Here is a 288358-nt window from a genome sequence, read left to right as displayed (position 1 = left end):
TGAATGTCTCCCAAGACGGCGAGATTCTCTGGGCCTCTCTTTTCTCTTTGGGTCCCCATCCCACTGGACATGTCATCACATTAAACATGTATTGTTTAAGCTGACTCCGGGGAGAAGCCATGACTGTGTCATGTACTAATGGCCATATTTTTAGGATTACTTACCAGGATTGTACCTTGGCCACAGGCATATTGCTGGAGAGTGTAACGATAGTGAGCAGACTTGCACCTGTCTCTGTAAAATTTTGTTATTAATTTGCTATTTTTTTTTTTACTCTTGATGTGCCTCTGCCCTTCCCTGTTTTATTGTGGGATACTCTAAGGCTTCTTTGATTTCAACTAGTATATATGGAGAGAGAAATAACATTTGCTTACCCCAGATAGGTGTCAAGACCCATAACTCTAGTGAGATGTGGATGCCTCTGAACAGTGCAGACATAATGAAACAATAAAAAATGCCAATAATTAGAGAAACACTGGTGCTGATGCTTAGCATTTCATTATATTAGTTAAACATAAATTTATTTAGACATTGAAGTCAATGGACAACTAAAGTTCTCATCACATTGGTGTAAAGAGACCATTTACTTACATGCCTCACCAGAGATAAAGACTTTAGAGTCTATGTTTCAAAATGCTGGCCTTGGCCACGAGCCAAATTGTGTTATACCTACTTTTTTTCAGCACAGGGAGATTCTGTTGTTAGCTCTGGCTGCAATTATCTACGACTGTTGCTCTGCAACTTGGTGTCCCTACCAAAAAATAGTTTTACAGGAGAGTTGAAGAAATCAGCTATTTTTACTTGGCAAAACAATGGCTGAGAGGGGATGTGACTGCTGAGTGCAAATACATCAAGGAGCAGTAAACCTGAGGGAGGTGAAAAAAACTGTTTAAGCTAAAAAGTAACTTGGCACATGAACAAACAAATGCTAAGTGGCCATGAATAAAATTAGCAAAAGTAGAAGCAGGTTGCCAATGATCCAAACAATGAGGAATGATCTTTCCAAAAGGAGAAACCCAAGCACAATAGTGAAGTATTTTTAGGAAGCAGTTTAACTAGTTCCTGAAAGGGAATAAGGAGATTCAGCTCGATGCTGTGGCTAAAACAGAAGGGTCTGGCATCACTTCCGTGTCAGGTTGATATCTGGGTGAATAATCTCTTTCTCCTGTCTCCTTGCAGTCTATTTTAGATCAACAAAGACTGCAAGTTCAGCAGTAGAAAGCAAATCAAAGAGGTGGCATGGCATGGCTCAGTCAGGTCGCTTTCCTGGAAATACAGGAAGCTGAGAACTTGGTCAATGATGCAGAATGAAACCCTCATTCAGGTCCCTCTTGAGATGCTGGAGGATTGGAGTAATGTCCAAGAGTCACATCAGAAGGCAGCAATTTGTTTTTACCAGTTAATACTTTCCTATTTTCTATATTTAGAAGATATTTAAAGAAAAATACCCCACTTTTCATATATGAAAAAAGGGTGAGATCTCCCAAGCTATCCTCACAAAGCCAGACATTCACTCTGGGAAAGAGATGATCATTCTAACACCTAAATAACTAATCTTTAGTTAAACTAGTGTTGATTATTAAACTGAACAACTGTCTGCAAGCCTTACAAGTGTCTGTAGAACCACTGATCCTTTGACTAGCATGCTGACTTAACTTTCCATCTTTGAAGAGTACTTCCCTTTAACAGATTCCATAATATTGCTGAACTGTTTGTTCTGTTTCCTGAGTTGACTTTTACTTTTTCACTGTCATGGACCTTTAATCACCATATGCTCTTTTGTTACATGCAAAGAAGACATCAACTTCTGTTGTGTCAAAGGAAAAAGAAAAATCAAACACCTTCTAAGTTGAGTTTGACTATTGGTATTTAATGTGACACATCCCTTATTCAGCTGCAGGCAATGGTCCTCCATTCTTTCCAAAATGATGGACCCACCTGCTTGTACTGGTAAAATGATTAGATCTAAAAAGTGAAGGTCAAACTAAAAATAAAAATATATTTTCTAGCTTTTTTCAAAACTGCTAGACAGACTACTAAGTCTCAAATGTCTCATACACTACCATTTACTTTACCATCAATCTTCCAGCTGGACAGTTTATTAATTTTCTCACCAAGAGGTCCCACAAATCATGTTGCCCTTCACTTGAAGATTACACCATGAAAATGCTCTCTGCAACTTGTATATGATGTTGTCACTTTACCTTTTCTTCTGTCCCTTGGCTGAGTGACAGCCCAGTTTTGTATGGACTGATACAAAGTCCAAGTATTCATTCCTTGGAGAAACAAATCTCAATTTCAGATGAAATCTTGTGGAGACAGTCACCCAAGATATTGCTCAGTATTGCCCAGCCACTTTTCTCAGGAAACAAGCAGCAAAGATCCTGGTCTCACCATCATCTTGAGGAAGATCTTTTAATTGTCCTTGTGAGCAGGTGTTGATTAACCTCATTTCCTGGGTGCGGAGTGTGCAGACAGCCTTTGTGTCTTGGGAAGTGATCCATGCACAATTGCCTCACTTCTCAGAACCATTGTCATCAACTATTCCTCTTTGCTGATCCTTTGGAAAGGGGATAATTTTTCCCAGGCTGTTCATTACTGTGAACAAGGGAAGGAGGGGCAGGAGCAACAGCCACAGTTTGACAAATGACCCTTAGTAACAGATTAAACAAATGGTAAAAATTAGCTATGCTACAAACTCCCTTAACTCCCTCTACCTTCACTTCTGCACAAGCGCCTTCCTTCCCACCTGCACTCATATAATGGGGTCAAAGAGATCTTCTCAGGGTCCTTAATTATCAGGAACACATTAATGGAGAGGATGGATGACCAAAGCACACACAGTTAGTCACTGAATATCATTGTAAACCAGGATGGATTCAATGACTAATTGATTCTCCAGCATTGCCCAGGCACCAAAAATGCCCAGAATGGGTAACTCCTTTCACACCAAAAACTGTGCCATGATGATTTTCATCAACAACAAAAACCGGTGTGTGCAGCAGCCAATTGTTAACGTGCCCCACTCAATGGACTCTCACAAACAAAAAGGTGCAGAGTTTATAGAGACCTTTTAGCTCACATCTGGAGTTGAGGAGGCAGTGAGGGTGAGAGCACAATCTGTCATTTTAGGACCACAGGACTGGCCAAAATTGAACTAACACAGCAGCTTCCTTCAAACTCTTCTGGTATCTCCTTGATGAAAACGTTTTAAAACAAGATACCAGAAGAAAAGCATGGTTAAAGATTACGCGGTTTGCAGAGTTTTGTCTACCCCTGAAAAACAAGAAACTCCAAGTAAATATTTACAGTCTGCTCACTAGAAGTTTAGACACAAACCTACTAGAGCTATTTACTGTTTGCTAGTTAGGAGTTTAGACGCACACTAATATCAGCACTCGAGAATTAGTCATTCTTCCTATTCCCATTATGCAATGAATTCAAGGGAAGAGTTTTCTTCTCTGATGTTTGCTGTGGGGAAGGTGTGTTTAACCATGGGGCAGCTTGCCCAGAGACGCAGAGTTCCCACTGAGGAGGTGCCACCTCACCAGCATCCAAAGCAGTGTTGTGTGAACAACCTGGATCTTTCCAAGTGTCTGGCTGTGGCAGAATATCCACATACCCTAGTACATGTCCTTGGTCCCCTTTTTATGGGATTACTTCTCAAAGGTGGCTAAACTGAGAGTGGTTTGACAGCAAGAAACCAGTCAGAAGCCTTCTACATGGGCACCTGCTTTGTTCAAGGCTCTGTTTTCCGTGTCATCTGTGTGTGCACCAAATGCTGTCAGCTGCCTGCTCTCCAGGCTGCTCAGTATCTTCAGAGAAACCAAACCGGAGGCCACAGGTAGGCTCTGTCTGCTTCTGCCCAGAAAGAAGTACCAGCTTGTACTTCACTCCTGCATGTTCACTCACTGCTTCAAATTAACCACTGCCCATTCTGCATGTGTTCACCAGGCACTTATTGGGAAAAAGCCTCTGGGAAACAAAGCTTTATACCATTGAAAAGAGTCTGAAATACAGCTATGAAAACAGTTATCTTTTTTATTTTCCTTGCAACATCATTTATATTTATTTTTAACATGGCAAAAAGCTTCTACAGGAGTCACTCTGTTACAGGGAAAGGAGAAAGAGGAGTGAGATTGAAATGCAACCCAAGCAGGTGAATGTTGCCCTCCCAAATGCTGCTTCCCTTCTTTCCCATTCTCTTCTCCTTTAACATAGCTGGAAAGTTGTTTTCTTAGCACAGCTGGAAAGTGAGTCGATTGTGGTCTCAAGCAGCACACTTTTGGGCAGCCATGAGTTAAGAATTAGTTAATATTAGTTAAAGTAAACAGCACTATTAGTTTTACCTTTCCAAAATGTGATAATAAAACAATAATGTAAGTCACCAATTCCTGGCATTTCTCCAGTATTCTGAAGTTTTGTTATGATTTACTGGATACAACAATGCCAGGCAAATCTATTATCTTTCAGATGGCTGTTTATCTCAAGCCTGGTCTCCAGACCTGGCTTTTTTTTCAAGGCATGCAGCTTTATCTTGAATTCACAGAGATTGACCTGTCTGACTCCTGCTAGAATATGCTATGGTTACTTTCCAAACTATACACAAATATATACATGAAAAAGTAAAAAAGAAGCATATGGTGATGCCAGAATTTTAGTTACATTTTGTGTTGGGGAAAGTTTAAGTTTATTTTACTTTTAATCTCTGTGATGAAATGAAACTAGTGGTATACAATAGCATTAAAACATTGGCAGATATATTGTGTGATAACATTTTGGTCTCTAATTCAACTGACATGAACTCCAGAGTGGATCTCCTTCTCCTCTTGATACCCTTTACAAGTTGTACTTTTACTTTTTGTTTTGTTGGCTTGTTTTTTTGGTTTTGTTTTGCTTTGTTTTAATCTGTAATTTGAACCATTGCATGCAATGAAATGACACATCAGTAAGATTAGCTTCAGGCCCCAGTATATTAAAGGCGGGGTAATTGCAGTGGGCAATTACTTTATATAAGGTGGGGAATTGCAATGTGTGGATCCAGCCCTCATTTAGATCGGTGTTCAGATGTCTAACTGGAAAGGACTCATTGCTAGGTCTCAAAATGTTTATTGGTGACTATTTGTCTTTCAGTCTTTCCATCAGGTCTGCCTACTCAGCTGTTGCGCCCAATAAACCCTGTATGTCCATCACACATTGTGCTTTCATCAAGCACTTTAACACCAGGTTTGCTCTTCAGTTAAAAACATCACCCCAGAATCTACAGCATGGGAGCGCACTGTTTTGGAAGAATATTGCATAGAAAAAGTGAGGTTTTTTGCATTCTATGGTATAATTGCTCTAGATATAAGCATTTCCATAGTTCAATAAAAAAGCTGGTATTAAGTAGGAGAGCTCTTTAAAGACTGAGTTCATTCTATTGTCAGCATATAGCAGTGATGTTTTGTTACTTGTTAAGTATTGATTTACAGAAGATGCACAGAGGAACCTTTGCTGCTTTCAGAACCAAAACAAGACCATGAGAGGACAATAATCCACCTGCTTCTTTGTAATACCTCAGCAAACCTCTTCTCAGAGCAAACCAGCTCTGCCTTTTCATCTCCTTTGATGCACCCAGTGGCACACATAGAGAAAAACCTGTAAAATACAGTAAAACTGCAATTACATTTTTATTTCATGACAACACACTGGTAACTGATGGCATGTCTGGACATGACCACCTCATTGTCTTGCTGTTCACAGTGTAAATGTGGAGCAGGATGCTGGAAGGACATCTACTTTGGGTTTATATTTACAGTGCTAAATTGTCCCAGAGAAGATTCTGTGCTGTCTCCATGTCACACTAACACACAGAAGAACCCTGCTGAGTGTGAATCCAGAATGTGGTTGACAATTTGTTCTTTTTAAGTTCACAGCTGATTTCTTGTCAAGCAGCAAAAGTAAACCCAATGTTGATGAGGTTATAACTTGCTTCTCTCAGGGAGATGTGAAACCATTCTCAGTAGTTTTTAGAAAACAGAGGATCACCCTAGGAATTTGTGGATGACCCATCCCTGAAAGTGTTGTAGGCCAGACTGGGTGGGGCTCTGAGCAACCTGGTCCAGTGAAAGTGTCCCTGTCCACTTAGTGGACTTAGAACCAGATGATCTTTGAGATCCCTCCTAAACAAAATCATTCTGTGATTCTGATTCTGTGATTCATAGCAGTGAGAGGTATAGATAGCACAGAAGCTGACCACAGGTATATCTGCTGCAGATGTTTCTTTTTCCCAGGTCATTCAATGGATCTTCCCTTGAGATCTGACCTGGCCAGAGAAAGAAAGAAATGGTCCACCTACAAGGCACATTACCCAGTCATTTGTTCCACCACTTGTATTTAGGCAGAAATGTAATGGAAAATGTCAATGCCATTGCCTGCTTTGCTCAGCAGGCTCCTCTGGCATGGAAGATACAAGCCATTAGACATCCCAGACCGAGGCTGAAGGCAGTTTCAGCCAGGTCAGGAGCCCTAGAGGCACTTCATCAAGTGTGCTGTCAGGCACAGCAGCTGGCTGGGGCTGAAGACCAACCATTTGCCCTGTGCAGAGAATCACAGAGTTATATACTGGCTTGGGTTGGAAAGGACCTCTAAGATCATCTCATTCTAAATCCCCTGCCGTGGGCAGGGACAGCTTTCCCTAAGCCTGAATATATTCCACTAAAACCAGCAGCAGATTGAAGGCAAAGTATTATAATGGTTGTGGGAAGAAATCATAAAGAGACTGTGTTGACTTTTCCTCTGATGCAGCCTTCCCTCCGCTCCAGAGTCCTAGTGCTAGGACTAGTGTCACAGGCGTGTGGTTTCTGGAGAGCAACAGGACAACATCAATTATCTCCTCTAGAAACAGAAAGGAGCCATAAATGGTGTCTTGACAGAGCTTGCTCTAAGGCTCTGCTAGCGGACTCTAAATCTGCAGGAAAATGCAAATACTTACCAGGCAATTAGGTTGGAGTTAAAAGTTTCCCTCTGTTGTCTTTGCAAAGATAATTTTCTCTAGTTTTCAATGAAGCTTCTGTTAGCAACCTAGCAGCTTCCTGGCTTGCCTGTTAGATGCAAATATCTGCCCCTGAGCTCCTGTCTGATGCCCAGTTTGAGGATCATGCTGCTATGTGCCTTTGCAAGACATCTGACCCAGATTTGCAGTCTTGTCTAGCTGTGAATGCTCATACCTAGTCACAAGGTTTGGGGGGCATTCCTGCTTTTTTTCCTTGAGGGTCATTGAAATCTGACCTGTTTGCCCACAAAAGATACCCCTCGCTGAGCTGAATTGGTTGTGTCCTGGTCTATTTTAAAAAATTTTAAATAGTGAATCTCCAAGCCAGTCAACATCATCTGGGAACGGCTGTAAACACCAACATTTTTTAATTATATGCACACATAGTAGTGAACAAAGATTTGTCAGTGATCCTCCCGTTGGCACATCTCTGCTCAAAAGAAACGTCTGTCTTTTAACCATACCCCTCTAAGCCTTTCTTTTATGAGGCATCCTGTTATGCAAGACCTTGGCTGCGATCCAAACCATATTGGGCCCCTTTTAAGCATCCCTTTTACAACCTATCCTTTACAGTAACACACCAGTCCCTTGTTTCCCAACAACAACTTTCTGTACAGAAAGCTTTCAGCCCCAAAGAAGCCTTTAGACCCAGCAGTTGTGTGATTTTCACCATAAATAACAGCTCTTATTAAACAGCAGCATTAATCTATAAAGGCATTATTCCAAAAACTAGCAGCTTTTCAGAATTTGCTGAGAATGTCACAAGAACAGTAACACATAGAAAATCCCTTGCATTTAATTAGTGTTGCATTTCTTTGGGGTTGTAATGCTCAGTGCTGTTAAGGAACTGTCTCTCAGTCGTCACTTTGATTGACCAAGAGCACACGGTGTATATACGGTGGATCTCCTGCTCCTCAGAGAAATTCTCCTGAACTAATCACTGAGCCTGTTATGGGCTTATCTCACAATGACTTAAGAACTGAGAATGAGGAGATCTCGATATCCTGTTACACACCCTCCTTGCGTTACCATCTGGTTAACAAGACCCTGCCAGGGAAATAATTCATCTATCTGTAGGTCTCGATGAAGAAGGCAAAGAGAATGAATTTCTGAATGAAATTCAAAAGCAGGTTGTTACCTAGGATATGGAAGAAATAATGAAAAAAAAGAAGGCACCATGAAGCCTCAAATCTCTTGCTGTAGATTGCCATGTAAAATTTAGCACCTTAGTTAAGATAATTTTCTGTCCTGTAAACAGACCTGTTAATTACAGAGCTGTCCATCTCTAAATAGTGTGAATGTGTTTTAAACTCGTAATATTTTGGTCTCAATTTTTTCATGCAGTAATAGGTACATATAGATGCTTTCCAATGGAAATTACAGCTGCTGTCTTGTAAAATTATGACTCAGGCTTGGAGGAAAGGTATTTTGACAGGAGTGTAAAATACCACTGGATTTTTTTATTATGATTAAATATAAAGCTCAGAAAAGCATATTTTATGTCTGGATTGGCAAATTTTCAGGTCGATTTGAAAGCTGAATTACAACACCTAATTGAGAAATTGCTTATTGAACCATACTAGCCACAGTCCCTAGTGAAAATTTGAAGGTGTCTGTGTTTAGAGACTGGGAAGTAAACCACAATGGCTTACTAATAGCAAATATGTTACAGCAACAAGCACAATTGTAATCTGCTACCATGTCTTCAATCCTGTCACGCAAAAAAATAAAATCGTTTGCTCTGACTTTTTTGAATTATTATTATTATTGCTGCTGTAATTAAGAGATGACAGGTTTTATGGGAAAGAAGAATCAAAATTAAACCTGACCTTCCTGCTGCATACATGGACACCTACAGAAGTAGGCTATGAATTACATTGATGCATATATGCCTTTCACAGAATCACAGAATGGGTCAGGCTGGCAGGGACCACAGGGGCTCATCTGGTTGAAGCTCCCTGCTCAAGCAGGGTCATCCCAGAGCAGCTGGCACAGGATTGTGTCCAGATGGTTCTGGAGTATCTCCAGTGAGGGAGACTCCACAGCTCTCAGGACAACCTGCTCCAGTGCTCGGTCACCCGCACAGTGAAGTTCTTCCTCATATCCAGGTGGAACTTCCTGCGCATCAGTATCTGCCTCTTGCCCTATTGCTTGGCACCACCGAGAAGATTCCGGCTGAATGCTCTTCACACCCACCCTTTAGCTGTTAGTACACATTGATGAGGTCCCTCTCAGTCATCTCTTCTTGAGGCTGAACCGGCCAAATCTCTCAGTTTTTCCTCTGCAGAAGCCCAGAAAATAATGTGCATTTATGTGTATGTATCAAACACTGATGGTCAGATTGCTGTGGAGCCAACCAAGGACTGCTGGTACTAACAACCAAGAGTTGTTGGTAATAGGCAAGGACAGTTGGTATTAACAGGCTGAGAAAGAGCATTTCTACCAACCCTGACCACCTTTCTCTATTCATTCCAAGTGGTCTGACTCTGCTTCCTCTCCTGTGTATTTCCTACTTATGCCTAAGTAATGACTTTGTTGTGCCTTCAGTATCCTCCAGAGCAGAATATCTCTTAGTTTTGCTTTTCCCCACTGAACTTAAAGCCTGGTCTCGCCACACACTGGGCCAAGTGCAGCTAGTGAAGAAGAACCTCCACTGTTTTTTAAAATGCATACCTTGCTGGTAAATCCAGCTGGGATCACTAATCCGCTTTTGGGATAACCTCAGAAAAGTGAGACCCACAGATCTCGGTAATGAGAAAAACTAGGCACTGCTTCTAATGCATTGCAGAACTTCCGTGGCAGTCCTTTCCAGACTTAACAACAATGTGAAGTTTCATTCATTTGTGAGGCTAGCCCGGTCAGGCTAATGCATTTGGAGAGAATTTAAGTTATATTATTAAATATATTTTTGGAAGAGAGTGGGAATAGGAACAAGGGAAGGGCATTTTCCCCATTAGTTCTTCACCTGAAGCTATCATTGTGCAAACATGATTGGAAACAAAACAAGAATAAATGAGTACATGACTTCAGCAGGGCCTTAATTCATTTGCTGTCAGGTATTAATTTAAACCGCAACTAAAACAATGGGCTGTTGGGCGCCATTGGTGCAGCTGAAAGCCTGGTGCACATGACTTTTCCACTGGAATGCTTTCAAGGTCTTTTTCCTCTTCCTATCCTAGCTGTGAAACCTTTATGCAAACGGTCTTAGTCACAATTAGATTACATCAAAGAATGTTTGTCTTGGTTTCAAGCCTGCTTGGGCTAAAACCAAGATAAATTGCAAATTGGCTAAAACCACCAACAAACACCCACTTTCTCTGGTCATTACAGATGAGGAATGTACAGTGCCTTTAGGTCTTATATTTCCACCGCCCTATCCTGTCCTTAGTCAGCAATTTGTTAGGTAATTGGAAAACAAAGTTCAATAGACTGTCTCAGAGTGGGTGGGGATTTTTTCTTTCCCCTTTTGGCTTTTGTGCGTCACAGAGTACAGTAATTTCACGAATACAAGCCGCACCAATTTGACTAAGATTTTGCTCCTAAACCGGAAATGCGGCTAATAATCAGGAGCGGCTAATACAACCTCAGAAGTGCCTGCCAGAGTGCTGAGCCGAGCAGCTGCAAAGTCGGCATTTTGCGATTGTTACAAATCGCTACTTTGTTGCACCGCGGGTGGAGCCTGGCTCCGTGTAGGCAGAACGGGGGGCGGGGAGAGAGGCGGGAGAGCTCTCTTTCCTCCTCTGCCACAGCCCAGGGGAGAGACGGGGGGGGGGGCCCGGCGCCGCCATTGCTGCAGCTCGGGGAGGAGAGGGGGGACCCGGGCCGGCCCTACCGCGGCCGGGGGAGGGGGGGGGGGGACCCGGGCCGCCCCTACCGCGGCCCGGGGAGGAGAGGGGGGACCCGGGCCGCCCCTACCGCGGCCCGGGGAGGAGAGGGGGGACCCGGGCCGCCCCTACCGCGGCCCGGGGAGGAGGGGGAAGCCGGCGCCGCCATTGCTGCGGTCCGGGGAGGGGGGGGGGAAGCCGGCGCCGCCATTGCTGCGGCCCAGGGAGGGGGGGGGAAGCGCGCGCCGCCATTGCTGTGGCCCGGGGAGGGGGGGGGAAGCCGGCGCCGCCATTGCTGCGGCCCGGGGAGCCGACGGGAGCCCCGCGCAGCCATTGCCGCGGCTCGGGGAGCCAACGGGAGCCCCGCGCAGCCATTGCCGCGGCTCGGGGAGCCGACGGGGTGCTTTGTCCCCGCCCGCCGCCGCCGCGGCAGGAGCGGGGAAACTCCGTCCCTGCCCGCCGCCGGCGCCACGGGCGCGGGAAAGCTCCGTCCCCGCCCGCCGCCGCTGCCGTAGGAGCAGGGGAAGCTCCGTCCCTGCCTGCCACCGCGGGGCAGCGCCGACCCGGGGTGACCGAGCCCAGGGGCAGCGGCGGCCGGCCCCGAGCTGCAGCACCGTGCTGGACCACCTGGCCCCGTCAGCGGCCCCTAGCGGGCCGAGCCTGCACAGCCTTAGCTCAGCCAGTAAACCCCGCCCTCCCGCCGTTCTGTTAATAATTGCACGCGGGTCCTCGCTGCGAACGACAGAGCGGCTTATATTCGTGTGCGGCTTATCTATGGACAAAAACCAAAATATTTGCCAACACCCAGAGATGCGGCTTATAGTCAGTGCGGCTTGTATTCGTGAATTTACTGTACTTACAAAAGAATGAACTCACAACCTGACCTGTGTAAAAGCAGGCACACGTGAACACAAAGAGAGGAGGCAACCCTCAGTTCATAATCCTCAGAGACAAGTAAAACTTAACATGACAAATGGCAAGGCAAGGCAACATTTTTCTGTCTTGTCCTCTCCCTCCACAGTGACAACTGAGGAAAATAAAGAGATCAAGCCAATCAAGCTTGTCTTCCTCTATCGTTAATGTAAATCTGCTGTCCTCAAAATTGTCTGTAAAACTTGTAGCCGGGGGTCATTTTGGGAGCCACTTAAACAGAGGTGCCTCTGGATGAACACTCCAGGACATGGCACAGCAAAGCAGTGGGAGCAGAGTTAAACACCCTGCAAACAGCCAAGGAGGGATTTGAAGAACTGCTTTACATAACTCAAGTGTTTTCCTCGGGTCTTGCCCTGAGATAGGTAGTGAAAGTGGGAGCCATGTGAGTCTGACCTCCATAGACATGGGAGGCATGGAAATGCCTTGTTTACACCAAGACTGACTTTTCATTTCATGGAAATGAAAAGTCACTGCTGGTGTGAATAAAGGTTTTGTCTCTGGTAGCTCAGGGGGCTGTGAGATCTCATCACCTCAGGGCTGTGATGCTCAGTACCATGCCATTTTTGTTACTTAGGTTTTAAATCAGTGTATCTCAGTAGACACCTATGGATTTATTCTGGACTTATACCATCATCTTTTAATAGAGGTGGACAGAAAAAAAAAAGAAAAAGAAAAACAGTTAAAGTACAAAAATACTCCTGTCTCAATATTCACCATGAGAAATATTTACTCCTTGACATTTGCATTGGCCAGCCAGTCCAAAATATATTTTCTCAGAAAACAATTCCATGAAGGTAGTACATTTTCAGGGACATTTTTTTCAGATTCTTTCCCTTAAGTATTCCTGCCAAGGCTGAAGGTGGCTGTTAATGCCATGCTGAAATCTCTGTTATTTAATCACAGGATGGCATATAGGTTATGGAGAAAATTTGAACAGCTGAAAGTTCAGGATGTCAGCAGTTTCAGCTATGTGCTGCCACATGCAGATGATTAATGTACTCTTCTGGGATGCAGAATAACTGCAGTCATCTCTTAGTCCAAACTGCATGAAAAAAATGTGGTTGGTGGTCAGCTTCCCAGGTACCTGCAATTGTCTGCTTCCTCACCTTCCCTTTCCAAGCATTCTTCACCTCAGCTCCATGTCCTTCACTGCAGAAATTCCTCTGGGCTTTGATTTTTCACACACTACCATTCTTTAAATAGCAACAAGATTATTTTAAAAACAACCAAATCCTGTACAGTCAGAGCAGAGATATGAAGAATGGTGCCTAAGATAGGATGGAAACTACAGTTGTAAACATGAAATAAAGAGACACAGCTTTTAGTAAATAAATGTGCTACTACACTTTATTGTGCATGAAAAGTAACTCATACTCTAAATATCATGTTGGACATTTCATGGTTAATTTTTACTAAGAAGTTTTGGTTTACAAGGTGAAGTGATGCTGAGTCCAGAGATACAGAATGTGGCGCACCCTGCTCCCAGAATTACTTTGCTGATATTGGCATATAGCATGATCTGGTCTGGAACAGTGACAAGAACTTCAAGTTTTCATTTTCATAGCCACTGAAGCTGTCATCAGAGACCAATCAAAAATCCAGTATGTCAAAAAAATTCCCCAAACCACTTCATGAGCAAGCCCATGAAATATAAAGTCATCAGATTGACTAGACATATGAGTAATTTACAATGAACTAATCTATATTGTCCCATTCAGAACTACTGCTCAATATGCAGCACAAAATGTCCTGGTGTCCTGGCCATCTCCAGCTGTATAAGGGACACAGTAGCAAAAAAAAGTAGTAGTGCCCAAATCTCAACTAGGAAAGAGTCATTGGGTGGGATTGGTGCTGCACTGGGGCTGGGAGAATGTCCCCCAGGTATGAGAACACAGACGTGGTCTGCAATATAATTAATACACTACTTGATAGTGATATGGAAGTGTAAGCTGATAGACAACCAATCCCACTGCACTATTTTTTGACAGAAGAAAATATTTTAAAGTTAATTCAATGACTTCCACAGATTTTTAATGCCCTCATGATTTACTAGCCATGCAGGCATTTTCTCCAAAGCTTTGAAGTATTAAAAAAATGAAAGTATCACTCTAAAAAATACAATTAACCTATAAGAATGACACTTTTGGTATTATGAAATGTTCTGTTTCTGGGGAGGTTGGCAAACGCTCCTTTGATGCTTTGATAATGAAGTAGAAATTTATATTTTCAAAAAGTATGGGTGGTTTGGGGTGAATTGTGTCTGTGTGTTAAATTAGTGTCTGATTTCAGGCCTGATTTACAGAAATGCTGAGAAATGCATCTTTGGAAAACAAGCCATCTAACACTGCTGAAAATCTCAGTGAGAGTTCAGATCCAGACACAGTTACAAATTTCAGGAGTGATTAAGTCACTGGTGGTCTGGTTTTCATCCCTTACAATTATTGTGATGACTTATGAGGTTGGGATCTGTTTTCAGATTTCCCGAAAGCATGTGACAGTTCTGATCTGGCATATTCTAGGGTCAAGTGCCCATTTAAATTACTGACTTGACTGAAAAGCATGGATTAAAATAACATACTACTTTTGCAGAAAAAGGCATTGGCAAGCTACTGCAACCTACATACATGAGCAATTGCCAACCAGCAAATGTTTTCAAACTCACTGACAAGGCAGTCTGAAGGATTGCTTATGACCATTTAGTAAGAAACTTTAGAGAGCTCTCCAGGGTGAAAAGTTTTCACATTATTGCATTGGACATGCAGCTCCTGTTGTACATGTGTTTCCTGATGCCAGTGTGCCATTAAGTGATTTTATGGCCATAACAAGGGCCTGGTGGACAAAGGTTTTATGGTTCTCTGCTTTGCACTGCCCTCACTAACCTTCCACATGCCAATAGCAGGGTCTGCCTTCCCATCCCATGTCTGCAGCACACAGCAGTCCTCTTCTGTGATCATACAGTTATTCAGGGGGCAAGACAAACAAATGCAGGTCTGGTATGAACTAATGTTATCAAATGCTGATAAATGGATCTCATCTGACAGAGCAGCTTGGCTCAGGTGACTTACAGCATTCCCCATTCTGGAGCTGTTCAGCCAGCCTGGTTTAGGCTGGTTGGTCAGAGGCAGGTGGTGGTGGTTCGGTATCAGCTGGTTAAGGGGTTTCTGGATGTTGCTCTTGCCTGGAAATGCCTTGATGGGCTTATCTCCTTGTCCTCTCTTGAGGCAGTAGTCCAAAGCTCACTCACTTCTGAGGTTGACATCAAGGTGTTACGTTACATACATAAACCTGAGTTCTTTGGAGTATTTTTGTGTTAAGATTCCTAACTCTAGGATGTCCCTGACTGCAGAAACAGAACCAATTTCAGTAAGAGATGGATATACTCAGTGAAACAAAGGAAACAAAACATATCTAGTGAATAGAGAACACATCATATCAAAGGCATAAGCCAGGAAAAGAATTCTGTTCAAACAGTTGAACCAGAAAATTTCTGAAACGTTGTACCTTTAGTGTACCTGATTTCTCGGTCCTCATGACAGAGACCCAGAAACCAACTAGATCTTCCAAGGAAGAAATGTTGTCATGGATTAAGTTTTGAGGGAAGAATTTTTAGTAGACTTGAAAATGAAGTTCAGAGTACCAAAATGCATCCAAATTTAAGTATGGGACAGAGTCAGTGAGCTACAGAGAGCTCCTGAGAAATGAGCAGTGATTTGGTGCTTGATTTGAGGGCATTGTGGAAGAACTTGGCATTATTTACTTTTGTAAAGAAACATTAATCTTTTTTACATCAAGCCAACAGCATTTGTTGTCAGAGGTAGAACAAACTATACCTGGGAGCATTTGCAGGGCTCCCAGATCTTTTATACCCTGAATGTGTGACCTGCATGCTGTTGCATGTTGCAGCCCAGGAAAGATAAGAGAATGATCAAACCACTTTCCCTCCCACCCTGTGTTACATCCAGCCTCCAGAGATGTAACAGCAGCAAAAGAGGCACCTGCTGTTAATAAACCAAGTGGTCTGATCAGAAAGGGAGAGGTGATGGAAAATGCTGGTCAATGCTGACTGTAAGAAGGCATCCAAGACTGAATTCCTGACAGACTTGGGGTATTTTTATAATTGACTTGCAGGTTGCCAGGGTTTTAAAATTTTTTAAATTGTAATTCACATTCCTCAGAGTGATTTTTTTCATTCCTCTTCCTCACTTCTCTGCACAATCATGCATCACTGCACAATTTTTCTGCCTTTCTTGGTGGTGTAGTGGGGAGGGAATATATGGGCAGCAGAGAAGTTGCCGCCTGTGACCCGACAGTGTGACAGCCATTGTGGCTGGCGGGGAGCAGAGGGAAGGTTCTCAACAGAGCCATTGCCTCAAGTTGGTTTTAATCAATTTAATTGTTAACGTTCTGGGGAGAGAGGGAGGAAGCGGACCACAGACTAACACAGTGGGGTTAATGGAAAGAGAAGTGATAAAATATAACCTTACAGCCTGCTGTGCAGCAAGTCTCTGAGAGATTAGAAAGTTATCAAGCGAGAGAACAATTAAACTGATTTGTAATTAACTCTGCAGAGAGTAAAACCAGCAGAGTTAATGGAAGGCAAAATACCGCTTGCTGGGTTTGTCCCTAAAAAGTGTTCCAGTCCCTAACTCTTTTTCTCTGTTCCCCTCAGCAATGTCAAAGAGCTGGAAAGGAGGCTTGGAGCGACCTTGCCCTGGGTGGGTGTGTGTTGGTGCTGTTGGGTTTGCTGCAAGCCCATGGCACTGTTCCCCAGCACTACAGCTAATCCGTGGAGAGAGGGAGGCAATTATCCCTGATGCTTTAGGCAGCTGCACAAATGCCCACCACAGGCATGGCAGGTGCCAGGCATGGCTGCAGGCAAGGGCAGCAAGCTCCATCCCCACACTGGTGTGCGTGAGCAGAGCTGGACAGGCTCCCCCTGTGAGCAGCCACTGCACAGAGCTGGGCTGACAAACAGCAGTGTCCTGCTGATGACCTGCAGGGACTGTGGGGACACAGGCAGGGTAAGGCAGACGGATGGCCAGCAGCTGCTGAGGATGGCTGCCTTAGCTCCAGCCCTGGAAATGGTTCTTGCTGCTCCCTTGTTTTCACAGTCATGTTCCCCAGGCCTTACACTCATGGCTGAGTTTGTTGGAGCAGCAATGTCCTGATTGCTTGTGAAAACATTTGTTTTTGTGGCTTATTGGGCATTTGAAAATAATCTTTCTCAGAGAAAAATGCATCTTCTTGGCAATCCATATTTCAGGATGAACCTTGGCATACTTTAACCCAGCTCCCATCCATGCCCAAAATCCCCTAACTCAAGTCTACCAGTGCATTTAACTAGGGCAGTCATCCTGGTTATAGACTAAAACATCACTCACAGCCTGTTTACTTTGCAGTGTGGCTATAACCTAAACCCCTAAATGCTGCCAGCATGTTCCTGCCTTGCCATAATTAGCAGGGTGAAGTCACTGCAACCACACGGCGGTTCTGTGGCGTGACTCTGCTCCCCAGGGCACCACATGTGTGGTGCTAACCACGGCTGTCTGCAGGGAAGATGTGCCAATCATTCTGGTCTCCCTCTTATCTCTGTGCCCATGGCTCACATGGCTTCTTGGGCCACAGAGGTGCAGGAAAGTACCCAGGTGGGATAGAAAGAGTCACCTCCAGTGATTCAGATGGATGGGAGACAATCCCACATAACTGAGATCTTTGCTCAGCAGTCCTCTGTTTCTACAGGGTCCATGCCTGTGCTTTGCTGTGTTTTGGGGCATGGTGTGTTTTTTAGTTGCAGTTTATTGCTTTAAAGCTGCAAGTAGCCTAAGAAAGTACAGGGTGAAGCTTCTTTTACTTTCTGCAATAATAATGTAGTGTGGAAGGAAGCAAGGGAAGAAACACAGGAGAAGAGACGAAGCATGGAGACAGTTAAAATAAATAGAGAGGGGAAGGGAGAAGTTAATGAACTTACTCCATCTAATAAACAGTTTCCTTCTCTCTCCCCATGAATGCTTTTGTTTCACCAGTCTGTGCCAGTTTCCCCGTGCTCCCTGCCCCCACCACCAGAGACTGAGTCCATCCACCACGCAGCCCTTGAGCTTTCTCCCTGCCTCAGCAGTGCCACAGGCAGAGTAGCTACCTTGAAGGAGGGAGATGGGAAACTGATCTTCATGGCCCAGACAAACCCCAATTTCTTTTCTCAGTGTGCCAACAGGGATGGCAATTAATGCCGGGGGGGTGGTGGCTTTAATGATGCGGACACCTGTTCCCTGAGAAATGGCCTCAGCTCTCTTTGGCACGAGTCACTGCTGAGGCTCCTCAGCCACAAATTGCTTTTCCATAAAGGCAAAGCAGCTTTGTTTATAAACTGCTGTAGATAGGCTGGAGTTTTCATGATGAGAGCACAGAAGCAACAGTCATTACAGCCGTATAAATGAGTTTATTTATTCAGCAAGAGCACATCTGCCAGGCTGTCGTGAGGTAATCTGCTGCCGCTACAGCCCACAATTAATGGCTGCTGGGGACAAATGAGATGGGAGAGCAACTTGTGTGCGGGGAAGGGAGAGCTCCACCACCACCACCTTCCCAGGGGACCCTGTGCTGCCTGTCTCAGCACCTCATGGGGGTGACGGTCTTCCAGGGAGCAGCCGAGGAGCCGGGGTGGTAGACCTGGCCCCGACCTTGATTCAGGTGTGCCCAGCAAGAGCGTGCTCGAAAGAGGAAGGTGCTGGGAGTGCAGCCTAGCAGCTCCATCCCAAAATGAGCAGTCCAGAGGGTAGGGCTGTCCTCACTTATTCCTCTGGATGCTAAAACAAGAACTAAGAATAAATCTGAGCTGGAAACAGAGGGTGGATTCAAGACTAAGATTTCAGATACAGACTGTAAAAATTATATCTTTCAGGGGCTGTTAGAATTCAGAGCTTTGACTTGATTCACCAAAACCTTTGGAGCAGTTTCTTGACTCTATATCACTTTCTTGGCTCTGGTTTTGGGGTGGGGGTGAGTGCAAAAGAGGTGTTAATCCAAGGTTTGGTTTGGCCTCTTGCTCAGCTGGAAATGAATACACTGCCTGTGGCACAGCTCCTGCGGGCAAGTTGCAGGAGATTAGTCGGCTGTCATCTGTTTGACCCAATGAGGCCTGAAAAATTTGCTAGCAATGCCACTAAATTGGTCAAATGCTGAAACATGAAGGACAGATGGAAATAACTGTAAAATGCTGTAACCTGGCATGTCACCAACACTTCACAGCTTTCATACCGACTGCCAGCAGTGGCAGAAAAAGACATTAACGGGAAGAGTGAAAACCTAGAAGACCTCTGTTACAGTAGGCAATGCTGAGAGAGGTTGTGAGCTTTTCTGCACAGCCGGGCCTGTAATCTTCTGAATAGCTGAAGAAGCGTGGCAAAATAGGAGGGTGTCACTCGCAAAGAGCAGACAGAATTTCCCCATCCTTTGCCTTCCACCTCCAGGGAAGGTAGAAGTGACTGGCAGTCCCAGCTGACACTGCTGCTGCTTGTCTGGTCCCATCCAATGGTCCTGACAGATGTTTTAATCTACTGTTTGAAGAATTACTTCTGCACAGCTCTGCTGTTCAAACATCTGTTTCTGTTTAGATAGACAGAGGCATTTCAAACTGCACTGGCCATGCCACACACTGGGAATTGTTTAAAAGGCAACCCAAGTTGCTTACATTACTCAGTTACAGCATGAGGAGGATTTACTGCAGCAAACCTTGACATATTTTTAAGCCCTGTAAAATAGATCATTCACAAAAGCGAACCATTTTGCTTCCTAAATACATCCTTTATAAAAGGGGGTATTTACAGCTATAAATCCATAAAGGCATTGCTGAAAGGCCAGGGCTTTTCTACTTGCATCCTTGTTCCCATGTCAGGGGGAGAAATGCTTGTTTAATCATGATTTCACTGTCCCTGGTTTTCCCAGCTTTTGTAGTTGAGAGTGTGTGTGTTTTTGCTGTACCACTTCTTGCCCTACTGCTGTCAACACCCGCTGATTACTCCTGCTCCAAACAGCTCATGACGCATTGCATGTCAGAAGATTTCTATGCTGAGCTTCCCAGTTTCTCAGTGGAAAGAAACAAGAAGCAGCTACATTTCGGACAATGGTGAGAGCTCAGTATCACTAAACCAGTTATATTCAAATTACTTTTTTGCATTCTTAGGTTCTGTGTACCTATCATCTTCTTTAATTACCCTTGAAATTAAAGATGTTATCATCTGTCTTCTTTTCCTCTGACTTGCTTAGTTGGTCAAGCCCTGAAATACAAAGCAGATGGCAAGATTTTCAGCTGGTCAAAAATCACGGTATATCACATGTAAGGAATATCCTCATTGCTGACCATCAAGTGAGAGCTGCCATCATCCAGTGCTTTGCTTGCATTCTTGTAACAGGTGGAGCACTTTGTTAATGCATTTGGCTGATTTTCAATGGTGAAATATTCCCCCAGGGTTCTGGTTTTAAAAATAGCAGAAATCGGAGCTCTGCCTACAAAGGGATAGAAGGAGCACACTGTGAGATCTTGCCGCTTTTGTCCTACTGGGAATTGCTGGGCTAAAACCATACACTGAAGGATCATGCTGCTTGTTTTCTTTAGCATCCTTCTCCCTTGTCTGACTTTTCAGATTTGTGAGCCAAGGAGATGAGGAAGAAGTCTCCCTGGTTGGCTTTTCTTTTCCAGTTACAGGCTCCACTGACAAGCACCTCTCAAAATCAAACATACAACAATACTTTTGTCCTAATACACTGTTTCTATTCTCTATGAACAAAAGAATAGGCTAAAAGGAAGCCCTTACATAAACATGAACACACTGGGTTGTGGCTGGTTGTGTTTCTGTGCACCAATGGTACTTCTGTGCTATGCAATAAGGGATTTATTTTTCTTTAGAGGTTTGGTTATAAGACACAGCTTATCAAAGTCCTTAACTTGTGCAACTCTAAGCCTGTAAATAATACCAAGCTGGATGAGCAGCTCACCTTCTTTAAATTAGTTTTGTTCAAATATGTTCTTCATTTGGGTCCTGCAGTAATTAGCCTGAAAACAGCTAACAGCCAGTTGCATTGAGCTGAACTTTTCTTTCAAAGAAGTGCCAAAAACAATTGAAAGAGATTAATGATATTTCCTGAGATCCACCTGTTGCTCAGTTTCCCTTCAATTAAGCAACAAAGGGGAGGTGCGGGAACCACTTCTTGTTATAAACACAAATTAGTATTCGGACAAATGAAGCTGGGAGGAGAAAGGCGAAGACAAGGAGAAACAATGAAAGAAAAGCAGCCTGGGCTTTATCACGGGCTGGCCATGCGCAGGGGCGCTCAGGAAGAGGCACATTCCGATGCGACGCAAAGGCTGGAAGAACAATGCACTCCTTCCTCAATAAGGCGTTTGAACATGCTAAATTATCCCTCTGGACATTATATGGAAGTGAAATACATCAAAATAAGAAAGGAGGAAGAAACACATTTTTGCCTTGATGAGGCACAGCCCACGATTTGCTGAGACATGACAATGGACTTCTAGTAAAAACACCAAACAGCAGATGAAGGTTTTTTGGGGGGAGTGTAATTGCCTGGTTGCTCTGACACTATATGAATGTGCCTTGGGGGCTCCAAGCTTTTGGACAGCTGTCTCTGCTCCTGCTGCACTCCTGATTGCCTCCACATCCCTGTCCTCTATCATGCAGTTCCTTGACAGTGCTCTCCTCTCTGTTCTACCACCTTCATTGGCACCTATGATCACAACACAGCTTTAAGGAGCTACAACCCCACTGCAGCACAATCTCTTTAATGCCTGTAGGCACAAAGCAGAACAGATGACTCATTCATTAGTCTTTGGGAACTACCCAGCACCTGAGAGCACCTGCACAGTGTCTTGGCCTCCTTCTATGAAGTTACTGCTCCATTAAGCAGTGGCTGTGCCTCTTCTCCCCATACAGTATCTGAGGAACCAGATATTTACTGACAGCTGCCAGTGGGGGTCAAATGCCCTGTTCCAGCAATAACTTTCCACATGGTTGCCCTACCACCTCCCACTGTCCTGTCTGTGATCAAGGATAATGGTTATGGGGATGATCTCTGGCCAGGATGACTTTCCTCTGTTTCAGTGGCCCATGCTTTGCTGTGGGTAAGGTGTCCAATTCTGATCTTAGATGCTGTAGAGAAAAGCACCCCTTGTTGGCTTCCCTGTTGCCATATGGGATATTCCAAGGCTCCTCCAAGAAAAGTCAGGAGTCAGAAGGGATTTTTCAGGTATCCAGGACATGGGGAAAGAAAAAAAAATCCTAAACAAGCTATCTTGTTGCTCCTCCATTGCTGAACAGCAGCTGGGCTTTGCAGAAGGCTTGGCACTGTAGTTTTGACACAATGCTGTTTTCCTTAAGCTCCCCAGTAACACTTTGACATTGCTGCCAGAAGCCTCACTGAGGAGCTTTGTGAATGTGTCCTGAACAGCAGACAGCCATGTCTGCAGAGTGTTGCTCTACAGTCCCCCCCAGGGTGCCACATGCAGTGTTCTCTCATCCCTAACCCTGCATGTCCATATCTACTCTGGAAGGAAGCCTAGGTCTATGCTCTCCCCTGCCTGACATCTGAGGGACCCTCCTGTGCCATGCTCTGAAAAACCCATTAGTCCCACCCTGTCAGCACAGCCTGGAAAAGCCACTCCAACACTTCTCCAAAGTTGGTACCTCAGACATATTTCATACCTCACAGCCAGACATCTTCCAGACCCAGGGGACATACAGACACTGTTATGGGAACTCACCAGAGACTGGTGGAAAGACCACTTATGCCCTTTGTCTGGGAACCTTGGCAGTGCTTGTAAGTGCTCTCCTCAAGAAGCTCACTCATTCCTGAGTGGTTGGTAAATTCAGATAACCCATGTACTGCCCAAAATATCCCTTCCTTCACTCCAGAAATCTCCAGAGGTCCCAACACTGAGAGACACCACAGCCAGGTACTTTCCCAACAGATCAGGTAAGAGCAAGTAATTGACTCTTCAGGAGGAGGCTATTCTGCTTTCAATTAAGATAATTTGTGATGAGATTACACTGGCGCCTCTGCTTGTGAAGCATTCAGTCTTATTCAGCCGATGCCATCCGTGGTGATGTCCATTTTGGCAACTGTATCCTTGCTTTGACATGAAAATAGTTGATGTCTAGGTGAACGTTCACTGAGAAGGGAAGTGAAAAACCCAACCCTGTCTCATAAAGAACTAAAGATCATGCAGGGCAGTCTAATTTGGGTGTATTAATATGAGGTATGTGAGTTGGGTATGGAGGTGACAAGGATCTGGTGATGAGCTCTCACTGTCGTGACTGTGAGTTGGGATAAAGTCACAGGGAGCAACATCTGCTAATGACCCCATCGCATTGCCCAAGGAGAAAGTTTTCCATATGTGTAATGTTTGTGTGTTTACATCCATTTGCATCTTCAAACTGCACAACCACTGTTCATACTGCTCTCAGAGCCTGCTGGCATCGTGTTCTCACAAGTCTGCAAAGTACGGGCCAACTCCCACTCTGACCTCCCAGCAATTTGTGAAGTTCTTTCTTCAGAAGCAAAGCTTCACTTAAAACTGTGGTTTCTTGATTAAATGCTCTTTGGGGCAATTCCCTGTTTTATATGAAGGTGGAAGAACACAGAAATATTGCTACAGAAAAAAGATAAAGTTACAGACTGCATCACATTCATGAGCATACGGGGAAATGCTTCCATTAAGGAGAATGTAAATGCTCTTGAGAAGTGGCCATCTCTCTATCTCTTACATTTGGGTTTTTTCTTGTGTACGAATAGCATTTTGCTCAGGAAGAAAAAGCACTTGCAATAGACAGTTCACTCAGCCAATTATTCCATCAATGGTTTATATCATATTAGCATAGGATTAGGATTATCATGTGATTAGGAACTGTCAATAAAGTTAGAGTGTATCACCTTCACTTTTTTTTTTTAAATGTTGTATTGAGCATTGCAGTGAATGCTAAGTACAGGGTTGGGTTTGTCTGAGCATCAGGTACCTGTTGCCCAGTATAAAAATCTTTGTGTAAAATGTAATCTGTGTTTTCAGATAGATACCTTGCTGACCTTTGCTTGGGAAGCAATGCACATCTTTTGGCTAGATACATACATATACGTTTATTCAATGGTGTTATGGAAGACAAGTATTCCTTGAGATTGACAGAGACCAAGGAGAGGAGCTATCTGCTATGTGAGACCTCAAGAGGTCTGTGAGAGGCACAGTCCTTTGTGGGGCCGCAGCAGGAAGTTCTTCGCTGTGCCTCACACAGTCTCAAAGCCCATTTGTACTTGCAAAAACTAAAAAGGTATGTATGTCTGGGACTGGGGAAATGGGAACCTTCCAACCTTCCCATCTTACCTTGGCTCAGCTTGACATTATTTCTACCCAAGTAAAAGCAACAGCTGATTATATATAATAAAGATAAATGCTACATTACAGTACTGTGTTTATTAAATCACTGCATTTGTAGGGGAGTTCCTTGGCATTGTTTGTCTGTGATATAAATATTTTAAGTCTCTGTTGGTAAGTGAGGCTGGTGTGTGTATATTACATAGTGTACTCTCTTATCCGGTTAAAAAAAGCAACAGATGCAAATTGTCCAAACAAACATTTTGTTTCTCCCCACAGCTGGCCTGATTGTCATCATTCCTTCCAGCCTCAGGCTCCTTCTCTGCTCTTGGTCAAACATGTTACATTTACAGGTGTGGACTACACTGGTGAGGGATAACCCAAACCATGGATTTTCCCCTTTCCCCACTGCTCAGACAGTCTCCCACAAATTCAGCCCAATGCTCCACCAGAAAGTCAAATTTATATCCACCTACAGTTGTCCACTAGAGCCCCTTTTTCTTTTCTAGTCCACAGTCGAGAGAAGAGTTTATTTCCTCCCTCTTTGCAGCAACCACTTACATAACTGCATTTATGTTATTGCATCTCCTCCTAGTCCTCTTAGTCTAAACAACCTCAGTTCTTTCAGCCTTCTTTCATAGGTTATGTTTTTAAGCTCTCTCATCGCTGTTCCTGGATTGATTCCAGTTGGTCTACATCCCTCTTGAAGTGTGGTGCCCCAGCCTGGATACAGCACTCCTGCTGAGACCTTCAGCACAGAGGATTTACTTTTCTTGCCTTATTATGATCAGCGCTCCCATCATACTTTGCATTTCACTTTGCAAAAACAGAGCAAAGTTATCCTCTACCGAGGGGAAAGCAGGCTTTCTCTGAGTCAGAAATGACCATTTCCTCATAGAAAGCCAAAAGAAGATCACACCAGTTGCATCTGAACTAAATAGTAGGGCTCTGCTATGGCTTACTTCATGGTTCTGAGCACTTCAAACTCTTAGCAAGACACTTTCTGATGAAACTGGGATTTGAGTTTAGCAGTTGGGTCTACCCTGCTCCACAGTTACCAGGTATTTATGAATTTCCCCCCTCAGTTTATGTAGGGGCACCTAAACAGAGCTAGGATGTAAAATCAAGGCTACCAAGATGACTGGCAAGTTCAGCAGAGAGGAAAGAAGTGGCTGTGGGCAGTGAACAGTGGGGTCACAGAAGCCACCAGCAAAGGACACCCAATTTCTGAAATGGACCCAAAAGAAGTGGACTTGAGGAAAGGTAAATTTCACTTGGCATCAAAACAAATGCCTAAGGAAGGGTTATTTCTGGTCTTGCTGACCTTGCATTGCACAGATAACATCACAAAAAATAAATATGGCATAATTACAGAAACACCCCATCAGAACCTGACATGGACCGCACCAGCACTGATGGATCCTTATGCTCCCATACTAAAATTGTGTTGAATTCCACAGAATAAATTCCAGGTTAACAAAAGAATTAAAAATTCATGAAATGCGTATAGGTAGTCAAAGAAAGTGGGATTAATCCACATTTTTAATGGATCAGAAAAGGTGAATGAGACCTGATGATTGCCATTTGACAGTGAAAAAACACACTTGAAAGGCAAGGCTGACAAGGGGGCTGTAAGACCAGGAGTGTCCCTCGTGAGTAGCACAGGGGGGCTCAGGGTGTAGATACACACAAGTGGGTCAACTCGTCATCTCAGCATCAGCTCCCACAGCATCCCCTTCACCTCTCCACATACAGCACGTATGGTGTGGCTTCATTTGAAAAGTGCTGTGTGTTGTACAAATGAAAAGGCACCAGAAACAATTTGGTGCAAAGATGAGGAAGGGAATATTATTTAAAATTAGAAAGGTAGTCTCTTCTCGAGCTGCTGGAAAAGTATTTTCTCCTTCACAATCCAATTGAGAAGGTCCCTTGTAAACACTTAGAACCTTCACTAAAATATTTTTCATCTCTTGTATCGATGAAAAGTGAATTACTTTGGCAAAAAGTCAGATGATATATGAATTTCAAAATGAGAACTGTTTTCTGTTTCAAGGGTGATTATGAAAGCTATTCAGCAATAGATACTACAATAAGAAGCCCAGATAGATTCAAGGGTTGTCAAAGGAGTGACCCAAGATCTCTTCATTCACTATGATTTTTATAAAATAATCTTGATGCACAGGTGATGCTCTGATGAATTGGGAAAGAATTTTATGTTTTCTATATTAAAAATCTAAATTGGATAACCTGGTGCTGGATAATGGAGTGGTTCATATAAGATGCAAACAAGAGTTGAAATTTCATTACTGTCATTGACACAATCAACATGGACTTATAGGAGACAGGGTTTACCTAGCTGATCAACTTTTAGACATCCAAGTTTAGGTAGGCAACTTTTGAAGCGCCACCCAGATTTAACAACAAAGGCTAAAAGTGTTGATGAAATTTGTAATTAATTTCCTTATTTTACAGTGTCATTTTGACTGGAAAAATCACCATAGAACAGGCCGAAGGGTGTAAATCTGTTCCCATTTTCATGCTACCAACTCATCTTATTTGACAACCAGCAGGAGGCCATGCTTTATTTCTTTGGCTGAGTTATAGGCTGGAAAATCCAGCTAGGGTATAGGTGCTCATGAGGACATTATAGCGCTATTTGGAATGCACCTTTAAGGTTTTCTGAGTAAAAGCTTCCAAAGTACGTACACACACCACTGGCATCTCCAACCAGCCCTGACTCCTTGAGGATAGCAATGTGGAAGGATGGTTACACCTACCCTGTGCATGCAACAGTGCCTGCTAGATTCCTGGGATCAGTATCCTAGAAACAAAGAATTAAAAATACCAAAACAAACCATAAAATTTTAGAAAAACCAGGATGCTAAACTAGTCACCCATTTTCAAAGTATTTTCCAGCAGAAGCATTGCCCAGGAGACTAAAGAAAGCAAGGCTGAAAATCAACTGGAAAATAAGTATTTTCTTGGAAGGGGTAAAAAGCCAATCGATCACCTTACACTCCCTTTGAAAGGGACAAAACCACCAGTGATTAATAACTGAACACAAGTTCACATGACAGCATCTCTTACAGTACCACTTACCATATGTATAATAACATGTAGTCATTTGTCAGCCCCTGAGATAACCTGAAGGCTCCACTTTTGTTTAGTAAATAATTTTTCTTAGGAAAGTCAGTTTAGGCTTAGGATGACTGAGTTCTCTGGTGGTTTTCCTCAGTCCCACTGATATTGCTGGTAAAACTATTCTTTATTTAATAGAAAATACAATATTTAACAAACACTCTCCATTTTGTAGATTTACTACTATTCTTTGACTGATTTTTTTCCCAAACCTATGTCAAGCTAAAAGGCCGACCTGACTTTATGTTCACAAGTGATATTTGAAAGTCCAGCATGAATTCCCTGTGCTGATTTGCCAGAAGGCTGGAGGAAGGGTACTCCATGTGCAGCTTGGCAGGGAAGTGAGGGCAGTCCCTTGTGGCTCCCAGCCCTCCAAGGTTTCCCTTAAGCTCTTTAGGGCAGGGATGGTGCTGGGCAGGAAGGCTCCACTCTTGAACAAGACCTCTAGCACACAATACAATTAATCTGTTTTTGATTTACATTTCCTATGTATTTTGCATGCATAACGGTATTTCCTAGAACTGCCTTAAATATGTGCAAATGCTGCTTGTGGAATATTTACATAGTTTTAAACTCTTTTAGTCAGCCACAGTTCCTGAACCCATTCAAACAGCTCCTGTACTTGTTTCATTCTGTGGAGTTTGCAGGCTTTTTGCTGAAATAGAAAGACAGACCAAAGGTAGAATATAATCAGGTTTTTGCACAAAGCTGCAACAGTGGGAAATGTAAATAATCTGCTTCTAGTCTTCTCCTCTGAGCAGAGTTGGGTGTTACTCAAGCAGGTTGTGTATGCTGGAGATGTCTTAAAGATAGTTGTATTCCAATTTGTGTTTTACCGAGCTGCCTGCCTGGAGGACACTAAATACCATGCAGAATTTTACATTTTCCCCAATGGAAAGTGAGTGCAGTGTGCAACCACTGCTTTTTTTGTTCCCAAGAAATGTTAGCATTAGAAGTATCCAGTGTAGCAATCAATGCACATCTTAGTGGGAGTTTTCCAGGGATGGATTTTGTTCTCAGAGGATGGCTTATTAACAAGCAGAAAGCAGCCCAACAAATTTTGCATTCACATAAATAGACATAGGATTGCAACAGATGGGGTCTGTTTAGGTTTGGCTTTTTTCAACAGCACGAGGAAGGGTCCTCAACTAAACTGCATTAGATGATCCATCAGCAAGAGGGTTCAGTCGAAAGGACTGAAAGGGAAAAAAAAAAGTCTCATTCATTTACAGCTACAGCCATCCAAGTTAAAGCCTCTCTCGCCTGACAGCAGCAAGTGGCAAACTTAGGGAAGCAATGGGTCATGGGAAAGGTCCCATTAGATCAGTGGGAGCACACACTAAACAAATACAGTCACATGGATGCACACATTTAAATACTGCCCAAGGGAATATGTGGACATATGTTCAGTGTGGCAGCCTCTAGGCCTCAAGAAAGCTATGTTAAAAAAAAAAAAAAGAATTCCATCAATCAGTCCCTAGGCCCTGTGAAGTATGAAGATGAAAACTGCAAAGGAAACGTGCTCAGCTCTCTCCACCAGCTGTCCCATTAAGCAGCACCGCTCTGCAATACTGCCCTGGAGACCCTGCAACTTCAATTCCAGTCTCCCTTTAAGCCCAGATGAGAGAGAGAGAGAGAGAGAGAGGGAGGGAGAAAAAAAAGAAAGAATTATAAAGATGGACTAGCATCATTTAGCTTTTTCTGTGACCCATCCTTTTTGCTGGTGATAATGAAATTTAGCTTTCATGTTGGTCCTCCAGCTCCTGAAGGAGCTGACTGATGCCTATACAGTACTAGAAATGCTATTAGCACTGCAAAGCAGGGAAAAAGTAAAAGACAGACACAAACTCGAGCATGATAATCTGACTGTGCCAACTTGGTGCCAGCCGGGGCTTTGTGATGCCATCTGCAGCGATACTGTCACTGGGGCATTTCCCTGCCTAGGAAAATGAGATCAAATCAAAGTAAAAGAAATGGGTCTTCATCCCATAGCACTGTACCACTTGCAGATCATTATTTAACACTCAGATGTGCTCCCTTGCTTCTCAGGGTCCAGGCACACTGCCACAGTTTGTGCACAAAGCCTCCTCCAGGATCTGCGCAGAGGCAGGCAGGTCAGGGTGCCCATGTTCTGGGCTGTGCCCAGGGGGCAGGCAGAGCAGGGTGGCTGTGCCCAGCAGTGGCAGGACAGACTGGCACCATCTACAGAACTGGCCTTGCTTTGGGGTGCAGATCTTTGTCATTCCAGTGATGAGGTGTCAGAGTTGCTTGGTTTGGAATAGCGCTGCACAGCTGGACCATCCAGTTCTGTATCCTCCCTGGTGCCTCTGGAAAAGCCCTAGAAAGGACTTGGGATATATCAGCATCAGCTGTTAGCAGCAGTTTCAAGAGACCTTGCTCTTACCTAGCCTTGCTACCCAAACTGGACACAGGATTTGGTTTCTTATCTTGTACCAGGCAGTAACACCACCACTGCAGCAGCATTTGCAGGATGTCACCTGAGAATGCACTTCAGCCACCAGCTGCCCCAGAGAGCAAAGGGACACTTTGAAGGCTGTCCCCTTGCTTAAGGAATTGCCCACTCCCATGTGTCTGAGGATATTTTTCCTAGGGAAAGGAAAACTCTGCCCTCTGTTTCCAGATCAGCCCTTTGGTGGCCTTGGAGTATTTCTTTCAAGTGTTACTCTCCTCATCAGAATGGGGATTGGATAGAAGCAAAGCTGGCTTTTGGGACACTGCAGTGTTTGAAGCGGCAATGTAACCATGGATCTGCTGCCCCATTTGTACCTAACAGAGTCTGCTAGGGTATTGGAGAAAAAACAGGATACTGCCAGGGCAGGACTGCAGGGAATTCTCCTTTTTATGGCATGTTGGAGGAGAAAACCCTAACCTTATGTAGATATCCTGCAACCCTTCAGCCCCCTTAGAAAGCTCTGAGGAGTTATGTTGTAGGATGTTTGCAACTGGCTCAGTCCAAAGCATGCAATGCTGCCATGTGCCCTGATGAAACTGCACTTGGCCCCCACGGGACCTTTTATTGCTGACAGAATTTGCTATGTACTTTGGGACCATTGGGTACAAGGGCCGATCCCTAGCTTTGCTGGGTAGGAGCTTGTAAGGGTTATGGGAAGTGAGAAGACATTTTGAATGACAGAAGAAAAGTCATACTACAGTGACTGATGCAGGTTTTCCACCTTGATGTGCTCAGTGCTCCCTGCCAAAGCCTCTTTCTGGGATCACAACTGGGAGCTGGCTAGAGGGTGGGGAAGAGAGGTGTGTGGAAAGCAAGGTTTGGGTTGGTTAACCTTTGTCCTTTGGCTTCATACCGATGTCCCAAAATATTTTATCCCCTCCATCCCTCAGATCAGCCCCATTAATCAGTGATGGGGAACCTCCAGAAGTGCAGACACTCCAGGGCCCTTATGCTGTCTGGATGCAGGGAGAGACAGCCCCAGCCCCTGCTACAGCACTGGGTATCCATCTGCTCACTTTGGGACAGCCTAAAATATTACAGGACAGCCTAATATTACCAACTGCTTGACATTTTCCTTCTGAAAGACGAGACCTTACATTTTGAGAAGAAATACACAGGCTTCCATTAGACTGTAAGCTGAAATATGCAGCTCACCTCCATTACAGACTTGCTAAAAAATTAAAAGATACTAACAATTTTAAATATCTATCTATCTATCTATCTATCTATCTATCTATCTATCTATCTATCTATCTATCTATCTATCTATCTATCTATCTATCTATCCAACCATCCATCCATCCATCTCAATATATACTTGGAAAACTGCTCACAGATAATTGTCACTCCCTGTACAGATATAAGGGTGCTCCCCCCTCCTTCTCTCCCCATGCACAGAGCCCTTCACACACAACAAAGAGGGAGGCAGAAGCCTGCATTTTATGTCCCTTTTGACCTACAACATGGATCTGTTCCAATCTAGCAGGTAATTAAGTGATGAGGCATCCTTTTAATCCACATTTTATGTTCACAATCAGGTCTTTGGGGTATTGATATAATTAAATCATGTGATCCCCTATAATGAAATCCTTAATTAGGGAAAATATAATTAAACTGGGTTTCTTAAAAACTGAATGTCACAGTGCCTAAGTGTGTTTTTCCTTTAAACATGCAGAGCATTTTCTTTTAAACATCAGACTAAATCTCCCACTGTTTTTCTTAATTTTCTTTTAAAAACACCACTATCCATTTTTAATAAGTTTAAATAGTACAAAAGGATTTGAAACAAATTTTCAGGTATATTTTTCAAATTAGCTTAATGCAAGATTACTATATTCCAGACGTTTTACGTTTTATGGCAGAAAAAAAATCTACTCAAGCTGACACCTCTGTTTGGCATAATGTTCATAATGTTTTAGATTTTAATCATGAAATACTGAAAACGAGACATATTTTTGGCTTTGTTTGCTTTTTAACATTAAAACATTTCGTTATAAAAATTGCCATGCAGAGAGGTGCTGAAGACCCTGAGGAGCTATTCTTTCCCTGGTCCCTAACCTCTCACTGGAACATTATTCAGCAAGTTTTTGGTGGGGGCAGAGGAGGGATATACAGAGTGGAGGACATAGCCTGCTTCTGGCCTCTCTGTGTTTGTCCCTTAGTGTTGCTCCCTGTTGGAGTTTTAGTCTTCTGGGGGCAGAGATGGCCTTTTTTGTCCTCTGTTGGTCCAGCCCACGGCACAGTGCCACCCTGCTTTGTTCTTAAACTTTGTGGTTTCTCAGATGGTGGAACTAGTGACATTCAGCAGTCCCCACAACAGCAGATGGGGATTTTTGTGGGGTGCACACCTGATACTCAGCAGATGTGTATTTAACAGGTGGGTGCTGGGGAAACATGAGGATGAGCTTCCCAGGATAATTTTATGAGTATAGAGACATCCCTTCATGCTACCTGGTACATTCATCTACTGTGCTTTCCTGAGAGAACAGCAGTAGCAGATCCCTTCTTTTGTCTTTCCCCATTTATGCTTATAGATGGCAAATGGGTTACGAAAAAGCTTTGAGTGTCAAAGACCCTAAGCTGACAAGCAGCAGCATCTCCTAGCTGCTCAGGGCTGCAGGCTTGGCTCAGGGTCACAGATGCCAGGGGACACCTCAGCAATGGGCAAACAAAAAGGCTGGCTTGGCTCTCTGCATCCTGCCAGTCCTGCTTGTGGGGGGTCTGGGCTAGTAGTGATGCTGTGGCTCCCTTTGAGTTGAGCAATATGTCTTGTGCTGGTGTAGGCAGGAATGAAAAGGGAATGGAGGGATGGAGAAGGCAGCATGTCTGATATTGGTGGAAAATAGTCTTTGAAATAAGAAATAATTTAATGTATGGTTGTTCCAACCCAAGCCAGCCTATAACTCCGTGCCCCTGTGTACAGGATAGAGGTTACTCCTCAGCAACAACCAGCTGTGTCTGATGGTGCATTTGATAAGGTGTCTGTGGGGTTCCTGACCAGCCTGAAACTGCAGCCAGAGCTTTCTCCCAGCCCTGAAACACTGAGCCATTGCTGCATCAGGACTGACTGGCTGGGACAGGGCTGGCTCTGAAACTTCTGCAGTTATGGCAGACATGGTACAAGGGTGTCCAGAACTGGGGAAGGAACCACACTAAAGGAATCTTGGCAATATGTTCCTAGAAAACTTGAGTGAGGAGGCTGGGGTGCAAGCCCAATATTGTGGCGTAATCTCCTGCCTGGCAATTGCTGTACTTGTAGCAAAACCACTGGCAGCTGCGGTTTAATCTCTGGACCACAGGAAAAAAATTTCTCTTGTGGTTATATCTGCCTTTTAACACATTGTGTTGTGTCTGTGGTGCCGAATGAGAGATAAATGTGGCTTCCCTGCACGCGTCAGTGCAGCTACTAGTGTGGAAACAGAGTAGTGATGTCCTTAGCAGTATGGGGCAAGCAGCACACAGCAACACAGCGAGGAGAAAGCCAAGCATTACAGGGCCAGTACAGCCGAGTACCCACTGCACACAGAGCACACAGAGCACACACAGCCTTTGGGCTCCTGAAAGATCTGAGGTCAGGGGGAAGCAGGGGGCCAACATCCTGCTCCAGCCCCACAGGGCACCTGAGGCTTTCTGCATCGTATTGCTCCTGCTGTCGTGAGCAGGAGCTGGAAACCACCACCACAGGCCAGGCAGCCCACACAGCCCTCCCCATGTGGCAGCCCTGATTTCCCAGTAACACCAGTGCTGCTGCACTGGGTCATTGCTACTGCTGTCATTGTAAACCAGGATGCAAAATGCAGAGATTAGGAGCTCGCTTTGGCTCATGTGAGCCACATGTCAGCTCCTCCCGTGATAGTCTTGTCATGTTGTCTGTTGGAAACAGGAAAGAAAATGATTCAAATGTGCAGACTGGGTAAGCAGTAGCATTGCTGAAAACACCTGGTAATCACAGCACACCTCAAACTGAGCAAGCAGCACCATGTCACCTCCATCAATTTTTTTCAAAAAGTGAAAAACCACAACCTTGACTGGATAACACTTTTGTCCTATAACAACCATTGAAAATATTTATTTCAAATGCTTCTGAGGTCTCAGCTGGGGCAGTGAGCCTGGGTTTGGGCTCTGATACTAGAAGGCAGGCCAAAATTACAAAGTTGAAGCACCACAGAAGGCTTCAAGGAGAGATTGACAGCAATAGGTTTGCCTTCCCAGGGAGGAGGGAGAGTAAAAAGTGCTACAAGGAGAACATCCCTGTATATAAAGGGATTGTTGTTTTAATGAGTAAGATCAGCCATTCCTCATCACCTCTGGCAGTGTGACAAGATTAACTGCATTATGAGGCAACAAAGGAGATAAAAGCAATGCAGAGAGAAAAACATAATAACTAAAAAGGTATAATAGACTTGTTTGGTACAGTCATTAGATACATCGTTGGAGCAGGGTGGTTTGTGAGACCAAAATCCCCCTCACTAATATTTAAGCAGAGGGTCAGGCAAACCCACAGCCTCAAGGGACCAGAAGTGGATCCCTGCCAGGGGTTCTGGAGGTCCTTCCAGCCAGCATTTCAACAGTGCTGATGAAAAATAGCATTGAACCACCAACATTTTCAGGTTTTTTGTTGTCATGGAAAATGGTGTTGAGACAGCCATCTTCAATAGATTGTGTATACTATCGTGTATTAAATTAAACTACTTTCACGCATACACTTTTATTTGTCTATTTTCCTGTAATTGTTTGTGTTTAGCAAGATGCAATTTGAAGGCTGTTTATCTTCAGCTCTGATTTGCAGCCTAAAAAGAAGCAAAAAGGAAGACTTCCCATGGCTATATATCAGTTTAGACAATTGAGTATAAAAAAATTGTAAATTAAGTAAATGATTCAGCATGTTTCTCTGCTCCATAAATAGCATTTTTAGCTGATATGACCAAAGAGAAATTGTTCCAGTGCTTCTCTTTTTGTCCTGCTGTCTCTGGAAAACAAGTTTGACCCAACATTAGGGACATGTATTCTCATACATCAACGTTGTTGACCATGGTTTTGGTAAGGTGCTCTACCCAAATATAGTGGCTGTTAGCTGCAGTTTGGTTTTGGGGGATTTTTTTGCAAATAATGTCTCTAAAGAATTTGTTTTTGTTGTTGACTGTTTTATGTTTTCTCACATTTTTGAGGAGGATTTTAAGCTTCTTTAATTTTCAGTTGTTTTATATGATTCTCTCAAAGCAAGAAAACCAGCGTTATTGTCCTCATTGTGTGTGCACATGCTGTGCTGATTTCAGGTTAATGAAACACGATGTCAGAACTAGGCTCAGACCACATAGGAGTTTCACAAGAGCATCCTCCTCTGTACAGAGATCTAAATGGAGCCTCTTGTCTGCACATTTGAAGATGGGATAGAAATTAGCAATCTAGTTTTTCCCCCCCAGTCTGCATTGTTTGCCTTTAGAACCATGAGATGAAAAGTGTGTGAAACACCCAACAAGCTTAAATGAACGTGACTCCTAACATTAGCTTTCATAATATTAAACTGCTGCTGATGTGCACGGCTTTCCCAGAGAGCATGTATCTCCCCAGATTTTAACAGCAGGCCCCAAACTGATGCTTCCACAGAATCAACACTTCAGGCATTTCAGTGGAGTATCTGCACTTACCAAATTTTGTGCAAAACATTAACTGCTAAAGTGCTCCCAATGCCAAGTGCCCTGCTCTACCCTCCAGCTTCTTCAGGAACCAGAGAATAATGGAAACTTTGCAAAGTGTCAACTATTTGTTTGATAACTGTCATATGCTTCAGGATGATGAATTGTCAATAGTTGTCATCTCAGGAGAAATGTTTAACAAGAAAGCGTGTTTGTTTAGCAAAGCTAACGAAGACTTGGAAATCGAGCCTTCTCATAACACACATCACACATGGAGTCCCACAGGACCTCACACACCGGATTTGTTTCACTCCACATACATCTCAAACTCAGTGCTCTCAAGTTTTATGAAGATTTTTCTCAGGGCTTAATTTGATGCAACTAGCTGCTATTTTTTTTTTTTAACTATCCAGAAATTGCTTGCTTTACAATTCGCTTCACTGCTACAATGTTTGTGGCTTGAAATCATAATACCCACACTGTTCCTTTTCTTCAAACATTTGCTTCCAGCTCTGCACTCTGTGTGATGCTCTTTAGTGGCTTCTTCACATGTTCCATTCTCACAAAACAACTTTGCATTTAATTAAATGTACATCTTTTTTGCATCTAAACATCAGGCTTTTATTGACAAGTTTGTGTTGGCAGAGAGGGAGCATGGTAGAGGAAAGCTAATTACAAATTGCTTCTTAAGCTAGGAAAAAAAGCCACCACAGCATACCAGTGAGACTTCTAGCAAGGAATAATGGATGGGAAAGGGATTGCTTCAATGGACAGGACAGAAAAGCTTTATACTGGGCAGTGTTTATATGGATTTCTCTCCTGAAGCACCCACAGAAATAAATTGCATTACAGCACACTCAACACGTTTTATCTTGCCAACAGCTCTCACCCCTAACCAGTGGGGAGACTCTAAGAACTAAAGAGCTAAACAGGCTCACCTTCACTGGCTATGGGGAAGGGAGAACACTTTATTTGAAAGTTTCAGGAAGTATATCCCTTTCTGTTCCCTCTTCTCCCATTTTCAAAGCACACACTCTTTTCCACTGTTTCTTTTATCTTACACACTTTTCCATTCCAGGGGAGAAACACCAGTTAATTTGGTGGGCTCAGAGCTATCCCTGTCAAGACAGTTCATGCTGCAAACCCCCAAAACATCTTCCAAAATCAAAACAAAATCTACTTTTAAGACTTTTTTTTTTTTTCCACAATCCCTGCAAATAATTTACTTCTATTCCTTGGCCGGCTTGCAAACTCTGGTCCTACAGCCTCTGCCCTCCCTAAATCTTCACTGTGCAGTATAGTCCTCAAGCACGCAGACTCCTTTCCTTATTACTGGAGCCAAGAACCTTGTTCTGCTGATTGCATGAAGATAATGTCACAGATAAAAGCAGGCACATCTTTCTTTCAGCTGCAGCACTGCCCTCCCCAGCACAGAACCCTTTTCACTCCCCAGGACAGGGGAGCCCTCTGTCCTCTATTTACCTCCACCTGTCTGATTCTGGCCTCACTGGGAAACACCTGCAGTGGCTTTACCCACCTCACTGTAACCAGTAACTCTCTGTGATGTGTTACAAGGACAGCACCATCTGCTTCAAAGCCACCGACCCTTGCTGGCTTTTTTTTAAAAAACAGCTGTTAATTGAGAATTAAATTAGCCTGACACTCACAGTGTAGCAAAATATATGGTAACTTGAATTCACACCTGAGCCAGAACAAAATTCATGCTTGGGTCCTTTTGGAACTGTGGGCTGTTTTGTGAACTTTGTGTCTAGAACACAACCCATTCCACTGCCATGCTGCTGGAAAAGAAAGAGTGATGCCATGTGGAGGACAAAGATACAGGTACATCTAGGTAGAGTAATGTGAAATTTCTTTTCCTTTGAAATATTTTCTAAGAGACAGCACTATTTTAAATTCACAGGCAATTGGAAAGGACAACAGTCCTGTATGATTAATCTCACAGGCAAAAGATAATTGAGATATTCTCTCTGTACTGCTAAGAACGTGTAAGTGGAGTTGTCTCTGATCTTCACTCTGTTTTATGTTTTGTTCTTTTTTTCTGGTACAGCCTCTAAGAGGCAACAGCCAAGGGAATTTATAGCAGTGAAACCTGTGCCAGATCACATCACAGCTGACATCGTACCTCCAGCAGCGGCCTCCCACTAGATGCTCCGGGCAAAGACAATAACAGAAAGTGCCAAACCAAACCTTGCTCCCCGTGGGCAGTCCCTCATCCTTTAGCTGCAAAAATACCAGGATCACAAAGAAATCAAGGGCACCACTATATAAAACTGTATGAGGACTCAGCTGATTGAAATTCTTAACAAAACTCTTGGTGTCTTTCAAAAAGCAGATTTAGGCTAAGCTCCCATTGAACTAAAGAGGGCTTCTCCTGCCTCTCAAGGAATTAATGGAGCCCACATCACTCTTCCTAAGATACCTATGGGAAAATTTCTTTTAAACCTTCTAGCAATTGATCTGTGCCCTAAGGCAAATTCAGCTTATTGTGCAGATGAACACAGGATCTTCTGCTCTTCTTTTATTAAGACCTATTCCCAAAAAGTTAACAGTCTGTATTCTTGTTTTGCCCACAATGTAGAGAGTTTTGCGGGTTGACCATCAGTGTATTCATGAGCCTCTTCTTATACTGGGCCTATTTTTATTCTTCATTTATTTAACATCATGTTATGATTGCCCAAGAAATACCTCTAAAATGAGTGAATTAGCCTTCCCTTCATATCTCTTAGGTATCCAATACTTATTTTATGATAAATCAAAATGAAATAAGCTCAAGATTTTTAGGAGTTTGTCTTCTCTTAAAATTGTTTTCTGATCAAACATATTCACAGATTATAAAAGCAATGCCACTGTGATCAGCCTGTCTGATCTTCCCTTAGCACAGTACCTAAAAGTCCTCTGAATCAAGTAAATTATCTTTTTTTTTTTTTTTCTTTTTGGGAGGTGGGCAAAGAGATGAGAAAAAATACGTGCTTTGAAAGTCTCGGGTAATAGAGAATCCTCAGTAAGTAATTTCAGTGGTTCATTGTCCTCTGTTGCAAATCTACCCTTTAGCTTGCATCTGCCTAATTTCAATTCCTTGCTTTAGGTTTTGTTGTCCTCTGGCAGACTGAGGCTGATGCATTGCCAGATTTCCTTTCCCAGGGAAGGTGCTTGGGCAGGGCAGGAGCCCTTGCTGCTGCACTGGAGATAGACATTTCCTTGTTTTCCACTCAAGACTGTGTCTCTGTCCAGCTCCCTGCCCTGAAGCCTGTCTCCGTTGCAAACTTTGCTCTCTAATAATCTTTGCATATCACACAACTTTCACTTTTCTTCCAGATCACTGATAAAAGTATTAATGAACTTGGTTCAAGAAGACAGATGACAGTCACTAGAAAGTTATTTTCTGCTTTCTGTTAACTTTGGAGATGTATCAGCTGGTTCCTGTGCAATCCATCTAGTGCATATCTTTCTAGCCTCTTCATTAACAAATCTTGCAAGAACAAAGCTTTCATACACAGTCTAAGAGTCTTAGTCACCCAAATATGTAAATTGACTTAAAAGAAGACAGAAATCACATTGCTTGGCTAAAATCTATTACCTTACTTCCTTATTTGCTGGCAGAAACCATACAACTGCCTTCTAATTTTCTAATTCCCCATTAGGTAGATCTCACATTAGCTATTGATTCAACATTATTTGTTTGTTGTCACAAGAAAGGAACTAAAAAAAAAAAAAAAAAAAAAGGTTGAATGTAGGTAGGAGGCTGTGTGGAATAACATCTGTTCTCACTAAAAGCATCAGTTTATTACATAGCATTAATTGCCAGTACCAGGAAGATACAGCAGTGCTTCAGAGTGAAACCACCCAAGGCTCCCACATTTTAACATCAGCATGGGCCTTCTAAACAGCTGCGAGCAAAATAAAAGTGCTTTTTGCCTGTGTGAATAACATTTCCCAGCAATGCACCTAATGTGGAAAGCAAGGGTGGCATCTCTAGGAAATCGAAGGAAAACTAGGGTTTGTCCAAAAAAACACCCATCACAACCTTTTTCTTTTTTTTTTTTCCAGTTTTCCTTTTTTTCCTTTGTTTTCTATTAGGGGGAGGGGAAGCTGAAAGAAGGCTCAGGCAGAGACAAAAGACGAGATTTGTCTTCAAATAGCAGCACTTAAATGCTAAGCCCCGGCCACGGCAGGTGTTTCTATCCCTGATGAGCAGGTGCAGCAAACTGGCTATTGGGTCTTGCAATGCCCTCCAGCCAGATTAGACCATTCATTCATGGAAAGAAAAGGAATGTGCAAAGCCACTGGGGATCTGGCCAAACGCTGGGTGACTCTCAAGACCGCCAAGCTCAGAAAGTGCCCAAGGCCAAAATAATTGGAGCCTCCACTCTTAGTGCCTGCCTTGCATCTGTTGCTCTGTCCCCTGGAGCGAGCCCGGCAGAGCTGCCACCACCCTGAGCCTGTGCCATGCCTGCTCTCATCCTGCACACCATCCTTTGCCAGCACTGCCTCTCCTCCTGTCCCGAGGAGGGAAATCTGGGCAGGAGGGCAATGAAGGAGGCACTGCTGGGATGGCCTCTTTCCTGCTTTGGGGGTGAAGGATGGAGCTGAGAGACCCAGCGGGTACCCACATCCCCTGCCCCACGGGTGGGAGTGTGGGCAGGAAGAGGAGCCACACTGCTGGCACAAGTGGCAAGGGTGGGTGCAGGGCTGCACACGCAGCACGGGCTCAGCCTCTGCAATCTGTGCATCTGGGGGCACCTGGAAGTCTAAAGGCCGAGAATTTCTCCTGATTTGCTTCAAGCCTACAGTGTGAGCTGGAAAAGCATCGCGTCAATCAGTGAGGCCCTCAAGGCAGCCCAAGCAGGGTGACATGGGGAGAGGGGCTCCTCAGCAGGCAGCTGGGTCCCACACCCCACGTAGTTGAGCCTGTGTGGGATGGGCCCACGGGGGAGACACGTGTTTCTCCTAAAACACTGCAAAATGGGAAACAGCTGAGTGCCACCTGTGTGGGGCGGCCATGCTGCCAGCAGCTGCCTGTACCCCACACAACTCCACGGCTGCCACGGAAGGGGCTGTGTGCCACAGGCATTCCTGGGGTCACAGTGTGCCTGCACAGGCTGGGGGACCTGCTGGGGGAGCATCACTCCTCTCACTCCCTTGGCCTCTCTATGGTCACACCTTTCACCTCTTTGCCTCATCCTCAGCCACACACAGCCTCCGGTTTCCCCACACCTGTTCCCTCACACCCTGCAAAAATGAGGCGACAGCAGGTGTGTTTGAGGCTGACCCCACAATCCTGCATCTGGCATTTCTGAATGGGATATATGGCAGCCCAAAAGCCACCAAAGAAATCATATGCATTGGCAAAGGGCAGGCTTCTTCCACCTCCGGCTTGTTAGCTCCACAAATACCATTAAAACAGACACCTCATTAATGGCTTGTAATGAGCACCAATAAAACATGTGCTGGTAAATAATAAATATATGTGGTTATTTGAGATGGCAATTACAAGTGTAGCTGATGTTGTTGGATGACTCAGTTCTGAAATATTATGGTTGGGCAGGATTGCACCAGCTAGTCACAGCTTGGTAACAAGGAGCTGGCAGATTCACCAGACATTCCTCCCCCTCGGAGGGTGCTGCCTGCTTTCCTTCCGTTCTCACAGGCAGCTCAGTGGGTGTGATAAGGAGCACATTCTCTGATGCATATTTGTGCAGAAAATATCCTACTACCTGTAACAGTGCCAACATACACCTGTAGAAATCATTTCTGCAAAGAGTCAAGCTATGTGGCCTGGATCTGGGAAAGCTCTTCGGAACATGATGAATTGTAAGCATCACTTGCTCCACTGGAATGGGTGTAGAAGTAGGTAGAGTGTAGGTGTTTGTAGAATAGTCTGAGAGTCCAGAAACAGTGTGCAAAGCACAAATTATGGTCCTGAACCCTTACAGGTATGTAAAAATGGTGCTAGCTATTCAGAGAAACAACCTAGCAAACTTGAGGAAGTGAGGATCTGAAAAACCAAAGAACATAATCACACGCATGGTACCTCAGCAGGGATGAGTATGGCAACTGGTGATAGGGAGGAGGCAGGCAGCAGGATGGCTACTTGCTGTGGTCAGGAGCCAGCCTGCTAATGTTGTATACTCCCTTGCCCTTCTGGTGTGGCTCCTGGAGGTTTTTTTAAAATTCAACCTTAACTCCCACAATGGAAAGTGCAAGGGGTTATCCTGACTGTGACTACATGGGAATTGAAACCCAAAAGATAAGTCTGTTATTCTGCTAAGGGCACTCTCATGAGCCCTTTGCAAAGCAGTCATCAGCTGGGTGTGCCCTGATGTCACAAGTTTTAGGACTCCTGGTTTCACTAAGGACCAGAGCATCCTTTCAAGCCTGCACATCTGGAGAGGTGCAGAGCTCACCCAGGGCAGGGTACGCTCAGAGGTGGCTTTTGGGTAGCAGTATGGGAAGACTACTACAAACCTCTGAAGCCATCAGGACAGACATCAGGACAGGCACCTCCATGAAGGACTATCTTTCTCAGACTCCACTGCCCCCAAGCCTCCATGTGCTGCAAAGGCTGCCCATGGATGATGGATGTAGAAGAGAAACCCCATGTGCAGCCTTCAAGTAACTAAGATTGTGCCTTCACCTGATTAAATTACACTTTTCTGTCACCCATGGGCGTACTGGCTTAGAACGGAGGGATGAATTTGTCCCAGATGGCCAACATACTATTAAAAAGGCTATTTCAGTGATTTGCCTGGCAAGTAAGTGATAAAAATCCCTTAGAAGAGTCTAAACAACTTCAGTATTGTTAAGCTGGCTCATCAAAGGAAAGTCTCCAAAAATTAATCATGGGCAAAGTAACCTGCCTTATTCCCTCACAAGAAGGGGCAGGAGACAAAGAACACTGGTTATTCCTGCAGCTGGCCCCTCAGGCTGACCCCCAAGGTTGGACGACACCCTGGAAGAGTGGGAGAACATGGGGCAGGGACATTTCAGGTTGGCATACATGGCACAGCAGAGATTTTGCTCTGCAATCATAATAAGCATTAGGAGAGAGAGGAAAGGAAGATCAACAAGCTTTCATAGTGCAAACATACACCCCGGTCTGGCAGCAATGCATCACAGCCATCCTCTCTCAGGCTCTTTGGGTGGGCATGTTTACAGCACAGCACCAAGCACTAGCAGGGGCATGAGGAAAGCATCACAGCTGCAACAAAGAAAAGCTTGGTTAGACCTCCTGAGTTCATCAGAGCATTCCTGATTTTGGGAGACAGATGACACTTACCTACAGCAGGCAACCCCTTGCACAGAGGGTACAGCAGGGCGTGGTCCCCCCTGTGTCCTGTGTACACCAGCACCACCAAGCATACAGCCCTGATCTGCTGAATCTTCTTCTGTCTTGATATATAGTCTAATGCATCTCTCAAAAAAACTTTTCCTTGTGTACCCCTAACTTGTGATGCAGTAATGAATGAAGGGTGTGTGTTTGCCCTTGATTTTTCAGGTTCTGTAGATATCTCATGGTTTACATTTTGGAGGCATCTTTAGCATGCTTCTCACCCCTTTCACCTACACAGACTTTCATCTGTAATAAACTCCTGTAGCATCAAGTCACTCTACCCTAGGTAGGACCCCAGGGCAGATGAACACTCTCCTGTGTACCTAAAACATGCTGGCAGGCTGCAGGTCAGCACACCATGCTTTATGTCATTTTGCACAATCAAAATGTAGCTGCTGAGAGTGAGTGTGGATTCTTATGGATACTTCCAGGCTGATTTCTTGCAAGCATTTTTTTACCTCCAAAGCACTGTGTCTAGAAAGTGAGACCAAAGAAACCTGGGGCTTGAAAAATCCTAAGACACTATCATTTTCACTGCCAGTGCTGCAAATGCCTCCTTTGAGACGTTCCAGACAGATGCATTATCTGTGCTGTAATTTTGGCATGGATTTTGCTCCCCTATTTGTATAGTGTGCCAGGTGCCTTGCTGTTCATGAACCCAACCCCACTGGTACTAAGGAGCCAGGAAAGCAAACAAGCAGCGATGACATGCCAGTGGTACAAAACTCTTGTCTCTGAAGGCCAGCAGTGAGGGCAGGGGTGTAAGGCATGAGCTAATATCCGAACGGCAGCCAAGAGCTTGAATGTGCCTTCTCATTTCCTCTGCTTCAGGAGGTTAAAGGTGGGCCTTTCATGTTCCTTAAGTGTAGCTTTGGCTCTGATGACTCAAACTAATCACACATGGTTGGACACCTATATATATAGTAGATTGTGCCTCCTGGTAGCTCTCCCACCACTAAGGAGCTTCTACCCTCTTAAGGAGGAGCTGGGAGTTATCAGCTAGTTGAAATTAATATTGAATTGTATACTCATTTCAAATGCTTCATCCTTTTTTCTCCATGTCTTGCTTGCCACGAGCCCATGATTGCTAGTTTCCTTATCTAGCATGCCTCCCTCACTCGCAGGCTGTCCCCAGCTTGTTTGGCAGCAAGCTCTGCAGACACAGGACTTGTCCAAGTCCTCCTCCCAGCTCTCCCAGTAACCTTTGCAGGAAGAAGTTTCCCATTAAATGTGAGGTGTTAACTGTTCTCCTGCCTACATATTCCAAGATGTTTCCTGCTCATATTTCAGGAGCGGTCTGCAATGTTGCAACCCCCACTGGGGCCGTTCTGTCAGTCCAAGCATTTAATTAGCTAATTACAACCTGCTGACATGAATACACAGAATATGGTGTTCGAAGAGCAATTTTTTTTTTCAATTCATTTATTATTAACCCCCAGTAAACATCTGATATGCTCTTCCCCGAGGGGACAGAGTGGTAATTGGTCCCTTGAACACTGAGTTCCCTTTCTAATCTGCCTGAGCTGGAGCCGAGTGTCACCATCTGTCAGTGTTTGCATATACAGCCCACTGCGCGTTTCACGTGGTGAAAGGGGAGAAAGAGAAAAAGGAAGCAGGAAAATCTCAGGGAAGGATTTTGAATGTAGTCAGGTCCCAGCTCCTCTGCCTGTCACTCACCGCTCGCACATCTGCACCCGTCCCGGCAGGCGGTGCAGAGGGCCCAGATGAAATGCCCTGCCCAGGGTGCTGCACTAATTGGGCTGGCTGTCGTTAGCCCTGCTTTCTTCCCTGCTTCATCAGGCATCTGTATCATGTCTGAGGTAGGGGTGGAAATCACTTTCCCCTCCAGCATTCTGACCAAAGTGCCACAACGCAGCGATAACTGGGTGATTTTTTTGGAGGGGACAAGGATGTCTTATAAGTTTGAATTGGTATGGGCACCTGATCCTGAGGGAAGCACCACACCTGGAGACTCTCTGGTGAGCACAAATCTAGCAAATGAGGCTTGGCTGATCGACTCAGTGCTACTGAAAGGAAAAAACTGTTTGTGTTAAAACAGCTCCTATCGGTCCCCTTGGTGCTGTTCCATTTGGAGCTGTGGCAGTGTGAGTCAGGATGGAGACAATCCCTGTTCCAAAGAGCCAGGAAGCACACGGGCAGCAGCACGGGATTGGGAAGTGTGAGCAAGGAGCAGGGGGTCACAGTAGGGCAGGGTGGCTGCTGCAGTGTACCCAATGTGCACAGCTCAGCTCTCCCCTCCAGCTCAGATGCCTCATTCCCACCACACAAAGCTTCCTCCCCAGCAGTATCACAAAGGCTAAAACTAAACTCCTAGGTATTGACAAAAAAAACCCCCACAAAAACCCTAACAGCTCAGGAAACTTCTAAAAGACTTCTTTATGATATTTTAAAACATCTAGATATCAATGGTATTCATGCTGCTCCAGTACCTGCTTTCTATGAATGCAGTATCGATTGCCAAAATGTAGTAAATGCTAGGAAATGTCTAGAAAAAACAAGATTTTAGACTTAGACATAGAGACATTTCTGCTCAATATGGTGAGAAGTCTCCTGAACCGTCTGCAGTATTTTCATGGTGGTACATGTCAGGGTGGACTGATGCCTAGAGACCTGCAACAGACACTAGACAGAGCTAAAAGAGTAATGTAGGTATTTATTGAAAGGCCTTCAAAGGATACACCTTGGCTAAGGCTACACCCAGGATGGATCCAAGATGTATTGTGGTCATGAGTTTTTACACTTTATAAGTTTTGGTCTATTTACATATTGAGATTAATTGTCCAATTACAGTTTCAGGGCATGAAGTCCCATCCTCCTTGTTTGCTCTCTTCAGTTCTTCATTGTTTGTGCTTTTTTTTTTTTTTTTGGCCTGAAGCTTGTAATGGTTGTCCTTGGTCTCAAGCTTGAAAAGGATTGTTTTGTCTACCTACCCTGTGAAGAGAACTTACTAATATGAAGCTCAGAGCTACACAGAATCTGAAAAACATGAAAGCTAAAACTTAAAGCATCACCACAGTTAGAAAAGACAAAGTGGAAAGATAGAAAGAAGCAAGTGAATCTTGGAAAACAAAGGGATAAGGGAACTTCCATTATAAGTAACAAAAAAACTAGCTTATAGTCTCATCAAATGTTTTCAAGATATCAATAACAAAATTACACATCTGTGAATTTATGAAAGTGCAATTTGCCTACATTCTCCTTGGAGGAAAATGCAGCAGGATCCAGAGGCAGAAAAATAAATTTAAAAAATAATGAGTAAAATAAATAAAATGTGTGTCAAGGGGGAATGGGGGAACACCAAGTACATTGAGCTAGTTGGTTTAAAGGCAGATGGCTGTAGAGAGTTTGTCTCTGTGCCACTCTGCACAGATGGGGGAGCTGGTGGTCATCCAGAACTTGCACTGAGCTTAAGACCCACATGTTCAACCCTTTGAGGAGAAAAAAAAACTTATAGTGCAGAGGCTGGGAGGTTTAAACAGAGACTAACTTCTAGCTAGACTTCTTTGGCTCCAGAAATTGATGTTATCAGTGCTCTGGCTCTGACCCCAGCATGGCTTTTTCGTATGTGCACGTAGCAATAAGCTCATCACAAAGCCGGTTAACAGCATTCTCTACAGCAATGTATCAATTTCTAATTATTTCTGATATAAAGCATAAGGAAAAATTCTTCATTAAGAGACTTTGAGGAGCTGTTGTTCTTTAGAAAGCCTTGACCTGCAGTTCAGGTACAAGCTAGTGATATTTTGTCATCCTGAAAAATCATTCAAAGGTGCTAAGGGAAAAGCCTCTGCTCTGTACAGATGTGAATCAGAAGCCCAGAAATATTTGGTTTACAGAGTTCACCTCAGCCTTTAGGCCTGGGAACCAAGCATGAACTTCATCTTATTTCAGAGACATTTGATTGTTGGATCTTGTCCCTCGCTTCCTGCAAAAGAAAGGTAGAATTTTTGTGTGTGTGGTCCAGTACACCAAAGTTGTCTGCCTGACTCCTTCAAGGAAATACTTTTTCTCCAGGTCCCTGTCATGGGTGGAATGAGCCTCAGCAAGCAGGTTGACAGCAGCATCTCCTGAGAGGAACCCTGTGAAACAACTTTTTGGGTGGCAGGGCATCCCCGTGCACGTATCTACAGGTGCTCACTTTGCTCTCCAGCAGGGCCTGATAGGACACCATTCCCTGGGAAGGGAGAATGCTCCGTGTTTCTGTGCCTTGACGGGGGTGGCACGGCCGTAACAGTGCGTGAGGGCAGAAAGCTGCTGGTGGTGATGCTCCAGAAAACAGTGATGCTTTTGTAATTCACCTAAAGCTGTTCAGGGTGTGGAGGCATCCCCAGCACAGCTCCAAGGCCCTACTCCTGCTCTTCCCTATGTGCAGCTCCCCTGGTACCTCCACCACCCTCCGAGCAAGGCTCAGGCAGGCACCAGACACTCCCAGCTCAGAGTTTTAAGCCTTTCTTCCATGGGCAGGGGGTTTCCATGCACAGCCCTGGCCGTTCTGGATGAGCAGAGGACAGGGCCCTTGTCATGGGCCCTGGCACATTTGTGTTAAGCGGGTTTTGGGTAGATGCCATGTGCAGATGGATGTAGAGCATTTCAGCTGTTCCCTTGTTGTTTGCTGCAACAAAAGGACACAATAATTTCACTGAACCCTGCTGATAGTGCAGAAAATGTTTCTCTTCTCTTCTAGCTGCCCTGGCTTTTTTTTTCCAGTCTTTTTTTTCTTTAATGTGGTATTATTCAAACAGGTTGGCTACTGACAACTGAGATCATGATGGCAAAGACAGTTTAAAAAAATATCATGAATTAATTATTTTCTCCCATGCCCGGCTGTATCACTTATCAGGCCTTCAATGGGAGCACTGGCCCAGCTCCCTTACCACGTGCACACTAATGGCTTGCTCCTCTATTATCCCTTTTGATCAGACACAGGTGGACAACAAGGCCTCCTCCTTGTCTGTTGAAAAAGGTGCACACTGTTGTCAGGGTGATTATATCTAATTACATCCCAGTTAATTATCAGACCTGAATAATTATGGTAGAGCTACTCTCCTCCAGAGATAGGTGCATCTTCCAGATGTCACACTGCGGTCTCCACAGGGCAATTTCCCAAGACCTTTTGTTGGGGTGTGCTGGCTGCAGGAAGGGGCTGCAGGGGAGCTGCTGAGACCCATCAGGGACCAAACAGCCCAGTGGTCTTCACTTGCCCTCCCTGAACTCACAGCTAACTGGGCTCAGTTGCTTTCTGTAAACTGGTAACAGAGCCCCCATTCCCCTCCTGCTGCACCACTGGGGTGGAGGAGGTAGAGAAAAATTGAGAGTGAAGTTGAGACTGGGATGAAGTGAGGCGTGATGAGGAAGAGGTTTTAAGATTTTGTTTTATTTCTCTTTATCATACTCTGATTTAATTGGTAGTAATTTCCCCAACTGAAGTCTGTTTTGCCCATGACAGTCATCAGTGAGTGATCTCTCTCTACCCTTATCTTGACCCACAAGCCTTTTGTTATATTTTCTGCCCCCTGCCCAGCTTAGCAGGGAGGAGTGGCTTTGGTGGACACCTGGCACTGAGCCAGGGTCAACCCACATCTCAAGAGTGAAGCTTATGCGAGTATCCTGATGGACTAGATCAGGTGGCAGCAGTCATCTCAAACCCCATGTGTTCATATTGCCTGCAGCTTCTGTACAGTCTCCTCAGCCTGGATCTAGCTGTTCTCTGAAAGTTGTGAATATGTCTGACAACCTGAAAACAGCAAATATTTTCTTAAAAAATTAATCTATTGGATTTGGTATAGTGTATGACTGCTTTCACTTCAAAGGCTACTCCAGAGTCTGCGCTGTGGGCAAGAACAAGGAAGAAACAGCGGCACAAAAACCACCCTAGGCATTTATGTAAAGACATGCATGTAAAGCATGCACCAGTTTATAACAGTTTGTATTAAACCCACTTGAATATTTAACTTCATTGCTATGAAGACACAACAGAGACTCCTGTCATAGGTGTTTTCTTAGGTCCTTAACCCAAAATGTTGCATCCCCGTTGTCGCTCAGTGAAAAGAAAATAAAAGCATAAAAAATAAAAGCATTAAAAAAGTAAAATAAAATAAAATAAAATAAAATAAAATAAAATGCTATTACCTTCCAGATTTCTTTAGTATAATTCTGACATTCTCTTTATAGTATAAATGTCAAGCCTTACTTTGAGTCTCAGTATGATCTTGGGCTCAGAAGATGCATCTGCATTAACATTTGATTTTGAATCTGAGATGTGATTTTGAATTGTTTCTCCCTGTGGTCCTCATGTACCACACTTTGCTTCACAGGGTGGAGTGATCATTTCTACTAAGTACCTTTCCAGTGGATGAATATAAACCACACTGCACATGCCAGGAGTGCAATGGATCCGCTGCTGCCACTGAATGTCTGTTCTGTGGGATCAGAGCAGATGTAGTCCCATGTAAAAGTCCCAAGGGCACAAAGCATGGGTGGTGGGTCCCCAGCACCTGCCGTTCACTCCACAAGCCCGCTCCTACCATGACAAATCACTCTCTGTTATAGGCTTAGCAACTGATGTCTGGTGGCATTGAGGCCAGTGATATGTGTGCTAAATGATTTCTGTTATTAATTAGCTTTGAAATTACTATTTTTCCAATTTGCTCACTCCTCTTATTTCTGAATTGTGACACGGGTCAAATAGGTTTTCTGTTTGCTAGCAGTATATCACAACCCATTTTTATGGTATTTATACGACATCAGCACTTTTTCACTACCCGGTCTTTTCAGTCTTTTCTCAGATGGGAAATTTCACACGCCCTTTTCCATTCCTGTCACCTTTCTCTGAACTCTGTCTTGCTCTGGTGCAGGCTTCTTGTGAAACTTGGGAGTATTGGATGTCCAGTCCTGCATATGTTATTCCAAATGTGAATGCATCATCGACTTACATAATTAATTGCTTGCATTTTACACATTATTCTCTATCTTGTTCCCTTTGCAGTCTAACATCTTGCATGACCAATAAATTAGAGCTGTGCTCTGCATCCAAATGATCGCTGAGACGTCCACCGTGACACTCAGCTGCCTTTCCCAAGCCACTGCAGGTAATTGAGAGCCCTGTAAGGCATATGAGCACATCCATTTTTTTTCTCCTCTTCAGTGTGCAACACTTTGTCTGAACAGAGCTGAACCTTGTTTGACACCGTGTCACCCATTCATCCAGTCAGATAAGGTCCCTCTGAAGTTGCTTGCAGACTTTTCAGAATTTGTCTAATTCTATATTCTTTGCAGATTTGGTGGATTCACAACCACGTTTTTTCCAGATCTTTCCTGAGTATCCTGGGCAACCCAGGAGGCCATATGGATCCTTAAATAACCTGAATGGCAAATTTTTGCTATGACGAAACATACATTTAAACCTGCTTACTTTTTTTCCTGCCTCAGAGTTAAATAAAACTCTCACATGAGCAAACATTATATGGGAAATTTTTTTTCTCTCCTTTTTTCTTTCTACTCTCTCAGTATCCAGGGCTGTCCTACCCATATAGATGCAAGCATAAAAACATAAAGAGTCCATTAAAAGTCAGCAAGAGGAGAAATCTTACTTGAAGACCACTCCAAAACACTGAGGATGGTTTTGGTACACACTGGTACAGCTTTGTGCTTACTAGGAGTTTTGTTCCTCTATTATATTGCTATTAAACCACCACCATTCTCCTTTATTTCTGTGTCAGCCCACATTTGCCTGAGGTTTCAGGAGCACTGTGTGTCTGTCCCTATTTTTATTTCAGTTTTATTTTGAGGGTAGAGCAGTGCACGATATGGTATTGCCCAAGACTCCAACGTGGCATGGAAGAGAGGGACAGGAAAGGTGCCAAGCAGGAATTAAGTCTGCATTCTGCCAGAACAATGCCGCATCATAAAGACGTGTCCTGGAGCACACAGCACCCTAGTGATAATTTCACAGAATTAATTTTCCCAAAATGAAAAAAAAAAAAAGCAACAGCTCAGAAAGGATGAGGCAAATTACCAACACTAATCAGTCTCTCTCTCTCTTCCCTTTCTCCTTGTATGATAATTATGATAATTAACAAGCTAACAAGCTTCTAGTAAAAACAGTTCCAGAATTTCAATGTATAATTAATATTTACATCCATAACAAGTTGTCATTTATGGTGCATGTTGATTTTCTTTTTTCAAAGGAAATTGCTCTTTATACTCAGAAAAGAAAAATCCTTCAAGAACATGTACTAAAAAGGCATCCTAAATTCAGAAATCTTGTCCTTATTTGCTATTTATTTATGCAGGGATATGCAAGTGTTTTAACATCTGGGTTTATACAAATTATGAGTGCACATGTGTAATAAACGCAGTTTAATCTTTTTCTTCACAGAAGGTCATAAATCCACCACCATACTCAAAATCACTTGTGTTCCAGGTGTGTCCTTGCACATAAACCTTGTATCATCTTTTAGTGACCTGTAAAACCAAGTTCAGGTGACCAGTCATTTACACAAATGATGGGTCCTTATTATGCAAAACAGTTGCTTGCTCCTGCATGTTTTTTTCAAGAAAGCAGCATCTGTAGTTTTCTACCTGCTGGAAATACAGAGCTGGAGTAGTATTTACTTCACTAAAATAGGCTCAAATTTCTCAATGCTCATGCAGGGTTGTAGCCATGCTCAGATAACACAGTGATGATGGACAAGAGTTGCCTACAGAAGCAAGGGCCACTTCTCTTTGAGTGTAAAACATCACCCATGGGCAGCTGAGTAAACTGGCTCCAACAAACACCTTAAAACTGCAGCTTCTGCATTACAGCTGAAAGATGTTATAACCTGAGAAGACTGGTACTATCTCAAGGGTAGGTTTTGATCGAGTTCCTCTTAACTCAGTCATATGTGGTGGCTCTTGTCTCACCTTATGGCAAATGGCTATCCTCAGACTCTCACAAGATGATGGCATTTCAAAGGAGTAACCAAAGGAGATGCGACAGTGATTTACTTGGCATCAAAAAATAGGTTAAAGGATGAAGAAAATCTCTGGAAAGATACAGAGAAGAGAAGCATTGAGAGGTACAGCCAAGAAAAATTCTGGCAAGATTTATTCATTAATGTTTCATCCAGCAATGTATGTTCTTTGGCCAGTTGTTTTTCAGGTTTTGTCTTCCTCACAAGTTCAATCACCAAAGGAGCATGGGTGGTGTGGTTAAGGGCTTGTTCCACCAGTCCAGTCCCAGGGGAAGGGAGATGGTGCTGCAGGGTGGGTGCCAGCTCATCCTCCGGCTCCCTCCGGTGGAAACCACAGCCCATGCTCCCGGGGTATCTGCTTGACAGGAGGGCTGGGAATAGGGAACAAGGGGAAGAAAAAGGGAGGGAATACACACCATGGAAACCAGGGTGGCTTTGGGTCTCTTAAACACACAAGTATTCCAGAAAAGGAAAGGTGCTATAAATATCCACAGCCTAGAGAGAAACTCATAAGAATAACCAACTTCAGAAGGGAATCAACACATTATATTTAAGTTGGAACCAAAGGTAGATTTATCCATAAGTTAAGGTGGACCTGAATTCTGGCATTACTTCTTTGCTAGATGAGAAGAAATATGTGGTCTAGATATATAGTCAAGTCCAAAGAACCTGAGCTAATTAAAACACTTCATTAAATCAGTCACATCCCAGCTGTGGAGCATGAGCATTCATCTACACCAAGTCATCATCCTGTACAATATTTCACTGTAAAAAAGGAGGAGTCATGACCTTGTGCTTCTTCCAAACTACTACACAGACAGATCCCTGTAAAATTTGATAGCAAAGCCGTCTTGTCACTGTTTCCTAAGTGAATGCCAAACTTTGAATGAATTCCTTAGAAATATATTACACTTGCTTGGCTACTTGCACAAAATTTATTAAATACACAGAAAAAGCCAGGACGGAAATATGCCTGGTGTGCAAATCTAGAAAATGTCTTCTAAGCTCTGACTCCTGTAGTTGTTTCAAGCCTGGAGGTGGATACTTTGCCATGATGAAATATAGAAGAAGTATTGCACACAGGATGCTCAACAGCTGTTGGGCCGTACATTTGATTAATAAGGGCAAAATAACGACACAGGAGACTTAGATTTCTTCCACAAAGCATTTCACCTGGTACCATATGGCATTCAATTAAGAAACTAGGACACTAGAGTATAAGAGATCTTAGATTAAATTTATTAAAAATTAACTGATATTTCTCAAAGTGCTATTTGAAGTGGGAAATCTTTATTATGGGCTTCAATCTCTACTAAGTGTGTGTGGCTTTTATATATATAGCATATATTTAGATCTATTTTTATCAGTGGGGAGAAAAAAGTTTTAGCATTGCAGGTGGCACAAGGTAGCACTTTTATTTATCTATGTACAATTCAAGAATTATGGTAGGAGTTAGGCAGTTCAGATGGCGCTCTTAAGCCATAAAATATTGTGAAGGAATAAAATTCGTCTTTTACTATGAAAACTGAAGAACTTCTCTGCTGTCATCAGTCACTTACTAACTGTGCACTGATCCAAGACTGTGAGATTGCTTAGGCAAGGAAATAGTTCAACAGCTATAGGGAGGCAAATTAACAGCAGTAGTGCTACTGTCAGTAAGAAGGAGGATGCAAAACCGCTTTAAGAGGGACTAAATAATAATAAGCTTCAGATGAAAAAGAGGAAATAGGAGGGACACATTTTGGCAGGACTTTCAGTTGAATCAGGGAACCCTCTAGGGACAGAAAGAACAAATCTACCTAGCCAAGATCCTCAACAAAGACTACCAAATGAAAAAGAAGTTGAAAAACTTAGAGACCCTCACCCCTTCCCAACTCCTCTGAAGGATAAGAAATAAAATTAAGACAAATATATGTGTGTGTATGTGTGTACATGTGCTTATTATTTTTCAGATCTTTCTCTCATGTTCTTCTAAGCAGTTTGTAACACTATGTGAGACAAAGCCTGTCTATGACCTCGTATGCTTGTACTGGGTCTGCAGCCCCAGACAACCCCTAAGGATGCAGCTTTGGAAGTGGCTGGATGTGCAGCAGTGGGAGTCCACAGCTCACAGCCCAAAGGCAAGAAGACTCTTTCCTGAGACCCTTCATTGGGCTGTGAGATATCCCATGATGAAAATTCTGGTTAAAGATGATTTTGTTTCACTTTGAACTGACACTGAACGAATACAAAAACATTTCTCACAGGTGAGAAACATTGCTTCTTACTTGGTGGTGAAGGAAAAATTTGACATGGACTTTATCACATCCTTGGAGGATGTGAACGTATCCTTTTGCAGCTCTCCCTCTATACAGGATAATACAGTCCCCTTTGTGGCCAATTCCCAGCATGTGGAGAGATCTAGGAAAAGCTAGTAGCTCTTGCCAATCTTGCTTTGTATGGGACTTTAAGGCAATAACTCCCTGGAAACTCCCTTTTGTTCCCAGGAGAAGCCATCTACCTCTCCCTTGACTCAGCCCAGGACCATCCTCTATTCTCCACCAGTGCTAACCCTAACAGAGCTTTTAATGAGAGCCCCTCATTGCTAACGCATCTAAATCTAAAAAGATTCTTTAGGAATCAAATTAAGTTTTTCATGTAAGCATGGAATTGGTATACATCAAAAGAGAGAGAGAGAGATGAGGAAAAGAAGAAAGAGGGGAAAGGAAGCAAGCCCATACCCAACACCAGGAGCCTTGACTATACTGATCATAAAACATAAGGACAGGCACAATTGTTTGCATTTTGCTCATGAGAAAGTGAAGCTCTCTCTCCCGCACATATTTTTTTTGGTCTTCTAAATCTACTGTTTCAGCTGGTAGCCATTTCCCCTTGTCCTGTCACTACACAATCTCGTAATGCTTGTACATTCACCGTATTTTACCTTATGTTGAATACGACTCTGAATTTATGAATACCATGACTTGTCCATATGTCTCAATGAAAATTTGGACCTTAGGCTGCGTGCTTGCTTCCCTCAACCTTAGAGATTCCAAATATGTAGGCAACAATAGAACTAATTTCCCCAAATCTGTTTCATTTTTGCACTCTGCACACACAGCTCTTAGTCACGCTTTCCATGCAAGAAAGCTCCGTACAAATCAAGTGATCTCTCACCCGAAAGGAAGAACAGAGGCGCCAGGCACATGGCCCCCGGCCTCATTCCTCTGAGTGGGAGCATGGGCTCACTGGCTGCCTTTTTTTCTGGAGCAAGTTGGGCCTTCTGCACTTGCATGGAAAGAAAATGCCTATCGTTTTGTCTTCTTACAGGCATTCACATAAGTGAAAATAAAGAGCTTTATCTTAGTCAGAAAGTGTCAGCATTTGAGCCAATGGCAAACCTGATTTATTTTTTCTCCCAGTAGGTATGAATGTGCTTCTGTGCCAAATAACAGAAGACATCCTCTACCACCCCCTCCTCACTGTCTATTTGTTTTCTCCCAGTTAAGTCTGTGAGGAAATCCTCTTGGTAAAGCCAGTTAATAAGATTAGATAAATGTCTTTGAAACCAAAATGCTGATATAAAAATCAGAACAACAGAGCACCAGCTGGCTTTTCTTTTGCTCATTCAAATGCAGCTGGAACACCACAGCCAGTAACGTGCAAACTGGGAGTGATAATCAATAAGCCGTGAAACAAGAGCAAGATGCCTCTGGAGGAATTTTCCCTTGGTGAGAAAGATGGATTAACTCTAATTCTCAAGGCACATGAACAAAAAGCATTTGCCTAAATTCAGACATAGTTTAAATACTGCTCCAGAGAATAGTGACAGCCTGAAACAGCAGTGAAACAAGATCCTCAGGATGCAGCCAGTGATGATATTTAATGTAGGCACTGGCCTTTTTAAATGCAAGGTAGCTGCTGCATTGTATAATAAGGAACATATAATAACGATGTATAATGATTAAAGGCTGTTTAGTTAAGGACACAGGGTGAGAGAATGATATTGCTGACTATTATAGCTCTGTGCATACAGAGGCATGCAGTTCTGGGCAGCTTATCCAGCAGGGTGCTGTGTACACAGCAGGCTAAAGACAGAAACATTAACTAAATCACAAGTTCGGATCATTTATCTTATCGTCGCATGGGGGAAGAGTTTATCTTTCAAGCAGGCACACCTGCTCTCCTTGTAAAACTTTACTCATTCCATTACCAACCGCGTTCTTTCTTCTTGTTCAAACATGCCGCTGCAGGAGTGGGATGGAGCCAAGGGTGGGTGTCCATCTCTCCTGGAGTGAGTTCTCATCTCTGCATCTGCACATCCTGTCTCAGGTGGGAACACCTGCCCATCCCAGGGCACTGGCCCATGGCAGCAGCACACAGGCTCCAATTGCCCATTCACGTCACCCACAAGGGTGCTGGGCTGAGATGAAAAACACAGGCATTTACAGAACAACACAAACTCCTCATTTTGTGCTTCTGCTTATGGAATAAAGTGGTAGGAATTAAATTTGGGAATCTGCTGAAATCTGAGAGTTTCGTTGGGTTGTGGTAATCTAGTGAACTGGGTTCAAAATCTCATTGACTGAGATTTCAAATGAAACTTATAATGTCTTTCAAGATAAAATAGATGTGAAATGCCAAACCTCTGGCCAAGAGGGTGGCATCAAGCCCATGAGGATGAATGATCACCTCAGAAAGTGCATTGACTTAGGCAAAGATCACATAAATATTAGAAATTTGGATTAGGATCTGAAAATGTCATGTTAGATGTAAGAGCGCGTACCACCAAAGTGGGAATTATTTCAGTTAATCTGACCTCAATCTTAGGCAAGACTGGTCCTATAGATGAGGAACTAAAACAAGAACAGGTGCAGGGAAATGTTACTGGGCATATCCATGAAATAACAAACCTATTTTATGAGTGGACACTAAAAAAGATGTTCTTGTTTAACATTTAAAAATGAAGTCTGAGAAAGGATATGGTTCCTTATTATAAATACATTGAAGTGATATGCAAACATTGGACAGAGAGCAGAGCCGCCCAGCTACAGGACCATATTGGCACAAGAACAAATTAATATGAATGGGCTGTGAAAAGAAACTTGGATACTAGAAGAGGGTTTCTAAGCAACATGGACAAGGTTCTGGTACAGCACTACAGCAAACAGATGAGCAGGAGAGAGATTATTTCTGGTATTTGACAGGGCTGAAAAAGATGGTGTGCAATCTGGTTGACTGAACCAGCAGCAGACAGCACCTAGGAGGTCCCTTCTAGTCCCATCCTTGACATTTCTAAATGGTTTTCACTAATTGGAGGGGAAACTACATACACAAAGGTCAGGTTTGGTATCTTTGGAAAATTTGTATAAAAACACCTGAATAAATAGAACTTCTATTAGGCCAGTTTGTAAAAGTCAAAAGGAAATGAAAGCTTCCTCTTGATTGCTAACAGCTGCAATCCCTGCCATCCAGCAAGGCTGTTGGCAAGAGAATCCCCACTGTCACCAACCCAGTGAGGTACATGGCCCGTGCACCCACACTCACACCCCTTTTGCCCTGAGCCTGCAGAAGCCACAGCCATAGATCACCACGCTGCAGATGCTGGGCTGCAGGGCTCCCTCCATCACACATCCTGTCTTCCCCACAGACAGGACAGCACCTTGCTTGAATGTTAATGAAAACAAACTCAAAATAACCACAGCATAGGTTTGACACAGCTCATGTTAAATTAAACTCCATGAATCAAGTACATGTATTTGCATATGTGGTTGCTTTTCCTGAGATTGGTGTCTATCTTGTTTCAGTACGTTCACCTGCTTAAAAGTAAGGGGTGCTAAGAAACTCTGTTGAGTACTATCTCATATTAGCTGGAATAGATAATCAACAAAAAAAAAATCCAGTCCCACAGTAACCTCCTTTCTCTCCCCCCACCCTGCTTCATTATACATATGCAAATCACATGGGAGACTAAAGCTAAAGCAAAAAAAAAAAAAAGAAAAGGAAAAAAAAGAGTATAAATCAGGTTAAATTGTTCAGTATTTCTATCATGAATAATAGACTGTAAATACATAAACAACAATGGCATGTGATAAAGCTTTAAAGCTCACAATGTGATTTTTCATGTAGAGTAACTACTGATTAATTTGATGGAAGTAAACAGCAAACTGGAACATAATTGTGTAGAAGCTCTTTATCCTGGATCCAGAGCGCAGGTGCTGGGACCCATCTGCCCCCAAGGGTAGCACAGAGACCATTATTCTTAACCAGAAAACACCCTGTCCCACTTTTACAGCAGAAGACTCAGGAGGACCAAGAAATGCTATCATTTTGATGGCCATCAGTTTTGTAATCATCCCACAGCCATGTCCCCAAGGTGTATTTAGTATCAGATGCATTTTCAGCCAAATAAATATTCCAGACTTCAGTGTTAATACGCCATTTAAATGACACCATCATGCTACATGAAATACTATAAATTAGACCTTGAATATTAGAGGCCAGACAGAAATAGCCATTATTCACTCCCCTGCCCCTTTCTCCATCACTGCCTGCCCTCCCAGAGAAAAATATTTGTAAAGGAAACAGAAAAATGGCTTGCTTGTCACAGTGCCTGTGACTTTGAGGCGGACACTCTTTCTTTGCTGATTCAGGTTCCTAAATATCAAGAAATGAGCATTGGGATGGAGAATATTCTCAAGTCAGAGCATGGTGTTGAAGATGTGAGCTGGATTTGCTTTATCTTCCCTCCTGCCTCTTTTTCTTCTCCCTCTTCCCTCACATCATCTCTCCCTTTCCCTTCCCTTCGGAGCGATATAAACCCGAGGGCAGGGCATCCAGCTGCTTCCACAGCAGAACAATGTTTGGGCAGAGTCCATGTTGACACAAGTGCATTATATCCTGAAGGGTCAACTGCAGCTTTTTTTTTTTTAATCAACTATGGAGAATTAACCTTCTGCTTTTGCACTGATGCCATTAGTTCAAAATTTATGAGCTCATCTAATTGTCATCTCCTATCACTGTACTATCCTGCCAATTTAAGGGCAGTATTATTTTCCCATTAATACTACCAGAAACACTCCCCTTCCTTAACATTTAATAAAAGGTGCACATAGGACTGGCTAGACAACAAGGACTCCATTCTTCCCTCTTGAGCATTTGTGAGCAAGGATTATTAGGAGGAACCTTGTTGCTCTCTGCAACTACCTGAAAGGAGATTGTAGATTGTACTCTCCCAAGTAACAAGCAATTAGACAAGATGCAATTGGCCTGAAGATGCACCAGGGAAGGTTTAGGCTGGATATTAGGAAAAATTTGTTCACCAAAATGGTGGTCAGGCATTGTAACAGACTGTCAAGGGAAGTGACAGAATCACCATCCCTGGAATTGTTAAAAAATAATGTGTGGATGTGGCACTTGAGGATATGCTTTAGTGTTGAACAAGGTAGTGTTAGACCAGCTGCTGGACTCAATGATCACAGAGGTCTTTTCCAGCCCCAGTGATTCTGTGATTCTCACACCTAAAGATCATACACAAACCCATAGCATAGCAGCCCATGGTCTGAATACTGGCTAACTTGGCACCTCAACATCTGCCCTCTGCAGGGGAGAGCTGTCCAAGGGCTTGGCTTGCTGTGCACAGCCCTTCTCCTCAGCACATCTATGCTTCTTGGCCCCTAGAGTCCTTTAGGAATGCTAACCTTGGCGTGGGAAGGCCGACGTGTACAGCCCATATTTACAATGTACAGTTTGAGAAGCTCCTTGGTAAATGTATCATCCTGCAGCTCTGAAGGAGCAAAACAGCTTCAGTCACCTAAAGGCAACAGCACAGCTAAAACACTCTGACTGCTGCTTCTGGGAAGCAGAATTACTCCTCACCATTTCAGAAAACATCCCAATTCCATAAAATGTTCTTAAAGTGAAGTTCAGTCAGTGGAGTTGCTTGTAGAGAGGTATATCTGGCACAATTCCATGTCTTACCCAAGGATGCAGCTTTACTAGTAAAGTTCCTCACAGATTTGAGACTGACATTCTCAGAACAAGCAGCCTGTGATTCTTCTAGATATTCTAGGCACATTTTATGCATGCTATAAATTTATTTTCCTGGTGGCAATATACTCCACAGTCTATGAAAAATGGACTATCTGATGGTGCTTGACTATTCTTTCTTTAATGGAATCTCTACTAAAATCAACACAAAGAAACACATTCCCCCCATCCCCTTCTAAAAATTGCACATTAATAGTTCAGTGTGCAGATACATTTTAGATACAAAACAATCAAGCAAATCAAAGATTTTTGGTTTTTTAAAGAAACTTCCACCAAGTCTTTGTGTGTTCACTCTTCCAAAACACAATGCTGCGGTATCTCAGAGTTTCTGAAGTGGCAGTGTAGGCACTGTACTCTTATGTTTCATTGAGTGCTCGTTCAAAACAGCTGTATGTTCTATATAAAACATGTTTACATAGTAAATGTACTTCCTGTAGACACAAAGAAATGTTAATGAATAACCATTCCTGCATTTCAAATTTTGCAGGGCTGTGGGAAGGATCAGTGCATGACAAAATAGTTAATGTTCACCCACTTTCTGGCACATGAAATCTGTTACTACAACTAATCCCTTACAAAGAAAAGAAAACATGGAAAACAAACTGGCGCTGGCTGGTTCTACCACACTCTTTTTTTTTTTTTTTGAGAAACTGTGAGATGCATATACAAGGGAGAGGAACAGAGGAGGTATTCAGTGGAGAATGCCAGAAGGCATGGACTCCTTTTGGTAGGCAAGGCTGTTGGCTTTAATTGTGTATATTGTCTTGGATTCTCACCTTCAGAAAAAACGCCAGTTTGATCTCACACAGTATTCACTACCCATATTTACATCCTATTGCCTGAGGCCCAGGGAAGACAAACAACAGGCATTTTCCTTTCAATTTCTATCTGAAAATCTATATGGCTTAAAAGACTTCTTAAACAAGAGATCTCCATTGATCCTTGAATTTTTTTAAAAAGCAAATATCGGGTGTTCTAACTGCAGTGCTGCCCCAAAAATGCCTCAAAAAGAAAATTCATTTCTACTCTAAGCAAAGTTCTTCCAGAAACACAAAGATATTAAAGAATCCAGTATTTGGTTTGTAGCTGTGAAGTCCCACACATGATCCTCACTTCCCTGCAACGCAAGCCTGTAAATTAATGAGGTTTTGCTATACAGCAATTTTATCTGACCTACGTGGCTCTTTCAGTCCCCACAAGCCTGAAAATGATGTACAGCTAAAATCAACCTCCCCCAAGGGAAACTGAAACAATGTGGGGAGGATACTTACCAAAGTAAAGGATCTGCCCCAAAGAAGATGGAACAGGAATAGTTTACACCAGCCAGGAATCTGCTCTGCATCTGTAGACCAGTTTATGAAAAAAAGGTGATACACCACACACAGACCAGATGCACTCATAGCGTAAGGCAAAACAAAACTCTGCTGGGGGTGTTTCAACATTTCTACACAAGATTTCACAGTGTACAAAAATCACTTCATGTCTATGAAAATCTTTTCTAACTGCAACCTCTCTGCATGGTTTGAAATTGCTACTGTGGACAAGGTTTTCAAAGGCCACCCAACAAGCAATGCTCAACTAGTTCTTCTTCACAGGGCAGCATATGAATAGCACATTTCAGTTTCAACAGACTGAAAAATCGTTACCACAGCAAAAAGGCTGAGACATTAGTGAAATTTTCTCAATAAACATATTTCTTGACAATTATGATTTTTGTACAAAATATATATATTGTTTTTGAGAAAAAATGTTTTGGTGCTCTCATAGCAATTAATAACAATCTGAATTTTTTTCTTTCAGGAATATCAATACTTATGTTTTGCAAAAAACAGTGTTTTGTTAAACTATTTATTAAATTTGAAGAACTCATTATTTTATACTGCATAAGGAGAGGGGCAGCTGATGGACTTCTGACAAATCCCAAAAGTCCTCAGCAAGTAGTGTGGAAAATGTGAAGGACCCCTACTTGACTATTAAAATGTTTGCAACACTTTCTTTTTTCAGTTGCATTCAATTTCTAGGAAAGTGATCTGAAACAAATGAGAAAACATGTTTCTACAGAAGACACAATTAGAGACAAATTATCAACAAAACTGATGAAATCAGAAGAAAACCTAATTTTTTTTTTTTATCCTAAGGAAAGAGATAAGAAAGTGAATGTCAGCATGGAGTGCTATTTTGAATTACCAAACACTGCCACCATGTGTTCAAAGGCCATCAGGCTGATTGAAAACCGCTAGATGGGATGTATTAAAAGATAAAATAAATGTGTTGCTCTATCTCTTACGCAAACGTTTCTGTATAATGCAGTAGTGATGACAACTCCAAAAAGGTTTTAATTACTTTTAATTGCTGGTGTTACGTTTGAATAAGAACACATGGCTCTGTTTCTAACCCATCATATTGCCATTGAGGAAAGCACAAACTGGAGAATGACTCAAAGAACATACAGAACAAGCTTTGTTTTCACACACAGATGCCTAACCATTAAAAGATATTTCATAGTACTTGTGCAATGCCCACCTCAGCGAACTTGTAGTTCATCCTGATGCTCCTTAGAAGGCACCAAAAATCACAAATGTTGAAATGGCTTGAAGTTATGTCAGGTGAGGTTTAGGCTGGATAATAGAAAAATGTCCTCCACCCAGGAGGCTTTTGGGCACTAGAACAGGCTCCCCAGGTCAGTGGTCACAGCACCAGCCTGACAGAGTTCAAGAAGTGTTTGGACAATGCTCTCGGGCATGTGGTGTCACTCTTGGGGATGGTGCTGTGCAGGGCCAGGATTCAGACTCAATTATCCTCTTGGGTCCCTTCCAACTTGGCATATTCTGTGATTCTAACTGAACTTGGACTAACTGACTTAAGAATCATCACTCCCTCATTAGCATTATCCAGGTAAATAAAATAATTCAACACTTTTCCTCATGGGATGTTGCACTTCCAAATCTGTGTCTATATAGATTTTCTGAGTGAATACCTCAAGGAAAACACAGATCCTGTAGAGCAAGGCCAACAATTAAATCAGATTCAAGTAATATTTGGGTGAAATAGCACACTTGGAAGAAAACATTTTTTGGTACAGTTCCAGATATATCTAGATACACAGTTATTCCAAGCTTCTTTTGCTCTCAGGAATGCTGAATGTTCAGAATTTAGACTCTTATATCTTAAAAGTGATTTTAAAGAGATGGAAAAGATGAGTAACTGAAGTGGAAAAGTAAGTAACTGATAAAGGACAGATTGAATGACCTCTACCACATCTCCTGCCTTTTGTTCTTCAATGTGCATTGTAGGATATACACTTATTCTACAGCTCTATTCCACAAGTCTTTTAACAGCAGGAAAAATCTGTAAGCCCTGCATGCAAATGACATGCAAGGCTGTCATAAGCCATAAACCCTGCATGTATAAGCCCTTCTTGTAAATGACAGCATTAAGTCAGAATAAATAACTGGATTGTCCCAGCCTGTTCCAGATTTGTTTAACAATAGATGGTAGCAGTGTTCCCATCAGAGAGTTTCAGAGGTACGAAAACAAACTGAAAAAGCATCTTTGACAGAATTGCCAGAAATCCTTCATGCTTCTTACCGCAAACTTAGAGCAGAAAATCACATCTGTGGCACTAATTAGGAAAGAAGAAACTGCCAATGTGCTCCATCTTAGGTAAAAGCAAATGAAGTGAACAGAATGCAAGATAATTTTACCAAAGTTTAAATATACCAACCAAAGGAGAACTTATGTTGTTGAAAATACACTTCTGTAAGGTGCTTTTTAGTACATGAACACACTTCCAAAAGGAGAAAGTGTGCCAGCCATTTATGTACTTTCAAAACATGACTGTGTGGTAATTTCTTTATCTTTTTCTTACAATGAATATCTAAAACTTACATGATTTTTGTCTTAGAATACTTATCACCATCAAAGCAAGCATCATCATAAATGCCACTACCAAGACACACTTAGCAGAAGTTAATATATCTGAGCAAAGTCAATGGGTGTAAAATAAGCCTCCAAAATTATAATTAGGATCTGCAGACTCAGGTTTTAAAAAGCTGAACTTTTAGATAGTGGCTTATACGCTACATTAGACTAATTATTTTCTATTTCTAGATTTAATCTATTTTATCTAGTTCAAACTTCTTCATATAATTAAGCTCCATGACAACAAAAGATTCTTTGGGAAGTGACAAAGCTAAAACACACACAATATATTTCAAGAGCAGCACAAAGCAAGCAACATGATCTTAGTTTATAGCCATCCCTCACACTGAATAAACCAAACTAGTAATTCTCTAGCTGTGATTTCCAGTCAGGAAACGTTGCAAAGAAGTTTATTAAAATGTAACTTGAATCTTTAATCCTTTGTAGAGCCAAACATTCTCCAGACATTACCCTCTGGTTTTACATCCCATAGGAGAAAGCAAAGGCAGAGACACTGGTGGTAACTGTAAATCTGTTCTTCAACCTATGCATTCCTTTGAAGCTCTACTCTTAGTTGATGAAAAAGGGGAAAAATTATTTCAAAAAACTAAACTGAAATATTAAAAGGTATTATAAAATAAACTAAAATATTCAAATTAATATTGTGTGCAATAAGAGAATAACTTTCTAAATCACAGTGAATACGTGCCTGTGAGCACATGTATGTGCACGTCAATATTCATTCTGTATGAATTTAACTAAATATGCATTGGAATGAGCAGATGAAATTAAACAAAAGAAACACATACTGTGCTGAAACATCCTTCTGCAGAAGTATCTATCCTGTCTTCTTTAAATCCTCATCTGTGATTTAAAGAAAATCCGTGTTACCAGCTCTGCCTCAGAGTTCAGAGCAAGATCAGACCGTTTGCAACTAACAACAACCACAGCTGCCAATGGGCACTATTTTATGCCGAAAGTTCATAACTTCTTGATCACAGTCTCTGACACAACAGCTGATGCATTAATAAATTGCTTTTCGGATTTAAAAATTTCCAGAGTTTTTACTCACACTTTTTTTCCCTTAGGTATTTTTCAGTGCAGTAGGAAATTTAAAAAATATTAAAAAATCAATGTACACAACACAAGATATATTTACAGTAGAACTTTTATCATCCTGATTTAGTTCACAGTAAATCTTTTTCACTGGATATGGAAAACAACCCGTTATTTGGAAGCTTGATCTTTCATCTCCAGTATCAGCAGCTACCTTCTGATAAAAGGAGTATGTAAATTTTGCATCCAAAATTTGATAATGATTTATAAAGTTTGTCTTTGAATTGGATTTATCAAATATGAAGTCTGTAACTGTTTAGATATAACAATGTCCCATCATAAGCCCATTTAGTTCACATAGCTAGATTCATTAACATTAGCTTTCTGTCACTGATTTTCTTTATTTCTATCAAAGTCTTCTTTGTAAGTTCCATGGTTTCATCCCACTTGTTTTTCTCAGGGCTTGTGTATGTCACCAAGTTCTCAGTATACTGCAAGACTGACTTCAAAAACCTAGGAGAAACAACATTAGAGAAAAACTCTTTTAAGGATATAAAAATAAAAATAAAAATAAAAATAAAAATAAAAATGAATATTGCAATGCCTGACTTAAAGCTGAAAACATCTGCAAGTTTCCAAATCTCCCTCAGGAGGACTGGATGAACAATACATTAAAGTTTGCTCTACTTTTGGAGAACCATTCCCTCCCTCTCACAGTAAGATGGGAAGATCTTCAGAACTGCAATTAGCACCACTATAGAAAGAATACAGTGACCAAATGTGTGATAGTTTCCCCCAAATGGCTTCCTTTGCTTTCTTGGTCAAATGTTTCACAATGTATGTGATATCCAACCAGTTGTTAATTAACACACAAGGAGTATAGTCAGCAATATACTAAATGCAACTTTCATGTATTAATATTTCCTATCTACACTACAAAAAAGTTAATTTAACTCCTGAGTGAACACAGTCCAAGGTAAAATTATGACTATAATGATAAAATATCTCTACATTACAGATATACTCACTTTAGATACTGCTGATAATCAAAAGGATTCTTCTTACAAACTGAATGAACACTGACTAGTTCCAGAGTAATCAACAGTAAGATGAGCCGCAACACTGGAGACAAAAATTTAATGCTAGAAATAAATTAAAAATACTTATTTAAACAAACTAAAACCAAATTTTAAAAGAAATCATTAATATTAAAGAAAATACTAAGACTTCTGCACCCAATCTAAATTGCTGGCTATTGCTAAGTTGGGGGAAAAAAAGGCTATGAAATGCCCTTCAGCAAAAAGCAGTACCAATCCCAGAAAAGTAAAGAGACACTATAAACTCATTATGAGGGGTGAAAAAGAAGGCAAATATCTGAGATTCCAAAGAAAAACTTGCAAGTTCCCATTAATCCATAGACAATAAACTACAATTCAGCTGAATCACAAATGTGTATCATCAGTTGTCAGTTTAAGCTATGCTTCTTAAATAATACGTTCAACATTTTTATGAACATAACTTTGCCAGTGACAAAACATTTATAAAATTCTGGAAAGCCCCTATGATTAGGAAAAAAACTAACGGAATATTAAAAACTCTTCTATTTATAAAGAGACTGATTCAGGTGTATGACAAAAAGCAGTAAAATAAGGTAGATAAAATCTTCAAATCAGTTAAACCTACTGCAGTCAGATAAAATTTGAATGGCATTTATGTAACTAAATAGGAAAAGCCAGAAACTAAAAAATACAAACTAACATTCAAGTAATACTTAATTTGAAAGCTTGTAATTTACAGTGACATAATCTAGCAACGCCCTTTAAATTATTCTCCAATTTGAGATTTTCTTGTTATTTCAACATTGCTGCTTAATAGAAATCTGATTGATGCTTGACTCTGAAATGGTTAACAAGAAGGCGTGCTGTTGACTTTAAACTTCCAAGTGAACCCACTGAAAGACAGCAACAGCAGCCTCCAGCATTCTCTCATAAACCTAACCACAGAGTAAAGCAAAACCAGCAGCCAACCTGTTGAGCATCCGCCGATAGTTGTGCCTCTGGCGAGAACGCAGAGTCTTGTTGACCCACTGCGTGTATCTCAGTCCAGCGCCGGCAATAACCTGTTGGGACACTTGATGGCACTGCGCGCTTATTTTGCGGAGTACCGCCACTACCTCCAGGACAGGTCGTGGGGAATACAGTGTGCAAATGCGTGTATCACAAAGTTCCACCAGCAGCCTCCAAAACAGGAAGGGATTTTTAACGTCAATCTTTTATGAGCTGGATTTAACATAGGATACATTTCATATTAAGTGTGGTTTGACTCATGATGTTTTAATTCAGAAAAATCTGGAAACAAACTGCCCTTACATCATGACTGAAAAAAGCAAGGATCTGTGCAGTAGTAGTGATTGTGTTTTCTATCACTTTACTGAATATAAATGCAAAATTGATTATGATGAATATGCTTCCCATTTCAGATCAAAGAAACACAACCACAATAAACAAAACTGCCTGGCTGAAATGATACACTGAACACATCAAATCACAGCAGGGCTGTGGTTGAAGCCTCCCACCATAGCTCAACTCACAATGAATTAACATTCACCATAATAAAACTCAGTGAAACAAATGCTATTAATTAGTACTTCCATTAGTGTGTGGTCTTTCTTCTGGGCAGAACAAGAAGCAGACTTAACATTGCGTAAAATGCAGGTGGTGAGGCCATTTTTTCAAATCAACACCACACCAGATCATGCTTTGTTAAAGCACACAAATATCTTCCTGCTGTCATATCTGCTACACTAATGTGTCACACATCACTTTAAACACTCTGTTCTTATAGAAGTGTTTTTTAATTTCCCTCATGCTCAGTTTATCCCTGAGATAGCAAAACATCAATGACTTGAAGTGATAAAGGCAGAAAACTCTAAGAGTAAGGTTTAACACATCAATAATTAGGATTCTTTCTTCCAGATGATAAATTTGCAGATTGGTGGGTAGGAAGCAGAAGATGCATGTGATACATAAGTAAAGCAACAGGTAGAATCCTCTTTGCTCTAAGCTGCCCATGCCTACTGGGTTTGATAAGGAGTTTTGTTCCAACATATTTATTCAGTCGTGGGACTCTTAAGGCTGCCCTAAGAGTGGCAATTAGAAGTAAAATTATTTTGATCATTATACTAAGTCAGACAAAATTGGAATTAACATAATTCCAAGTCTGACACCAAGTATAACAAGATATTGTCACTTTCTGAATCTTGATATAAAAGCAGGAAAAATAGAATTACATGGCAGCGTATTGCCATTTTAAGCACCACACACAGCTGTGCCACCAAGCACATTAAAATGATTTTCTGATGCAGTTTTAGCGCAAACTAGACTAAAACCAATCTAATATAGTAAGTACACAAATATTTAAAATATTTTGCTTTTATGATCTGAGAAAAAAAGAGTACAGTAATTTCACGATTACAAACTGCACCATTTTGACCAAAGTTTTGGTGGAAACCCGGAAGTGTGGCTAGTAATCTGGGGCGGCTAATATAGTAACAAAAATGTGATATCTGTCCTTATCTGGTACCGTGCCGGTCCTGTCCCGAGCAAAAATGGTTTGAAATCCATGGTTTCCCGATGTTCTGACAATGAACCAATCAGAGAACAGCTTATTGCCTGCCTGTGGATGGCAGCGTTACTGAGAGGCGGGGTTGTTATCGGGGTGAGTTACCTCGGCAGTTTGATAAAAGTGTGTGATATTTCTCTGTACTTTTTAAAGTGTTTTCAGTCTTGTGCGGTTGCGCGGCTGGCTGTCCTTGTGCGGCTGCGCAGCTGGCCGTGCTCACGCGGATGGGCGGGGGAAGCTGGGCTGGTGCGGATGAGGGGAGGGGCCGGGCTGGGCCGGGCCAGGCCATGCTCACGTGGATGAGCGGGGGGGCTGTGTCGGCGCGGAGGAGTGGCTCCGCTCGGAGCTCGGCTGCTCGCCCGCGCGGCTGAGTGGCTGTTTAAATGCAATGCGGATCCGTTGGGAATGCTGGCAAAATGACCACACTATTGTTCGTGTCTTTTTTTGCTTGTAAATAAAACTTGCAGGGTACGCTGTCGCAGCTATGGTCTGTGTTTTTTTTTACTTGGAAATAATGTTTCCAAGGTCGGCACCTGCCAGTAAGCCCCGGTGATCCCGCGATTCTGTTACTAAATGACGACTTTGTGAAAGTTCACCGCGAACGAAAGTGCGGCTAATAATCGGGTGCGGCTTGTGTGTTGACAAAAACATCAACATTGCCGACACCCCAGAAATGCGGCTTATAATTGATGCAGCTTGTAATTGTGAAATTACTGTAGTTACTTTTTCAGGCTAGGTTCCAAGTAAAATCTCTACTGCAATTCCAAAATCTACAGTGTCTCATGCTTATTTCAAAGATAATGTTCAGCTGCAATCCTAAAATTTTCAGATTAAATCAGTAGCAACATTAGAAAAGTGCATACAACATTTCAAGCACTTTTCTGCAAACAGGGACAGGATAACTGAGGTTTGAGAGTTCTTATATTGGACTGCAAGTAGAAGCTGACAGCAGGAAACAAGAGGGCATCAAGCTCACCTCTCTGTGAGAACACTATTGATAGGATCATCTGAACTGCAGAAATTCTGGGGCATATAATGCTGCAACTGAGATATAATTTCAGATATCGTCAAAATGAAAGTATTAACTTCAGCATTTCCTTCCAACCTTAACAACAAAAGAGAAAAAAAATATTTGAAATTATAAAATTGTTTCATACTTATTATTTCTTAATGGCACAGAGCAAGATGCAGGTTTTTTTGACAGCAGTGTATTCAGCGTCCACTCTTGCATTCTAATTTCTATCCCCTCTACCTTACAAGCATGACTTTCTTTCTCCAGTTAAAGCAACGTTTTCTCAATGTCAGCCATCTTCAGAATTCCTCTTAATCATCCATTCATAAAAAGCCTACAATATATTGATTATATGATAAAATTTTATTCTCTCAGCTCTAAACAAGCACAATATCCTCCTGTGATATTATAAATGACTTCTTCCTTTTCAAATAACAATAAAATGCTACATTCTTTTTCTAACCAATAACTCATATAAAGTTTCCCACTGGTTACCAAGTCCTTTTCAGAATAAGGAATTATTTGCTGTTTTATATCTGGTGATCTTATATAGCACATACATACCCTTTATTTTTTTCTACTTGTTCCTCAGGCACTGTTGGCAATTCAAGCCATAAGTGGATGCTCTTCATACATTCCAGCACCTCAGAAAATATATAATGAAAAATGTTTTGTAAAGTATAGACTTTGACATGCTTTTCTTAGTGGCCCATTTAGGAAAAAAAAATGCAACAGACTGTAAGTTATTTGTTCACTAGTCATAATTGTATAAGCCAACTTCATTTGCTAAGGTTTAGGTTAGGGCAAAAAATCTGGATGTACACTTCCATGCTAAAACATTATCTGAATGAACTAATTTAATATTCAATGGGCTTTTTTAATAAATAAACAAACAAAAACCAAAACCAAACTAATATGACTTTTGTAACACACTGTTTGAATGCTGTTGAAAAGCAAAAGAACTAAGTATGTCTACTGCAATCTCTAATCAATAGGGAAATGTCCTCAAGCAGTTCACTAAACCAATTGGCAGAGGACCACCATGAAATTAGAAAGCAGATTTTGCTACCATGACAGAATCTTAATCAGCTGGCCCTCATACAGTAAAAAACTCAGTAACAGCCTAATCCAAGACTCGTGGAGACAGGACCTAGCAGTGTTCCTGACATAAAAAAGCAAAAGGAGATTAGGAAAACTACAGAAAAACAAATACTCAGGTAAAAATAAAGCTATTTAGTCATCTAGAATGGTATCAATTGCATTAACAGGCATCAGTTGCAACTGTGATTTCCTTCATGTTTTGATAAATGGAAAAAAAATAGGGTTTGAACTTTTTTTTAGGACAATCAAAGCATGAAGAAAAGACTTAAATAATTTTAGGGATTCACTATTTCAAGAACCACAATGCTTTCACAGATGGAAGTACCTACCTGTTTCTTGAGTCGGGAAATTGGATGAAATCGAGATCGGTAGCAACTTGCACAGTTCATCAGTGGTTTTAGGACCATGTGTTCCTGATTTACAAGATGACAGACAATACTCAACAGTTTCTCTAAGCTATCCTAATCATATGCAGACTTAGACATACTTCATTTTATGCATGCCACCTATAGCACTGATGTCAGTAAACACTTCCAAATGTCTAAGGGCTGAAAGAAGTAATCAGCACAGTGAGTGGTTAAAGTTTAATTTCATATATTTTAACTATGAAACCTGACAGCAGCTGACAGAAAAGCAACCAAGTATTCTCTTCATGCAGCAGCACATGATACATCTGGAGAAACTAAAAAAGAGCTGCAATTAATAAATGGAAGATTTATCTCACAGGTTGCTGCATGATATTGAAAGACATAATTCCAAATATTAACAGGAAACTGGGGAGAGTAAACAAAATAATTGCTAATGTTGAGAAACATAGTGCTAGGCAAAAAGTGTTTGAAAATTCATAGTATAAGTATGGACAGAAATAATACTTCCATTAGCAAGGCAGTATTATTTATAGTGTCTCAGGAAAAAAAAATCCCAGTAACTACACACTACATTCCTCAGTGGGTGACCTACAGATGTTCTACATACCTTTCAGATAAGTCTGCAGATAAACAGGCTAGTTCATTAATATAAATAGACAAAAATTAAGTGGAATCCTTATAATTTACGGATCAACCTTGTGAATTAGGACTGGTTAAGCCAACAAATTCAGGTACAGCAAGAAAGGGTAATATTTTGGAAAACTTTCTATACTTATTTCACTACAAAACTAAGCAAAAGCATACCTTCACAATTTTTTACTTGGAGCAATATTTCTTTTGCACAAAAATAATTTGTCAAGAAAGATTCAGTCATAACTCTCTGAAATCGTATCCAAAATAACTGAAAAAAAAATCATCAGAGAACAGAATATTGGTCCCTACCTTAAAAGACTTCATATCCTCGTCTGAGAATCTGCAGAGAATAGTAATAGCAAATCCAATTATCTGATTAGCTACTTCTCTGGGAAAAGTTTCCAGATTGATCTCTCCATGGCTTAAACGATCTCTTATACGTGGGCCCTCCTGGTGGTTCAAGAAATCCCAAAGGAAGTCCTGTGGAAACATACACCAGTTAGACATAATTATATTTTATGTGTACCCACACAGAATTGAATATATCAGTGTATAGAATATCTCTGAAAGACAAGTATGTGATCATGTCTATAGGATAAGGGTGTTCGGGTATTCAGAAAAAAAACCCAGTGCAAACGGTACTCGTAACATACATTCTATACTGTGATGGCTAACAATAGATTTCCTTCAGCTTTGTGTCTCAGGCCCTTCACAGCCCCACTGCCTCTGGGAACAGGACTGTAACCTCAGATCTCCCCTACACTCTCAGAAAAACTCTAAACTCAGCACCCAAACTTTTCCTGTTCACAATCTGTTTGGGTAGTAAGATGCAGAATGTGCTCTGGTAGGTTTGAGCCACATTTTTGTTCTATCTGCCCAGATAGTGCAAGATGCATCCCAGAAGCACTCAGAAATAAGTCTGAAATTTCCCTGTGTGAGAATATATTTCCCATATGAGGCATACTCATATGAAATGAGTGTTAGGCATATCATAAAGGTAATTACTAAGTGAAACAAACAAACAAAAGACAATGATGACAAAACTGCAGAACACTTTCAAAACACTTTCCATGGCAGGATCCTCAAGAACTACAGGTAGCTGGTTGACTTCTTCATTATCCAAATGCTTTGCTAGTATCTAGGAAAAAAAATAATTTGAATAAAAACTTATTAAATTATTGAAGACCATATAATCAAAGAAGAAACACCAACTAAGGTAGTTTTCCTAATATGACGTGATTACTTCTGCCACTCTAGAATCAAGATGCCTAATTATTACTGACAAACAACTTGAAATAATCCAATCAACTTGTAAAACTGAGGATTTATGCTGGCAATATTCTTTTGTATTTATTTTGAATAACTAAATCTAGGAAAATAGCAGAATGTTTGTTTCTGTGGAGTGATAAATGTCAAGATAAAAACATTTAGGAAAAAAATAGTCTGTTTATTACAATTTTTATTAATTTTGATATTTCCTGGAGCATTCCAAATTTAAAGTGCTTACTGCCCATCTTTTATTTGGAAAAAAAAGCTAGAAATAATGCCACATTCAACTAAAGAAAGTGCATTCTTAACTCTAGTATGGGAAACATTCATGGTTTAAATTCTGACAATAATATATTTTTAAAAAAAAATCACAGTACCTCATCAAAAGTGGTGTAGAAAGCCGAAGACTAGAACAAAACACAAATAATATTATTTGATTTTCAAATAAAATCAATTAGGCATATATATAAAACTTAAGTTTATTCATTTGCAGGAGATATCAGAGGTGCATGAATAGCGCAAAAGTCCCCTTATGAATAAAAAAAAGGACTTTGGGATTTTGTGCTGAGTTTTTAAAAACAAATATATAATGTCCTGCTTTTCACCCTAAACACCTGTTTCTGAACTCTCATCTTTCACTACTTTTTCAGTCCTTTATAGACATTTACAAAAAATTAATGATGCTCATGAATCGCAACTGGAGATTTCTAAATAATGCTCCAAAGTTGACTGGAATTTTGTGGTGTAAATCCATAAATGGTTATAGACTCTATAGACGGTTCTGGAATAACTATTTTGAAAATATTATAAGCGCTACATCATAATTGACTCTAGAAAAAAGGTTTACCTCTGCTGTTAGCAACCGATTTGGACATTTATTAGTTGTAGTGAAGAGCAATCTAAGTCCAACTTCCAGCTGAGGAAGTAAGAGAATCACACTGTCAGCATACCTGAAAAAGTAACAGGGATATCCAAAGGGTGTTTTTCTTCCTAATAAATATAAACCATTTCAGAGTTACAGACTCAGGCTGAACAACCCTGACAAAATCCTTTGTAATGCACTTCGTAAACAAACAAGTGCCAAACAAGTACCTGTGCCGAACAGAAACTGACCACTGAATTCAAGCTCAGAGACAAGAATAACTCACAAAAAGACAGCATGGGGGAGGAAAACAAAACAATGCACTTTAAAAAAAAAATTCAAAATATGTATGATTTAACATATGAAGAATTGTTTCCACTTGCTTTGTAAACCTCTCCTTTTTTGGTACATATCCAACAGCTCTTTTTGGGCTTCCAAATACAGTTTATAATCTTAGTTGGCACAAAACAAAGCCATAACTCACCATAACAAAGCATAACTATATCCTGTGAAGTTATTTAGTATGAAGTCTTGGAATCTACAAATGCAGATATAAAAATACAGAATATAATCTTTTTAGATTCTATTTGAAACGATTTTAAAATATCTTACCTGTTTTGCCTGAAAGCTGTTAAAGCAGCGATCCAAAATGGTAACATAATTTTTAATACAAAACTGGACAGTTTTACAAGTTCTTCAGCTATGGAAAGTATTTCATCATTAAGATCTGCAAGTCAAAAAAAACAACATTGAAAAATTACATATAATCCACACTTTACTAATGAATTTTAAATATTTCATTGAAAATATAGTATTATTTCAACATTGGTAAAGGAAGATTTAAAAGTTATCCAATTTATTTTAACTATGCAAGTACAACAGTAGCCATATTTAAGATCAGAATTTAAATATGTAAGATTGAATTTGTGGTGATAATAAAAAATTACAGACTAAAAACAGTTTAAAAAATCATGTTTGCTTTTTATTGAAAGACTGCATAGCAACTGGGTCCAGTTCTGTTGAGTTGCTCTCTACCTACTTCAGGTACTTAAAAAAAGTATAATATAAATTAATAATTTCTATTCAACTAGAATCAGTACAGTAGCATGAACATTTGAACATGAGCGCATTGTTCCTATTTTATCAATTTTCTGCGCTGAAAATGCAGCATAATAAATTAACACTTCATGCTTCAATGTTAGCATGTAATGAGACCCATGCTTACAAATTTACGTTATAAATGTCTTATCTTAAAATGATAAGTGTAACTTGATTGCATTACGTGTTTTTTCAAAGCCAATCAACAGCTATAGGATTTATAACACATAATTATTGAAATGTTATCAGTCTGATTTGGTTCCCAAAAGCCCTGTTTCAATTTCTTGGACAGATGTTCCACTGACTATGTAGCACAAATTGACCATGATCACCACCGCCACCAAGATTTCCTATATGCTGTTATTGCCTTAAAATTGTAGGAATAAACCAAACAAGGTCTGGGGACAGGAAGAAGATTTTAATCCGACACTTAAAATCCTTCCCTGAGAAAAGCATTAGTGTAATGAAGATGTGCCACCATCTTTTACTCTGTTTCAACATTACCTGCCCTGTAAGACTCAGGGCACTCCTGCTGGGACCCTTGCAGCTGGAACCCATTGATTCTGAAAAAAGTTAAATTTTATAAAGGAAAACTAGACGACTGTTACATGAAATTAACTCTCACAATCAAAAAAATATAACATGCAGCTTAAGTCTTTTAGAAGCAAGTATATTTCATATTTCAATGTGTTACAATTATTTTAGAATGCAGTAGTTTTTTACTCAATAATCAGTGAAGTGCCGACATATTAAGAAGTTGCCCTACAAGCGTGACTGGTTCATCTATACAGGTATCTTAGTTAAGATTTTATCTTGGAATTCTTGAAAATACATTATTTTCAACAGCACTTTTGGACAAGGAAACAATAGCAAATACAGGATAATTAAAAATTTGCTAGTGGTTAAATACTTGCCTGGAAATGCATCAAGTTCCTCTAAGCTAATGAAGATAACATAAGGTCGATGTACTAAAACACCTTCAGTTTGCAGAAGATAAGTCTGTAACAACTGACCCAATCCTGCAGTTAAAAAAAGCAGCATAGCACAGTATCTAGGGAGAATACCACAATATATTAGAAAAGCTTATACAAAGAAATCTTTTGCAAATAACCAACATTTGTGAGTTAGGAACAAAGAGGTTTTTCTGCTTTTTTAAAAAACACCCAGAACGTACACTCCCCATCTAAATTGAGGCACTCAATAATTACAGTAATTTCACGATTATAAGCTGCACTATTTTGACTAAAATTTTGGTCCGAACCCAAAGTGCGGCTTATAATCAGGTGCGGTTTATATATGGACAAAGAACAAAAAGTTGCTGTTTTAGTTTGGAGGACAGGTGTCTGCTGAGAAAGGCAGGAGCTTCTCTTTGAAATGGAGAATGTAAACCCCCTCCTTCCAAATTGTTATAATTTTGAAATCAAGGGGCTTTGAGGCAAAGATATGGGAATTAGGAATAACAATTCTTTTCTAGGGAAATTAAAATAGAAATACAGTACTACAAAGAAACAAACTCCAGACCCTGACAAAGTCAGAGTACAACCTGACACCCTGTCAGGCAGGGTGCTGGTAGCAGTCCCATTTAATGGTGGCTGCATCCTCCTGCAGTGACAGATGTGATTCAGTTGGAGCAGTGCTCCTGTACAAGGTGCAGTTTCCCTCTAAAGGTCCAGTGGTGATGTGGAGAAATCCGGTTTTCCTCTGGAGTCCAGTGGAGAAAGGGGCTCCCTTAGTGTCCCAAAACCTCTGTTTTTATCTTGGTTAGAAATGTTGGGCTCTTCCCCCTGGCTGGAGCAACTTCCAATGGGATGAAGTAATTTTATCAGTCCCACAGTGGGACTCAATGGGCCATTAGCAGAAAATAACTCCCTGGAGGAAGGATGGGTTGTGAAAAGATAAAGAACAATGCCCTGCCTGGTTTCAATGGATGGCCCATTAGCAGAACATCTCCCACAGAGATAAGGATCACTGCCCCCACCCTCAACAGATGGTGATAGAATAAATACCTTTTATCACACTCTGTATTGTAACGTGCGGCTTATAATCAGGTGCGGCTTATGTATGGACAAAGAATGAAAAGCTGCTGACAGCCAGAAGTGCGGCTTATACTCAGTGCGGCTTATAATCATGAAATTACTGTAATTGATTCACAAGCATTAAAAAAAAGAGTAGAATTTGGAAAAAAGTATCACTGTATTCTACAGTGGCTGCTGTTGCTCCTCCTTCTACCCTATTCCTTTGTCTTTTGTTCCAAGTTACTCCACACTGCCCCGACTTTAAAAAAATAGTTAAATTTTATTGTTTTCCCTAATAGTACAAAACCTGCTGGACCTAATACTGGCCATCTTTGTAATAGCTGAAGTATTCTATGGAAATCCATTTACAAAAGAAGCAGAAGCAGTAAGGGAAATATTTTCTTTTCATAAGAGAAGTAAGTGGTTACTAACCACTTTCCAAGAACTCATAAGTCTGACTGGTAAGAAAATAAGTCGGTTTTTTCCTGGTAACTTACTTGGCAGGAATTTCTTGTGGTGACGCAAACCCATGCCACAAAACATTACGGAGGTTCAGACCATGTGGAGATCCAATGAATACCCTCAGTACATTCATCTAATTAATAAACAAAGCAATTACTGCATGAAGAAATCTATTTTTTTCTGCCTTTCTTACCCTTCTTAATTTTATGACCTTTCCCTGGCAGAAAAGTTCAGAAGTTATTGGGAAACTACAATGTCTCCTGTCAAGCTGACTGGCCACCACTTGTTAAAGTAACAAACTCACTATTTGCAATAACAGTATTCTCTGAAGGAAATCTTTCAGCTCATTTGTACAGGATATAGAATATAACATGGGAAGAATCAAACTAATTATTAGACGTACCAAACAGTTATGACAGGCAAACAAATGAGATCAAGTTTAGCTCCTACTTCTTGTTGTATAAATTCAGTGTAATTTAATGCAAATAAAAGGTACATTTAGTAGGAAGAAAACCAGGTCAGTAGTTATTCCTTCTTTCAAAACTATGTACTTACTACAGCTTGTCCAAAGACATCTGCAAGTTGCTCAGATGCAAGCAAGTCTCTTAGAAGGAAAGGACAATCATTACCTTTAAGTAAATACACCTATTAGGAAAAAATGAGAAGAACAGATAATAAATAATTTATAATCCTTTGTATTTCAAACATACACCTTGACTATTTTACCCAATAACCATTTTCATTATTGTAAAAATACTAACCAAACAAAACCCACCAAATTATTAAAAAGGCTTTAAATTCTGTAATTTCATAATAAATTAAAATTTAGACAACCTGTCAGGAAAGAGTGGATATTTTACTTAATGTGACCATAGTTAGGCTTTTCACAGTTAAGCTTTTCTGTATTATATACTGCTTTTATCTTCCCAAAAATCCCACAAAAAACAGTAAGGCATAACAAGAACATGTAATTAAGGGAATAACCTCTACCAAGGACAGTGTATTTTGTTGTTACAATAGAAATTTATAGGGTCTGTGATTGTGAAAGGAAGGAGATTTGTGGTTCGTCTTCTGATTCAGACTGTTCTTTAACTAGATTTTATCCTTGTTGGACAATCTTAGCATCTCAAGTTTCAACTGCTGTCACACCTTCCATCTGTACTCTCCCTGACATTTTTTCCAATCTTTGGTGATTTGTTTTACTGCAAAATTTACCATGCCCCACATTTGGGCAAATTGATTTGTGAGTTAGCCCATTGCTCTTTCTCTGTCATTTCCTTCTCCAGAGCTCCTCATAGATATTGAACTACTGGCCATTTTAACTTACCTGGCTGTAAAACAGCCCAGCAGCAAAAGCTGTTTAAATAGCTGTTTCTCCCTAAGAAAGAAGCTACCTAGCAGCCTTTTTTTCCATCTGCATGCCCACCCCTCATAGAAGTTAATACACCATCAGATCTTCTGTGGAAGCTACGCTGCATGACTTCAGTTAAATTAATCAAACTAATAAAGACCTACTACATGTACACTGATAAATCAAACTCTTCTCTTTCCTAATTAAATTTGTTACTAACAGCATTCACACAAGCAACTCTAGAAGCACTGGTGAAGGAGTCCCACATATGTATCCATTAGTACAACGGGATGCAGGGAAGAACCTCTGTCCAACTCAAAATCCATGTGAGTTATTAGTGTACTACTACAATACAGGGTAATATTACTTTTTTTCAATTCATAATTAAATCCAAGAGCTCATTCCCATCTAATGAAGCCAAATCTGCAATAGCAATAGACTCCCTATGCTGGCACTTACGTCACCTAAGGCTCGCTCCAAGCATGATGTTAGTTTCATTAGGCCAAGAGCAACTTCTGTGGCTTGTGTATATTGTAAAACATCAAATACTTCAAGAAATACCTGCATGATGGGGGAGAGGAAGAATGTTGTGTTCAATATTCAAAAGGAAAGATCACATTTGCCAAAAGCACAGAGAAACCTAAATATTCTTCCATGATAGCTGCTATGCAAACGTAGAAAGAAAACCATGCCAAAGAGATGAAGGTGTAGATGCCTGGAGAGAAATTTCCTTAGAGTACCTTTTGATATCTAGTGCCTTACATCTTTAAAATTATCCATAATAACTTTACCAGGTAAAACTTGGTATTAGGCACAGTTATTAGAAAATGGATATCTCTTCTGTGTTCTCACATTAAACTTCCACAAATGATTGAGGTGACAAAATACAAACTGCTAACAGAAATTTCCATACCTCTGTGCAGTTTGTCCACTGGAACCATGATGCATATTGAATTACAAATTGCTCCTTGGTCAGGGATTTGAAGTACAAATTAACAGATTCACAGACAGGTCCTAACAATCGTATGCTTTTGATATAATCCACGCTTTGATCTTAAATTGAAAAACAGAAGGTGATTAGGGTACCAACCTTCCTGAAGGTCTAATATTTTAAAAATCACTAGGGATAAAAAATGCTGCAATTTGTGTACATATTTAGCACAGACAATTTTATCCTATTTTAGCACAGCCAATAAAACACCACACAGAAAAGGTATTGAAAAGTAAAACTGCAATGCAAAATCAGGAAGATCAAGCACTTTCTCTGAACAGAGCAAAAAATCAAACCAAAACTTCTACCCAAACAAAAACTTACCACAATAAAATATGGAAGTGAATAGGATTATGTTCTGCTTTTGTTGAAATGTGAATAACCTACTAGAATTTCTGTAGAAGTTCCTTATATCAAGTTGGAAGCTAGTGCAGGCTCAGCAGGAGTGAAATTGCACCACTTACAGCCTTTAAAGAAGACAGATGGATGTGGTACCTTACAGAGTGGCATCACCGCTTCTTTTTTACAGAAGACTTCTTGTACGAAAATAAATTCTTGGGGCTCACTGAAAGATACTTTTACTACCTCTGGAAATTAATAACAGAGCTTGCATGATGCAGTTTGGTAAATTAAAATTCAATTAATTCATCACAACATAAATACTTTGTTTTGGTTTAAAAACAACTACAAACTATTCCACATAGAAGGGAAACAAGATGATATTTCTGTAAAACCTAAAGTTGGCAAACACGAACAGAATATTGATGATCCCAGGCTTTTAAATGTACTGCAAAAGGAATATAAAGAACACAGAACAAGGCAATTGTGGGGTTGGAGAGAAGCAGACCTGAACCCCTTATGTTACAGGCACATCAAGCTGGGAACCAAGATGAAGGTAAAGTAGGAGCTACTTAGGTAGCACAGTTACACAAACCTTAGGAGCCAGCAAAATCCAAATACTAAATGTAGATGAAAAATTCAAAGCTCTTTGTAGATATGTGCTCTACATATTATAATCTGCAGAGCTAATGCAGTACTGTAACAAACTGTCACAACTCAGCTAGGATTGCTATGAACTGTACTGAAATTCTGCATCACTCTTAAATGCATCACTATTATAGCAGGTAAACACCAACCTGATTCAAGGTAACATACATGCTCTGTAACAGCTTGCCAACATACTTCCCCGTTTCCAGATAAAACATTATTAATGTCATAGGTGTCTTTCTTCTCAAATCCAAGTTTGCAAATCACATAATGCACAGGTTGAGAAAGGCAAGTAGTGACCGAGTCTGGCAACGCCATCTAGGACAAACACACACACACAGAAAGAATCCTTGTATCAAGAAAGTACCTGAGAAAAAAAACATTATTAAAACATACCTATAAGCACAGCTACACAGGCAGTAATGCTGCATCTGTAAAAAAAACTGTTTGGGTTTGCAATGCAAGTTTATTCCAGGCACCTGATGAAAAGAACTCTCAACCAGAACTATCTTTGTAAAACTGAGAGGAAGCATTGCTCTGTTTTCACAAGGTCAGTAGGATGTATTTCAGAACGGTTATATCTACTGAAACCATGACCAGATAGACTGAAGCAAAATATCCCAGTCAATATATAAAGGTCTTGCCTAATCTCTGAGCTAGCAGAGAAACTGATGCTACTTCAAGTAAACCAAGAGCATCAGTCCTTACAGCCAGCAAGATCCTTGGAGGGAGGCAGGGGAATTTTTTAGCAATGTTAGTGCAATTTAAGCATTAATGTTATTTTCACATTAGTCTAAACAGAAAAAATGGACTGATTCAGAATTACACATTAAATTTAAAAAATGGCAGATAAAACTGCCCATGTTAACAAGTATGAAAATGCTTCTGATTTAGTAAAAAAAAAGTCACACTTCTTCATTAATCAGACAGACAAGAAATTGTTTGATAATGAAGTACTACAACTAATAATAATAATGAAAAATATGCCATTAAATTTACATTAAAAATATTTTTTCTCTCTAATTAGATGACCAGAATTGGCAGAATTGACCATCATAAATGCAATTCCTGAATTCTTGGCTTCAAGGAGAGAGGAAATATTTATACAGCTATCAGCACAGAACAAGGGAAACAGTTCCCATCGGAAACCGCTATTAGCCGCCATCTGGAGCGCCTACCTGCTATTTAAAGAAAATAAAATTTAAAAACCTACAGTTTTTCTAAGACATATCATTCAGTTCATCTTAATCTGTGTCTCTTCTTTCGCAGTTTCACTGTCAGGGACAGAAGGCCAGAGCAAAACCTGCACGACCGCTGCCGCCCTTTATTACAATTACTGAAGTAAAACGGGCCAGACGCGGTGCGGGGCGGCGGCCTTTGCCGGGAGAGCAGGTCACCCAGCGGGGCTGGCACTGTCAGCAGCAGGGCAGGGCCGTGCCCTCCCGTCCCCGCCCGCAGGCCGCAGCTCCGGCCCTCCCCGGGCCCGGCCCAACGCCGCCGCTCCCGCCATGGCCGCCGCCGCCTCCGTTACCGCCGCCCGCGCGCGCCGCGTCACGGCCGGCTCGCGGCAGGGCCCGGGCCGCCGCACGCCGCCGAGCCGCAGCCATGGACGGAGGGAAAAAGCGCCCCGATAAAGACACAGTGAGCGGCACCAGGGCGAGGGGCGGCTCCGGGGGGCTCAGCTGGTGGGGGTTGGGGCACCCCCGGGAGCGGGGAAAGCGGCCCCGGCGGGGGGGGGCGATGCCCGGCTGAGGTGGGGGTGCCGGTCCGGGCCTGCAGCGCTTCAGCTGGGAGAGAAGGATGGAGCGTGGAGAATGTGGGGTGAGAGGTGCGTGTGATGCTGTGAAAATTGGTATCGGGGGTGCTGTTCCCTCTGGGTTTGGGATAGCTCGTGCTCTTTGGGCTTGGTCAGGTGTAGTGTTCGCTCCTGCCCTGCGTGCTGGCTCCGGGAGGCCGAGCTGCTGTGATGGGAAAGAGAAGGGGATCCTCCCTTCGGCGGGGGAGTCTCTCCATCTCGGGGTGCTGCTCTAAACTAGAAGCTGTGCCCTCTCCTGAAGGAATAAACAAGAACTGTTTCTTGTATGTTTTAACAACTAACAACTCTTGGTTATTAAATTTGACTTACTGACAAACAGCATTTCATTTAAATAGCAAAAGCTTTTTTTCCTCCTAGCGTATTTCCTTCCATGTGTTCAAAGTTAAGCCAATGTACTCGAGTTGAGTAGCCTAAGAACAAGTTTTTTGGTCAAGTGCTCAAATGCAGTCAGTTCTTGAAATTCTGAGTTTTTTTCACAGAGGGTGCAACTATTTTACACAAAAGTAATTGCAACATAGTGCTAAAACTTGGGGGTTTACTGTGTATTTTATACAGTGATATACTCAAGTGGGTTTATTTACTAGCCATGTCTATAGAGAAATCAAGGGTTTTGGTTGTCTCATTAGTAAATGCAATGACTTCTTGGAAGTGATTATGAAAACTCCTGTCACTAATAATAGCAGGTAAACTTCTAAATATTACCGTTGTTAGAAGTTGTGTGCTATGGACATGAATTTTCTTCCATCGTTTAATGAAAGAGGTTGAAGGTAGTGTGGCTCAAGCTGAACCAAGTCAGCAAAGAATCACTGTTTGGATTGCGCCTTTTTTCACAAGTTCATTGCTACTCACATGGATGGGGATACCCATTTGAAGACCTCAGCTGCAAGACTTGAGGTGGTTTTTCTTCTGTTAGGTGAGGTGTGATGAGCATGTCAGGGCTGTAGTCATTTGAGATCTGAGTTTGCAGCTAGTAGATAATGTGTGTCTACAGATTAAATGCAAATGTGTGTCCACAGGTTAAATGCAAATGTGTTTCATCCTTGTGTTTTTAGAGTAAGTGCTATTCAGAGTTCAACAAACATCAGCAGGCAATTTACGCTAAGGCTGCCAACATGAGTGTTTTTAAGGAGCTAGAGGACGCCTTTAGGTAATGTCCACAGCTGTTGAGAGAACTAATGATTTCATAGAGAAGACACTTAATTTCTTCCATGATTCTTAAAACTCCTCAGAAAGATTGGTGAGCCCCTGAGTAGCGCATCTTTTAAAATAATTCTTATTAGACTTTTATATTATCCATAAGTGCCTTTTTTTCTGCACTTCTTAGCATAAGCCTTGCACTGTGATGTTATTTCAACTTTAAATTCTTTTCTGCTCTCCTGGAAAGGAACTGATGATTTTCTCTTATGTTAAGTTCTAGCAGTAGTCAGGAAGTGGAGCTGAGACTGAAGAGTCAGTGAAACTTAGTAATGGTTTGGTAGGAAGTAGCTGGTATGGAAGACCATTGCCTGTGGCATTTGTTACCATCTTATTGGCTCCTTGTGCTTTTCTGTCTCTGTCTTTGTTACTATCTTACAGTTTTATTTTAAGCCACCCTGCTGGACAGGAGGCGACTTTTCTTTCGCAACATCAGACCTGCTTCTTGCATACATAGAGGGACAAGCTTTGTTATGGGTGTTGAAGAAATAGAGTACACAGCTGCATGGGGAGAAAACACAATCTTCAGAGATCTGGTTTTAAGTTCCAAGCAAAATTATAAAGCTTTGCACATTGGAGCTTCCTACCTTTTTTTTTTTTTTTAATTAGCAAATTAAGTCATCAATATATAAGCTACTATTTTAGTAACAAGGAAGAAGGACAAGTAAAATGAAGTAGTAAATGAACCAAGTCTGTATTTTGGGTACTGTGTAGGCTATTTGAATGAAAAGCTTGAACTTGTGGCTAACAGTCTTGCATGAGTACGTTAATATCTGTGAAGTTTTACTTGGAAAAGGGAGTGGATTCAGGGTGCTAATGTGGTGCATCTGATTGACGAGTTTAAATGCAAAGTTAGGTGACAGTTGGATTTTGCTGGGAAAGAATTTAAAATTGAGTGGAAGTCAACCACTTCTCTTTTTTCAGGCAAAACAGTAGTGTTAAAACAGCCAGAAGATGATAATTAGCTTCTAGCTTTCTCTGGTTTTTGTTAACATATTCCTAGACTAATCGCTGGGGTTTTTGTTCTCTTAACTCCACACTATAATGTATTATTTAGAGTCTTTAAATTCTAAAATATTGACATGTGATGTGGATTTTTAAAAATTATTTTGTACAGTCAAAAGGAAAAAAGGCATCTTACGATGATTCAGGCGAAGCAGAAGAACAGGAAAAGCCGAAATCCCACACACGTAACACATACAGACTGGAGCCACGTACCAAAGTTCAGGATGGGTTGATAAGAGACAAAGCTCAAGCGATACTAACGGTATAATAGTGTTTAAAATTACTTGTCTCATTGCAAAAGCAGCTTGTCTTGCAGAAGTTTTTACAGAACTGTGAATATTACATAAACTTAAACATGCATAAATCTCTGCAGTCTTTTGAGTTGTGGCGCATGAGTGTAATGTAAATGTACTCTGTTTTGCAAAGTGCAGAAGGGCCCTCTGCAAGGTCACTGCTGAACATGTGCTATTTAGGTGGAGCTGAAGCTTCATAAACTCTTGCATTTTTTAAATCAAATTGAGCTACAGAACAGTTCAAAGTACCATAATCCAGAAAATAATCCAGTTAGCAAAAGATCATGACATCAAATCTGTGTATTTCTATTCATTCTGCTAAAATCACAGGATGTGCATAAAATTACTTGGTATCCTTGACAATCAGACTGCTATGTACACAAATTAAGCAAAAATGAAAGAGAACAATCTGTTGAGATAATCCAGAGCTGTTAGTGGTATTTTGAACAGTTATAACCAGATCTTTTTAATTCTGCTATCTGGAAGACATATCTTGGATATTTGGACCAGATACTTGTAGCACTGTTTTCCAGTGAACTGAGCCCAAATAAGGGAGAACACACTTCTGACTGTTAAATGGAGATTGGCTGGGCATATGTGTCACCTTTAAAAAAACAGATAAAATGCTTCAGAGCAAAAGTAGTGCATCCTTTGCTGTTTGAGACCATTGTCTGTACTGAGTATTCAACTCATTAGTTATTTTCATGTTCTTGTAATGAAAATGACTGTAAAGGGTGTTTTTTGCAAAAGACTACTAGGATGAAAACTAAGTTCCTTCAAAATTGTTTTTGATAGAATAAACTACAAGGAGCCACATACAATGGAGCTTCTAGTCCCTTCTTGTGTGCTTCAATCTCAGAAGAAATATTAAAGGCTGTGAAGGAGCTGGACTATGACCGTTACAAGTATGTGGTATCAGTGCTAATTGTGGAAAAGGCAAATCAGGCAATGATTGTAAGCAAACATATTATTTGTTACACCTTTTGAAAATTAAAAACAACTTTTAGAACTGTGTTATCTCCTAGGTGTTCTTTCACATTCAGCAGCTTAACTTGATTGAGATGATCCTGAAGCTTTTATGTTCTTTATGGGTAGTAGTATCCCAGGTGACAATTCAAGGTGCTGCTGTGATTCTGCCTAACTCTCTGAAGGTTGCTGCCTTCATGTGTTCAGCAAGTGGTAAACACCCCCTACTGCACTTCCCTGTCACCCACTTGTTTCTGCTGCGTGCTGCGCCAGTACAATTGCATGAGTTCAGCAAATTTTGTTTTTCTTTGTCCGGTGTACTTGGATCTCCATTTGGGTTCTCACATTCAGCACAAAATGCTGTGCAGTTGTAGTGTGGGGTGACATAGAACAGAAGGATGGCAAAGAAAGGGATGGTAACTGCAGCAGCCACAAGAAATGCTCCTGAGACTTCAAATTAACACCAGTCATCTGAACGTGGAGCACCTAAAATAAAACAATTCTAGATTTTGCTGTGTTGGTATATAAATTTAGCACTCCAAGCTCCTATTGGCATTCAGAACGCTTTTATACGTCTAGTAGAGTGTCAAAGAACACTTCTACTTTGGAGTGTTCATCAGCAGTTCTTGAAACCTGATTGAAACCAACCTGTGTTTAGTGAGTTAAATGAAACATTTGAAGGGCTGAGCTTCAGTACTAAATCCAGTTTGTGATTTGCCTGCATCTATCTGCTTTTCTGGTGCCATCTCATCTGAGGGGTGCTTTGACTGAGGAGTTGTAGGTGCAAACAGATTAGTGAAGTGGTCCAAGTTAACTTTTTTCTCCCAAGGAATATGTTTATTCCAGCCATCAATTCACACAATTTAGCTTTGAAAACAATTTTATCAAAAAGGCTGAGAGCCCAATAAATGGTTACAAGTGGGCTGGAGTAAGCTGGAGGTGGAGGAGAGGGAGATGTGACGTCTTGGTTGCATGTGTTCCCAAAACTAATGTCTATTCACACAAACATTCTATTGCTTTTGAAGGGGTCCTCTTACAGTATGCTAAATTGTAACAAGTGAACACAAGGCAAAATTGGGGGTTTGGTGTTGAGATTTTTGGATCTATTTGGGTGTAGATAGAGGGAGCTATTTGGGTGGGAGCTTTACTGTGAAGAACACATATTTAACATCAATATAAATTGTTAATTTTATTCAACTTTTACATTGTTGTTAATAGTTGTTACTCTCCTAATATGATTAGATTAGCATTTAGATAATGCTGGGTGTTCTTTAAAAATACATAGTAAAACTGCTCTATATAGGTTCACTTGTACTTTTTCTCTTTTATCCCTTTAGGTTGCCAGCAGATGCCTCTGGGATGTGGAAAGAGACACTTGGGTTTCAGCTAAATGTGAAACTGATACATTTATTGCACTGGCTTTGGTAATGGCTTGTTATTACGACTAAAACTCTGAAAGTCACAGCCGCATTTGTGAATCACAGTAAATGGTATATTTGAAAATTTTCAAAACATCATTATTTTAGTATTCTTTTTTGTTCTGTTGCTATTGGCAGATTCCAACTGACATATAGTTGAGGTAATTTTGCTCAGTTTTGCTCTGTTAAAAAAAAAAGACACCAAAAAAAACTGCGTTGGAAATGTTTATGGTTAAGTACATATGGGCTTCATCTGTTGTAAAGCTCTGCTGTGGAAGTGGGAGCAGCTGGTGTAAGGCCAAACATTGCAAAATTTTGAATGTTGCTTGTCTCTTGGTTGCCTGGGACTGTTAACCAATGCTTACATGCACTTGCAGGTATCAGTTTTCTTAAAAGCACGCTCTTTGTAAGAAAAAGCAGTATTCATTTTTCATTTTCATAGTTGCTATTTATGATAAAATGCTAGTCCACCTAGAAACTTGGCTGGGAGGGAAGCTGTGGTTTGCAGTCCTTGGAACTTGTGCAAATTTCCAGCCGTTTGCCTTGAATGAAGTGAAAGTTCAGTTGTTAGGTTCCCCGTGTCTTAACCTTTGGTTAAGTATCGCCTTGGGTCTGGTAGGTGGACAAATACTGAATTGAGCGAGTTAGGTCACTTTGGTCTAGGGGCTTCTGGTGGCAGGAGGACGATGGAGTCAATCGTGAGGCTATTGAGAATTGGTCGGTAACTAGCAAGGGCTGCACCGATTGTATTGTGTAAAATGAGATTCCAGCAGATCCGTGAAGTGTTCAGACACCCGCTTCTAGATCTGCCGTGTGTGGAAATCGGGCGCTGGTGCCTTTGCCATGTCCGTTTTATTGTTGGGAACTGAAAACACAACGCGGACGGGGCGGCGATGCTTCCAACGCCCCATGGCCAGCTTGGGTCCGAGTGCGTTCGGAGCCGCGGCCAGGCAAACCTCGAGGGGCGGTGAGCAGCCCGGGCCGCGGGTGGGCGCACACGCGAGGCGGGGGGAGCCCCGGCCGGGGGCGGCGCCGGGGCTGGGGCGCGGCCGTGCGCTTTGTTCACCGGCGCGGGGCCGTGCGCGCCCACGGGGCCCGGCTGCGTGCGGGCGGGCGCGCGCGCCGCCCCGGGACGAGGGTCGTTCCCGTGGTGGGTAGGGTGGGCTGTGCCTCAGCCCCGCCCGCCCGTACCGGCGGCACCGGCACGGGCACCAGGAGGCGGCGCGGCGCGCAGCCGGCTCGGCGCGACCGCGCAGCGGCGGGGAGCGGCCGCTCGCGCCCTCCCTCCGTCGCAGGGGCGAGCGCGCTCGTGGCGGCTCCTCCGAGTGCGCCCCCCGCCCCCCGAACCCCCCTCCTGCGGGGGCTGATGGTTCACAAACGTAGCTCGTCCCCGGCTGACGTTCCCGGAGACGGGAGCCTGCCGGCGGAGCGCAGCAGCCCGGCCCTGCTGGGCGCCAGCTCCCGCGCTCGGCGCTGACCACCCCGCCGGGGGGATGCTGCCCCTCCGCCCCGCGCTGCTGCCCAAGCGCTACCGCGGCGGCTCGGCTCCGCGCTCGCGGCCGGGCCGCGCGGCCGCCCGAGCGGCGTTGGCAGGAGGAGGAGGAGAAGGGCGCGGCTGCAGCACCGGCGGCGGCGGCGGGTCCCCCGCGCTGGTCCCGCGGGGCGGCGCCGGATCGGTGCGGGTGCCGGTCCGGCGGCGCGGGCCGGGGTCGCCGCGGGCTGCCCGGAGGGGGGCGGAGCAGGAGCCGCCGCGCCCGTGCGCGCGCTGGCCGGTAGGGGCCGCTGCCGCTCCCCGCCGGGCGCGGGGGGGCGGGGCCGGCGGGCGCGGCGCGAGGCCCGGTCGCGCGGCGGCGGCGGCGGCGTCGCTCCTGTTGGCCCAGCCGGCGGCGGCCATGGCGGCCGTGCTGTCCCCGCGCCTCTGCGACAGCGACCCGGCCACGCCCGGCGCGCAGTCCCTCAAGGTGAGAGCGGGTGGCGGCGGCCGCGGAGCTGCGGCGCAACTGCCGCCTCGGCGGGAGGCCTCGCACGGCCCCCGCGCCTGGGCGCCCTGACCCGCGCCTCCCACCCGAGCCGCCCGCCCCGGGCTCACCTCACGCCCGCCGGGGAGCCGGGCGGCCTCCCTTGCCCTGGGCCGAACTTTGAGCGCGGGTCTGTGGGGCTGCGTGCCCGGGGCCGTCCTCCTTCCCAAAAGTCTCTCGGCGTCTGCCCGGGGGCGGCGCGGCAGCTGAGTCCTCGCCGCGGCAGCGCCGCAGCCGGGAAAGTTTGGGTCTGGCCGCGGGCAGTTCCGCGTTGGCCCAGCCGGCTGCTCCCGCGCATCCCGGGCACCGCGGGCACTTGTGGCGCTAAAGACTCCCGGCGCACGTCGGCAGTCGCTCCTTGAAACCCCTCTCGGGTAGTTCAGACTTCTCGATCGCTTAATGAAGGAGCGTTACGTAGATCTTACGGGGATAGACGTACCAAAGTTTGTAAGGTTTCGTAAGGACTAACAAGCTTTTTACAGAAACGCCCGTTTTCGGGGAGAAAGGGGCTTTTTTGGACAGTGTTTAACTTTTCGTGTAAAAATAGCCACAGAGCAGAGCTATCCTTTTTTTTTTTTTTAATTTGAGCAGCATTTAGTGTTTAGATTGCCGATGTTTTCGCTTCATCGTCTGCTACAAGCTGGACTTGTGTGATTGAATTTTTAAGCAAATAAGGAAGCAAATGGAAAAGGAGAGAACTGATCTTTTTATGATACAGATACTCATAGTTTTTAACAATAACAGGTTTAATAAATGAAAAATTACAAAGCAAAAGGAGAAACTGATATCAGGCACTTCCACCAAACTGTCAGGATGAGATCTGTCGTTTAAAGACGTTTTCAAGTCTCTTGGAGGTTTTGGTATACCAGAGGGTTGCTTTGGCCCTGTTCAGGCATTTGTGTAGCAGTTAAAAAGATTTGGATTTGCATTAATATTCTTGTGGGAAGTAGAAATGAACTACCGATGAGACAGCTGTGTCACAAAATACTCTAATGCAATGTTGTTTTGACTGGGGACTGCTGCTTCATTCTTCGGAGTTCATACAGGGTATTCTCAACAATACCAAGAAGTGGCGTTATTGGTAATATGAGTGGAGATGCTGCATACTGCTTCTTTAAGGATCGCAGCACTAAGAAAACAGTTTCATTAAATTTTGCTTTTTTATTACTGCGTGAAAGTTGTTCTTCTTGCTCCTTAAAGAGGAAGAAAAATATTTGCTAATAATAGCGGAAAAAAAGAAATAAGCCAAAAATCCGTGAGATAAATGCTTTTTACCTATGGCCTATCTTGATTATAACATTATGGAATGTTACTTAATAAAAGTAACATATTCTTGTTTGCTGGAATATTTTAAAATTAATATTTCAAGTAATATGTTAAGTAAAATATACTAGAATGAAAGACATTAGCAAAGGTAGACCTAATAGTCATTGTTGTCATTATTAAATAAGAAAGTATAGTTGGGCTTGATCCTTTTGTTTCTGTGAGGTTGATTCCTCTTGCTTAAACTTCATAGAAGTTAAGAAATGGATACTTTCACTCTTCTCCACTTTAATGATTCAGTTACTTAAAGAACTGTTTTGTTCTTGATGCAACTACTGGTTACAGTAGGCAATTCACTTAAAGATTTCTCCTTTCTGTATCTCAACTATGATTAGGCAGTGTTGGTCACTAAATGCTTGGAGGTTGTTGATAATGCAGGTAGGAGTTTCACAGCATTATGGGACAACAAAGCAGTGGAAAACACAACATCACTGTCTTCTGGATTTTACAGAAGTCTTTGTTTTGCTTTGGTCTCTTTCCTCTTCTTTGCTCTTTATTCCCTTTCGTTATATTGATCGCATGAGATCTGAATAATGACACCTATCGGAATGTTCCCTTGTAACAGTTTTGTTCTCTTTTGTGTCTGTTGTAATACCAATTTGGTGTTTTCTTCTGTATATTTTTTCATCTCAAGACACAGGTCTTTGCTACTTGCTTGTAGTGATATCTTTTGTAAACTGTATACCATTCCTTTTATTTTTAACTCTGTACCTATAAACTCCTGTGTTGCTTTTGATAATATTTTCCCTGGTTTTGTAAGCATCAGCTCTCAGCAAGGAATTGGGGTTTTTTTTTGCACTTGCTCTTGGTTTGGAGTGCTAGTCTGATCAAGTGCCAGAGGTAGTTTACATCAGGAATTTTGAATTTGGTGGTCAGAGCTACAGCTCTGTCTATTGAGAGCTCCAACTGCACCACAGGTGAGAAGCCACCCAGTTCTCCTTCTGGGCTACCATGTGTCATGCAGGTAGTTTATAGCAAAGAATAATATGTTGTGTAGACTGTCCTGTGAGTTGTTTGTTAAGACTGTCACAGAATGGCTTAGCAGTTCAAGTATATTTAAACTGTGGATTGCCTTGCAATGTTGATTTGTGTTTTGCTGTATCTTGGGAGTGGTCAATTTTTTTTCATATTTATTTTCATTTCAGGATGACACAGAAGAAAATTCCAATGATGGCAGCCAGCCATCTAAAAGACGGCGTATGGGCTCAGGGGACAGTTCTCGGAGCTGTGAAACTTCCAGCCAAGACCTTGGGTAGTACTGTTTTTTACAATTCCCACTTTTTATTGCAAGTCTGACTTTATTATTCAGCATGGTTACATTTTAGGTCTTTTTTCATTACTTGTGTATTCTTCATGCATCTTTCTGAATTGAGGTGATGTCGTATAAACAGCTAAATGTCTATTGCTGCCAGCATATTTTAAGACATTTTATTTTAGAGTACCACAAAAAGTGCTACATCTGATTTACAATCAGAAGCACGGTTTACTTGTTTTTAAAATATTGCATACTTGAATGAATTTTGACTCTATAGTAGTTGCTTTTCCTGATGTCCTCTCCATTATGATGGATGTCAGTCTCTTAGCATGTTGGGAAATGGTGGTTTAGGGAAGTATATGTGAGGTTGGATGTAACAAAGTGATTTTTGAAATGGGTTAACAGGATGCAGCGTTCTAAAGTACTTGTCCAACTTTGTAGATATTTTTAATTGACAAAGAAATAGGAATTACTGATTTTCTAGAGATGTAAGTAGTATTCTTAAGGATTGTTGGGATTTGTTGTAACATTGTTCTTATGTTTAGGTATAGTTATTTTCCTGCTGAAAATTTGATAGAATACAAATGGCCACCCGATGAAACAGGAGAATACTATATGCTTCAGGAACAAGTCAGTGAATATTTGGGTGTGACTTCCTTTAAAAGAAAATATCCAGGTATTTATTTTTAAAGTTTTTCTTCTAAAAGCTTGTGTACTTAAACAGTTTGGATGTAATCTGTGCTTCTTAGGTTATAGGATAAGCTAGCTAGGAAAATAAAAAGACCCAGGAAAAACAGACATGGATTATACTTGTGCTTTATATTTTCATTACTGAAAATATAATGTATCCACTGGTTTTCAAAGTAATATAAGACTTTGTAGTATTGCCACTGGAAATTTGCAAGCAGTGCTGATTTGAGAGTTAGATCAGTAAGCACTGTTTGAAAACTGGTGTCAGTTTTATTTTTAGTGATTTGTTTATGATTTCTTACTATAGCTCTGTATTCTGTTTCCTGAATTGTGGCAACATTCCTGCACTGTGGAAGAATATTAAAGAACACATTTGTGGAAGTTCTACTATTTGAGCTTCATTATTCAGAATTGTCCAGTCTGGCTCTTTTGTTGGGGAATTTATTTTTAAAAGTCTGGTAAAAGAAAAAAGTCTGTACTGTTAGCGCTTGGTAAAATTTTCTGCATCTGAAGTTACACATCAGGTTTCTTTATTTTTTCTGTAAATCATAACTATAGGCAGGGTCTTGACCTACTATAGGTCAAGAAAATTTACCATGACCCTACATTGTTTGTTAAATTTAAAATTAATTTATTAAGTTGTCGTGTTTCTTGGAATAGCAATATTCTACAGGCTCTAGCTGCCTGGAAACAAACCTGTTGAAATACTTAGACAGTGTTTATGGGGGAGTTTCAGTTACTGCACACATTTTTATTTCTCTTTTTTGGTTTTTTTGAGATTTAGAAAGGCGAGATTTATCTCACAAGGAGAAACTCTACCTCAGAGAACTAAATGTTATCACAGAGACTCAATGCACACTAGGTAAGAAAACAATTTTTTAGACTTCTTATTACAGTATAAAAAGTATGGCACTCTGAAAAAGGGGGTTCGTTTTGGTAGAGAAGAATTGCATCCCTCTCAACTGGATGCATAATTTCTGAAATTAAAGCTGGTTTATTATTAGCTCAGTAAATTTGCCATCATGTATCAGTATTCCAGATTTATTATTAGAAAATATGTTTTGGATCAGTTGTGTGGTCTCATATATATACATTGTATGTATATATATACATCGTGGTATATATTGCATATGCCTGTGTGTATGGGGTGTCTTTATATACATTAGTCTTATTTTGCTGCATTGCATTGGAGCCCTGCAAACATCAGTGTATCTTAAATGGTTCAGCTTCTAGAAATTAGAAATCAGAAGAGTGTATATTAAGGCACTTGAATATACTTGAAATGGGTTGATGTAATTTCTGAGGCTTCTATTGAAAGGACTTTTTTCTTACTCTTCTGATATGGACATGTTAGGGTTTAAATGATGCTGCCATGTTTTTTCTTTTCTGTGTATCATGGGTCTTTGAAAATGTAATGTCATTTTATATGCTAACAATCTTTAGTACACCACCTTTATTTCTTACCTGTGAGCTGTCTTACTTTTTTTAACTTAACTATGCATAAGAGAACCATATTTAATTTTTATATATAGAGTTAAAACATTACATTCTGTCTCATGTATCCAATAGAGATGTGTGCTGAGTTAACTACCCCTGTTTTTAAAATTATAGTTATCTTCAGTGGTAGTGGCATAAATCATTTTATGCTATTATTGTCCATGTTTGGAGATCAGTTGTGTTGGAACCTTCAGGGGAGGAGATCTGCATTGTGGCTTGGTCATTGTGGGATGTAAATAACCTACAGTTACTTTTACCAGCTAGCATCATTTTTGCTTTTATTTATTTTAGGTCTAACAGCTTTGCGTAGTGATGAAGTAATTGATCTTATGATTAAAGAATACCCTGCCAAACATGCTGAGTATTCTGTTATACTGCAAGAGAAAGAACGGCAGCGAATTACAGATCATTACAAAGAGTACTCTGTAAGTAATTACCGCTTGCATGAACCAAATCTGCAATGGGAGGGTGAGACAAGGTTCTTCTCAAACTGATAGTGAAATATATGTGAATTAATATAGCTGTTTTTATTCCAGCAAATGCAGCAGCAGAACACACAGAAAGTAGAAGCCAGTAAAGTTCCAGAATATATTAAAAAAGCTGCCAAGAAAGCTGCAGAATTCAACAGCAATTTAAACCGAGAGCGGATGGAAGAAAGAAGAGCCTATTTTGATTTACAGACACATGTAGGCAAATTTAAATTTCTTACTAATTGTGAGGAGGGAGGTCCTTGTTTTAGTGAAGTTGGTTTTGGTACTGTTTTAACTGTTTTCAATGGGGTTGATTATTTTCTCACTCATACAGAGACTTAAAGTTTTGCTGTTAAATGGGTTCTACTGCTTAAAATAATAATCTCAAATATATTGAACCTGAGGACTTTTTTAACTTGAAAATTCTTGTCTGAGGAAGCTTTAAAAATCTCAGTGTTGTTTTGTTATAATGTCTTTATTTTGATAGTAGTAGCATAAAACTAAAAACGTTGATTATTCATATAAATATCTAATCCTTCTTTTGAATACTTCCAAAATTTTGCCTGACAATACCTGATGTAAAAAGGAAAACCATCTAATATCTGAAAGTGTGCCTATCAATATTATGCCCTTGTTTTTTGTTAGGTGTTGTATTATTTTTGTATTGCATTTTTAGATGCCTCTATGCTCAATTAAAAAAAAATTATCTGGCATTTTGAAGCAGTGCTGTTCTGCTTCTATGAAGGCAGTAAAGCAAAAGTTTTCTCTGCAAATTGTTACATGGCAGACAATTATGGAGAGCTTTCATTTTCCTGGTATTGACCATGTTAGAGACAAAGTAGTGGATAATTACTTCTATTTCCTTCTAAGAGAAGGAAGGCTTATTGTGTAAGCTTCTCCTTTCCATATATTTATGTTAATGGATTTTTTTAATAGTATGGACCAATAGTGATAATTGTGCTAAAGATGCTGCTACCAATGTTAATTTTTACAGTTTCAATTGCTAGATTTTAATTTCAAAATTATTTTTCTTAATATACTGTTTAAAGGGGTCTTACCTAATCTTTGTTCAGCTCACAAGATACTTAGGAATTGGATTTAATCCATTATATTGTTTTGTGAGTGGGATCTCTTAGCATTTTAATGAATTGAATTTCTCATGGGAGAATTCAGGTTCCAATTCTGTAAAACTGGCAAGTTAAAAAATACTTGGAGGAGTATTTAGTGAGGATGGCTCTGCTGTTTGTATGTGAAACAAAAATGTCATTGTTTTATATTAAACAATACAGATTATCCAGGTGCCTCAAGGAAAATACAAAGTCTTGCCTACAGAGAGAACAAAGGTTAGTCCTTATCCAGTGGCTCTCATACCCGGCCAGTTCCAGGAGTACTACAAAAGGTATTTTAAAAGCATTCCAGCTGCCAGTTCTGTTGCATTGATCTCTTCTATCTGCATCTAGCAGGTGGAAAATATTTCAGTGTCTTTGCTGTAAGGTTTCAAATTAATTTTAGTTTGAGACACTTGATAGTCTTCAAATTTGGATGCATAGTGTGACAGCTTGTGTCAGCTAAACAGTACTGACTGCAAGAGCAGTGTCTCTGCTGATGTACTGCAGTGCCTGAGATTTGGGCTACTCAGTTATTTACCATGGTGAAAAGGGATGCTGATTTTACTCTTGCCACCCTCCTGTTTACTTATCATCTGCCTCTGCACATGTGCTAAAATTAATGTTTTTGTATGAAATGCTCACTTTGATCTCATATCTTCTATGTGACAGTCTTGCAGTTCTATTTTGAATTTTTAGAAACTATTTAAGAAAAAACAGTCTAGTTAAGTTTGACATTGGGTTTGTAAGTAAGATAGAAACACATTGCAAGCTGGACCTTTAAATTTAATGAAAAAGTGTTACTTGACTGTTGACATAAATTTAAGATTTTACTAGCAAAATGTCACCATTGAACAAATCCATACAGATTTGAAGATTTTGCTGAAGTCTTACTGTTGTACAATAGAGATGGTATTCATGCTATATGTACTTGGCTTTTTGTAGAGAAGCTCTTTGTCTGCATGTGCCTTAGTCCTTCCAGTGTGTCTTCATACAGCCTACCCCAAATTTGCATGTTACAGGACGTTTCTGAAGGACTTCAATTTTATTAAATCAATGGAATTTAAATTACTTCATATTGTGATTATTTTGCACTAGTAAGCTGTTAGTGAAACTGCTTTTCCATCTCAGTGAAGGACATTACCTTTCATTATATGCAGCAAAATAGTATCCTGTTCCTTGCAATGGACTTTCACTTTTTTCTTAGTCTTTAAGGTTAAAAAGAAAAAGGGTAGATTATGCATGCTGAGCTGTATATCTGGCTATAAGCAGTGTGATTACACCTTTACATTCTTCTGGAATTACATTTTCATATACATTTTTTTGTTCGCAATAATAGCTGTACAGCTGTAGTCCGACATGATTTTGTGCCCTGGGTTTGAATTGTACACATTATAGGGCACTGTAGATTTATAAGCAAAGTGTATGATGTGTTGGGTGTAGTAACATAGATTGGTTAAAACTTTGCAAATGCACCTGTGTTCCATGAATATCTGCTCTACACAGAAGACAAGTACTATACATGGTATCACATTTGGGAAGAGAAATTAGTTTCCTTTGTTTTCAGAACCGCATGTTTCTATGTGCCTTCCTGAAAAAAAGAGAGGCTCTTTCTTGTTAAAGTCCCTGTGTACTCTGTGACTTAATGAATTTTATTTATTTAACTTCAGATACTCTCCAGATGAACTTCGTTATTTGCCGCTAAACACAGCTCTTTATGAACCTCCTTTGGATCCGGAGCTGCTTACACTGGACAGTGATGGAGATTCAGATGATGCGGAGGAAGGGCGAGGTGATGAAAAAAGGAAAACCAAAGGCAATTCGGTGAGACAAATTGAAAGTATTCTTGAACAAAAAAATCCTTTCCCTTCACTTTCATTAGTTTAATTGATTTCTTAGAATCTTTCAACAATTGCAAAATGAAGGAAAGACCTTTTTTAGTACTTCTGTTTATTTCATGACATTACTCTCTATTGCTTTCTGTTTTGGTTCATTTTTGGAGTAAATGGAACAAATATTTGACATTTCAGGCCTTTTCTTCCTCTTTTAAATTTTCTTTTGTTTATTTTGTTTTGTTTAAAGAAATTTTGAAGAAATTTCCCAGTGCAGCTCTTCATTATGCCCTTTTTCCCAAGGGGAAGTTGCTGGCATTTCTGAGGACAATGAATACTATAGTTCAAGTCACAGTATATTTTGCTGTTTGAACTCCCACAGAATCTGTCTGCAAAGCAAAGATGTTGATAGCCTCACAACTTTTTTTTTTTTTTTTTGGTGATGTGGAAGCAGCAAGTACTCAGTATAGAAATAGTTACTTCATTCCAATTAAAAAAGAAGGTAAAAAGCACTGTGGTTTTTTGCTTTACCGTGCATCTTCTTAAAGATATTTATGTTCTCTCCACTTACACAAATGTAAAATTCCCTTAAGTTTCAGCTAACAGTTAACTTTTACAGACATACCTTGATAGTACTTTAAATGCTCGAGAACCAACTGAGATTCAATTTAGCTAGGTATAGCTGAACCATTGGTGTATTGCTTCAGTTTTTAAGTTGGTGACAATCTTTTTCCAGAAGTTTAAACCTAATTTTAACAGCAGTGGAATGTCACAGTGCATTTAGCAATTTCTAGCATGATTGATGAACATGTTTGATGGTGGGTATGTACAATTCTAAATTTTGTCATGTAAATACTTATCTTCTTTGAATTTTGTAAGATACTTATAATTGAAGAAAGAAAGGTCAGCATGTAGGTTAACAGAAGGAGGGCTAGGTGTTTAATACGCTGTTTCTGCTTGCGTTTTTTTGAGAAGAATAAATCATATGAACATAGTATGCTAAATAACTCATAATTTGGTTTAATCACACTCCAGCTTTTTACAGTTGGTCAGTTGGTCTTTAACTATTTTTTCCCAGTTTCCTTTTCCACTGACTTCCATTCTCATTAATGGTAAAGAAAAGTAACTGAACCAAGCAGACCACCTTTTTGATTTTTCAGAGAGGCTCAGAAATCTTTTTTTTTTTTTTTTGGTGACAGGATGCAGAAAGAAAAATGTCCCTGAATTTGAAAAGTGTAGAGAAGTGTGGAAGATTAGTAATCAGATTCCTGCGAAGTAGTTTTGGCTGTGGGAGCAGGGGTTCTTAGCTAGTTAGTCATTGAGGGGGACATATAGTTCAGAAAAACCACAGAGGTGGGACATTGTCAGATTTGGGCTACCTACCATTTGTCAGATCTCCCTGATGAGCCCCACAATATGCTTTATAACTTTTCCTTTTTCACTCCTCCCCCCACCTCCATTGTTGGAGTTGGTAGCAGTTTCCTTTTCTGTGGTGTTTTAGTGGGTCTGAGGTAAATAACCCTTCCCCTAAAACAATGGTGAAACATAGAATTTCTTGTTGCCAATAGTTCCATCTGCTTTTGTGTTACACTGCCATTTGCTCTGTGTTTGTTTTGTCTGTTTTGATTTCAGGACATGGGGCACAGGCTGATTACTATTTACAGAGTGTGTTTTACTCTAGGGCATCATTGTTATTTAGCCTCTTGGGTTTTATTGTAATAAATGTGGGTAATCATACTGCTTCCTTCTGGAGCTCTTTGGAAGCCTTTATTAACACTTTTCTGAGAAAAGTCTTGTGCTACTGCTCTTAATTATGCCTACATTGATCTCTCACCCTCTTTGAACCTCTTCCCCGCTTTCTTGCTTCCTCATTCCTCAAAAAAAAAAACTTTAACTTCAAAATAAATTCTGTTGTTTGGTTCTGTATTAAATGTGGAAGTGTGTTTTGCCATTGATGGCATTCTTCTGCTGCAGTCCAAATTAAATTGCTCCTGGTGAAAAGAGTAGGTGAGGGTGGCAAAAACAAACCTTCACATGTTTAATTCAAGGCAGTCCTTGTACGCTTTAAATGCATGACAAGGGCACTTTAAACTTTTTGCTGGCCCTTTACTTTGTAAACGGCATGTTGCGTTTAGTTGATTTCTTGCTGACTTCTAATGAAAACGCTACAGAGAATTACACTGTTGTGCTCCCCATACTGGTACAAAGACCAACTGCCAAAATATGACTGCTCTTGCTAATGCCAGTCTCTTAAGCCAGAAAAAAACAGATTATGAATGTTGTAAACAAAGGTGCTCTAGATTGTGATAAACCCCATGCTTTTGCAGAAGGAATGACATATCCTTCTCTTACCTTAGTTGACTCTAAGGGGCATAGGAAAGACTTGTCTGTCTATCCAAAAAAATAAAAAAATATAGCTATGGTATTTTTATTATAGGACAATTCGTCTGGCAATGTATCTGAAGGTGATTGCGCCACAGACAACCAGGAGGATTCTTTTCAGGGAAGACAAAAAACAAGAGACAAAAGTGCTACTCCAAGAAAAGATGGTTCCAAACGTTCTGTATTACCCAAATCAGTTCCTGGGTACAAGGTAGAAGAAAAAAGCCCCTGACCGAATTTTATTCACCAGCTTCTTCCTGAAGTATTTGGTTTTTTCAATAATGTGGAACTTCTGCTTGCTGTACTTCACTAGCTGTTCTCCTGTTGTGTGCTCCATCTGTTTGCTTCCTTATTTCCTTTTGCTTATATTTCGTGTGGGGCTTTTCTTTACCCTAGCTGTACAATGGCCTCCTATTGGGTTAACTTCTTAGATTCATAGGCAGTAGTAGTAGAAAAATCCATTGTGGATTTATCATTGGAACTCAACATGTTTCTGTCTGCTTTAACATAGCAGCCAGAAGTATGTGCCAGTTTGAAACAAGCACTCACTATGGTTATTTTTTTTCTATTTCGTATGGCAGCATACCTAGAGATCAGTTCTGTAAAGTGCAGCTGTATGGCTGAACATATTGTTATGACATTCATTTTAAATACAGCCTTTTATCCTGCAGTGTTATGATGTATAGGATGGAAGGCAAAAAGCTTACTTCAGCTGTATAGGTAACTATGTAACCCCTGTAATGGTGTTTGGAAAAGAGCTTTTTATGTGGCTCATACTATGTAGTAGTGTTTGTGGGCAATATGCTTTTATCTAAACTAGAAATTTGGTGAAGATATTAAGACATTTCAGCTATCAAGCAGTGATTGCCAAACCTAGGACCCTCATCTTCAGTATTCCTGTCTAATAATTTTGAGAAATATGATAAAAATACTTTTCAGAAGAAATGGGTATAGACAAGCATTTTTTGTGTTTATGTGTTACTATTCTGCATACTGAGGCAGAATCTAAATAAACTGTAACACATTTAAAGCACATAATTGTCTAGACCTGTTCCGCTGAGAGGAATTAGAATTTTCCATTGACTTAAATGGGTGCAGGAATAGACCCATAAAGAGGGAAAGCACTAAGTTAAGATAGGGTTGAGTGTTTATCAGTCAGGAAAGCTTATTGACAGTTATGGGACAAGGAACTTTTGTCAGTGACAAGTTCGTACATACTGAGAATCTATCTCAGCAAAAGTGAGCTGTTGATGGCTTGCATTTTATGTTTATAAATATTTACTATCTGTGTTTACCAAGTTAATAGTAAATAAACTATAATTTACAATAAGAAGCTAATTTCCAACAAGAATTGGGTAGCTTTGATAAATTTCCTCTACATACAGTGTCTGTACAAGTTCATTACAGACAGCAAGGTCCATTTGCATTTTCTGTTTTCAGGAACTTACTAAGAAATGTGTGAACTGTGTAGATTTAGACTGTGGTTACCACATATATATATATTTTTTTATATGTAATTTTGCAAGAAGTTGTAGACATAGAATGCATTTCAGTATTCCCATGAACATGAAATCCAAAGATGAAGGCTGAAATTTTGCTTTAGCTTTGTTTAACTTGACATTAGAAATTGTCACTGGTTTACAGAAGCTTCACTTAGCTGTGAGATGCCCAAGTGTTTAATTAGTTCAATCTGCTTAATAGTCTTACGAATGCCTAGAGAGAGAACTGGTGGAGCAGAACTTTTCAGCAAAGTTTTGAACTTAAAATTGTAGAAGAGCAAGAGTAGTATACAGCACTGCATTTTGAAAATGGATTCCTATAACAATTACATATTGGTTCAAAATCACTGATTCTCTCAGTAACAAGGTATTTTTATAAATTGCATATTAGAGTGCCACGTCTTTGCAATGTCAACATACCCTGCCTGCATCACCATCCACGACTGTTGTTCAGTCAGGGGTGATGATGATGTTAGGAGGGTGAGAGGACTGGCTTTCTTGTTTGTGGGAATATTTGAAATCTTGCAATAAGCCAAATTACATGAGCTGTTTTAACAAGACAGAATAATTCTTGTTTGTGAGTCTGTAAAAACACCAGATAACAATATACCTACCATATGTGCCTACATGTTAAGGCACTTTTAGCTGATGACTTAACTGATTCAAAATGTTTTCCCTGTGAAATATTTATAATACTTTTGTTCTATATTGTTCTCTAATATTGGACTATTTTTGTAGGACACTAATCTTTTGGTTACATGTAGTTAAATTTGAGGGACAATTGCTATGGCATCAGCATATATATGTATAGTTATAGCAATGTTATGAGTATTTCAGGATTCCATACATTTCCACTGAGTTATTTTCAAGTAAAAAAAAATTGTATTTTATATGGAGTCTTTCTTATTGTCAGTTCTTTAACAAAGAACAATTAGCGTGTGTTTTACATTTTGTCGTGTTACGAGTAGTGAGTCTGTTGCTGCAGGACTGACTGCTACAATTGCACACACAGGGTACTGTTAAAAGTACAGGAGGTTTTTTTTGCACATAAAACTGAAATGTATTGAATATCTTTATTTTGCAACACTTCTGTTTTGGGTCACTGTATATGAAAATGTCACGCTTTGCATTCAGAATAGGATGTTATAAAAATGGTGTAGTTGGAAAGCTTACTTTGAGAGCTGCAGCACAGCAGCATGGAAGTGAAAACCTACACAGCACAGTCATCATTTTGACCCTGCATTCATTTTCTCTATCTTATCCCAGTGAGATGAGGATATAGAAAGCAAAATTTACTCCTAATGAGATGGGATATTATGACTTCCCATTTGGAATTGACAGACATTTTTATAGTATTTCTCAAAGCCATTTACGGTGGTAGAATGGAACTGGATTAAAATGTGAATAGTCACGATTTTTAAAATTTGTTTTTGTTTTGTAAAAATACTTCCATACTGTTGAAACTTTATTATTAAAAGGCTGTGATTCTCACCCCCTCCCCCTTAATATGCACGGTTTCTAATGAATACAGGTTAGTGAATTAAGACTAGATGGAAGCATTGTAATAAATGCATCTGTAGCAATGTCTGCCTTGAGAGTTACGTGTATCAGAATGCGAACTGCACACACCTGTAACACTTAGATGTGTCCAAAAAGCAGCTCACTTTGGCCAGAGTGCTGGGGAGTGTGCTGTTGTATATTAAAGGCAGTAAAATACAAATCTGTAGCAAGCCAGAAGTCTGATTAGAAAAGTGTGCTTGCTATTCTAGAAAGGCTCGGTTTCTTAGATTACAATACAATTTTTTAAAACTAACCTAAACAATGGAAGGGTAAATGCTGCCACACTGACAAGGTTAAGCATGTGCCACTTTTGTTGGGAGGAGCAGGGTATAAAGGTATACATGTAGGACACGTAGTATAGTTAACAGTAAAAGAGTTTATGCGTGGTTTTGCTTCCATTATATTTATTATTTTGTAGAGATGTTTGTGTGTTAGACCTATTCTTTTATTGTTTTATTATATTTATGTATAAAACAGGTTGACTTTGCTTTTTTAAAATAAATAAGCAAAAAAAAGTGTCTATGAATGCCTCTGTCATCTTTTGAAGGAAGTTACCTATGAACATATGGTGTGGTGTTTTGCTTTCTTGAATAAAACTCCTTAGACCAAACAATTTGAAGCAGGCTGTAGCCATGTTTTCACATAAAAAGCACACAGAAAACTTGAGAAAACCTAAAGCAATGCATCCTGAGACTTTAAAAATGAGTCAAAATACTAATTACCTTGCTAGGTGCTATCAAAAATTGGCTGGGGAAATAAACACACTTAAAGAGAAATTGTATTGCAAAAAATCTTTGTAATTATACTTATTTATTTGTTTGTTTGTTTATTTATTTGTTTATTTGTGTTTTCACTTTTAAAATTTGTTTTAAAATTAAACTTCGTTCTTCTCCCTGGTTGTGGTTGGTAGTTGACTGAGATTCTTGCTTATGACAAGCTGTATAGAAGCCTTGGGCTTCCTCTGCTAGCTGGGATTTTGCAGCATTGCTTTTTAAAACTGGCACTACTCAGTTTAACATCAGTGAGTACATTAATTGTAGACTACATTTCTCACTAATTTCATTACACAGCAGTCAAAGCTCAACAGTGAAACTACTGCCATGTTTCTGAAATTCAGAATGCCTTACTTCTTCCTCAGGCCTCATCACCATGAAACTCTTGGTGTATCTATGGAACTGGCACACAGAATACGTAGGCAGATGTTCCACATTGTAATAGCCTGCTATTTCTCTTACCCTTTAAAAGGATCTCATAGACCCAGACACACTCCAGATGATCACCTAGAAAAATTATAACTGTAAATTTCTAGTCAAATGCAAGGCTCTTGTTTCTTATATGATTATGACTGGATACAAGAAGGAGTGGTAAAAGAAATACAGCCCTGTACAGCATAGCTAACCAGATAATTTGAAACTGAAGACAGAAAAAAAAAAGTTTTTTGCTTTTGTAATTAATTTTCTATAAGTAGGACAAATGTAATGCAAATAAAAAATATATAGAATTTCCTTCATAAACAGGAAATCCACACAGAAGTTCATGAACTAGTATTCTATATTGGAAGAATCTTCCTGAAATTTTTCACTCTATGTCACTTTTAGTTTACCATGAGGAGAGTGTTAGCTCATGAATTAATAGGAAGAGTCAAGTATGTGCTTTTGATCCAATTGGATTTACATATAACTCACTATGTATGACAAATGCAAAATTTTTTGTAGTTAAATCTGTGATCTTTTTTTCAGTGCTGCTGCTTGTCAGTGATTGTCACGTGTTTCAGGGTTCACGCATCCTGACAGACAGTTTATTAATTTTAATAGTTAAGGAGATAGATTACATTTCCTGTTGAATCTGTAAATTCTTCTGGAATGAATTTATAGCCCTCTTCTACCCTTCCAGCCAAAGGTCATTCCAAATGCTATATGTGGAATTTGTCTGAAGGGTAAGGAGTCCAACAAGAAAGGAAAACCTGAAGCTCTTATACATTGCTCCCAGTGTGACAACAGTGGTGAGTATCTACATACACTAAGTGGATTCCTAAGGGAATTTGACAGATCTGTTTGTGAACATATTTGGTGTACTCCATGTACAGCAAGAGTTCAGTTCCCTTTTCTGTCCTTTGTTATGACCTCACCTCTCTTTCATGTTCTCTGTGCTCTCACACTCAGTGGGATCTCACCAGGAGGTGAGCTAAGCTTCATGTTTGGTAAAAGCAAACAGTCTAACTGATTTTAAATTCCATTTCAGGCATAAAAGTAATAATACTGGTTTTCATCTAGGCCATCCTTCTTGCCTTGATATGACCCCGGAGCTTGTTGCTATGATTAAGACTTACCCTTGGCAATGTATGGAGTGTAAAACGTGTATTATATGTGGGCAGCCTCACCACGAAGAAGAAATGATGTTCTGTGATGTATGTGACCGTGGTTATCACACTTTCTGTGTGGGGCTTGATGCTATCCCTTCAGGTAATAAGAGTTACTTGTTCCCTTCCCACTTCTTCCGAGTCCTGGGCTCACTCTCAGAATTAATACATGCACTGCTTTTGAAAGAATAGTTTAAAACAAGTGTGAAGGGTAAGAGTAAGAAACATTGTAGGAAAGCATTCACACTATAGGACCTGATTTTTTACTAAGCTTTATTTCTGTATATTTGGTTGTGCACAGTTAAACCTGGCAATTCCTGTGTAGGAAATATAATTGGCTTTTACAGCATAATCCAAACAGGCTCACTCAGAACTATTTTTTCCATATCCACAGAATACTGAGAATAATTACCTCTTTTCATTGAAGAAACCTGTAAAAGAAACTATATTGCTGCATATTGCTAGAGTATAGCTTTCATATTAATTGTGCCCATTTAGCTTCTAAATGAAATATTTGTCTCAATTTAATAGTTTTAAATATCTCTTTAAACCCTTTCATTCCTTTTCTTTGTTCTTAATCATCAAAACTGCAGCACAAGTACCTCCTTGATAGGCAGGCAAGCCAGTAGCTTTAGATTGCCCAGTCACTCATATCATGTGACCAACTCAGGGCAGTAGAAAGACAATAACAGGTGGTACTGCTGCTTTACATGTAATTCTAAGTCCATGGTAAGTTCATGAATACGTATTCAGTGGCAGTATTCCCTGGACAGTACTTAAAACACATGGCACTGCTCCATTCTGGGAAGCACAGGGGCTAGCTGTCACTTTCATACAGGTTCTGTGGCTGATTTCACTTCGAGGCTGACCTAAGAATATAATGAAAACAGATTATGTGTCTACAAAACTATAAAATTACCAAAGCAGCCTTTGATTCCAGCTGTTGTAATATAAACAGTTAAATGCTTCCCCAACTGCCATTCATTTCTGCTCTGGGTAACTTTATGACCTCAAACTGTAGTCGTTCACCTGAAAATATGACCGGCAAATTCGAGCATCATTTGTAAAGTCATTAACCTCCTTGGAGTGCTGGCACTTCCTGAGGTCCATGAAGATTGCTGTAGCCATGAGTCCGCAGGGGAATTGTGTATGCTGCTTTATAGAAAAGATACTCAATTTTAAAAGTATTGGTTGTTTGCACTAAAGGAAGTACTGCAAATAGATAAGCACCTAACAAAATGGTGACGGGCTGCCTAAATAGTTGAGAGAGTAACAAACTTAGTTTCCTAATGATTGATAACTTTCTTTCCTTAGGTCGCTGGATTTGTGACTGTTGTCAGAAAGAGCCTCCTGTACCCAGAAGAGGAGGAAGAAGGGGGAAAAATAGCAAGGAGGGCTAAAAAAGCCCTAAAAACTTGCTGTCCAAAACTTAACTGCACAAATTAAAGTGATATTCTGGTGCTATTTAATCAACCACTCTATAAGAGGAGCAATACCACTTTTTTTTTCCTTTTTACTAAATAAACTTTGTCTATATAATGATTTTTTTGTGATACAAGTCACTAATGTCCTGTCAGGTGTTGAGAGAGGCAAGCCAAATTCCCAATCAAAAAAAGAGAAGTCTTTAAGTAATGAAATTTAAATTAAACATGCATTTGTATAAAATTATAGTAACATACTTGTTTATTTCAGTACCCTCATCAGTAAGCTCTGTGAAAACAAAATTACAGAGCAATTTAAATGTACTTTATTTGCATAGCAACTGTTATTCTGAAACAACCAAAGCAAAAAGTATTCCTGGTAAAAGTAATTTCTAAGGAAAAGTGGATATGAGATGACCTTCTTACAAAATCCCTTTCAGCAGAAATTTTCCTTGCAAGCTAATGACTTATTCATAAATACGTGCTTGAAAAAAATATCAATCACAAAAAGCTATCAAGGGAAGTGTAAGAAAGCACCTCTCAAGTTTGAGATACCTGTATGATGTGTTGTTTTTAATGAGAGACAAAATGTCATATTGACAAGTAAAAACAGCTGAAGGTTCCCTGTCCCTGCAGTAATAGCAAAGAAGCAGCATGCACTTGGTTCAGGTCATGGATTTGCAGTGGTGATGAGTGACTGGACCACTCTCTGTTTGACAGGTGGCTGATGTGATGTAGAGCACACGCAGTCAAAATACAGACCATCTATTCCCTTAGGTTTTCTCCTTCCTTCACCCTAAGCTCCTCAACTTCATGAATACACTCAAACACATTGCTGATCAGTTTTACTGGAGATGCTTGCCCAGAAAAGAAGCAGGTTTTATTTTTCAATGTGCTCTAAATTGAGAGGGGGGCTGAAATGCAGCAGTTTATTCATTTTTCTTTATAAAAAACAATAGAAAATACTGAATTGGAATTGATTTTTCTAAGCACCTATTTTAAGTGAATTTTAACAAAATCCCAACTATACATTCATTTTTAAGCCCTGATCTCTGAAGAACACTGCAAATACTGTGCTGTCTGCTCATTTTACGTATTGGGGAGGATTTACAGTATAAAATTAAATATGGCTTTTTCTCCCCACTTCCTTTCTGGTTTAGGAAATGTAACCTGAATATATCTTCAGGAAACATAGCAAGTATTAAATATTACAGTGAGTCATTCATACCAATTTCACAGGATGAAGTGTAACTTAAGTCCAGTGTGTGTCAATTTTAAAAAAGGATTTCAAGTATTAATTTCAAGATTCCAATAAGTATAGTCCAGAAAACAGACTCCTCATCCTGAGATTCATCTTCTGTAGACTGTGAATATTTCTGGTGTGCCTCCATCTCCTCAGGGTTATAAGAAGCCTCCCCAAACGGGTACTGCACAACTGTTCGATCGTAGTACACCTTCATTTCAAACTCGCTCTCCAGGTGAGAGGGATGGCCATAAATCCCTATTCCCACAGGGCGGCGGAAGTGCGCGGGCACGTGGACGACGTCCTGACCACAAGTTACGGACTGTAACTCGTACTCGTCGAAGCTGGGGTGAAGTGTCACATCAGACACGTACAAGTCTGCGTCACCTTTTAAACTCCGCATCTGAAGAACAATCTTTCCCTCGTGATTTAGTCTCAAATAGCTGTAGTTTCCTGCTCCAATCTGACCTTGGACAACATGAAGAAGAATCCATTCCTCCGGTACGTCCTCTTCCTCAAAGGCATTTACCACAAATAGTACTTGAGCTGTCACAAATGCCGTCAGGATTCTTCTCCAGTGTGTTGCCATGGTCTTCAGTTGTATTTGGATTCTTCTTGTGGCCCGTGTGCTACCTTATGAATACAAAACACAATTCAGATTTTAGTATATTCCCTGCTTGAAAGTGATCTATTATTTTATCCTCTGTAGTCCATACAAAGTTAGCTCCAATTGTGTTCATTAACTTTTATTTTTTAATAGTCACAGAAACCAGTGCTAAGATTCAGAACTTTGTCAGAATAAAATGGCTTACATTTCCAAAAGTTAAATCAATCAAGCCAGTGTTCTTTCAACAGAACTGACATAGAGACTTTAGTTTCATACTACCTATATGAATGCCAAACTTGACAGACACCCAGAAGGGATGAAACCCAAGGATGATTTTAGCTTCACTTTAAAAAAAACCAAAAAAACAGTTGAGGAAAGGAAGGCTTTTGCATGCTTGAAGATGCTTAACTTTATACGAGGTACTTAGAGCATCCTATTTGTTCTCCCATCCTCATCCTCTGATCTCAACTGCAAAAGACAGTAAAGGTGCAAATCTGGGTGCGGACTTGAAGCAGTAAGCATTCCAACTTGCACTGGGATGGAGTTAGAAATAAAAATAAATTATCTAATGAGGAAATACATTAATTTAGGATCCTGATGTATGGCTTGTTTCTAGGACCAAATTTGGCACATTTTCCCTGAAAAAAATGCATTTACTTTTAATAAGGTTTTGTTACAGTTCAAAGCTCAGCTCTTTACAGCACTTGCATGCAAAAGGGAAGGCAAGTCCCGGGACAAGGAGAAGATGGAAAGGACTGCTGCAAGATCAAGGCTCTTACACAGCCTGTTCCCTCCTTGCTGCATGCTCCCAGCTGGGCAGCCTGAGCATGCCTGCCACACTCTAGCCCTCTGAACAGCTGCACTCAGTCTCTGTGTGCAAAGCAGCAACTTCCAAACCTCGCTGAAGGCTTCCAAAGTATACAGCTGACTGAATTTGACATGCAAATCACTGGAGCCACAAAGCCTGAACACCTTCATGTTTAATAAGATTCTCATCCCTTCATTCCTTCCATAAGGACACTAAATTATCTGAAACCAGAAACTTTTGTACCCTGCTCGCATCAATACAAACTGCATTACTTCCACTGAGATGTCACTTAAACGTTTTAAGTTCTACAATTGAACAGATCCAGGAGAGAAAAAATTGAAAAAAATGCCCAACTGCTTCTGTAGTTGGACGTTTCCTGCCCCAGAGGCCTCTCTACTGCGAGGCCACAGTTCTGCAAACACAGCATAAAAGAACGAGGTGCAGCATTCGCTGAACCTGCCAGACTGACAGAACTCCAGCAGCCACAGGAAAAACAGTCTTTTGTCTCGCCCGTACGAGGGAGCTGACTCTCTGTCACTTGTACATCGAAGTAATGATGCAAAAGCCGAGCGGAGCCACAGGAGGAGCTCCACATCTGACCAGAAAATAATTAAAGTTATATAGGAAAGAACGAAAGCGTCCTGGCACTGGCGCAGCGCTCGGGAGGAGAAGCGATTCCAAGAGACCTTGGACAGAGCCACGAACGGGCAGCTCGGCCCACCCCGGCTCGCCCCCGCCTCTCCGCGGGCGGGACCCCCGCCGGGGACGGCGGCGGCTCCGGGGGCCGCGGGCGGCTCCGCACCGCTCCCGCCGGGCCCGGCGTCACCCTGCGGGCTGGGGACTGGGGTACGGCTCACCTGCGACCTGCCGCGGGGCTCCGGCTCCGGCGAGGCCGCAGCCACGGCGCCGAAGAGCAGCGGGGACTCCGCGGACGTGCGGCAGCGCAGCGCGGCCGGGGCGCCGCGGGAAAGCCCCTCCCCGGGGCGGGCCCCGGGGCAGCGCGGCGGCCGAGAGGAGGCCGGCGCCGAGGAGCCGGCGCGCAGGGCGGGACGCCGCTGTCCCTGCGCAGCCCCGGAGCCGCTCGGTGCACCCGGCCGAGCCCGGCCCGCGGCGGTGCGGGCGGAGTCGCTGGGGGCGGGTGGAGCCGCCGGTACCGCCGGGCGGGCCCGGCACGGCCGCGCCCCCGGTATCGCGAGAGCCGCGGCGGGCGGGCTGAGGGGAGGGCCGGGGCTGAGGGGAGGCACCGGGGGCGGAACGGGGAGCGCTCGGTGCGCCCCGTGGAGCGTTTTTCACCGGGAGAGCCCACAGTTAGAAAAGCCGTCCTTCGGCTGCACTGAGATTGGATGTAGGATGTTTGCTGGAGGATAGGTGTCCCTCCGTGGGTTAGCGGCAGTTTATTATCAGCATAAACCTGACCTGAGATCACAGAACAGAAAAGCAGTATGACCGAGACAAAAAACTCCCAACACTGTTTTTGAATACCGGTTGATTTCAACAATTTCCTTGACTTGGCTGAGCTGCTTACAATCATAACAAAGAGTGAAGGGGCTGAAAGTAGAAAAACAAAATGCATGGAGTGCCTTGTGTTCTAAGCGATTCAAGAGAGCCTGTGTACGTACTCCAAGGGCCCTGTGCTAACTAAGCTAATGTTCTATCTTCAAAACCCTCTGATTTCATAAATCCGTGTAACTTGTTGTCTTCATTCCTAGCTCAGACTGGCTACATAGGACTGCCAAATGCATATTCTGTTGTTTTTTAACTTTTTTTTTGAGTCAGTTTTGTTAATATAAAGACTTTTATTGTGCTTAAAACATTAAAATATTAAAGTTGCTAGACTTCATTTTAAAAGTTCTTTTTATGATTGAGTATTGAGGCCACTACAAATATACTGCTGGACACAAAAGCATTATATGATAAGGAACTGTTATTTCCAGCACTCCAGTTATTTTCATTTTCCACATGAATTTCACTGGAGGTGCTGGAGTGAGTCCAGAGAAGGGCAATGAAGCTGGTGAAGGGTCTGGAGCACATGTCCTATAGGGAGTAGCTGAGGGAGCTGGGGGTGTTTATCCTGGAGAAGAAGAGGCTCAGGAGACCTTATCACTCTCTACAACCATGTGGAAGGAGGCTATAGCCAGTTTGGGGTTAGTTTTTTCTCCCAGGCAACAAATGGCCAGACAAGAGGAAATGGCCTTAAGGTGTGCCATGGGAGCTGTAGGTTGGACATTAGGAAAAACTCATTACAGAAAGGGTGATGAGACACTGGAATGGGCTTCCCACGGAGGTGCTGGAGTCACTGTCCCTTGAATACATATTGTATATGCTGTGTATACAATATACATATACATATTGTAAATATAATATCTATTGTATTATATATACTGCTTAATAAAAGGCTGGATGTGGCACTTAGTGCCATGGTCTAGTTGGCATGGTGGTGTTCACTCATAGGTTGGACTCAGTAATTTCAGAAGTCTTTTCCAACCTAATTGGTTCTGTGATGCTGTGATTTAAGATAAGTGGATACCCAAGGTGTGGGAGTACATGGAGCCAAGGTCTTTTAGCATTGTGTTGCATAGAAACAGGACAGTGCCAGAGGTGTTTCATGGGGGTGTGGTGAGATATAAAATTCTCCCTGCACACTTACATGCCAACAATGATCAGTCAGGAAATCAGTCCAAGATCTCTGATACTTCTTTGGATTGCTACTAGTTCCTTAGTTGTTAAGGACAGTAGATTGTTAAAAGTATTGTAGGTACATTGAAAAATAGTGAGCATAAAGTCAGGTGAAAAATGTAAAAAGAGAACTACTTAACTGTCTAGAAGTTACAGCATGTTTCAGAACAAGTTCTTTAAGATTGCCGGTGGTTGGTTTCATGTCAGAACAACATCCTTTTTGCTGTGTCAGCATTTATTTTTCTTTACCAGTGACTGAACTGTCATAACACATTCATGACTGCATTGCTCAGCATATAATTGTCGCCAGCATATTAACAATAAAATTTTCACTAATACACCGAGTCATGCGTCACAGTTCAGGAAAACAGTGTCATATGCAGTGCGCTGAGTTGCCTCTGTGCAGCTGATTCTAAATGCAGTGCCTTTGTCCAAATTCACATGCACACACAAAAGGGAATTTTCTGATACGTTCTCCAAGTGGAACTAACAAACATAGAGAGACTACATTGTCAGTGATAATGATATCAGATGCTTATGTAGGACAAAAATGCTTGTAGTGTTAATTACAGACAGACACGATAAAGACATTCCTATAGAAAGTATCTGAAAAGAAGTTGAAGTTGATATTGTCTGATCTGCATCAAACTAGTTGCAGTTGGTGCAAATAAAAAACTTGATCAGAAAATTGTAACTTGGGTTGAAGGGGACTTCTGGACTCTTCCTGTCCACCTAATTAAACTGGGTTGCTCAGGGCCATGTGCATTTCACTCCTGGACAGCACCAGATATAGAGATCCACAACCTGTCTTCAGAAACTTGTTCTGATATTCAACTACTGTCAGATATAAAAAAAAAAATAAATACTGATTTGATATAACCCTAATTGGGTTTTCCCAGGATCCAGTTTATCACTGAGTGCCTCCATCCTGGCCTTGAACACTTCCAGTGGCAGGGCATCTACAGCTTCTCTGGGCACCCTGTTCCAGTGCCTCATCACCTGCGTTGTAAAAATATGTTCCCTCTGTCCACTCCAAATCAACCCTTCTTAGTTTAATGTCTTTGCCCCCTGTCCTGACACTAAAGGCCTTGGCAAAAAGTTTATATGCGTGCATTATATATTCAGAGGGTACTATAAGGTGTCCCTGGAGCCTTCTCTTTTCCAGGCTGAAAAAGTTCCACCTGAATATGAGGAGGAACTGTGCAGGTAACCATCCATGGGAATAGATTGCCTAGAGAGGTTGTGGAGTCTCTCTCAAGATATGGATGTGGGGATATTCAAGAACTGTCTGGATGCAAACCTGTGCCATGTGCTTTAGGATGACCCTGCTTGAGCAGGAAGGTTAAACCACTTGACCCACTGTGGTCCCTTCCAGCCTGACGCCCTCTGACTCTGTGATTCTATGAAGAACCCCAAATCCCTCCTCCAGTCTTTACAGGAGAGATGTTCACATCTGTCCTTAAGGTCCTGCTGCAATAGGTTCCTGTGTGTGTTGTGCTGGGGTCCCCAGCGCCGGGCGCAGTGCTCCAGCTGGCATCTCACGAGCGAGACACCGGCGGGGCACTCCTGGACCTTCTGGCCATGCTGCTTTCTGTGCAGCCCAGGACACCGCCTTGGAGAGCCAGGAAGCAGCTCTGGGCGGCTGTCGCCACTCGCGGGGCCCGTTGCCAGGTGAGGGGACAGCGGCTGCGGCCGCGGGCCCGCCGCGCTCCGGCTGTGCCGCCCGACCTCCCGTCGGCGGCGGCGCTGCCCTGCCTGCGGGCCGGGGCCGGGGCCGAAGCTCTCCGCCTCCCAGCCGGAGGGAGCCCCGGGCGCGGCCGTGACCCCTCGGCCCCCGCGGTCAGGACGGGGGAAGGCGGCCCCGGTGGTCCGGCTCCGCCGCGGGACCGCTGGCAGCGGCAGGATGGAGAGCGCCGGGGCCTGCTGCGCCTCCGGAGGAAGCCGCGATGCTGCCGTTGTCTGCGAAAAGCTCTTGCTCAAAGGCAAACTGCCAGAGCCCTTCTTTCAGCTGGCGTGCGGCCACCACCGCTGTGCTTACCCTGTGCACCGCAATGTGTTGTGCGTCTGGAACATAGCCACTGCTCAGGTAAAGCTAGAATAGAGCCCTTAGTGGGTGCTGCTTTAAACTAATTTATAAATAAAATATGTGGGGGTAATGTAGAAGTGTCAGAGGTTTCACTTCAACGCTGGAAAGGTACTAGTATTTTTTATGAACTTTTTTATCGTGATAAGAATAAAATAAGCTGTTGTGGTGGGTTGGCCCTGGATGGCAGCTAAACCATTATCCAGTCTCCTGCTGACTCCTTCCCAGCAGGGCAGGGGGCAGCATAGGATGGGAAAAAGCGAGAATCCACGGGTGGAGACAAAAGTAGGTTAGTAAGTGAAGGCAAGAGAAAAACCAAAGCTATACCAAGGCAATCACCACCCCCTGCAACCAGACTAATCCCAGTACAGACTTTGAGCAGCCGTAGAGTCAGTGTCCCAGCCCCTCAACACCTTCTTGCATGCAATAGCCCAGGTCTGTTGCTGAGCGTAGCATCATATGGTGGGGAATATCCCTTTGCCAGTTCAACAGACTGAAATATTTGTTCCAGCTGTGTCTCCTCACAACCTCTTATGCATCTTCAGCTTATTATTGGGATGGGGAAACAGAAAAAGTGGGAAAAAAGAGAAGGCCTTAATACTGTGCAAACAGTATTTGGCAACAGCGAAAATATTGCTGTGTTATCATCCCTGGTTTTGTCTCAAAACCCAAATCCGAAGCACTGTGCCATGCAAGCTAGATGAAAAAATTTAGCTCCATCCCAGCCAAACTCAGTACAGTTACATTGTAGTTTAGGTGATTTTGAAACTATAAATAAAAATTAGTTATTGTTTTGTTGATTTCATGTACATTATCCATTTGTAGTTTTATATTATTAATAATCTTTGTTTGAAGTGATTCATTTAACTCTTCTTTATCTACATTTGTCAGCCATTATATTTGTCAGGGCATCATAACTCAATTTCTGCATTGTCATTTGGAAGTAAAATTGATCCGCTTCTTGTCTGCTCTGCCTCTCATGAACATGTGATAGTGTGGAATCTTGATGAATGCACGCAGAAAGTGCAAGAAGGTAGAGTATTTTTTATATAATATATCTGTGTCATATATATAAACAAAGAAGTGATGCAAAAGCAGCCATTCACCACCAATCACTCAGACCAGCATCCAGCTGGTTTCTGAGCAGCAGCCACCTTGAAAGGCCATCCCAACACCTCCTTTTCTCCCACTGCTCCTTCTATAGCAAGATTGGTATTTCACGCCTCAGCCATTCGGATTCAGCAGCATGAGCTGCCCTATTGATGCTGTGTTTCTCTCTTGCTCTTCTTCGGCAATGCCGAGTTGACGCCGGCCGGCAGCACAGCCGGTGCTGTCATTGGCACAGCCGGCGGCCATGCCGGGCTGGGCCGGGAGCTGGCCGAGGTGCTGTGCGGGAACCTCGGGGCGAGCGCTGAGAAGCGCTGCAGAGAGAGCGACCTTCTGCCACTGTGGGGTGAAACGGACAGAAGAAAAATTGATCACAGCAGTACCGCATAATTAAACATGCATGGCCAAAATACTTCCTTTTCTGGAATACTTGTGGGGCCTCTCCTTCTGTTTCTGGAACCTTGTTTTCATGTGTGTGTGTGAGAGAGAGACCTATGCAAGTATGTGATTTGGGAGAAGAGTGCATGGCCCTGTATCCAGACCACCATCTTGGTTTGGTGCCTCAACTAATGGTATTAGATTCTGGGGAGCAGTGCTAACTTCTCTGCAAGCTTAAATTAATTCGAAAGTAGAAGAATAATGAAAGGAAAAAAAATTGAGCAATATCCCCACCAGAGTCATGATTCACTGGACTCCCAGTGGCAGTCTGTCCCCTTTTGGTGTCAATATTTAAAGCTGCATGACATTGTCCCACACTATTGAAAGTTTCCTCCTTGTTACCTATAGTTAGAGATTCACTGATGACTTAATGTGAGGGAGTTCCCTTGTGCTCTGCTCCACTTCAAATTTGCAAATCTATATAATATGAAAACTAATGTTGTAAAGAAAAGTTTAACAATATCAGTGCCTTTTATAAAAAAAGGTCAGTATTAAATTTTAATCCATGTGAGAGTAACATAGAGAATTAAAGGATGCTTCAGAAACTGGGAATAAAATGGGACTATGAATTTGGAGGAAATAAAACTGGAAGATAGGAGTAGAAAGTAGCAGAGAGCTAAAGAGTATGCGTACTTTTGATACAAAGGTATTTGACATCCAGATTGTCTGCTGCTTGATTTTTATTTCATTTTCTCTCTATCTACAGGCTCTTCAGCAGATGCTGTTGAGACTTTGTCTCCACATACTGTCCTCTGCACATTCTTGGCATGTTTTCTCATATTATTTCTCAGAAACTGTGCCAAAGTAGTTAAGGAATTATTTGTGTGACCTTGACCTATTAATCAACTGTAAAAAGACTCCACAGCATCTAATAGCCTGAAAGGACACCTGTAGTTGTGTTTGTGTTCTAGATAATTTGTTCCCTATGAAATCCTAAAATTTAATGACATATCCGAACCATCCTCACATCATCAAAGGCAGCATTATAAAATAGGGATCAGGAGAAACCAATCTGCTTGGACCAGTGAGATGACCAGAAGGAAATCATGAAGACAGGATAGAAACATGACTTGTTCTCAGAGCTAGTCTTATCTGACTCTAACAATATTTAGTGGTGTACTTTCTCTTTCAACTTTTTCCCACAGAAAAATTAAAACCAGAGAAGGAAAATCCTCTTTACTGGCATATTCTCCAGAAGTATTTTTCAAAGCTATGTTTTGCTGGGCTTCAGTTAGGCTTTCTTACCTCCAAAATGAGATGTAGCACTAGTGGGTTCCATGGGCGCATCACCCTACTCCAAAAATCCTTTCCTTGGCAATATTCAGTGGAAGCAAGAAAGCATGATTTTATGGGAATTATTAATATCACAAGTGCCAGATCATGTCTAGGCAACAAGGCAGATGGAGGAATTCTGGTGGTCCATATGTCTATGCTTTTCTTTCCAATACCCTGGTGTATTTAAACAATGCTGTATTTCTGTACATATTCCTGACAGAAACTGGGACAGCTCTGTGGTTAGCAACTGCTATGCAAAGTTTCTAAGAATCTCACTGCACCAGATTTTTATATTTCATTGAGTCTCATTACCAATACAATTGTTGCAGGGTTTACACCTCGAGGAATTGTTATTGGAACTCTTTTGGGAACAGTGCTTCATATAAGATTTAGTCCAGATGATCAACAAGTGGCAGTATGTGCTGGAAATCAGATCTACATGTTAAGTGCAAAGGTGAGATAGCCTTTTTTGTAGCCATGGTACTGGTATTTCTTTTACTTATTCACTTTCAAATACAATCCTGATATGGAAATGTAAAATTAGGCAAAAACATTCATTTTGTGTCATAAAATAAGTAGGAACAGGTGCTTGATAATGCATCATATATCAGATAGAAGACCAGGTTTAAAGATTTGAAATGAAACAGTATCTCAATAAATTAGAGGTAGAAAATAATCTTAGGTCATCTGAAAAACTATTCCTGTATCTTTCAGTCTGAAGAAGCAAAAGTAATGTGTAGTGGATTTGCCAGCGGGATGGTATACAGGGCTTCGGTTTCAATAAGAAAAATCTTACTGAATTATACTTTGAAAACAAATCTGACAATGCTTAGCAAGAGTTATTAAAACACTTAATTGTCAGTTTTATGTTGAAATCTATTTTGTTTTTATTTTTGACTTAATTAATCTCAGGAGGAAGCTATACTGGCTAAATTGGATGGACACGTGGCTCCAGTGACTGCTGCTGAGTTTTGCACATGGGAGAAAAGTATGCTCATATCAGTATCAGAAGACAGAACCTTTAAGGCAAGGAAATTTAGAGATGAACTTAAAAAAGAATAATTTAGGGAATATGTGATCTTATTTATTCTCCTTTAACTATGAAAAAATATCTTTGACTTTATGGAGATAAGGACATTGTTATTTGAATTGCTTGGGAAGTTATAACAGAAATTAATTACTCTTTTTGAAAAGAATAATATAGGTAGTATATTCAAAACTTTCCACACTGAAATATTAACTTAAGTGATTATTATCATCTGACAAATAGAAATAAAATATTTTGATCAGTTTGGCTGTAACTGAAGTGTTACAGGTATACTGAGCTGAAGGAAAACATTTCCGTTTGAGTCTGCTGATATTGATTTGAATTTTTCCTTTTGGGATTATTATACTGGGTTACTGTATGCATCCCTCCCCTCTTTTCTTTTCTTTTTCATGTATGCTTTGTCATAAATTTAGCTAAAATCACTGAGAGATCAACCTAAGAAAAGATGATACTTTGTGGATCTGTATCAGGAGTGCTTATCAGTTGGACAAAACCCTTTATAGATAGCAACAGGTGCTGAAAACAAATTCTTTCCTAATAGCATTACTTCCAATGCCTTTGTTTGTCTTTTTTCACCATGTGATGGCTGTAAAAGGTTGTATTTTCCATAGATATCTAAGTAAATACCTGTCTTTATATTTTTTTTTTTAATCTAAAGGTGTGGGATTATTCTACCAACCAGTTAATATATCAGTCAGGAATAATAACAGGTAATTTTTTTCGATTTTTAAATGTATTTTTTCATAAGAAAAACATCTCTAAACATTAATCTATTATTATTATAGAAGTTTTGTAAATACAGTAAATAGTTTTCTTTTAAAGTCTGCTTGCCAGTGGATAGTTTCAGTGTACTTTCATAAACAAGCTTGGGTGACAGGGTGCAGGAAACCACTGCCATGGCAGCTTAGGTGACAGGCAGAGACCTGCAAATGGAAAGCCCTCAGCAGCACAAAGGCTGAAGCACACAAAACTCTGCATCCACGAGACCTGCAGTAAGGGCTTTCCCCTCCTGTCTTTATAAACAGGAAGATTCAATTCTGAATCATGTATTTTAATTAAATATCTGATTTGTGTCTACTCCAGAAATGCTTTTACCTTTCTTTTTTGAGCAGCATGTCCTTTGCTAAGTCTGCTAATTGATGAAGAAAACAAACAGATTATCACTGGATGTGCTGAGGGACAGGTAAGAGTTGTTCATTAAACTCAGTCTCTATGTCAAGAATCAACTATTATTGATGCTTTTATCTATAAAAAAGATTCACAAACTGCCTAATTTTTTTAATTGTTAAGAGTTATTTTAGTAAGCATAATTCAGTGCTTTTAGTTTAAATAGTAAATAAGACCTCTGTTACATAACAGAAACTTTTCCCTGAAAACCAGGAAAACTTTTAAGAACACAAACAGTGTTTATGTAAGAAAAGCACACTGAAAGGTTATAAATATATCTGTTTTAAAAGAAAAAAGATGAGAAATAGGATTCACATGTTTTGACCAAAAAAAGAAATGCATGGCAATTAAATGGAAGAGGCTATGATTTCACCATGTTGAAATTCTAATAAAAATGTGGTAAATGTGAGTATCCATTTCACCTCTTCTTTAATTGCAAGCATATATTTGCATGATAATTTCCAGGTGTTTTTCTTCAGTGTTACTGTTCAATAACTCTGAAGAAAATTAAATCTTTAACTGTAGTGGGGTCTAAACTGAGAAAGGTACAAATGAAATTCATGCATATGACCCAGTGAACAATTACATGCATGTTACCTGTGATTTTTAATTGTGGTAAATAGTCTATAAGCAGCTTTTTTCAAAACACATAAACATGTGGGAATTAGATGTACAGTTCAAACTGATCACTGATACTTCTGCTAATTTTGAATATATTATCTTTGATTGTCTTTAACAATCTTAGGGTTACATATAATTGGAGCTCTTGTTCAAGGTGAGATGCCATATATAAAAGTTCAGTAATTATATCTTTGGTTTTAAATATTGGATCTTTAGTTTGTGTTCATGTAAGCTTTTTATTTAGTGTGAAAAGGTTATTGCAATTGCTTTTTGTTTTTCTTGCAGCTTTGGATCTTCAGTTTAATCAGTGGTCATAATTACCGTTGTGTAGCACATATCGACTTAAAGAAAGAGCAAGAGAAATTCTGTAATAAAGTGTGGAAATCTGGTAAAGAAATAGGTAGCAGAATCCTTCTAGAATGCTGTTTATAGTATAGTATAGTCTAGTTGTTACTAGCTACTGAGTGTGTGCTTTTTTTACCATGATAATTTATTGTAAGTGATAGACTGGTGAGTCTTAGACTGTGGCATGAAGTTCTTACTGAAACTGATATGTAGTTGAGTATTGGTGTATCTGGAAGGAATTATGCATGTATGTATAATAAATTCTTGCCCAGTGCATTTGTTCATGACACATTTCATCATGTCCACTATTGAATTTTTTATTGAATTCATAAGAGGCCTCAGTGAGAACAGAACCAGTGCCTAAAAATTAATCCCTTATCAAAAAGGAGTACTATTTCTCAGTTACTTTTGAAGTTTCTATGATTCTCTTTATTTTTTTTGCTTTTTCTTGATTTTTTAAAAGTCTATACCAGTGTCTTCAAGATATGATATTTCTTTGGCTGTGATATTTCTAGTGGTATAGCACAGAGTACATGTAAGTCTTTATAGACTACTCTGGTAACCCCAGCAGGGTGATTCCCTGATATCAGACTGGTTTGGCAGCTTTCTTGTGCCTCTGGATGGCCATGAGCAGGTAACAGCCTTGCTCCAATGGGAATCACCTCTCTCTCTAGTGAGGTTCAGAACCCCATCCCCTCAGCACTGCTGTGGCTCTCCTAAGGAAAGGGAAATCTGGTTTCCCTCACTTGCTCTTTTTATGGCTCAATGACTTTTGTATTCTTACCTGCCTATAGTTCCAGCTTCCATAGTCCTAAGCTCCTAACCTAAGGAGAAAGACTGCTATGTTTCTTGTAATTATTTAACATCTATGGATCTGACTTTCATGTTTGAAAAGAGTGATGTAATGTCTCTGTCTAATGCTGAGTTTGATGCTAGTAGTTCTTGAGTGTGAATTACACATGCAGAATGGATTGGCGACTCCTTGGGAACAGGGGACTGAGGTGGATTTTATCTTGGTTTTGGATTATGTTGTAACTTCAGTGTCAAGGGAATTTTCAGGCTAAGTGGAAAGATACCCAGAATATTTAAGGATTGTTGAAATCCGGCCTTCAGTGTCACTTCTTGAGATGAAAACATCTAAAATCTGAAGCTCCTTTTCAGTCCATAAGTAGGATCTTTGTATTTTGTCTATAAGTATTTGGAAAAAACCCATGTAACAGTGAGGAAAACTGACTTTTAGGAAATACCCATCTTTTGAAAGAGAAGTTTCTTGAATGTGGTCTTAGTTTTTCATTACTACAAATTCTCTTTTGAATCCTGTCTATATCCCTTATTTCATAGTTTTCTGATAGTTGGTATTGTTGACTTTCCTAGGTGAAGGGCAAAATAATTCCAAGCTTTGCAAAACAGACAACATGAGACCCGAAGGATCAGTGGAAACATCATTGCCTATCCTCTTAATAGAGCATTGTGACTTTTTTGTATGTTTCCATGATGAAGAAAACACGTAAGTCCTTTAAAATTCCACCTAGCATTTGACTCAAATTTGAGTTCCTATTGGTTCTTTAATTATTTTCACTGCAAATTTGTAATTTTGAAAAATGCAATAGGAAAATCAAATAATGTTTTTAGTGATCTGCTATTTTTGGTGACCTACTCTTAGGAGGATAATGTACACAAGCTGATACAAAGTTAACACTGGGTTTTATTATGAAAAAAAATTCTATAAAAATGTCCTTGAAATATCCATTGTAGAATCAATTGATACCAGCTGATCAGGGAAGATGAGTTATCAAGTAATTAATAAATTAAATTTATTTAGAGTTTGCTTTCCTAAAGAATTATCTGATGCAGCCACTGTGTGACCGTGTCAGTTTGTATTCTAAATTGAAATAATTTTTGAATTACATAACCTGGTCCACTCAAACTTCTGGCAGAGGGACAGGTATTTCAGAACATGATGCTTTTATTCATTCCCATGGAATTGGTTACCCAGGTAGAATTAATTCTTACATTGCATTTCTTTCCTGAAGAGAAGTTTAACCATATTATCAGGCACCTGGAGATCTGGTCAGGACACTCCCACAAGAACTGTCTCAAAGAACAGTCTGTTTGTGTTGTAATTTATGATTGTCACATCTATAAATTTCTTAGCCACATCATGTTTTAGAAAACTCTTGTCCTAACCTTTGCTCTGTGGTGGGTTATTCAGATGGAGCAGTTTAATCTCTGGTTAGATTTATAAACAACTTTTGATAAACAAAGAAGAAAAATATCTAGCAGTCCTTGAAAATTTAGTTTGTTTTAATGTTAAATTTTAGTAATTATTCACAGTTGTTTTCATGATGCCTGCATACTTAGAAGTACCACCACTGAGCAGATGGAAGTGGTTGTTTTTAAGATGCACGTCTTAGACATACTTTAATGCAATGATAGCACTTGAAGGTTCGATGATGAATTATTACAGTCTGTCTTATTGCTTGTATAATATCACTCTAAAAGTATCAAAACTTTGTCTTCATCAGAACTGTAGGTTTGGTTTGAACAACAGTACATTTTTAAAGATGACGAGTTCTCTGGTGCTAAACAATCCATAGTGAAGTTGTTCCAGGAGCTGACTCATTCAATTTTACTTCTAGTCTGAATTGCTCTCTTTTCATATTCAGGCTTTTGGTATGTTTTTTGAACTTGGTAGTGCCAACCACTATCAAGTTGCCTCCTTGGACAGCAAGTTACAACTCATGAACAAGTTACCTCTGCACTTCTGGATAAAATAGTTTGTACCTTGTAGAAGGCATGTTTTGTGTAACATTTTAATATTTAATTTTGAAATATTCTGAAACTCAATCTCATTTATTTTTCAATGCTCTTTTAGGACATGGTTGCCTGAAATGGATCCACAGTAATAGATTATTTGAAATAATTTTCTGAATTGAGATAACATCACTCTCCCATACCCACCTGTTACTGCTTCACATTGTTCATCTAAGGTCTATTATTTCAGCTATCACTTTGCATTTGAAGGTTTTGTTCTTCTTTGGTTCTTCAACCATGACCATTAAATTGCTATTAATTCAGTTCCATTTTATTTTGTGTGAGAGTTTCATGTTTATAAATAATTTTTTCTATTTATTTTTTAAAAAGCATGTGTCAATGGGTGCTTCAGATTTGTCTGAGCTATTGAGCAATCCCTGAAATAGTGCTTTTCCTGCCTGCTATGAAAAGCAACAATGAAATATTTGTGGAACCTCACACTTAAGCTTTTTGACATTAAGTAATCTCATCACAGTGGATTTTATTATTGTAAAGTCAGAGTGAGTTAAACTTCCTGGATATATCATTTTATGGTGTTCATAATAACTTGATAGTGACACTTCTTTATAAATAATTAAAAGAGTTTGCAAATTAAATCAGTCTGTTACTGCTGTAATGAAAGTAGTGCAAACCACAAATAAAACTATTCATATCATATAAGAGTAACATAAACCAGAAATGAAGCTGTCTATTCCAGTCTGCTTCTTAACATATTTGACTGTATATTTTGTTATTTTGTTTTTGGTTTTTTGTTGTTGATTTTTTTTTTTTTTTTTTAATTGGTAATAAAATAGTACTAAGCCATTATGGTGAGTTTTCTCATACCAAGTTACAGCTTCATGTTTTACCATACCCTTGCTTCAACCTTGTGGTCTGATTTTACAAATAAAACTAATAAGTCTACTTACTCCTATTTGGAAAATTTATTAAAATGTTGATGCCAATTTTTATTTATCGTGGCATCAAAAAACTTTAGATTTTTTGAGAATAACAACTGCTATTTTGTTACAATTATCTTATGCTTAATAATACGTTTCTTCTGCCAAGGTGTTGACTGAAATTGTAACCCGTTGGTTTACTCTGTGGTGCTTGCACAAGCTGGATTTCATTACCCAACTGCAGTAGTGCTGCCACTAAGCACAGACTGAGACAAAGATTATGGACTTGCCTGGGGTTTTTTCCTCTCAGTTTGTGCTGGCTTTTCTCTTGTGCTTTAATTATGTAAAAACATGCATCGAATTTCACTGCATTTTGGGTGTTCATATAAGACTGGTAAAATAAACTATGAGTGGATTTGCGTCTTGGTTTGAATTTTCTCTTTACTTATACAGTGCTTTTACAGCATCTCCCAACTCTTACAAACCAAGTAATTTTTAAAGTAAAGTATTTCCTGTGCAGTTTTAGATGTTCCATGAAGCACTTACATGAAATCAAGGATGGTATTCTGTTCTTAGTTTTCAAAACTTCACCAGTTTTACTTGAAACTTTGAACTTCCTATTTGGAAAAAAATAGCCTTAAATGTAATGTATTTTTTCTGTGTGTGCTTTATTATTGTTGTACTGGGACTGGGCAATGAGCATTAAAAACCCAAATACTGTTTGTTGTATGGTAATAAGAAAAGCTTCTTTATCCTACTCAGAGATGTTTTTCTCCTTGATTTAATAGATATTCTTCCCAGAATACTAGCTGTTTTTGGATAGGAACCTCTACTGGTTTGTTAATAATTAATTTGGCAAACTTTGAATTGGAAACTACTTTATCTTACAGAGGTATGTTTATAAGATATATGATTACACCATAATGTGATTGCTTTTGTAATCTGACATAAACAGTGTAAGAATTAGATTGTGAAATAGCAGAATACAATAGAAACCAAGTATTTTTAAAAAATGCTTTTTCCTAATGTTTTCCTGGCCCTGGTGATTTTTCTCAGAAGACATGTTGGCACTAGATCTGTGTAGTGACTAGCAATGAATTTCTATCAGATTTTGCAGTTCATAAGTGTTAAATGCAAGAAACGTTATTCTACTCCATTATAATTTGAGACTAAGATAGAAGTATATACTCTGAAGACAGTGGATTAGGGTCATGTCAAATTAGCATGAGTGACTTTTTTGTGTGTGTCTTAGAGATAGGTTTTTTCTTCTGAAATGCAGATATTATTTTATAGCACTTTGTTCTTCCTGGTAAAGATTACAGTGACCTCAGCATTCAGATTGCCAGATCATGTGCATTAATGAGGAAGGCAGCTAATGGAAAGGTGAGTATACAGTAAAAATTGCGTCAATAAATGTGAAGAGTTCCAACTATTTTCAATAAATATTAATTGTACATTTTGCTCACAGATTAATGCACATATTTTTTTTTTATTTAACATGAATTACACAGTAATTTCTTTGAAGAGGGTTGATTCTTCATTATGGAATCTGCTAGTTTGACGCTCTCACAGTTTATATACAGTCTAAAGTGATTAATAAGTAAAAGGTGAATAATTACAGTGTTCAGGGTGTACCTTGAATGTCAAGAATGACCATTGGAGAAGCAGAGGAAATCTTTTAAGGGAAAAAACCCCAAAACACTGTTATATCTTGTTTCTCAAAAACATTTCAGGGTATGCTACTTTGAATCCTTCTAAAGGATCTGTCAAAATTATTTGTGTTGTGAGAAAATTTCTGTTGAAAGACACAAAAAGAGATTTTAAGAAAATGGAAGACTTCTGTATACTCTATTTTTGATGTTGCAGTTTTCCTACAGAAGTAAACTCAGTCTAGGCTCTTAGCATGTTCTCATCATGTTCTCATCATGTTGCTGAAGCAAATCTTTCTTCCATTGTGCTTCTTTTCTCACAACTCTTACTGTAAAATTGTCTCTAGTAAATGGAGTGTTAACTTATGGTAATTGCTGCAGGTTTTATGCTTGATCACCTCTATGTTTGAGGATATGATTGCTGTGTTGGAAGTTAACCTTGCTGCATTGGTGAGAACTCAGCACAATGATTTTCTCCCACGTGGAAATGAGAAAAGTCTATCAGTTATTGCCAGGTACAGGATAATTAAATGTTTTCTTTCCATGTTGGATGATAGGTTTGTTTATCTGGCACTAAAGTATGTTCTCTGCAGTGCTACTTTTTGACATGGCTTAATTTTACTTCTTTTCCTATCAGGCTTTAGTTGTATAGAGAGGGAGAAATCACAGAATCACAGAATGGTTGAGTTTGTAAGGCACGTCTTCAGGACATCTTGTCCAACCATCCTGCTCAAGCAGAGGCACTTGGAGTCATTTGCCCACCACGATGCCCAAACAGCTTTAGAATACATCCATGGAGGGAGACATCACAACCTCTCTGGGCAGCCTGTGCCAGTGCTCAGTCACCTTCACAATAAATGTTTCCTAGTGTTCAGAGAGAACCTCCCATGTTTCATTCATTTTTGCACATTGCCTCTTGTCCTGCTGCTGGGTTTAGGGTACAGAGCCTGGCTCTAGAGTCTGCCCTCCAGGCTGTGCTGCTGCATGGGCTCGTTCCTCTATTGCTGTAGGACTTTGCCTTTCATCTTGCTGCCAGTCCATTAATGCAGACAATAAATGTCTCCCTGGATGACAACACAACCTTCTGCTCTTTAAGACACTCCTCTTAGCTTTGAGTCATCAGCAAACATGGTGAGGGCACACTCTGCTCTCTTATCCAGATTATTAATTCAGATGTTGAATGGAATTATACCTATGGAATTATATGGAATAGAGTTAATCTCTGGGTTATTCCATTAGTTCCTGCTTTCCCAACTAGACTTTGAGCCACCAGTCATCACAGGGTCTGGTTGTTCATCTGGTTTTCAGTCCACCTTACTGTGTGCTCATACCGACCACAGTTTATCAGCTTCTGTGTGAGGTTCTTATGGGATACAATGTGGAAAATCTTAACAATGTCCGCTGCCCTCCCCTCATCTGCCAAACCCCTCATCACAGAAGTTTATCACATTGATCAAACATTACTTCCCCTTTGTGAATCCTAGCAATGATTTATGAGAACATACTTGACATCTTGAAGACGACAAAGCTCCTGCAATACACACTGAATTCCAGATTCCAATGCTTTTAATAAAATCATCAGTTAATATTTACAAAACTGGGATCTAGCATGTAAAAACAATGGTCTGTGAACTGGGTCAGTGCCAAGACTTGTCTGTGCTACTGAGTATCTGAGCTGATAACTGATCCACTCTGCCTAACTTTTTTATTAAAATTTCATTGCTATTGCATGTGTACGCACACACACATGCAGACAAATAGCTAAAAAGGTGGTTTGGCACCTTTTTCTAATCTGAATTTTTTTTTTCATTTCATTGATCAATTTTTTGTGCTTCATTTTATAACTTAGATGTACTTTATTGGCAAGTTCTCCATTGTGTAAAGGTTTAGAGAGGAACATGAAAAAACCTTCTAGTAAAACACTTGGTGAGTATAAACCAATCCTGAAATTAATTAATAGCGTTATATATTTTTAATAAGAGTAACTGACTTCAGCTGACTTGTGCCTAATACAATCAGTACGTTAATTTTTGTTTTAAATATATGTTGTGTTATATTTTTACCTCAGAGGGAAGAATTTTGCACTTCTATTAGTATTTCAAATTATACATATGTAATTGCAGTTGAAAATTATGGTTATAAGTATTTTTCTTTTCTCAAAAATCATTGCTTGAAAACTTTCTGTGGATTTTAAAAGTTTTAGAGTGTAGAAAGTTTACATTTTTGTAAGTCATTCCTTTTCCATAGCATGCAGTAAGTTTTTCTGTATAACTTGTAATTTCTTTCTTAAGTTTGGTTATGAAATACACCAAACAGATGTTTTGGTATATTTCATTGTTCTGAATAATCTTCTGTCAATACTGGATGTTTAGGAAGTTAATTTTTTTCTCAATATTCTACTACTTAAATAAAGAGAAGATCTGACCATCTTCTCTTGGACCAAGTCCAGTTGCCATTGAAGCACTTACAGCTTTTTTTGGTTAGTAACAGTAAAGTACAAAAAATATTTAGAAAATATGTTTTAATCCTCAGCATTTGCACTTATTGTGCCCATTAGAAGGTCAAAGCTTCTATCTGTAGGGGTTTATCTACAGAGTTCTAGCTAGAATTCCAGACTGCTTGGACACCCAACACTGACAACTGCGCTGCCTTTGTTGACATCTCATGATCAGATAGATAAGTGCTGTAATGAAATCCTTTGGTCTCCTAAGGTGTGTGGTCCTGGGAGCTGCTCAGGAAGGGCCTTTTTGAGCATCATTGATGCATAGAGAGAAAGGATAGTTAATGGTGTTTGAAGGGACTTTTACCGTTAGCATAAGTAAATGTGTCCCTATGCATCTGAGATTTTCCCCTGGGAATATCAGCAGAATTTCCCCCTTTACAACCTTTATTTGTTTAGTTTGTTTCTTCTGATATGAAATACTCAGTTTGGAGTTGAGGGGTGCCCTTTGGGCTTTCTAGTACAGCATGCAGACATTATCTATGACCTGAGCTGTGTAAGAACGCAAATCCTTGTAGGTACCCACCAGTCAGATTATTAAGGATCTTTAGATCCATTCCTGAGTCCAAACAGAGGGTGTGAATACCTTATAGCTAATGCATACAAAGTCTAAGCAGAGGAAGTTAAAAAACACCTTTTCTAATGGAAATGAATGGTGAAAAAAGTGTTTCAGAAAAATATTCTAACTACTTCAAAGTTTAAAGAGTTTCTGTTCATGCCTGTTATTGGAGGAGGGATGTTATACAATGTAACGGTTCATATATCTTTTCTCAGTAATCATTGTTTTAGGATGATTGGTCATAAATGTGTTTTGTAACAAAAGGGAACATCAAGTATGTGTATTGTGCAAAACTGTCTACTTTAACTGTAAAAATATAACACTGGGAAAACATTTTAATGTATATTAAATTATTTTCCTACAGGAGGGAAGAACACAGTGAAAGATAAACCACTGGTTTTCCATAATAAAATTAAGTCATCAGGATATTCAGCAGCACCACGGTGAGTAGAAATTTCCCTACTTTGCATGTCTTATTGGTGTGTGATATTTTTTCATATAACTATATGGTCTCATAGTGAAAGACTATTTTAGCTATTCTAGACAGTGAAATTAATCACCTGTGAAAAACAATTATGATGCTATCAAAGAAAATAATTTTTAAAACACTGTAAACCAAAATGTTCATAGCTTCTGGTCATTGGCCAACTTCCTTTTGAAACCCATATTTGGCATCCTGATTCTTTCATCTGGCTAGACTCTTGTTTCTTCAGCTCTCAGAAAGAATTGTCTGAGAACTTTATTTGTATGGATTTTGACCTTCAGAATGTGCTATTGTACAAATAACTCACAGAAATCAAGGTCCAAACTCAGTCATTAGACTATTAGATATTTATATTGTCATCAAAGTGTACATTCTCTTATCTATTGATATTACCCACAGACATAAATAGTGAGAGGGAAATAGGGTTGCTTTTATTTGAAAAAAGCTGTTTCTCCCATGTAAGGTTTAATGTTTCATGTAACAGTGTCTGTTTTCTCTCTCATAGAATGACCATGTTTTCTCCAAATGCTAATCTGAAAAAGCAAAAGGCATCAAAGTGGAAGGCCAGTTGTGAATGGTAGGTAATTTAATGACTCTGTTAGAGGAGGAACAAATTAAAACAAATTAAACAAATTTAAACTGCTTCTGTCATTGGAACTTTTTAGTAAGGGTTGCCACTAGAACTTAAAGGCTTGGTAAATTTGATAAAAAATTTATCACTGCAGCAAGTGATTTGGTTTATCAGACTGTGGATTACATTTGAGTGCTTCATATAAAAGAAAATATGCATATCTATTTTCTTAGATTTGTGTTGGTAGGAAGAACAGGTGCTAAATATGGTTGGAAGCCAAGTCCCAACATGTTGATAAGCTGCAGTTCTAGTCTGAAAAATAACTGAATGTGGCACAGGGAGGAGTGATTTCAGATCACGTCCCTCCTTCACCACTAAAATCTTGTTACCCTAAGTTAATGCAAACTTCATCCAATGGATTTAAACAGAGTATGTGTAATGGTATGAATTGACCAGTGGAATCTTTATCACTGGTCACAAGGAACAGACGTTTTTCTAAAGCTGGTGTTTTCATGTTAATTTGTGAAGAATGTTAAATGGGGATATTGCTCACACTTTTTTCTTTATTGTTATATAGAGCCTTTGCTTTATGGAATAAAAACATGAAAGTAAAGAAAGATTGATGCCATAATTTTTCTCATTTAAAAAGAGCTCTTAAAGTGTTAAGAAACCCACTTAATAGCTCAAGACTAAGTTTTTGCAAACCTTGCACACATAGGAATGCTTTATATGAGTATTTCAGATAATTCCAACTTTGGTTTAGCACTTTTTTGTATAGGTTAAGTTACTTATTATTTTAAGTTTTTTTGTGTTTTTTTGAAGTTAAATTGCTTTTTTTCCCAGTTAATATTAAATTTTGTCACCAGGTCTTTGTAAACAAAGTAGAGTTTACATTCTTTAAATACTTTTGTTAGCTATGTGATATAAGAAATTATTTTTTTTCCAGATCATGTTAATTCTTGATCTTGTAAGTTCACAACTCTTAGTAGTAGGAGTAATTTATATATTAATTATTATATTAATTATTATAATTAATTAATTTAAAATTAATTTGGCTGTTACATTGGATTTTACATATTTTTTCCAGCAAATATTTATTAATGATGTTTAGAATAGTTCCCAAAGCATATTTATTTCATAACTGAAATAAAGATGTACTAGTTTCTTTCTTTTTTACTTCTTTAAAGTGAAAATAAAGAATATCCATTGAAAAGCTGTCCTCCAATCAGGTATGAGAAAGAGGTCTCTGTTACATGTAAACCGACTCCAATTTTCTGTGTTGAATATTCTGGTAAGTACAGGCTTTATAAAAAGTGCACTTGTATTAGTGGGCAGAAATAAATTCAAAATTTGTGTGGCAGAGTTCCTAAAGACTGGGGATTTACTGTGGGTGAATTTAGAGAAAACTTTCTGGCAATACTACATACTGTTTGATCATAATTTTTTATCTTGCTAAACCATGCAAGCTGTTGCTACATATGCAACAGGATTTTATTTCTGATTTTATGTCTTGTTTTCTTTTGAATTTGTTCTTTGACTTTCCCACTACTACTTGAAAATTAGGAGTTCTTTCACTAAGGAATTTATTTCTAACACATTTTCTTAGTTTCATTAGAGTGTATTAAATATTGAAGTTTTATTTCAAAATACTAATATTTCTTATATAAATATTATTCAATTATTTTAAATTGAAATACTAAAAAGAGAGGCATTTTTCTTAACTGCTTTGGATAATGACTTTTGCAATAGGTTTAGTCAGTTCCAATGTAAATGTGATTAAGCAGGAAGCACTTCCTAGATTAGCAATTAAGCATTCTACCATGTACATAATTATGTCAATTTACACCCTGCAAGGCAAAATATTTTCAAAATATTTAAGAAGTGAAATCTTTGTGAGTATTTTGAGGACAAGAACAACTTTAATCCTCAGGAAATAAAAGCAATTAGATGCAATCAGTAACTAGCTAAAATATATTCCAGCGATCTCTGTTCCCTAGAGAGTTTTGCTAGTGCATTTTAAGTATAAATCTTCTTTTAGTTTGAGGAAGAAACAAATTTATCTCTTTATCTCTTTGTCTCTTGCACACCTATGCATGCACACACAGGCTTAAATAACCCCAGTTTAGCAAAAATGTCAGGGTTTTTTTTTGGGGTGGAGTTTTTCTTGGTTAAAAAATTTTGTTATTTAAAGAATATGAGAATATGTCAGGAAAAGAAATAAATTTACCTGCAAAATCCTACCAAATTCTGCAACACTAATTTGTGATGTTCATACAAAATGGGTGTTAAACATATGAAATGAATATGTGGGTTTTGTTTTGTTGTAGTGACATACATTATTTTTATGATTAAAAGAAGCAACATATTAATGCTCCTTCTTGCTTTCAGAGGTAAATCCTTAGATGTCCTTCTTTATAGGGGACGGAGAGCTGCTGGCTTGTGGCCAGGCTGACAGCACTGTGCTGATATTCAATTCCAATCTCACTGATGTGCGTCATGTTCTTTCAGGTAAATTAATGAATTATAATAAAAATATATAGTACATGGTTGAGTTTGATCTAAAATGGTGTGAATTCCACTTACATCACCCTGATAACAAAAGAGAGGGAGTACTGATGATTCAAGATGTAAAATTTATTTCTCTGAAAACTTAATTTTGTCCTAGAATTAAACTGACTACCGGGTGTTCCCACTTCTCAATTTTTCTAGGTAAGAAGCAATCTATAATGATATATTGAAGTCTTCCTTATAATGTATATTACAGTAATTAAAGAGAAACAATAACGGCAATATATTGCAATAATAATGCATGTGTATATTGTATTTATATATTCTGATAGTTTATTAACCAAAAATTGACTGTGATGGTTTGGCAAAAAATGTTTGCTTTGCAACTCCAGACTTCCAGATTATAACTATTTAAACAAAGAGGGATTATTGTTCTGAAGAAATCCACAACTACAAAAGTGTATGCATATGTAAACATGCCTGCTTTTAAATGAGTCTTAAATACCAGATTATGTCTAAATTTCTACAGGAAGAATCTGTTAATTTTTTAATAACTGTAAATGTTATCTGGTTAAATGTTAACCGTTTAAATCAGTCCTGCTAAATGAATTTTCTGTGAAAGCTAATAATGGAAAATGAATGATTTTACTAGCTGACCCTATCAAGTATTAAAACCAGACTATTTAAAGATATTTTAGAGAATTATTTCTTAGTGAATAGCTCTCACAACTGATTTGTGAAAACGGTTTTTCTTCTTGAGTAATTTTCATTATATTTAGTTGAAGAAGGCATTAAGGAGGCAACATTGCTGATATTATCCTTCTTGTGTGAGGAGATTGTACTCTACCTTGTGGACAGAGTAATGGGGTTTTCTTCTACAATAGCAAGTTCTTAAGTTTTTCACTAATTTATTTCATTGATACCTTTAATCATTTGTGTCTTTCTTTTTAATGGTGCACAAGTCTGAAAAGCAATGCAAACCGCATTCTACTGTGCATGTAGTTCTTTTGAAAAGTAACATAAATGTTGAACTGTCAGGTAAAGTAATGCATGAGATTAGGAACCACAAACCCATTTTGCCTGCTTGTTTCATTCACATTGTTTTTCTGTGCTGTTCAGATTACCTGTATGCAGTCACCTGTTTACTTTCGACTTTTGATACTCTTGTTTTAAAGGTGTCATAATATATGTGTTTCCATGAAAAAACATAATGCATTATTCTTACTTTGAGCTGCAGTCAATAGCAATGTAAAATAAGAAATGGAAATCATATCTAAAAATTTTAGCTAAAAAATTTTATTTTCAAGGCAGCATTAACATCTGTATATTGCTGCTTATCAAAGGTCATGGCTTTATAAGGCAGCATCAGAGGAATGGTATAAACAAGTCTTGCCATCACTCTTGTTCCCTGAAGGCTTCAGTTACAGTTTTAAGTAGTTCTGCATTCTTCTTCAGTGGTGACTCTTCAGGTATCTGTGTCCTGTAGTGAAGAGCAGGTAATGTTGAAGAGCTGTAAGGAATTACTGCCAGCATCACCTTTCCGAAGAAGTCTTTTTACAAAACCAGCTGCTGTTCTTCTCAATGTGCTCCAGGATTGGGGAACCCTGAATAATGCCTGTTTTGAATTTTACTGGGCTCTTTCGAGCCAGCTGGAATCTCCTTCACTGTGCATTAGGACTGAGAGGCCTGGAGAACAGAGATTCTTAAGCCTTTTGCGTGGCTCTTCCAATTTTCCAAACCTCAGATTTTCCTAAGGTTTCTCAGGTTCCTTACTACTTTGGAAAACTGTTGTGCATGTTCTCTTTTTTTGTTTGTGTGTTTGTTTGATTGGTCTCGTGTTTTGGGTTTCTTTCTTTAATGCAGATTATTCAAGGCTTTCAAATATTTTTAGAAAATCAAAACCTTTAAATAAAGCTTTGTGTTGTGAACTAAAAAGGAATAATACTTACATGTGTATTTGTGCAGTTCCTATGCAGTTTTCTGGTGAGAGTTCTACAGCTGTTTGGCAACTGGCAATTAAAATATCTCATTTATAAGACTTTTTGTAGACATATGTGTAAAAAATGAAATATCTCAATTGCTGTAATTGATTTAATAGCCTTCCTGTAATTTCAAACAAACTATCTTTTATATAAAACTTCTGTTGCCTAAAGATAAAACGTGCACAAGAGGGCAGCATAAGAACTTTAAATGTTTTAAGGATAGATGAAAGTCATCAGAGTTCATCTGAAAAATTGCAATAACATGCATCAAACTCTGTAAAATTTGATTGGCATGTTCTTTTTTGATCTTTTTTATCAACTTCAACATAATGTTTGATCAAATTAATGATTTGAGCTTTTGAATACTGTTTCTGGGTTTTAAAGTTCTTTCTTTGTAAATTTATAATCTTGTTTTTAACAAGCCATTGAAGAGGTATGATCATTTTATTTTGACAAAATAGCTCAGTAATAAAAGGTTAATAAACAAAACAAAGTATTCTAACTATTTTTGATGACTTAAGGGGTTTCCAGACAATGTTTAATATAAAATTTCGTCATGATATAATACCCAGATTCTTTTTTTAGTACTGAATCTTTGCTTAAATTTAATTTCAAGGCTAATTCTTAAAAGTCCTCTACCAATAATTTTGAAAAATCAGAGTTGGATTTATCTTTGTCTGTTTATTAATGAGAGACATTTGCCTGTGTTTTTTGGTGGAAGAAAAATTCAATACTTGGTGTTCTGTTACCAGTTTTAGTCTAACCATTTGAAACCTGTACTTGGAATGCATTTTAATGTTGTGCATAATTATGTTAAAACAATACAAGTAACTCCAGAGAAATGTATCAATGCAAGAAATGAGATTTATGATATTTCCATTGTTATTTTTATTAGGTCATGATGGTGCACTTAACTCTGTTGGCTGGAGTCACGACAGGAAGTGGTTAGTTTCTGCATCAGAAGACAGAACTTTAAGGGTCTGGTCAGCCTGCAATAAGAAACCTGCCCTAATTCTGGTAACTGGAAACTTCCATTGATTTGGACACAGAGAACACAGTTTTGCACTTTAATCTACTTCTGTTTTAAGAGCTTTGTAGAAAGAACCAATTTCTAGAGCTACTGAGTGGTAACTCTTGTGGCTCTAATGATGTGGGTGATCTCCAGTAACTCCAAATTAGGTTTTTCTCATGATACTTTAGGAGAAGAAAAAAATCAACCTTGTTAAAAACATAACTAGAGTGCATGTCTGGAAGTTTTGGTTTTATTGTCTGGTCTGTGCATTGTATTTTCATTGGCTCAGCTCTACTTGACTTCAGTCTACTCCTCAATTCAAAAATAAGTTCAGAGTATGAATCTAGATTATATTAGATTCAATTGACTACAGATATACTGCCAGTTAATTTAAGCAGAATGAAATATCTTTTTTTGAGAGTAATAGATGTCAAAAATGAGAAGGGCCACTATGTAGTAGTTCAACCTCCTGGCCTGTCATCAGGACAACAGGAAGGCTCTGCCTTAACACCAGGAATCTCAGACAAAAAAGTATTTATGCTTGAATCCAGTCTTAACAAATTCCTTTATGTTTCAGGGTAAAGAGAAGTTCCATAAGCCTGTACGCTTTGCACAGTTTTATTTTATGGATACATTTATATTGCTGTGTTGTGGAGCTGAATTTCATTTATTAAGTTTCCATCTAGACACAACCAACGATGACCTAAAACGGTGAGTTCATTTCTTATTAACAGACCAGTGAAAGTCCTTGCACAGTTTAATCTGGGATTTTGTGTGTGTTGAGGTGAGCTTAGGGGGTAAAAATATTACAGAAAATAAAAAAAACTGAATAAATGGTAAAAGGTGCTTGCAAAATATCTCTGTTTTGAGTGGAAGAAAAAAAATAATTAGGACTATAACACTGAAGACTTAGTGCCTGTTTTGAATGGTATATCCTTTCTGTTAATGATATTAGACAATATTGAGCTGCATCCTTAAATGTCAGAAACTGGTTTATTTCCTTCCTCCGTTTCCTTGGTAGTTTTGCTGCTGCACAGAAAAACATACTAAGAACAAGCTTAAATATGTTTAGGAGTGCTTTCCTGGATTGAAGCATGAGCCTGGTGTGTGGAACTTCACTGAAACATTAAATGTTCAGACAGAATTATGTAATAGTTTTCTTCCATAATCTGCTTGCCTAGTTTGTTTTACTAGTTAATTATTAATTTATGGAGATATTAATACACCAATAAAAATGTAACCCAAATTGCTACATAAAATTTAACTTCTAAGAGTCAAGAACAAATGTACAGTGTCCTGTTCAGAGTGTCCACAATACCTGCCTGAATTTTAAGTGAGTTGCACTTGAAATTGAATGTGTACAGGACATGTAGCAAATGCATGTAGCAAAAAAAATTCTTAAATATAATAAAATTCCTCTTGTATTTTTAAAATAATGGTTGATTGATTGCTTGGTTGGTTGGTTGGTTGGTTGGTTGGTTGATTTGCTTTCTATGTGAAATTCTACCTGGGCCATGCCCTGTGAGGTATTTATCTGTGTAGCAGTCTGCAGTGTAGAAGCAAGATGCTTCAGCCAATTCAAACAATTGTTCTCGCATTTGGAAACAACTGTTTTAATCAGCCTCTTTCAGCAGAGGAAACTTCATACGGCCTTCATTATTTTGTACCTATTATATCAGTCAGCTTATTCAAAGTTAGCTTGGGTAGATTTACCCAAAAAATTGAGATTAATCATTTGCTCTTGAAGTCTAGTGCAGTTTATTTTTTAGTTTATTTGAATAAAGTACTTTGGAAACTACAAAAGGTTATTGGATTAAATTGCAAAACACTGTATATTATCTTCTGCTTCACCATCACTGCTAAATTGGTTCTGATGTCCTTGTGAAAAGATCAACAGGCCATTGTTAGAGAATAACAATGAAAGGCAAAAACCAAGACACTAAGCATTTTTATTTTGAACAGATCTGGCTGACAACCATATTGCTTTTGTCAAATGATCTCAGTTTTTCGAACTTTTAGCATTGTTGGAAAGAAACAGTAATGATTCCTACAGCATGTCATGCATGGACTTTTGCACTTTCATTAGTCAGACGCGCTAAAATGCAAGTATAATATTAACTGTTACACAGGAATTATTTTAACACTGTGCAGACAGTGTCCAGCAATGGCTAAAACCCTGGTGTGTTATCAATGCTGTTTTGGTGTCAAGTCAAAAACATAGCACCATACAAACCACTATGAAGAAAATTAACTCACTTCCAACCAGACCCAGGAAGTTGTTATTAACTCTGTATTCCTTAGGTGACTTCTATGAAGATCACAGTCTTCTTGTCCCATATATCCATATCCATGGAGTTATGTTTTCTGTTTACTGTAAGAATAGATCCATATTGCTTGTGTGGATATATTTCAGTAAACAGAAAGTTCACATGATGTTGAAATAATAACACAGTTTTGTATTATGTTGTATAAAAATGTCTGAAGAGATTTTAGAGGTTTTGGCCTGTTTGTCACCTCTGCATGGAGCTGGTAGGTAAACCACAGGACCTTAAAGACTTTTGTGCATGTTGGGAAGCAAAATTTCTTTGGTAATGTGTGATGAGCCCCTTATTCCCCTCCCGTCTAAGTGGAAATTATTCTTTACTCACTGTTTTCCTTCTTTCCTGACTGTTTTCTCCTCATTTTCTTCTTGACTGGCCTGTCATCAGCACATTAAATGCTACTCTGAAACCACTGGCATATCTGCTTTCTGAGCATAGGTACTTTACAGACTTTTTTACTCTTCAACTTTTTCAGAATGCATACAGGATTATTTCAGCGTTTCATGTTGATGGAAGATCAGTCTTCCATATATGAATATCACGGTTTTTTCATCCAACTAAGTTTGGTTAACAAGTTTTTTTAGTAGAGTTCAACAATAGGGCAAAAGATCTGTTGCTTTAATTTTTAATAATGAAAGAAAGCATTTTGATTTGTGGTTCCAGTGGGAGTTTACTGTTGACTACAAATCATATCTTAATTTATTAACACTAGCATTCATTTGATTTTCTTTGCAGGTACAAACAGAGGAGTGTTTGCAAATTGGTAGAGAAATTTCCCATGACTTCAACAATGGAGATTACTAGCCTTTCAGCAGTAAATGAGTTCTATTCTTGTATCCTTTGTAATTCTGTTTTTCTTTGTAGTTCTTTGGATTTAATGACATCAGCTAAAGTGAGTAGCATTTGCTTATTTACTACTTATTTTCTATTACAGTAAAAAACTTGTAATTTTTTGTGATGTTGAACTTTGTCCTTAGAGATAAATTTGTAGTGTTGTAAGATTTTTGGTGTTCCTCATAGAGCAATAAATACAACAGGGTTTATATATCTATTTATTTATCTGTATTTTTATCTGTCTGTATGGTTTTGTTCCTTTAGATAAGTTTTAACTTTAACACAGAGAACTCTACAGATATTGTACTTGCAGCTGGCAGCAACCGAGCATTGGAAGTTTTTGACCTCAATGCAGGGTGCAGCACAGCAGTGATACGGGAAGCTCATGTTAGATCAGTCCATCAGATCTGCCAAAATAAGGTATATACTTTATTGAGTTTTATTTGTAGTACCACTACAACATCATCAATGAAGAAATCAGAGGCTAAAAGAAGAATTGATAGTAATTGATAAGTTTTTATGGGTTGGGGAGGATGGGCAAGAACATGAGGCTGTGTGATATGTCCATACAGATTTATTTGTTCTCTAGTGCAAAGGAGGGAGCAGTGAGACTGATTGAATGATCTTGAAATTAGAGAAGTGTTTATTATCTTTTGCCGTACTTGTGCTAGACTGTAATACTGTAGTTGAACAGCAATTTTTCCTTATGTAAGTGTTCTCTTTTGAAGCTCAATCTGACATTGTGTAATTTATTCTGAAAATTTGGAAACAGCAACCAAAATAAAATTTTCTGAGTACTACAATAGAATAGATGACTTAAAACCCCTCATCCTTGCTCTTTTTTTTTCCTTGAAGACTGATTTCAGTGTCTGTAGCTTTTATGGTACCATATGTTCTGGAATGCCTGCTGTGTTAGGTCTGGTTGGTGCTTCATTCCCAGCTGGAATGTCCTTTCTTCTGTGGGTTTAAAACAGTTCCTTGTTATTACTGTTGTAGAACTCTTTGTGGGTTTTCCTTATAGATGTGATCTGGTAAAACACTTAAAATTTTGCTAACTATTTCAGTACTGTTTGTAACACATATAGGCTTAAAGTTTTGGCTTTTCTTTTTGCTGGGTCAGCTTAGTGTTAAGGTTATTTAATCAAGAGAAACTTTAAAGCTGTGGGCAAGTACTCACTTGGGAAAAAACCTAGATGTATGTGGTATAGCAAAGAAAACTGAACATTTGGGGGGACAATTATACATCAAGGTTCTCTATTTCTTTTTCACTTATATAAAAGTAATACTTTAGATAAGTCAATAGGAGAATTATACATCAACTATTTTATTACATTGGATAGTTCAAAGTTATTAGAGAAAATATAACCATGCATTTTCTGTGAGATGGTATGCTAAAATATTTTATAGACTTACAGAAATGTGCAGAATGCTGTGTGCAAACTACATCCTGTTTAAAGTATGAAACATACTGGAATCTAAGGTTCTCTAGTGATGAGACATGATTCAATGGAAACATCTGTGGAGAGGAACAGTTCATGCTGAAGATCCAGTGCCTGCACCCCAAAATTTAGGATGGTTTTCCTTTGGGCTATTCCTAGTCTTATTGTGTGGACTAACTGCTCATTTGTGATTGCAGTATATGTATTCTTGAAGTGCATTTTCTAGTTTAGATTCATGCAAAACAGTTCTCATGTTCCAAGGCTGTTTTCTGATTCCACCTGGACAATAGTAAATGGGCATAATTGTAAAACTTACTCTTTAAATGAATAAAAAAGAAAACCTACTTTGAGAGTCTTGGGAGACAATAGGGAAAGTATGTTCTGATTAAATGTGGGAGAAACTGGTAGCAAATTAGAAAATACATAGGATATCCTAGAAACCTAGATGATCAGCATGACATTCTCTATTTTTTGATTTTAGACAGAAACAGCTGTAAGCAAGTATATATAATTTGCCATGTAATGACTTGATTTAATTCTTTTGATCTGTTCTAGAGATTGTTTGCAATTGCCAGTATGTGAAATTCATCTCAGTCTGCAGTGTGTTGATTGAGCTTATTATAACAGTCCATTGCTTTTTATACTATATTTTAAGAGACATAGTAAAATGAATTGAGTGAAATATCAAAATCATCTTCCTGTTTTAGAGTTTAGGAACATCTGAGATACCAAAATAGGCAATTTGAGATCAGACCTCAAAGATTCAGAGCTTTAGTGTTAATAACACATTTTTAATGCTGCAAAACATATTCCTTGAACAGAAATCAGTCATTGTGAGCCACAAATATTTGGATGGTTTTATGTTCTGCTCACACAGTTATAGAGTACGCTCATTTTCACAGAAACAGCAAAATTTTCAGTTTTCTGTTCAGACCCTTTTGTTTCAAAATTCATTGGTCCATTGGTTAAGAAGTCTAATTGATGTGAAGACTGAAAAACCTAATGGGTAACTCCAAACTTTCAGACAGTTAACTTTTTTCTGACCAAAGTTCCATGTTGGCCAAAATCTAAGATCACCAGAGAATATCAAGTGCTTTCTGATATGTCTGTTGAACGATGCCTTTAGCATAAGCCAGCTGTACTCCTTGAATGAAATAAGTGCTACTCATGTGGAATTAGTGAAGGAAAGAGGGATTTTGTGGAACCAAATCCTCCTTGAGGCCAAATTTCATGTGAAGGTTGGAGTGTAGTTAATCTAGAGAGAAGCCGAGAAGGGATTACTGTAGTGGATGAGGAGGCTGACAGGGAAGAAGAAAGCGATTTTTCTATGAGAATGAAAGGGTAGTTTCAAGAGTGTGTGGGAACATACTACTTTTTGCATCAGATTCTCATAAATAATAGATTATTATAAATTTATGAACTATTAAAAAAAAGTGATAAATAAAACTCAGCTTGCATATTATCCCAACTAGTATATATTTTCTTGTCTTCTATATCAATATTGATTAGCTAATGTAGTTTGAAGATACAAGTATATGTATTAAAAAAGTATATTGCTGACAAAATTTCAGGGCAGAGAAGAAACAAATGGATGGTACTTCTTTAGTTTTTTACTGTATTCTGTGTGTTCTATAGTAAAGGAGTAATGCACAAAGTGAATGTCTTTGTGTCTGAAGAAGTGTTTATTTTGGACTCTGTGACCAGTCCTGACTGAAGCAAGGGATGGAAGAAAATATTTGAAAAGCACAAAAAGTGTGCTCTGTGACTTTTTATGAATACTGTCCTTTGGACTACTACTGTTTTTGTCTTTTGCATGACTCTCTTCTTTATAGTTAGACAGAGTTAATGTGATAATGTGTAGACTTTGTTGGGAAATGTGGTACACAGTACATTTTAATTCATTTCTTAGAACAAGCTATGCACCAGCTTTCATAATGAGTAGAAGATTCCTGGCAGTCAAATACTGATTGCAGGAAATTACCTTGAGGTTTCTGTGATGTATTCAGCCAAATCAAGAAAGTGAATGGTAAGGAAAGGAAAGAAAGAGTTTTAACTGTTTCAATTTGGTTCCCTGGAGAAAGAAGTTTTTATACAGCAAAAAATCTAGGATTTGCCAATGTGGATGTTAAAATATCAGAGGTTTTAAACTGGATTTAATTATTTAAGAGTACGAAGCCAAAATGAGTCTTGTGGTGAATGAATGCAATTGCTACCAAAGTCAGTGGAAATTGAAAACTTAGCCCCGGGCTAACCATGTCTTATAATTAATTGTAGAACTAACCTTTGCTCCCTTCCTTTCACTGCCCTTGTTTTCTTCCCTGAACATCCTATGATGTCTTGTGCAATCACAAAAAGATCTTCCTCTGCTTCACGTGATGGATCCCATACCCTGATTTTAGTAATCCCTATCAGTCTGTGAGATGCCCCAGAAAGCCTGTCTCATTGACAATCCTGGTGGGTGTCATCCTTGGATCAAAAGGCTCATGGCTGTCCTGGGACAGCACTGAGAGGAGTCAAAGCTGTGCTCCATTTATCTGACTGGGTGATGGGACTTCCTCCACATGCACATTTTCATTTTTACTCCTTTGTGTGTGTGCAGATGAGGTTTTTTTCACATAACCTAACAAATATTTGCATTTTATTTCTTAGATGGACTAAATTCTCCACTGAGATGGTGGTTGGTCACTGGACCAGATTCTTTAGGGAAGTGGTCCCAGCACTTGCCAGAGCTCAAGATGCATCTGGACAATGCTCTTAATCATATGGCATAATTGTGTAAGGAGCAGAGAGCTGGGCTCAATGATTCCTATGTATCTCTTCCATCTCAAGACATTCTATGATTCTATAAATAATTAATGCCATGAGAATAGTTACCTGAAACTGGTTTATTGTTTTACAGGGATCGTCCTTCAGCACTCAGCAACCTGAAGCTTACAACCTTTTCTTGACCACAGCTGCAGGTGATGGCATCAAACTGTGGGATTTAAGAACACTGAGGTAAGAATTAATTAGGTACCTTGGAATAAAAAGTCATACTTTATGTTTGTTTATTCAGAATTGTCATATTTGCTGTCATATACCAGTAGAAATTTAGATGTGGAATCTGAACTACAGGCTAATTGAAGTTTACTAGTTTTTAGAGACCAAACAAAGTGCTCATCCCTCAATCATAGTTAGTTATGTGGAGACCATTGAATATTTAAGATTTATCGCCTATGCTTACCCACCTTTGTAGATCCAATAGTATATATATAATTGTGCACTGAACTGAATGCTAATGGTATTTCCAAAACAGAGTGCCATTACTGTTTGAAGAAAAATCTATGATATGTCTTTTAAAAAATATAAGTCAATTGCTACAGCATTTTTATAAACCATGTATGTAGTGCTATAAGTTTGCATGATACATTACCATGAACTCAGAATTAAATGCTACATTGTGCCTAAACAACTTTCAGTGTTGGGAAAGCCTCAGGACAGAGGAATAAAACATCAAGGAGGGAAAAGTAATACCTGGGGCAAACTCTGTTGTGCAGGCCAAAATAATTATGTTTAAAAGAAAAGGGGTTTGGGCAGGAGAATATTTGAACTTCAAAGAATAATTTCCGATTTGCTTTCTGTGTGTGTAAACATATCTGTGGAAAGAGGTCATATAATTTTTCTAGCACTGAATTTTCTTTTTGAGCAATGCTTAATGAGCCTTTCATTTGTTTCCATCTTCCTGTGGTAAGAATACATTAAATCTATAGGGGGCATATGTGTTCTTTCCAAAATCCTTGCTGTATTACCCTCACTCAATGCCAGAAAGTAATGAAACTAGAGACTGCTGGGGTTGGAATTTGTTACCTTCTTATGTTTTTCTAATAAGCTGCTCAAACTGTGTTGCTGAAGAGTAATGAAAAAGTAGAAAGGTTTTCACAGATCACTTATCTGTCTCTTTGTTTCTAAATACTAATATAAGTAAAGTCCATGAATGGTAAAATAGTTAAAGTGTAAAATCTGGGCAATCAATTAAATGGATGTGTCTTGAGACGGAGGAACTAATTTATGTATGTTCTTACTGTATATTTAATTTGGCTAGGTCAGTGTATTCTAGTGTCCACTGTGTTCTATTAGCCAAGCTTCAAAAAAGTAGTTCAAGTCCTTAATGACAGATATTTTAAGAGTGCTTGTGAGGTACTATGTATATATGTGTGTTTGCTACACATTACACAGTGATCAGTAGTATTAACTCTTGTGGAGTAGAAATAGAAAAAATAAATAATTGTTTTTCATTTGCTAGCAATTTTCAAGGAAAAAAAAGAAAAACAAACCACATTTTTTAAAATTAAATTTTGTACCATTACTCAGACCAGAGACTGAGTCTTCTATATTTTAAAATCTGTTCCTGGGTTCTCAAAAGAAGTAAAACTGTTCAATTTTTCCTATGTGTTCACCAGGTGTTTTTCACATAAATAAGTTTAAAATGTCTAAGTTTGGAAAGCTCTGCTTGAAGTTGGAACAAGTCTCTGCTGAAATGTTAGGTCTACTATAGTCACACAGACTGAACGCTTTTGCTTATACTTTTTGTTCATAAGTTTTATCCAATCAAATCCAGTCCATCCTTTGCCCTGTTGAGTCCTTGCAGGAGAGATTAGTTCCTAAACAACCTTATGGTAGGCCAGTACCTTTAATCTCTTAAAGTTGTTGATTTGTAAAGTTGATGGATCAACAACTGTTTCCAATCCCTCTGGAATGACATGCCTTTGTTTCTGCTTTGGGTTTGCCAGAATAGGGTTTTTTTAGTGAAATCTTTGTCCAGTGTTCTTGAAATGTAGCAAAGGTAAGTCCACCTTCTCATTTATACTGTTTGCAGTGCTGTAGATAGTAACACTAACTGCAATATCTCCACTTTATTGTTTGTTGATTTTGTTCTAAATATTTTCTCTAGATGTCTGTAGTGAAAATTGTTTTGCTTTTCTTTAATCTGTTTGCTACCCTTGAGAATCTATCTATCCATTGTTACTTTATTTAAAAATTCCATAAAGTACAAAATTTTGATTAAATAAGGGTAAAAAATTCCCTCCAGCACAGTGCTCTTCAAAGCTGCTGTTGCAAGCATAGGAAATAATTTGCAGAATAAGTGCACAATTTCCTTGGACTCCTAAGGGTTTTTTTATTCAGTTTCTTTGATGATGGTTCCTTTTCATATGACATGCATTCTTTTTCTCACAATTGACTGAAGAATCATAGCAGGATGCTCATATTCTTTTTTGATCTGTGTAGATTAAATCTTCAAACTGGTTAACCTGGCCTACAGGTTTAGAAGTTTTGAATATATTGATATTTTTACTCTGATTTCTACATGAATTTAGCTATCCAACCTGCGTTATCAAACTACAATTTTTTCCCAGTGAAAATTCATTTTAACTTTTCTTACGTTCTTAAATTTGGAGAAATTATTTTGCAACTTAAATTTTCATCATCTTTTCTGGATAAAGCTGTGAATGTGTCTGTCTCTTTCACTATTGATGATCTGGAGGCATTCCAAGATTCCTTCAAGAGTGCCAGAAAGTCTCATTGGTTCCTCTGAAGGTGGTACAAGAGAAGACATTTTAACTTTCTGATGCTGTCAGCCAACCTCACACAGCCAGGTCATCTTGCCAATAAATGAGAGAATCTTGGACACTGCTAGTGGCTCTTGGATTTACTCAGACTCCTGCTCCATTTGCTTTGAAATGCATGGATTTGTAAAGTTTCATCTGAAGATTTTGGATATTTTTGTCCTTCACCTGCATTCTCCTCATTTAGAACTAAAGCTAAGAAAAGGTCCAGATGATCTACAAAACAGACTTAGAAATAAAGAGCAAGGAAAATAGTTTTTCTTGGAAGAAGAAAACTATGGCTACTCTTCTTCCAGATTAGGATAATGAACTATGAGACCTTATGAAGACATGCTTTAGAGTAAGATAATGACCTTTGACCAACTTCCAAGACATTTTTTAGAGCAATTTCAGTCTATATTGTCTAAAAGAATGACTACATGGAGAACAAGTCAAATTACTTTCTCTTGTGTCCAAGGGGAAAACAGTGAACACAAGAATTAGACTGAGATGCTGTGGAAACTTGAATGAGAAGAACATTATAGTCAGCAGGTTCAGGACTCCCAAAAAACCTTTAATGATCAGGAGGTACAGAAAGTTAATAGATTCTTACATTTTTGAAGGAGTTGAAGTGTTCTTTGTGATGAAACCTTATAGACTCATTTGTCTGTAAGACATAAGAAACTTTACCATTCTTTCTCATATTGCTGTGTGTATAGAATGTATTTTGGAGACATTGCTGCTCTTTCTGAAGTCAGGAATCTAGCATTGATTTATACTCAGCTGTACCTGTTGTCTCCACCAATTAAATTTAATATCTCAGAAAAGTCTGGATTGAAATGACACAAATTGCTGAGTCCTTTAGACCAGAGTCCAGATATATCAGAGAATTCCAATACACTAAACTTCCTTGTCTGCCAGTCCTGCCTGTCTTTAGTGGCTATGCTCATGAGCACATAGGGTGGTGAGATGTACTTTGGCATTCCAGTGCTGTAAAACCAAATCATAGAAACAATATAGAAACTTAGGAATTAATGAACATTCCATTCCCTTACAAAGTAAACTCATAACAACAGGAAGTATCAACCTAGACTATATATCAGGTGCTTTAATACATTCATTTATCACTTTAATTTCATATGACAGTTTTTAATTCTGCTTTACCAATCTGGATCCTTTCAATTTCTCACTTTCTCCCACTTGCAGATTAGATAATTCTGTGCGTTAATTATCCAGAAGAAAGGAAATTTCTTTCATTCATTCTGTTAGGAAGAAACTATAAATTCATAGTGTTTTATTCTTCACTTTGTTACATGTATTTAGAATATTGACTAAATACTTAGTAGCACTAGCTCACATTGGCTAGAAAGACATGAATACAGATATCTTCATGTCTGGCTGGTAATGAGAAAAATTGTTTATCTGGTTTTCTGCAGTTTCTCTTGCATGGCTCATTCCAAGGAGTCCGTTTCCTCAAGAGAGGTTCTAGAATGTGAAATAGTGTAAAATTTTCTTCCCCAAGGCAGATTTCAGATCCCCTGTAAAGCTTTTGGAACTTATGTGGACATTCCTTTCTCATCAGTAAATTATGGCTAAAGATGCAATGCAATAAAGCTTCATCCTTCTTTGTGTCAGTAATTGTGTGACCTGGCTTGACCTCAGATTTTCAGATGCATAGTTACTCAAGTTACAGGCTGCATTGTGAGGACCCTCACAGCACCACTGGGCCTTAACCGCCCTGACCAGCCTTGGAACCCCATCCTGTGCTCCTCACTTCAGGCTGTAAAAGTCTGTAGAAACGAGCTGACAGAAGCCTTATGAGGTTCAGCAAGGGGAAGTGCAAAGTCCTCTTGACACCAAATGCAACCCCCCAGGCACCAATATTTGAGGGGGGCAACTAGGTGGAAAACAGCTTTGCAGAAAAGGACACCAAGATGAACATGAACCAGAAATGTGCCCTTGAGGCACAAAAGCTTATGATGGCTGCATCAGGAAGAGTGTTGCCAGCAGGTTGTGGCAAGTGATGCCTCCCCTCTGTTTAGCTTTGGTGAAGGCCACACTGGGTCTGTATGAGCAGTGAGGTTGGATAAGATGACCTGCAGTGTTGGAACCCTGGTCATCGAGAATTTTAGATTATCTGTGCTGACAGGCTCTGACCCCTAGGAGACCACTGCTTTTGATCTGAGTTTGTGGAGAAGGCTTCCAAAATTGAATGATAGAACTGAGATTATAGGTGTGTAGTTTGAATAGAAGTGTGTAATATCACATGGTGGAAAACTTAAGAGTTTAAAGTTTTAAAATATGGTAATATATATAAAACAAAATGGAGGTTTTAGGGCTGAGGCTAGCTAGTTCTTCTTCTTCACCTTCTTCTTCATGGGTTTGGGTGATACTGTAGGATAAAGTAGAAAAGTCCACATTGTGGGCCACAGGGGTTGGTTATTGGGTTAAAAGTAAAATAATTCAAGTAGCATTTGGGCAGTTTACCCTTAAAAGGCCTTGTAAAGAGAAAGATAGGGCTCCATTTTTAACTAGCTTGAAGTACTGTAGAACTCATGGTTTGTGTGACTGTAATATAAATAAGAAATAATAAACATCTGAGTCCAAACAAAAAATACGGTCTCGCTCATTTAATCCTGACCCTGAAAAAAAGGTAAGCCTTGACACTCCAGAGCTGCTTAACAACCTCAACCATGATGTCACTTTGATTCTGTGAAAGAGTATTTTTTCTTTACTTACCACAGAAAAGGTAGGGCATGGGAAAAGTGCTGGAGAAACTGATGTGATATTGACTAAGAGAGCAAGAAATACAATAGCAACTGAAATAGAAAATTAATTTAGAAGGCAGGAAAGGGACATGCTGTCAGATGTGCTGTGCTTATTACCCACCCAGAAATGGAGAGAGCAGGGAAGAATTAGTACAGCCCAATTTGAAAGTCTGGGATGCTACTATGGTAGTGTGAGGAGGATAGATGTGGTAGGTGTGAGATTACTGTTGCAGGTAACAAGAACAGCAGGGACAAGGAAGAGTTCCCAACACCCAATACACTAACACCTATGGTAACAGTAGCTACCTGCCTGTGACTCACACTCTGACCAGCTGAAAAGTGGAAGTTCAGCTGTTGAACTATGGTGTTTGCTGCCAAAGTAGCCATTTTTCATCCCATGAAAGACACAAAAAATGCAGTGAGTGCTTATCAGACCACAGTGAAGACTTGAGGAATATTGAACTACTTGTATATACTGAATTGCTTCAGCAGAATACTCAGCTACGTGATAATGCTTTGATGTGTGATCCCAGAGAAAATCAATTTCACCTTCTTTCAGTCTCTGAAAGAATTTGTCAATTGTATGAAGATAGTATTAGACATTCAGGCAAAATCTCCAAACAGTGTTATGATGCTATGCAACTAGATCATAAACTCCTCTGGCAATGCATTTTAGCAGAATTCCAGCAGCCACAGGGAACTCATCTCACACGTTTTCTCACAATTGCCCTTTGAGACCTTAGGATCAGACATACAGTTTGAATTTTGAGATACTTTTCAGTTTGCATCTTCACTGTGAACTAGCTGCTTGACATCATCCTAAGCAAGATACAAATATACATCTACTCAGAATTTGATTACTTCTTGGTTTCTTGTGAACATGAGGATCCCATGGTTAGCCATCTTAGCCATTTTTCTTGGTTTTGTTTTTTTTTTTTTTTTTTTTCTTCCTTGGAGCTTTTGAGTCTAGTTATCCAGATTCTGAGGGATAAAAGATTGTCTGGAGTTGTTCCAAGTTTGGGACTGGAGGTGCATGAGAGTATAGAGGATGGGGAACACAGGGATGTGCTCCCTGGTGAATGAAAATGTTTCTCTATGGTGAAAATATTGGGAGCTCCTATCTGAAGGATTTGGTGTTTCAATGAAACGAAACCCATGTGTATAGTACATCTAAGGTAGCTACCACTACTGTCAAGTTGTACTCACATTTTGCAGAGCCTCAGTAGATCTGCTGATACTGAAGAGTCTGTGAAGAAATACCAGAGCACTGGCAAAAAGTAACAGAATACAAATGAAAGTGGTTAAAAAATCCAAAACAAACCATACTTTTGTTTCCATTTTTTTTAATGCGTCAAGCAGAATGAAATAGACTTCTTTGTGAGAGTATTCTCTTATGTATAAAGAGACACACATTCCAGTATCTTTCTGTTCCAAAGATAGAAAAAAATAGTATATTTTTTTTCTAGTATTATTCAAGATTTTTTGCAACATAAAACAATACATATTTTGGAATGTAGACTAAAAGATGTACAATGGAGAACATAGGGAAAACTTGGCTGTTTGCTGTCCCATGCAATTACCAGATGTTTGTCATGGTAACTCTGAAAAGCTCTGACCAGAAAAGCATTCTTAGGAGGTTGGAGATCATGCCAGCTGGCCACGTAAAGCCTGCAATATCCAAAATAATTTGGATCAGCACCTGGTGCTACTTAAAAAAAAAAATAGAATAAAAAAAAACCTGAAAGAAGACAGTCCCTAAAATAAGTTAAAGTCATAGACGTAGTATCTATTTAATAATTCCATTATTTTTTCCCCCACTTTTATTCATTTCTGTGTTACCTGTAGATATCTGGAGTTGAAAGATCGAGTAACAAAATTTCGACTTAATTCTATGTAAAGTTTAATTGGATTTTTTTTTTAAATGTCTTTTAAAAGTAAGATTTTAAGAGGTTGGAGAAGTAGCTGAACTTGTAATGGAACATATATCCTGATCTAATGGAAAAGTTGAAGAAAACTATTAAGAAAATAGAGTCTAGGGTATTGGTTGTTACTGTGGCTGCACTGGCACAAGAGAAAGGACACTTTCCTATGACTGAGACATTGCTTTATACTGCTGTGGAATACCTTGGAAACCTGTTAGTTCTTCTGTATCTATTTATAGGTGAAATATTTGAGTTATTGGTCACAATACAGAGAAGATTCTTTTGGAAGAAAGTTTTTACAGTGCTTTATTAGGAGGCTCTTCTGTGAAGAATACTCCATTGAGGAAATTGTCTTTTACAGACCCTGACAATGTCTTAAACATTTAGAAGTCTTGATGTCCAATGCTGTACTTAAGGAAGAACGGTGAACACCTGAAGACACCTTCAGGAAAGACAGTGGATATGAATTTTGTTTCTTTTTCTCATAAAGAAATTTATTTCACATGATGCTGATGTGTCTTACAAGTATTTCCTCAAATTCGCTATGTAAAGGCACTGGAAAAAAAAAAATCTCCCTGAAATTCACAAACAGTGTAACTGGAACTTGAGGCTAAGTTGTAAGAGGAGTTTACTCCACCCAATGAATAATGTTATGTGGAAGCCTATCTGAGGAGAAAAATGCTGAGGAGATTGAAATAGCTAGTATTCTTCTTAGCTGTCAGTAGAGAGCTTTAATAGAGGCAGGTTATTCAATAGACCAAATGTGGCCATTGGCTACTGAAAGTCTGTGAATGTTCATGTGAAAAAACTGAAGTTGAAAAATGATTTTACATCATAGTAATTGGCTGTCTTCATAAGTTGCTTCTCTTGAACTGTAGTGTTCTCTTCAGTTGGGTTATTTTAGCAGTTTTAGGATAGAACTTGTCTGTGGTGAAGTGTCTGGTTACTGTATGCTCAAAATATCTGTTAATATCAGTAGTTTTGTTATACACAATACAGTAAAGTTCAGAGTTAGGCTCTATAAAATGATGTATTTTCAGGCATTCAAATGTGTCTCTTATGCTTTAATAAGTGATGCAACTAGTTCAGTCACAAAGTAACGTTTTTGTTTAAGTACATCTGTTTCACCTGGATGAGTGAACCAACTTGGCATCCTTACACATACATGCATGTCTACAGCAGAACAGAATGGTATAAAAATTTAGAGCTTTTTGCACATAGGTTCAGTCGATTGAATTTACATAGCTTCTATGATTTCGCTAGCCAGGAAAAAGTGTATATCACAGGAGTTGGCAGGAGATTTTACTATGTCAAATTTGTTCCTGGACCAAGCGTACATTAAAAAAAAAAAAAGACAATATTTGACATCTGCATTATGGTGAAGTACGTGAATTTGTATTCTAAGAAGGGTTGGTTGACAGCATTAATAATGATAAAAAAAAGAAGAATATAGGTTACTTTAAGTCTGTTTTTAAATAATACCTCAAAGATATAAAAATAAACTTCTGAAATGAGGTATACATATGTAAATGACAACTCTGAGTGGTGCTGAAACTTTTATCAAAATGTCTTAATATTGAGGAAACTCTAAATAACATATTTTTTAACATTAGTTTTGTGGTGACTGCAAAGCTATCATGGTTCTTTAGAACCATGTGGTACATTTTTAGGTGGGTATTAATCTTCATCTCATTAAAAACATTATTATTTTGAAATGGCCCACGTGTGCTCAGCTATTTAAAAACTTACAGTAATTTCACGAATACAAACCGCACCATTTTGACTACAATTTTGCTCCCACACCGAAAATGCGGCTTATACTCAGGAGCGGCTAATATGTGAATAATTTTCTGACATTTACAACCCCAGAACTGCCAACCAGGGTGCCGAGCCGAGCACCGGCCAGCAAAACCCAGGATTTCGCGATTGTTACAAATTGGTTACTGTGTTGCGCGGCGGGTGGGACCAGCTCAGCGCCGGCAGTGCGGGGGGAGGAAGGGAGGCAGGAGAGTTCCCTACTTCAGGCAGGGGAGAGGCAGTGCGGGCTCTGTGCTGACATCCCCACGGTTCGGGGAGGAGGCGGGGGCTCCGTGCTGCCATCCCCGCAACCCGTGGGGTAAGCGGGGGGTTCCAGCCCTCGCCTGCCACGGCAGGAGCAGGCAGGCTCCACCCCCGCCCTCCGCCACTGTGGTGGGAGCGGGGCGTGTGCCGTGCCTGCCCGCTGCGGTGGGAGCGGGGGGTGCTCCGTCCCTGCCTGCTGCCGCGGGGCAGCGCCAGGCCGGCCCAAGTGAGCCTAGAGGCAGTGGCCAGCCCTGAGCAGCCCCGCCAAGCGGCCCCACCGAGCTGGGCCACATGGCCCCATCGGCAGCCCCGAGCGGGCCGAGCCTGCACAGCCTTAGCTGAGCCAGTAAACCCCCTGCCATGCCGCAGTCCAGTTACTATTTGGCAACTTTGTTGCACGCAGGTCCTCGCTGTGAATGACAGAGCGGCTTATATTCAGGTGCGACTTACTTATGGACAAAGAATGAAATGTTTGCCAACACCCAGAGATGCGGCTTATAGTCCGTGTGACTTGTATTCGTGAAATTACTGTACTCTACAATGCTTCTTGCAATATTAACATGAAAAGTAGGACATTAATTCCTTGCATTAATTTTAAATTCATTCCTTCCTTTAGATTGTTTTAACACAGATAGGTAAGAAGTTATCTACAGTTGTAGAACAGAGAGAAAGGGAGAGAGAGAGATATTTTTCACTTTGGAATGTCATTTGGATATTATCTTTCTTGACGTTCTTGACTTACCATATACAACAAATTAATGTATGGAGTATAAATGTAAATAGGCAACAAAAATTAAATGGTCAGATTTGGGTCAGATTGAGAAAAACAAGCAATTATTATTTATGTTATGATTCTGCATACTGCATCTTCATTTGATATAAGCAACTTGAGGGAGATTAATAAATCTTCATGGAGCAGACTTTTGCAACACCTTCCTCTTAACTAACTGACAGACATCACAGCTCCTAATTTCTAATTATTAATGATGTTTCTATCCCTGCTAACTAAAAAAAGGCCAAGGCATGGGTTTGGTCATTGTCCTGGGTCAGTTTTGTCTGTTCATTTTATTTTTCATCATTAATGTTCTTTAAAGTCTTTTAGTTTTAACAAAATCCTACTGCCTAAATATTTAAAACTTAATTTGTGATTTTGCCTTAGTGAATTTGTAGACTAAGAAAAACATGAGACCAGGAGGATTTAATGAAAACATCAGTAAAAGAGGTAATTTTTACTTGGTGTTAATAACACTGAAACTTCTCTGTAGGTGTGAACGTCGTTTTGAAGGGCACAGTAGCCGCTGCTATCCATGTGGAATTGCAGTGTCTCCCTGTGGACGCTTTATAGCCAGTGGATCAGATGACAAATGCGTAAGTAGTTTTTGTTCATGTTCCTCCTAAAGGAGTCTTTTTAGAGTATTCTAGGATTAATTTTAATGTGCATTACTGTGATACTTTCATGTAGTTCATTCACATGTAACAGTTACATATAATTCATGATTATTTTGTCTGAAAAATCCCAGAACAGCTAAATCTTAGCTCTCAAAGTAATGGCTAAAATACTGGTTCTGTAGGTTTCCATATTTGACTCTAAATTGTGATATGCCATCAAAGATGAGGAGAATGGTGTTCCCTGTAGCACAGCTTTATGTGGAAAGGAACTCTGTTGCAAATACAAATTAATTTACTTAAGCTCTGAAATGCAGGGTGATGAATATTTTAGTATGGCTTTCTTATGAACCAATCAGTTGAATAAAAAAGAAGTCATTCAACTGGAACTAGAACTTTCTGGACCCTTTGTGTGTATGTTTTCTCCCCAGACAAGTTCTCTTCTGAATCAATGTCTATCACATTTAAATTATTTAGAAATGAATCCTGAATAAACATGTATTGCTACCATTTTGAGTTTGCATCTAATTTTAATTCAGTAATGCCTGCAATGTTGGCAGAATGTTTGTCTTGCTGTTTGTGAAGAGGTGGATGATTGCTAACTTGTTCTATTGGCCTTTGAAACTGGGATCTGGACTGGGGTCAGCTTCATTGCAAACACATCCTCTCAAAACAATTGGGTAGGAATGCTGTTTAAATTTATTTTAGGTATTTCTAGGTTAATCATCAGAATGTGACACAGTTTCTGGTCAACTTCAACTTCAGAACAAGAGGAATTTACTCTTCTGACTAGTTTTGAAATACTGACTCTAATGTGTGAAGGATAGAGATTTTATTGGCAGATTGCTGGATGTTTGGCAATAGGTATTGTATTCTTGACATTTTCATGATAAAACATATTTTTCAAGTTGCTGGTAAATAGCATTTCAAAATGTAGCTTGCAATACAAAAGAAGGACTTTTTTCTTTGGGAAAAAATGCATCTAATATTCATCTCAGGTCCTAATATATATGACATAATAATATATTTATTTTATATATATTATATATTTTTTACTTATTTATATTATGATATTTATATTTTGATACAATAATATATTTGTATTTTTTTAAAGTTTCTTTTGAATTGTATAAAAATAAGAGCAGTCATAGGAGCTTTTTATCTTCTCTTTTGCATTAAAGTATTTGTTTGGAATTAGTGCTAATACAAGAAAAGAAAGCATGATTTTGCCCTTACTCCAAATTTTTGGCACGTGGTGGGTCATCAAAGGAAGCTGAATAGCTGGCACGCATCCTGCTCCAGTTGGCATGGGGTGCCTGGTGGGCACAGAGCCAGTCAATACATTTTAGTGTGGCTCCTGGGTGGGAATTTTGCATAATTTGTGTTGTATGTCTGTAGAGAACTTTGATTGTTCTTCTTGTCCCCTTAGGAAAATTGAGTCAAGTTTTGGACTCTTGCTTATGCTATACTGTTGGGACAAAATGCAGTTTTGGGGCGTTTTTTAAGAGGCTTCTCTTTGAAATGTTTAGCCTGGATATACTTTTGTGGTTCCTTTTGAAACATAAAATTGAACGTGGCACTGAATAGTCTATTTATATTTTTCAACTAATAACATCCTGACAGATGACTTAATGTGCAACTGGGACAATTTTAATAGTATCAAGAAGTCACATCTTTCTGAAGATTATATGAATGAATGTCTATTGAAATAAGTTGCATAAAAAATCAGTAGTGCGGATACAAAAAGTTATCTTCAAAAAGAGCATTCTGGAAATAGTGGAATGTAACTTTCTACTGAGAAGCAACTGCATCTTCAGTCATCTTAGAGTTTACTTTATCAAGTGCAATTTTTCACCCTGTGGTTAACAAATGTGGTTAATTTAAAAGCCAAAAGAGGCATAATTGGAATATAATTGAGAGACATTGACCTTAAACTGCCTTATGTATTTCACAACATCTGAAGTATTTGACAGAGAGGCATATATTGTCTACCCTGATTAATAGCAAAATCACATTTCTACAGGACATAGAAACAGCGAACCAAAATATGTTATTGTCAAAAAAGAGGTGAAAATTCTGTCTACCTTTTTTTCTACTTCGAGGGTGTATGACCTGTTTTATAGAAGAGCTTGATGTAGCTTCTGTGTGGCTGAAGTAACCACTTGGTTTTATTTTACTTGCTCTGGTGTGTGTTAGTGTGAGATTTGTAGATACTGTAAATAGGGGTTACAAATATTTCACTAACTGACTGCTCCATCTTCCTTAAGAGAATCTTTACTAAGACCTGTGTAGGACCTGACAGTCTGATCAAGCTGATAACCAGTATCCTGTGATTGTATTTCTGTAATTAATTGTGACTGGAAAATATAGACTGTTAACACTTCTCATATCAAATCTTCTTTGCATCCTAAATAACCTAAGGTTACAAGTGAATTTAGTTGGGTTTTCCTTAACTGAATGTACATAATATTGTAATTTCTAACCGTTTTACAGTCTAAGGTTTCTGGCTATTATTAAGGACATTGGGCAAATATACCCTAATTTGGTTTAGCTTTCCATTTTGCTGGACTCTCTACAAAAATGTTTACCTGAAAATTTGTTGACTAAAACAATCTTAGTGTAAAAAGACAAGAAATGTCTGGACAGTGTAAAATGCTACTTTTGATAATAAAAAGAACTAATTTTCTTTCTGTGTCATATACGTCTAGATAGCTGTTTCACTCTATGTCTTAATTAGGCATTTAATATTTGTCTTTGAAGACCTTAGGGCTCTCTGAATAAATTCCAAGTTTCCAGAAATGAAGTAGGGAATGAAGAAATAAATATTTGTTTCTTTAATTGCTTTCAGACTCATTGTTGCTAGCTCTCTTTGAACTGTAGACTCTAAAGAGCCGCATTTTGACCCTAGTGCTGAAATTGGATTTTCTAACATAAAACTCTCTGTCCATGCCAAATTTCAAAACCTGTGTTCATAGCTTACACAGACTGACCCATATCACAAATCCAGAAGTTTTTCAGCATAGCAGGTTACTACATGAATAACAAAAATAATATATGGGTAATATATGACATTCTCTTCTATTTTTTGTATATTTTTCAACAAAGTCTAGGATTTTACTTACACAACTGTCTTTGATACACATTCTGAATCCGTGATTAAACTTATGCCTTCCAACTGTGAAAGCACCAAAGCTTGAGGCAGTACCCCAGAGGGCAGCATCATTGAAAGGAGTAGCAGGAGACAGGATAAAGCAATTTGATTCTTAAACATAACACCAGTCTAGTAACCACTTGTGAGTCCCTGAATATTAACCTTCACGCAAAATTGGTTTTAGAGTAAGTTATGTAAGTGATGCTGGAAAGTGGTTCTGGAAAGTGATGCTGGTCCAGGGGCATATCCAAAGAGTTTTGCAAACCTGCGAGAGGTGGCTGAATGATCGTTTGTAGACTGAGTTATTTTCAAATATAAGATTCTGCATCAGGCATAGCTGAAACTGCAGAATTTGTTTATAGTTGACACCTTAGTTTTAAGTAGGTACAGAGGTTGATATTAAAAAATGTCAGTGTTGCTGAGCAATATATTGTAATGTTTTGCTACCAGAAAAATACATTTGGAGGTTGGGCTACCAGCACTCTTTTGTTCTATATATCTGCTTCTCTTGCGCTGCACTACTTCCTGATATAATCATTGCCAAGAAGATTGTCTTCCTCACCACCAATAAAAATATTATTAATCACATTAGTCTTTCTGTGGCTTAGTTCTGATTTATAAAAAGGAGATTAGCAATGCTATCTTTCTTCTCTCCTCTTGTTTTTAAAAGAAGAGTTTAGATGAGGCCTGTCTCAGTTTGTTACTATTGTGATCAGCTGCTCTGGTCTTACTTATATTCAATATTTCCATCCTTGTGTATCTGGGGTGTGATAAGCTTTAAAATTGCATCTGATTAGGTTAAAAATTGCATAAAACAATTTAGATACTAAAGAAAAAACACCCCAGGAAACTCCAAATGTGAATAATAAAATTGTGTGGTTGATTTTCTGCCTTTAAGAGCCCACTTCATTAGAACCTTTTAGGTACTAATAATGTTAGGTAAAAGACTACAAATAAGGGAGCTGGAAAAATATTCTGATATAGCTGTATGTAAATGGAAGAGAGAGGATCAGTTAATCATCTAGAGTGCTTTGTTCCATATCTCTTGGGAGTGTATCTTGGAGGCATCACTGAGGTTTGAATAAGGTGTATTTGATCTATGATAAAATGTACTTTAATAATTTATTTGGAGAAAACAGAGGATATTTCCTTTACCAGAAAATTACTTTTATAAATGTATGATATTGGTATTGTATTTATTGTCTTGGTCTACACTTCCTACCAGAGGCCTTGCAGGACAGAATATATTATATGAAGCAGTGGTAGCAACTATCTGAAATATTTTGGTTTTCAGTGTGATTGGTATTCCAATTGTATATTGCTCAGGTTTTATCTTATGTGTCCATACTGTTTAACTAAGATAGACTTTAATGGGAAACATCTGGAGAAAACAGCATTAGTAATATTTACTGTGCAAAAGGCAGGACTGACATTGCTTTGCAGAACAAAATCCATAGCAGAGAATGGATGACAGAGACTGCAACAACCACTGCCAGCTGTTGATGGAGAAAATCTTCCCCTTTCTAAAGAGGAACACAGTTTTATTTTAGTCTTGAACCTGAGTTTTTTGGATTCTTTGGTAGCGTGGCTGGCTGTTAGGCCAATTATCCTAGAAGTGAACAGATAAATACTGCTTTCTTAACCATACAGTCATGACTTTGGGTATGCTGTTACCTCACTCTATCTTTGGGCATATCTTTGAAGATGACTGAAAATCCTGGCCTTGGTAGGTTATTTTATGAACCATGAAGTTATGTGAGTATGAGCACATTAATTGTCCTTGTGTGCTTTTTGGTCAGTTCAGGCTATTGCTTATCTAGGCTGCTACACCTCAGACCTGACCACCACGAAACCAGATTGGCAGCTGAGAGAGGTGGAGGATTTTCTGATGGTGTTATTTAACTACTACTGAACAACATTTTTTTTTCAAACTGAATTTTATGAGTCTGTAATTTGTTACTGTGTTAATGTTGAAATTTTGTAATATTTTTGAGAGATAGGAGGAAGTGTGAGAAATTAGCCTTTTTGCTAAAGAAAACTAATTTTATTAAAAAATACCCCATGTTCAACTGTAGACAAAACAGGAAGCTGATGCAGATATGAATACCCAATGTTAATTTTGGAGTGCATATAGCAGTGAGGTGCTAAAAGTGGACATATATAGTTTTAAATCCACAGAGCTTGTGTTTTCTGTATGTGTATTTCTTGGTCACAATTCTTGACAGTATCATTGGTACATCTGGGAGAAAAATCTGGTTAAAGGTCCTTTGCAGCATCTAAATCTTTTAGTACTTTTGTCAAACAGTCAACACCAACACAGAAACAGGAAATGCAATTATTGGTACTGTTGATACAGAGGAGAATCTTAGAAGCAGTCAGAAAAGAGCCAAAGTGGGTGCAATCCAACCATGCTGCTTCAGAGTGAGAGGTGAGATAAATTTTCTTAGAATAAAATCTTCAACTTACACTCTACAAAGTTGTACTCTGACAATGCTATATGTGTTATAAAAGTAAAGGCAACCTGAATTCAGTGGTGAACAGTGCTACAAAAATTTAATATGAAAGTGAATAAAAATGACAACATACATGAGGCTTTAAAATTAGCAAATTAAATAGAAACTGAATTGGCAAAAATTGCAATTTCGAAGCTTCATATAAGGGTGGCTTAGAGAGGGAAGTCAGATATGGTTTATGTAATTTTTTTTAGCAAGGAAAATTCAAATGTGTTAGCTATAACTGCCAGAAGACTGATTTGAAAAATATCCCTTGCATCTTGAAAGATGACTGATATGTATAATATTAACTATTTTAATGATATAGAACATTAATAATGTTCACTGTCACTCATTTTTTAGTTATGTCAAAGGAAACAGGGATCTTACGATAGTGGGAAGTCTCCTGTGACTGCCAGAAAGACAGCCTCCATAAGTGTCATTAAAAGGGAAAGGGACTCTGAGAGGGTGTACTGTGCTCAACATTTTGGTGCCAGGCTTGATTTGACTTTCCATACTACCATGTGGTAAGTGTATAAGATATCTTGGGACTGAAGAGCATTAATCAGTGCTTAGGATACTTGTGAAATCTGTTTTATTATGTGTGGATTTGGCACTGATACCTATAGTTAAGGTCGTCTAACACTTTCCACTATAATTCTGTTTTCAGTTGCCTATAAGTAAGAACATTTTGGGCTGAAACTTTCCATGCTCAGTGTCTGCTTCAGGTTAATTGTTATTTTTCTTTAGTGTAAGTACTTCAGGAGCTTTTTTAGCTTGAAATTGAGGAAAAATACATGGTTCAGTGGAATATGTGCCCCAGTATGAATAGAGAGTGATGGAGTGCAAGTCAAACACTTATATCATATACTGCGGCATTGTGCATTCAAGTTTGATGGCAATGATGGAAGCAAATGTCCAATAATGCCTTATTAATAAATGCAGATATATTTTATAAAAGCATTTTAGATTATTCATTTTTTTTTCTATTAAGGGACTTTAACATTTCTGTCTTCTGTAGCTCATTTTAAATATTAGGAAAAATAGTCAAGGAAAAGTGATGACATTGGCCAATCTATGCAAAACATGTGAAGAAAACATCTCTATTTGTGTAAGGCCAAATTAGTATCTTAGATATCAATGTCTTTTTTGTTGGTTTGTTAGTTATGTTCTTTTCCTGTGATCTGTTTGTAAAATACATGCTTCAGCTTAAAGCCCCAGAAGCAACAAAGGGTTTTCTTGAAACTAATGTTACTTTTCTGATCCCTGCAAAAGCTGATAACAAGGAGAATTCTTCTGTCATTCTTCAAGTGTTTATGAGTTGCTTCCCCCTCTTTCCTATCCCAGAAGTCTGTAGGGGTGCAAGTAGTTTGACACAAATGTATATGGCCATGGGTTGGACTATGGGGCAATGGGAACAGATGGGAACAGGTCTCCTTTGAAGTTAGAGTGTGAGAAAACAGAGGGAAAAATTTGCAGAATGGAAATCTGCAGATAAAGCGTCAATTTATCTAGCACACTCTGTCTACCAATGCAGTAGAATTAAGTAATTTTCCATTTGGATACAGATTCTTCCACTCAAGGAAGGCATTTGCCCTTCTCCCCAGTCTCTTGGTACAAGGATAGGGAGGAAGGCAGAAGTTTGTGTATACTTGTAAGGTGCTAAATACACTGTCACACTCTGGGTTACTGAAAACTGACTACTCCAAATGTTCTTCAAATGTCAAGTGAAAGGAAATACAAGTAAGTATGTGGTTATGGGTCCAGGAAACTTCTTTGGAAGCTATTGGTACAGGTAAATTATTTTTACTTTTGGCTGACCCTCAGCAAGAAATGGAAAGGAAATACCAATATCTACTGAACCAGTATTTTTATTAGACAAAATTTGTCTTAATATAAAAAAAGAGGATTGACTTTGGCGAAGGTCTAAAACATTATATGCACATATGTATTTTGAGTATTGCTGAGTGCTTCCTAGACTGTTTTGTTTTCTTTTTCATTACATTTGGTTTGCTGAAAATCTGTTCTTCTTCTGTCATTGATTTAATATTTCAAGTTTTTTTATTCTTCTGTGGCTAGTGTTATGGTATCATTTATAATTCAGTTACTGTTCTTTTCTTTTTTTTTCTGTAGACTATGCTAAAATAATCTAGTGACTATAGAATAGAAAAACCATTTGGATGACATCAGAAAATAGAGCAAAACTAAAATGGTTGCAGACTATAGTCTATAGTCTTCTATAGACTATAGAAGAATGTTTATACTGGAGTTGTTCCTCTTCCTATGAATGTTAGTTCTGTTAAAATACAATTCTCTTTGGGGTTATGTTTTGGTTTGTTTTTAAACTTTTGAAGTTAAAAATAAATGTACTTTTAATCTTTAACCAAGTTAGCTTTTATTTTCAGAACTTAGACTATCACTGGCTAGTTTAAGTATCTGTGGCTAGAGCTACTTAAACAGAAGCTGGTTTTACATGCTTTTATAAGATGATGTTTTACTTTTAATCAGATTTTATTGTCTTACATGTCAAAATTACTCAGAAAATTACTATTACTTTTCCTTTCAGTTATTGAAGGAGAAGATGATAGTTGCCACAATGTAATAAAGTATTCTTGCATGTATCTAGAGACTCTGCCAATTTTTCTGTTGGAAGTTGAACCATAACACCTAAATATTTAAGATTGATGGAGCTAGGAATGCATATCAGAAAGATGTTCATCAGTAATTCCATTAGGGTAGAATTGTAAGAGTGATGTGCGATGGGCAGGTTGTGCTCCCAGCCATCTTCTGGGTGTTTTCCTAGCAGCTGTTCAACATGAGCATAGTCTTTGTGGTAAAGGTCAGAGGAAAAGACTTTCCCACATCTGGTCTTTCCTATGTCTCCAGTGGTTAGCTACAGGTGGGCTTCTACCAGTAGCTGCTTGGCTTTCCTCTGATCCACTGAATCTGGTTACACAATGTGACAGTTTGGGAAAGTGCTGCATTCCAGTAACCTCTAGCTCAGGGTTTCTTGAAAGGTAGAAGGTAGGGGTTTGAATGCTTTTTAGGCAGAGGAGTGTGACTACAGAACCAAATACACACTTGCTAGATTATAATGAACAGCATGACTGTTTCACAGCATTTTTTGAAAGAAAGGTATGGACCAAATGGTTGTTTTAGAGACTGTGTGGAAGAGGGCATAAATTACCAGAATACCTGGGTTTAACAAACTGGAGTTTTGTTCAAAAAATAGTGAAATCACATTTATTTTACAGAGTGGAACAGGGACTAAAGATTAAGCCAAAAATGAATATGGTCCTTCCCAAATTAAACTGAGGACCTGGAATGGAAAATTAATTTTTATTGGATAATTCTGGCAAAGTTCTGTAAGTCACTAGATTATGATGGAAAAATTTCAGCTTCACTAACCATGCCTCTCTGTGATATGTTCTCTTGGTTAAAAGATGGAACATGTTTCTTTGTGAAACAGAGCATTTTGTGCTCTTGATTCTTGCTGTCATTGACTTCTCCTCTTCTTTGTTCCTCCTTCCATTAAAAGGTAGGAGAGTAGACTTGAAGAGAAGTAAGACAACCTATTTTACTAGAACCACCTGTCAGTTGTGCAGAGTCCAGATAATTTATTGTATTTACCAAACACACGAATTTTGATTTTATTATCTACAGTACCATTCTATTCTCTTTAAGTTCTAATTTCTAACAGAGTTCCATAGTGTGTTAAAAAAACATTACATATTTGTCCTGTTTTGGTCATTCCCACAGTTCCAAAGAGGATAGATATTTTCAATAGCTGTGAGGAATAGGATTTGATTTTATGATGCAAACACTTGAAACTGTCATGACATTACTGAATTATTTTGATAGTGTTGAACCATTTTGGCAAGAGGTCCTTGGAATTTCAGTGGGCTGTTTGGTAAGAATGACTTCTCCCTCTTTTCACAAATACCCTTTCTTTAGTGAGGTGTTTAGGAGCATCCTGTACTGGAAAGAGAAGTGCATCTTGTAATGCTTTGTGCTCACCTCTTATTCAGTGTACTCCTTTCCTTTCTGGAGTTTCCCTGGAATGTGGACTTCTACAGCATCTTATCTCTTATTTTCTTGAGACTTGCATGTTTCAGTTAATTATGTGGGCATGACTTCTGTAGTTTGTTCTGGAACTATGGTGGTGAAGTACAACCTAACTGCAGTCTCTACTCCTGATCCTTTCTGGAGTACAAAGGTCATTTCCAGCACTCTGTTCATGGAAGGAAGACCTGTTGGAAGGCTGGACAACAGGGTTTTGTGATATAGAGTGTGACAAAGCTTGGTATGAAGAAGAGAGCACAATAGTATGGGTACTGAGATATCGCATAAGTGTCAGCACCTCATAATTTTGGTACTAGTTGAGTCATGATGTACTATCATCAGAATGAAGAATGGAAATCCTCTATGGATGGAGGAAAATGGATGGATGTGGTGTTACACACGATAAAATGAGGGCAGCATACTAATATGTTGGAAGTCTGAACCTTCTCTGATTAAGCCAAATAACTTGGCAATATTGTAACCTGTTTATGATGTGAAGTAAATAACCCATAGTGCTTCTTCATTCTTTTATGTCTATAAGACAACTAGAGGTATTTACAAGGATCTTTTCTTCAGATTTTGTGTGGTAATTGTAAAAAACATGAGCTGTCCTGATTATACTAATACATGGTTTTGTACTTTTCTTTAGAGGAAAGAATTTCTTGTGTGCATATACATCAGAATGCTTTCCCTTTGTGTCATTATATCACTTTTATCTTGTTTGAACTCCACTTACTGTTCTGTTCTCTTGTGAACTGATCATGTTCCAAGTGTTGGAAGTCACAGTAACTGTGTTATGGCCATATATTTTAAAACAAGCAAGTAAAAATTGCTGCTGTTCTACCACTAACAAAGACTATTCATTATTATAACAGATTTCCTGATATATTTTATACCAGGGAGAAAGGTCTTACTTTTAAAAGAAGGATTTGTAATTAAAAGCATTTGCTGTATCCTTTTAGGAAGGAGACAATGATTTTAGCACATTACTGGAGACTTAGCTACTTTCTCAGTATGGCAGTATCTGTGTGTAATACTACAAAAGATCCAGAGTTTAAAATTGGCTACCTACATTCCTGTCTTCATTTATGCCAGTAGATGGTTTTAACTCCATATGACAGTCTTCATCCAGGATATGTGAGATTTATAAACTGAGTCCAATTAAGTAGATTTATGTTTAGCGTCTTTATTTGCCTCCTAGTGAATATGGCTGTGAATGGAATATTTGACACTGACAACAATCCAATGTTTCTTCAGTGCTGGTTAGGACCAGACAATCTTTGGTGTTGAATGATAAGATTTGTTTCCTGTGTGGTGCATTAAAGTTTCTTCAGAACTGGCATTGGTCCATGAATCTTTTTATAAATTGGGAGGAAAGCCTGTCGAGTCCACAAGTTTTTGTGTGTACCTTGTATGTATTTGCTGTCTGCTAGGGGAAGTTCAGCTGCCTTGAGTCCAAATGATTAAACTTACTTTAAGGTACTAGCACCAAAAAACTTCAGTCACAGAGTAATACATTGCTGTAATAAAGTCTGACCAAACACAGTTTGGTTTAGTTTATGTCAGGTTGTGTTCTAAATTCCATGTTCGTTAATGACAGAGATTTAGTAAAGATAATGGATCTTTAATTTTTTAATTGAAACTTGTTTGAGTTATCATCTCTGACTATTTTTTGCATGCTTTGCGATTTATTCTATCTTTTGAGATACAAATCTTATTTATAATGTACCAAATAATACAATATGTAATGTGTAGTGTATCTGCATAGTCTGTTCTACAAATAATGACTTTGCTAGGTAAGGAATGGGTTAAAACAATGCCATATGTCTGCATGTGACTCTCACAGGTGTTTCATGTGTGGAAAATCTATACTACAGGATTTATTTCAAAATATTTTTTTTGACGGTAAAATAATGCTGATTTAATATCACAATACTACCCTTTTCATAGTATCAGTATGCCCATGACTTTCGTGAATTTTGGGCTGGTTTCTTGATGAAGTTTTGCATTGGCACTTTTTCATTATTTGAGGCTATACCAGTAAAATTTTAATTTTCTCCTTGGAAAGCACTTTTCCTTTTGAGAAACAAAGGCAGGCAGTATACTTTTTCTCATTGATGATACCTGCAGCAGTTGTATTATTATTGAATTTTTATTAAATCCTATGCTGTTCAATTAAACACAACAAAGATCTGTGTATAACTGAAAAAAATTGTACTTGATATTTGTGTTATCTAATTTATAATGTATTAGATTCTGCTTAAAATAAAAGGATTTAAATTTCAAATAATTTAAAATATATTTTAAAAAGGTATTTTTTTTTACCTGCTTCTTGAAGTACACCTAATGTTTAGTTATTTATTGGGGAAAGAGTGCATTATTCTTTCTAAAAACTTTTTTTTTTGTTTGAGTTAATGTAAGCATTTGCTAAATGATCCCAAATTATAAAAATCATTCTAAGATATTGATGACTTTCATATCTGTTTAACTATGATTAAAATTTTCTAACTTCTCTGTAGGCTATGTAGTTAGTGTTCCTATACTATAATTTAATGCTTCTTAGAACGTGGTTATTTTTTGATAGTCAAAATATCCACTCATTGTTTTTTAGGCTTACATATATGAAATGCGTTCAAGCACTTTTTTATGTAAACTGGGAAGACACACAGAGTCTGTAATCAATGTCTGTTTCAATCCCTCATCTCCACAGGTAAGCCATTGGGGTTTTTTTCCCTCTTTGCAATGAAAGCATGTAAAATAATTGTAATTTTATAATTTTAGAGTTACAAAATTGCAAAAAAAATCCCAATTCACTGAAGTATTGCTTTTCATTCTGTAGTCTTCTCTTTCGTTTATGTGCCAATGTGCTGTACATCTGTAGGGCTGTTTATCTACTTACAGTTGTAGCGAGGTTATTGTGCCAGTTATAAACTCATGCAAAATTCCACATGAATACAGAGAAAAGATGCCCAGATTAAGGGCCTGCAAAACAGTCTTCTTGACTGGGAACTCTTCTGAACCTGCACGTGTTGAATGTTGGGAAAAGGCACATCCATGTGAAATTACCTGAATAGACTGTAATTCAGACAATGTAAGAGGGAAATCAGTAGGGACCGGGAAATGACAAGGGCCTCAGGCTTGCTGACATTACTCAAAGGTCTGAAAGATTTAAAAAACAACATTATTTAAAATGTGCTGTTTCAGAATAGCTATTGAATACCTTTATCACAGTATTTTGAAAAACTATTTCTGTTTTGCTTTTGAACCTTTTAGATATCTATAGGTGAAAAGTACTTCAAAGTAGTTAGGCATTATGCAGTAGCAATTTCAAATTTTCAGGATCATTATACTACACTAATAGCATTATGTTTCAATGTAATGGTTTAATTGCAGTGAGCAATATATACAAGGAAGATTTTTTTTCCTGTTTTTATTTTGACATCCAAGCATCCCTGTAGATAGTTTATAATTTGAATTCTTTATATGTTGCTTTAATCTTATTGATTACCTATGAATTTACCTTCTTTGTTTTATGTATTTGATTTGCATTGAAGCCTTATACTTTCTACTTTTTTCTTACTTTAAAGACACAACAACAGTCACTATATGTATTTATGTAAGAGTGGACAGTAGGTTCTCTTTACTTCACTGCCTTCTCACCACTGACTATACTTGTTACTATTAAAGATAGAGTAAATAAAATTCCTTTACTTTTGGGAGTATTGTAACATTTATATATCTCCTTCCATTTGTAAATATAGATGCTAGCAGTTCTGTGATTTTAGAATTTCTGGAAGATTTATTCCTTATGTATATATTGTTTGAACTGAGAAGTTGTTGATTGCTGTCTTAGGGTGAACATCATGTATTTATTGTCTGTGGATTCAGCAATGTTATATTCAACCAAATTGTATGGTTTATTAAATTTTGCGTCCAAATTAAGAGTAGTGCAAGACTTAGCACTAAACATATTTCTGCAAGAAAGATATACTGTAAGAATAGAGCTGACTGTAGTCTTGCAGCATTCTGATCTATGGTCCAGCTGCTGGAATGCATTTTGGTGAAAAATGTCTAATTAGAGTTCAATTGTTAAAAGTATATAGAGGCTCGAATACAATAGTGGTATGAATCAAGACTTGGGAATAACTAAGTTCAGGAAAATCAGTTGTTGATCAAGGGGGCAGAATCTACAAGTGGTGTAAAATAAACATTGGCTGTGGCTCAAGCCAGACTGGTATGAAAGTGTGCATTGGGACGCAAAAACCTTTGATACTGAATTTTATCAAACATCACATAGTCAATTAAATATTATAATTAGAGCTAAATCTGAAGTTCAAGAGCCACAAAACCTTTTCATGAAGAGCTCTTTCCTTAGAAACAAAGCCTGTGGTCTTGAACCAATCTTGAACTCTCCCCATAGATACTGTTTTAGGAAAAGATTTTGAAGATGATTTTATCAGAAATACTTCACTGAAAGCAAGAGATATGTAAAACTGCTGCAAATTTGCAGATTAAATGTAAATTTGATTAAACAAATAATTTTGCATGATATGCAATCCAAAATGCTTTCGAAGTAATTATTTTTGGGGGAGTTAAAGAAACAAAAACCAAAACAAAAAAAACCGAAAACCTACCTGGGCTTTCCATCATGGAATAGAGAATGAAATTACATTCCAAGGCACTAGGAGAAGCTGCTAAGCAATGTAATTATAAGCTTGTAGAGTAGAAAAGAAAAAAACCCCACAAATTAATCAGAAAAGAATAATCCCATACCTTGAATGAAAGACTTTGTGTTAGGGAGTCATATTTTCCAATACTGGAAGATTTTTGTACCTATTGCTACCACTGATTAGGGATTTAAAATCGACTCTATTCTTGTTTCATCCAATGTTTGAATGAATGCAATTAAGATTTATATTGGGTTCTGAACAGCCAGTGCATAAAGCTCCGTTGCATTCAAAGGGAAACACTGGCAGGAAAAAGAGAAATAGATGAATAACGAAAGTGGCTGATGAGTAAAATTCAGACATTATAGCTAAGCTTTCTGCTGTGGAAACATCCAGCCAAAAGTGAGGTGTTCTGTCAGTGCTCCAGTTCAGTTGCTGCTTGTTCAGCACCTGTCCATGAGGTAGAGTATTCCAACCATTCTTATAAGTCTCACGTGCATAAGTGTTCTTCCAGAAAAGAGGGAAAAAATCTGGATGGATATGATATTATTATAGGGGGCATTGTTGTTTTCATCATACAGTACTCTGCAATGATTTCTAAAATGATTGCTATGAAATCTGGAGAAGGAGAAAAAGTTAGAAAATCTGCATTCATCTTTATTTTCAAGATGATTTCTCAGATTTGCTCCTTATTGTCACTTTCTGGTTTTCATTAGTTGTTCAAAACTTACGTAGGGAAGAATGTTTATCTTACCAAAACCATTAATAACATTTCAATCTATTTTAGAGAATATACATTAAGGGTTATTGTAGTGTTTAACTATAATAACTGTAGTTATTAATTCTAACACATTTGAGTCAGTCTAAGTTAGAAAAGGGATGTTTTATCTTCCAAATATGGAAACAATAAATAATATCTGTGTTTTTGAAACAGGATAAAAGCAAATGGTGACACTATTCTCATCTGCTGGTTTTGTGAAGTTGAATATTGGTATATGCTGTGATGGAAGCGATTTTTTCATGACAGAATCGTGAATTTGAAATCAGTGTGCATTGCTAGCACCCTATTGATATACTCTGAGATAGTTTCATGCTTTTGGTGAACTGAGCCTACACTTGCTGTTGGTCAACTGGCCTGGCTGAGACCTTCTGCTGCGGAGTATGATTAAAACTGAATGACAAATCAGAGATGACCAAGAAAGAGAGTATTTAATGTTTTTTTCCTATTTAAAGAGAAGTTAGCATGTTCTCATGTGTCTTGATATCAATTCTTAAACCTTCTGGTAATTTCACAAACCTGTTCTTTTCCATTAAATATTCCTTATACAGTGTAAGAGTAATGCAGTCTTTGTTGGAATACTCTGCCAAAGATTATACTGCAGTTTATGTCTGGTAAGAAAATATTTCCTTTACCAGCATCCAGCCAAAGGAGACAGTTGCATTAAAAAGGAAAAAAAGAAGACTCCTGTGACCTCTTCTGAGGTTGAATGTATTTCTGTCCTTGTCTTCTTTAACTGTTAACTAAATCTATGTACTCACATTTGGTTCATCTCAGTGAAATGAATGAAGATATGGAGTAGAAATTTCCAAATTTAATGAACATACCAGTTTAATTTTTCTATTCAAATTACTGAAGTATCAGTCTGATTAAATTTTATTAATATTTTTATTGAAATGTTATTTAATATTTTTTTATTCACCATAATGCTCAATATCCTCTTTTTTGTCCTCAAATGTACAGATTTATGATGATGGTATTAATCAAAAAAAGAAGAGAGAGCAGTCAGTGCAATTTGTCATAATCTTTCATGGGTTGCTACAGATCAATTTATAAAAGGTACCAAGACACGCATGTAAAGCAGTCCAAGACAGCTGCATGAGCCCTTCCTTATTCTGTAAGAGTCTAAGACTTATGAGAGGTAGAAACTGGGGTAAAAAGATGTCTTCAAAAGGTAACAGCATCTGGAGTATTGTTGCGCAAACAAATAATTGTGATATGAATTAAAGTTGTTTTTTTTTATGTAAGGTGGCGTTTTTAAAAGAAAAGCATTAGCAGTCATTGACTGATACAACTGTGTAGTATACAAACCTAAAACATGTTAAAAATCTTGAGATGGTCTTCAGGTTTGGAGAATTGCATAACCATTCAACTTTCAAACTTTCAACAGTTAAATGGATTTAGAAACTGAGTCAAAGCAGAGAACTTCCAGTCTAAGCATCTTGGGGGAAAAGAGGATCTTCAACTCTACCCACATTTGGGAGATTCTCAAAGTGGGCTTGGTTTCCTACAGTGTCTTGTTTGGCTTTAAGTGCCTTTAAGCCTTTAAGTGGTTATGTTTGCAGATCTTGGCCTTTACCATCTTAAAATGGGCTTTGACAGAAAAAAATGTAGAGCTTTGGGCTGTTCTACTCTCTTGCTACAAAGGTGGTGACCTGTGGATAACTAGGCTACTAGTGTGACAGAGCAGATAGTCTTACTGAATTTATTCCAATCCCTGAGAATTCAAAATTAAGAGTTCATCATTGAACATGTATGTGTCTGTTTATAGCAGAAAGATAATTTATTTTGCAGTTTCTAACAAACTCCAATAATGTTGTCTATCACTATAATAAAATATGAGTTGATGTTGTTTAGTGCAAAAATTGTTTAAACCAAAAAATTCTTGCAAGTAAATATGAAAACATACGAAGAAGGATGGCAGATTTTAAAAGAGAAAGAAGGGCCCTTCTATAAGTTAGAAAGGACAATATAATTCAATTTAATCATTGAATACTCCATGCATTTTAAGTGTGTTGCCAGCAAAAAACAGCTGTACACCACATGATTTTGTATTAATACGCTTGCAGAAGCAAGCATCTCAATTCATAGCATATTTGTCATAAAATCTTTATGGTATTTCTTACAAGGGTAGATACTTTATTGAATGACACTGCTAGGCTGAAAGGGCTGGTGTGGAACAATTGGTTACTCAGCTGCTCAATGTGAATTTTATTTACCAAGTATCTAGACAGCCTCCCTGTGTACTGGAAAGAGAGAGGATTGGCTGGGAGCAGGAAGGAGAGGCACTAACTGTAGTCATAGGGATAATTTGGAGAACAGACAGCTTCTTGGAAACTGTCAGATAGAGGGTGGAAAGAGAATGGTGGAGACTAAGAACTGGAGGAAAAGAACACATGTATGGAGTGAAGTGATGATGTTGGAGAGATGAAGAGAGTGCCTAGAGGGAGGGAATGAAAGCCCTAACTAAGAGATGAAAGCTGCAAGGTTAAGAATTATAGTTTCTGCATATCTAGTTAAGTCTTTTTTCCTGAAAAAGATAGGAAAAGTGAGATGCTTGTGACCTTTTCAGAGCTGCTGAGAACCAGAGGTTGCTTTTGACTTAATAGTTCTAAAAATTGGTGTGTTCAGTATTTCCAAAAAAACCCCATCTTTTCAAAGGAAGTAAAGGGAAGTTCCAGATGAGATAAACCTCACTTACTCCCTCACACACTACACAACTGTCTTTTAGGAGCTAATAATACAATATTGAAAGGGATAAACAAGTGACCAATGCTTTTCATGATCCGTGAAGGAGCATGTAGAAAAGTATTTTGTGAAGTGTGCTTTAAATACAACCTCCTCCTTTGCAGCTAAAGTGAGGAAACTTTGCCAAACAGGAAGAACTAAAGGACTAATGGTTAGGAGTTTGTTCAGCTGCATTTTTTATGGAGAAATAGAATTTACCATTTAATTGTCTCATGTAGCACTTTAGGAAGCTGTCAAGGTATCTTATTTCTCTTTCTTGAAAAGTGTTGCATTTAACTTGCTGAACAGATAGTATTCATAGTATGGAATTGAACATTTGCTGATACAAGAAGCCATTCTGTGGGAAGTTCCAGTTCTAAATTTCTGGGTTTTTCATGTAGAACAGGTACAAAGCTTCTTCCTCCATTTCAATTAAAATTTGCATTTGCATTCCAAGCAGATTGTCTCTTCTTATATAGTCTTTGAGAAATTTAAAGCCAAATTAATTGGCAGTCATGATACAAACATACAGTGGATATATAACAAATCAGAGTTCAACTATTAAAAATATATTTAGATGAAATACAAGCAAAATAAAGTGTGGAATAAGCTGCATTCTAAATGAGCTTTTGGAAAAGGGAAAACTAAGTCTTAGCTAACAGATTAAATATGAAAAGAAAAACAGACTCAACTTCTGTCTTAAATTAAAATAGCAACATAAAATGATTCCAGCTGACTGATGGAGTATGATATAGCCACACCAAACATCTTGGCCTAGCTCCTGGCCATATCTGAACTGTGCTCAGCATAAAGGGAGAAAGGCGCGAAGCAGAAATTCTTTAAAGCTGCCTTTTGTGCCTCTCTTCTTTCAGTCCACATCATAAAGTACAGCAGTCTCAGAAGTGCTTGATTCTGCACTCCCTAACAAGTTTTTCCCTGTGAGCTGATCTGGCAACTGGGGGGGACTTTTGCTTTGCCTTCTTGCTTTCAGGGCTGTGCTGTATGGTGGGGTAGGCAGGGAAAAGTACATGTTGATAAAAGGATCCTGTGTCTCCTTTTCTTATCTCATAGAAATATTCAACATCTGCAATCACCACTGTTCCTAGCTGCTGTGCTTCTGAAGAGTGGCATTTGAAGTATTAAAAAAATTATGATAATCCATGCATTAAAATGCTGATTTTGTCACCTGAAGGGACTGATTAATCTATGCTTTTTATAAATAATTCACAATGTATCTGTCTGGAATATTGTAGTTGCTGAGACACTGTGACATGGTTTTTTAAAAGAACTGTAGCTGTATTCTATCCAGCTAGTTATTTGCTCATGTCAGAACATTTCTTGAAAGAAATAGATAACTTCCCTGCTGATATTGCTGCCATGCAATGCCATGCCATACCATATCACACCACACCAGAAACAGACACAAGTCTGGAACTTATTCCAACATTTAATGCCTTCATTTCTGCTCCTCTGCTAACATCTGGGGAGAATCACACTGACTCTACCACTGCCTTTTTCTTCTGTGGCCAGGTATGAGTGACCAACGCTGTTCATTGCAGAGACAAACTAGATCTGGAGAAGGATTATGAACATTCTTTAAAAATGTGATTCTTTAACATGAATCATAGAATGTCTTGGGTTGGAAGGTACATTAAATACAGTCTTTTTCCAGTCACTCTGCCATGGACAGGTTTGCCACCCATAAGACCAGGTTGCTCAGGCCTCATCCTACTTGGTCTTTAACCATTCCAGGGATGGGGCATCCACAAACTTCCTGGCCAACCTGTGCCATTGTTTCACCGCTCTCTGAGTAAAGTGTTTTTTCTGAACATCTAACCTAAACTCTTCTTTAATTTGAAACCATAACCCTGTGTCCTATCACTATCTAAATGTATAAAGTGATACTCTCCTTTTCTATAAAACACTTTAAGTACTGAAAGACCACAATAAGATCTTCCTGGAGCCATCTTTTTCTCCGGGATGAACAACCCCAGCTCTCTCAGCTTGTCTTAGGAGAGGTGCTCCACTCCTCTGTCACGCTTCAAATCCACCCTTCAAATCCATGTCTCTCATAACTGGGAGATAAGGATGTTGTGTGGGCCCTTGTCAAAGGCCTTCACACAAGCCTAGACAAATGACAACAGTCAGTTTTCTCTTGTGGACCATTGCAGTCATTCCATCATAGCAGGCCTTCAAATCCTATGAGGAGCAGCAGCTTGTCTAGTTTGGAGAAAAAAGGCTGAGCAATGATGTCATTGCTGTCTCATTGCTCTCTACAGCTTCATGGAGAGGGAGCATAATGAGTAGGTTGCTGATCTCTTTTCCCTAGGGCCCAGTGACAGGAAATGTGGGAATGGCTCAAAGATGCATCCATTAGAGGAGGTTTGGAGTTGATGTGATGAAACATTTCTTTACAAAGAAGATGGTGAAACACTGACTAGGTTAATGCATTATGCTTTAATATCACACTTTAATTTTTGGTCAGCATGAAATGATCAGGGAATTGGATTAGATGATCCCAGTAGGTCTCTTCCAGCTTAATCCTGTTCTATTCTATTTTATTCTATTTCTAATTAAAATCTAAATTTGAATTGTATTATTCCTATCTCCTCCTTTCCCTAGCAGTGCATGCTGAGGAAATATCTCATGTTTCTTCCCAGCTCTGCATAAGTAGAAGAGTCTGAATGGCTAATCATGTTCCAACCTAGGTGTTGGCTGTGTCCCTTTGTGGGAAGAAGGCATGAACCTTCTGATGGGTGTGAGAGCTGTGGATCATCTTATGATGATTTGAATGACTGAACAAATTTCCAAAAAGCATGTGTGGAGTGTGATTTTTTAAAGTTTGTGTTCATCAAGTTCAGCTGGGATTCCACGGGATGTTGAACCCCTGCACCTCTGACACTCGCAAGGCTCAAAGACAAAGTGCTCAGTCTGAAGCACATTGTGCTCCTGAACTAAATGATTCCAAATGTTTTTTGAGATGAACAATACCTGTTCCTTTCCCTGTGGATTTTTTATTCTTCTTGTAATAAATTTTAGAAATGCCTGACTTGTTTTCTGTGGAAAAAAATGCTAAAACATGAGAGCTTGAGAATAGCGTTGCTCATCAGAAGAAAGGTCCATTGGCCCAATGCTTCTCTTCAAAGTGGTGAGCCATCGTTGTCTAAAGGAAAGCTTATGAGTTGTGCAGGTCTGCTCCTGCCAGGATCCAGGGAGTGCAAGCCTTCTACAGCTGGGACTGGCATCCCCTGGAGCCTCCAAGCACATGGTGTCCTGCCAAGGATCCAGGGGATGTGTCTCAGCTCATCCTGGGCTGAGACACTCTCTGGGTGATGCTGTAGGTGTGTCCACTTCTGACCTCGTTTCCTTGGTGGGCCTGGGACCTGCATTGCAGATAGCCCCTCAAACTAGGCCATAACTTCTTAGGCATAATTCCAGGCATAATATAATGTAATTATTTGATTTTATTCTATTTCCTGTTCTCACCATGAGCTGAATAAAGATGAGACTATTATTTGCCTGAAATCACAGGGGTTTTCAGCTCCAAAACCACTTTCAAGGACACGTCACAAAGATTACAAGTGGAAACAAAGTTTTTATTTATTTTCTTTTGTCTTTCAGTATCTGCTTCAGAGCCAATGCTCACAAGAATCAAAACTGTCTCACAATCTTAAGATCATTCAAGTTTTCTTACAACTAATGCAGACTTGTCAAATCTTATCATTTAGTGGTCTTTTCTGAATCCCAATAATGTGTTAAAATCTATTTATTCATTATTATGGATTATTGAGTACAACTTTATTTAAGATAAAAATTATTTTACAAGCCAATTTTTTCTTGGCATGATTCTATAGACTTTGCTCTCATGAGGTTTCTATCTTGTGTTTTGCTAAAGTGAAGGAATTATTTTTGTATCAAAAATGCTTAAAGAAGATAAGGCAATCTTTTTATCTAGAATTTTTGGGACAAAGTGAAGCCTTTTGCTTATTAATAAGTTGAAACTCAAGTGTGCATTTAGAAAATTATTTAACTTTCTCAAGGGAAATACAATTGCTCTGGTGCAGAGACTTTAAGAAATTATAAGGATAGCTAAATCCTAAAGAAATATCTGGAATTTTCTCTACTCATATTTGTCTGAATAGGTGTAGATATTTATCATTTATGTGTACCATATCCAGTATAATGCAGTATATATCCATTAAAAATGCACTTAAAATTAATGAAAGAAGCACGTTTTTGATAAAGTGTGAAAGCTGTAAAATTCTGCATTGAATTACTAGTGCTAAGAATTTTTTTTTAAGTTTTAAAAGGCTTTTTTATTTCTACAAACATTTGACCCTGACCTTGAAATTTTTATTTTCTCTAATAAAAAAAAAAATTATTAATACCTTTATAGTATGGTATTTTCTTTACTTTCAGATTTGGCGATTCAATTAAATATGAAATTCTGAAACATGTGGAAAATAAAATTACTTTGTTGTGCAACTTTTACTAACAGAGGTCTTAAAAACTGACTAGTGGAATATGAATCCTTTTTCTCACTGTAATACCAAGATAAATTTCTGGCAAAGGCTTTTTATTAGTGTATCCAAAAGCAGAGTGCTCATAGTTTTAAATCTAAAATTATAAATTTGTATATTCAGCAGAAATAGATTTTTTTCCCCCTTTCTTACAGTCAAGACAGAATCATCTGTGGTCTCACAGTATATATTCACAACTCATGGCCATAAATTCAACAGTATTTGCTAGGAATAGACCTTTCTTTGTAATTAGGGGATAGGAAGTTTCCTGAGTTGTAACACAAGTCTGTCAAGAATGGCTTTCTCAGACATAAACCTTATGGATCATCTAAAGATTTAAGGAATTTCCTTCTTCTCTATCTTCCATTATGCAGTTCTGTTTTCACTCATCATTAAGTGTTTTGTCTGTGTTTTGGGCTTTTTCTCCTTTTAAGCATTTGAAAGAAAAAAAAAATAAAGAAGGACATTGCAGAATGTTGAAATTTGCTGGAGATATTTTAATGTTCAGAAACTTCGTGGGTAAGATGAAAATTAGTAGATCTACTATCAATATGAAAACTTTCCTTACTGGCAAAAATGTTAAAAGAAAAATTATTGATATGCTGATATCATATTTCCCAGGATGAGCAATGGACTCCACATTGAGAATTATTCCTGAATACCCATGGCAGTTGAAAAGTTTAGAAAGCCAGCCTTTCCATACCGTTTTTTCCCCTAGTTCTATGTGGTCTGCCATACTGAAGGCAGTGAAAAAATTATATATATATTAAACCTTTTATTTTAGGCAAGGGTTTCCTTCTACAAATGCTGATCTTGTGTAGGCAGTTTGAGTCCATTAGCCTTTATTAGTTCTGTCTTAGCAGTGGGCCTGCAAAGGCACCAGCTGATCTTCAGTACTTTAAAATAGATCATGCTTAATGTAACATGTACCGCTGCAAGATGAGATGATGTTTTTTACAATTAAAATCCTAGGTTTTATATAGCATGATGAGTGTAGGATATGAACCTTTATAGAGCAGAGTAATTGAAATTTAATTACCCACTTTGAATTTAGACTTAGAGTGAGAAGCCCGTAGTAGTTAAAAGCAACATCTGATTCCAGTTATCAGATTTTATCTAACCTTATTAAATAATACAAAATACAAAAGAATTTTTCAAATAACTGTATGATGCCAAATATAATAAATAATATTATAATAAAAAGAAAAGGAAACAGAAATTGGAGAGCTATCATTCTAAGAAAAGGCATATAGCAAGATTACAGTTTATACAAAGAATTTGACATAAATGCTATCCTTTCAAGGGTACATATTTCTATTAGAATTCCTTAGGAGTAATACACAGAACCATCAGGAAAATCTTGAGAACTTCCAAGAAGATGAACTGCAAATTAAAATTCAGACTATACATGGCAGTATTTTATTATATCTGGGGTACATAACATTTTCTCCTGTGATTCTATCTAGAAGTTGAATTCCTTCCATTCTGTTTTCATGACTGTTTTAATATGAAGTTTGAAACAAAATTGAGAATTTTTTTCATTTTGTTTGAGAAGCAGTCCAAAAGTCTATAGGAATACATCAGTTATAAGAATAGATTCCTATAAACACCATGCCAAAAAAATAATAGTTACAAAAAAAGTGTTCCAAAATCCTTTCTTCGTAGGACCATTTTAGAAAAATATTTGTAGTACTCATCTTAAGGTTGCAAAAGTACCTAATGAGGGACACTCAAGCTGTAGTTCATTACAGAATTCATAAGGATGTCTGAAATCCCTTCTTTGCCTTGCAGAATACTGTTTTTATAGTGTGAAATATGAACATGGAATACCTTTTATTTTGCTTGTAATCTAGATGTGATCTGAAAGTTTTGGATAGGTTCCAGTTAGCAGCTGAAATGTTGACATCTCCTCTGGAATTAAGGTTTTTCCAACAATACTTTATGTAAGCAGCTATGATACTGAAAGAAGTGTTTTTCACTTCAAGTGCTTTCTCTTTCCAAACTTCAGAGTTACTCTATATTTGAAGGTTGGAACAAATTCTGTCCATGAATGACTCAACTTCAAAATGTTTTGTTTGCACTGCAGAATATGATACACTCTCCATTGGGAAGCTGCTAGCCTGGCATGTTTAGCTAGTTTTCCTGCTGACTTACCAAGTGTTATGCAAGCATTGCTATCCCATGACTTGAACAGCTCCTGTTACTTTAAATATGGACACAGAGTTTTAAATAATAAGGTCCTTCATGGAAGTTAAGTCAAATATTTCAAGATACAAAGGTCTATATGAAATAAATATCTTTCCACTTTTTCTTCAAGTGTGAGTTATAGGCCTTTATTACTTTTTAACAGAATATCCTTTTCTCTTGAGAATATTTAAATATTCAATATATCATTTAAGACCATAGTTTGTCTTTTGAATTTGCTATCAGACAAATATTTTCCAGAAAAATGTGGATTACCCAGCAATAAAATGAACTTTCTTTCTGTAGACATATAGCTATAGGGTGGAATAATAAATGAACAAAACATATTTTGAGTCCCAGGCTGTATTATCCAGGCACATATAGACATTGCAAATTTTTCAACCACAGAGGATGAGTACAATCCAGAGGAAAATAAAACTTTTATGAAAAGGAAGCAATACTAGATTAATAAAAACCCCTTGTTTTCTAAGTCAGGCTGCATATTATGGAACTGTGTGTGTGTGTTAGAATGGCTAAAATCTTACCCATATGTTATTTTGAAAGGAAAAATAATTATTAAACTTCAAGGAAAATTTGCTTAGTATGTAACCAGTATATTAGAATTGACCAATGTAATGGAGTTTTGTACAGCAAAATGAATCATATTATCTCCTGTTTGCATGTCAGGAGAGGTAATACAATTAGCTAGAGCTAGCATTTCTGGCCTCTTTAAGAAGGAAATGCAAACAAAAGAGAATGTGATGGGTTCTGGAGGAAGAGAGACTGTTCTCTGGGGGCAAGTTAAAGAAAACAAATGTTAATATATTTGTTAAATCACACAGTTAGGATTTACAGTAATTTCATGACCATAAGGCGCACCGGACTATAAGGCGCACCCCCCCGGGAGTCAGCAAATTTCGCAACTTTGTAGATCACATAAGGTGCACCGGACTATAAGGCACACCTTTTTTTGCAGCGAGGAGCCACACGGCGCGCAACAAAGTAACGAATTACTGGCAGTTGCTCAATTTGCACACATTTTTCAAAGATCGGTGTAACCTTTAAACGCAGTCCCAGGCACCCTCCCTGTGCAGCGGACCCCGGCACTCCCGACCGCCCCCGGCTCTGGCTGGCACGGCTCACGGCTCCTGGCTCCCACCACGTGGCTGCACTGTGTCCCGGCTTCCCCTCAGCGGGCGGCGGCGGTGCTTCTTGCCACTTTCCCCCGGCGGCGCTTCTCGCCGCTTTTTGCCACTTCCCCATGACTGCGCCGATTGTCGCCGCTCCCCCGCGTTGGCACTGCTTGTCCCTGCTTTCCCGCGACTGCACCGCTTCTCCCCACGTCCCTGCAGCACTGCTTCTCCCTGCTTCCCTGCGACTACGCCACTTCTCCCCGCTTCCCTGCGGCTGCGCCAATTGTCGCCTCTTCCCCACATCAGCGCCGCTTCTCCCCACTTCCCTGCAGCTGCGCTACTTTTCCCCTCTTCCCCATGACTGCGCTGCTTGTTGCTGCTTTCCTGTGGCTGCACCGCTTCTCTCCGCTTCCCCCTGGCTGGCGGCCACACCGTGTACCCCCGCCCGGCCGCCACACCGCGTCTCAGCGTACCCCTGCTCGGCGGCTGCGGCTCCCATGGTTCCTGACTCGGCTCACAGCTCACACTTCTGGGTTTGCAAATTTCACAACTTTGTAGATCATATAAGGCGCACTGGACTATAAGGCACACTTCCGGGTTCAGACCAAAATTTTAGTCAAAAAGGTGCGCCTTATAGTCGTGAAATTACTGTATGCTAGAAGAGGAAGAGGGTTTTTGTTAACCTGTTATGGTACATGGGTAACTCTAAAGAGGACAGGGATTTTTATTTCTTTCAAAGAAAAGTTTTGCAAACAAACTGTATGATTTCAGATCTGAAACCCGTTTGATTGACATCAGTACAACTGCTGAGCCTGTTATAGGTAAAGTGAAAAACTTTAAAATAGTTTTAAAGACCCCACTCTGTAATCACTTCCTGTTCCATTGACTTATTTTGGGAGTTTTAATGTGCAATTGTTTCAAAGAAGTGGTGCCATTAAGTAGAGTATAAAAAACAGTATTGAAAATCACTTACTTTAATTTAGTAGGAAATTATGTATTAGATGGCAAAGTGCCTTTCAACTTAGCCATGTATGCCTTCATTTCTGACATGATGTGATTTGTTAAATGTTTGCTATTTTGTGCCTGATGGACACAAAGTATGGCCATACAGTTCAAAAGGAGAACAAATGAGAGGGTCCATCAGTCCTAGTCAAGATGTAGAATGAAGGGCTTCCTAAGCACTATATTTAAGTTACAGGTTAAGTTACATGGACAATATTCAAACCATGTCCAATGTGCATCCTTTCATTTTCATTTCCACCATGCTTCTTCAGTTACAAATTTCTAGATTTAACAGTTGGAAAGATCTGAAAGTAAAAATAAATTCTACTATGGTCAAAACCAAGAGAACAGAAAAGTGACTGAGATTTATACTGTAGTTGGTGGGAACAATATTCTGCTGGAGTATGGCTGGACCATACAGCAATGTTCATGATAGAACACTCACATGACAACAGTGGCTCTTTATTAATAGTGATATTTTAGTCTGGAAATGTAAGTAGATTGCAAAAACATGCAGCCCATATGAATCAGAGGTTTTTTTACTTTTCCAGGCTTTCATACATAAAAGCTATCTTTGACAGATATTGGCTTATGGACTAAATAGCAGGATACAAAAACACTCAAGTGATTTAGGCTGCTAGTTTACAAATCCTTTTCGAAGATGGAATTGGAAGCTTAAGTCAGTTATTTAGTTACCATTTATTCATTTGTTACATTTTTTTATTCAGTATTTGAGCTTTTAGTCCTTTAAGTCAACTCATGGAGATTCTTACTGTTGTTGTTGAATGGCCTGAGTCACATTCCTCAAGCAAACCCACAATGGGTGGTCATAATACATTGGCAGTCTGGGAGAGTCCATCAATAACAAATAGCTCCTAAATAGGCTGTATCATGGGTGGTCCAAGAGTTTTCTGGGAGGGACAGTTTCAGGAAGACACTATGGCTTGAATGAGTGTAATGCTCTCTGTTTCTAGGTGTGTTCTTTGTTTAACTGCTAAGCATGGTTAACCTTGTGACAGCTACTCATTAGGGAAGGAGACACAGAAAAAGAAGATATTGCATACTAACTCCACGTGAAGCAGTCTCACAGGTCGCAGGCTCATTTTTAGGCATATTTTGGTAAACTGAGTTTTTATATTTCAGTGAAGAAAATCAGAGTTTACAACTCAGTTTGTAATTATGGAGGCAGGTATGGCTCCTGGATTGTGAATAAGTAGTGAAAGATTAGAATATTTGATTACATATCTTGCAATATCTTTAAAAATAAATAAACTCTTTACATTGATTGGTATAGTTACATTCTTCTGAAAGAACACGGTTTTACTTCACAATACTGTATACAGTTGCACCCTTGTGATGCTCTACTGCCAAACCACAGAATTTTTCCAAACTTTGAAGCTGAAAGAAATTTGTGTGCCACAATGCTGTGGGGAAATGTTGATTTGAATTATATTTTTCCAGTATGGAAGTGAATCACTTCAGTTACTTACTTATAAAAGCAGAATTTTCTTTTTGTTGATTCTTTCTTAAGGATGACACTTCCAGTAGTACATCTCCTTTGTTTAAAAATCTCTTCTAATGCTGATGATGTCAATGCCTTCCATGTATTTTTTACATGCCAATACACTTATCAGTTTTAGTGGTTTATATTAATATATTTATGTCAGAGATGACAAAATGAAATCTAGCCATGACAAACCAGCAAAATAGCAATTTTTTCCCCATTTCATTAATCTGGCTACTATATGTTTATTCTTCATTAAATGCAGTCTAATGTCTTTATTTTTGCAAAATGAAAATCCTGCAATAGCAAAAGAATTTGTTTTAAGTGGAAACAAATGAAGGAAAAAGCAGAAAAAGCATGTTGCTATAAACAGCTATTAGGGCTGAATCATACTGGAGTTGTGTGGATGTTTTCATTTTAGACTGTCATTTGTTTACTAATTTCTGAGTTTTTTTCTTTTGGGACAAATTATTAACACATGTTTTCTCAGCTGTCAAGAAAGTGTTTTCACATTTTTTTTTTAGTAAAAACTGAGCAAAAAGACATTCTTTGCACTTTTTGTGTGCTTGCTTTTGTCTGTCTTGAAAAATATTTCAGCAACATGAAATAACTGCTACAGTCATAGCAAGGATCTAGTGTTTTCATTAAGTATCTTTCACTGGTTTATCAGGAGATGCTGTTGCAGTTCTCTACTGCATTATGATGTAGACAAGAGTCTATTCTGCTCAGTTTTTTGGGAAGGAGAAGAAAGGGATCACAAAGAGAAACAAGAAACACTGCATTAGTGTTGGTTAATTCTGACACACAAAGTGGCCTTAAGGGCAGTTAGGAGTGAGGTATTTGTAATTTTATGGTTAGTTATGCAAGAATATAAACTAGTCCATTTAGTTCTTGAAATCTCTAACATGCCTCCATTTTTTCTTATATCCGTATGTCCCTAACAATATGAGAATCGAGACAGACTACTGAAGACCTTCTGTTAGCTGCAGTTAGAGGGGTTTTTTTGGTGTTTTTTTTTTGTTTTTTGTTTGTTTGTTTGTTTTTCTTGTCATTTGCTGTTTAGAAAACAGTAGTTTTAGTTCATGAGACTACAAAACTGAAAGGTTATTTCTAGATCAACATTGGTCATTGAATTTGCAAGCTAAAATTTGACAGCATATTTGAATTCATTGCAAGTTTGCTTGCTAAAGAATTCAGAAAAATCAGCTCTTGGTTTCATTTGTTTCCAAAATGAAACCAATTATTACCTCACAGCAGATTAATTTCACAATTGATTTCTTGGATGGTATATTAGTATTGATGAAAGAGTAAATGATCCCTTTTTGATTTTGCATTCACATTACTGTTGTGTAGTACATAAATAAGACATTCTGTATGTGCACACACTTGAAGAGATCATCAGAAAAATCTATAATTTGCCCTCTTATTCTGAAGAAAGCTTCAGGTTTAACTAGTATTCAGTACCTTGAAACATTCGGACCTGCCATTATAGTCTGCTTATAATTGTGATGCTATGAACATTGTCACTTGTCATTGAAGACACTTATTTCCTCATATTATTAAATGCAGATATTTTATAATAGCTAATTAACTTCTCCAGCAAAATAAAACCTTTTTTTTTTTTTTTGCTGATGGATAATGGCAAAGAAGTATTTCATGGAATTGAAGTAAATGAAAGCAAATTAATGATCTTTTTGTGCTTTCATGTGTTTGAATATTTCTAAATGAGAGTCAAATTAGGCAGCAATCCCTTCCTCTCAGTACAGCTGAAAAAATATTATTTGCACAGCTAGATCTGATACCATGTGTGGATAATTAAATCTTGTGGAGCTGTTGACAGCCCTTTTTGATTTCCCTGTGTCCTTATCCAAGCTGCCCCATTGTAATTTCAAGGAGTTTCTTATTAGTAAGTGGCTCAGCTGGACAGTACATAATACTACTTTGCTTTGGAAATTCAGCAATGATGAAATGTCATTTTTGGCTTCCTTTTGCAAGTCAATGCAAATGATCCCAAATACAGTTTGAAAAGAAAGTATATATTGGCTTAGTTAACAATACAGCTTCTGATTATAACTGTCCATGTTGAAAATCACTCACCAGTGATCAAAGGTGCAATGTTGTAACTCTTTCAGGGACTGTCGATGACATCTGCCAGCTCAGTAGTAGGTATGTAAAAGATCTCATGCAAACAGATATTTCAGAAAGTGAAATATTTGCAGAGTAGCTCATGTGTCTCTGTCCGATATGTGGGCTGTGGATGCTGAGGATGAATAATGAGTAATAGCCCGATGTTATCAGCACCCTCTCGTTTTGATCCTTGCCTTTTATCAAGTAACAGAACAAGATCAATCATAAAAGTATTTGCAGCAAAACTAAATTGTTACTTCCATGTTTGATGGTTTGTTTTTAATGAATTTCTATGCAGAAATTATGATAATGGGAAACATTTGAATTTGGAACTTTCTTAAGAAATCGTTATTTGTCAAGAGTTGCACACTTGTCAAAATTATTGACAGGGCACTGATGTGAGAAATACAGCCACCATCTAGGTTTCTGCATAGCTTTGGCTCTGTAAGGAAACTGTGCATTGAAACTGCTTTGGAAACTGCATTGTGCTGAGTCAAAAGTGGAGTGGGATGGAAGTGGAAAGGATGGATGATGGTGAATTAAATGCAGATAAGAAAGATGTAGCAAGGGAAAAAAACACATGAACCCACAGGGAAAATAAAGTGAACAGAATTATCTATTTTCACTGAATTCTAAACATTTGTTAAAGATATATTTCTTTCAGACAAGCACTAGGGAATTTTCTAAACCTCCAAGATGAGCCAGAGAGTTTGCAACAAGATAAGAACATACACATTAAAAAAAAATTACTTAATGAGCATTCAGCTGTGCTTGTCACAGCACTCAGGGATTGCTTAACTGCACTTGTTATAGATTATCTCCTGCTATGGAGTAATTCTATGGTCAATATGTGGGCAATTGAGAGTATTGGAATTTCACATCTGTCCCGTACTCAGCACACCCAGAGCTAAATCTTCACATTCCAAAGAACCTTAATCTGTGTTTTGCATTCATGATTTTTAATGGTTGCCCATTTTGTGCTATTTTTGATGACATGCATGTAACATTATCGTTGCTGATGTAATATGGTCCTTTTTTTACTTGAGAGGTTATATAAAGACTACATGCTATATATGACTATATATTAAATGTTTTGAAAGTAGTAAATATTTTCAATGTTAAGAACTGTATTATTAAAGAATAATGCTTGTCTCTTTAAATTTTTAAATCCTCCCCTTGCCTCCAATGATTCTTCTTTATGTTGCTCAGAGTAAATATCTAAGAATTTTTCTGTCTGTAAATCTGCATGGAGGCTTTGATCGTTTTTAAAAATCTTTATCAAACATGGACCTTTTATCTGAATAACTTTCAAGGTTTAATACTTTCAAAGGCTAACAGTACACCTTACATTCTCTTACTTTGTACTAACCTGGCAGGTAACCAAAAAGATTATTTCAATTACGTTTATAAACTTCTTGGAAGTGATTTTCTATGGCACTTGAGCATCATCTTTTTGGTTTTCCCATGATACCTATTAATTTAGTTTTGAATTAACTAATTAACACTTTGCACCATTCCACAACTGTTTGGTTCTTTTGAATGTAAGGGCTGAATTATTGGTTGCATTTATGTCTGACACAGATGAGTTGTGCTCTGTAAGGAAGATGCTCAAAGCTTGATGCAGGAACAAACTTTGGAAATTTGTTAGTGAAAATTATTAGTTTGCAGTGAAAAAAAGGAAGGGAAGGTGGTACATAGTCACAATTTCATTTTGAATCAAGGGGTGACAATGGTGAAAAAAGGAAGGATAAAAACAATTAACCAGATGAGGTAAAAGGACATGGTTGCAATGAGTCCTAGATAAATCTTTTAGCTATTTAAAGTAATGTGGAAGACCATATCCTTGAGATCCTAACCATAAAAAAAATTTAGGACTAGAGGTGACACTGTAGAACGAAAAAGTTGTAGATAATCTCCAATTTACCTGTACCAGTGACAAGTTACTGTCTAATGATGGAGAAAGTTTGAACAAAAATTGCAGTGAAAGAGAAATAAGGATCTTTGTTCTAATCTTGTTGGAGTTGAAATAATGGTGACTCATCAGACTGGCATGGAGATTGGTCTGGAAGAGATGTTTGAGTTCTGCTTAGAGAAATAGCAGCTTGACATTATCTGAAGTTAATATGAAAGTCATGAAAAGTGAAAAATAAGAACAGACTTCTGTGAAATGTTGTTGGGGAACTTATTGGGAGAGAAGAATGCTCTTCTGAGGGACTGATAAAGGAAAATCAGGATAGAAAAGAATCATGGAATCCAAGAGGGATTTAAATTCCAGGAAAGCATTATCAGCTGTATTGAAGGCAGGTTGATAGATGGAAGCAAGTACAGTTGACACATTTATTGTCAGTTATGTCTAGGAACGGATCACTGGAAAGAATATCAGGAGTCAGTGAAATTCAAGGGTAAAAGGTGTGTTAGACAAGAGGACTGCAAAAAACCCTCACCAAACCTGACTGCAAACAGTTCATGCTTTGTTATTAAGTAAATGAGAGATGATCTGTAACTGGAGAAACAAATGTCGACATCAGCAGGCCTTTTAAGGATACAGAAACTAAGGAGTGTTTACATTGGAAGGAGGAAGAGTCAGATGACATTGATACGTTAATAAGTAATGGAGAGAGTAAAGGAAGTAAGCTAATGTGTGACCCACTGGGCCTCTGAGGCAAGGGAAGGAGTAGAGAAGAGGAATAACTTAACTGGCAAGGAAGCACTGCAGTAGGGAAAAGAAAAGGAAGAGTAGAAAATACTGTGGAGAAATAGCAACAATTAGGAAATAAACTGTAGGGATTACAAACATTTAATTTCATACTAGAAAAGAAGTATTATTTAGCCAAGGTAGTAACCTCACCAAAACCAGAGAAAGAAGATTCTCAGATTCTTTATTGAAGTGCTTGCTGAACATTCCTATAGGTAAACCTTTTCAATTCATCTCTTCAGCTGAAGCACCAGAGTTAGCCAGGTTCCTCCTTCATCCACATACACAATAAACAAACCTTGTCATTAGAGCAAGGGTACTGCAATTGCAATTCCTGGTAGCCTGTATTTTATCTTCTGTAGAAATTGTCTCTGAAATCTGAACTCATAAATGTGTAAAAGATAACCTTTCATGAAAAATGCAGAGAACTTTATGAATGTTTTTTTATTTAATCTTTTTGGGTATTACATATCTTCTTGCAAAATGCCGTGAAACTCATGCTTTTGGGGATGAGGATGGAGTAGAGTTGTCTTCTTTAAAAGTCTTTAGAATGCTTTCCTCTCCATTTTAACATACATCAGTCTGAGTCTCTAAAAAAATTCTATATTAGCTGTATAGGGCAATATAATATTCCTTATGGACTAAATTTTATAGGAATGAATGCTGCCCAAGGATAGGCTGTTTCAAAGTGACCCATCAGTCTTACAACTACTTTAAGTTCTGACTTTTTCAAATGAAATGAGAACCAAGGCAAAGGATTTGCTTTATGTATACAATTCTTACTTGTTGGTGTTTAGATATTTACATGCCAAAATAGTTATACTTTATGTTCTCCCATATGGAATAGTAGATTCTCAGAAGGTTAATTGCACCATTCTACCCTCTTTCTATATATGGAACAGGTTATTAATTTGGTTGCTTATATTTATTCAAAAGGTACCTTTGGAAGGTGACACATTAGCACTGGGCATGCCAGTCGAACCTTGGCAGTTTCATGGTCTTGACTTTCTACTGGCACTTGAAGAAGAGGAGAAAAAGATTAATTTTTTCACTTTAAAATTCTTTTTTTCCTGAAGAAAATACATCTACTAGGTAAAAATGTGATAAGATTTCTCTCTGTTTTTGATCTGTCTATGATCTAAAGGAAAAATTTTACTCAGAAAGAACTACAGAGAAAAAAATACCAAGATCACAAGCTTGTTCTTTGGAATACATTGGACAGGGATTTCAGTAAAAATTAATCTTCAAAAGAAGTAATAGAAATTTATCCCACCACACTTCTAAACCATTATGTAAAATAGTTATATACAATTAAACTCACCAAACATAACAAAAAAGAACTTGAAGTAGAACCCAGAAGGAAAGAAAAAAGCTAACAAAAACATCTATGTATTCACACACAATTCTAGTGCAAAGTTTTAAAGTTGCAGGAAAGGGCAGAATGAACATTTAGTTTTATAAGATGAAAAATTCTTTTTTCAAGAAAGAAACAAGAGAGAGTAATGAAAAAATGTTAAAAACTATCAGTAAATGAGGTGAATAAAAAAAGAGATATGCCTTGTATTTGCAAGACAATGACAATGACAATGACAATGACAATGACAATGACAATGCAAGACAATTAGAAATGTAATACATTTCAACATGAATAAGACATAATAATAGATTAAAAATTAAATATTAGCTTTATAATAATAATGATATAAAAATTAAAAATAGCAAAATTAATCAAAATATTTGCTCTGATAGCTGCATAGGACAAAATTTGTGTCATGCAGCAGTGGATTCTCATGTTGTTTGCATGTAAGATACAAAGGATTTTCTTGATTACTGCACATAGGGATTGGGTAAAAGTAATTGTAGTGTCACACACACTTTTGTGAGTGGACGCAGTTTTAAGGGCTTATACTTACAAAAATATCTTTTTAAATTCCAGTGTTCTGGGAAGGAAACTGTTTTAGTAAGTATTTTATTTCTAAAAGATATAGCTTATTATTAATTTATACCAGAGACATTTTCAAATACTTGTGAAAATTTAAAGAAAAACTGGAAATAGCTTAGTTAATTACAAAAAATATTTCAGTATTTTATGATATAAAATATAGTCTCAGGACTGAAAACTCTGGGTTTGACAATTTTTCATTAAATATTTGTAGCAGATCCTCAGTGCTATTTCATTTGGCTGTGGAGTCTGCTTTTCAGGCCAATAACTTTATATGGTATGTATGGTGAAAAATCTTGATATTTGGAGACAGGATCTAGTTCTAAATGCAGAACTTTGTTTAAAGACACATCATTGTATTTGTACCTAATTTGACTGATTTTCAAACACAATCAAGTGTGTTTTTGTGTTTTTTATGTTCAAAGTGCAGGATTGAAACAACGGACCTTGCTCTGACTGACATTAATGGAAACAGCCGTCTGTTTTATTTGGAGCAGTGTCGTGTCTGGAGGCTGTCATGAAATGATAACAAATAGTAGCAAAGCCTACTGGAGTAATACCTAAAGCCACAGTCAGGATGTTATATAACATAATAAATTGGGAGTCCAAGTGCACTAGCAGCTTCTTGTGGAAAGGTGCATATAAAATAGGGCTTTTCTCAGAACCTATTCAAGAAAATGTTCACATCTTGGAAGTCTGAAGAAAGATTTTTGTAGTTATTGTCTGTGTGTATATTTCACACAAGTGAGTGGAACTGATTTGCGTAAGTTTTCATGCACATTTCTGTACCTGCCAATTAACTTTAACAATTAACTTCGATGTGTAAGGATAGAATTAAAAACTGACCTGCAAACTTTAGCAGCAAACAAGACCCCAGGCTTGTATAGCCCCTGCAATACCACAGGACATGTTCCTAATTTTCCATTGTTTACTTTTTGAAACTCTTAGAGAATGTACTACCTATCTTCTTAGCAATCCAGCAGAGGTAAATGTCTTTTGATGTAGTGTTTTATTTATATTCTGTATGTTCCTCTTTCACAGTAATTGCTGGATCTTGATTATGTTGCCTGTCTTAACATTTCACTGTTGACCTCCTATTGTCTCCTAAATTGGTTCAGAATGGACTGAGCTTTGCCTGTGCTCCTGGTTTGGGAGCTGACTTACACTCTTTAAAGAAGGAACGCATACAGCTAAGTATTTGGGTATTCAAACAATGAATTAGGCAGAAGTATCAGGGAAAACTGACATTCTTTCTACTGTTTGTCTCTGTAGGAACTCATGTATGTTCATTTTTTAGATTCTTATTTAGTTACTGAGAAAAATGTGGGTTTTTTAGTAGAGAATTTGGTTTTAGATTTCAAGGATTAGTTAGTCCAGGCATTCTCGCCTTCTGCATGGCTGCTCAGGAAGCTCTTAATAACTTGGATCAATCCCCACTGCATCTGTATATTATGTGTTAATTATTCGGGGGAGTATAAAGGAAAGGAAAAGTACAGTGCTCTGCTTCTCCTGAAACAGCTTATGCCAGGAGCTTCTGCTGCTAGCCATGGTTTCAGCCATATTCAACCTTCTTTCATTTTTCCTCTATTGCTATCTCTTCTGCTAACAGGACCACTTATAGGAAGATGCCAACTTTTCTTCTCTAGGACCAGTTTAGGATTCCCTGTTGGTTCTGTCTTTTGTCTTTATTTGAAGCTCTAATACAGTCCTTTTCCTTCTGCTTTTTCATGCTGTTTTCCTTCAATAAATATAGAGGAAACAAAGCATCTTTTTTCAAGAAAATTACCTCACGTGCATGGTAGGCATGTCATGATTTCAGGACTGCTTACCAGTCAAGACCTGTTTAATGGATTGGAATGAATCTTCAATGTAAACTTTGTAAATCTTCTCCAAGGAATATTGTATGACTCGGAGGGTTAAAGCAAGTTTACTTGGCACATAATTAATAATTGAAAGGGAACTGAAAAGACATAGAGAAGAGGACTGGCATTCCAATGCTGAATGTAATCAGATGCATTTCAATCCCAGAAGACCCATTTCTTCCCTATTTGGCATGAGGAATTCTGTGAACTGTGTGAAGATGCACTTGGCATCAGTGTGTGCTCAGTGTTTTTGTGGAAGATTATTTCATTTTTTCATACTCTGACATCCATAACTTTGAGCAATTGGTGTTTTCTCCCTCTAGAGGCTATATCATAACAAGGGGTATCAGCTTGCTGTGAACCTTTATGTCTACAGTCTAGTGTCTTCTTCTTTTAATAAAAATGGTAATCACTGTCTTTTCTGGAGAAATGCATAAATTCAGGTTTTTTTAAAAAAACTGCTGTATATTATTTGCTTTTCCTGATATGATTACTCTCAAGGCTTTCACTATGTTCCTCTCCAAAGTAATGCCAGCTTTGTGCGTATCTGCTGTGAAGGTGCTGGAAAGAATTTTCAGCAGAAAGATGTCTGCTCAATCCAAAGGGACTCCCAAGAAAATTCTGGAAGTGTGTCTAAGCTAGTGATGTGCATACATACGGTCTGAAGATTGCTTTTATAGCAAATACTGCAACTGCTAAAGTGAATATGTTCTTCTAGTATCTCTGAATTTGTCTAATTGATTAGGCTGGGAATGATAAGGCCTGCGGCCCTGCAGAGGATGAGTATGCAGTGATAATCACCTGGTTGAAAAGATTATTTCCTCAAAAACCAGAGGGATGGCAGGAGGGAAATTCTTAGGAAATTGTTATCTGTATTTACAGCTGCATTCCTTCTCTTTGGCCCTTCTTCAAAGGGAAAAGTTGGGTTTGTAACCAAGAAGGTGGGGCCCTCTCTTCATCTTTTCTTTAGCGTTCAGATAGCAGGACAGGGAAATGTCATGGATATCCCTAGTCTTAGATGCTTGGTTGCACATACGTGCACAGACCGAATGTCTGTGTAGACTACTCCACTTTAAAATTACTGATATATGACTTCCCTTTATCCTCAATACTAGAGTAGGGAGAGGAGGCCCTATCCATCTCTCCTGACTCAGAAGTTCAGGGTGAAGAAATGTTAGAAGACTTTTGTTTGATCAAGGAGGATTGGATTATAGAACATCTAGGCACAGTTAACATCCTAAAGTCCATGGGCCCTGGCAGGATGCATCCACAAGTGCTGGGAGCCAGTAAACATCATAGCAAGGCCACTCACAAGGATCTTTTAGAGGCCATGGAGATCAGGAGATGTTCCCGAGGAGTGGAAGAAAGTGACACCCCAGTCTTCAAAAACTGGAAGAGGGAGAACCCAGGGAAGTTCCAACCAGTCCTCCTCAGCTCAATCCCTGAAAAGGTGATGAAATGTCTCATTCTGGAGGCCCTCTCTGCCCACTTGGATGACAAGAAGGTGATCAGGATGGTCAGCATGGATTTGTTAAAAGTAGATTATGCTTGACCAACAGTGATTCTGTGATTAAACACCTACCTGAATGTATGAGTGGAGAGCAGTGGATATTGTCTGCCTTGACTTTAGCAAGGCTTTTGATGCTATGTCTAACAACATCCTTGTAAGCAAACTGAGGAATTGTGGCCTGGATGAGTGGACAGTGAGGCAGATTGAGAACTGGCTGAATGGCAGGTCCCAGAGTGTCATAATCAGTGGCACAGGCTGTAGCTGAAGACCTGTCACCAATGTCACCCCAAGGTTCAATACTAGTTTAACTTGTCTATGAATGACTTGGATGGAGGGGCAGATGCTTCCTCATGAAGTTCACTGATGACACAAAGCTGGGAGGAGTGACCAATATCCCAGAGGGCTGTGCAACCCTTCAGAAGGACCTCAACAGCCTGGAGTGCTTAAATAATTGTTTAGAAATAATCTTCAAATTCTGAAAGAAATAATTCCACACATAGAGCCTACTGTTGCATTATAAAATTGCAGTGGTGAGGAATCTTAAAATTGCACCTTTGACAAGTTTATTTCAGCTAGCAGAAAGATTAAATTTCCTGATTTAATAAATTTAAAATGTGAAAAGTGAAATCAATTCACATTTTCCTTCTATTATTGTTTGCTTCTGTTAGTGGAGAAATGAAGAGTATTCCTGATGTGATGACCTACTCTTTGTAAAAGTGGTGCAAGTTTACAAGTAAAGAAATATGTACACCCTCATCAAATATTTTTCACAGGAGTAGGAAACTACTGAAGAGACATATTTAAATCCTAGTCATTAAGACCTAGAATACATATTTAAAAGATTTAAAGGTCAATCCACACAAGATTTCAATCATCTTAAAAATGTCTTTATAAAATTAAATATGATCATAACAGCACCAGAGATTTTTTGTTTCATGTTCTGCATTATATTATGTAAGTTGGAATATATTTATAAGTTCAAGAAAACAATACTTTTAGAAATATCTTACCTGTATAACACATGTAAATTCTTCCTCTTTCTCTGTTGTGATATCCTGAGTGGTATGCCAGGTCTTTCATTCTCTGAGAAGTTCCACTTAGCAAGAGTCATCTACATTTATGTATCCACAGTTGTGCCCTATTTTGCCATTAAAAGTTTGCATCTTGGCCTACTTCTTGTAACTACTAATGTCAACAATTGTAATCTAAAAATATTACGACTATGTGAAAAATCTTAGAATAACCATGTGTTAAATGGCAAAAGTGAAATAAATTATGGTCTTCTCCTCAAGATGATTTTACATACTTTGGTGATCATGAATGGAAAATTCATGTCATGCAGCTGATCCTGTTGTGGAGACTTGTAGATGTCTTTCAGCTGCCTGCACTGTAAAAAATAATCTTCCACGTTTTGACAAGAGCACTTTCCCATTTTAAGGCAGAGAGTACTCAGATTTAGGACTTATGCGTGCTTTTTAGTGTGTTAGATTTGAAGTGACTCTCAGAATAAAGCCTGTGGAGGCTATAAAGGCACAGTCACACTGCTGCTAATGAGTCACCTGGCCTCTTTCATGTACAGACAGTTGTAATGTGTCACCAAGGAGTAGGAAGGGACTTTCTTCTGGTGGTGACATCTCATTATGTTTTATGGGTTTTGGCTGCCAGTAATTGTACCGGAAAATACATTTGGCTTCTCCTCTTCTTCAAAGTCCTTAAGAATTACTTTCAGTGGTTGCTTCCAGAAGTATTCTTGACAAAGTAGAATCTGTTTTGTTCTTTGGGAAAGTGATACTACAATACTAGTGCAATGATTTTTTTGTGAAATTACATTTCTATTATTGTGATTAGGAAGGTAAAATTCTGCAGTTCATGTGTATGGTTGAATTTTAATCTCATGTTAAACTTTGTTTCTTACATATGTTTATAGAAGATGCAAATACAAATTTCTTTTTTTTCTGCCATTTTAGGGGAGATTAATAGACATCTGCAATTATTTTTACTTAATCATTGTACTTTTGCTTTAATAAATTTCTGAATACATGTCCTAAAAGTCATTAGTAAATATTAAGAGGCTTTAGCAAATTTAACTTACATAAAAAGATACTACTGTATTTTTTAGGGTAGGGCAGAACTGAGGGATTTTAGCATTTCCATTAATTTAATGTTCTTTAAAATTTACATAGGTAGTATTTAAAAAATAACATGTGTTTAAATAAACTCACTACATCTCAGCAGTAAATTTTTTGGTATAAGCATATAAGAGGATTAGAAGAAGATTAGTAACTAATACTTGTTTGTTTTCTTTATTTAAATTGTTAACCCAGAAGTAAACTAAAACTGAGCAAAATTTAGGATGCATCCAGCCACTGTTGTAATTGTTAAATGTTTTAATAATATGTGTATTTTTTGTTACTTTAAACTGAGTCTAGATCTGCTAGGCACAAATGACTTAAAAAAAAAAAAAAAAAAGCTTTTATAACACAAACTTTAAGCTACTTGAAGAAATTTTGTAAATATCATATGATGATAGAAACAACACTATTCAGGATGAATCATATAGAGAATTTCCTTTTACTCTTGCATTTTGTTTTGAACTTGTTGAATGCAAGGAATAATAGAAATACTTTAATACAAAAGGCTTACTCTTTTTATAATTGTCTGTCTTTTATGATGCATCATTTCATAATGAAGTGACTATTTTAAATATGGAAATTGCATGACAATATCTGAGTTTGGGTAAAAAATCCCCACAGTATACTCTGAGTAAACATGTTCAGTCATTTGAGTGTGAAATAATAAAAAATATGTGAGGCTGCTGAATTCTGATACAAGCTTCAGTTTTAGAAAAATCCATTCCTCTGGTGTTTCAAAGTTAATTAGAGGTGTAAAACTACTTCTTTGAAGAGTAATGCCTGATTATGCTTGTGTGGCTGGGTTTGCATGAGAGAATTTTTGGTTTTTAATGTATTTTTCTGTGAGCTAATGTCCAGATTTTGAAGTGGAATTTGAAATTATACACCTGAGTGGGATGCTAGTAAAAACTCTTTTTCATGTTTTCCTCAGTTTATTTAGTTACTGAGTGAAGAGACAGGATTGTAATGTCAATGATGTCATGCAAACATTAGTAGCCTCAGAGATTATGACAGGCTTTTGAAGAATGTCTGAGATTACATTTAAGTTGTTTCAAACCCATCATTAAAACAAATGATCTGGAAAACATTCCTGATCATTTGTCCAGCCATGTCAGTTCCAAGTGTATTTTGCAGACTTTCCAAAGTTGCTATTGTAAGAATAGAGAAAAAGTGTTTTCTACATCAAAAATGTATTGAAAGCACACCAATTATCCATTTTTTAAATTTTAATTGGACTTTACTTTAATCTATGCAAGTTTGACTAGACTTGGCACTTTCATTCTCATGTAATGATGACTGAAAACCAAATAACTGCACCGTGCTCTTTGTTGCTTTTCATCATGCAGTATCTTCAGATGCCTGCTTTACCAATCTAATATCACAGGATCACAGAAAGGTTGAGATTGGAAGAGACTGCTGGAGGTCATCCAGTCCAACCTCTCTGCTCAAGCTGGGCCACCTGCAGCAGGTTGTTCAGACCCACGTCCGGTCAGCTTTTGGAAATCTTCCGGAATGGAGGCTCGACAGTCTCTCTGGGCAAATGGTCAGCAATCTGCCTGCAAGATGGCCTTAAATAAGCTGTAATTATGACAACCCCTTTATTAAAATGATCCACATTAAAAGTGGATATGTGGCTGAAAAAATCAGCAGCCAGATTAGCAGCTGATTGCGCAGTTCAATCAGCAATTCTGATTGTGCAAATTTGTGTCTACTGCACAGAACTTGAGATAGAGAACAATGGAGAAGGGAGAGTTGCCTGAAATCCTGAAATAATTTGGAATTCTTAGTAGAATTCTCTAGTACACCCATGAAACTTTCAAAAAGTATTATTGAGAAACAATAACTATGGAAAAACTTAAAATTTCTTTCCTAGTTTCCTGCCTAGTAATGAAATGAATGAGACCTGAAACAGATTTCTGGTTGGAAGTTTGGGGATAGAAAGACTTTTAATTGCAGAATGGATCTTGATCATATACAAAACAGATAAACGTTTCTTGATCTAAAATACTCTTTTCATTCCATGTCTTATGACTTTGTGGTCAAATGTCAGCACAGATTGTTATTTAGTTCATCTGGAAATGAACTCCTGCACATAACTGTAGCCACATGCCATAACCTATACTGGAGGTTCCTTCCCTAGTGTCAGCTCCTCTTGTGCAGCATCAGTTCTTTGGTGGTACTCAAAACCATGCAGGTCCTGGTCTAAAAGGGTTAGCTGTTTGAAGTATATAAACATACACAGACACCCACACAAATATGGATATATATGAAGTGAATATTAAATAAAACATTCAGAAGCTAAAAGAAAAAAAAATCGCATATGAATTGCAGTAATCAGCCAATAGATACACCAATGCAGGCCATAAAAAGACATTTTCAGGAATATGTTCTAGACCATGAATCCTGAGTGAAGTGAGCTTCCCACTGCCTCATCCTGGGTAGGGAGCCACACCCTGGGAAAGGATGTGGGAAAGTTAAGGCATTTCTGTGATTTCATTGTTTCTCTTGTCTGTGTTGGCAAACATCTTCCTGCTCTGTGTGGTGGCCTGGATTGCATTTTGAGATGCCTAATTTCCTTATGTTGTTTAATGGACAGCTGAGGTGACCATCTAAAGAATTAATTCTATGGTGACATTTTTTGGTAGAAAGACCATTTGCAGCTGAAATGTAACTGAGTATGATAAAAGTCAAAGCAATGACAAAGTAGAGTTACAATGTGGAAACCAGTTGAATTATCCAGTTTAAATCTCTGCAAGGTTTTAAAGCTCTGTGAGTCTCTTTTTATGACTACAAAACAGATGAAACAGTCAAGATGAATACCTAAAGCAGAACTAGTAATCTTTGTTGGTGGTATAAACCACAAAGCTCTAGAAATTATTTCCAGCTCTTTGTAGTTGCTGGTGACTTTCCTTTCAATTCCAATGGGAGCATGGCTTCATCCAGGAACATCAAAACTGTTCAGCTTTTTCATCAGAAAACAAAGAAGTTCATGAGTTCTCTGAGTATGAACTCTCAAAGGAAATAAATTCCAGATAAGAATGCTTACAGCCTGTTTAGATACTGTAAATTTATAACAAATTGTAAAAGTTTAGATTGGCTTAGTCTAACAATGGATAGATTTATTTCTTCTACAGTTTTTATGCATATGAACCAGTGAAGTAAGACATTTTAAGCTTCCTCAGTGTAATATCCTGAGGCAAGACAGCTGTATTTTAAATGGTGCTGTGTGTTTTATATGTAAATTGACGTGCATTTATAAAGACATAGTAGCATTAACATAGCACTCTTGTTTAAATGCATACTTATGAACTTTTTTGCGTTCAGTAAGAAAGGCTCTGAGGCATTCTTTATCTGAAACACAACCAATGCATAACCAGCTTTTAAAGTTTGAAGAAAGTACAGTAGTTTCACGAATACAAGCCGCACGGATTATAAGCCGCACCCCCGGTGCCTCGACAATGTTGCTGTCTTTGTCAATAGATAAGCCGCACCCCGAATATTAGCCGCACTTTCGTTCGTCGCGAGAATCCGTGCGCAGCTTTCACAAATTGGCCAATTAGTAACAGGATCGCGGCATAGCGGGCTTTACTGGCTCGGGGCGGGGCCAGGAAGGCTCGGCCCGCTCATGGTTGCCGACGGGGCCGGGTGGCCCAGCTCAGCGCCACGGCTCGGCGGGGCTGGCCGGGTGGTGCTGCCGCCGCCGCCGGGCTCGCTGGCCCCCCTCTCCCGTCAGCACCGCCCCGCTGCCGCGTTCGCTCGCCCGGCTGGCAGGGCTGCCACCGCCGGGCTCGCCGCCCGCCCCGCTGCCGCTTTCGCTCGCCCTGCGCCGCGCCTCGCGAGCGCCGCGCCTCGCGAGCGCCGCGCCCGCCCCGCGGCGCTTTCGCTCGCGGCGGCGGCGCTTCGCTCGCGGCGGCGGCGCTTCCGCGAGCGGCGGCGGCGCTTCGCTCGCGGCGGCGGCGCTTCCGCGAGCGGCTCGCGGCGCTTCGCTCGCGGCGGCGGCGCTTCCGCGAGCGGCGGCGGCGCTTTCGCGAGCGGCGGCGGCGCTTTGCGAGCGCCGCTTTCGCTCGCCCCGCCGGCAGGGCTGCCGCCGCCGCCACCAGGCTCGCCGGCCGCCCCCTCCCGTCTGCACCGCCGCCGCGTTTCCTCGCCCTGGCTGGCACTGCAGGCCCCCGCACCGCCGGGCTCCCCCACGCTGCTGGCCCCGATTATGCTGGGCTTCCCCCGCTGCCAGGCAGCCCCACCCGCCGGCCTTCCTGCTTCTGCCATGCTCCCCTGCACTGCTAGCCCCAGTTCTCCCGGGCTCCCCCGCCCTGCTGGCTCAGGCTCTGCCGCCCTCCCTGCCCCGCCCTGCTGGCTCAGGCTCTGCCGCCCGCCCCCCACACTGCTGGCCCCGCCTCTGCCAGGCTTTCCCACCTCTGCCGTGGCCGGCCGGGCTCCAACTTGGCTTGGGGCTGCCGCGGGCTCTCACTTCCGTGTTGGCAGCTTTTAGAATTTTGTTAATAGATTAGCCGCCCCGGAATATTAGCCGCACTTCCGGGTTTCCACCAAAATTTTGGTCAAATTGGTGCGGCTTGTATTCGTGAAATTACTGTAACAATAAACTCTATGTATGTATATGGATATGAACTCATGTCTAAATGCCCATATAAACATGCATTGTTAATTTATGGCATGATTTTACCAATAGGGAGAGTAAAGCAGAGGAAATGTTCATGGTATTTTTAATTCCTTATTTTTGTTGATATAACAGAAAGAAAATGCAAGCCGCAGAAGAATTAGCAGTAGTAACAAGACATAGGAATAGAAATTATTTTATCTGTAACAGAAATAAGATTGAAATAACTTCAGGTAATTAGTATGGTACCTCTAATTAAGGTAAATTAGAAACCCATTTCTTGGAATACAGGCATAATTGGCACATGAAGTCATACTATTGGTTGCCAAGTTTTGCACTAAGTGCATTGAATTAGGGATGGCAACATATGAATGTCAGACATCAATCAATTTTTGTGGTTTACCCAGTCTACATCAGTTGTGCTGAATCACTACGTGGGACACTGTAGCAAGTTTTGAACATTGCATTTCAAGAAATGCTCTACTGGCCTCAAGAAATGGTATCTATTATTGCCAGTAGGCTTGATGCAAGCACAGTTTTGCCAAGGAAAGCCAAACTTCTGTGTGCAAGGCAGCCAAGAACCATATTTGGCAATTTGAGGAATAATACATGAAGAACAGTAGGTCACAAATTGCATCACTGATGACCAAAACCTCAAAATCACTTGTCAGTTTTCACACAATGAGCAAAACAATTTTGATTCTTCTTATGTTGTCTGCAGCAACTGTGTCTCAAGCATTGGTAGCTACTTATTAGTGCTACTTCTCTGTGGCCCTTCAAAGCCCTTACTCTAGTCTAAGTTTTTCCCTTGTCCATGAACTAGGTGTGCTCTGTGTGGATTCCCGCAGCAGGAAGTATTGCTCTGTTGCTGTGCTAGTCAAACACATTGACATTTGACTTCTGATGTAAGAACCAGTGTGGATTATTGTGTAGCTTGGGACTGGATGTAAAGTGGGGTGTCCCAGCATCTCACTGAGGACAGTGTGGGTCCAAAGGGTGTGGGGACTGTGTACAATGCTGGATTAAGACATTGAAGTCTGAAGAAACTAGAAATGTCCTTGCTGTAACATTTTGGTTTCTGAGATGTGTTTCCTTTGTGTTCTGAACCCACATCAGCTCTGTTTTTCAAACAAGCCAAAATACCTCTAAACTGTTAGTTTGATTGGATATTTGCTAATTAATTTAGTGGAATTATAATTAGGTAATCTGAAGTAAGGGTCAACTTTCTGTGCATATGTAATCTGGTGAGGGAAATCAGAACAACTGATGAAGGGGCTTACATATGCATACTGTAAATAAAAAAACTTAATTACAGTCCTGCCGCCAATAAGTCAGTTGGATTTTTGCCATGAAGACCTCTTTATTACTTTAAATAAAGCTGAATGCATTATATGACAGTTTGCCTGAACCTCAGATGGGAGCAGGAATTAGACATAAATGGCTCAGTCTTGTTTTGAAATTTGTTCTCCTTTTTTTGACTTGAATACTTTTATCAATATTGATGTGTTTTATTCCTCTTCTCTGTTCCTTACCCTAGGAAAAGATTAAATGAGTTATTCTATCACACTGGGTTTTTATCTTTACAGTTATAGTTCTTCCTTGTGAACTTTTATGTCTGTAGTTTCTTAATTTTAGAGCTGAGATATGCAGTAAGACAATTACTGTGACTGCCTTTTGAACAAATGTTCACTCAGCAACTCAGTTTATCTACTAGAAAGAAAAAATAATTTACTGTTAGCTTTTTTTCTCGTTGTTTAGGTTGAGAAAAAAATTAATATGATAATATGGAGGAAATCTAGAGTGTATAGGGATTGATAGAAGAAAAGCAAACAAAGAACAACAACAAGAACAAAACCAAACAAACAAGGAACAAAAAAAGCCCCAACAAAAAACTGACCAATCAACCAAAAAAACCTCCACAACCAAACTCAGTATTTTCAGGTTTGTGAACATAATTTTAAATGGATCTTACATAACTGTAGTGAAGAGTCCAAGAACAAGTTGATCAAGAAATTTTAACACATTAAAAGAATTATTGGGAATTACTGGTTTTACTTGTCTATAAAAATGTCATGTAAATCAAAATAGATGAGAATTCTGCTTTTATTGAGCACATAAATAATATTTATTAAAGGCCGACAGCAAAGAAATGCAGGTGCTGAAGTAAGTAATACATCTAAAAGTATTATGCATTAGAGAAACTTCCCAGGAGTTTCCAGGAACATCTGTCCAGAAGAGATGAATTTAATCTGGATCATGAGGGAAGACAAAAAGTTTTAAAACGGAAGAAATAAGAGGGGAAAACAGGGTGGACAGAACTGAATGTAGGTGGCCCTGGGTGACCTGTAAGGCTTATCCCAAACTTGGTGGAAGAAGGATAATTGGTGGAGGCACTGCAGTACACACCTACAAAGTGTTTAGAGAACGCAGATTGCACCTTGCTGGCAGTGGAGTTATGCTTTGCATTAATAACGGCATAGAAGACAGGCAAATTAATAAACCTCAACAATAATGAGTCCTGAAGAGGCTGAAATTCCAGTCTTGTACAGGAGGAATAGAATATTTTTATACCTAGTTATCGTTAAACTTATCTGTTCATTTTTTGTGTGACTAGTGAAAATACTGGATGTGATGGATCTGTTACTTTTCATAATTCTTTTGATAGGGTTCTGCATATACAGGATGTCTGGAAAAATGTTTTTATTCCATGGCCTCTCTACAGCCCCAGATTACTAACTTCAAAACACTATTTTCTTCTTACAACTTAAATCTCTTCAGTAATTTGAATTTCTATACAATTATCCTTCCTATTAATTCTAGAAAAAACTTTCTCATCTCTAAGGCAAAAAGCCTACCTAGAGCGTCTCTATATAAACATCATCAGTGAGCCCTATAACAGCTGTTTAATGTCTTATTCATGGTGGCCTCTGATCTTGAATTCCTCTGGATGGGCAAGCCACCTCTGATATGCAAGGCATGTCAAATACAGGAATTAGAGAAACTAAAATTAATCAACCCTATCCATCCACAATGGGAGGAAAAAGGTGAACACGTCATTGATGGGTACTATAAAAACTGAAGTTCTCAGCTTGGGTGACACTACATGTACTTACCCCTGTATGGTTATGTGCGTATGATACACCTCAAGGAATTATGGATAAAAGCTCTTAATGTGTTTTCTATATTTTCTCTTCAATTCTCATTTCTGCAATTTTAAGCTATCTTTAGAGTAAAAACTTCTGTCTTCTGTCTGCAAAAAAAACATGTGGCTTTCATCTAACTGATTGAATGGTTAAGAGTACAGCTGTCAAATTAAACACTCATTTTTCAAGAAAACCAATCTTCCCGAAGTGCTTCTTACATGTCTTCTTGGCTTAAACTACAAAATTAGAGTTGGTAAAGCCTTCATGCACTATAGATCTTCAGGAGTAAAGGTGATGAATTCTACATTGCTTTAGAATCCACTTTCTGAACAGGAAAAATATAGCAAAATCCAATTTCATAATGTCTCCTTTTCCTGTTGCTCTTGCTTGTTGCTAGTTGTGAAACAAATGCAAAATTCAAGAGCGTTGGTTCTACCTGTGGCCTCTTATTTTCATAGAATAATTTGAATAATGAAAGGTGAAAATACTAACCCCTTAAGAACTATATATCCATCTGCTCTTCTTAGATACTGGACTTCTGGTTAGATGATACTTTTTTGCAGTGCAACTAGTGGACTTCTTAAAAGTTTCTGTCTCTACTTGCATATTATGTGTCCTTACGCTAACTAAAAGAAAGCAAAAAGACGTTACGTACCTGTAATGTGAAACCAGTTGAAATTGCTTTGATTCTTGTTATTTCCTGAATTACAGTATGTCTTGAAGCCTACCCTGTATACATATATATATAAAGTATATATACACACGTACATGTGTTGTGTGAAATATTAAAACAAAGTATTAGTTTGATGCATTTCTGTACAAATTCAACTGTTTATGTTTGTGGCTTGAAAAATCCAAGTCTCTAATTTGCAGGATGGTTTTTGGGGTGTGATATCACTACAGAAACAGTTTTCCCTCCAAACAAAGTTAATTCTGGAAAAATATATATATTGTGTTAATATAAAAGATAGTGCAGTAGCCAATGTCTTGAAAAATCATACTGTTAACTGACAGCCTTCCAACACTGCATGTAACTGGCTTAGCTTAAATAGCTGATAAACTTTTATGTGCGATTCAGACCATGAAGTAGAAGGAGAGCTGTGTTCAAGAACTTGTTCTCCTCCCCATTCTGGTGCCATAGGTATTTTTAAAAGTTTGATTTTTTTTTTTTTTTTATTTTTTTTTTTGTAAAAAGCTGTCAAGTGCACAGAACTTCAATATTCTCCTCTGCCCTACTTGAAGGCCTTTTCTTCCCTCATATATCTATTGATATAGAAAACAGTCCTTTCATAATAGTCCATAATGTTCGTGCGTTTGGCCCATAGGAAACCTTCACATAGGTGTCAAATTATTCATAGAACTGAAGCCAAGATTTGAGTACCTAATAGTAAGCATAATTAGTTTGGGAGTTTAGTTTGGTTTTCTTTTTTTTTTTTATTTTTAATGGCATGTATATTTCCTTAACTACTATAGAGATTTCAAATATAATGTAAAACACGTTTTGGAACAGAATGTTTGGGAACTGAGGGGTTTGAATGAAGTAACATGTTTGCATTATTTTGAAATGTAATACTGGCATAAGTTAAACTTTTTTTTAAATCTTATTGAGATTTTTATGGATTTGAAATACAGTTGAAAACACTATTAATCAATTTTAATAGCTCTTAAGTGTGATAAATCAGGAATTTCAAGGGTCCTACAGGCTAGAGTTTTAGTAACTGTTGTTGTCTGTGTTATTACAAATTGCAATTGGCTTTCTCCTGTTATCATATTGCTATTGCACTAATAACTAAAATTTCTGTATTGCCTGAAATATTTCACAAATCTGGCAGAGTTCAAGAAACATTTGGACAATGCTCTTGGACACACAGTGTGACTCTTGGGGCTAGTGCAGGACTAGGAGTTGAACTCAATCCTTGTGAGACCCTTCCAACTCAGCATATTCTGTGATTTTATGAAGTATGCCACTTACATAAGTGAATGCCTTTACAGCAGTCAGGCCTAGGAATTTATTCTAAAATCTGAAGGCTAAACTGGATGCCCTGTGAGTGTGTGTTAGCAATTTAGTTTGGATCAGAAATGTGCTTTTGAATCTCCCAGTTGTCCCTACTTATCTCACTTCTCATTGCTGTATCCTTAGTGAGGGTGCATTTTGGGCTTGTGTCTGACAACATCAAACCAGAAAATGAACTCAGTGTGCTAACAGATTTTCAATCCATTGAACAAGAGTAGAGCCAGTTTACATTAACTCATATAATGTCTAAATATATAACCCAAGAAAAAACCCATTCTGAGGGTGAAAATCACCATTAATGCTGAAAGAACTTAGGATGCTAATAACTAATTGACCCCATAAAATTCTCTATTTTTAATGAACTCTTTCTTTAATAATTAGGCAGTTTTTGTATTATGAGTTTTAACTGTCTAAGAATTGGTTTATTTTTGTTGGGCTTTTAAAGCATTGGTTGGGGTAAATAAAAACTACTGTCTCTGTACATAGGTATATTCCTTTTGTTCATGGCAAGATATTGAGTGTAACACTTCTCAGGAGAATGGTGCAGTCAAAGACAAACCTCATTTTATCAACTGCCAAGGAAAACAGATGGAAAAAGTAAGAGAAAGGGGAAAAGGAAGGAGAAGGACTGCTGAGAGACAGCAGTTTAGCACACAGGACCAGCAAGGATGGATCTTAAAGCCAGAAGGTGGGCGTTTTTAGTTTAGCCAACAATTCAGTGATTGGTTTGGTGCTGCCAAAAGTGTAGAGGTGGTTAGTTGGTGTAGAAAGATAATTTTTTATAGTTAATGAAAATAGAAGGACTCTGGAAGCAGAATGTAATAGCAGTGTAGAGAATACATTTATCAGGTAGAAGCCAAGCTGTTTTTCAGTACTGCCAGAGGATATCATAGGAGGATCCACCACACACTGCAGTTTTTTAGGCTCAGGTTGGACATTATGGAAAAAAATAGAAAGACAACCCAGAAGGCACTTAAACACTAGAATGAGTTGTGAAATGTCATTGAAATTTTTCAAGATTTAGCCAGACAAAGCCATAGCTAAGCGCATCTGTTTTACGTAGCTGCACCTAGAGCAGGAAGATGGATAAAATAATCTCCTTAAGTCTTGGGAAACTTCATTTTGTTTAAAATTATTTAATTTTAAATTGAAAGCTAAACATGATTTCTATATTATCTTCTATAATGGAATAAAATTGATCTCTGATTTCTCAGATCACATTAGATTTCTTTTATTAATGTGGAATAATAATAAAAGCATTTTTTTTCATGCACACAATAAATGGCTGCAGAAATTTAGAAAGGACACATCACTTAGATATTTTACATTTACATCATATTTCCAATATATCCTAGTTTTGGCAGTGACAAGAGTTAATTTTCTTCCTAATAACTGATGTGTTTTGGATCTAGAATGAGAATAATGTTGATAACACACTGATGTTTTAGTTGGTGCCAAGTAGTGTTTATACCAAGTCAAGGATTTTTCAGCTTCTCCTGCTCTGCCAGCAAGAAGGCTTGAAGGGCAGAAGTTGTGAGGGACATAGCCAGGACAGATGACTCAAACTGGCCAAAGGGATATTCTATACCATATGATGTCATGCTCAGTGTATATAAACTGAGGGGAAAGCTGGCTTAGTGCATCTGCTTGTGAAGTGTCTAGCCATCGGTCAGCGAGTGGTGAGCGTTGTGCATCACTTGTTTTGTATATTACAATTATTTGATCATTACTGTTATCATTAACATTATTGTTATTTTCTTCTTTGTGTGTCCCATTAAACTGTCTTTATCTCAACCCATAAACTTTCTCACTTTTATTTTCTGATTCTCTGCCCCTTCTCCCTTGGGGTGGAGCGAGTGAGTAAGCAAGGGGCTGTGTGGTGCTTGGTTGCTGTCTGGGGTTAAATAAAAACACAATAGTAAGTTGCAGAGATAGATACCTACAAATATTAAAAGTCTTTAGAAGTATGTTATTATCTTGGATAGGTGTAAAGAGTAGAGTTGGAGAAATTAGATTGGATGGTTCTGGATATTCTATACTTTCAAGTTATCTAAGTGAGAGTAAGAAAACCGAAAATAAGGAATATAAGTCACTGTCTTGGGAGATAACATTTATGAGGGATTAGAAGAATTGATCATTGGAGATATTGAAGGAGGGAATGCAAACCCAAGAAGATAATTTATTGACCATAGAGTTCCTTTATCCAGAGGAATAAAACGATTCAATGTATCAAAGAAAGAACAGATCAAGAAAAATGAGGATGCAAAAAGTTAACCAAATGAACCAGTCAGAGCATGAGATGGCTGTTTGGTTCCAGCCCTTCAGATTTTTTTATCACTGGTGAGAAATAACTGTAAATTCTAATATGCAAGGAGTAAACACCTTGAATTTTTAATGACTATTAAGTGGTGTAATTTGTATATCATCCCTTTCTGAGATACAGCAGGTTTTCAAGTGCTCGTTTGTATGAGTAAGTGCAGAAAATTCTATTGCCTCTTATTTTATAATTAAGATCTTCTCAGTCTGGTGAAAGAAAGCTAATGCAGCTGAAGGGTCTTTATGCATGTCTTCAAACCTTGGCTCTTCTTAAAATTTTTCAGCATACTTTCTTACAAAGGAAATTCTTAGTCTACACTTAACACCAATAAAAATCAGAAAACTGCATTTGTTGGTATGCCTGATTTAATTCACAGTATTTTCCATCTTCATTTATTCCAGCTTGTTTTCTTAATTCTTCCATATTCCCATCTTGAGTCATACACAGTGAAGTCTGTTTGACTTTCTATGTGGTTTTAACATATGCTTCAGTTTTACAGACTGTTGATGTGTTAGCGGATGTTGACAGAAATTTGAAAATAGTTGGAAAAGAAAAATCTAAGTGAAATGGAATTTTCAGATTAGCTTGGTTGAGAAGAGTCTATGGGTTATTTTTTTTTTTTAATGAGTCCTAGACCTCTTAACATAGAAGTAATTTAAATATCATCTTAATGATCTTCATTCGGTTTGTTGCTCTAAAGCAAATTTGGCTTACTGGAAAAATCTTCATTAAAACCATATGTTCTTTTCTTTTGAACTGCAGCTCACCACAGCCACCTTGGATGGCAAACTCCGATTGTTCCTACCCTGATACTCGCCAACCTGTGGAGCTTTGGCCATGGTACTCTGAGAATAATGACTTGCTGAGAGAAAAGAGACTGGTAACTGGCTAGAAGCAAGTGGAATAATATTCCCTTTCAAACTACAGTTTTCTTTTGGTTTTATTTTCAGGAAGATCCTCAAGCTGTTTTCAAAGCTTTCCTGTTGTACAATCTGTTACCTTTAGTGCAAAAATAAGGGTGAAAGATCACAAAAAAGGAGGAGACCACTCATTCTGACTTCATTCTAGCAAATCACCACAGAAGTGGCTTTTAAAGGTCCTCTTGGGTTCTTATAGTTAGGAGCATTCTGTAGTGCTTTGCTAGGCAGGGAACACTTTAGTCTAGACTGAAAATGCAAGTAAAATAGCAAGTGTTCCATTTTTATAGTTAGATTTGTTTGTGACAATCTTAAAAATTAATCTGAAAGAAAAAAGGATTGTATGTCTTTCTGAAATGACATGAAAGTCTTTCTGTTTGGGATTACTGGAGTCAGCATGGATGTTGTTTGAAGGCAGAATTTTGCTGGTTTACTATTTAAACAACATTCTGTACCTTTCTTAGGGAATATATGACAAATGTCTTCTCTTTAAAAGAAACTATTTCTGTCTTTTAAATAACCGTTAAATATTTAAAAAAAATTAAAATAGAATGAAAATAAAATACTCAGCAAAAAAAAGAGTTCATTTCTTGTATTCTTCCTAGGCTATTTGCTCTTAGAAAAGAGTTTTTGGACAACCTCTTTTTTCAGGCTGGACATTCTTACTCTTCATTGACTTTAGCTAAGAGTAGAGAGCATATATGTAACTGGTGAAAGGAGACAGATTTTCTTTGCATGCAAAATTGTGCTGTTATTTCAAAGTTAAATTTGCCAGAACAGAATTTATTATTCAGATCAAATTACTTAAAAAAAGGAAGAAAAACTGGAGTTGCTAGCCCCACTTTCAGACTAATCAGTAAAGTAGATAACTTTCAGTACTGTAAAGAATGTTTTATTCAATAAATGTTCTTAATTTATGCAGGTAATATTTAGTATAAGTAAATAAAGTTATTTCTGTAAGTGTTTAGTTTCCATTGTACATTATTTTGTGAAGTATTTATCAGTTTTTTGCTGAGCAAAACCATACAATGGTAGGATACACTGTATCATATCCAGGTATTCTCTAGAACACAGTGGTTTCATCAGTGACTACAGCAGTGTAGTGCAGCCAGATCATACTCTGAATATCAGAATCAGGATTTTTATGATCAAAGAAAATGTGGAATAACTCACTTCAATACTTTTAAATACTTTTTCAGTTAAAAATCAGATTAGCCAAAAAGCCATCCTCTATAATGTGGCTAAATGCTGGTATTATACACTCACAAATTATCAGCAATATTTGAATTTCAATTTCCACCACAGGGATCCTCAGATCCTCAGGTCTTTCTTCAAACTTAATTTAGCTAATTTTCTTATCTGCATGTTCTGAATTCCACATCAAGAGTCACTATCAAAAACAGAAAATAGTCCATAATTGAATTTGCAAGTTAAGTGTTTCTAAGCCATGGATGGCAATTTAGTAGTGAGTGACTCTTCAGAGAGGTTGAAACATCTGCTGAAGAGGTATGAACTGTAATTATTACTTTTTATTTTTGTTAGAAAGCACCACAGTTATTCTCAGACATAAGGCATAACACTTAGAAAAACTTTGAATTCTTGCTGCAAGCATGGAGGTTGCCACAATTCCTATTGGACTGAAATAAAAAGGAAATACTTCAATTTTCTAGACCTCTTACCTTCTAGAACTAACTGGTGTTATTACCCAGTCAGAGAGTGTGTATCTCCAAAACTCCTCCTAATCCTGAGGCTAGTTTGATCTCTGAAGGAGGAACTTTTCTTCCAAATAAAATGTATAATCTCTCTTTCCTTAAAGTGAGACTCAGCTGTATGCTTCTTTCTGTTTACTTTTATCAAGGACTTTTTCTGGATAGAAAAGCTCTTTGGGGCATTTTGGCCATAACCACAGCATCATCAATCCTTGCTGAATAGAGACATTCATCTGCTCAGCCCTCACAGATGTGCAGCTCTTCCAGGGCCCAAGAATTTGTTAACCCCTTTTTCTCTCAGGGGAGACAGAGACTCTGCCCTACCACACAGGCACTAGAACTTTTCAAATGGAAATTCACTATGATTTTTTTCCATCTCAAAAAAGAAAAAAAATCCCCCCTGGACTCCTCATAAACTCTTGAATGCTTGTGGTTTTGAGAATGGAAAACTTTAGCTGACACACTTCAAGTTTGTTAAAGTTAAGTGCTTGAAAGAAGATTTTCTAACGGCAAATAGGAGGAAAAAACTTTTGTGGATGGTCTTACCATCTTATTATATTTAGAATTTTCATAATCACTAGAATTCTCATAATCATAACCCTTCTGAGATCTCTTTGATAGAAAGACATAGGAGAGTGTTCTGAATTACTAAAGAGTTAGTCATTAAGGGTGTATCCACAGAAGCACCATCTATACCTTTTGTTTTTAACAGGCAAACCTGACAGTTTATATGTCTATTTTTTTTTCCTAAAGACAAAGCCATTTGAAATTAGAAAGTCCCAAAAGTAGATAGGAAATATTCCTGGTTAGCTAAGGTGGCGCTTCATCTAAAAAAATTGTGCTGGCATGCTTCATCTAAAAATGACACAAACAGCTGCAAGTGTAAATAATTAATAGGTCATTTTAAGGAATTTTGAGTATGCTTTCAGACTGCTTTTAGGGGGGAAAAAAATGACTATAATATAACTCCCAAACAACTTAAGAAAATTAAAAGTCTTGCTTTGAAGGAATATGTAACAATATGTGAGGGAAACAGCTGGCAGAAGAATAGTCTTGTTTTGTCAAATATCTGCTGTATCATGTGTCCTTGAATGTCCTATATACTGGGGAGAAGAATGGTGTTTCTGTGACTTTCTGTGTGCTGTTATGTGGGGGACTTTCCCAGCTAAGCATCTACCAAATGCCACAGAATTCTTAAAATGGATTTACACAGAGTTTGTTTTTTTTCTGGTGCTGTAAAGGTCAGAAAGCACAGCAGGGTGGCCAGCACTGTTCTGAAGCAGATGCTGTTAAAAACTGTTTGGGATTAAATGGTTTGCAAAATATCAGGTACTACCCAGTTTTATGTAGAACCAAATGCACAGGCAAGCTTAATTGCACTGTCAGAAGGAGGGGAAGAGCAAGCCCACGAGCTCTGCTTTCTCTTGACCTTCTCTATTTTATTAATTCACCCTAAAAAAAGTGCTTTTTGGATGTATTCTCCAAGACAACATTGCTTCCCATTATGCATGATGATTGTATTTAGATACAAATTATGTTGGGAATATATAAGGAGTATCAGGAGGTAGTCAGCAGCATTTACTCTTTTCTTTCTTGTATTATTTTTTCATTTAATCATAACAAATTATCTTTTTGGAACTGTGTTTTGGGTTGTATTTTCCCTTTTTAAAAAAACGAACAGATCTATTTGTCTCATGGTATTTTATTGCAGAAAGAGAAATATCAATAAAAATACATAAAACTGTTAAAAAAAATTGGCATATGCCTAATAAATAAAAATGAAATGGTAGGGAATTTCTGTTAAAATCTAATTTAGGATGCCTTGCTTCAATGCAGGAGTGGCAGTCCAAAAACATGGAGCAACAGAAACTAAGGACTAAAATAGGACCTTCTCTGAAATCCTTGAGGGTTTGAAAGTGAAATCTCTTTTAAGGATAATGTAAGATGTTGTTCTGGGAGATACTGCTTTTTATCTCATTGACTACACTGAACTTCTACCCATCAGCACTACCATGTTCACTTAAGACAATTTCTGATATTCAGATTTTTGCACTTCATAAAAGTGAGAGTAATTCTGCTTTTTTTGTGAACAAGGTGCTGCTGGAATGGCCTCTGTCTCAGGCATTTTTATTACTTTGAAGGGGAAACAGTATACTTGTGTTAATAACAAGCTTTTGGTGACAAAATTGATATAGAGTCTAAAAGCTGGATAAACCAGTGAAGGCCTACAGAAGTCACTGATGTACTGTGTTTACTAGTTTATGTTAATTGTTTATGTTTGATGTGAATATAGTGTCTTTAACTAAAAAACTCGCCTTCATTTAAAAACTGGTGGTAAACTGAAGGCCGTATATATATTTTCATGAAAAGTGAGTGTTGTTAAAGAAAGATACTGGACCAAACAGAGTAAATGATGTGGCATAAATTAGATTTATAACTATGATGAATTTGATTTAACAAACCAATATACATTCCATTCCCAGATTAAGACCTTCAAGATCAGTTTTATGTTGTATCTGAAATGAAATGAACCCCAATGAAACATTTCCACTGTCTTAGTTAATGCAAACAAATGAACTCGTGCCTGCTCTTCTGTCCAAACAAGAGAGTTTTTTATTTCTTTGGTTTAGTTTTGCATGATGAAAATACCTTCCAAAGTACAAAGGTATTGTAAAATAATGTGACAATTAGCTTGCTTCTGTCATTCAGTCACAGAAGACCCCCTGGGAAGTCATCTCCAAAGACCAACTCACCAGCCCAAAGCTTCTAAATAATTTATGAAAGATGTTTGTCTAAGGTGCTCCTCCAAGCCTCTGGTGACAGAGATTCCACAGCCTCCCCAGGGGGGAAATCCCCTTGGTGCAATTTAATCCCATTATTCTCTGTCTTAATTCCATTAGGTACAGAGGACGATTAATTACCTTCTTGTTCTAGCAATCCTTTGCATACTTGACAGTTGTTAACATGCCTCCCCTTAGACTTCTCTTTTCTACTTTAAACCAAGCCAGGTCATTCAATCTGTCTTCAAAGGTTGTGTTTTCTAGACCTCTTTCAATTTGTGCTGTTTTCTGAACTTCCTATAGTCCCTTGTTCCTCTTTCCAGCAGTGCAGTGCTCTCAAAAGTTTACACCAGTGCCAGCACTGCACCAGTGTTGTGTCAGGTGAAGGCACGGCTTGTTGCCTCTTAAATATGCCACTCATAATTTGGCATTCCACTGTGCTGTTGAGTTTGTCCACAGGTATGTGGCATTACTGACTCAAGTCCATCCCCTAGGTTTTCTGGATCCTTCATTTCAGCTCGTTCTTCCAACTGGCCACCTTCACACTGCATTCTGATCCTGTGCTCCAAACTGCCTTCAGCTCTTCCCTTTTTATTATTATTTTCTGTTAATCAGATCAGTAATGATTCCAGAGGGTAGAGAAAGTGGATTGCCAGTTGATTTGGCCCCTAGCTTATATATTCACTGCCAGAGAAGGTATTCTTTTTATTTCCCTTGCCCTACATGGCTCATGCTCATGAGAGAAGATATTTAGTGGATAATTACCTGAAATTACTGCCCCCAGTGAAGGCAGGGCACTTCAGCTTTTACTGATGTTGCTGAGAACAACATGTGTCATTGTTATTTTACTATTTCATGGTGCAAATTTCCTCTTCCTTCTCTTATCTGGACTTTGTCCTGTCTGGATGCATTAATTCTCTGCTGTAAAAAACAAACCTGCACAAATTCATGTGCAGACATTGTAGTTTTATCTGAAAGCATGGGCTTTGAAACACTATTGGTCTTACTCTCCTTTTTGGTTCAAGGAGGTTCATCCAAACCCTAGTTTGTGTTAAAGGAACCTTTAAAGGACACTTAGACCAGCCCTCCTACTATGAACAAGAACATCTTCAGCTGTTTCAGGTTTCTCAGAGCCCCACAGAGCCTCATCTTGGGTGTTTCCAGGGTTGGGACATTTGTTACCTCTCTGGACAGCCAGTTAGAGCTTTCCTACCATAAAAAAGGCACCTGGTGCTTGGACCAGCTATGTTGGCCAAAATGACTTCATGATTGTTTTACACTGAATCTCTCCAGTCATTTTCAAAGAGTGGTTCCTCATTTGCACTGGCAGAATTAAGGTGAGTTAAATCTCTGACTTCACTTCCCTCCAAAGTCATTGTAGTGAGGTAGCACTAAATGCTTCTGCTTGGCTGTGCTGATTCAGCCTCAGCAAATTATCATCTTTTAGAAGAGATAGGAAAAAACCACCAAACTATTACAATTCTCATCTTCAGGATAGCATTTTCTGATGTTTTCTCCAGCTTCCATGTAAAGCTGGATATATTGTGCTACTGCAGGAGCCTACTGGACCTACTGGAAGCTCCTGGCTGCTATTTCTCTCATTATCTGTGTCAAGGATAAGGATCTTATATATTTTTACATAGTATATTCTGAGCAGTTGAATTTAGAGAAGAAAAAATGATACAATTTTCCTGAAGCCAGAGGAAAAATGAAAGCTATGTGAGGTAAGCAATTTCCCCATTGTTTCAGGCTCTTTGTGTGACAATTAATAGGAATAAAAGAAAAGGATGAATGTTAATCTGATTTTTCTGTGCCTTGTTTTAATTTAAAAACAGGACAGGAGTCCAAAGGTCTGAGTGACATTAGCCTTAAGGCCCTAATCCAGCATTTTTTTAGTCTCTACATGAAAGAAGATGTCTAGTCATCTGCCAGCATCACCCAGCATCTTTCTGCTTGGTGCCTGTGATGTGGGCAGTTACAGGGAGTAAGCTTAGGCACAGCCAGATCTTCCTGATACATTCCATTATTTTAAGCCACAGGGAAACAGTAAATAAGAAAAGGCAGCTGTATCTTAAATACAGGCTCAAATTAAGGGTGCACTGGAATATTGAGTACTTCCCATTTGTCTGTGGGGTCTGTAAGGGCAAACTTATCCTAGAGCTGTCTTGTAACATGAACTGTGAAAAGTAACCTCACAGAGTAACGCAGTTGTGGTTCTGCTTCCATACTGTTACTCAGAGATCTGCCAGAATGCCTGGATGAACCGCCTTTTACTTTCCCAGGGCAACACCTGCCCCTAAATTTACCATTTAAGCTCCCATTTTGAAAGAGAGAGAGGTCTCTGTGTGGTTTACTCTCCCACAACGCCCAGAAGTGTCTCCTTTTTCCAGCTGGTAGATGGGGCTCACAGGCAGCTGCCAATCCCTGGGTAGAAAGCATTGCCTCATGTCTGTGCACGCTGAGTAACCAATCCCAAAGCCAGGCCTCGGGGGAGGATGCTGGTTTCAGGTAGTAACAATCCCAAAAAGAAGGAGACCAGAGGCTGAAATTGTTCCTGGCCCAATGCCACACACTTGGCTAGGGTTGCACCAGGGGTGAGCTTGACCTAATGAATATAAAACACACTGTCCAAAATCATGGATAAAAAGACATCTTGAAGAAAGGAAATAATAATCCAAAAAATGAATGAAATACCTTCCACCCTGTGGGATCCTGGGGTGTGAAAAACAGAGGTGCAAGGAGCCTTTTTTTCCCTTCTCTAGTTGAAACTATTGTGATCAGTGGTCTGACATAGTGGAACATTTCATTTTGCCCATTATTCCTTTTTGCTCCCACCCCTGAAGTTATAACTGTGAATATAATCAAGTGAAACATGATGTGTAACTGTGGTATTCAGTAAATGAAAATTACCTTTTTAGTTCCACTCATCCAAAGGCTTTATCATTGGCTGCATTTTTTGTTTGATTTTTTGCTTTTTAATCTCAGGATAGTAAGCTGCGCTACAAGGAAACAAAATTTTTAATAAGACAGTTGTAAAAAAAAATTAATGTTTAATTCAAGAGACATACCAATGCACTTTTATTATTCTTCTTTGGAAATATTTATGTATTTATACTTTCCAGGTTACTTGTTGATGCCTTAATAAAAATAATCTTTATCTAAGCACCTACTAAAATGGTTTGCATGCTACGAAAAAGCAGAATAATCTAATCTCCAGTGATTAAAATAAAGACTGTAAGGATGACATGAAAGCAACATAGTTTGGGTGGAGAAGACTGGAGATTCAAGACATTTTTCTTCCAAGTGTGGACATCTACTAAGGATAATGAAGTTGCACACCCATTATGTATGTCATAATATGCACACACCATCATCGTCCTTCACAGTCTTTTGGCAGACAGACTGGAAAAACATTTTTAAGTTAATAAATGACAACGGTAACTGACACCTAGTAATGTCCCTACGAATTTCATATTTATTGTGTAGGTAATACATTACTTAAGAAGACACCTATAAAATATAATTAGGAAGGGAAATAACTTTCTCCCAAAGGGAAACCTTTAAGGAGGGTGAGGTTTCCTCCTGTAGTGCTTTTTCCAAATTCCTTTCCAGTAGCTTGCCAAATTATGTGAAAGATACAAGAGCTTCAATTCCCAACCTTCTCTCAGATTTCCTAGGAACATAAACTGCCTGTATTTTCTCTAAATGTAGCAGAAGAAATGATATTCAGAAAATAAAACTGGTTAAGTGACAAATGTTATCAAGGCCAAATGTTATCAAGGCCAAATGTGATAGAAAAAGCTATATCCAAAACAGAAGGGATTTTTTGGTGATAATACTGAATCCAGGTCCATGGGACCCTGACATCAGGCTACCCACTGAAGAGTTCTCCCCATAAAATTGCCCTCAGTGTAATAGAAAAGAGATATTTCTATGCAAAGGATAAACAAAACGAAATTAGTTGTTACAGCCACTTCTTCCCTATCCTAACTCTTTCACTGATATTCAGTTGGAAGAATTTCCTGACATAAAATCTAATGCAATGTCAGAAAAGACATTCTGAGCTTTCCTGAGTCTCTTGACCCTTGACAAACTAGAGGCTTGTTTGCCTCTGCTTTTGCAATTTGTGATTCACTGCAAAAAGGACACCTCTAGAGTCCTTTATTTTGAGTAAAAAAAGACTCAAATCAAAGCCCTGAGGCTCCAAAACTTATCCTTGGATTTTTTTCCTTAAGGAATAGAACCCTGCAGAAATTCAACACTCCAGTTACATTTATGTCCTGTTTCCCTCACCCTTCTTTTGCATGCACATTTTAGAGGGAGAGTAAATATCTCTCTTGTTCCCATCTGAAACTGAATTAACTAATAGCCCCATCTGTGGTGCTGATAAAATGAAAATCTCTTCCCAGGAAAAGTTGTATTGTTGAAAGGGCTTTATTCTAAATGAGGACAAAATGTCAAAGGGCAGACTTTGGGGTTTATTTCCTAACATGGGGGGATTTCCAGGAAATTCCTGGAAATTCTTTCCAGGAATTTCCAGGAAATGAAGGCGAAAATTAAGTTCTTCACTCCTTGCTCCTCCTGTCTGGTTTGTAGGCAGACAGGCTGCCTGCCTCCATATCCTTTCCGTTCACAATAGGAGGGATTGTAGGAAGATGGTTAGTTGACAAGACAGATACCTGGGAAAGGGACTCCCAAAGTCCCAGGTGAGGTCTAGGAGACAGTGATTCTTATTCCCAAGCAGCACAAGGAACAGCAGAGCCTGGAAGTCTGAAAATGAAAATTAATGGAAGGGCAAGGAGCTCATCATAGAATCCACTGCTTGACCCTGGGGCTGGCCCTTAAAGTCAGGGAGAAAAGCTTGGAGACCTGGTGAGGCTGCTTACTCACCTTGGAGTACCTTCTGATGCCTGCAAAAACCAAAGGCCTCCGGATCCCTGGCATCTACTTGGAGAGCCTAAGGAAAAAGGAAGAGGTGAAGACTTCAAACAAGTCCTTTTCCAGGATGCATACAGAGAAACCAGAAGTCCAGATTATAGCTGGGCTGAAATGACAGCAGCCAGTCCTCTTCCTTTTCTCATGGGAAATTGTCTCCATGAAAAATTTCCACCAGAGCTAGTTAACCCTCCTGTATCAGCAAACTCCAGAAATGTACAGGATTTGAAGGTGCTAGGAACTAGAGTGCTCATTTGCTTTGACAGGATGTCTTTATAAATCCAGCCTAAAAAAACGTCTTGCTACTCCACTCATTCAGAGGATGAAAATCAATCTGCTGGTCCTTATGCAGTTAAAAAAAAAAAAAAAATTGCTTTTCTTTCTACTACTGTTCTCTTAGATAGTCTGAAATCCTGAATTTCCAGGCTGGGAATAAACTACACATCAGCTCATTCTCACTTCCAATGTGTATTTGCAGAAGAACAAGAGGTTTTGATTTTTAATATTTTTGTCCCATAAATCATTTTCTGTTAAACCATTTATCATTTTGATGAAGGTTTCAATTAGCAGATGAGGTTACGACTAGACTAACTGGCAAAATCCCAGTGAAAGTAGTAAATTCAGGATGCATCCTAATGCACTGCATGGGATCTCCAGGCTACGAGAAGTATAATTTCTCAGTGAAACCCCCTGGACAGCTGCTAGACCTGGCAGATCACTTTATATTCGAGTGGCTTAAATTCAATAGCAGAACCACAGCTTCAAATTGTATTGACTTGGTTTTGCTGAACAAAGCAGGAAGTGGGGGAGGCTTTCCCTGAGCCCAACTGCAGTTTTAAAGTCAATTGCTTGCAATTCAAAACCTGTCTCTTATGTTATTTCAGAATTCACAGGTCTTGCTCAGCCCATTGCCATGCTCCATGCAACAGAGAACCAAAACCTTTGGGACAAGCCAGCCATAGCCCTGACACATTGCCCTGGTCATCTGCAGCATCTCTGCCTGCAATGTTAGTTGGGATAAGGCTGGGACAGATTTGAGGGATGTCTGTTGGATGTCCCAAGTCCTGATAAGTCACATGAGATTTGTCCCAAAGTACAGGCAAAGCACAATTTGGTGCTGCTGTCTGGAAATTTTTGTGTTGCTCGTTGCTGGAGCAATGGGGCTCTGCTCCCTGTGCTTGGGAGAATATCTTGTTTCTCAAGACTCTGTCCTCAAAGGCTGATGAGAAGAGACCCTCCTAAATTTTTTTGCCATGACGTTCCTTGTGATGATTTAAATATGAAATGCCAAAAAAGCAATGCAAAAAAAAAAAAAAAAAAAAAAAAAAAAAAGAATGTAACTTCCAGCTCCAAATGTGGAGGGTGATAATGAAGTTCACGTAACATATGGGAAACAGTACTGCTCTACTTAGCCACTTGGCTTGAAATGTAGACTCCATGGTGCTTGCTATGCAAACAATGCTCAGTTGATCCATCAAAACAAAATCATAGCCACATATAATACTAGCGATTAAATGCTTATTCTCCAGGATCACATAACATATGGCTTTGTGCTAGAACGTACACAATCCCAAAGGACATTATGTGAATATAAAAGATTATTGACTCACGATGCCCCGGTTGTGTTCTCTGGCAACATCTCTGCAAGAACAGAGACACATACATAAATATGAGGACTCTAATGGGATTTTTCCCCCTTCATCTTAAGGCATTACTGCCAGCTGTGCTTAGGATCTTTATTAGCAGAATTACACATATTGGTAACTTTGAACTCGGGGTTGCATTGATGATCTAAGAAGCCAGATAGAAGGATGAAATAATGCCATATTTAAACAATGATGAAAATGATTTTTTTTCATCCTGTTTTGCATGATACTTTTCTTCTGACGTTTAATTCCTTCATAAGATAATAAAAAAAGGATGGGGCAAGAATAGCTTGCCTTGATTTGTCCAAATCCTCAGAAACACTGCTGGTGTTAGACAGAGACTTTTCAAACCTGCATCCTCTTACTGTTTTGGCTTCTTCTCAAGGACTTTTTTATTTCACTTTTCTTGGACTCTCCTCTCTTCTTGCTACCTTTGTTTTATGTCATGCACATCTTTTTTATAATTCCTGTTAGACCTGCTTGGCAACTAGGAAACCTTTTATTTGCTGAGCTACAGAAGGCTGCTGATGGTCCCCACAGTTCTCCTTCTGTGCTTCCTCTTCCTTTGGCAGCTATTTTGGGGTCTGGACCCCGGTGCAGATGTGTGGGCTCTGCTGTTTTCCACCAGAGCAGAGCTGCACAGAGGTAGGAGTGATTGGTACAGGAGTCCAGACAGGTCCTCTGAGGTCCTTGGGGGCAGAGACTGGGCAATATCTCTCCTGGATGGGAGCGATGGCAGCCAGGGTGTGACAAACATGCTCTTGGTAAGTGCACAAAGGCACTGAAATCTCCTACCAAGAGGGAGCAGTGTGCCAAGCTCCCCCTTGGAGTCAGGAGTCGTGCCTGGATGGCTGCACCAGAGTCCTGGCTGCAGAACACTGCACCCAATACCTGGACTCTTTCTCCTTCCCACTGCAGATTGCCATCTCTCCACGAATATTTAACACCTGAAGCACAGTGTGAAAACATTGCTGCTTTTTTCAAATCAAAGTTGGATTATCAGGTTTTGTCCCTGTTTTGTTAATTGTTCATTCTGAGGTGTTTCTGTCTAAATATAGGCATTATAATAGTTATTTTTTTCTTTTTCTGCTCTACTTGTGTGTAAATAAATAGTATGTTTGAATACGTGAATGGTACAGATGACTTACAAACTGAGCCACTTGCAGCTATTTCATACAACCTAATCCTTAGACTGGATGAAAAATTAAATTTCAGTAAATTTAACTCTTTTAGCAGACAATTGTTCTTAGAGGTCTTCCTGTCTGATTTACATATGGATTTTAGCAGGAATAAACAAGTGCTAGATGAAGACTTGCTTCCAGTTAGTCTGTTGCTAAATATACAGGAGGAAGCATCAGTGTTAAAAATCCCAGAGTTTACAAAAACATTATTCTCACGATCAACAGCTTCTGATTAAGGCCTTATTTTTTTCAAATCTTGTTCTTATGCTCTAAGTATGTTCCTGTTAATCTCTCTAATCTGATGCTTTCAGTCACCTGCCTTCAGAATGTTCTGGAGCATTCTTTACTTTCCCTCACTGTGGCAGTAAACTTCCTCCACAGAGGTGTAAGTGGAGGTGCAGAGCTCTTTCATTTACGTAACAAAACTGCAGTAGAGGCTGGGGGAGAATCTTGGATTCATTTTTCTCCCTCCAGAGAATAATGACAGACTCAAGAGCTGCCTCACTTCAGAGCAATCTCAGCTGCAGTCCTGTGAGTTGGCCATTTCACTGGGAAAAAAATGTGATGGTTTGTCCAGGAATTAAAAATCTCATGCTCTACAGCTGTTGATATTTTGCTTCCTGAGCCAGATTTAAGCAACATATCAGTAGTTCATAAAGAAAATCTTTTTATCTTTCCTGCCTCTGTTCAGCTAAAGCTGTAAACAGGACACATTGTGTAATTTTTCTAAGCTGAGTTTGGCTGAGCATCACTGCAGCTGTTAATCAAACTGAGTAAATGTAAACATTAGATTGTCTAAAAAGTACGGAAAGGTATGCTTTGTTCTCAGTTGAAATCAGTCATGCTGACCCACCAGAGCATTGCAATATGTCTTCTGGGCTATCATCTGAATTAAGAGCTATCAGATAGACAGAAATCCAGCTCAGAGTTTTGGCTCTGACAGTAAAAGCAAAGCTGCAGGTGAGGTAGCAGATCAATTTGCCCAGAACTTTCCAGTTCACTGGGTAAAATCTCATTTCAGGGTAAAATGTTCTACTGCTAAGACAGAAAGCTGTGTATGAAGTGCAGACATCCCACTGGCAGGCTGCAGTGATGTGCTGGCCAGGTCAGAGATTTATACTAGCCTGCACCATGATTAGGTCACTGGCAACCTGTGGAAACAAAGCAGGTTGTACTACAAAGCGGAGGAGCTGCTTTCCAGGTCCTGAGGAGTGGGTTTATGTTTGCCAAAACTTTCAGAAGTATCATAAACAGCCAAATGGGGACTGACATACGTTCTTTATCTGAGACGTTTTATCTTGTCTGCCAAGTCCTTAGCTCCTGAAACAAAGACACTCTGTCTTTGCTCATGCAGAGCATCTACAGCCAAAAGCTGGAGGTGACTGACTTCGCCCTGTCAAGCTGCTCTCTGTGTCCAGCAGGTCCTTCCCAGAGCCACACTCCTGGCGCAGACTCAGAGCCAGGACAAGACAAAGGAAGGGACCACTGGCATGCAGAGGTGATGGAGGGTGTGGAGGTGTCATCCCCACTGGTCTCCAGGTGCTGCTTTCTTAGAAGAAAGGCCAACTAATTCTGCTTGCGACATGCATGAACAGGAGTGGGAACTGAGAACAGAAATCCAAGGGAACCCAAAGAGCAGCAAAAGTGCCAAGGCAGACAGAGAAAGGTTGGTTTTTTAAAGCACGGGATAGGCAGCCGTGGATGGAGAAGGGTTTGTGAGGCCATATGACTTCCAAGAGAGCTGTATGAGGTCTGTGAAGGCACACTTTGAGCTTTATTTGGCACTGTATTAAATTAAGCAGACCTGCACTGACTGGCTACTTAATTCAGAGGTTGAATTTTGCTGGTCATTGGTCACACCCAAGTTTCCTGCAGGGATATGCATTTGCATTAAGGACAACTTGTTTTGGGGCCAAAAGAAGATGGCATCAGTTTTCTTCATAGCTGAGTGGGACCATTCCAAGGTCAAATGGAGACACTCAAGGGAAAGGCAGCAGGGATCCAGTTAGTACAAGACAGGTCCTTTACTGAGGTAATCACCACCTTCACCATTCAGCTTTGCAAACGCTGTTCTGAATTACAGCAGTTTACAGCGTGAATAATTTTCCCCCGATCTTTTATCACTTTTTCATCATGATTATTATTTTGTCTCTGTTGGTTTCCTCTCTTCATTTTTTTAAGTGCTTCCAGAGGAGCTGTTTGCCCAGCACCCTCAGCTTGCATGTTGTATTCCCTTGGAGCAGATGGCTGTTTTCTTACAGGGATGAAGTTGGTGCTGATTAATGGATTTCTCTATAACAGACATTTGAGAGGATTCCCTCCTCTTTGGAAATTTTCTTCGCATTCTGAAACATCTTTGCTCTTTCTTCCTATGTTGACAGTCAGTTGAAAACACGTTTGCTTTCAGAAGGAGGTTGGGTTTTATTGTTTTCCTTTAGTGACTGAAGGCATATGAAGATTTCACAAGCAGAGTCCTGTATGAAACTGCATCTTTTAAGTTAATAAAATAATACTGATAAAAACGATGATTTTTAGAGGTCTGAGTTAAGAATCAAGTTCTATTTAATGGATGCTCTTGGATGAGCCATACTATATAAACCAACAATTTAGGTTTAAAATTAGGCTTAAAAGACTAACGGATGTTGCTTCAAATCTTATGTTGCATTAAAAAATAATAAAGGAAGACATAAATAAAATGTATAGACTGGGATTCTGATCCTCAGAGCTGTTCTTTCCCATCAAAATTAGGCTAAGAATTTCAGAGCTTGAAAGAAATCCTCCTTTCTATAAAGCCCTCAACAAAAATGGGCAAACCAGGCAAATACAAGAGCTGCAGTGGGTGAGCAGCTCATATTAAACATATATCTCATCTGGGCCATGGTGAAGACTTGTACTAACAGTTATGTACAAAAAGATTGAATGTTAACAGAGCAAGAAGTAAAAATGTGACTTTTCCCATCCTGAAGCCCTTAAGTTTGAACAGGTAAATATACCCTCTACAGCATGAAAACAATGGAACATTCTCTATGAGGTGGTTAAATCCTGTGCAAGCTCCCCTAAGGAATGAACTCAATGTTGCTGAGCAGGAGGGCACTTTTAGAAATGAGATGTAGTCCCTGAAGAGATTTGTGTTGACTACATGACTTGCTCTGTCAGAAAAGAAAGGATGTCTCTGATTTAAACTCATGGTAGCAAACTACAGAGCCAATTAAAGAGGAAAAATGTGATCAACAGGAATTGTAAAAGGAGAAAATATAAAGAATTCAAGATGTTTTCATTGCATTCTTATATCACCAGACACAGCTGACTTCTGTCCTGAAATTCTAAAGCTGAGAATATCTTTGTCCTTTTGATAATAATTTTCAATAAATCTTTGAAAACCGAGAACATTTCAGAAGACTGAAGTGTGCTAATGTTCTGCCAATATTTAAGAAAAGTGCTACACTGTGTTCAGAAAAACAAAATACTTGATCTGAATTAGGTCCTGGGTAAAATAATAGTGGAATTGATACCGGTATCAAGTGATTATTAAAATAACAAAGCTATAAATTCTGATAGCAAAATGCATGGTATGTTATCGTTAAACAGAAGTTACATACATCTTTGATGCAGTTTCTAATGACCAATGCAAAAGATTTGCATAATGGAATGTGTTTAGACTTTGTAAAGTAATTTGGTCAGTATGACATGTTATTTGAAATTAGCACTGCAAGAAGGAACAAATTTTAAATAGATTAAGGATTGTGTGTGAGATGAATTTCATAAAACTCATTGTAATCATCAAGTAAACTCAAGTAATCATCACTGGAGAATTATTATCAAATTAATTATTTAAGAATGTACTTTGCATTCAGCCATTGTTTGGCAATCTTCAGTGTATCCATAACATGGAGGAGAAAATATAAAATAGATAAAATTCTGGCAGTGGATCAAAACTGATCTTGTGCAAAAATGAGAACACGGCAGTTGCTTTCAACTTGTCAGACTGAAGATTCAGTGCTGCTGTCAACCATAAAAAGATGAAAAAAAGAAATAGAGAGCTCAGGTGAAAAGAATACCAGACACAAATGAAGAGATAGAGAAATTATTTATATGGCAGCATTTAAACTGCTTCAGCTGTTTAGATTATCAAAAATATGGGTCTTGGTTGTGTTACTTGAATACCTTCATGTCTGGGGCAAAGCAAATGTTACATTTTTATTTAATCCATACAAAAAAAGATAGCAAGAATCTGTAGTCATATGTTTTTAGTAGTGCTCAAGGAAAACTACCAAGGGAAGTAGTGAGTTCTTCATCTCATGCAGTCACCAAACAGGGGTGCCTTTGACAGTACCGAGAAGGAATGAAGTGACAAGAATGGGGAGAAAGGAGCTTCTCCACAACACAGTCATGGGACCTGAATGCCTTTAAATCCAACCTAAACCAGTCTTGACAGGAAAGGTGCCTGGCCACATTGCTTCACTCAATCCTTTTTCGGAAGCAGCTAGTGAACCCTGGAAAAACCTTACACAATGATCTCAAACTTGTTCTCCATTTTTCTGTAAATCATAGTAAAAGTGGTAGATTAGTAAGAAAGTTTCAAGCAATAAACCTTATGTCTATTCCTCCATCCTTCTCTCTCCAGCTGTTGATTCTCATTAACAGAATGTAGTTATATTTGAAAGACAAGGATCTGCGTGCTGGTGACATCCATCACCAACACTGAACTCCATGTCTGCAGAATAATCCAGCACAGTGAATAGGACAGACTATGGAATTGTGAGCCATCTGCATCTACTCTAATCTTTTTGTCATCCAGAAGAAGCTACAAGTCCAATGCCATCTTCTGCAACTCTACACAAGACCAGAGAAAGCTCCAGATGGTCCTTCCTTGCTCCTTTTCAACATTCGCATCTTGACTGATGTGTCTAAAAATGTTGATTTAGGTTTACAGGTGATTATTTCCTAAAGTGACAGAGTTGTGAGAATCAGTTAGAGGCTCAGAAACATAAAAAAATTTGCTTGAATTGAGTTGTAGCTAGTGTTTCAAACTCAGGAGGTGCCCTTGGGGATGGGTGTTTTGTAGCTGGCAGTCAATTGCCTCATAACTCCCTTCAATTTATTCTTAAAAGCAAATCAGGCAGTACAGTATTTATTGCATGTTGGGTAATTGCTGAATAAATGTTATTATTTTCTTTTAAACAGAGAGCCAGTTGCCAAAGTTGTGTCTGACAGCCAATTTAGACTTACAGGGAAATTGTAGGTCTGGGGTTTTCACCTGGACAAGCAATGTTGATTGGATTTGGGAGATGAATGCTAATAGGAGTCCATTCTCATTACTAAGGTTGTGCTTACATGGATGGGTAAATTCATAAGAAAGGGATTCAGAACCCAGGGGAAACTGGAAAAGATGTGTATTTGGGATAGCCAATGATTCAAGCCCTTTAGAGGAGGTTGTGCACAATTTGAAGGTGAGGGTGCTGAGAACCTGGGTGCTGCAGACCTGCTGTGAAGCCTTGGGTCTGGGATAGTTTTGTCTTGGTGCAAAGCACTTTTGAATATTCAAGTGTGTGTTTTGGAGTTGCTGTGCAACATATCCCTCTGGTGTTGAGGAAATGCAAACTTAAATTTGGTGTTGCAATCCATGATGTCATGGGAACATTATATGGTGAGATGCATATCTGCTTTGTGGTCCTCTCATGAGCAGAAACGATCCTAGGAGGATGGTAAGTTTTTGAATAGTCCTCATACTGGGATTTAACTGGGTTACTTTGTTCATGGAGTTTACTCCTTTTTCTTTTCTAGCACCAATGAGTCACTAGTGCCAACTGCTTTATTCTTTTATGTTAGGTACCTGAAAAGTAAATTTCAGTTTTACAGCTTTCTTGGCAACAGAAAGGATCAGAGTTTTTAAAGCCACTTAAAACATATTTTCTTGAAGTGCTGTTATTTTAAAAAAAATAGTGTAGACTGGCACTTTTTCCCCAGTTGTAACAATTTACAGGCTCTTCATGGGTTTTGGTCTTTGTGCAGCATGCCTACAGGGGCATTTTTGGTCAGAACTGGGAATAAACACTGAGAACCAGACTGTATTTGCCACCTTGTGATGGCAGGGTTATTTTAAGAAACTGGTAAATACTAGGTACATGCTGCTGGTTTTAGTTGTTTCTGTGAAAAATAAAGCTTGTTCTTGAGGAATTTGTTCTGTTACTCAGAATTATGTTAGTGAAGACATGATTCACAATTTTTCTGGCTGAGAATCTAGCCATTCTCCCCAAAATGATCTCTGAGATGTGTCTCAATAACCTCAGATCTCAGCAGGGCTTCTCTTTTGTCCTGTGGATGACATAGCACAGAGAGAACGTGAGTGGTCTGCCAGAGCCCCTGCGCCAGCATCAGGGAACGCTGCACATGGTGCACTTTTCCATGCAATAAATAAATACACTTACTGTGAAGCACAGATTGTTTCACTGCCAATAATATGCACAGACTATTTTAAGGCAGTGTGCTGTACCTGCAATTCATAGGGTCATTCCTGATGAAAACAACAGGTCAAGACTAACCCTCTGTCCTGCACTGTGTGCCAAAAACCAACAGTAAACAACTGCTGCACTAACTACAAGGTATTTTGGAGGCAATACTGAACTTTGTTCTCCATCTCCACCAGAATTTCTGCTCTCTTTTCAATGTGGTGAGACAGTTGTCCAGGAGCTCTGTGTTAGGTACAGTAATTTCACGAATACAAGCCGCAGTAATTAGACAAAAATTTTGGTGGAAACCCGGAAGTGCGGCTAATATTTGGGTGTGGCTAATCTATGAACAAAAATGTGATATCTGCCCTTACCTAGTATCATACCAGTCCAGTCCCGAGCCGAAACAGTTTGAAATCCATGGTTTCCCGTTGTTCCGACGATGAACCAATCAGAGAACAGCTTATTGCCTGCCTGTGGATGGCAGGGTTACTGAGGGGCGGGGGTTGTTATCGGGGTGAGTTACCTCGGCAGTTCGATAAAAGTGTGTGATATTTCTCTGTACTTTTTTAAGTGTTTTCAGTCTTGTGCGGCTACAGGGCTGGCTGGGCTCGCAGGGAGAGGGCTGGGGGAGTCTCTCTCCCTGCAGGGAGAGGGATGAAGTGGGCGATCGGCTCGCAGGGAGAGGGCTGGGGGAGCCGCTCAGCCCGCAGGGAGAGGGGTAGAACGGCCACTCGGCTCGCAGGGAGAGGGCTACAAGGGCCGCTCCCCCCGCGGGCCGCAAGGGCTAAAATGGCCGCTCGGCCACGGGGCTACGAGGGCTACAACGGCCGCTCGCCCCGCGGGCCGCGAGGGCTACAACGGCCGCTCCCCCCGTGGGCTGCGAGGGCCAGAGCGGCCGCTCCTGTGCCAGCACGGAGATGTGGCTCCGCTCGGAGCTCAGCTGCCTGCCCGCGCGGCTGAGCGGCTGTTTAAAGGCAACGTGGATCCATTGGGAATGCTCGCAAAATGACCACACTATTGTTCCTGTCTTTTTCGGCTTGTAAATAAAGGGTGTGTCTTTTTTCACTTGGAAACAATGTTTCCGAGGTCGGCAGTAAGCCAGTAAGCCCCGGCGATCCCGCGATTGTGTTACTAAATGACGACTTTGTGAAAGGTTGCGGCGAACTAAAGTGCGGCCAATATTCCGGGTGCGGCTTATTTATTGACAAAGACATCAATGTTGCCAACACACCGGATATGCGGCTTATACTCCGTGCGGCTTGTATTCGTGAATTTACTGTAATATCAGTTTTAGATAGGATGAAAAATGAATGAGAATTGCACTATCAAAGGGAACCAAAGTCCATACAGCAGAGTAAGAGTTAATTTCTGCCCAGAGGAAAGGTACTGAAATTGAAGTACACAAAAATTCATTTACTTTCTATAATTTCATAACAAAAAATGAAGCCAGAGGTAATGCCATTTTGCCATAGATTCTCACCGAACCATGGCTCATTAGTTACTTTATGTTGCTTGGCAAGGTCTGTTTACATGTACAGAAATTCAGCTAATTCAATGAGTCCCTTCTCTGCTCACAGACATCCTTGTATTCTTGCCTATCTGACCATGCCCTGTGGGTTTGCCACCTGTGTGCTGTATGCAGAGCTGAGCACATATGCTTATTTGAGGAGGAAAAAAAATGCTATTGAGATACATTCCAGCTACTCTGGCAACCGTATGGGCTATTTCAGGCCAGGCCTGAAAATATTTCACCATGATTCACTCTACCTTTTCTATGAGTTTTTATGAGACCAGAGATCAGAGAGCACTTGATGATCAGTAAGGAGCCTTGGAACACTTCCTGCATGCTTTGAAGGGCCAGCAGAAGACCACGGGGTAGCTGACAATCAGATTGGGGCTGCTCACGAGCAGATTGGTATTTCCACTCTGCCAGGGACCAAGGGTGCCCTGGGATGAGGATTGCACCCCTCTGTTTGCTCTGCAGTGTAATGACCTCCTGAGGTCCCAGTGGCCCTTCCTTGGATGAGTTAAAGTTAATTCAGCACTGATAATATTTATGTATTGTGTGTTACATGTTTGTTCACTTTTTTCATACGATCAGGTCTTTATTAATGCTGATGATAGGAACTAGCCATGCTAGCTCACAACACATTCTGTGTATCTGCAGTGAAGTGGTGCATTTATGATAACAATATCAACAGGTAGATAAATACAAATACCCAAGCAGACATTTTCCTAATATTTTACAGCTTTCAGTAAACTTTGAGTTTGGTTTAAGGAGAATTTCTTATGATCCCCAAATGGTTTTCCACTGTGATTGCCTTCAGACTTGATTATTTTTTCTTTATTGTGAGAACAAACCATAGAGACAAAAGCCATCCCAGGATTTGATCTTACCCAAGTTTGGTACTATTTCCAAAGTATAGTTCAAAGTACACAAATCAGCAGTTTTAAACTATAACTTAAAACTCCATTCCAGGCCCACTAAATATTATGGTCACTTTACTCAAGTTATATTTCCTCAGCAGCACAGGAATATAGTCTTGACTTGGTCTCCCATTTCCATTAAATTCTTTGTTTAAGTCACTCCACAGTGAATTTTGTAGGCAAGAAGCCAAGTAAGTAAGTGAATTAATTGCTAGCAAATTTTTGATCACACTGGTAAAAGATCTCAAATTTATTCCCATTTTTAGATCTTTACATGATTTTAAGGCAAAATGGAAGGATTGCTTAGAATGTCTCATCTTCACCTGTGCTCTCTGTACAGACACACCCACACACTCATTTCAAGTCAATGTTTCAGCCAACGAAATTTCAGGGAGGCACAGCTTTTAATCTTAGGAAAAAACACAAAAAACACTATGATGTGCCACTGGACTAATATTTAATACGTGCAAATTCGAATCACAGCCCCTTTTCTTTTTTTACCTGAAACATAGAGGATCCCCATTCATGGCTTCCTCAGATTTCAAGGATGCTGAAAATGCAGCTGTTGTTAAGACACACTAGACTCTCCTCAGCAAAAGTCTTGCTCTCTTGGCACCAGAACACCCATCTGCCTCTCACCTGCAGGCATTTGAAACACTATAGATTTGCCTTCTCACCTCGACTAAAATAACAAATTGGAAACCAAGCTGGAACAATAAATTTTTCCCCTTTTCCCCACAGAAAGTTTCTGCACATACATGAATTAAGCAAAGGCGTGAAGTAAAAGTAAGCAATTGGGAAATTAATTAATTGACATCCTGAGATAAACAACAAAGCTTTAAAAGAAACCAAACCAGCCTATTTAACAGGAATGAGTAACACAACTAAACTCAACTAAAACCCCAACAATAACAGCAGTATCTTTCACAGATTCTAGGCGAGCTAAGTTCAAGCCAGCAAAATACTTTCCAGTTTATAAAAGTTTTAAAAACTGCCAGGGGATATGTCCTGGCCTTCACAGCAATGGAGCAAGAATGAGCTCCGGCAAATCACATGGAAAAAGCATAAGGGGAGCAGATTTTCCAGGCATTAATTCAGTGCAAAAGGGGGTCTCCCTTCCAATATTACAGAGCACTCATGTGTCAGTGGTCTCCTTTCTCACATCACTGAGCCCTCTTGGATCGATTGCAGGGGGTCTTTTTCCAAATACCCCCAAGTCCAAAGAAAAGGAAAGTTCTCTCTTTTCTAGTATCAATCAATTATTAGAAAATGGACATATGGAGGGTCACAAGTTTTGCTGGAGAGGTTTTTTTTGCTGGAGGAGAAGGCAGGAATAGCTTTAAGGACTTTGGCACATGATCCTTATGGAAAAAAAATGATAGATTTTAATAGAGTGATAGTCTTCCTACAGAATTCAAAAGTCAATTTGTATAATTGTATAGAAGGGATGTTGGATAAAATGTCTTCTGCGCTTTTTGGGTTCCACTCATCACATTCCAAAGGATTTTTCCATAAGGGAATAAAACTGAATATAGTGTACTGGATGCCTCTAAATTTCACCTACTGAAATACCTTTGAGTGAGCTTTACAAATACAGAGGATCTTTAAAAGTCTGCAGGTACTACCCTGTGCATTCACTTTTAATATGTTTCCGTGATGTTGATGTGTTAGTCCTTGTACACTTTTCCTGTAGTACATTTTCATAATCTTTTAGTTTGAAAAAGCCTTTTTGAAAGATCTTACTTTGTATAAGATATGTTATTTAAGCTTCCAGAAAAACCTCTGCAAACATTCATATTAGTCTGTCATATTAGTTTTCTTAGACTTCATATTCACTCTGCACCAAGCCTTCTGCTCTTTCCCTCCACCCTGCTCAAAGGGAATGTGTGGGGCATCCAGGCCAGGTCTAGAGAATATTTAACAGTTCCACGCCCTAAAATAGATGTTGAGCACCTGATTACACTGATGGCTCTCAAAATCATTTTGTGTTTTGGATAGAGATAGATGGCTAAAAACTAGTGAAGTGAATTATTCTGGGAAGATGTCTAGCAGTCTCCATTGCCTGTGGGACTTGTATTGATAACTAAATAACTCAGCTTGGATGTCTGTGGTTTTGAGGTGCAATGTTATGCGGGCTGAACCCAACCCTAAGCAGACACAAATGCACTGGACATGGTCACCAGTTCTAGAGGATTCCTCAGGAGAAACTCTGTCTAGAAAAGGATTGCTTTTCTCAGCATCTAATAAATCATTTTTCTCATAAATATTGTGCATTTGAAGCTGAGAAGTCCTTAATACACTTTGGATGTGCCTTATAGTAGGAAATAACCCAAATGTCTAGTTCAAACTTTCCTAGCTGACTTGACAAACTAAATAGCCAAGTTAACATTTTTATTGTCCCCCATTGTTCCTGTATTTCCTTCTTGACCTTTTAGCTACTCAGAAATTTAGAGCAAATCCTTTTGTTTGCTACTGTGTTATAGATAACACTTTTTAAACTGTAGGCTTTCAGCTGTGCAGCTCTAATCCAACAACCAGCTGCTGAGCACTACTGTGGTCAAGTGTGTTTATTTTCCAGGCCGTGAACAAGATGGAATATACTTCACAGTACAGAACCTGTTTATATCTTAACCCTTCCTGGGTCACAGAGCCCTTCCTATATTTGTTTGCTTTGGTTTTTTAAGAGCTGGAAGAACAAAAGGCAGATTTTAAGTTTCCTGCATCCTCCAATCTCCCATTTGCAAAACATAAAAAAATCTATCAAAATAATGTCAAAAGAGATTTTTTTTTTAAATATTTGCAAAATATCCAAGTTTTGGCTTATTTCTCTGGATACCTCAGTCTGCCTGAAAAATCATATGCACCAAGAATGTTCAGCTGCATCTTCCGCAAGGAGAATTTTGGGGGAAGGGAGTGAGCATGTTTGTGCTGTTCCTTGAAGAGTGAGCCATTATGGCTATTGCTGTTGGCTGATCCTTCAGAGCACACAGGTTATGGGATGAGAGGCAATCCTGGACATCTAAAATCAAAACCACTTCATAATATTATCAGAACACAAACCAGATTCAGCTAAAGAAATTCAGGAAGAAACCATGGGTTGATTTTAGTTCAATGTGGGATGCAACTTCTTTTGTTTGATCATCTTTGGTAAAAGTACAAATAGCAGTATGTGTTTTCCAGGAAAATAGCAAAGCCTGAAGTTTCTGCCCCTTGAAACTCATCTTCCTTGGGCAATGTGAGTGTAGCTGGTACAGAGAGCTGCTAGGAAACTTTCCAAAGGCTCAGAGACCTGCATGGGGTTCTTTCTGTGCTACAAATTGCTGAATAGGCTAGGGCAGTCTCATTGTTCATATCTTCCTTATTAATTTGGGATGAACATTTTAAAATCTATATTTGGAGGCTGTTCTACAGCTAAAGAAAGCACTTGAAGACCCAGAAGTTGCACAGAAGTTTAATGCCTCTTCTGTCAAATACAGTAGTATAGTGCTTCCTTTTTGCTAATTGTCTAAATGCTCCACATTAAAAAATATTGCCCTTTTTCACTCTTTATCATTTTACACTTCTGAAATGTAATGTAGTACAGATTTCTTTCATACTGCCTAGTTCCATTCTAACATCTTTGAATCCAGAGATTACTGAAAAAATAGTTTAAAATAATTTGTTTTTTATGAGTAGAAGAAATATTTTCTAAAATAAAAAGTGGGAAAGCATTTGTAAAACCTTCAAGAGAATTTGCACAAAATAACCAGGTTTTATGTGTGTATTGTTGGAGGGAAATTTCCTATTTTTTCCCACTGAAAACCTTATTTTTACTGCTCAACCTGCAATTATCACCACTGTAGTGTAGTTAATTTAACGTGACCATACAATGGTCGGTACTGGGTGAAAGTGTGGAGGGATAAGATTCCATGACTGGAAGGTAGAAAGTTGAATGCTCAGCTTTCCCTTATTTGAACCATCCAAACTACTGGAGTTTGCAGGAATGGGTCGGAAATCTTGTGAGAATAACATTTCAGGAGTGATTTATGATGTTTCATTTTTCCAGTCAAGATGGGTAAAACCCATTTGAAGGTTAGACAGAATCCCAGGTGAGTGGATCTTGATCAACCCCAAATAATGAACTATGTGGTACACAGTTTCTCCTTTGCAGCAACCACAAGTCCCATGTTTGTATCTGGTTTTATTTCATGCAGGAAAAAGATGTTGCCTGCCAAGTAGAAGAGGTGCTGAGGGACTGCTTCTGCAGTTCTGAAACCACATCAAGTGCCAGAGCTGACCTCTGCACTGTGTACATGTGTGCAATGAAGATTTCTACTTATTTTTGCTGTGGAGATAACAAAAAAAGTAGAAACTCATCATTCCTGTCTCTGGGACTCTTGCTAGAAAGTAAGAGTTATTTCTAGTCCAGATTTTTTGGGCTTAGGGTCTGTTGCTGTAAAAATTATGAACTTGTGTCATCTCCATTCTCTCCTCAGAAGAGGGATACCTGACAGATCTGTGGCTCTGTGAAAGCTGTAATAAAAATAAATCCAGTGGTTCTGGGGTGTTAACGTTCCTCCATCAGAAAATGCTCTGTGGAAGTGGAAATAGAGCTGGACTCAGATCCCTACAGTTAGGAGTGCATGTGAATTGGGAATTATTGATACAGGGCAGATAGATGTATATATCTTTATGGTGTGTATCCTGACACTGCAGATTTTAGAATTCACCACAGGAAGTGAAAAAGTATGTTGCAATGAGGCAAATGCAGCTGCTGCAGCTCAAGGAGATTTGAAACAAACAAAGCAGTGTAGAGAAATCTTTGGGACACTGAACAATGCTGTTACCTTGGACAGCCCACTTTGCTTGCTGTACAGAGGCACAGTGAACAATCTCCACTCTCAGCAGCGGCTGAAGAAATTCTCCCACTGAATCACAAGACACCTCAGACATGCAATGCCTGCAATGGTGGTGTGCAACAGATGCAACTGACCGCAAAATTCCAGCCTCACATCCTAAAAGTGGGAGGTGTCATGTATTTTAGATCAGGGAATATAGTCAGGCATGTCACCTCCTACCTTGCCTTGGGACTGAAAAAAAAAGGACTTGCACTCCCCAGGCTGGACTGAGTGCTCAATCTTATCCTGGTTGACTTGCAACAGGATGTTTGGGAAACATGTATTGTATTTTCTGCAGGAAAACCACTGTCCAGGTGTGAGTTCCAGCATGTGGGAGGGTGGAGACAACATGTGAGCCTTGCCATGAACCTTGTGGGAGGCACAGGACTAGACCCACTGTGCTGCTTCTGACAGCCTTGGCACAGCACAGGGCTGGCTGTGCTCTTCTGAGAGGAGCTAACAAGTGCAGCATTTTGTTGGTGTCATATGGTGTAAACACATTGCATGCTATTCGTTTTCTTTCAGAGTAGAAATGGAGAAAGTGCCTATATTGACTTCCCTTCAGTCTCTTCCAAAATTGGACACATCAGACCAAGAGTTAAGACCAAGTTGGGTCAGTGGCTGAGAGTAGTTTAAGAATTTTCAATAGAAAAGGGTTTTAACCAGGACAGACTGGCTCCTTCACGAAAATTGCTATGATATCTTTTTAGAGTTATGATATCTAGTTAGAGTGACCACTGTAACTTCATACTGAAAATTTCCAGTTGAAAACGATACTGATAATTAAGCAAATAACTCATACATTTTGTAGCATAAAGTAATTTACAACCTATGAACTGGTGTCAGATCTATTTAAAAACATGTGCAGAGGATGTTCTCAGCTGCTTGTTTCTGTTCCTCTGTCAGCCTTTAGTTCTTCACCTATACATGTACTCAAACATTATGTTCTCATGCTCACATGTTTCGAGCATACACTTACAGGCCTAAATTTTGAACTGCAGGCAGACTGCAATGTAAATGTTATTATTTTTATTTTCTTAATCGAAACCTCAAAGAACAAGTGTTAAAGATAATCCATATAAGATAGGCATTTAATAAATAATGCTGTTCCTCTCAGTGAGATCTAGAAGTTGGAAGTAAAGAGAGGTTCAGATGATCTCTGTGATCAGATAATTTTCAGAGAGGTTTTGGTAAAGGCATATTGATCCAGGAGCTACAGTTTGATTGTAAGATAGTCTCTGTCCCAGCAACCATAAGGATTTGACATGTGCAAAGCCTAACTTCAAGGATGGCAGTGTTACAGTACCCAACCTTGCCTTTCCTGGTACACTCTGAGAACCCTAATCAGTCAAGTAAAAGATGGGGACAGAATGTATTTGCAAATTTCATGCTCTTTTGAAGAGGAGTTTTTTTGTTTTGTTTTTAATATTCAGCAGGAAAAATAAAATATCAAAATATCTTGTGTGCCTATTTCTGTCTCCGAGGCCTCTCATTTATACTTACCAAATCTCTGGATCAATGCAAGGAGTGATTTAGACAAAAAAAAAAAAGAAGTCATATAAATAGAAACAGAAGACAATAGAACAGCCATGCTGAGATAATGAACTTGACAGGAAAGACAGCAGTGAGAATTATGGGATGTGGGTGCTCTCTCAGTGAACCCAATCCAATCCCTGTTGTTTTGTACCATTTAAGAATGGGAATTGTTTATGACCAATGGAATGAAGAAGAAGGGAAGACAGACAGCGATCTCCTTTGGCTGGCCTTTCCCAGGGAGCCTGATACACTCATGACTCAGTGAAACAAACATGTTGAAATCCTCAGCCCAGTCCTTTGGAGGTTGTGTAACCCACAGGCCATTCCAGTCAACTGGACACATTTGATTGCTTCATTTGCTTATATTTCAGTAATATCTGAATGATTCTGTGCTGTATTTTGGCATTTCTTAGGATCTATTTATTTTCCTTTCTTACATAGATATATATATATTAAGATTAGAATTACTCGAGCTGAGGAAATTCCTCTGAGTTACTACCTGGAATTCCACAAGGTTTGAAGGAAAGATCAAGGTTCCTACTCTATAAAGGCCAGTGTGGAAAGCAAATGAGAAAGAAGGCACAGAAGGCAACTTTTGTTGTGTAGGTTTGGGGGCAGATCTTTTATGTCAGGACATGCAGGAAGAAATCACTGTCTGTGATGGGGAAAACAGACTGTAGAAATCCTGCTAGTGCTCAACATCCAATAAGTTTCTTGCTACCCATGGCCATGCTGTGCCCTTGCCCTTGGGGTGAATAAAACAAGTCCTGCCCCAGAAGAATAGGGAACAGAGTCTCAGGCAATTCACACTGATGGTAAAAGGTAGAAATGAGTTTCCTTTGTTTCTCCTGATGTCTGTAATGTTTTGCAGCTTGCTAGAGAGATCCTGCTGCTCAAAATAAGGTGTGACCAGAAAAGGAGACATTACTTGTTGATCTCCAACAGTTTTATTTTTGTTTTTCCTTCATGCTTACTGCAGACACAGATCTGGAATTGGCCCTAACAAGTAAATGAGGGAATAGTCTTCTAGGGAGGGTGATTTGGCTTATAGCAGGAGTCTCCATTCTTATTCCCTTCTTTTGGTTCTGAGAGGTACCAGGGTGGGAGCAGCTCCTCCTCCTCCCTGGGCCACTTTCCCCTTTGAAGCAGCCTGTGGGACATGTGAGCAGTCTCTGTGCTCTTGGAGTGAGCTGGGGCTCCTGCCTGTGGCTGAGCCACACAGGAACAGTCCTTCCAAGGTTTGCATGTCTCCCCCAGTGACACTCTGTGCCTGACAGAGGTGGGAAGGCTCCCGAGGTCATGGGCTATCTCTCACCATGAAGCTCACCAGAGATTCCAGCAAGGTAATGCAGTGACACCAACAATAAAATGACTCATAATAAATAGCTGTAACTTCACAAAATGAGTTTACCATTTCCCCCCGTCCCCTTCCTTGCCTTCTCAATGTAATAAATGCACTCATTGTCACTGCCTTTTGGGGTTTTTCACTGTGTTCTGGCAGCAAAGTACCCTGAGTCATAAGCAGAAACAGACTAATATTAATAGCAAATGTCTACAATTAAACTATGAATGCTACCCATCTCTAATAGATAGACTCTCAAGATTTGCAGAAGTTGGAATTAATCCAAAATTGTTACAGACACTCTGGATTTAGCATGACTTCTATCTTCTTCCAGGAGCATAAAAAACTATAGAGTTGCCAGTAAAAAACTTGATCTATAGCTAGTTTTAAATACTTTCACAATCTGGCAAGAAAGAAATGAAAACAGCCCTGAATCTCACAGCGAATGTGCTTTGACGAAAATCTTATTTTTCACCTAAGTGATGAACCATTGCAGAGTACATTTCATTAGCAGATAGCAACAATACCCCACATTCTGTTTTAAAAAAATTAAGTATATTTTTTAAAAATCCAATTAATGACATTTATGAAAACATTTTTCATAAGGTTAAAATCCTGCCAGAGCCAGTGGAGTGCAAGACAAAGCAAGCTTTGCCAGAAATCCCCATCTCAGGTGCTGTCATGTGTTAAAGTTTCCTCTGTTATACAGACAAAATAAGATGATCCCTTGGTGCTACCCCATCACTCCTGTGCCACATCTTGACAGCTGGAGCTGTCTGTGCGATGTCCTTCTGGTTGTGACCTCTGACATGTTCCCAAAAAAAAAAAAAAAAACCAAAAAACTTTTTTGGAGCAGATGGAGACTGGGGAAACTTGAGTTTTGGTAAGCTGTACCCTGAGGACAAGTGGGTTTGATGGATGAGGGAGAGTGGAAGAGGAATATAGGACATTTTTCCCATTGCAGGAAACCTTTCTCATCTGTCAGCAGCTGCCAGGACTCAGTGTTGCAGGGGAAGCAAAGAAAGATGTGATGAAAAAACCAGGGCAAGAGCATGCTGTGACACCACAGCCACGTGTCACTCTGGAAACCATTTCTGCCACAAGTGTCAGCCTATTGCACCCTGAGCCAGCACAGCTGGTCCTTCTCTCAGATGGTCCAACTTTCCCCCAGCCTTGTTGCTCGTGGCGTCGAGGGAACTGAGATTTGTTTCTCCCACACTGTTCTTTCCCTCTTGCCTTGCCCTCCTTGTCCCTTCTAGGCTCTCAAGTGTCAGGGGAGCCCTAAATGCCTGCGAGGAGCCAGCCTGCAGAGCCATCTGCACACTCCTCCTCTCGAGTTCTTGGCCAGAGGAGACTGAGTTCTGACTGGGGACTGCTGATGTGTTACACAGAGCAAAAGCGTAGTCCCAAATGTGGGATCCTCCTACCTCAGTCAGAAGCTTTGGCTGCTCAGCTGATTTAATTTTGTAGCTGAAAATATTATTAGTGGTAATAAATTTGTCCACCCTTTTGGAAATCCAGACAGTGAACCTTTACTCTCCTTTGTAATGGGATGGAAAGGGATGGGGAAGGGATAAAAATCCTAAAAAAAAATATACAGCAACCAGAGAGCTGCAGGAAGCACAATGCACCAGTCATGTGAGAAGAATGTTTGCTGTCATCCCAAGGGGGTGATGTAAGAAACCCCAGTTTAAAGGATTCAAACAGAAATAAAAACACATACAAAATGCTGCGTTGCCGATCTCATGAAAAATTACCAGGCAACGAGGCAGTGGCTCCTTTGTGCACCACATCTCTGCACAAGTGAGATCAAACTCAGCCCTTACCAAGGAAACACAGAGCAGATGCCTGAGTCTAAATCTCAGGTAGGCTGGCACAGAACAGTGAGCTGTAGGAGATAAGTAGCAAAAAGGCTGCCTAACTCTGCAGGCTGACTTGTGGGGTTCCTTTCATAGGTGACATTTGCAGAGCACCCACTAAGGTGTGGCTTTTTTGGGGTGTAACAGTGCAGGACTAAGTATGAGGCAGTTGGAGCTGTGTATTCACTAGGGTTTGTATTTTGGTAGAGAAAGATGAGTACGAATGCAAAGTATTCTGACTTTGAATTTCATCTCCATGCTCAAGTCCCTCTGACATATTCACATTCACATTTGTGACAAGTGATCATACTTGTGAGGAAAAGCGAAGAAGATCCTCCAGAGGGATAGTTTTACTACGGTAATAGGTAAATATTTAAATACTCAACTAGTCTAGAAATTGTGATCATGCCATGCAACTTTACAGGCAGGAATAAATCTGCACTTTAGAAGCAGACCCTGGCTTCATAGAAGTGATGGCATTCATAAAATGAGGTGGTTGCTTCTCTGCAGGGCAGGAGGATACACACTTGCACCTCTCTGGGCATGCAAGACCATGGGCTATCAGTGGGAGCTTCCTGCAGGCCCACTGAGCCTGCTGGGCTGCAGTGTTCTCAGAAAAATCTCTCTACCCTCAACAAAGGAACAGCCTCCTCCCCTTTTGCACTTATCCCTAGCTCTTTTCTTTGGGATAGGTCCTGGGTCCAGGCCATGCACTGGCAGCTGGGAGGGAAGAGAAGCACTGAGGAGCCCTGCAGGTGAGCTGTCAAAGCAGCCACAGCAGCACGTGCTCACACCTCGCTTTGAAGGGGGTAATCTTTTCTTCATGGCTGCTTATTTTCTTCTTGGGTTTGGGATTCTGTATTTGATTTTTCTTTTTTTCCTGGGAGGAGTAAAGAAAGAGAAATGTGAGTTTGCAAGATATGTGGAACACCTGGCATATGGAGGGTGAAGATGGTTTATTTCTCATGAAAACTCTTTTGTTTGGCAAATTGTAGACTACCATGCCATTGGGCTGATGCAAACTTTATCTTTCCATAAAACATGCTTGGACAGTTTTGCCCACATCTGTTGAAAGGAAACATTTTATTCCCAAGAATTGTTATCTATTTCTCATATTGCAAGAGGGACTTTTTTGGTAGACTAGCTTATTTTATTTTGCTGAGGGTCAAACTTCTGCATTGCACAAAGATGAGATGAATTAAGGATTTGCTGTTGTCAATGGATGCCTTTTGAAGCTGAGATCAGAGCCCCAGTTACTCAGAGTCTCTCAGCAGTGAACAGTTCTCAGTGCCTCTGATTATTAGACAACTTGGTGACCTGGTTTCTTCTTTTAAGCAGCTATTGTTATGATGTTCTGCTTTCTAAATTGGGGAATGTTAAAAATGGGTGTAAGAAAATGGAGATTGCAGTACTTCTTTTTGGGGGCAATCTCCTTTCTTTGATTAACAAATACCTGCTCAATAAATTAGTGACATTTCTAATGAAATGTGACAGTCACTTAATTGAACTACATCCCAAATCCATGGGACCCTCCATATATTTTCAGTCCATGGCCAGAACCAAATTTCTCCAGAGAGGGCATAAATAGCTCGGGGGAAGACAGGTGTCTTAGCCAGCAGTCAAAAGCTGGCTAAGACCTAGAACATGTTCTAACTTTTACCTTTTACCTTTCCTAATTTTAATTATTTCTCCAAACTCATCTGAATGTTTTATTGTAGATCAGGCAAAATACAAACTGTGGTAAATTTTTCTGTCACCAGAAAACATACAGTGGTTCTTGGACAGAAATATAGTTTTCCTGCTCCGAGGATGTTAGGGTGAATTCCCCCTTACTTCCCTGAGAGTAGGAAGCCAATGTGAGGCTTCAGTAGGTTGAAAATTTTGCTTTAAAACAAATATTTTGCATTGAGGATACATTCTTATCATGGGGTTAAACATGATTAAATACTGTTACATTAAATACATGGTTAAAAATGTACTGTAGTGCTGACCAAACTCTGAGGCATGTGTGCTAAAATCAGTCCCAATAAGTTGCTCTTCTCCGAAGGACAAAGTGCTCCCTTCCATACCTCACAAAGCAAATGATGGCTCTTTCTTTTGTAAGGAGACAAGACAGCTATTGTCATATCTAAAGTTGGAATAATAATTACTTGTTGCAGTAGGAACGTCAAAGATCTTGCCTGGTTATGTCCATTTGGCATGGAACACTTTTGTTTATGCCAGGCTCAGAGAAATGACTGAACTCATGTCTTTTGATTGAACATTTTGAACAGCAGTTTTCCTAGAACACCATAAATCATCCAGAAAATAGTAACGTGATGCTAAGATACAAATAATCATGTAATAAAACTACTGTCTGTCTTGAATTTTCTTTTCAATGTAGTTGATGAAATTCTAGCACTGATACTGTTTTTGGCAGCTAATGTTGTCTTCTCAGACTTTGAGGCATTTGACTCTTGGTGTGACAGGTGATCTTAGCAAAATGCTTTTTGCTGATAGGAGATTCACTTGATAAAATCACACTTTGTGATCAGATTCTTTGTTCTATTAAAACTGCTATTTTTATTTTTAGTGCCAAAGTGGTTCAGGGAATCTTTGAACCCAACTAAGTTACTCAACTAAGAACAAGCTGTAGGTTTTGATACTTGATGGTTTCTAACTTTGTTTGTGGGCAGTCCATGGTAAATAAAGGTTTGAATGCCATCCTCTTGCAATTCTGCTGTCCTCTGAACTTAACACTGATGATCTGGAAAGATAAGTCAGTGGCCAGGTCACGTTTTGTCCTGACAAACAGACAAAGCCCTCAAGAAGGACATTTCCTGGATATGAAGAGACTAGGTGACATAGTCTAGTGATGTTCTGGGCTGCTGGCACCATGAATATGAAATTCCCAAACTTGACCCTGACTAATTACACACTTTGTCAGTCACTCTGTAGTAGTTGTCTGCTCCTGAGACAGTCAGGAAATCTCTTTGCAAGGCTGAAACCAGTACAAATGAGCTTTGGGTAGGAGGAATGGGGGTAAGATTTAAAGAATGTGCAAAGAAAGTATCCTTTCCCCTGATGTCATTTTGTTGTAAGTAGAAACAGATGTCTGGGTAAAGACCATCTATTTTAAATCTTGCAAACAGGGATTTTACTTTGAACTTTTCAGGAAAAAGCAGAGAGCCACTGATAGTTTTTACATCAAGAAAAAATTGGTTTTTAGTTTCAGATCCCCAAAGCCATAGCACATCAATAGCTGGGAATCACTGTTATTGCAGAACCCTGTCACTGCCACAGGAACAGCTCTAATATCCCTCTCCTTCTTCCTGCATTTTTTCTACAAACCAAGGAGGAGCTGACCCTCAATAGAGTCCACCTTGAGCTGCCCATTGCCTCTCCCTGCTTCCTCCCTGTCCTCCCCCATTGAAATGATGCTTTCTTTCCTTGTGACTTGGCTCTGGTCACTGTGATCTGGAGACCTGATCCTTTATGGATCAGTGGGAGATGTATGTAAATGTAAATAGGCACTCTGACATTCCCTGTGCTGCCATGAAGAGTCAGTCTGAATCCAACTGAGTATAAAAGAAAACTCTTGCAATCTGGGACTCCTCTCCTCTTCTGAAAATGGACATTAAAAAATGTTTTTTACAACAAAGTAACAGTTTGGTGATGCAGTTCAACCTGACCCCTGAATTTCTGCCAAAATTTGTCCACAAAATGACTCCGGTTTTGGCCAGTAGTACATAATAGTTTACTAGTAGTTTGTGAGCAGAAGCCCTCAAGATATTTCTGTGGAAAAAAAAAAAAAGTGTATTTGTATGCCAAATAGGGTAATTGAATGCATCTTTTCATTGATATAAATTATGGACAAATTGGTGGTAAATATATTAGCTTGGACCATCATTACAGGCAGTCAGGAGAGAGGAATGTGCAGGCAGCAGGGAATCTCCACTGTTGTGTAAACCTGGCTGCCCTGGTGCCCTGGCTGTCCTGCTTGGCTTCGAGCATGGGTGGTGAGTGATGTCCTGAGGCCGAGGAGTTAAATGTTAAATTGCAATAGCAAACCTGCTGGCCATGGATTTCATGCTGTGCTTCAGGCTGCTGGATGCCACAAAGGCATTGTGAGCCCTAGAGGTTTCACAGGCAGGTCAGTACTGCTCCACAGGAAGAGTTCCTTGGGAAAATGAGCAGGAAAATGGTGAGCTCAAGAATTGTGAATGACCAATGGTCTTGAGCCTTGTATGCTGTAGGCAGCAAGGGGCAGCAATGTTGGCCATGGCTCTCAGTGACAACCACAGCTTAGGCAAGCTGGTCTCTTGTTCTCTGCTGACTGATGATTTCATCTCCTCTTTCTGAGTTTTGCTCATTTCCTCAGGCCTAAACTCTTTGTAGCCAGATCTCTGTTAGGATTCTTTTCATATGTCTCTATTCCCCCAAACCAAAATTGTCCAATTATCCTAGGAAGAAAACCTCTCTAAACATGCCTATCAAGAGGAATCTATCACACAGAAGAATACATTTTAAGTAGGATGGATACACATACCCTTGGGCAGAATAAACTTCTATATTATTAGCTTGTGTTTGAAATGATGGGGTCAGAATGCATGCTTAGCCACTAAATAATTTGGTTTCCGGAAGCTTCTCTGGATTAGGACACAGTAATTCTAGTAGCTGTATATTATGTCATGTAAATACTGAAAAGCCAGCCCCACAGGATGGAAAATACCCCATGAGTTTATTGTGGTTTTTCTCCCTTTCATATTTGTTTTTCCTTTTGCTACTTAGAGGTACATGAAGTTCCCTTCCTTACTGAACTGAAAACAGAGAGTGATTGTGGTATTCTTTCAGGTGTTTGGAGATATAGTTAAGGGCTGTAAGGGGCTGTTTTCTTCTTCCTCAGTGCAGCCATCACTTCACATTTCTGTCCAAGCAAAATGGAAAATGCAACACAGACTAATCCAAAATCTGAAAAAGATTTTTTTCCTCCCAATAACTGCAGTTTTATTAAAAGATCAGTTTACATGCTGCTACATTTATTAGTAGTTTGACTCCTAGCCCATAAAACTACATGAAAAACCATGGCTGTCAGACCACAGGCACATCTACCTTCTGAAAAAGTAGAGCTGTGCTTGGGTATGTGGAAATTGTTTGGCAACACATAAGAAATCCAGAAACTGCCATTGTGCAAGCTGATGGTTTTCTTGGCATATAGGTGCCCTCCAGACAGGATGGTTTTATGGTATAGTCTTGAGCAGTGATTCAGTGTGGGAATTCTTCATGACGTTATTTATAGTTTTATGTCTCTGCCTTTCTGCAAACCACATCCACAGGTCTCCAGTCTGGAACCCCAAAGCAGGGATCACACACTGAGCACCACCTGAGAAAAGTCTGGCTGAAAAGTCCAGATGTGTCCCCTGGGCACACTGGGGAAAGGAAGAGATAGAGTCTGGCTCTGTGGCGTCGTGCATCTGCCTTAGCCATGAGCTCACTGTCTCCTGACATCTCCTGACCATAAAAAAAAGGCAGGCATGGTCCCCTACAGACAATTCACCTACTGCACCCTCTTGATTTCTCTCAAAAGAGAATATTTGTTCATTTAAAGGCATGTTGTGAATTGGGAGACATAGGTAACCAATCCTATCCAACACTTACCAAATTTGGAGAGCTCAGAGCTGGATCTGCAGTATAAGATAGGGCTTAGATTATATATTAATAAAGCAATGTAAGGTTTGTGCATGTATGCACTTTGCATGTATACATTCAGCTCCTTAAATCTTAAATAATCAAATTGAAAACCAGAACATGGACACATGTGCATAGCCATCATTTGGCACTTACCTTTGTCACTTGCCACACGCTCCATCCTCAGTAAATCTCCACGAATCTCTACCTGTCCCAGTCTGATACCAGCTTCTCCCAGCTTCTCAGTGCTGCCATTCAGGCCTGGTAATTCCCATCTTCTTGCTGTAACTTCCCAAGGCAGCCACAGCAGATATAATTGTTTCCACTGGTTTTATCTCCTATTGCCTCACAGTATTGTCTATCACCACCATTTTCAGTTTTACTTTCCTTCATTCAGCTCTTCTGCTAATTCAATTCCTTTCTCTCATCCTCCCTCCCAAGCACACAATCAAAACGTGATCCTCTTGTCACTCTTAGCTGTTTTTCCACATCCTTTTCTGCCATCCTCTTTGCAAACTCAGCTTATATCATGGCCTAAAGAGAATCCTTGGTGAACAATTAAAAAGTGTAGGAATGATTGATGTGCCTGGGCTCAGCCAGGAGCTCTGTGGAGCTGTGCCTGCCTCACTAGATGGCACTGCAGAATAGCCTGGCAGCGGCTCCCGCGGGCTTTGATAGAGAGAGGCTCCAGGAGGGCTTTGCCTGTGGTGGGGCAGCACCCAGTTGGATCCACAAAAGGGCCTGGGTGGAGTCTGAGTAGTTTAAACATTTTCTCTGCACAGATTGAGGTGTGCCTGGGAGCAGGGAGTAGGTTTCTATCATGCCAAACAGAAATTTGAAAGAGAAATTTTCAAAAGGTTTTCGAACTTTAAGATCTGACAATCCTAAGAGAGGACAAACAAGCATCTGAGGGTGTTTGTGGCCAAGAAAGGTGCTGAGAACCTTGATAATAATCTTTGCATTCTAGCTGCAGGAAATACTGCCTTATGGGCTCTTACAAGCACTTATTACATGTCTTGTCATTCCAGATTCTCCTGGTGAGTGGTCAGTGTGCCAGGGACTTCTCCCAGACTTTCTTTGTGGAGCTGAGAATGAATTCAACTTACAAGGGAGAGAGCTGGAGAGATTACATATGTGTAGACAGAAATGGAGCCATCAAATAGGAAACATCTGTCCCCAGGGACTGAAAGGGGGCACAAAGTTTTTCCCACTCCAAACACAGAACTCAAGGTGCTGGGTTTGCGGCATCTCTTTGAGTCCTTAGCAGGTGAGAAAACCTGTGAGTCTCCACAGGATCCAGATAGGGGAGCAAAGGAGACAATGGAGAGAGGTCAATTTTCATTTTTCTTATTGATCCTTTGCTGGAAATCCAGGAATGAGCATCAGCTCTCTCCTTGGTGGCCTGATCATCTTGCTCATCTATCAGTGTGCTGCAGAGCTGCTACAAAAAACTGCATTTCTTCTTCTCCCATGGTCAGGGTCATATTTTGGCTCCATGGCTGTGAATCCACTGCTGTTCTCAGCCCAAACACACAGAGAACTACATAAAGCAACCCATACTTAGTGGCAATGTGGGGGAGCTGGTATCACAGCTTAACAATGCTTGAAGTGACCTGCATTCAACACGGCTGTGAGTTGGGCTGGTTTCAGGCAGAGGAGGCGGCTTCACCAGCAGTACAAAGTAGGTGAGTGCTGCCCTGGAATAAAGCACTGTCTATTGCCTGTTTGCTTTCTGCTGATTGGGATTACTCACATTGCAGCTTTGCTTGGGGACCCTCTCAGATGCCCTCTCTTGCAGAAAGTGCCATGCAGGGAAGAACACAGTAAATGAGCTTGCCCTAGTGCTACAGTAAAGCTAGCATCAGTTTCTTTGCAGGATGGAAAGGACAGATTTTTTCCCTTCAACTGTAGTCATGCTAAAGCACCTGGAACTAGAGACTTCACTTGGCCTCCAGTCTTAACAAATCTGTAAATGAACACGCTGTGCTAGTAAAGATTTTCCCAGGCGCAGCATTTCCAGGAAGTGTACCTGGCTTGGGAAGTGAGCACTGGTTCCCCAAACCTTGTTCACATCTCTGTGGGCATTGCAGCTGCCTTCAGGGAGAGCTGGCAGTGGGACGTGGTTCCTTCTTGCTCCTCTGTCTCTGGAGGAGCTGGAGGCAGAGGGGAATTCTGCTGGCCCTGACAAGCCTTGCTTGAGCTGTGTGTGGTCAGTGTGCTGCCATGGGAGCCCCTGGCAGGAGAGAGGAGCATCTTGAGTGTGATGCTCTGCTGTAGATTGTTGCTTCATGAGCTCCAGTCCCAGACATGCACATGTCCTGCCCTTCCCTGGTTCAAGTTAAGCTTCCCCAAAATGACATCACTGGCCTAAAAACCTTGAACTTCAAATAAACTCCCTTGGGTTTGCTTTATTGCCCTTTTGTCTTTTGGAATTTAACTTTTAACTACATCAAATTCTTCAGCTTTTCTCTGCAACTATTAGAGTAAGAAACTTTGTGGGAAAAATAAATTCACACCCTCTGTCTTGTAAGGCTTGAAATAAGTGCCAACATTTGTGACATGAAAGGAAAGTTCCTAGACTCAGAATAAAAGCTGAGATCTGGTAGAGCTGTCTGCTTGTCACAGCAAGAATAACATGTGGCTGTTTTCATTCAGAAGCAAGGATCCTGGTGCCCAGCAAGCTCAGATTAAGCATACCCAGAGCTGTGTAGATTTTCTGATGCTAAGACATCATTCTATGCTATGGATGCATCAGCTGTTTTGTTGTGGGAACCAAAACATTGCTGACCCTTTGTAATGTAGCCAGACAGTATGTGCCTGAGGCCTGGAACAATTGAAAGAGTCTCAGAGTGAGGCAGATAAGGCTGCTCTGGAGTTGTTCTTTTTTGTTTTGCTGAAATTCATTACCTTAGTTCAAAATAGACATTAATTTTTCAGCCTTGCTTTTTATTTCCCCATGGGTCATAAATTTTCTAACAATATTTGAGGTAATATAACTCACTCTGGGGGGCTGCTGTTTTATTTGCCCTGGAGGGCTAAACCAGTCTAGCAGCATTTTGACTGCTGTAAGTAGCATTATTTGCATTGTGTGCTTCTGTTCTTGAAGAGGCACAGTGGAAGAGTAACCAGATAAACCTGCCTAGCTCGGGGGATTGAACAAGAACACTACTACCAAAGCCATAGCTCTGTCTTAATGGGGTAAGTAATTTTTAAGCTAGGCAGAGCCTTCACAGAAGACAGTGCACTTTTAGGTGCCATACAGAACGAGCTGAGGACCAGGGAAGACATATCAGCCAGAAGATTGATAAATATTTTCTTTTTATTCCCTGAAAAAGTCAAGATGACTTATATGACTTATATAGTAAGTGTACTGCTAAGGTGGGCTGTGCTTTCTACAGCAACCTGTAGAGAACACCAGGTGTTCACAGCTTCTGAAGAAAGGATTTTATTTCCTTCTTTCACAGTGCCAAAATTGTGTTAGGCATATACCACACTGCCTCAAGATTAATGAGGTTCATACCAGATGTGCCTGCTTAGCACAGTAACCTCTAGTTATTTCTCAGGGGTGAAATGGATACTTTTGGAATAAAAGAGAATAAAAGTCTATTGAAAGACTAATTCAGTACTGAGAAATTCAGGTGTTCAAGGAAAAATAAAGGTAACTCTACATGAAGAAAGTTATGGGTCAGCTGACCATCAACCACTGTTGTGAGTTTTCACGGTTTCTTGCCAAAAATTCACCAGGACTTGGGGCAGGTGTTAGCATCAAAAGAGTGCCAGATGATCTGAACTCCACATAACTGGCAGAGGCACAGTGGGCTTGTCAGCAGAAATTAAAATGGAACTGCTTCTGATGGTGATGGAAAAACTAATTACTTAGGACCCTTGATCACTATATTATTGTAATAGGCTTTATAGTAATATATAATATAATAATGCTATATATGAAGCGTAACACAGGGTGTGGGCTCTCTTCTCTTCCCCTTCCACACTGCCCAGGTTGTTTCTTTCTTTGCAGGGAATAAGGGTGTCACAACCCAGGCTGACACGAGTTCTTTCCACCAAGGAGCTTCAGCACTCAGACACAGCTCACGGGGTGTTTGTTTACAGGTCAGGAGCACAGCCCTGGCTCTTCAGCCGTGTGCTACTGGAGTTTTCTGATGCAGCTAGAGTCCCTGTCTGCCAGTGCAGGGTCGTGTCAGCCTGTGGACAGCCACACATTTCTTAATTACTTTCCAGATGCTCCTTGCAAATGGTTTCAATTAGTCTAGTGAGGTCTAGTAGTTTTCCTGCATGTACTGGGTGTGTTTCTAAGCCCTGAACAGCCAGCCCTGAACAGCTACATGGCTACCAGATACTTACAAAGAAGAGAATGAAGAAGTAAACATGCTGTTCCATGGGTTAGAAACAGAGAGGAACACCCCACCTCCTGAGGGGTGCCTGACTCATAATTTCACAGCTGTGAATACTTTTTTTTTTTTTCCCTGCCTCTTTTGTATCAATGAGGTATCACTCCTGCTTGTTAGGGAAAGGCTCAAGCTGAAGCTGGTCCCCACCTGATTCTCCCCACCAGCTAAGAGAGCTAGATCCATCCAGAGCTGGGCTAGGATGCAAGACAACATGTAGCATGCGCAGTTCGATTTTGTAGGGAGTTCAGATTTCAGTGTAAGCATAAGAGCTGTTTTAAGGTAATGTGGCAGAGCACATGGAGGTCTCTCCCATGTGTGTTGAATATCAATATCAATATTCTGTTAATACTGCTTAAACTGCATGTGTGCTCTTTACAGTAAGCCCTGTTTGTGCATACTAACACAGAACTAGTGATGACTTTGTTTCTTAGTGAGCAATAGAGATTTTCTCTTTATAGAGGCAGTCATTTACTGCCTGTTTGGGTTTTTGTGGCTTCTTTTTTTAAGGTACTCAAGAATTCCTTCATGTTTAGTTTGTCAGTCTATGGGGACATGTTTGACTCACACCCTGTAATCAAAAAGCATGGCTGGGAGAGATGGGCTCACAGGTGACAATTGGCAATGGATACTGGAGTTTGCAGCTACACAGGAAACAGACCTTTTTATTTCAGGGCAGCAGGAGAAAGCAGGCAGACGGTCTCAGAACCCGTGTCTCAACTCCCGCATTCAATTTGTTATGCTGAGGTCAGGGAGTGATTTGTTGTTTCATATGAGATCATTATCAACAGGACGAGGAGAAAATTAAATGCAAAACAAAATTCCTAGTCCTGGGAATCTTATCACTTAGCTCACAAGCCAGACCTCATGGAGTCCCCAGAAGGGGAAGCAGCTATACTGTCAGAAAAGAGCCTGTGTTCTTACATACCATTTTTATTTTCAAACATAAATAGACTGCAGAAGAATGAAAGCAATCAGCTCCTCTGCCGTGATCAGCTTCTAGGCACAAACTCTCACCCGTGCTGTCTGCATCCAGCAGCCATCATTCAGCTGCAGTGCTTTACAGCAGGACTAGCAGAAACCACCCTTTGTACCCAGGGACCCCAAGTCAGGGCTCCTCCTCCAGAACTCTCTGTGGAAAGCTGAGAGCTCTGCTCTCCGCAGCTGCCAGAAAGCCAGCTCTGAAGTACAGCAGTTCACTTTGGTAGCACTCACCTACTGCACCAAAGCAATTGCAGTTTTCCCAAGCAGCAAATGCTCTGGAGCAGTTGTGTTGGAAAGGAGTCTCTGTTTTTCATGCAGCCTGTGTAACCCCTTTGGGGTCTGTGTTCTCCACCAAATACCAGCAGAGCAGAGCCTTCACCCACAGCAGTGGGGCACAGTGATAATCGCTGCACTGATCTAAATAGAGATGTGCTGGTAAGATTAATCCAGTTCTTTTATTCCTCCAAAACAAGATATCAAAAATATTTACAATGATATTCATCTCAATTTACACCTCTCTCAGTACAAGCAGAATTTTATCTGATAGAGCCCAGAGCATCAGGATAAGTTTAACCAAATTAGTGCTTGATTTTGTGCCCTTCTAAGGTGCAGAGAGGTGCAACACCATGCCAGGAACACCCTTGTTTCCCCACCATTTAATTCCAGCCAGGCAGGGGAGAGGATCTGGCAAGAGGAAGAGCACAGGTGACAGCTGCAGGGACAACACAGCCCTCGTGCTGCTGGGAATACCTCTCTATCACACCGGTCCCACCAACAGGGTGGAGAAGGGTGAGAGGAAATTCCTTGTCTTGCTTCCAGCACTCCCTAATACCCATCTCTGCAGGAATGGGGCAGAGTCTGGCCCTCAATAAATGGGTTCCTTGGGGATGAAAGGAGCTGTAAAAGCAAGACGACAAGCACGCAATAGTTTGTTGCTCTCTTTTTCCCCTTCCCTTGATCCTTTGTGGGTTTGGCTAGTTGGATCTGTGCTGTTACTGTGTCAGGATTCAGAGAGCAAGCAGCAATGAATTTCTCACTGCTACTGCTCCAGTCCTAATAGCAAACAGCTGAGTGAAGAATGAAGTCCCGGCTGAAAAACAAACAGAGCTTTCCCTGCCCTTGCCTCGGCTGTTGCTGGAGCAGCAGCAGCTTCAGTGTTATTGTAAGCCCCTGGTGTTAGGTGCCAGTTCTGGGGCTCTGAGCATGGTTATATTTAGCCTGTCGCCACTCTATTGTTGGGGAATGGTCCAGACTGTACTACCATTTTCTGGATAGGTAGAGACCAAATTTCAAGCCAGGATTAGTCAAATTCATTTTTAAGGTAGTTTCCCACATCCCATTACCAAGCAGAGAAATTATGTGGTGCAGAGAAAACAAAGCAGAGTTTGATTGAAAGTGTATTTGCATTATTTTTGACTGTTTTTTCTAGCTGGTAGTTTTCTGAAGAGGTGAAGGCAACTTCTTTTTTTTTTTTTTTTTTGTTTAAGCAGTCAAACGTTTTAGCATGACTTACCTTATTTGAGCAGAGTGAAAATTGGCAGATTTGCTTTTAACTCTCGGCCTCATCAGCTTCTTGGGCTGCTCCACAGTAGTTGAAGTTATGCCAGCGTTTCCATTATAACATTCCCCTCTCTTCTCATTTTCAGGGGTTTCATACTTGGCTGTAAAAATTTTCTCTAGGATAAAATTTTGGCACCCAAAGTCCCACTCCAGGTGTGACTTCTTAAAATCATCATGAGCCAAACCCTGAAGTTAGTTTCAACTTAGTCTTTAAACACTGGTATACAATTGTATGTTCACTTCAGGAGAGCTCAGCAAGAGAATTATAGGCTACAGATTAAAGGAAGGTTGCTTTTCCTTAATGGAAAGCAAACTAGAACAAACATACAAATATTTGTGAGATATACAGCTGTTGAATTGAGGTTGTACAATCACCTAGAATTTCTAATGGGCTCATGGAGATGACATTTGCTTGCTTCCCACAGATCTCATAGGCATGTTAGGTAGCTCTACACAAAGTGAATGTCCTGCTTTATGATTTCTACAGTTCTTGGCAAAATGCAGGAGGGATGGTTGCCCAGGGGATGGTTTTCTGCAGTCCTTTCATGCTGTTTCCCCAAGGCCAATCTGGACTACAGCCTGTATTTCACAGCCCACCTTGTGGTGCATGCTTGTCTGCAGGCTGGGACAGAGCACTGTTTCCCTGGTGTCCTTACATTATCTCCTGGCATTGAAACAACAAATCCCTCTCTCAGAGAGAGGCCACAAGCCTGGGGTGATCCTGGTTGAACTCAACTACCCCCATGGGGTATAATGCCATTTAATTTCAAGGCTCTTGTGGATATCTGTGGGATCTGAGGGACCATAGTGCAGGTACTTAAGGGCTTAGTCCTTTAGAGGAATCCATGATCATATAGGGACGTTAACAGCCTGCAATGCATGACTCCGGTCCCAGTAGGAATTGGACTGCTACTGTTGTTCAAAACAGAGAAATAGCAACTTGCTTTAATTACGTTCTCATTAAAATAGTGTATCCAACCCAGAGAGCAGCACTCTTGTGTCTTTTAAAGTAACCAGGAATCATGAAGGAAACCTCTTTTGACCAACTTGCTATGCTCTGACACAGGTGCTCTGAGACTGGGAGTTAGAGCCAGTCTGCCTCAATGCTTGGGCAGACTCAGCAAAAGAATAGACAATGTCAAGAAAACCTATGCTGACACTTCCATAGAAGATCTGTAAATTTTCTGTGTCTCCATCCTGGTAACATTTGATTCCAATTAGCACAAAAAGGGCCACAGATTGGTCTGTCCTGCAAATCTGCCTTGCAAAATAACACTGAGGTCTGCCTGCCAAGGCACATGGAGAAGTGACAAGGCAGCCTATCCTTCCCAAAGGCAAAGAAAAAAAGAGAAAGTATCCAACAACTCTCTCATCCCAAGCATACATCCTTCCTGAAAAAGAGTGGTTAAAAAATTGGCTTCTTAGACCCTGTTAGAACAGCTGTCCCAGTTCCTATTCATGTGCTGCACTACACAGATCTTTTCAGAACCTCAACCTATGTTAAATAACATAAGACCATGAGGATGAATGTGTAGTGAAGAGTATAAAAATAAATGTAGCCCTACTTTTCCTTTATATTCCCTAAATCCTTCTTACAGGCCCTAACAGCTTGTGGCTTACAAACACTCTCCTTGTGGATGGAGCCTTTGTATTCAATGTTTCTTGACAGCTTTTTCTTTCATTAGTTTGGTCAACTTTGAACTCATGTAACCTTCGCAAGAGTTCCAAAGAATAATTAAACATTGTGTGAAAAAACGCCGCCCTTTCTTTGGTCTTACTCCACCGTCACTTAGAGTTCCTTGTAGTGGGAGCAAGACTGAGAGTGTGCTTGTGCATGTGGACTGAACAACTGAGGAGTAGGGGTTTGGAAGGCATCGTTGCCTGCTTCTGCTTAGATTGGTAAACTTCCATTTACGAATTTCGTTAAGCTTCTGAAGAAATATTATATAGGATTAACTAACTCAAGGAAATCTTGTGTTGTGGTGCTGTGCTCAAAAATACTTCAAAATAACTAAGTGGGACTTCCAAAAATATTCCAGGTTTGAGAGAGAAATGAAAAAGCCAAAGGTATAGTTACTAGGGAGTAAAAGACAGCTAGGCCCTTGCTGCTTTTATTTTCCTATTCCACACAGTGACTTTGGAATGTACCAGAGGGGCAAGTGTTGGTTGTCACAGCCCAGAAGAATGTTTGCCAAGCATCCTTCCCTGGGGATTATAATTTCAAAGAAAATAGATTATTTTGCTCTGCTAATCACTGTTTTGGTTATCTAACCCTTGTACTTTAAAGATGCAACAACTGTAATCAGTCAGAGGCAATTTGGATCTATGTTCTTTATGTAAACGTTTTGTATCACCTGCTAACACTTTTCCGTAACCTCATACTTTCCATAGTTGTGTCTTTCTTCTGAGGGAAAAGAAATCTCTTTCTCCACCCACACTACTACCACATATACCAGCTGACATCAGACAGCAGCTGTTTCTAGTTTCAGTGAAAAATATAATAAAAACCAAAATGTCTAATGTGGTATGCCAAAAAAAAGTGTTGCTCCAAATGACCCAGAGGTATGAACATTTTTAGAAGGAAAGCGTCCTTTTCCAATCAGTTTTCCCTGAAATATTCATTTGCCATCACTTTCAATTTATGACCATTTCTACTTATGGTCCTGGTCATTTATCTGGTTGAGTTGGGGGGAAAAGCTGCAACAGAGGAAATTGAAAGGATTTGTGCCTGTTCTTTTTCTATATGGCACCTAGAAATCTTACAGAGTGCACAAAAATGTAATGATAGCATGCATATATTCCACCTGACAGATCACACTGTAGACATACATTTTAAAATGTTATGAATAAGTGGATAAAAATCCAGGTTCCCAGTATTGGCTTCAGAATTTCTTTTATTCTTTCTTTTCTTTCCTAGCTTAACTTGTAAGTTTGCTTTTTTTTTTTTTTTTCTCCAGCAACAGGGCAATTATGGGAAGGTTACTCTGCCAACACGTTTTTGTTCATACTTATGGGTGTCCCTTCCTCTTTGAGATTTACAGAGTCTTTGTTGAAAGATAAAGTGAAGAGTTACAGTAATTTCATTATTATAAACCACACCTGATTATAAACCGCACTTCCGGGTGTCGGCAACTTTTTGTTCTTTGTCCATAGATAAGCCGCCCCTGATTGTAAGCCGCATGTCCGGGTGTCGGCAACTGTCTTGGGTTACAATACAGAGTGTGATAAAAGGTATCTATTCTATCACCATCTGTTGAGGATGGGGGCAGTGATCCTTATCTCAACGGCAGATATTCTGCTAATGGGCCATCCATTGAAACCAGGTGGGGCATTGTTCTTTATCTTTTCACAACCCATCCTTCCTCCAGCCAGTCATTTTCTGCTAATGGCTCATTGAGTCCCACTGAGTGACTGGTAAAATTACTGCATCCCATTGGAAGTTGCTCCAGCCAGGGGGAAGAGCCCAACACTTCTTACCAAGATAAAAAACAGAGGTTTTGGGACACTAAGGTAGCTCCTTTCTCCACTGGACTCCAGAGGAAAACCGGATTTCTCCACATCACCACTGGACCTCCGGAAGGAAACTGCACCTTGTACAGGAGCACTGCTCCAACTGAATAACATCTGTCACTGCAGGAGGATGCAACCACCATTTAATGGGACTGCTACCAACACCCTGCCTGACGGGGTGTCAGGTTGTACTCTGACTTTGTCAGGGCTTGGGGTTTGTTTCTTTGTAGTACTGTATTTCTATTTTAATTTCCCTAGGAAAGAACTGTTATTACCAATTCCCATATTTTTGCCTGAAAACCTCTTGATTTAAAAATTATAATAATTTGGAGGGAGGAGGTTTACATTTTCCATTTCAAAGAGAAGCTCCTGCCTTTCTCAGCAGACACCTGTTCTCCAAACTAGGACAGTAACTTTTCATTCTCTTTCCATATATAAGCCACACCTGATTATAAGCCGCACTTCAGGTTTGGACTAAATTTTAGTCAAAATGGTGAGGCTTATAATCATGAAATTCTTTCTCATCTTCAGTTGGTAACTTCAGAAAATAATTTGTCATAATTCCTTTTTTCATTGTTCTTGAATAAGAATGGACATTTATTGAAGTCAATGTATTCTAGTTCCTTCAGTTTGTTCACAAGCCCAGAATCTCCTTGTAAGAGTCTTTAGAGTCTTCCTCTGGAGGATTTTAAATCAAACCAGCTGCCATGACTTATAAACTGGCTGAAGGATGCCATCTTTGCCATGATATTTATGAGCCTGATCTTTGGTACTGATGAAAAGTATCAAGTTCCCCTCAAACACACCTTAATTGCACAAGGTCCTTTTTCTTCCGTTAAGCACAATATTTAATGTATGTAAAACAAAAGGAAAAATATATACAGTTGATCAGATTTCAAAGCTAGAAAAGCAAAAAAAGAAGAAAGATCTGTGCTTCTGGGGCCAGATTTGCAGCCCCACCTTGAATTTTAGTTATATCTAATGTAAACTGAGAATCAAAGCACTCGTGTGTGAGCCAGATGAGGGTGGAGTATGCTGTGTGCTAATCCTTAATGTACACACAGATGAAAATTGAGTTTGTGCTCCTTTTTTTTGGTACTTTCTTTTGTACAAAGAAACCCTGAAAACTTTCGTTTAAAAATTAATATGAAAACATTTTAGTTACCTAAATTTTTAGGTGTTTATGTGGAGGAATGCAACAGAGTAAGTCTCATGAGTCAGTTTCCCCAGAGTAATGGCAATGGCATATGTCTTAATGTAAGAATATTATAGTTTCTAGTGAGCATATTTTACAGATTTTTGACAGACTGAACAAACACTTACACTTTTCTACCTGTGTTTTATCTTATGAATGAAGAATCTTTTGCTCTGGGGAAATAACTTAAGGATTTTCCTATACATACTAGACATAAGAAACCTGCATCTGCCTTTTTATAATGAATAGATGAAACATTACAGGAAATTCAAAGAATTCAAAATAACCTCAGCCAGAAAGTAATAAATATGGTGCATATTTGAACAAGTAGAACATTCATTAAATTCTAATGATGATAATAATGCCTGAAAAATGACCTGAAAAAGAACACAAAATCTCTTGTGAAAGACAGTTCTTCCAGCAGAGGAAACATTCCTTTGGTGGTCACATCAATCTGGTCCTTTGCAAAGGCACATAATACATCACGGCTGGCTGTCTCCTCAGGAACGCCTTGGGAATGGGGTCAGAGGGGTGTTGAAGGGGTCAGGAGAGAGGTGTTAGGTTTCTGCTACACACAGAGAAATTCTGCACAGTTCTTGCCAGATTAAGGGCACTTCTGTCAGAAATTGGCAGTTTCATCACATCAGGAACACCTCTAAATCCCTATTGTAAAAATAAGTGAAAACTTTTTCCCCACCCTTAGGCAAAGAGTTTCACTAGCACTGTTTGAAGAAAAACACAGCTCTTAAGTTCAGCCAGCCCTGAAATATGAAGAAGGCAATATTCAAGGCTGTCACAAAGGATTTGATAAATAATTTTCTCCTTTATTTATTTTTTAATGTAAGCAGTTCTGTAAACAATTGTTACCAGTGGTTATGAACATTTTCCTACTTTTATTTCTGAGTTTCAAGAGAAAAAAAGGTTTATTCTATGCAGCTAAACAGAGAGCGAAGGGAAATATGGGTACTACAGTTCTGAAATCCCCTGGCTGATATTTCTATTACCTGTGAAATTGCCTTTTATTGCAATGTCTAGCCTGGAAAAATTCTGGAACATCTTATGTTATTCTTTTTATAGTTCTTTGAACAGAAGCAACTGGATCAAGCACCACAATTGAAGACAGCTTCAAAACACTCTCTCTCCCTCACTCATGCTTTTGAAAATCGGCTACCATTGGCAAGAGAATGTCAATTATTTCCTCTCTGGAATGAGTCTCGGGGTAGGAGGCTGTATGTATATTAACAAAAAAGAATCCCAAGAATTCAAACCCAAGTAAGCATCTCGCTAGGGGCATGTCTGTGGCACCTGGCTGTAACTACGTCAGTGGTCAGAGCTGCTCCTGCCTCTGGAGCTTTAGTGCAGCTCTTAGTGTCAGTGTGGAGAAAAATGTTTCTCATGTATTGAGAAATGATACCTCGCCTAGTGAAGTATAGTGAAACAACACCTAGGTGAGTAGGGAATCACCACATCTTGTTATAGAATCATAGAATGCTAAGGGATTAGAATGGACCATAAAGATCATTTAGTTCCAACCCTTCCTGATCACATTCTGCAGGCTGTCCAGAGCCAATTTACTCAGCCTGTCTTTGTGGAGGAGCTGCTCCAGTCCTCTCATCAACTTTGTGCCCTCCTCTGGATTTGTTCCAACAATTCCATGTCCTTCTTATGCTGGGGACACCAGAACTGTCCTGCAGTTAGCATTACAGTATTTGAATTTTGAAGTGACCAAAAGTTGCACCAATTCCAGCTGTTTTCACAAAGGTATCTGTCCCTGACTACTCCCACTTGCCTGTAACTCCAGCTTTAACCTTTCCTACTTCCAGGCAGCTCCCTTAACATGTTCATACTGATAGGAGGAGTAGGGTAGGGTGAGGGAGCTGAAAATTCATAGAGAGGGTTAGTAACAATCAGGAAAATTATTAAGACTTTACTGTGTGCAATTCCTGGGATCACTCTCTGGGTTATCATTTCTCTCAGTAGTTTACCAGTACAGAGTAGCAAAACTCACTCTGATTTTGGGCTGCAGCATATATGTGGCAATGGTGGTAGTGTTTGAAACAGTGAACTGAAATGCTGACATATTAGCTTCTCCCTCCACTCCTCTCCCACTCTATCCTCCCACGGAATATTTCACTGGTGTGATGTGGAAAACAAGCCTATATCCAAGTGGTGTCAAAGTTGATCCTTACATTATACACATTGCAGTAACTGTTTCTGATTGTCACTGTCATATCCTTACTCAGCTGAGGTTGCACATGATTTCAGCTCTGTCTTTATCCATAGACTCTCCATCTTATTTGAATATGTTGAATCAAGTGTTACTTGTGTTTCTGTAATCCATAAAACATCCACAAAAAATAAAAGCAGCGTGCATACAGAGCAATGGATGACTGCCCTAAAGTCCAGTAGACAGCTTTTTATCACTATGACTCACTTGTGGAGGAAATCTACAGATAATAGTTGAATAGAAAACTAAAATCCAATTAAATTTTAAGTAGTGAGTACACAGGATGTTCAACATGTTATTTGCTACATGGCCAGTATTTAAGTTTGATCCTGAACTCAGGAAGGTTAATGGAAGTCTTCATACTGTTTTAAATTTAATGTGTGACTATCTATTTAGAGGACATATTTGTATTTAAAAATAGTTTAGGGTCAGAATTATATCTCTCCTGCTCTGGATAAATATATGCTATGTAAAACTTTCCATTTCTACTGTTTTACATATGCATTTCCTCATAAAATGCTTCATAGGACAAGAAGTGAAGAAATGAAGCTGTGAGGGTAAAGGTCAACACTGTGTTTACTCACACTTGGAATTTGGCAAGATAATTGGAATAATGTCAGATACAACATAGATCAAAGTTCTATTTTATAAAATTTCAGTCTTAGGGATAGCACATCCCAGGAGAGCAGCGTGTGCAGTAGGGTTGTTTTAGCGCCAGAAAGCATTACCAGCAATATTGTCTATGGCATCTAGTTTCCTTTGCAGATGGTCAATATAAACACTATCCTTTCCTTATATGTTTGAGAGCCACAGAATTCAAGGGAAATTGAGCAGTTAGGGTCTTAAGCACAAGATCACAGTGTATCCAATTTCATTGTATCACTTTCTGCTAGCCTTGAGTTGGGTCTGATGTTTGGTGAAAGCAGCTTTTATGAGCACGGAAAGTTTGAAGCTGAAAGCAAGAAGAGTTGAGAATTCCTTGGTGCTTTGTTCCAGCTGCTAAAACCAGAGCTGCAGCAGCTTCTTTCTCAATTGCACTTGGCTGACCTCAGTCATCAGACATTGTTTTTCTGTCATTGCCTTCTCTCCTATATTATGTTCTTCTGCTTCATATGTTCTCTTTATACAGGATTTTATACCTGCTACAAACAAGGCATCTGTCAAGTTTCCTTCTGCAAGACAAATTTATTGAATGTTTCTCATCTCTCACAATCAGTTTTTTATCCCTTAACCTTTTCCTGTGACATTTAACTGAACTGCCTCTTTTCAGTTCTGATCACAATATTGATTCAATTTCTGTCTTTTGAGTCTTTTGGGATTGTGCTGCCATCAAACACCCTTTTAAAACTGCTCACTTGGTTTCCTAGCCTTAAACTTGAAAAATATCAGCAAAACCCCAGACCTTTGCACACACTTTTCATGCATTAATTCTTGTGCATCAAAGTTGGTACTATGCTCAGTAGCCTTGCTGCTAAATTATTCATCTTGCCTCAAGGCAGGGGAGGCGATCACCTGACATCCTTTTCACTGTATTTTACAAGATTCTTCCCTTTTTTTATGTGTCTACCATTGTTGTCACACTAGCTGATCATTTTTTTGCCTTTCTGAAAGTACTGGCCATGTGTTACCACTCTTGCAGTCTGTTGGATTTTCTAAGGAATAAGGTTGGCCACATGCAGTGAATCGAGTGAAAGGCAAAGAGAAGTAAGGTTATAAATTTTCAAATGGAGACGTTTCTGGCTAAAGAAAATACAAGAAAAATTCCTCTTGAATCAAAGCAGTTACTGTACTGGAATTATCTGTCCTTTCATTATTTATCTAGATTCCAGCAGTTTCTTGACTATAACCAGTTAAGATTAACATCTGGATGAATATATCCTCTGGAGGCATTTTAATTGTATATTTGGGTTTTTAAGATATCCTTACTAAAATGGTAAAAATTGATAAAATCTGCTGCTCTCAGTTGCTTATTCAGGTTTTCTGACAACAGAGAGGGATGCTTAAGAGACAGTTGCAGAAGCTGAGCCTTGCATTAGAAAGTAAAAAGTCATGAGTAACTACACTTTACTCTTTTGGCTTTTTTGCTTTTTTTCCTTTTCTTTCTCCTTTTTTGTCTGCTGCCAGGCAGTACAGCCATATTCTATTCCCTTCCTATGACTTAGTAGATGAAGTCTGATAATCAAAACTAGTCAGCTTTCCATGTGCCCTGTCCCAAAGAGAAATGTTGGGCTGCTGCAGAGACTACTGACTGCTACTTTATCTACACTTTGCACCCTAAATACCCACTGCATCAACCATACTGGTGGAAAGAGGGAGTAACTTCATTACAGCAAACAGAAATTCCGCTGGTTTACATCAGTCCAATTGAGAACATAATTCAGCTCATCATTGATTTAAGTGTTGCCTTTTGCATATGACAAATGTTCCAAATTATTCTTCTATAAATGAAGATTGCACTTATACTGCCAGCAAACTATTTTCTTTCTGCCCCTTCTGGTTTGCCAAAGAAACAGTGGGAGAGAGACATTCTCATGGCAGAAAAAATTTTTGAAATTTGATATCTCCATAATTGCATAGACTTCCAGAAAGGAAAAAGAAAATGTCCATAGCCATACTCTAAGTATCAGTATCTAACAGATTAAACATATGCTATTTAGGTATCACAGGATTGTTCTTATATTTTTAAAGTTCCCTGGTTAGATTTGCTTTTTTAACAACAACAACAACTTCCTTTTAAAAATATTTTTGTATCCAGCTTTTTATTCCTTTTTACTTTTAGATTCAAGAGATTTCTATGAAAGTTTTTCTTCTGAGAATTTGCAGGTAGATGCATAATATATACTGGCAAATCCACATGTGTTGACAGTAATTATGTTTTCTGTGTGTAAGTGAGAGGAATTAAAATGGTATAGATGCTGAAAAACTAGCACAGCATGTACTATTAGCAGAAACTCATTTTGCTGGGAAGCAGATGGAGAAATATGCAGTCACTTGCTTATATGAACATTAGCAATCGCACATGTTTGCAAAGGAGAAGTTTAGAGACAAGAATTGCGCAGTTGTGTCTGTACCTGCTGTGCATTAATATATCTAGATAATTTCTTCCTGTGGTGAAATTTAGATTTTTTTTCTAGTTTTGTTCTTATAGTAAGATTAAAAAAAAAACATTAAATCAAGGAAATTATTCTGGTCACTTTTTAGTTACTATGACATATTATTTGTTTAGAAGTTATGGAAGTCTGGAGTTAAAAAATGCCAAGTGTACACATCCATTCAATGTAAAGCAGTTATATGATTAGAACTATGTAACCTATTTTTCTTAGTAATGCTAACACCCAAAATGGTGTCAATGATTGTACCTTATGTAACTTCCTTTATAAAAAGAATGTAAGGCAAAGAAAGTAACTACTATCTAAAAATAAATTGGACTTGCAATGCAGTCCAACACTGAAAGCTGTTGATGCATTTCATGAAGCTGCTGAGAGTCCCTCAGAAGCCTTTTTGGAAGCAGCCAGAGATCACTTCTGTTAGGCATTAAGTGGAAAGTGCCTCAGTTTCCTGCCAAACTTCATTGCACTTCTGTCTGAAGTGTTGGGCCATGAGGCTGCTGCTACCTTTGTTCTCATCTTACACTGCTTTAACAACTGTCCATTTTGTGCAGCATGATAAAGCTCCTTCTCATGTTTTCTGCTTTTGTAGCTGAGCAGACACAAAAATCCTGTGAATTCACTCTGCTACTTCCCTGTCTCCCCCTTTTCTTCCCCTCTTCACCCCCTTCCCCTGTATAACTCTTTGGACTTTGATTTTATAAGCTCTATGATTATTTTAATTTTTTCCATATTTTGATGTTTTCCTACAGAAAGGCAGTACAGAGTGCACTGTGTCCCCAAAAATATCTGTTGAAATAGCAGCTCATATGATTGACTAAGAAGATATGCCACCTATGGAAAAATTAAATCAGCAGCCTTAGTTTGCAGCTGGAGAAAAAATGTTTGGAGGGAAACTGCTTTTCTGAGACAAAATCAAAGGCATTTTTCAAGCAGCCAAATTGGAGTAGTACAGAGACCCTGATCCTAGTAACAAGAAGTCCTGCATATTGAGAACATTTGGTGCTTGAATCATGTCCTTCATTGAAATTTGGATTCAAGCAGAATACTTTTTGCTGGCTCTTCACTTCCTAGAGACTCATTCCCTGTTCTAACAGCCCTTACCTGTTCCTGCACTAGGCTCTCATTCCTCTCATTCATTATCTGCTTTGCTAGGCTCTTATGTTTTACACACATTTAGGTCTCACTTCATGATAAGGCTGGGCAATTGACTGTTCAAAGGACACTGAATTTTGGTAGGAAATGGTAATGGTAATTGTAATGGTAATGGCAATGGCAATGGCAATGGCAATGGCAATGGCAATGGCAATGGTAATGGTAATGGTAATGGTAGGTCATGGGTAGGACTCGATCTCAAGGGTCTTTTCCAATATAGTTGATTCTGTGGTTCTGTGATTCTGTGACTGTTTAAAAGTGTCTTGGTTTGGAATGGGTTAAGTGTTCATATTATGTGCCATGTTCTGGTCTGAGTTAAATTATATTGATCCAAAATGACATTATTTCTTCACATATCAGGATGATTCACTAAAGCTGAGGAGGATTCTGTTCCACAAATTAAAAAACAGACTTAAAGAAGAACAGAATTAAAAGGTTAAGGCTGTTTTCATGTTGTTAGCAGCAATATTAATACAAACATTTCATTGAAAAATGAGAAAGCTAATACTAATTATTTTGAAACACTGCATATCATACTTTTCCAAATGCTTTTTTTGACCTTTAGGACTGATATTTTTTTCCTTGCTTGCCAGTTAGCATTCTTAAATGATTGTGAAGCAAAGGTTCTGGAGAATTCAGGGTTCATACCCAGGAGCAATACTATTTTCTTCTAATGCATCTAGAAATGCTGGAGACCCAAAAATGAGTCAGGACAGGGTGTACCTGGGAGTGATGCTCAGGACAAGCAGCAGCAGTATTTTCCCCACTAAGTGATACATTTGAATCATAAACTGAAGCTATTGGATTTGAAGGCTTTTAACAGCCTTTAGTCCTCAGGTGAACCCTTCTCTAATCATTCAGTCTTCTTCAGTCTAAGATGCTCAAAGCTGTGGTGAAACCTTTGAATCATAGAATCATTTAAGTTAGAAAGGCTATCGAGTCCATCCTTTGACCGATCACCACCTTGCCAATGAACCACAGCACTAAGTACCATGTCCAGTTGTTTCTTGGACACTTCTGGGGGTGGTGACTCCACCACCTCACTGGGCAGCCTGTTCCAATGCTTAAAATGCACTTCAACCTTTGCAAGAAGAAACTCTTCCTGAATTAATTCTCAGCTTGAACCTCCCCTGGCTCAGCTTGAGGCCGTGTCCTCTTATGCTATCACTTGTTGCCTGGAAGAAAAGGGCAAGAAGCCCCCACTACCTTTCAGGCAGTCATAGAGAGTGACAAGGTCTCCCCTGAGCCTTCTTTTCTTCAGGCTTTAAGCAGCCCCAGGTCCCTCAGCCATTCCTCAGATGACTCGTTTTCTAAATGCTTCACCAGCTCCATTGCCCTTCTCTGGACACACTCCAGCCCCTTGATGTCTTTCCTGAATTGAGGGGCCCAGAGCTGGACACAGAATACTTGAGGTGTGGCCTCACCAGTGCTGAGTACAGGGAGCAATCACTGTCCTGGTCCTGCTGGACTCCCCATTTTTAATAGAAACCAGGACACCAATGACCTTCTTGGCCATTTGGGCACACTCTGGCTCGTGCTCAGCTGCTGTCAACCAGCATCCCCAGGTTCTTTCCCACCCGACAGCTTTTTAGACATTCTGTCCCAAACCTATGGCACTGCCTGGGGTTGTTGTGGCCAAAGTGTAGGACTCAACATCTCACCTTGTTGAACCTCATACAATTGTCCTCAGTCCATCAACCCAGCCTGTCCAGATCCCTCTGCAGAGCCTTCCTACTCTTCTGCAGATCAACACTCCTGTGTAATTTAGTGTTGTCTGCAAAGTTACTGGGGGTGCACTTGGTGTCCTCATGTAGATCACCAATAAATATAGTGAACAGGACTGGCCCAGTACTGAGCCCTGGCTAATCCTGCTAGAGGCTGGCTACCCGCTCCATGAGGCACCATTCACCACCACTCTCTGGGCCCAGCCATACAGACACTTTTTAACCCAGCTGAGTGTACCTGTCAGTCACAGACACACGCCAACTAGTCCTTAATTAATATTTGGTTAAAATTAATTGCACTAATTGCCCATGGCACAGGTTATGTTTATGACTAGTCTTAGAAAATCTTTTATACCATGTCTGTGCCGTAGTTCCTATACACACTCATAGTTTCATGTCTACAAATAGCATATTTGCTAAAGCAAAGGCATCAACTTTTCATTTGATAAGGAAAGTGTTCAATGGTTTCACCTTCTCTAAAGAATAAGATCTTTCAAGTAAAGCTTTGGTTATTTTTTAGTCAATTGCCTTGCTAGCTCTATGCCATTTCTTTCATATCTGCATCCAAATCAAGTAGTTGATGTTGGCCTATAGAACTTACTCCTTGCTGAATGTGCACTTCTTTCTTCCTGCATTACTACATTTGAGTCTTCCCAAGGAAAATCAGAGGCACTTGAGCAGTCTCAAAAATGAGATCTTAAGATGTGGAAATTTTTTAGCCCTTGTTTTGACAGATTATGAATCAGGGAACCATAAAAGAAAGGTATGTCATTTGTTGCAGTCTTCTCTGAACATGACATTGGGTGGAACAGCATTTAAAAAAATCCCAGAGTCTACATGATTTATTAAGTTTTGAAAAGTGTGCATCTGTTCAAGGTCCACACATCAAACACATTTTGTTAATAATACAATGTCTTCTCAAATAGGGAACTTATTGAAAGGGTACAGTACACTGTGTACCTTGACTTCCATGTGTATCTGGGACTCTGAAACTCTAGTTCACCTAAAAATGCCCCCGGATTCACATTCTGTTTGGAGATAAATTAATTGAGATTAGAAAAATTGCTAAAATAGTTTACTTATTTCACATAAATTCAAATATATCAAAATGCAGTAAGAAAACTGTTTGTTAACTTCACCTGGGGATCCAGGAAGGGATTCTCTGTAGCTGCTTTGTCATTTTTGATGGTTTCCTCCACCACCTATGTAAATGAAGCAACAAATTCTACTTCCCTGTTCTAATACGGTAAAGAAAAAATTATTAATTGCCCTGTAAGAGACAACGTATCTTCAAGATCCAGATAACAGGTCTAACTTGTGACTTTTATTGATCTCAAATTTGTTAGAAATCCATCAGCACTTTTAAATTCAGTCTACTGTGAAAACTTTGATCCTACAGAGGTTTTTTTTTAGCCCACAAAACTTAGTTAAGTATCATTAAAAGTCTCTTATTAAAAAAAAATAAAGAAAAAAAAAAGAAAAATTAGATTAAGAAAAAAGAAAACATCAGGAAAAGCTTTTTCACTATAGGTGTGACTGAGTGCTGACACAGGCTGCCCAGAGAGGTTGTGTAGTCTTCATCCTTGGTCGCGTGCAAATGGTTGTAGGAAGCCCTGCTTGAGCAGGGAGTATTGGGCAAGATAATGCTTAGGGATCCCTTTCAATCATATTTTTGTTACTGTATTTGAGTATGCAGAGATTTTTCATACTTTCTTTTAAAAAACTTCTAAATTTAAATCTTTTGCCACAAATTCACTGTTATTCCAAAACTATATTCACTGTTATACCAAAGTAAAAGCTCATCTTGTAACATAATTATTTCAGCTAGCTCTACCTATCAGCAATTTCAACTAAGAGTGGAGAAAAATCCTGGTGGAGGCCACACAGAGGTTTAGATTTCTGTTTTGTTTGCACTAACATATCCCAGGCAGCCCAGAAAATGCCATATGGAAATCATGGGAGGAAGGGAGTAGCTAGTCTTCTGAGATGAATCTTCATGAAATTACATTTCTTGGAAGAATACCAGGGAATGTTGCAAATAAAGCACAGCATATGTGTAAAGATGCTGTTGTCTAGACCACTAAGGATTAGGTGTTCCTGCTTCTTTTTTCAAAGCAATGCTGTCTTCTCTGAAAGATGAAGCTCAGCCCCCAATATGTAGTTAGTGGCTGTAAAGAAAACAATTTCCCATGGCATTTATTAGTTGAGCTCTGTTTTTAAAAACAAAAGCAGACTGAGCATGCCAGATCCTAATGCTATGAGAGCTCATGCTCATTTCTGTGTGCCTGAGTTCCCCTGAACCTCATGAGAATATAACCTGACATCACTCTTTTACAGCACTCTACATTTTGCTAGCTAGATGAAGGAGTGTTTTTCATAGTTAATGGCAATTAACTGGACAAAATAAAAATAACTTTAGAAGAGGCTGTTTTTCTTTGAAGTGACAAAGGAAATTTGTGCACAAACGCACAGACCCACCCAATTAAGTCACTGAAGTGCAGGGAGCGGATACAGGTGTCATTTTCAAAAGCACATTCCATACACAATACTGATTGAGTGCAGTTTGGTCTTTTTTCTCAGATGAAGAGCATTATTAGTTCTTGCATGTACTTGGCTTTGAATCGTTTTTACTCTATTCTCCCCTCTTTTTTTCCCCCCACTGGAAGACAGTAGAGCTTTATTTTCTTTTTTCTTACACAAATCTAAATACTGTCCCTCAAGGTAACTAAAATACCACTGTCCTGAATGGACATACCTGAAGTTAGTCACTAGAGCTTTCTTCTGATATTTTCTTGATTTTCCATAGGTGGCACTACTGCAACTCACCAACGTTTATCAGCTGAACCATAAAAACTTAAGTAACTATTCCCAAAATATTTCCACAACAAAAAATGTTTTTAAAAGGCCTGAAAACATACCATAGGGTCTAGAGCTATTAAATGAAAGTACTGTCTGAAAACTGGCATCCCAAAAGATTTGCAAATTAGAAATATCCAATTTCTAACCAAGACTGGAAATTCTTAGTTAAGAATTTTCAATAATTAATGCAGCACAGTAAACATACTTCCAGAATTCCTTCCCAGAACCTCCACCTCAGTGCTTTTAGTAAAATTAGTCAATTCTTTTTCTTTCCTGTTCTTAACACAGTTATTCAGATATTTTAATTCTGTCACAGCTTTGCTAAAAAAGCAATTTATTGAAAGCATTCATTAGGGCAGACACAAAACTACTTTATAGAGAAAATCATTAGTGAATTAAGTCAATCCCTTAATAAAATGTTCACAGTGGGGTTTGCAAGATATGATCTGTTTGGCTGATGAAGCATCTAAAGCATTCCAGTTAAAAAGTACTATTGTCTTGATCTACCACATTCAGCTTGTCTCTGCAATGTAAGCAAAATGATAGTTAAGAGCTGGAACAACCTTAAGGAGTCAAGACTGAGATCAAATTCAGAACTAGTCACTATTTTCCTACTAGGCATCCACATACGAGTGAACGTGCAATTATACAAGATTCAGAATTTTCAACAACAGAATAATTAGGTAAAGATGATTGTAGAAAAGATTTGTAGCTATAGAGAGCTGCGGTTGTAAAACATGATTCAGTCTGTGAAATTTCATTAAAATACTCATATGGAGAATTTTCCTTTGTGCACAGTTCATGAAAGCTGCTAATTATTTAGGAGTTCAGACCTAGATAAATTATCACATCATAAATCTACATAACATGTTAGTATTAACTGCAAATTTTTTGTGAAGTAAATGGAAGCAAGTTGGTTGAAACTTTTAGTAGCTGAATGACACTTTCAGCTTACATGGATATTTAACAACCTGATCTCTACTGTGACTTGGAACATGAAGGTGGAATTATTAATTTTGTTTTATGGTACCTGAAAGTAACTTACTCGATTAACTTGTAGACTCAGCATTTTAAAAATGGAAAATACTCAGCTCATTCTTAGAGAATGCAGAACAGCAAACTGGCCAGATGCTTGAAGACCATGGCTTCTATAATTTTCCTATGCCATATTTTTCCCTCCCTCATGCTAGAAATACCACATCATTACAGTTTTTGTCACAACTTCCTTTCACAGTGCATTTACATCTTTGTTAGTGGGTCAGCACTCAACATGGTGGAAATAAAGTTTCTGAGTAAGAGGTTGCTGTGGATTTTTCAGTTGTTGAATACTGCCTCTGATTTTTCCACAACTACATTGGTGTTCCTTGTTTAGGAATTATTTTTGGGGCTTTTTGTTTGGTTTTTTTTCACCTGCTATCTTGGTTTAAAAAATGGTGTGACTAGATTCTCGTAGAAATCAACAGGGAGGCACAGAGAGCAATTCAACATGTGTGACAATAGATCTGACAATGATGTAGATAGGATAAATCACTTCCTGAGGAGTTCATCTCTCTCTTGACTGTAGGGCAATATTTGAGAACTACCTCTGACAAGTCACCATAACTTTGGGCAGACACTGCTGTTTAGGTCAATCCCACGTGTTAAAAATGTGTCAGAGTGTGCCCCTTGCAGCATCCACAGGTAGGCTCCAACAGACTTGAAATTCCTTCAGAATATGGTCTTAAGGAAATATCAGAACAGCTCTCTGGAGCAGCAGAAACAGAGAGAAGTGCATCAGCTGTTGTGCGTACTCAGCAGTGGAAAGGGGAACAAAGTCAAGAATGTCATCATGCCACTGTAAGTTTACAGTGCATCCTGAATTTGGTGTGAGGTTTTGGTGCCCTCATCAAAGTGGGTATGACAGAGTGGGGAATGTTGTAACAGGCTCACAAGGTTGCACAGAGAAGCTGTGGAAACTCCACTGCTGCAGGTACTAAAATGACAACTTGACCCTAATAGTGAAGGCAACTCCATTGAGCAGGATTTTGGACCCAAAGACATCTAAAAGTCACCTGCAATTTGGATTATTCTATGATGAAAGGTAAGGGGTAGCATCTGCATGAGGACAAAAAAGTTAAGTTTAGTCTCTTCAACTCTGGCAAATTTGGAAGACATTGTGATTTTTAAAACCATGAATAGCTATATAGAGGGTGGATGGACAGACAACTGTTTCCCTTTTTCACTCTAAAGGGGGGAGATCTGAAACTATGTGTATACTGCCAATCTAAAATGAAAAGGAGACAGGTCTTCTTCGGGTAGCACACAATAGACCTGCAGAGCTCTGCTAAATCACACAGCATTGTGAAAAAGTTACCCAAGATCAGGGGGACACAGAACACATATTTGAGAGATATATCCCCAGACAGTTCCTAAATATGCATAACAATATCCGGTTAAAAAAGGTAATGATCTGACCCTCACTAGGAAGTGTTAGAGGGAGCTGGAATATATAGTTGGCTTGCTCTTACTCTTGCTTGCTTGCTGGTGGCCACTATTGGAGATAGGATTGTGGGCTGAACTGCCCTTGGTTTAAAGAAAACTGTCATTCTTGCATTGTTTTAGACCCACAGTAAGGAGTCCTTGATTTTTATCCATTCCTGACAAAATGACGTTTTTTATTATGGCTGGCACTGGCACTCAAATATATGTTAGTCTTTAGATTCACTAGCTCTTGACTAATTTGAAATGGGAATTCGTAGTAGACTTCTATATTTAGGGGTATATACGCCCTGAAAATTCTGTATATAATACGCATTTAAGTAAAAAATATATAATACATGTAGAACTCATAAAAAGTCTAACTAATTTTTGTCCTTAGCTTTAGAATCTGTCACTCAGTATCACTCGTAAGGAATAGAAACTACATACATTTTTGCTAGATTCCTTCTAAAGTAATAGCAGTCCCAGAACAGTTTGTTCTCAAATAAATTCACAATTCAGTATAAGAAGCAATTGTGGATTGATTTCTTAAGTTTTAAGTTATCCAGGGGCACTCCTCATACTTATCTGCAGTTGCAGTTTGGCTGGACATAAAAGACACATGGATGCCTTTGAATACTCCATACCATCCATTCCCTGATGTGACACTCTTGCCATTTTATTATTTTTATTTAGTGATAGAAATGTGACAGGTGGTATTCAAAGCACTGAGTCTGAGCATTGTAAAGCATATTATGTTGATTGTCTTGGCATAAATTTTTTTCAGGCTTAAGCTAATTCAGGAGGCTAACATGGACAACATTTCGGGCTAGGATGTAGCTTCAAGGTTGCAGCTGTCTGGAACTCCAAAGCAGCTCTGAGGAAAATAATTTTCATTGACAAATAAATCAGTCTATTATGTTGTATCTTGGTAAGTTATAGAAAAGATGCTACTGAAAGACGGAAGCAATAAGGGATGATATTTTGCTAACCAACTTAGAGAGGTACAATACTGGAATTAATCTCCAAAGCCTTTGCAGAAGTTTGGAGATTTGGATTTATAATTAGATTTAACACATGTTCTGAAATGTCCTGTATCACAAGACAAAGTTTAAGGTTTAAATATAGCACTTTATGTTCATGATCCAAACATTGCCATTGGGGTTACTAGGTTAAAAGGCTCCTGTACAGGAAAGTAGGTGACATCAGGCACAAAAGAGTTCTCCTGCAGGCTACATCTGGAGGAAGAGATTGTGGGAGACAAGATGATAAGGACACTCAAGAACACATGATATTTTCACCTACATTATGAAAACAACTCTTTGGAACGTTGTGGGATTTCTGGACATGATTAATAGACCTCTATCAGAACATTTTGTTCAAATTACTTCCAGTCAGACAGTAATTGTATTTAGCAGCAGAACGGGAGATTAATGGGTTTGGAATGATCAGACAATAAAACCAAAATTATGTAACATTTTATTTTGATGAATTTTGCCATAAAATAATTTCTCTATGTCCTTGCCATTTATTGTTTTAGTACAGAAGTATTTCCAGGACAATATATTTTCTAACTTTTATTAAATATATACCTTTGAGTTTCAGAAAATAGAAGTAAAACAATTCAACTGAAATAATTCTTATAAAAGCTATACATTTCTTGCTGTCACCCAAACACCAGATTTTAATCTACTAAAATCTGTCTAGTTCTTAAAATAGAAGAGGGGATGGGAATGAAACTGTAACAGAAGCAGGGAGCCAGTCAGACATTCTAACCTCTCCCTCTGGCTCTTGGACAGCCCATGGACACCATGGGGAAACTGCTGGTTACTGGGGCATGCAGATAGTGTGCTATTGTTTTTCAGACTGGTTTTTGGTTCCTTACACTCACACTGCATGTAAGCTGCGCAGTTTCTTTGTGCTTTTCAAATGCATGGTTCTTTTATAAGCTTTCCTCTCCTCAAATTCAAACTTAATTTCCCATTTAAATTAATGCAACTTTTTTTTTCTCCCATCTAGACAAATAGAATTTTTTCTTATTAATGTTGCTTCAGGACAACTATTTCAAATTCACATTTTCTTAAACTAAGTTCTCTCCCTATTTGAACCCCTCTACTGGTTTCAGTTTCAGCATTCTAACAGATCTAGCTTAAGCATCTTCCCTTTTCAGGCCTTCATGGCCAATCTCCATTTTGGATATAATTTTTGACACTGTCAGAATAACCTCTTGTCATTTCAGATTCCTGCTTCTAATGAGCCCTGGCTTGTTATTTCCAGCAGTATGTTAATTCTTCCTGTTTTTTCATGTTACTGCTTTTCCATGGAAGGACCTCCCTGAAAGTCAAATCATTGCTTTTCTGTAAGCATCTCCTTGGGATTCTCCCCTTTGCTAGTAGCTGCAGAAAGCGTGACACCTCCTCAGTGAACAGGGTGATTAATGCCATTTTGTTCTCTTTAGCTGCCTTATATCTAATTTATCTTTCTTTGCAGTGTTAAATATTACATATCTTTCTTCAGCATAGCATTTTTCTTGTTCTGTTCCTGGTGAACTGGCTATGAGCAAGACTAAAATTTCAAAACCAGACAGAAATAAGCAAGAAAATTTAAAACCAAAAGGAATTAAATACTGAAACACACACATTCTTTTTTTCACATAGGAATTAACAGCATTTCTACAAGTCTTGGAATTTTCATTTTGAACAGAGCATGAGAAAATTTCAATGCTTAGGTTATCACCAGAAATATCTGCTCTTCAGATTTGAAAATGAAGGTTTGCAAAATTATGATTTAAATTATTTCCATTTGAAAGTGCAAACAGTGGCATATCCTATCAAATGGAAGCATGAGGAATGCAAAACCAATAATAATTAAAGCAAAGGAACAATTCTATGCAGGTATGAGAATGCCTTCATTTTAATCATAAGGTTTTAATTTTTCCATTTCCTCAGTACTAAAGGAGTAAGACAAAACCATTGTTTTTGTTTAGTGCTGGCACTTCTGTCATGCCTCATAACCATTTCCCAAAGAGCAGATAAATGTGTGGGCAGATCAAATACTAAGCCAATGCACCTGAGTGCCCTAATATTCAACTTCATAATATAATGCAAGTTCCACCATGATGTAATTGACAGCATCATTAGAGAGCCAAAGAAAATAAATTATATATTAGCTGATACTCTTAGGCCAAAATATATTCAGGAAAAATTCTTCAAAGCCAGATCAGTACTGCAAAATGCATTCATTATTAGTAACATGTCAAGTAAGTATTTGCTTTGCGTCACTACACGCATTAAAAGTAGATCCACACACTATCAGCTTCCTCTCATTTTTCACTGGCAGTCATGAGATGTTACTTTATGATTACATTAATTTTACTTGTTTGTGCTGCTCCTCTTTAAAAATGATCACCTGGACTAAGTGTAGTCATATCTTTTGGTCAAAATGTCCACGGCTGCAGCCCCTTCCTCCCTCCCTCCCTTCCTCCCTCCCAGTCTCCCATCAGTTTCTCTAGATTTCTTTGGGTCCTTGCATGTTGGGTGTATGAGGTCACTTTGCCAGTGTGCCACAGTCCCTGCCATGGGAGAGCTGCTTCCATGCTCAGCCCAGGCAAAGAGGGCATCCCTTTTGCACTGGGAAAGCAACACTAATTGAGGTGCTTAAGGAAGATCTGTGAAAAAAATGTAGACATTTGTGGCTTTTAGGCACCTCGGGAAGCTAGAGAGGGTGTTTGTTTCTTTATCTTGGACTTAAGAACATTGATGATAATTTGTATGCTTGCATACTTTTTTTGGATTTTATCCTTGAACACATTACAAAGGTCCGAGATTTGTTTAATCATCTTTTATTCTCTAGTTTCATAATATTTCCAAACAATTTTCCATTACCCTGTTCTGTGAAGCTCATCCCAAAAATATTTATCTTGGCTGACAGCAAAATGAAGCAGTGTAGCTGACATCTGTCACAGATTAGTGGATTGAAAAATTACAAGAAACAAATTCAGTTATCTGTGCCTAGTACCATTTGAAATGTCTTTTCAGTTCTTTGTGACACCAGCTCACTTGTGCCTAAGGCTTTCCAGCTAAGTAGCAGCTACCAGGAGCCTTCACATGTCTGTAATGTCTTCTAAAATGACCACAAGTCAAATATCAAATCAAACCTATCAACCAGTTATTGTGGAACAATATTCTTTCCCTTCTAACCAAAAAGTATTAGTGAATGATATGTTCATTGTCTTAATGACATGGCTGTCCCTGAAGAGGTCAGAACAACTTGTGCTTAGCATTATTAAAAGCATAGACAAAAGCATCCACTCCACAGTGTCTATTTAAATGCAGGGACATGAACATTTACCGACTTCAAGGAGGGTTTGTAGGTTCCTAAAGACATTCAAATTCACACTGACGTCTGAATAAGAGATGTATGTACAATATTGAAGAACCTGGTTTGTTCCTTTTCCTGTGCTAATATAAAGAGAAAAAATGCCTTTCAAATCACTATGTTACATTTTTTAACTTGTGTTTGACTTCTTTTACTTTCTATTTCATAGCTCCTAGAGAAAAAAAAATTCTTGAAAGAACTCCTTTCATACCCTTTTATAGACACTCCATGCATTGCTACTGGAAAATTGGTTCACTACTCTTATAGACTTATAAAATCTTTCAGTAATCTTTCCCAGAGTGGTAAAACATGTATTTTTCAGTAAAGTAAGCAAATATAATATGGGACACACATACGGCTCAGAGCTGTTGGGTTAGAAGCCACTGGACTGACTTTAAGTGTGATTGAAGATCCTTGATGAAATGAAAAGCTGAAGAGGGGGTAAACATTAAAATATGATTTGACAAGGGTAGCCCAGAATGGAACATATGAAATGAAGGTCCTCAAAGAGGGTAGAAGTTCAGACAAAAAATAACAAGGGGAAAATATCAGAACAGCATTAAAAGATTGAGGTAACATTTGAATTAAATTGTTCTGAAATCAACAAAGATCTCTCAAAGACTTGTGTTCTTTGTCCTGGTAGCAATCGCAAGAAAAGAGGTGTGGTTGGAACTGCTTACATTACTTTGAGAAGTATTTCACTTCAGTTTTGATAGAGAAAAAGAATGTGTGTGCTAAGTATATTGAAATTTTATATAGATCCTGGTTTTACAGCTACATTTGCATGATCCTAATTTGATGCCATATAAAATTGTTAGGATTGATTCAGGATGGGATTAGTTGAATGTAACTTTAGCCAATCAAAAATAAATATCTACCCCAGCTACTTGTATAGGCTGTGCATACTGTCAGTGCAGCAGACAAATAACTCCAGAGATATTTGAGTCATCCTGTCCTGAGTTTGATGCCTAAGATAAGTGAGATCAGTTAGCATTTGGAGGTGTCACTCTTCATCTCCTGAATGTATGTAGTGTAAGCATTCACTTTTAGAGAGTTAAGTTAGGACATAAATTTCATTTTCTCAGTCTACATTAACTGACATTAAACACTCATCTTTTACTAAGTGGAAGATTTGAGTGGTTGTCAATACCTGTTCAGAATTTTTTATGATCACAGAGAAAATACAATGTATTTTAACTTTTATTTTGTGACTAACTGATTAGCAGCAATAAAAAGGAGTGCTGGGAAATTACTCAGCTTTCTACTGAAGTCATGAACCTCATTAGAAAGAGCTTCCACAGTGTCTTCAGACCAGTTGAGCAAGTAGTATAAAAATCCAATTTTATAATTTTTTTATTCATAAATTCTATTCGAGAATCTTATGCAAAGAAAACCATTACCCATTTTTTCTTGAACTCTTAAATACAATTCCCTGTTACGTGCTGCATGAGACATTACACCTGCTTTTGTGATGTGCTCTGTGAACTAGGACATAAAGTTCTCTTGCTTTTTTCTCTCTGCTTCCTGGTATTTCATATTATTTTCAAATTATTATTTTTTTCTTTTCTTTTCTTTTTTTTTTTAACACAGAAAATAACCGTGCCAAACATTACTGATGATGTTGGCTGCACAACCTGTGGTAAGAACATGGATGTGAGCTTTATTGTTCCAGTTAGCATTTGTAACTGCCCCATTAATGTTAGTTGTTCACTCTGTGGAATTTTAATTGTTTGAGCAATGAAAATGAATGAAATGGGCTCACTTTTATCCCAGAATTTCATAGTTCAATATCATTCTAAGAAAAGTTAGCATGGTATGCTTTCAGCTCCCACTGTGCCAATGCTACTGGACTGGGAGATGGTTGAAGTTTTGGGCATATGTTACATTTATGGAAACTTTCGTTTCCTTTGTCTGGAACATACTGGTAGCTCTTACTTGAAGGGTAGGTCTCTAGCCTTAAAGAGGGACTCTCACCCAGAATTTAAGTGACAAAATGACACACTCTTCCACAGCATGACAGGTGCACAGCCTCTTTTTATACCCTGACATGCTTTGTCCCGCTCTGCTGAGACATTTATTTGTTCATGCCGTCCGAGAATTACCTTGTCAAATGCCTAATAAACAGTTACTGCAGTGAGACCCACGCCACAAGTCCTTTTTCACAGACCAATTCAACACCAACTGAGGTACAGAACTACATCCCTTTGTAAGCTTTGGTTTTAGCATGACTATGATTTAGATCCAAAATTTAGATTTTTAGGAGAACAGGTTCTGAATGAAAGAGGAGGAAGGTTATTAGTAGAGAGGATTATTCTTCTTTCCACAGCTAGCATATTCCACCTCTTGCACACCTACTGTCCTATAGCAGTGGTTAGGATCCTTGCTCTAGGATTTCCATCCTTATATATACTGGAAGAGAGTAAAATCACACCTTCTACATACTCTGCTTTGGCTTTTTAATTGTTTTTTATTTGTTTGCCTTTTTTTTTAATATTCATGGCATTATATAAAAGAGGTTGCTTTTAAAAGGAAGTAACAGCCATGGTTGTGGCTCTCTCAAGAAGCTTCCAGGTATTTGTGATGTGCGCAATGGAGTTGAGCCCTTATGGTTCTTAAAATTCTAAATAGTTTTAGACAATGAAACATCTATTACTTTAATTCTGGTCACAAGGATTTAAGCACTGATGTACTTTGACAATCTTCCACACTTCCTCAGGAGAATGTGACATACCTAGGGAGTTTTAGAGAGTTAGCCCCTGTAGTCTGACTGCCCACAAGTTTGCGTAACAGCAGGAGTTAAGGCTTTCAGGGATACAATCTTGGATTTATATCCCACGTTAGGCCTGCAAAGTCCTTGAACAACATTGAAACTCGTGATACTGATGGTGTTTGCAGAGACCTGGGACATCAATTATGCTTTCCTAAGTCCTTCCTCCATACTGTTAAAGGATTCCAAGATAGTTGACCTGAATCTGTAGCTGCCTTTATATCTAACAATAAATTAAAAACACAAACATTGCCTGGAATGTTTTGGAAGAATCATGGGAGGACCACAAGTTGCTCAAAAGCCTGTAATTCAAGTAATCTGCAGATGCTGAAAAAACTTTCCAGATATGTGTGGTCAATATTCATCATTTTGTTGCATTTTTTCCAACATGACTAAAAAGTTTTTAGGCCAGTCTTTCATTCCTGCTCCCCTAATTCGAACAATGACCAAATGCAATTGGTCACAGTGAACAAAGTGTGCTTTGTAAGCAGCAAACACTCTTCATTTTTTGAGCCCAGTCAAGATCCACTCATCATTTATCTGCTAAGAAACATGGCATTCCCCTTCCTGATTTCTGCTGGCTGTCTCTGTTTTACAAATTACATCTCAAAAGTATTCTCTGGCAAACACAGCATTATCTGTGGCACTGCCAAAGAGACCTGTGATCATTTTTGGCTTTGTATATCTTTCCTTACAGATATGTTTACATAAAGATGAATACATAATGCTCTTTTTTTCTTTAGAACAATGGTAATGTATTATTTGATACTGCATGGCAGAATGATAATGACTGAGAGGGAAAAATGGTCTGAAACCTCCAGGAGGGGACTAGGCAAGAGCTGGAGTCAAAGCAGAAGCACAGCTGAGTAAGAGAGGACAATCGGGGCCAGGGACTTCCTGGGGAAGGGGGGCTCCCCATGGGGGACCCTTGGGGCAGGGCTTAGCAGCCAGAGCCCTTCCTATCCCCAGCCAGGAGCAGGACAGCTGGGGGCATTGGTGCCTCCCTGAGGATGGTGATGGGCTGAGGATGGGCCAGGACAGGACCAGTGTTTTATAGTTGAGATAAGCCGAAAGGAAAGGGGATCAAGCCCTGGCTGAGCTGGTTTCCAGCTCTTCCTTTGCAGCAGAACAAAGGGGTAGGAGTATACTCAGGACAAGTCCTGAGAAGGACTCCTTGAGCACCTACTAGCAGTGTCCCTAGCAACAGGAACATGTAAGGCATTACTGCTTCTACAATGCCTTAGATATGTGAGGCATTTTCTTGGCAAAGAGTGAGAAAAATTTTGGTGAGAAAAATGGCCAGGCAGACCATTGCTTTAGCTGAGTGCTGTGGGCATGGCTCCTCAAGCATTGGTCTGTGGCCAAGCTCCACCTGCAAGGCCCTGCCAAGTAGCCACCAAGTGGGCATGGAAAGAAAAAGGTTCACCAGCAATGCAAAGCTCCTGTGCTCTTGGCTCGTATAAATCTGATACTGATTTGCTGCCTTTGTCTTTCTACTGTTAAGACACCATCTTCAGCCAGGCTACGTGGGCATGAAGGAACACCTGGCATCTCATTCTCAGGGACAGAGAAGCCTGGAGGTAACAATCCCATGCACCTTCTAGTTTTCTGCCTAAGTGCTGCCCAAAGCTTCTGGCCCCTGTGCGCTGTAGGCCCTCTTTGTCCTCAGCTCCCTGCTCCAGCCATTGCTAAAAGCCTTGCAGAATCAGCAACCCCTTGGGATGAGGTTTCTGATGCTAAGGGGAAGATGAAAACATAGATGATGAAGCAACAAGAAGGGCACGTCACCAATGAAATCATCTGTGTAGAAAGCAAAATTCACTGCTTTGCTGCTGTATCCAGTGTACAACTTGTAAAAGCTCCTAATGTCTGTCAAAGTAGCACATCCTACCACATAAGAACACAGAATCTGAGCTCCTCCAATGGCACCTACTTCTAGATTACAGGAGTCAATGATCTGGTCAGAAATCAGAAACAGTAATCCAGCTGCTAGGACCTATGGGAAGCATGGACTACCAGTTCTACACTCATACCCAAAGGCAGCTGTGATTCAAGAGCTCTTGCCTACCAACAAAACTTACTTTGCAACTAAGACCAGTAATTGATATACTGAAAAGCACTCTTCAATCTAAAATTGGAGAAGTTACTGAAATCCAGATGTCACTGTAATTTTCACATAACCCAAGTGAAAGCAAAATATCTCTTCTGTCTGCTAAGCAACAGAAACAACACAATTGAGAAAAATAACTTTAACATCCCGTATTTTTTAATTAATTACAGCTGATTGATTCAACTGTATGTTTGGAAATTTAATATTTTGGTCCACATGGTAATACTTACCGCATAAAACAAAGCAATAAATATTTTTTAGTCATATGGAAATACTGTACATTGGTAACTACATAAACATATATGAAGAGAAATGGCTTCTGAGCAATTATTTTGGAGCTCTGGCTTGGGACCTTGAACCTTTTCAAGAAGCAGCTGTTTTTAAAGCATCCCTTCTCTCCTCTTCTCCTGGTAAGTATGTATATTGAAGATATTTGCTTATCACAATGTAGTTTGTTAGTTTTATAAGTTCTGCAGAACTTAAACCAAACCACTTGAAGATGTAATTTGTTTTCCTAGTGTAAACACATATATCTGTTAACAAAGAGGTAAAAACCAATCCTTTTTATGATATTTCACTATGATACATCCTTGATGCTCTTTGCCCAACATTATAATGTACCATTTAAAAGACTAATTAAATAGGAGCACAAAGGGTAGATCAGTGTTGGAATCCTAGGTGGTAAGCAACCACTGCTCCAAAGCCCAGATGTTCCTTGTTCCCTTTAGAATTCTGCCAGCTTTCTGGCCAGCAATAAGCTGCCTCTGGGGTTTCTAATTAATAAGTGCTGAGACCACAGGATACAAAGCAATAACCTGGTATGTGTTCATTTTTCTGATTCAAATGAATCAAAAAACTTTGTCTGTTAATTTTGTCCTTCAAAGTTTAACATTGAATCAACTGTTTCCTGTCTAAATCATTCAAGCTTTATGCCAATACAAATATCATCTGTCTCCCACAGCTGGCACACTGTTGGCTTCAAAGCATACAGCTGGCATGAAATCTGCATCCCGTGTCCTGAATACTTGGACTGATACTGTGCACCCAGAATTGATTTTTCCATTGGATATGTATGTTTCAGGGAAATAGCAGTACACAGATGTGATGTGAGTGACTTGAAAGCCACAGATACTTCTGATCTCTGCCTAGCTTTAAGTTCTGTCACTTTAGGTTCAAAAGATAAGCTGTAGTTTAGTTCATGGATTTGGGTTAACTGTATAGGAAGTTTAACACTGACTTCATGGGTTTGCTTTCTCCTACACAAAGAAGCCCTGTGATTAGTGATAACCATGATTCTGCTTGAACTCTTAGAAACATCTGGCCTTTTAGTTTCCTGACAGAAGGCAGGCATTTTTGCCTAGTGTACAGTAATATAATGTGTTATTGTAATGACTTAATTATCCACAAAGAAAAGTGATGGGCTGACACAATAGTCATAAAACATTTCAGGTCCATTTGGGGAAAAAAATATGTCTGGGGAAAAGATCAGACAGGAGTTTGTTTTCCCTTTCTTTCTTTCCTTGAAAATGCTAATGGTAAATAAGACTGAGAAGACCTTGCAGTATGAAAAATCTTAATCTGCTATTTCAATTACTGGGTGTATAAAATGACTATGGAATGAGATTATCATGTCACCAACTGAAATAGAGGAATATAACAGAAATTTTTATGAAATCTCTACATAAAAACACAAGAAAATGTGTAATACCATCATGGCTATTAGTTTGCAGAATACAAGAACTAAAGTTCAGGCAGTATAAAACACAGCATACAGTATGATCTAAATGAACACACGTGGCCCTGAGGCTTGATAAAGCATACACATTACAGAAAGCAAATGACAGAAGAGTTCAGTCAGATGCCTTTAATCTTCTTTTTGGTTTTAGACATTTCTTTTTTCACACTACTGTATAAAAGCAGCAAAGAACACATGATTTGGCTTATGCCTTTTAACTTGTAACATTAGGAGAGCACTATCAACTTTGGAAGTTATTTTGCATTCACATTATGAACATTGCTTGCATTCCTAGCTGTACTAAAATGCATGGCAGTTTGGCAGTTCTCTTATTAACTTTAGCTGGGCCAGTTTCTCCCCTTTTTATACACATAAGGGAACTTGAGCAGCAGCTCACTGAATAGTGCCACAAACAAAATAACACATAGAACAAGGGAATATCTTGGAACTTTAATTTCAAGTAAACAGTTGTGACCTACAGGAGTGTGGGTTCCTGTACCTGCTCAGAGATATCAACCACTATATATTCTTGGTATTTTTTATCAATGTGCATTTTCTACAGACCTTCCCTTGACCTCTGCATCAGTTGGCATTGGGATGCTGACTCCGACTCAGCAAATGCACATCTGATGGGACCATGTATCTTAATACTACAAAGCAGTGGACAAAAATTGATGGATGGACGTGCTGAACTGTCAGGGCTTGCCTATCTGATATAGCAGCAATTTGAGAGGTTGGAAGTGAAGAAAAACCCACTTCACAGAATTTCCTCCAATCAAACTGTTTTTTTATTGGTGACCAGACATGAAATGTGTTTAGAGATTACACAGATATTTTTCCTTTTCCCTATATAATGCTAATCCTCAAATAAAAGAATCTCAGTTAAAATTACACTCTTCTGTGTAAAACACAGGGTTTTTGACAGTAATTATGATTTTGCCATTAAGGTAGCTTTACCTAAGTGCTTGGGCACATGTTAAATTTCATGCACATGAGTAAACCTGTTGGAAACAATAAATCTATTAAGTTTTTGATTTATTGGCTTATATGCTTTCCTAAAATGGAATAAAAGGTGGGACAAAAAAAGGGGCAAAGATGGATATGTAGTGTAACTAAACTTACAGAAACACATAACTTGAAGTTATTGCAGTCTAATGTGTCACTAATTCTAACTTGATACCCAAGATCATGAAATACTCTTCATATTGGAGCATCTGCACTCCATGTACTGCTAGCATGCATCTCTGGGGTAGAGCACTGCAGTCATAGTGAAGTGCGGCTCAAGAAGTGGAGAGAACAAAAATAAAATATCCATTACAAAACTGAAGGAGGATGGAAACAGTTGTGCTGTCTGCCCTTGTTTTAATGAAATTGTGTGTATACAAGGGTACACAAATACAGCTGGTGTGTGCCTCCTTTCTGTAATTAAATATTAAAAATTAAAAAGTACTGGAGAAATGTTTGAGCATATTTTCATGAGAAACAAGAAAAAAAAGAACAAATTCTACTTTCCAGGCTCTGTGTCTGTTGTGATATCTTGGTCTCTGGAAAACATATGAACTGGAAAGGAGTGGGGTCTGAGGTTTATCTGAGGCTTATGGAAGGTGAGAACATTTGTGACATTCAGGCACAATAGCTATTCTGCAAGACTAACACAAAAAAAAGTACCTTGACCTGCATGCAGACAGATTTTATAGATGGTATAGAGCTATAGGAATACCAGGATTAATCAAACTTATGGGCAGCACAAGTATGTTATTGATGATGGTGGCATGTTCCTATTTTGTTTTTATTTAGAAGCAAACTCACAGCGAAGGGGTGAGGAGGTTTCTCAATGCAACTTAGAGTAACCAAATCAAACACAAAAACCCACTTGGATTTTAAAGAAATTCCATTACGTGAACCTATATGATTTAGGAAATTGGTTTGCTTTCTGAAGATTCTCAGAGTTTAGGTTTCTCTTGCAAGTGCTGACTGCAAGGCAGCTTGCAGAGAAGGCACATTCCTTCTCTAGGAAAAGTCAGGAGATTAAATATGTAGTCAGAGCTGGACAAAGCAAAAGCAGGTGCTCTGTGCTAAAGAAACGAAGTGGGGGGAGATGATGATTTATGTTTAGAAAGGCTAAATGTTTTTTTCCAGACTGAGGAATGTTCTCTTTTTCATTATTATTACTTTTAGTAAAAGGTTTCTGAGAGGAAAAAAAACTGTGGTTTCAAGAGGATTTTTTCCCCAAGACATATTAAAGTTGTGCAAGAAATCTTTGGTGTTTTTTTTTTTCTCTCCAAAATTTAGCTTTCAAAACTGGAAATACTTGCTTTTTATTTTTTCACTCAACACACCTTATGACACCATTCATGTTCCTGCTATTTCTTGGTAGACACATGAAGGAAGCCACATGGAGTGAAGGCACAGTACTTCTGACATTGTAACAATGTCTAGTACCCCTGACCTATGTGAGTATTTGATCGGTGTGGCTATTACTGTGAAAAGCTGCATAAAATTATTTTTTCCCTCAAGCATAGGGAATATTTTTTTTACTACTATTTTTTAACCACTAACAAATTCCACAAGTAGGCCTCAATTAATTTTTATTTATTTTATTTTTCACTCTATGTATATGCATACCTACACAAAAACTCTATCCCTCACGATCTGTCTCATTTTCAGGCTGGGATAACATTTTTAATAAAAATATTTTATTAAAGAATAAGTACTTACCCTCTGCATAACTGCTACTCAGTATAATACAGAGTAGTTGTGGGGGAGAGTCTTGTATCTCTTTTAAGCATTTGGATTTATTTTATTGAGTTTCTTCATTCATTGACCATGTAAAGTATGGAAATGTTCTCAGAAAGAGCTACTACTCCATTCTTCCCACTGATGCTGCTATTCTCTATTTCCCTCATTGAAAAAGAGAAGGAAAAGAAGAAACAAGTCTCTCTCTCTCTCTCGTCTTCCCCGGAGCCTCAGGAACTGAATCTCTTTTGGCTGGAAGAAACAAACGAACATGTTACTTTTACCTGTAGGGAAATTTAAGTTGGTGTATAATGACTCCTTAACTTGCTTTAAAATTTTTTTTAGTCCTAGTCACATTTGCTATTATGACAGTTGTCATACCTAGAACTGCAAAACCTCTGAAAGTCCATATTTTCAGACCTAAGTGGAAAGACTGATTTATGTTTTTCCTCTGTCTTTCCACTGAAATTGATAGAAAGTGCTGCTACCATGTAATTATTAAAACACTAGCCAGGTTCTTCATCTGGTAGAATGTATCTTTTGTAGCATAATAACATCACTAACATGCTGAGAAACCATGCAATTAGAAACTCTGACAATAGAATAGACTCTTTTCCACTGAATCCTTTTCTCTATTTTATCACTGTTTGGTATTTGTGGCTTATTTGGATTGTATGGTCAGACAGTATGGCAAATGGCCCATAAGGAGATTGGATCCTGTCCAGGTCTGTGAAATAACATGAATTCAGCTGAATGTTTATCTGGCTGAGATGGTAAGATACAGGGAACCTTATTCCACTCAGCAAAAATATGAGTGGAAAGAATGGGGTTTATGATTTCCTTTCCATGTCCACATAAATGAAGTCTCTACTTCCTGACATGGCGTTTCTCAAAATGTGGGGTTATGGTACATATCAGGCTGACCCAGGTAGAACATCACTGCCATCCAAAAATGACATTGCTTTTCCAGTAGGCTAGAGAAATATTTCTGAATAGTGCCTAGCAAAAGAAATCTCTTTATAGCACCTATTTTATTAATGGGTTTTTTTTCGCACTTCTAGTGGCTTACTTCTGTTTCCTCCTTTGCAATCTTCTCTCTTCAACTTCTCAACCTTTCCTTTTCAGCCTATATTTTATTTTATTTCTTCTGAAGATCATCACTTTAAGGAAACACCACATGCTCTTTGTGCTGAATTCAATCTAAAGAGATGTCCTGATGGCTTTTGGGCTGCAAGTTTTACAATTATATAAAGAGAAGTTTGTAACTCTCATTTCCTTTCAGTCACCATCATTGCTATTGAGGAACACTAGTGTCAGCCTTTCTAACTGCCTGCAAAGGATCTAAGGTCACAAGCAGCTGACTGCAGCAAACAGAACAGCTTCTTCAGGAAAAAAGCCAGGGAAGTTTCTGTTGCTAGTGAAGAATGACCTAGACCTTTCTCACATGTTTGGTCTACTCATAACTTTGATCCTTGCATCTCTCCTGCATATTCCTTCCCCTTTGCCAGCTTCTGAAAGCTGATACAATCTCAGTGTGCTTCTTTAATTCCTCCTCAAGTATCAGCCCCAACCCATAACATTTTCCTTTGTTAGGTTTAGAAAAAATGGGATTTGGATGCTAATCATGTTCAGGGCAATGTGGCAACTACAGATAGAAGAACTAAGAGCAAATGAAGGAAGGAAAATGGAGGAAAGTATTGCAATGGTCTTTTCATTAGTGCATAGGCAGGGAAGGTACTTAAGGAGTTGCTACTTTCATAATGTACTTTCCACAGCTCCATATAGCCTTTAAAATTATTCTGTGCACAAAACTTGGACAAACAGCTGGAAATACAGAGGTAACTGTATCCAGTATCACAGAAAGCAATACAATTACCCCAAGCCCTGCACCTACAGCATGCTGGTTCATATATCAATAACTGTAGGTCCCTGTTCGTGTCCCTGAGGGGTCTCAAAATTCACTGTGCAAGTGCATGCCAGCATCATGGTTTCAAACTCATTTCAGTGGTTGAACCAAAAAGACAGCAAAATTAATTTTGGATACATCTAAACCCCTGGTCTTTTCAAAATCCAGGAAGCCTTTTGTTAAGTGACCAAACTACTCCTGAATCTGGGCAGGAAGCAGAGAAAATCTGTCCTCTAAAGACCATGTTTGTGGGCTAGCTCTCCAAATGGGCTCAGAGAGACGGGCTGAATAAATAGATCATTCTAAGCAGAATATGGAGATCCAATGGTGTCAATTGAGACTGTGCATTGCTTTGCAAGAAAGACTCTGTACTTTTTCTGTAATGACATCAGATTCATTCCTCAATTGCAGTAAACAGACTCAGCCTTGACACAGTCACTAGAGAAAAGCCAAATTAAGTTGTAATGAAGAGTTTAAATGGGAAAATTCTCCTTCTCCTCACGCAAATTCAGTGACTAGAAAAAAAAATGCTGGGTTGTATTTAAAACACATTTTTTTCTGCAAAATATAACACTTGAATGTGCATTTGCCTCACTTGACATGTAAATTAGTGTACACAGCTTTAGCTGAGTTTATCCAGTACACAAGTTGTGCTTTTCCTTTACAGCCTTCATGTCATCATGATGGCAGTCACATAACTTTTCTTTCATTGTCTGTATCAAGGATATCAAGGACCATTTGCTCATTTGCTAGATTCAGAGAGCACAGGTGTTAGTCTGGTTTTTTTTCTAATGAACTATTTTGTTTTCTTCTTGGAAAGGGCATCCAGGGTTTAAATATAATCAGTCCCTCCTCAATTGATTTCAAATGTTGAAATTCAACGTAAGATGAATTGAACCACTGAACTGTACTTCACCCACCAGAGGTTTTCTTTGTAGTCCTATAGTTTGTCATCCCTTAAGGCTATGGGATACAGAATTGATGCTGTCCTGCACTCCTGGCATAGTACTGTGCACTGAAGTGAAACATATTTTATGGGTCATGTAAACGGAAGTTCTCATTTCCCTTGGAGACAGTGACATCTGGAAACTCTGCCCCTCATGTTACTGTGAGAAGGATCTCATCTGGGGAGAACTAAGAAGCTGCAAGTGTCATTTCTGCATATTGTCATTTTCCAGCAGGGAATTTCTCTTAGGATCAAACAATTCACTTCTCAGACTCTTCTCAGAGGTGTTTAATGAGACATAAATGCTGGGCAGGTCCAGAAGCACTATTTTATTTAATTTCAAAAATTTTATTAGATCTACCACCATGACGTAGAACTGAGAGAAGAAAAGGAATCACAAGTAATCAAAAAGGTGTTAAAAAGTAAGAGAATAAGGCAAGGGAACATGCCACAGCCTATGAGGACTGGTTTGTTCTGGAAACCACTGAACCAACCTCAGATGATTTCTTTTGCTAGATTTGAGTGCTAAAGAGAAGATTTTCTTTTCACAAATTGGGTGCAGAACAACTTGGCAAGGAGCAATTCAAGGAGGGAACAAAAGAACAGAGAGAGTCATTACAGTCATCACTCATGGAAACAGAGAAGAGAAAGTGAAGGGAATTCATGCACAGCATCAATCACTGCATGTCAGTGAAGACTTCTTTGTGCCAAATCCAAAAAGCTAGTCAATGAAAAAAAAATTGCTTGTACTGTTACATCAGCCAAAGAACTCCTATTCACAATGGAGAATGCTTCACACCTTTAATTCCTTCCTCAGCCAATTTTTTTCAGATATACATCTCTATTTTTTTTCTGCAGAGTTGTCAAGATTTTGTCCCAGATTTGTGACACAAGTCAATGAACATTTGACTAGATGAGTCTACTCCCTGCTCAACTTATTCTCCATCACTTTCTCGGACTGAGGAAATAGTCCTAATGGAATAAGTAAAAAAGTAGTTTCATATTTCTTGTCTAAAATATTCCAGAAGACTTTTTGCAAACCATGACAGAGAAAGGAAATAGCTGATGGAGATATTTTTCACAGTTGGCTAACCACAATGTAAAAACATACAGTTATGATAAATATCAATAACATTTTTTCCTCAATTAAAATATGCATTACATAACAACCAGGGGACTGATGAACCCACAGTATTTGCAGAATTTTGACTTTCCATGGTTTGTAATTTTTAAATTACATGGACTTGAAAGAGCCATGGGAGTTCCTCAGTGGCTGTCTGACTGGTTAGAACTCAGAGACAAATGATATGTTTTCTCAGAATATCAAATTTCCCTCAAGACACTTTTAAAATCATGGGACAGATAGAGTGTCAAAATTTTATGATCTTAGTTATATTTAAATAAAATTCTCTGAACTTCATCATTATAGAGCTTAGGACACAATTTAATTTAAACTACAACTTCTGAAAACAAATAAATTAATAAATTAAACCAACTCTCTTCTCTTCGGTCTCTGGAGCACCCTCTTTCACTGTACATCCCAAGAAAACATCTGAAAAGCATCTGGAAGAGTTATGAAGAACTTTTTTACAGGATCTGTATGATGGATCCCTTGACCACACAAACTAGTGACTTGTGCCTTGTTTATATTCAGCTGTTTGTCAGGCAGTATGCCAGGATAATCCTAGCTAGTACATTAGTGTTAATTTCCTTGAAAAGAATTTCTAAAACTGGAATTCACATATATAGAACTTCAAACACTTTTAAAAAGTCATTTGTGCTCAGAAATGCAAAATTTATATTATATGCATTGGTTTATAGCTACATTATGACATCTTTCTATACTTCAAGTTTTCAGCTCGGCATGCACATACCAGATGTATGCATTTTAACAGGGGAAGTGATGGATTCTGCACCTGGAATGGGGCAATCCTGGCTGTATGTGCAGACTGGAGAATGAGGGGTTGGAGACCAACCCTGCAGAGACCTGTAGGACCCTGGGGTCTTGTTTGATGGCAAGTTGAACAAGAGTCAGCAGTGCCCTGGCAGCCAGGAGGGACAACTCTGTCCTGGGGTGCATCAGGCACAGCATCACAGCCAGGCAAGGGAGGGGATTGTCCTGCTCTGCTCTGAGCTGGGGCAGCCTCACCTCACTAGTGCTGAGGACAGTTTTGGGTGATACAGTGTAAGAAAGACGTTAAATTATTACAGTTTCCCAAAAAGAGCAATGAAGACGGTGAAGGGCCATGAGGAGCAGCCATATGAGGAGCTGCTGAGGGCACTGGGTCTGTTCAGCCTGGAGGAGACAGAGGGGAGCCCTAATTGCAGTTACAGCTTGAGAGGGGAAGAGGAGGAGCAGGCACTGATCTCTGCTCTGTGCTGACCACTGACAGGACCCAAAGGAATGGCCTGAAGCTGTGTCAGGGGAGGTTTAGGCTGAATATTAGGAAAAGTTTCTTCACACAGAGGGTGTTTGGGCAGTGGAACAAGTTCCCCAGGGAAGTGGTCATAGCACCAGCCTGACAGAGTTCAAGAATTGTTTGGGCAGTGCTCTCAAGGACATGAAGTGATTATTGGGGCTGTCCTGTGCAGGGCCAGGAGTTGAACTTTGATGATCTGAATCGGTCCCTTCATAGTCAAAATATGACATGATTCTGTGTAATTAATGTTTAAAACAAATGCAAATTCAAGGCACTTCCTTATGACCTCATGTATTCCCATTTTTTTATTTTTTTGAAAAAGAAATCCAACCTGCAGGCCAGAAAGTAGGAATAACTAATTTCTGTCATTGCCTAGACTGGACAGCCCACAGCTCAGTACACAGATATATGCACATTCTGTACAACTGTCCATGACCATGAGAAACTTCCCAGAACTTACCCATTGGCAAGTGGCAGGAATACTGCGGGTTCTCCAGAGGCACCAAACATGAAGTTTAGGTTACCTGTCTCTTTGAGCCTCACAGACACTGAGTCAACCCCTGTGTGGAGTTCCTTTGCTACTCAACACACACAAAGCCTCAACATTAACACGTTGCTTCTTTGGGCTCATTTTCCTGCTTGGCTTTGAGCATCTAACTTAAATCTTGAGAAACTTTTTATGTGAACCCCTTCCCACTACCTCTTTGCCTAAAAGGCCATGGCAATTATGTGCTTGAGACATATCCAAAAGGTCTTGGTTCATTTTTTAGGAAGGTTGAGCCAAGGTTTGAGGCTTAGTTGTACATAGAAAATGAAGAATCAAGTGACTTTGTGTGCTGTTCCATGGGTACAGAAGGGGGGCACTTTGGAATCAATTGCTTAAATAACCTTGGACTAGGACACAAACCCTACCTTCAGCCTCAGGAGTCCAACAATTTTCCAAACAGCCAGGGTTATATGCGAATT

General features: G+C 39.2%; 5 protein-coding genes across 15 annotated transcripts; 3 read left to right on the top strand and 2 right to left on the bottom strand.

Moving 5' to 3' along the window:
* Window positions 1–62096: 62096 nt before the first annotated feature.
* On the bottom strand, window positions 62097–91686 carry ERMARD (ER membrane associated RNA degradation). Of its 4 annotated transcripts, none has more exons than XM_033056639.1 (18): window positions 89296–91686; window positions 80664–80832; window positions 79450–79589; window positions 78996–79097; window positions 77741–77830; window positions 77221–77318; window positions 75623–75759; window positions 74223–74337; window positions 73596–73698; window positions 73126–73155; window positions 72549–72617; window positions 71789–71959; window positions 70808–70891; window positions 69942–70021; window positions 69342–69470; window positions 66772–66981; window positions 65773–65886; window positions 62097–65257 (listed from the first exon to the last, which is right to left on the bottom strand). In XM_033056639.1, exons 2-18 carry the CDS (start codon window positions 80830–80832, stop codon window positions 65098–65100), a joined length of 2001 nt encoding a protein of 666 aa, XP_032912530.1. In that variant the 5' UTR covers window positions 89296–91686; the 3' UTR covers window positions 62097–65097. The 4 variants fall into 4 exon arrangements, with proteins under 4 accessions (XP_032912530.1, XP_032912531.1, XP_032912529.1 ...); XM_033056640.1 differs by lacking the exon at window positions 89296–91686 and adding an exon at window positions 81693–81980; XM_033056638.1 differs by lacking the exon at window positions 89296–91686 and adding an exon at window positions 81728–81980.
* Window positions 82073–87530, top strand: DYNLT2 (dynein light chain Tctex-type 2). The gene is made up of 4 exons (XM_033056649.1): window positions 82073–82155; window positions 84642–84791; window positions 85618–85776; window positions 87126–87530. The coding sequence occupies exons 1-4, from the start codon at window positions 82120–82122 to the stop codon at window positions 87234–87236; spliced, it is 456 nt and encodes a 151-aa protein (XP_032912540.1). The 5' UTR covers window positions 82073–82119; the 3' UTR covers window positions 87237–87530.
* Window positions 89038–106739, top strand: PHF10 (PHD finger protein 10). Of its 5 annotated transcripts, none has more exons than XM_033056645.1 (12): window positions 89038–89167; window positions 91693–91799; window positions 92348–92478; window positions 93271–93354; window positions 94281–94414; window positions 94526–94675; window positions 95749–95858; window positions 97236–97389; window positions 99835–99990; window positions 104732–104840; window positions 105112–105300; window positions 106512–106739. In XM_033056645.1, exons 1-12 carry the CDS (start codon window positions 89099–89101, stop codon window positions 106595–106597), a joined length of 1479 nt encoding a protein of 492 aa, XP_032912536.1. In that variant the 5' UTR covers window positions 89038–89098; the 3' UTR covers window positions 106598–106739. The 5 variants fall into 5 exon arrangements, with proteins under 5 accessions (XP_032912536.1, XP_032912533.1, XP_032912537.1 ...); XM_033056646.1 differs by having other exon boundaries at window positions 89073–89167; window positions 93277–93354; XM_033056642.1 differs by lacking the exon at window positions 99835–99990.
* A 1018-nt stretch (window positions 106740–107757) lies between these two features.
* C3H6orf120 (chromosome 3 C6orf120 homolog) lies at window positions 107758–110222 on the bottom strand. The gene is made up of 2 exons (XM_033056647.2): window positions 110134–110222; window positions 107758–108494 (listed from the first exon to the last, which is right to left on the bottom strand). Exon 2 carries the CDS (start codon window positions 108448–108450, stop codon window positions 107893–107895), a length of 558 nt encoding a protein of 185 aa, XP_032912538.1. The 5' UTR covers window positions 108451–108494; window positions 110134–110222; the 3' UTR covers window positions 107758–107892.
* Window positions 110223–113779: 3557 nt separating this feature from the next.
* On the top strand, window positions 113780–207742 carry WDR27 (WD repeat domain 27). 4 transcript variants are annotated; one of them, XM_033055056.1, is made up of 25 exons: window positions 113780–114038; window positions 114927–115068; window positions 117185–117309; window positions 117768–117881; window positions 118562–118613; window positions 119016–119086; window positions 119977–120079; window positions 121411–121543; window positions 124517–124620; window positions 125044–125111; window positions 125759–125892; window positions 127227–127303; window positions 128801–128879; window positions 129426–129497; window positions 130679–130782; window positions 131910–131999; window positions 134877–134998; window positions 135571–135704; window positions 138050–138147; window positions 138447–138568; window positions 142487–142584; window positions 153186–153288; window positions 165623–165721; window positions 204053–204254; window positions 206646–207742. In XM_033055056.1, exons 1-25 carry the CDS (start codon window positions 113856–113858, stop codon window positions 206747–206749), a joined length of 2733 nt encoding a protein of 910 aa, XP_032910947.1. In that variant the 5' UTR covers window positions 113780–113855; the 3' UTR covers window positions 206750–207742. The 4 variants fall into 4 exon arrangements, with proteins under 4 accessions (XP_032910947.1, XP_032910946.1, XP_032910948.1 ...); XM_033055055.1 differs by having other exon boundaries at window positions 119977–120091; XM_033055057.1 differs by lacking the exon at window positions 204053–204254 and having other exon boundaries at window positions 119977–120091; window positions 206646–207740.
* The last annotated feature ends 80616 nt before the right edge of the window (window positions 207743–288358 follow it).

This window comes from Catharus ustulatus, chromosome 3 (assembly GCF_009819885.2).
Source record: "Catharus ustulatus isolate bCatUst1 chromosome 3, bCatUst1.pri.v2, whole genome shotgun sequence".
Classification (NCBI taxonomy): domain Eukaryota; kingdom Metazoa; phylum Chordata; class Aves; order Passeriformes; family Turdidae; genus Catharus; species Catharus ustulatus.
Note: the sequence above shows the minus strand (reverse complement) of the source record. Positions and strands in the feature narration are given on the sequence as shown.

Excerpts from the sequence above, each read along its gene's own strand:
- ERMARD (XM_033056638.1), bottom strand. The coding sequence starts at position 81,748 with ATGATATGTCTTAGAAAAACT. Across the intron at positions 72,618-73,125 it reads TCTACACCACTTTTGATGAG|ATACTAGCAAAGCATTTGGA; the intron begins GTACTGTGATTT and ends TTTTTTTCCTAG. Across the intron at positions 70,022-70,807 it reads TTTCCCGACTCAAGAAACAG|GTGCTGGAATGTATGAAGAG; the intron begins GTAGGTACTTCC and ends ATATTTTCTGAG.
- DYNLT2 (XM_033056649.1), top strand. The coding sequence starts at position 82,120 with ATGGACGGAGGGAAAAAGCGCCCCGATAAAGACACA. Across the intron at positions 82,156-84,641 it reads AGCGCCCCGATAAAGACACA|TCAAAAGGAAAAAAGGCATC; the intron begins GTGAGCGGCACC and ends TATTTTGTACAG. Across the intron at positions 85,777-87,125 it reads AGGCAAATCAGGCAATGATT|GTTGCCAGCAGATGCCTCTG; the intron begins GTAAGCAAACAT and ends TTATCCCTTTAG.
- PHF10 (XM_033056645.1), top strand. The coding sequence starts at position 89,099 with ATGGCGGCCGTGCTGTCCCCGCGCCTCTGCGACAGCGACCCGGCCACG. Across the intron at positions 95,859-97,235 it reads TTCCAGGAGTACTACAAAAG|ATACTCTCCAGATGAACTTC; the intron begins GTATTTTAAAAG and ends ATTTAACTTCAG. Across the intron at positions 104,841-105,111 it reads CTCCCAGTGTGACAACAGTG|GCCATCCTTCTTGCCTTGAT; the intron begins GTGAGTATCTAC and ends GTTTTCATCTAG.
- C3H6orf120 (XM_033056647.2), bottom strand. The coding sequence starts at position 108,450 with ATGGCAACACACTGGAGAAGAATCCTGACGGCATTTGTGACAGCTCAA.
- WDR27 (XM_033055055.1), top strand. The coding sequence starts at position 113,856 with ATGGAGAGCGCCGGGGCCTGCTGCGCCTCCGGAGGAAGCCGCGATGCT. Across the intron at positions 125,893-127,226 it reads AGTCTATCAGTTATTGCCAG|ATGTACTTTATTGGCAAGTT; the intron begins GTACAGGATAAT and ends TTTATAACTTAG. Across the intron at positions 132,000-134,876 it reads TGTGCGTCATGTTCTTTCAG|GTCATGATGGTGCACTTAAC; the intron begins GTAAATTAATGA and ends TATTTTTATTAG.